The 250,210-nt window shown below is 37.8% G+C and overlaps 3 protein-coding genes across 4 annotated transcripts; 2 read left to right on the top strand and 1 right to left on the bottom strand.

Annotated features, from left to right (window-relative positions):
* Positions 1-24,793: 24,793 nt before the first annotated feature.
* LOC114650623 (solute carrier family 35 member F2-like) lies at positions 24,794-61,461 on the bottom strand. 2 transcript variants are annotated; one of them, XM_028800389.2, is made up of 10 exons: positions 61,200-61,461; positions 54,117-54,262; positions 50,051-50,174; positions 48,130-48,305; positions 45,477-45,604; positions 42,641-42,800; positions 40,779-40,935; positions 39,056-39,108; positions 38,751-38,905; positions 24,794-27,679 (listed from the first exon to the last, which is right to left on the bottom strand). In XM_028800389.2, exons 2-10 carry the CDS (start codon positions 54,232-54,234, stop codon positions 27,473-27,475), a joined length of 1,278 nt encoding a protein of 425 aa, XP_028656222.1. In that variant the 5' UTR covers positions 54,235-54,262; positions 61,200-61,461; the 3' UTR covers positions 24,794-27,472. The 2 variants fall into 2 exon arrangements, with proteins under 2 accessions (XP_028656222.1, XP_051782783.1); XM_051926823.1 differs by lacking the exon at positions 61,200-61,461 and adding an exon at positions 55,744-55,813.
* Positions 61,462-80,981: 19,520 nt separating this feature from the next.
* On the top strand, positions 80,982-111,971 carry LOC114650624 (ras-related protein Rab-39A). Its single transcript, XM_028800391.2, has 2 exons — positions 80,982-81,670; positions 109,790-111,971. The coding sequence occupies exons 1-2, from the start codon at positions 81,456-81,458 to the stop codon at positions 110,214-110,216; spliced, it is 642 nt and encodes a 213-aa protein (XP_028656224.1). The 5' UTR covers positions 80,982-81,455; the 3' UTR covers positions 110,217-111,971.
* Positions 111,972-136,647: 24,676 nt separating this feature from the next.
* Positions 136,648-249,678, top strand: LOC114650622 (cullin-5). Its single transcript, XM_028800388.2, has 19 exons — positions 136,648-136,843; positions 171,577-171,686; positions 179,466-179,565; positions 196,613-196,789; positions 199,314-199,455; positions 200,336-200,481; positions 200,584-200,664; positions 210,932-211,025; positions 212,498-212,628; positions 213,962-214,069; positions 218,795-218,859; positions 220,295-220,427; positions 221,285-221,416; positions 221,579-221,702; positions 230,527-230,702; positions 237,714-237,875; positions 237,960-238,078; positions 239,483-239,606; positions 246,695-249,678. Exons 1-19 carry the CDS (start codon positions 136,820-136,822, stop codon positions 246,887-246,889), a joined length of 2,343 nt encoding a protein of 780 aa, XP_028656221.1. The 5' UTR covers positions 136,648-136,819; the 3' UTR covers positions 246,890-249,678.
* The last annotated feature ends 532 nt before the right edge of the window (positions 249,679-250,210 follow it).

Here is a 250,210-nt window from a genome sequence, read left to right as displayed (position 1 = left end):
GAAAATAGAAAGGAGGCACAGGGCACAAGCTGTGGAGGCCATACCCGCTATCATTCCCCACTTCCTCCATATGACAACCATCAACTTACTTTGGCGAGCATTGTGGGAGTTGCTCTTTAATATTTACTAATTAAATAATAAATATTAACTATATACAAGGCAGATCTGGATGACCCCAGACCCCATCAACATATTGCAGCACAGAATCCATCCAGTGCTTAAGCTGAGTCAGCCTGCTCCCAGCTGCTTCTTGTAAGTTCAGCAAGTCTTACCGCGAGTGAGTACTGTATAGCTTGCAAGTATGACTGACACCTTACATGAAAGTATTTTTAATTACCATGTGCTTACAGTTTTTCTCGATCTCTTTGATGCAATTCTCACATCAGGAACATCATTCTCATTACTCTTAATACAATTCTCAAATCAGTAAGTTGTTGTGGAGGACAATGGAATTTTTTCACAACATTGCCTCTGTGAGTCTCTCCACCTTAGATAGGGTCCTGAAAAGACAAACTGTTTCTACAAAATAGCTATACAAGGTTCCATTTGAGAGGAACATAATAAAAGAACTCAGACACCTGTATGTACAGGTAAAGATATGGGGATGTTTTCTGTTTTCTTCTAGGCTACACTATTTCAAATGTTTCAAATGTGAACACTCTTTTAGGATTTTACAGAGAATACTTGAGATAGAGGACAATAAGATGCCACAGAATTTTATGTATGTGGATGAGGCAAGTTTTGAGCTGAATAAAGTAAGGAGACATGGCAGGGATATCATAGGTCAGAGGGCCACAGTGGATGTGCTAGGCCAGTGTAGGTGCAACATCACAATGTGTGCTGCTGTTGCTGAACATGAGGTAATTCACAATTCTGCAGCCATTGGACCCTGCAACACAGACCGGCTTCTTCAGTTCTTTGATGGGATCTACAATGCCCTCCTTCCTGAAAATGAAAGAGTGATTGTGAGAGCTAACATGCCACTTCATATGGTAATTTGGAACAATGTAAGTTTTCACCACTCAAACTGTGTGAGGGAATGGTTTGAAACCTACCGAAAAATGATAATGGTGTTCCTGCCACCATATTCACCATTCTTCAACCCAACTATGGAATTGTTCTCTGCTTGGAGGTGGAAGGTATATGAGTCACAACCTCATAATCAGATTTCCCTACTGGAAGCAATGGATGCTGGCTGTGAGGACATCACACATGAGGCTTGTTGAGACTGGGTGTGACATGCAAAAAGATTTTGCCATCTGTATCTTAGAAGGGAAGACATTAGGTGAGATGTAGACACCATGATGTGGCGTAATAGAAATGAGAGACAGGATGCCCCTGAAGACATTTCATATTTTGCACTTTACAGTAATTTTAGATTTATATATGCATATATATATATGCAGTATGTAGTGTGACTTTATTGTACTATACAGTAGTTGGTGCTGTGTTCTAATTTTGGATATTGTTTTGTCTGTTTTTTGATACATATAGTTTCACATGTATCATTTTGATTTTGTCAGTTTCAGCAATTATATTGTGTAGAGTTTCAAATAAATCCTTCACATTTCATTTTTGTGTCCAAACATTTTTTTACTCTACATTTGCCCTACATTTTTCATTGTCAGCAAGGTTATAATAAAAGTATAAAAATATTTGGTGTCTTAAGTCTTAAAAAAGTGGTGAAAGGTTTTTCATTCATTGGTCAAAATGTTGAAGTGATTGATTGACTTTGGATGTTTTGACACATGTGAAAAAGGTTTTGATTGTTTTAGTGTTTTTTAACAGGTGAGTCTGTGTTATGAGAAATGCCTTAACTGTTTTGAAAACTGCATTAAGAGTGATGAGAATGACGTTCCTGATGTGAGAAATGCATAAATGTGATCGAGAAAAACAGTAATAATTAACAGCATAAACCCCAGTTTTTAAGTTGGCTACGTAGAAAAATGAGATTGCTCCAGGGTAAAGGTATTTTGAGCATCATCTATCTCTACTTTAAGTACTGGGTAAAGCCCCCTGAATTATTTTTAAGAGTGTTTCTTGTGTTCAACTCAATCGTACTTTTGAACCCAGCCACAATGCAAGGACCTTTGCTGTCTGTTGAACGAAATTACAAACAATTGTTAGATAGATAGATAAAAAGATGAAAGGCACTATTAGATAGATAGATAGATAGATAGATAGATAGATAGATAGATAGATAGATAGATAGATAGATAGATAGATAGATAGATAAAGAAAAATGTTTAATAAAATGTAGGCATAGTTGAATATAGAGTTTCTGTAATTAATTTTTTGTGCATCAAATATTTAATTTTGCATAAAGGATAACTGTAAATCTATGATCTCAGAAACATGAATAGGGCACTTAAAATTAAAATACTGGGTAAAATATTTGTAGGTTATTTATTTATTTAATTGAATGGACATTTAATGCAAAGTCATTTAAAACTACTGGTGCATGAATTTTTTTATTGCTTGGGCAACTCAGGAGAAATGGACACTTTGCCGTTTTATATGTTATTTTAATTAATGTGTATTGTAATATTAATGACCGTAAAGATACTTTGATTTGTATTATATCAATTCAGTTTATTATTTTCTATATTTTGCATGGTATGATTTACAATTTATAAAAATGTTTCTACAGTATCATACAAATACATTAGTAAATCATTGCTAATCATGTTCTCATTTTAATGTTTACAACTGACAACTTGAATATCACAATCAAAAATATAGAATTGTTCTTATAAATGTATTTTTTCAATAGAGAGAATTGGCAAGTTTGATATTCTTATTTGTGACATGTTTGATCTCAAATAGTTTTTTATCAATCTCAATTTGCTGAAAGATCTTTACAATTACCAGAATTGTCAAAAATAAAATACATGCAGTACAACTATCAAGCAAGCTTGAAGCTGGGGCACATGCACAAACAATATGCAGTTTCATTTACTAGAAGAAATACATTCCATATATATAAACTTACCCATAGATCCATCTCATTCTTATTTTTACTGCCTTCTCTCAACAATACACATGGATCAGTCCTGTTCAGGACTAATTGTTGTTTTCCAGCACTACTATTATGTTCCAAGAAAGCAATCCCCATAACAGTTTTTCAGGTGTTAGGTAATAATATTTTATTCATACAATTTTGCAGAAAACTGGAGCCAGTGCAAGAGAAAATTCACTTCATTGCACATGCATCTAAATTGTTAACCAAATTTTCGCATTATATCACAGTGTGTTACTGTTTGGCTCACTGCAAAGTCACTTCTACTGCTACCCAGCTACCATCTATCATTCCAAGGACAGGATTTTGACTGTCCTTTTGAAAGCATACAGTTTCAAACTGTATGAACAATGACAGATGCTGTTAGAACTCGTATCCGTGGCTGTTTTTGGTCTAATGGTTTGAAACTATACGCTTTCAAATCGCATGTTGCAATCCTGATCACATGCTCTTGTTGCATGGATTGGTAAAAGTGAAACTGTTGCAATTTGTGGGGAAAAGAAAGTAGGCACTTAGGCTTTAGGGGCCCCCCACCAGGCTTGGGGTCCTGTGGAATTTCCCACCCACTACACACAGTTGCTACACCACCACCCACCCTAGGTGAGCACTATGTTGCTTGCAAACCTGACTTGACCAAACAAGATAGTACTTTGAATCTTGCTGCACAGCCGATATTCTTTCCTGCATTTTGCCATATCAACCCATAAATCTTTAATCTTTGGGATGCAATGATGCATTTTGTCTGTCCTGAGAATGAATTCTGTCACCTCGTACCTCAAAGAAAATGTGGAGGGATTCTTTACCCCTGACCCAAACAGAATGGGATAGGTGGGTGAGGAAAGAAACATAGCAAAGTAAAAAAAAACTGTCAAGTTAATCAAATACAGTACCTTTATTTAACTCATGGCCCCTTTCCTCTTACCTTTTAAAGTACCAAGTCCTGGCAATTTAATTTCCCAACCATTCCTGGGGCTCAGCCCACTCTTGCATACCACCAGTCTTTCCCTTTCCAAAGAACATGAGCATGTCATAGATGAGGAAAAAGACCCACACCTTATCCTGTCTCAGTGAGATCCCTTCCCTTTGGCCTTTACTTAGTTCAAGAAGAGTGATAAGGGCATCAGGGTAATTGGCACTGAGTGTTAGGTAAAAATAAGAGCAGATGGTATTATACAGTACTAGGAAATGGAGAATGGTGTCAGCAGAAAAGCCATAAAGGTGCACATAGTGTCAGGTTAGGGGCAAGAGAGGGAAGGAATGAAAGAAATGAGGCACTGATTATTAGCTTAGGCTTTGGGTACAGAAAATGGGTGCCAAGTTAAGAAGATTGACTGAGTGTATTTGGAGTCAGGATAAATTGAATATAGGAACAGTGACAGGAAAAGAAAGTTAGATGGTGAATGGAGACATACAATGTTAGGTTAGGAAGGGTTCAAGAAGCACACAGCATGTCAAAAGGTGACACAAAGGATGCTTGTACTACGAAGTTATGATGAGAAAGGGAACATAGGGTGTGAGACTGGAGGAGAAGGACAGGGCACAGGAAAGTAAATTGGCAAATGGAGTCAGGTTAAAATTAAAAAAAGGCATGCATATGCGTGAAACATAAGGTTAGGAGGATCGAAGGAGAAAGAGATTACATTTTTACATTAGGAAGATTCACAAAAAATCAGACCAAAAAACTAAAGCAAGCACATGTGTGAAAATCAGAGGTAAAGCAAGATATCTGCTTATGAAGGGCAAAGTGTGTAGTGTGTTACTTGAGGAGGAATAAAAAGAGCATGTGAATCAGGTTAAAAAGTATCAAAAGGGGTCCAGTTGAGAAGAGTGAAAGAATGAGATTTGTCAGTCTATAAAACCAAAAAGGACAGAACATGTACATGACATAGATATGCTTCATGTGTTTGACTTTCAAAGAGCATATTAGTATGTGTGATACAATGGTCAGGCAGTATACAGTAGTTTAACATTAATGCCTATTAGGTTTCATAAACTTAATTTGGAAATTGACATTGTAACCTTCCTCTGTGGTCATGCATTGTTAAAAACATAAAATAGGAATTCCAAAGCCTCTTAATATAATTAACAAATGCATCGGAGACTATTAAGCTTTGCCACTCAAATGAACCTTTATGTTTTGGGGGATGTGGGAAGAAAAATAACCATTGCTGTCCCATTGAAAAAATGTCCATATCAACATTGCCTCACAAATCCTCTTCCTTTTATGGTTTTATCATTGCAACTCAAAGAAACAGAAGGCAAATTTAGTTAATATAAATTTAGAAGACAACAAAGCAATACACCTATGTACATAATATTTCAAAACTGAGAATGTTGTAGTTGAAAGTTGTGAAGACCAAGAAACTGTCAGTACAGTCCAGAAATATAATTTTCTACAGGCATGGCTTTGTGATGGGATGCAAAAATATTAGGCTTAAAAAAGGTGCTTTGGACACAATGAAGACTGCCATTAGAAAACAGAACTCCCTAAAATCTTCCTAGAGCAGGTTTTTTTTCTTCTTCTGAGTTAAGCAACCAAAACAAAGAGGTAATTGATAAGACAAGTGACCTAGAACACAGGCTAGACCAGGGCTGTGGAGTCGGAGTCAAGGAGTTGGAGCCGGAGACAATTTTGGGTACCTGGAGTCGGGGTTGGCGTCGACAAAAATGTACCAACTCTGACTCCTAATAAATTTAAATTGTAATGAAAAAAAATACAGCAAATTCAAATGTCCCATTTCACAAACAATAGTCATAATTAAGTACTTTTCTGATGTAAGAATAAAGCCCAGTGCATAGTTGTGTTACTACTAGTGTGAAGTTCAGCTGAGCTATTATACAACCAGACATTCACATATTGTAATCTGGATTATGGTACATTACAAAAAGTGTTTTCATTTTATTTCAGTTATAATGTGTTTTAACAAGTTTATTTGAGTGTAAACAAGTGTAATGATGTAGGTGGAGGTGTGTGCTATGGCCTGATGTGTGTTCAGGGGTTCTTGTCTTTTGTTTAAACTGGCCAATACAGTAGTTCTGTGGTTAAATGATGTGTATGTTGCCTTCCTTCAATCAACATGTAAAATACATTAGCATATTAAATACAGAGGAGTCGGAGTCAGAAGTACTGGAAACTAAGGAGTCGGAGTTGGAGTCGAAGGATTTATCTACTGACTCCACAGCCCTGGGCTAGACACCAGAAGTACCCCAAAGAGAAGATGCTGTTAAGCTGTATTATGGATAAAGTAGCTCATTAAGCCCTATTGACTTAACTTTTGAAAAATATTATCAAGTCTGTATTTGTAGATTTCCAGAGTATTAATATTCTATCACCTCATTTGATAATCTGTCTGTTGGTTGCGGTTTGAAGAAACCTTTCTGATGTTTGTGCAAAAGTTACTCTTTATCACTCTCTTAAGGCTCCTGAATCATAAGAACATAACAATGCCTAACTGGTGTTGAATCTCAGAGGCATGGGCCTGCATTACTCCATTTGCAACTGGATAGAGAACAGTAAGAAACATAACTGTACACATTTTTAAAAGCCTGGAGTATCTTAAGGTTGTTGAGCGTAGATGACTCCAGAGTAACTGGACTGATCAACAACAATGATGAGACAAAAGGAAGACCTAACAAAGTGAGGTAGATGCAAGACAGTAGATATTGTAGTAGATCCCACAAACTGGAGCAATTGCCTTCCTCACCTGTCCTGGAGACGCATGGTAATTCTTCAGAAAGAGTTGATGAAAATCTACAATGGCCTGGTCAGCTTGTTAGCACCCCGGCTCTCACCAGAACAAGTAGATGGAAAGTAAGGATGAGGGTGAAGTGCTTAACATTAATGATGGCTTCAAATGATGGCATAATAAAACTTTTACTATATCACCTTGACACAAAGGGCAGCATGGTGGTGCAGTGGTAGCGCTGCTGCCTCGCAGTTAGGAGACCTGGGTTCGCTTCCTGGGTCCTCCCTGTGTGGAGTTTGCATGTTCTCCCCGTGTCTGCGTGGGTTTCCTCCGGGTGCTCCTGTTTCCTCCTACAGTCCAAAGACATGCAGGTTAGGTGTATTGGCGATCCTAAATTGTCCCTGGGGTGTGTGTGCGTCCTGCAGTGGGCTGGCACCCTGCCTGGGATTTGTTCCTGCCTTGTGCCCTTGGATTGGCTCCTGCAGACCCCCATGACCCTGTGTTAGGATATAGCGGGTTGGATAATGACTGACTGACCTTGACACAAATTTTTGCCATGCCTGTTGTCTGGTCAAACACAACAGTTAAACCGTTAGGACACTACAGTTGTCTGACTGTTATGCTTTATTGCAGGGACTAGCAAATGACATTTTTATTGTATTGCCATTCTCAGTGTTTTTCAATGTGCTAGACTAAATTTTACAATGCAGTCTTCCTATATTTCATTTCTTTCCGTTATGGTTCCCTGGTCCTATCAGTTCTTTTGATCAGTCACCAGCAATGACATTCCAGTTAAGCTGCAAGACTTTGCCTAGGCAGTCGGGATGGCTAACCTGTTCTTACTAACACTCATATAATAAAGTATTTTAGAGGTCACTGTGTAGATTACCCTTAGGGATGGTGATTCTGTTGTAAACTCATAACCAACACATTCCCAACGTTTATTGAATTCCACTGGCAGCGACTGTTTTTCCCATATTCAGAGATCGTTCCTTTCTAAAATATAAATTCCTGTTTTAAACAGTGGCTTAGATAGATAGATAGATAGATAGATAGATAGATAGATAGATAGATAGATAGATAGATAGATAGATAGATAGATAGATAGATAGATAGATAGATAGATAGATAGATAGATAGATAGATAGATAGATAGATAGATAGATAGTGTGCCATTCTTTATTTGTCCCCAGAGGGAAATTTGACTTTTTACAGAAGCTCTTTAAATAAAAAAAATACATAAATAGTTAAGAAAGCAAGTAAATAAATATACTGTATTCACACAAATGTTAGTCTAAACACACACCAGAATGATTATAAAGTAAGAAAATTAAAAAGAAAAAAATGTTTTGACTTTGCTGTCACAGTGAGGCATTATGCAGATGTGTTGCTGTTGGAAAAAAGAAGCCCTAATAGCATTTCTTGACACACTTATGCTGAATGAATCATTAGCTGAAAGTACTCAGTGTTTGTGTGTCAGAGAGAGGGCATGCAGCATTGTTCATAATGACACTCAGGCTTGTTTTATTTCTCTCCTTCTCTGCTACCTCCGGAGTTGTCCAGAGTGTGTCGTACAACTAAGCTTGCCCTTTGAATTAGCTTGTTGATTTGGTGGGCCTCTCTTGAAGTGATGTAATTAGCCCAGCACACCACAGCATAGAAAATCACATTGGCCAGCACATAATTACAGAAGTGAGTTACAGAAGTGAAACATGTCACTTCCCACAATAAAGGAACATAGTCTTCTAAGGAAAAAGAGCCTGCTCTGCCCTTTCTTATGTAGTTTTCTTTGTGTACTTGTAGGAGTGTGCCACCTCTACATCCACTCCTTGAATAGTGACGGACATAGAGCCTGTTTGGTGTGGAGAAACTCAATAACCAGTTTCTTGGTTTTGCTGATGTTAAGATACAGACAATTCTCTTTACACCAAGAAACAAACCTCCACCTGACTCCTATACTCTGTTTTATCCCCTTTATGAATACACCCCATAAGTACAGAATCATCAGAGAATTTCTACAAGTGACATGTACTGGTGTTATATTTTCATTGTTCATAGTGTAGAGAAAAGTAGACAAGAATGCTAGGAATCATATTTTACTTGGTCTTCAATTATGTATAGTCCACACGGATGGTCAGAGGTTGACTTGTCACTAGCAATTCCAGTTGACGTGGTAGGAGTTGTTGATATAGTAGGAATGGTGTGAGAAGACTTGACATTGGATGAAAGTGGCAGTGGGAGGGAAAAATTATTAAAAATTGGTTCAGAGCATTACTTTTGTCTACATCCCCTTCTAGCACCTGAGCCATGAATTGCTTGAGTCCAGTAATTAAACCCAGTGCATTTCAGACATCCTTCTTCTTATTCTGAGTGAATTTGTTTTCTATTTTAGCCTTGTAGGCTTCCTTTCCTTCACTCAGTTTTTTCTTTAGCACACTACATCTTTCAGAGCCTCTTTCACCAGATTTGATTCCTGCCTTTTTCTCATTCAGAAGACCTGTTAGCTCCTTAGTAATCCAGGGCTCGTTCGGAAAGCAGTGCACTATTTTTGTGGGTACCACTGTGTCAACACAGAAGTTAATATGGTCCATCAATATATTATTATTATTATTATTATTATTATTGCTATTATTACTTTTGAAGTTACTAGCACTCCAGTTAAAGACTGCACAGAGTACTGCACAGAATGAGTACATAGTAAAATCAGAAAGCAACATTTAGTTTACTTTAAAGGTCTCATTGTTCACAAAAGCAAATAAAAAATATGATACTAGTATATTGAACCACAGTTCTGAACAGAGGATAAAGAGTGCAAATCATCTGTGATTATTCTTATCAGACTGTTGGTTATCTTAAAGAAAATAATACTATATCACCTTAATGAATAATTGAAAGAAAATGTATTACATTGGTATATGATAATCATAGGAAACCACTTTCAATTTTTTCACCATTATTTAGCCTACAAAAATATTATTATGTAGTGCAAAGGTGTATTATTACAAAATATATAGTTCTAGTTTATTAATATATGTTCATAGTACAATGACATTTTTACTTGCATGTGTACTTAGAAGAAGGGACAGCAATACAATGTCAACAAAATGACCCATTCAAACAAAGCATATACACAATATATAAAATGGAACATACTGTATATACAGTACATCTACACATATACTGCAAAGATGATTAATTCATTCACTCACACTTCAACAAAACGTTATTTCCTGTTATGTTAAAAAGCTGAAATTTTCAGGCCAGTAGGGATCCACTAAGAGAGGATATTTTAATATATCAGTATTTGGGGTAAAAATAACCTACAAGAGAAAAAAATGAAATAACCCAAAATCTTAAGAATGCTTTGAATGATTTGATTGAAATTTTGTGAAGTTATACAAAAAAAGAAAATTAGCCAACCTGTTTTTTTTTGGTCAATATTCCTCACTGCTGTAGCAAGTGAGCTATTTTAAAGAAGAAGGAAGGTTCACAGAAGATGAAGTAAGATGTTGCTACATTCTCAAGGTGTGTTGTATACCTTAAGTCCAGCTGCCAGGAAGAGAGAGAAATATAAGAGGAGGTGGATTCCTCGCGCCCAGGACAAAAGGCTACAACAAATAACTCTAGCACAGCTCAGAAGAGAATGAGGATGGACACTGTACACAGTGCGGGTCAAACTATTAGGTGACATAGGCGAGTCCTATGCACACACATAACACAAAAGGAGACCCAGCCCAGGCCCCCACTTCAATTCATTATACCATAAACTGCAGGCCCAGACTCCAATTTGCAGGTCTTGCATTCGCAGAACACTGACGTCAAAACTCACACATAAGGGTATAAGTACTGCTCACTGCAGACTACAAAGTACGCTGTGCCTAAACATGGCTCAATCTAAATGTTTAATTCCACCCATAATATAGAGGTGTAAGTGTAAGTGTGATAATTCAGGTTACACTATGGTTAACATTAGGGTTGTGAGTTGTTTACCTGACTCAAATACTGACTGTTCAAGATACATAAACATGCAATTTTCATAATTTGTGTGCAGGCCATATCTTTTCTGTCTATAATGGAGCTCAGCAGGACTAAAAGGTGTAACATCTATGAATTATAGGCAGAATTAAATATTTAACCCTACTCACGTTTAGGCACACTCCATTCTGCATGCTTCAGCAAGGGGTAATTGTGCCTTTACGTGGAAGTTTTGACAACAGCCTTCTACATAAGTGCCTAATATTTACACCTTCACCTAGGGTACAAAAAATGCTAGTGCCTACACTGACTGTACATGTAGTTGATGATATTATTTATTTTCTAAAAGGCGCTATTTGGGACTTAATTACATGCACCAAATGCCAAAATGCATACACTGTGTACTGAACCGAATACACCACTGTATATAGTGTAACAAGAATGACCAAGAGACATTGAGAAGGTTTGGGGCAGCCACCTATATAATAATTTCATGCTGCAAAATTGATTGAATAAAACAGACATGTTCACGCGACTGAGTCCAAAACAGAACTGATTGTTGTCTTAAGATTGCAGCTTTTAAATGCCTGCAGAGGATGTGATGTCATCAGGACCGGCATTGGAAGTGATGTCGTTGTTTGACACAAAAACTGGCGGGATTTCCCAAGAATGGTCTTCAAGGAATTGAGAGAGAGAATCAGTGCACTTTGCCAACCCTGGTCCGGCGTGGAATTACATCTATTCAGGCCCTTTAGTTGTCCCCTAATCATGTGTGTGTGACAGGACCCACATAGCCCAGAGCCATCGGGTCGGGCGACCTGCACCGAGACACCGTGAACACGAGAGAGAGCATTGGCGTTGGTATGGAGAGAGCCCTTCTGATGAGTGAGAACTTACAGTATAAGGTTACAGATCAAGGAACCACCTTGTGACTCGAGGGTTGGACTCCTTGTGTAGGGCCATCCACTGTAAAAGTGCATGGTCCATGACAAGTGTAAACTCCTGACCCAGGAGGTAATACCTCAACTGTGTACTCGCCCACTTGATCGCAAGGGCCTCTCTTTCCACCGTCGCATACCTGGTGTCTCGATCCGGCAGTTTCTGGCTCAGGAACATGACGGGGTGTTCAGCAACATCGACTCTTTGGCTCAGCACTGCTCCTAGGCCTGTGTCCGAAGTGTCTGTCTGGAGAATAAAAGGAAGCGAAAAGTTAGGTGCTTTCAAAACAGGTGCCGACGTCAGGGCCCGTTTTAAGTCACTGAATGCAGCTTCTATCATATTGGTTCATACCACAATGTTGGGGGCCCTCTTCTTTGTTAAATCACTCAAGGGCACAGCTCCCTCCGAAACTTGAGGTACAAACCGGCAGTAGTACCCGACTAAACCGAGAAATGCTTGGACATGCTGCTTGGTTCGTGGACGGGGCCATTTCAAAATGGCATCTACTTTAGAAAACTGTGGCTTCACAGTCCCATGACCCACCAGGTAGCCTAAATATTTGGCTTCCTTCAACCCAAAAAAGCATTTTTTTGGATTAATCCGAAGACCGGCCTCACCCAGCGTCAGTAATACCGCTTGGACATGCTATAGGCGTTCCTTCCACGTGCTGGAATAGATGACAACGTCATCTAAGTAGGCAGCACTATACGTGTTATGGGGCGGAGCACTTTGTCCACCAGACGCTGGAAAGTTGCAGGAGCCCCATGTAACCTGAATGGAAGGACACAATACTGCCAGTGTCCACTAGGGGTGCTAAACGCAGTCTTGACCTTTGCGGAGTCCATTAAAGGAACCTGCCAGTACCCCTTGGTCATGTCAAGTGTGGTCAAATATTCTGCCTGTCCAAGCCTTTCAAGGAGGTCGTCCACTCGAGGCATAAGATAAGCATCAAATTGGGAGACCTGATTAAGTCGACAGAAGTCATTGCAAAACCTCCAACTTCCGTTGGGCTTACTAACCAAAACTATTGGGCTGGACCAGGGACTATAACTTTCCTCTGTGACTTCTCAGTCCAGCATGTGCTTGATTTCAAGCTCCACTTCAGCCTTCTTTGCCTCGGGAAAACGATTGGGGCACTCTCGGACTATAACCCCAGGTTTGGTCACAATGTCGTGGGCAATCAGGGAGGTCCTTTCCTTGTTTTTCGTCTACCACCTCCGGGACGGACAAGATAACTGCTTCGAGCTCTCGTCTCTGTCGGGTGTTTAAGTTAGACCCAAAGTTAAGTGTGTTGGTCTGAGCAAAGAATGAGAGGGATCCTTTCCTTCCACGGTTTCAGCATATTCACATGATATATCTGCTTGTTCGGCCGATGATTGGGCTGTTTCACCAAGTAGTTGACAAGCCCTTTCCTCTCCTTAATTTCATATGGTCCCTGCCAATGGGCAAGTAGTTTAGAATGAGAGGTGGGAACCAACACCATGACCCGATCCCCTGGTTAGAACTCCCGGAACGTCGTACCATGGTCATAATAGTGGGCCTGTGCTGTTTGCGCCTCCTCCATGTGACTTTTTAATACAGGTCGAATTTTCCCAAATCTATCGCGTAACTGCGCAATATATTCTAAAATATTAGTTGAGGGAAGAGCCCTCTCCTTCCCAACTTTCTTTCAAAATGTCCAATATACCCCAGGGTTGTCGTCTGTATAATAATTCAAATGGCGAGAACTCCGTCGAGGCTTGAGGGACTTCCCAGTAAGCAAAGAGTACGAGGGGGAGGAGTTGAGCCCAATTCCTTCTGTCCCCGCTGACCACCTTGCGAAGCATTTATTTGAGTGTCTGATTAAATCTCTCAACTAGACCGTCGGTTTGAGGATGATACACCACAGTCTTTAGGTGCTTTATTTTAAGTAACTTGGCCTTTTCCTTGAACGTCTACGAGGTAAACACCGTCCCTTGGTCCATAAGGACTTCCCTAGGGATGCCGTCTCGCGCAAAGACCCCTACCAGTTCCTGTGCGATGGCTTTGAAAGTAGCTGAGTGCAAGGGAACAGCTTCTGGATATCGGGTCGCATAATCTACGAGGACTAATATATACTTATGTCCTCGGGCTGAAGGCTCCAGGGGTCCCACTATATCGACCCCTATTCTCTCAAACGGGACATCAATTAAGGGAAGGGGAACAAGAGGAGCACAGTCCCTCCTAGGAATTTGCCACAGTTGACACTCTGGGCAAGAGATACAAAAACGGCGAACCTCCTCGTTAATTCCCTGCCAATATAATTGGAGCTTGATACGCTCTAATGTTTTCTCGGTGCCCAGGTGGCCTCCTAGGAGGTGGGCGTTTGCTAACTCACAAATCTGCGGCCAGAAGGTTTGTGGAATCAGGTACAACTTCCGTACCTCCCCCTCATGTTCACTGGCCCGATATAATAAATCATTTTCAATAACAAAGTGGGGGCCCTCTGGCATGGGTTGATGGGTGCATTGGCCATTGACTAGTATCACTGCATTCTTCGCAAATTTCAGGGAGTCATCATTCCATTGCTTCCTTTTAAACGAGGCTGGCGTATGTCTAAATTGAAAACTGAATTCTGATAGAGGGTTCGGTCTGACCTCAAGGGGTGGAGAGTCATCCTGATCCGTCGAGACGCGATCTGATGACATAATAGGCTGAGACGGACTGGGAACCTCCCAATCCACCTTTTGGCCCCCCATATCTCTCTCCGCCGGCTGAGTACATGGCATGGAGGCAACCTGAGACGTATTATTCCAATCTGTTACTAGGCCTAAATTAGGTTTGGGAGTGATCAGTACTTCACTGCTTTTAATGTCAGACCAGTCCCACCCAAGAATCACAGTGATCGGGAATTCGGGAGGACCGCTACGGGGATTTTTCTTATCAATCCTCCCTGGTTGATGAAACATCAGGCAGTTTTGTAGTATCGGATATCTCCATGTATACAAGTTATACTTGTCTTTACTTTTATCCATTGTCGCGGCAGTACATACCAGTGATCAACAATGGAAATGTTGCTGCCGGAATTAAATAGGGCTTCTACTTTAAATCCGTTAACAATCACCACTCCTGTTTGAGGCATTGACAGGGGGTTTGAAAGAGCACACAATCTACCTCCCTCTCTCCACTTGCATTCCACCTTTTAATCAAGTGAGTGGCATGCACGCGGATCCAGGTACTCCGGCGCACACTCCGGCTCGTGCTGAGAGGGCAGTTTAGCAGGGGCGTAATCTCCATAGCGTCTGCTAAAGGACCGTTCTGCTCTCTCAGATTGTAAGGCTGTCTTAGAGGTTTCTATGAGCTTTTAACCACTCCACCACTTTTTCCCAAAGAGCATCAACCTGCTTTTGGGTATAGCTCTCAGGATCTAGCTTCCAGGTCTGCAAAAAACTCACCTGCTGGTCTGGGGAATCCCTACCTTTCTCAGGGGCCTTGGCCCCAGCAGGGAGGACAGCCTTCTCCTCTGAGAGGGCATAATAAGTCCCTGTCGTTTCCCCCACAGAGACCAGCTCACTTCTGTGTGTCCCATCGACACTCTCCCTATGTATTCTACGTGGCCCGGAACTAGACAAAGGGAGCGGAGTCTGTACTGGTTCTTTCCGAAATCCGGGACAAACCCCCCACCTGGAAACTCAGCCCCGGTACTCTCCCACCTGGTCATAATTCAGGTCTGGTCCCGTTTCCTTCTGGGATTCTTCCATCCTGCCGACTATGCCACTGTAACAAAAACGACCAAGAGACATTGGGAAGGTTTGGGGCAGCCAATCATATAATATTTCCCGGCTGCAAAAATTGATTGAATAGAATAGACATGTTCACACGACTGAGTCCAAAACAGAACTGACTGTTGTCTTAAGATGGCGGCTTTTAAATGTCTGCAGAGGATGTGATGTCATAAGGACCAGAACCGGAAATGACATTGTGGGTTGCCCCAGAACCAGGCAGGATTTCCCGAGAATGGTCTGCAAGGAATTGAGAGAGAGAATCAGTGCATTTCGCCACCCCCTGGTCCGGCGTGGATTTACATCTATTCAGGCCCTTTAGTTGTCCCCTAATCACACGTGTGTGATAATAGTAAAACACATACTGTATATTGAAACATATATTATTCAGTGAGATTTTTGTCTCATACACTATATACTGAAATGCCTACATAGTGTACTGAAATGTATACACTATCTGTTAACAAACAGTCAATAAACCTTATTCAATTTGCCAGTGTTTTCTTCCTCTGATCACGACAATGCATATAACAAATGTTGATATTTTGTCTCATACACTATGTTTAAACTAGGCCTGGGAAAGTTAACGGGTTAATTTTTGCAATTAATGTGGCCTGTTTAAAGCATTAAAAAATTTTGTCACATCCAGGGCTGGCAATATGGCAAACGCTTTAGGCAGTGGTTAGGATGGCATTTTTATGTTTTTTTTTCAACATTACGAAACAATAATGCTGTAATGATCAGGCTGGAGATGGAGAGTGTCATATGGCTGGACAGCTACTGAGCACTGTGCTGTCAGAAGGCGCAATGCATTATACAAATGAAACATCTGAGGGAGAGAAGGAAGTCCTGGGAAAAAGGGTGGAAGGAGTATGAGAGACAGGTTTGAGTGTGTAATGTGCTGGAATGGAAGCGCTTTTGCTCAGCATTGGTGACGGAACGTAGGAGTTACACGGGGCAGCTGCTGCATGGGCGTGGATGAGGTGAAACAGAGTAGTGTGCGCAATAAGCATGGAGTGAACAAGTGAGTAGAGGGAGTGACAGTGAAAGAGTGGCGTGCTTCTTAGACTTACACGGCGGCTACAATACTTAAGCGCAAGACAGTACAAAGGGGTTAGACATGTACAAGTGGTATTAAGGTTGACTGCTTTTATGTCGGCTTCTCCAGGTAATCTCATCCTCCTCAGACAGGTGTTGACCACCTGAGCAGCATGTCTCTCTCGGGTCAGGACGCAGGTGAACTACACCGTTATTTTCACGGCGCACCAGTTGAAAAACACTTCTGTAGAGTATAATTATCAAGTCGTTGATGGTTGATGAACAATTGAGGATAGTAATTACAGAGTTTTAACACAAGTTTTAATGTATTCAAGATACTTATTTTTTCAATTAAACCAGTCTTCAACAGTACATTCAAAGTCAACAGTCGTTTCGAACATTTAATTTTTACTTGCTCTGAGGAAGCTGAGGCTTGGGTGGTGAGCTTTTTTGACAAGGGCCAAAATAAAATGTTTTTTGCCCACTTTAGTTTAGTAGTGATGGTCACTCCAAGAAGTGTAAAGCAGCTCACCCACTCTGCAGCATCCCATAACAATTTAAATGGAAGTGTGGTCTGCCTTCTGATTCTAGAAGACTTTAACCATCTTCTTGGTTTTGTTAACACTAAGGGGGAGATTATTGTCCTGGAGCCATGATGTCAGCAGCTAAACCTCTTTTGTAAACCCTCGCATTATTATTGCTGAGTAGCCCTATTATTAGAGGCACAATTGGTTTGTTCTGTTATTATTTGTTATTTTTCATATTTTAGTAGTAGTTGTTTTGGTTATTGTTAACTACAGTTAGCAAGGAGGAATCACTTTTATGATTAAGTACCAGATTTCAGGAAAATATATATTTTACAAGAAAAAAATATATACAATAGAGATTGTTAGGGCGGCACGGTGGTGCAGTGGGTAGCGCTGCTGCCTCGCAGTTGGGAGATCTGGGGACCTGGGTTCGCTTCCCGGGTCCTCCCTGAGTGGAGTTTGCATGTTCTCCCCTTGTCTGTGTGGGTTTCCTACGGGCGCTCCGGTTTCCTCCCACAGTCCAAAGACATGCTGGTTAGGTGGATTGGTGATTCTAAATTGGCCGTAGTGTGTGCTTGGTGTGTGGGTGTGTTTGTGTGTGTCCTGCGGTGGGTTGGCACCCTGCCCAGGATTGGTTCCAGCCTTGTGCCCTGTGTTGGCTGGAATTGGCTCCAGCAGACCCCCGTGACCCTGTGTTCGGATTCAGCGGGTTGGAAAATGGATGGATGGATGGTATATTAAAGAACAGACATCCATCCATTTGCCAACCCGTTGAATCCGAACACAGGGTCACGGGGGTCTGCTGGAGCCAATCCCAGCCAACACAGGGCACAAGACAGGAACCAATCCCAAGCAGGGTGCCAACCCACCGCAGGACACACACAAACCACACACTAGGGCCAATTTAGAATCGCCAATCCACCTAACCTGCATGTCTTTGGAATGTGGGAGGAAACCGGGGCGCCCGGAGGAAACCCCCGCAGACACGGGGAGAACATGCAAACTCCAATATTTAATGCTATTATATGTTTCTCTCTAGATTTCACTTTCACCAAACAAATCTTTTAATTCTCACGGATACGCCTCTTCATTGGGAAGAAGCACTACTTTTCCCTGATGGCAACATGAATTAGATGATCTACAAGTTTCTGAATTAAAGTTTAAATGCGAACAATATATTCAATCTCTTTTTGCTGTTCTGTTATTTCACCGAGTAATAATTTCCGTTTGTTTGCGCTAATGCTAAAGTCTTTTTTTTTGAGACTTTCGAATTTTAGTACTTTCATTATCTCTAACCTGCTCTGCATGTGTATCGCGCCAACGTTTTTGAATTCTTCATGATGTTCTACTTTGTCATCTACTCTTTGTCTTTTATTTCCGGCCCCAGGCGTTGTTAAATCTCTTGGCACAAAGTCTCAACTCGCGGGACATGAAAGTATCTCTCTGAAAAAGTCACATCTCGTCCCAAGCTAAAAAGTCTTGTCTCGTCCCAGGATTTTTTTTATTAGAATAGAGAGACATATTCCTCCATTATAAGGGTGTAATATTTTCTGCACTTTGTCGTTAATCCAACTCTGTGCTTCCATAGCAAAATCGCAAGCGTTGAAAAACTCACTTAAAAGCAGTGCCTTCATGAGGGGGCTGCTTCAGAAGTTTATACTGTGCAAAGCCCCCGATCTTTATGTCTGTTTAGTATACATTCATATCCTCCAGGGGGACATGTGTTGGTGGTGTCATAATTCCGTTCCTCCCACCCTAACCCTAAATCTATGATCAAAAATGACGAAATCCGAAAGTTGGGAGCCTTTTGCAACTTCTAGCTCTCCTATACACATATAACAAACATTTGGACACTCGACTAAGACATTGTGTAAAATTTAAAACACACCGCCTTTCATTTGTTAATTTCATGCTCTCACTTTTTATTGTTAATTGCATGTTGTTATTGCTTGATTAATTTCATTGTGTTGATTTTATTTTGTTTTTTACGTTTTCCCCTTTGGAGCCACTGTAAGGGGGCAAAGTATGAAGCTCTGTCAAAAATAACTTGAGCATTCTACGTTTGTGGTACATGCGTAGTAACAAAAATCGATTGTTTCTTCCTTGATAGGGAATGTCTTGTGTGTCCAGTGACTTTTTTTGACAGTTTGTTCACGCCTGAGAATTGTATTCATAATTTTCAGATGCAAGCGTAACTTTCAGAAGTGCAAGCATATTTTTTAGGAGCAAGCGGAATTTTCAGACATGCAAGCAGAATTGACACGTATGAAATGTAAATTTGACTTAAATTATTGTCTGCCTAATACAAAGCAGCTGCTTTACCGTTAACTTTAATAAAATGAATGTTAAAAGCTTACTTCTGTGTCATTAGTTCATTTTTACTAGGTGATCTGCACTTAAGAGGCCACTTTATTAGTGCAAGACTGTTAATTGGTGTTAGTGTCTGTGAATTATCACACACGCTCCTTTGAATGAGAAAAAAAGAAAAAAAGAAAGAAAGAGTCTGGATATAGTTTCTGGCAGGAAGAGAAAAGTCGGGGATGTCATTTTTTTTTCTCTAGAGTTTTGCACTCTGGCTGTTTTCATGAGTGTGAATAAAAAAACGCTAGTGTTTCCTTATATTGGACTCTGTACAATTCTTGCTGTCCTCGAGTTCAGTTGCATCAGGCACGCTTACATTAGCAATACCCATCGTGTACCGTGTAGGACACAGTATAGGCCGGACAGGTCCATGGATTCAAGCTAGTGATGTAAAATCCTGACAAAACCACCTGCATGTTGCACCCAGAATTTAGTATTCTATTTTTATTGATGACAAAAACAAATAGTAAGGCAACAAAAAAAGACATTTTCATGTACAAATTTTGAAGAACTCCCAACCATCCAGCCAAGTGCCACCACAAGACCCACTCCACCCAGGAGCTATTTAAAAAAGTGGATATTAAATTAGAACTGATGGAACACACAGATCAAAGAGACCCAAAATTTAAAGTGTCAAATTGAAATCAGAGGTTCGATGTCTAGTCTAGCAGAAGTAACAAATTGACTAAGCTAGTAGCATTAGTTCTTTGAATATCTGCCTCAAAAAGTTCAATTCTAGTTTCATGTTTCCATTTATGAATTTTGGCTGGCCATATATCATTTCCATAACATTTTATTCTCAAACTTTCAAACTACTGACTCCTTCACTGTGTTTAAGAAGTGTTTGAAGACTCTCTTGTTCTGTGAACATGTATCTAATTGATAATGGCTTAATAAGTTCTTGTATCTAAGGAAAGATTAAGTCTTGTGTTGTTCTGTTTGGTTTAAAGCTCTTGTTACAAAACAGTCACCCAGTCCAATGTTTAGTCAGTTATGTTGACCTCTTTTTTATGTTACTTTAAATGTATATGTCAAACTCAATTAATTCAATTCATGATCACATGTAGCTAGATCTTATTCCAAGGTGCCAATCCATCACAGGAACAACATTCAGAGGCACCCACTGGCACCAGTTTAGAACCACCAATGAACCTAACCTGCATGCCTTTGGGAATGTAGGGGAAAAACTGTAGCACCCTGAGGAAAATCTATAAAGACAAGGGAATTATGTGCAAAACCTACATGGACAATCACTGGGTGCAAAATTCAAACCCAAGAGGCTAGACCATGAAGCAGCAGTACTGACCACTGTACTACCATGCCACACACACTCTTTAATTTTGTTTCAGGTTGACATCTCTATAAATTGCTGGGTTTTAAGACATTTATATAAATTACTCATATTGATGCTTTGCTGTAGAGCAACATTAAATTAAGTTCAGTATGCTCTTTTTCCCTATGGTGTGAAATCAGTCAGTCATTGTCCAACCCGCTATATCCCAACACAGGGTCAACAGGGGTCTGCTGGAGCCAATCCCAGCCAGCACAGGGCGCAAGGAAGGAAACAATCCCAGGGCAGGGCGTCAGCCCTCCGCAGGACACACACACACACACCAAGCACACGCTAGGGACAATTTAGGATCGCCAATGCACCTAACCAGCATATCTTTGGACTGTGGGATGAAACCGGAGCACCCAGAGGAAACCCACGCAGACATGAGGAGAACATACAAACTCCACGCAGGGAGGACCCGGGAAAAGAACCCAGGTCTCCTTACTGCAAGGCAGCAGCGCTACCACTGTGCCACCATGCTGCCCATGTGAAATCATACAATGCAATATTTTATTTTTATTTTAGAAATGTTATTTATTAGATAAGCATACATTACTGACCTTGCACAACTGTGAAAAGACTGTTTAACACTTCTGTGGTAAGCAGCAGATCAGAACCAGCTGGTGCATATATATGAATCATAGGCAGCATCTCTTAAATCCACCCAAGTGTACTGACTGAATAAAATGCAGTGTAAACTGAAATGGGAGTAACAGAAATTTAAAGCCTTCAAATTTCTTAATTTATCTGTGGGGTTTAGATCTAGTACCCCTAATTATAACTTATGTCATCAATACTTGTAAACAGTAATCAGCAACTTAACATATTTAAAGTAACTATGTGGTATACCACCTCTGCATTTTCCCCTTATTTACCTCATTTTGTACATCCATGTCAGCCATCAGTTATTGGGCTGAGTGACAGGGAGAGAGAAGCTCATCTGATGTCACCAGTTAGTGTTCCATTTGCAGTCCTTACAGGTAGTCCTTGCACTTCCGAGGATAAGAGGTCTCTTTATGCTCATGGCTTGGAATAAGCCATTGATGAGGGCATACGCAATTTAGATGTTGTGGGTTTGCAGTTAAGCACTTTCAGTTATCACAGTACAAAATGTGTGACCGGACAGGGAAGTGAAGTGTGATTCCACGACAAAACATATGGCGTTGCTGGAAAGATTTGGCCTGTGGGTAGGTGGAGTGTAGTGGTGGTGCTGAAAAGAAAAAAAAAGTGGGAGCCAAGTGAGAAAGGAAGCTTACTGGACATCACCAGGAAGGGCTCCACTTGTAGTACTTACAGGTAGGCACTGCACGGCCAAGGGTTTTCTTCTTGCGCACAGCATTGAAGGAGTTCCCAATCCAGATATTGCAGATGACCACTTTTAATTGCCAGAGTTCAAAATGGTTGACCTGTGATTCACTGTACCATGATTACACAAGAAAAGAGTACGATTTGTCCCATGCATGGGTCAAGTATAATAGCAGTGCTGGGGTGGAGGAAAAAAAAAAGGGGGGGGGGAGACGTTGCGAGTTTATATTTGACCACCGGCAGTTACGACAGTTCTGGGATGGATTGTGGTGTAATTCCACAACAAAATAAATTATGACTACTGTAAGTTTTTATGACCACTCACAAGAAAATGCAACTTCCTCAGAAGTGCCACAAGTGAAAGCTTTGGTCACATACATCTTACTGAAACCTTGTCCTATTTTTACTATTGTCTATTGAGTCATTGCAGGTTAAAATATAAAGAACCCATTTTATATATGTACCAATACATAAAACAGAAAACAGTTTTGATTTAGTCTAGCTTTTCACAGCCACTTGTTTCAATTGCACATACTGTATACTGCTAGTGAAAATGCACTTCTAGGCATTGCCCAGCATTAAGTGTTACATTTCAAAAATGATGTCTCAAGGGATCAATTTGGTCTCGTTGTCCACCACAGAATTTGTCACTCTCTGCTTTAATGACAACCACAGATCAGTTTTACTTTCAAGTAACCCTAAAGATGTGCCACACTTCTCATTTGTCCAATCTTACCAGTTGTTTCCGCAGCTTTAGTAGTAATAATGGGAGCACCAACAGGTGAAACTGGAGCTTACAATAGTTTAGTTCCTTAGAAATGTTAAGAAAAAAATATTTTATAATTTTTACTTTTCTTTGGTTAATTTTTTTTAGTATTCACACTTGTGGTTCTGCCACTATTACAGCTAAGGGTAATTTCTATAAAATTATGAACACTATAATACTTTACCATCAAAATACCAAAAAACATTTTAATAATTAATAGTGTGATGTTATTTCTAGCAAATACCTTCTTTTACTCTCTTACATATATTCCACAAATATATCACTGTGTTGTACAACAAGCTTATTTTCTTGGGAAAATTTGTGCTGGGACATATGCTGTGACACTTTATTTTTGCATGTGTTATTTCATTTAACGTTATAAAAGGACAACCATGGACTCCATTCAAATTTCAGAATGACTTTACAAAAACATCTGATACAGTCAAGTTCTATCTGCTGTATCATAGGACAAACAACTTTGCTTTTAAATGAAGAGATTTTAGTTTGCATGAAACAAACTTTACTTTGACATTGTAGAGTAACTTTTGTAGACACTTATCAAAATGCATTAAGATAGAAGCATAATCAAATATGAAAAAAGGGGAAATTAATAAATTCTTAATGAAATGCAGGAAGTTAGAAGCTTACTAAACACCTTTTTGGCTACACTGCATAATCATCGGTCATTAACTACTACAAAAGTTTATAAAGATTTGTGATAATAAATGTGCATTTTTACAAGATCAGTTTATATCACTGTGCGATTTTTTTTTGTCATGAAGCTGGACTTTGAAATTAAAGTTGTTTTAACACAGAAATGCTTTTCATTCTTTATAACCATAAGTCACGTTTTTAAGCTCACATGCACACCCTATAAAACATTTAACCTAACTGAATACAAAGGGGAATCTTTCTTACAAAAATATCGATATTAAAAGGACACTAAATTAATACCAAATGAATTTCAGACGCTGTGTTACAATCTGATCAGATATAGGATATGAATGTGGTGGTTATGATGCTGACTACAGAGACATACAGTACATAATAAAGTTAAATTCATTTTGAAAACATCTGATCAATTATTGAATAAAATCAGAAGACACAACACATTTTAAATCGTTTTATTGGCAAAGGGGATTTTCTTTTTAATAAATCTAGTACAAATATAATAAAAACATGGACAATTTTAAACAAAATACATGTATTTCTTCCAAAACGTCAAGCTTAATGCCTATTACGTTATTTTAATTGAAATGTCACATTGTGCAATATAAAAAAAAAAAATCTTCATTACATACACATCCTTACATGGTGAACTCCATCCCAATGAGCTTTACACATAATGTCTACTTCCACAGTTTGAATACAAAAAACTTAAGATTAAAGTTAGGAAAGGACCTGCTGTCTTGAAGTTTCTGTTTAGCCTCAGTAGGAGGTACACTATAATGCATGCATTATATACTTTTCAGTTTGTTTATATAAAAAAAAGAAGGAAAAAAGCCACTTGTTAGAAACACTCCATCCACCACAACTAATATAGACAGTTGTGTGATACGTTTTTAACATTGAATATAAACCACGAGTTCAAGACAGACAAAGAAAGGCCTCAGGTTAGTCATAACAAAAGGTGACCTCTGGTGGGTGAAGTGTGAAATATGTCCTCTAAATGGCTAAACTAATTCATGATTATTTTAAATTGTTAACAGGGTAATTATAGCAGCTAGAAACTATGATGGTAAAAGCTTGTCTCTGAGGTAAAATTACACCATACATAATTTTACCAACATGACTAATATAGTGAAAATATACTATTTTTTAATGTCATTACAACACAATAGATCTTGAACAGATTCTGGCAAAAAATTAGGCCTAGGGAATTTTTTTAAAGGGAATATACCACTTACAACAGCTAAGGCTATTATAATTTCCAGTAATGCAACATCACATGTGCCATGTGAATATTATTTTTTTCCAAGTGATTAGAATTGGGGGTTATATGTTTTAGTCTAACAGGGTGGCACAGTGGCAGCGCTGCTGCCTTGGTATAAGGAGATCAGGATTCACATCCAGGGTCCTTCCTGTGTGGAGTTTCATGTTTTCCCTGTGTCTGCATGAGTTTCTCTGGTTTCTTCCCACTTTTCAAAGACATGCAGTTTTGCTGAATTGGCGACACTAAATTGGCCTGTATGTGTTTGGTGTGTTCACCCTGTGATGGTCTGGCTGCCTATGCTAGCTGGGATAGGCCCCAACATCAAAAATTTAGAAATGACATGACATGTTTTAGTTGACAAACACTAACCTTTTTGATTTAGTTTTACTTATGTATAACTGAATATTAAAGGATAAAAGTACTTGTTCTGTTAAGTATACCAGTTTTTATTGTGTTCTGCTAGTAGTTTTTAAACACTCAACTAAAAAATAGCTGCACAATACAGAATATTAGTATCATTAGACATAATCCGCTTTTTGAAAAATAAGCAAATGGGCCCAGATAAGCTAAATTTGTGAAATTGAAGAAGAAATAGCTTGTTCAGTCTTTGAAAATAATGTTAAATTAACTGGAAAAGGTACTAATGATCAGTGTCAGATAGTGAACTCCTAATTAACAAATCTTAATACAATTGTGTATGAACTAGTATAATAGCTGATGAGTTTATTGTAAAATGAAAAGAAATAAATTATAATAATTCCCTTCAAACAATCTTCACCTTCAAGTCTTATAATAAATCTACATGTAAAACATTCATTATATACTTCATAAACAGTGGTAAACTCTATATCTCACCATCTTACACAAAGGGAAATTATTGCATTTCTTTTCAACAAAACGCTTTTATAAAAATAAGCATTACAACCTAAAAGACCTTCATGGAGTCTTTAACTATATCAATTACAAAAATGTTTTTTTTTTTTCCAAAATAGTCAGGGTCAAACCTTTTCAGTGTTATAATCCATACTATACAATAGTGAAATCGTATGCCGTAATGCCTTTAACTTTTCATTACATGAAAAATGCTTAACATAAAGTTGTACAGAAATAAATTTACACTTTAAAACAAAATTTACAAGATGACTACTTTTTAAAAAAACATTTAAATTATTATAAGTGCATACCCAGCAGATTTAAAAGAAAAAGACAAATGAAACAAACTTTTTTATTTGTAAAATAAAACTAGTTAGTAAGATTTTCATCACCCAGAGGAGATGAAATGGTACTTTTGTCGTAAACAACAGAGTATATTATTGCTGTCATACAGCAAGTCTTTTTTCAGTTGATGGAGAAACACATTTTCAATAATTTGGTCAAACACTTTTTGCATCAATCAATGACTACATTTATGGCTATAAACCTACTCTACCTAGAATAAACGTTTCCTTATTCAACAATCTTAATTGCCTACCTGCGAATGCCATATTTACTTTCGTAAAAAATGTATTTTTTAAGAGTTTATATACAGAGAACCGTTTTCAATCTCTTCAAGTTTGGGCTTTATAGTTTCAAGCAATTAGTCTAAAAATGAGGAGACTAACTAGGACTGCGAAAACACTTTCAGGTCCTGCAAAGTTTTTAAATCTACAGAACTCACTTTCCCAAGATTCTACAGGATTGCAGCGGCTGCTGCCTTCTATCACAGTCCAGTTTTTAAACTAGTAGTAAGTATCTTTAAAAATACTATTTGGGTTCCTTGAGGCCTTGCTTCTAAATTGTGGAATTTAAAAAACAGGTTACAATACACTGCAGATCTAAGATGTGATTTGCCCAATAATGCAAATAACTTTTTCTTTAGTGTGTTTGCAGAGGTCAAATTTACTAAGAACTGCATAAAATGGCTGCACTTTAAAAACTACTTTGGAAAAAGTATGCCAGCTACATCTAATGCAATTTTAAACATTAGTTCACCTTTACTAAAAATACACTCCTGGAAGTGCATACTAATATCTCTAAAAACTGTGTACTGCAATGGTGTGTCTAATGTCACTACAAGCATAAAAAGGTAAAAATGGGTTACTTTCCTGTCGAAAAATGTCACTGACTATGCTGAATGAAAATTGTGATTCAGACCTCTGAAAAATCCTGCATCTTAGTGCAACAAAAACAAATCTTCTTCATGCCAACTTGCATGCTAAATGAAACTGACTTATCATTGCCTAGATGTAAAATATCCTTACTTTTTCAGTAGCAGCATGTATAAAGAATGTCACACGGTAAAAAAAAGCAATTGATTTCACTATGTCAGAGTTTTGGTGCAATGCCATCAACACATATCTTGTGGCTGCCCTCAGCAAACTAACAAGAGAAACTTTTCATAGCGCAACAACTGCTCTATTTCCAGTTCTGCAGTGGGATAAGCACACTTTTGTTCTTTAAAAAAATAAACAAAGAGGTGAACAAATAAACACTACAAGTCAAAGTGGTGTGACCTAATTCAACTGTATTGTTTAATAGATTCACCGTGTCCAAGGCACCGATTGCAGTGGATTATAAGGAGGATAACATTCTCTAAAATACCCTGAACACTTTAGCAGTTTATTTTGATTTTAAACTAGCAAGTCTGTTTGTACTTGGCCATTTTTGGTGTTCAGTAAAAACAAAATTCTGCAACTGTAAGAATCTTTATGGCATTTGTGTCAAACTACATAAATTGGCTCTGTACGGTAAACAAACTAGCAGCCTGCAACATTTGCTTAAACAAAATTTAAAAATGACACTTCAGTTATACAGTTCAAAGGACTCATTTCACCAAAGTTTTCATAACACATTTGTAATACTGGATTTCTTTTATACTGTTCCATCAGGAATGACCTTCTGTGGAGAATGTATTGCAGACTCTTCTTTATTGTACGTTTCCTCTGTCTCAGAAACAGGATTATCAACTCCATCAACAGCAGGTTGGGCTGCAGCTTCAGGGGTAAATGTTGGGACTGAGTTGTATAAAATAAACCCAACTATGATGATGACAAAGGACAAAATGTACAACATGGAGAACTGTAAAATAATGGAAAAAATGAAAATGATTCTTTTTTTTTTTTACAATTATTAAACAGTTGAGCTAATATTTAACAGACAACTTGAAGAGCATAACATTCTGAATGAAAGCATACAATCATGAAGCACATTACTAAATTAGGAAGAGTGAGTCAGCTCAACATCAACTGGCAATTAGCTAACAGCTCAGCACCTCTCTATATTCAATTGACCAGAATATATGACCTCAGATCAAGTAATACAACTACAAATTGAGTGAACTTTGATCCAAGGAATTCTAGTACCAGGTAAACTTATTTGCAATCTTGCTAATGTTTTGTTTATTATGCACAATTCATGACTAGAACAAAAATCCAATTGCAACACACCAATCGGATCTAGATCATGCTTCTCCAGGTATCTCTATCATTTCCCATTTGAGTGGTAATATTCTTAAGATAACTATGGGGCAAATAGACCCGTTCTCAACAAAAATGTTGAATACGGTTAACAGTTAAGCATATAAGCAGAACCAACTGCCAAAGTGTTCTTTCATTCACCAGTGTAAACTCCAAATATACTAAGCACTTGTGAGTATCCCACACCTAGCTGGAGCCTCTTGTGGCAGGTGGCCGGGTGCGGCCCTTAATCAGCCGCCTATATAACGAGCCGCCGCCCTACAATCAAGGCTGGAGTCAGGTGAGGAGGTGGACGAGGTCAGAGGAGGCGGCTAGTGAAGGAGCCGGGACTTTGAGAGACGGTGGGGGGTTTGTTGGTGTGGTGCACATAGAGACTTGTATTATAATAATAGTGTAAATAAACGTGTGGTGATGGACTGCAACGTGTCTGCCTGTCTATGTCCGGGCTGTACCCTTCTACACTCTCCTGAGACCACCTTTAGTCAAGGAAGTTTGGTTTCAGAGCCAGTGCCATACAGTATGTAGGGGTAAGTCTGGCTTATCTACTTGGATTGTTAAGCTTCCTGCATGAACTTCAAGAACCTATCCCAAACATGCCTGTCACCTGCCTGGCTTCACACCCATGCACAACCCATAACTTTAGTATTACCCAATTATATAAATAATTATGCAGCAAAGGATTAAAAAGTAGTAAAATTGCAGACTAGAAACTACTAGAAACTTTGTAGCACAACAGTAAAGTAGTCAGCATTTGCTTCATGGATCTAATATCCTGGGTTTTGGTCATTATCCACATGGAGTTTGCATGCTCTCTCTGTGTTTTCTGTAGTTACTCTAGTTTTCTTCCTAATGACATGCATGTTACGATAACTGGCACTTCCAAATGAGCTTATTGCAGGTGTGGGTGTGAGTGTACCCTGCTGTGGACTAGCACTCTGTTCAGGGCTGGCTAAGGCCTTGCGCCCAATAAAAGCAGAAGCCAGCCCAGGTAACCGAGAATTGAATGAACCAGGAGTGAGCTTGACTTTGGTTAAGATTGGAAAGTAATTCCACTCTTTGCCAGATTACATTAGTAGATGCAGGAACAGAAAAAGCAAATTCAAAGAATGATTTTAAAAATGAAGCCTGCCACACCTGTCCTTGTAGACTCATTTGCAGTTAAACTGTTGAGAGAATAATCTGAAGTAATTACATATAATTAATACATTTAAAAATATATATTGTCTTATGGTACCTTCAACTTGGCAAATTTAAACAAAATAAAAAAAAAATTAGCCAACCCTGATCATAAATTGGATTAAGCAATTTTTAAAATATCTTATGTTCTGTTCTCAAGAATTACACACATATATATATATATATATATTTATATATATATAAAATAAAAATAACAATCTTTACAAAACATTCTGGCTGTCATCTCAGTCAGAGGACAGAAACAGCCTTACCGCATATTGCTCATGATATTGAAATACCTAATGCAAAAAATACAAAAATAATTACACAATTACAAAATTTAACTTTGGGTATTGATACTATTAAAAAAAGAGATACTGTTCAACAAAGGTTTGAGAATTTTCATGGCCTATCAGTCACTATCCTTGGTCACTTCAATTCAGTGAAATTGTCTTCACTATGTGCAGAATGTCTGACAAAACATTTTCCTTCATTCCTGCCTACAGTTAGGTATAACATTTCTCAGGTCAGTGCAGAGACCAATCTTTTTTCCTCTATAGACTGCTATCAGTCAGTCAGCTGTACTTATCAATATAACCAAATGCTACTTCAGTTATATCACTTGAAGTACTTTTCTGAGGGGCTAAACGGAGAAGTAAAAGTTATTTGCCCTTGAGTTCAGAAAAAACACAAGATCTCTTAATGTGTGCTTCATTTCAAAGTACCTTAACTGAACCAATTTACAAAACATTAAGGTGTTGTGTTTGACACTGATTTGATCTGTAGTCATCACATTTCCATAGTTTAAAAAAACTGAAAAATTAAGAACTGCATGATGCAGAAAAGCATCATAATACTGTACATTGAGAAATATAATGCATTAGTGCCAGGTCCAAATCACTTGATTACTACTCTGCAATATTTTGTTATTTTTATTACTACTATTTAATTATTTAAAATACAACACTAGAAATCATATCTAGAACTAAGAAGATGAACTTTATAACCGAGGTTCTTAAATGTCCACACTAATTCCAGTTAAGTTTACAGCCTATTTTACAACATCCATTTTGACATACAAATCACTACCAGCATAGCATTGTTAAATTACTGGACTTACCAATACCTATGCTCCAGAGTACTCATTGCAACTAAACAGATGTTGACTTCTTTTTTTTCCCCAACCCAATAAGAAGTTTCTTCCAAGCTGCCCTTACCTTAAAATGTCCATACTTTGTAAAATAACTTCTTTAAGGATTAAGAACCAAAATTAAATAAAGTGCAAACGAGACTTTTACATGTCTAGTACGTTTTGTGCATGAACTTCTGGGGGGTGGGGGTTAATGTTTAACACATTTTTTGTTTTATTTTAAATATACAGTACTACACTTCTAAATGTCTTACATTGTATGCTTATAAACTAGTACCACTTTTAAAAGTAAACTGAAAGTATTTGGAAGAATAAAAGGTTAAGATTACATTTACTTAAAGATGTACTTCTAGATGTGTGTGTTTTTAATCATTTGAAAAATTAACTGATATTTGTCATCTGTCACTCATTACTATAAACAAATATATGATAATATAAACTATTATAATCTGTGTAGAACCAAAGCAATGAACCAAAGAAATGCACGTTTTAACAAAAAATAACATAACACAAGACATTTTCTACTTCAGACCTGAAGATTTCAGACTAACTTCACCATATCTTATCTGACCATACATGCGGTTATTCCTATTTTATATAACAAGACATTGTTACTGTTATAACAAGTGTTGAGGCACTTTACACTAACATCCCCCATGATGATGGCATATTGGCATGTGAAATGTACCTCAAACAACATGATTTACCCACAAAGTCAGTAATAGAAATGATAAAATTCACTCTGACACATAATCTATTCTCTTTTGGACAGGATTGCTACTTGCAACAAATGGGGACTGCAATGGGATGTCGGTTTGCACCTCACTATACAAATCTTTTTATGGCAAAATTGGAGGAAGATTTCATGTCAATGTGCATCGTAAAACCAATGTTGTATCTCCGTTACATAGATGACATCTTCATAATCTGGACTACCAGTGAAAAGGACCTCCTCCATTTTCATAATGAATATAATTGTTTTCACCCCAACATAAAGCTGAAGCTGAATTACTCAAAAACAGAAGTCAGCTTCCTTGACACCACCGTTCAACTGAAAGACAACACCCTTGTAACTTCTATTTTTCACAAACCGACAGACAGATGGACCTACCTGAAAAGTGACAGCTTCCACCCCAAGCATATAAGGCGCTCCATTATTTTCAGCCAAGCAATACGGTATAATCGTATTTGCTCAGACCCAACAGACCGGGATCAACAACTGCAGGAGCTCAGACAAGATTTCATCAGACAAGATTACACCCTGAAAACAACAGACACTCAAATAAGAAGAGCTACTGCCATACCCAGAGACAACCTTCTGGAATATAAAAACAAAGACAACAAGGATCGCATCCCCCTTGTTGTCACCTACAACCCACATCTTGAAACACTTCAAAAAATTATAAAAGAACTTCAGCCAATACTAAACAATGACCAAACACTGAAAAATGTATTTCCTGAACCTCCCCTCCTGGCATACAGACAACCACCAAACCTTCAACAATTAATTGTCCGAGGCTCCCTAAGTGAACCAACAGAAAATGGCACATCTCCATGCCTACAGAAAAGATGCAAAACATGTGCCCACATCTATGATACAGACCGTATAGTTATACCACACTGCCGACTTGAACATCACATAAAGGGATCATTTTCCTGCAGATCATCTAATGTAGTCTACCTAATTTTCTGCATGAAATGTCCTGACACTGCACTCTATGTGGGAGAAACTGGACAAACACTCCGCCTGAGAATGAATTTACACAGGTTCCACATTAAACATGGCCACACAGATGTTCCTGTGGCGGCCCACTTCAACAGCCATGGACACTGTGAGAAGGACTTTAAAGTCACAGTGCTTATGGGCAACTTCAAAACACAGCAAGAGAGAAAAGAATGGGAAGTTAAACTCATCCTAAAATTTAATACATTACAACATGGATTGAATAAAGACGAGTTTTATGGCCAGATATGAGGATTGTTTACATCTCTCAGAATGACAGACAACCTGTCTACAGACCCATTGTTTTGAAAAAACTCATTACAAACTTCAAAAGACTTTGTTGGACAGTTATCTTATCCAGAGATCTTGACAATACATTGTTCTTTTCTCTCTTGTTAAATTAACCCTAGCCTGAATGAATCTATTAATTTTTTACATTCAAAATTTCTCATTTAAAGATTTACCAATGTTGTTTCTTGTCCTAGAGTGTGTATATAAACATAGGGAACTCCAGTTTCTGTATTACATCTTGCCTGAAGAAGGGGCCTGAGTTGCCTCGAAAGCTTGCATATTGTAATCTTTTTAGTTAGCCAATAAAAGGTGTCATTTTGCTTGGCTTTTCTCTATAACAAGACAGAAAAACCTGCCACTCTCTTTCTCTCTCTAACCACTGTGGGACATGGCCGGCCTTTTATCCCGGCCAATACCCCCAGGCCGCCAGGTGGAGCTGCAACATAGAGGTGCCCACAGTTACCGCAGGGCATCATGGACAGTGGACTTTTTCATCACAGCCCTGCTGGATACCATGGGAACCTCCAGGGGACGTTGCAGGAAGGTCCAGAGACTATTATGTGCCCTATAACCTGGAAGTACGTCGTAGTCATAGCGACAGGAAGAATGACGTGCTTCCGGGGTAAAGAAGAAGAGTTTTTATCTGACCCGGAAGTGTTCCAGGTCACGTGGACAGAGAGGGCGAAACACTTCCGGGTCAAGGACTATAAAAGGACTATGGGAAATCCCAGACGTCGAGCTGAGCTGGGTGGAAGGGTGGCAACGCGTCTGGGAGTGTGGAGGATTGTGATTATTGAGTATTGTAGTGATTATTGGTAATTTATGAGTATTGTGGAGTGGAGGGTGCTTTGTGCCCGTTATTGTTCAAATAAAAATAATATTTGGACTTTTACCTGGTGTCAAGTCAGAGGGTTCAAGAGGATGACAGCGCCCTCTATCTGTCACACCACAAAATATTCTACTACTCTTTTAAAAAGACACACAGGCTAGCTTAAAAAGTAAAGAACCCTTTTAAATGTTGCCGATAATAGCTTTGACTCGTGGAACTGGAACTCTTGTATCTGTCATGAATATTTCTGAGAAAATGCAACTTGGGAACAGGTCAGAAAACTCGGCATATTGGTTCATGTCACTGTGTTAAACTACAATTACAAGCCATGTACACAAACCTGTAACTAACAGGCTATATATACTGTATATGAAATGTGTTTTTTAAATGCTGTTGCAGGTAACATGGATTCCTCTAAAGTATTTTATAAAAGAAATCAATTAACTAAATTAAATATAAATAGCATATATATTATCACTGGTAAAATATTCACAGCAAAATTTTCATTTGAATGGCAGCTGGTATTTGTCAGATTATTATATTTTAGAAACATTTACTTGGATGTTTAGTTCATCAGAATGTTGCACTATTTTAAATTGTTTTTTTATGTTATCTGCAAGTCAACACATTATACACAGATCAAAAAGTAACACTAACAATTTGTCCTGCATCAAATATATAAACAGTGACATCTTTACTTCACTAAATCCCCCCACCCTCTTGTCTTTCATACTAACATAATGCTTCAGATTTATGCAATGTGTATTGGTGTGCTGTTAACCAAAGGTCTGCAGTTGTTTTATTTATCTTTTTGTTCTTTTTCTCCTTTGTCATTAAAATATCACTTTGCTAAGAAGGTTGGCACTACCATCTTCAGACTATCAATTTAAAGTTTGTAGTAGGCTATAAACTTTATGAAAATCTTCACTTCTGCACCATAGGTCCAGCTAAATTTCTCATTTTATCCTACAAATAGTAGCAGCTACTGCATTGGTTTCAGTCCAGTGAGAAATCTGGTGACTGTGTTCTACAAGCCCAAGTGCAGTGCATGTCAACTAGTAAATATATATTTTAAAAAGTTTCAGATGCAGAAGAAAAAAGGATGATGTACTTATGCCACAAGCTTGGCACACCTATCCATGGCCAGTTTCGCCCATTCCTCTTTGCAGCACCTCTCAAGCTCCATCAGGTTGGATGGGAAGCGTCGGTGCACAGCCATTTTAAGATCTCTCCAGAGATGTTCAATCGGATTCAAGTCTGGGCTCTGGCTGGGCCACTCAAGGACATTCACAGAGTTGTCCTGAAGCCACTTCTTTGATATCTTGGCTGTGTGCTTAGGGTCGTTGTCCTGCTGAAAGTTGAACTATCACCCCAGTCTGAGGTCAAGAGCTCTCTCGAGCAGGTTTTCATCCAGTATGTCTCTGTACATTGCTGCAGTCATCTTTCCCTTTATCCTGACTAGTCTCCCAGTCCCTGCCACTGAAAAACATCCACAGCATGATGCTGCCACCACCATGCTTCACTGTAGGGATGGTGCCTGGTTTCCTCCAAATGTGACGCCTGGCATTCACACCAAAGAGTTCAATCTTTGTCTCATCAGACCAGAGAATTTTCTTTCTCATGGTCAGAGTCCTTCAGGTGCCTTTTGGCAAACTCCAGGCGGGCTGCCATGTGCCTTTTACTAAGGAGTGGCTTCTGTCTGGCCACTCTACCATACAGGCCTGACTGGTGGATTGCTGCAGAGATGGTTGTTTTTCTGGAAGGTTCTCCTCTCTCCACAGAGGACCTCTGGAGCTCTGACAGAGTGACCATCGGGTTCTTGGTCACCTCCCAGACTAAGGCCCTTTTCCCCCGATCGCTCAGTTTAGATGGCCAGCCAGCTCTAGGAAGAGTCCTGGTGGTTTCGAACTTCTTCCACTTACAGATGATGGAGGCCACTGTGCTCATTGGGACCTTCAAAGCAGCAGAAATTTTTCTGTAACCTTCCCCAGATTTGTGCCTCGAGATAATCCTGTCTTAGAGGTCTACAGACATTTCCTTTGACTTCATGCTTGGTTTGTGCTCTGACATGAACTGTCAACTGTGGGACCTTATATAGACAAGTGTGTGCCTTTCCAAATCATGTCCAATCAACTGAATTTATCACAGGTGGACTCCAATTAAACTGCAGAAACATCTCAAGGATGATCAGGGGAAACAGGATGCACCTGAGCTCAATTTTGAGCTTCATGGCAAAGGCTGTGAATACTTATGTACATGTGCTTTCTCCATTTTTTCATTTTTAATACATTTGCAAAAACCTCAAGTAAACTTTTTTCATGTTGTCATTATGGGGTGTTGTGTGTAGAATTCTGAGGAAAAAAATGAATTTAATCCATTTTGGAATAAGGCTGTAACATAACAAAATGTGGAAAAAGTGATGCACTGTGAATACTTTCCGGATGCACTGTAGAATCAAATAGATTAAACCTACACTACATCATGTCTGATACAGGGGAGACATAAATCCACCTTTTCCTTGTCTAGAGCACAATGTGCTGAAATCGTAACCTACACCGAGGCAATATGTGGCATATCTAACTTTATATACTTTTATGGCAGCTTTCACATAAATAATGTTTGTGCAATGGCTTGACCTTGACTGTGGCAAATGATAAATGTGTTTGTATCAATTCCTTGAAACACTAAATATAACAAAAACTGCCAATATAAACATTGTCCTTTAGAAAAAAAATTTGATTACATAAGGATTTTAAATGAAAAATGTAATATTTAAATAATTAAAGAGGTGGATAACCTAAAATTAACATTAAACATTTTTTACTTTTTACACTTTTCCTGTAAGCAGTTTCAAAGTCTTGAATCTCCGACATGTAACAGATCTTATTTGTTTATATTTCTTTTTACATCATATCGGTGGACTACATGCTAGTATGATTGTACAAATGCATTACTGTCATACGGATTTATCCTCTCAGGAATTTCCATGGCCATTTTTTCATTTTATGTTAATTAAATTGTTTTTTAAAAGTTTCTATACTTTTGTGATCAATGTGTAGTGTGCCTGACCTATGCCTAGCAAATAGAAGACCACGGTGTCTCAAACACACTGAGATTTAATTTTACTTCACTCTGTCTTCATCCTGTTGATGCTTTTGTTGTTATGGTGATAACAGTATTCTACTTACCTTGTAGTATATGTAATGTTCAATCAAGTAACCAAGGACTTTTTCTGTACTCCCGTATTCACAGTCACATATGTGTCAAAGATTTGCTTTGGACCCATGTTTTGTCCAAACACTGTCTTTTATTGGACTACTTATTACTCCCATAACCTTGGGAGAAAAATAATTAATTTTGAGTTCCACCAATTTTTTTGTTTAATTTTATCTGTTTTTGTCCACTTCTGCCATTAAGATTAAAGTATTTCATATTTTCATAATATTTCACCATAATGTTTTTTTTTTTGCTCTGAACACATGCATCTTGCAAGAAACCAGTCTATCCTGGAGGCATTCAACACAAAGCAGAATGGCAGTCTATCACAGTGCTCTCTATTAAAAGCTTACACTTACATTTGATCTTAAACTGGGTCAACATTAGTATTCACAATTAGGATATCCAAAGAAATCCCACAGTAAAAGCATGCTAACATCAGATTGGGAATGAAAACCTGAAGCTGCAAAAGCAAATAGAGCCCACTGTGCTACTGTGGCACCCACTTGAATTACTTCCATCTTTTCACCTTCTAGACCTACTTTTTCAATTTCAGAGTGGTAAAATGCTGTATCCTATCCAGGGTTGAAGATTAGGCCCTGTTTTAGAGAGGACATCTGTCAATCACTAGACACTTAAATACAACCATGCCCTCTCAAACTAAAGCAATTTAGTTAACCTAATCTTTGAGCCTTTAAAATACATGGGAGTATTCTGAGAAAACCTATGTGGACACAGAAAAATGTGCAAAGTCCACATGGTTAGTGATCAAGAGGCAACAACAGTATAATGCCTAAACCACTATGTCACTCTCATGTAAAAGATTTTTCCTATTCTTGAGGTTTATTTTAATACCACATTTTTATCCTGTCTGCTTTAAAATATTCCTTGTAATAATCCAGAAATTTAATTATAACATAAAACAACAGATTAATGTAAAATATGACTAATGAAACATTTATCCAAGCTGAAATCCAGTGTATCATATGAGACATGTCAAGGAACATGCTTAATACAACTCACAAAAATGAAAACGTTGGAATTAACTTACATGAAATCTATGCACGTATATTTAACCAATACCAAATACAGTAAATGTAAAATGTAGAAATAATTCAGTTATACAGGGCTATTCAAAATGAAAGAAGAGATTTCAAAAATGTATTTCAAAAAATTGTATAAGACAAACACATTCCGTACATCAGTGGATAGAGGAAAGTTCAAAGTTTGGACCTATGGTCCTTGAGGTTGCATTCACTCAACATGAGCACCATGTGTAGCGCAACAAACACCAAAACGGTAGACCATTTCTTGCCACACACAAGTAAACTGGTCCCTAGTTACTGAATTCACAGCTTCCTCAATTCAATGTCGCCAGTCTTGAAGATTAGCGGGCATAGGTGGACCAAACACTCTTTCTTTAATGTACCCCCATAGATAAAAATTGTAGGGGGTAAGGTCTGGAGACCTGGGAGGCCATAGACGCTGAGCAAGATCTTGTTGTCCATCACTTTCAATCCATCGTTCTGGAATGGTGTCGTTCAGGTAACGCTGGACCTCCAAGTGGAAATAAGGCAGGGCACCATCTTGCATGAAGGTCCAGCGTTACCTGAACGACACCATTCCAGGACGATGGATTGGAAGGTTCCACCTATACACGCTAATCCTCAAGATTTGCAACATCAAACTGAGGAAGCTGTGAATTCAGTAACTAGGGACCAGTTGACTTGTGTGTGGCAAGAAATGGTCTACTGTTTTGATGTTTGTTGTGCTACACATGGTGCTAATGTTGACTGCATGCAACCTCAAGGACCATAGGACCAAACTTTGAACTTTCCTCTATCCAGCGATGTGCAGAATGTGTTTCTGTCTTGTACAGCTTGTTCAAAATAAAATTTGTGAAATCTACTCTTTCATTTTGAAGAGCCCTGTATTTTTCAAGTTTATAAAAAAAATTAAATGTACAAACCCTAGCAACAGATAAGGACATAAACATATTTCATAGTGAATAAAGTAGTACAAAGAATATGATTCTGCAAATGTTCTAAATTAAATTACAAATACCCTTAGTCTCAATCGGTGCACAGCTACGACTATTTCTTGTGGTCAAGTTTTTACTATTTTGTTCATGAACAACTATACCATTGGATTGTTTTAGTGAAGTTCTACATTTATGAAAGGCTTAAGTACCAGGGATCACATAATGCTGTTTATTTTAAATAAAATAAGAAAAAGTTACAAATGTAACTACAGTAAAAGTTTTTTTTTTTTTTTTTTTTTTTACTTACTGTGTATTGAAGGAGAACAAATCCAAAGAAAAGGCTGAAAAGGTCTGCTGTCAGCAAAGATAGGTTCACTGCAGTTGCGCTGGCTATTTTAATGACCAAGGGCATGCAGTTGTACAGTCCAAACATGCATATGGCATATCCAGTGAAAAGTAAGGCTGTAAAAACATGGCAGAAAAATAAGCACAAACAATAATGCAAAAAAGAAAAAGATAAATTTGCATGAAGACAGTGTTTCTCAGATGAGACCTTTGGTAGCTACATGTATTATGATTTCTGCTAGATTTAAAAATATATATTAAACATACCAACTTGCCAGTTCCAGGTAATTTTGGCGATTTCTGTACACTCAAGTATGGCCCTACACAAAAACAGATAAAGCGATTTAGCAATATTTTTAAAAACAAAAGTTGAGTAAATCTATAGATGTCAGAGTACACATATAATAAATGCAGTAATAAGCAAGTTTTAATAGGGACCCAAGCAGTCCACAATTGAGGATTACCATACAACTTAAAAACCGTAATATGTCATAGTCATTTACACCAGAACAGTATACTATCATTTCTGCCTAGATACTTGTTTAGCAGACAATGAAATAACTTTATTTTTACTTATAGCCAATCTAGTAACCTCTGTTTCTGCAATGGCTCCCCACCTTCACTACCGACTCAACCTCAATTCACTTACAAAGTGCGTCGTTACACTTAGTACTTCCTCATAACCCATCATTGTTTACGTCTTCTATGTAACTGTCTTCTACAACTCCAAACATCTACTGTTAATGTACCTGTCTTTGGAAACAACAAAATCCTTCATATAAAGATGAATTCTGAAATCTCAGATGAAAGACTATAAACATTTTTGAGTAGCTGCAAAACCTTATGCAGAGGACAAATATTTTCCTAATTTAAATATTATCACATAAAAAGAACTGTAAAACATGTGGGGTCATATGGCCGCAAGAAAAAAATGCATTGTAGTAAAATTTTAGATGATGTGTGACACATGGAATAGCCAAACTTGAAAGCTTAATATGGTTATTAACTATTATTGAAAAGAGACACATCTGTCTATCCTAATTTTGTAGTTTGTAACCCAAAATTATGAAGGGAAAAATTCTGATGATTTCCAAATGGGTAAGATTAGCAAAAAAGTAATTTTTTAAGTGAATGTCATAGGCACATCTAAGGGCTCTAAAACATTATTTTTATTTACAAGATTCTTGCATAAAGGGTTACAAATCGTCCCAAGCAATACAAGTTCACTTAACAAAGTCAGTAGAAAGCTTAGTTTTGCCATCTATAAACATGCTTATAAATTAAAATGTTTTAAATACATTAAAATTTAAAAAATTAAAATTTTTAAATGAAACTGAACAAGACTTCTAATTAGAACTATTAAAAGATGCTTTAGAAAAAAATAAAACTAATTGATATATGGTATTTTAAATGCTCTAAAATTAAACAGCAAAATACAGAATGATACTAAACATATTTATATGTGCTGCAAATATCACTAAGGGCTGGTTTATACTTCATGCCCAGAACACGTACACACATGCATCATGGCTGCCATGCAGTTCTGCAGGTGCACGCATCATATGAAGTATAAACCCAGCCTTAGTTACATTTATGTAACAGTGGCATTTACAGCCTTTGGATAATAAGGAAGGTATTAAACAAATGAAAATTCATATTACAGTATATCATCAGAACAAAAAATGTACATTGAAATTTTACAAATAGAAGTCATTAATAAAGACAATACACTGTAAAAATTAATAGATAATGCAGCTATGAATATAATTTCTTGTATACCAGAGCCACTCCCTAATTAACTTTTAATCTTATACATTTAGTTTACTTCTATCATCCAGGAGTTATGACAAAACAAAGGAAACAGAATTTTAATCTGGAATTGATCACTGAAGTCCTCCATAAACAGATATAATTAAAAGCCGACTTCAACCAAACAAACTCACGAAAAACTGCAAGTGATATTAGAATTATCAACTATAGTTTATCTTACATCTGTATTCCACTGAAGACAGTGCCAAACAATCCAACCATGCCCAGAAACTCCTCTTGGCTCAAATTCTTCACAGTGTATTCTTGACAAACATTAGAAACAGCATAAAGAGCTGCTCCACCCAAAACAAGGACATCTCCAAGTAATATGTTGGTACCTACAGAAAGAATGATTCAGCTTAAAATGTACACGCCAAAGGCAAACAAAATCCAACAATGCTTCCCTCCAGTTGTTAAATCTGGATCAAGTGTATACAAAGATACACAGGCAAATACTTGCACTTAGGAGAAAAAGAATGCATTACAAATAAAGTCCACAATTTGCATTATAGCAAACTACAACACAAAGTTGCAGCAGTTACAGATGTTTCACAAATCACTTGTAGCCTAATATCAAAATAAAAATCCATCAACCCACTCATTCATTTACCTAGACTACTAAGACTACAAATATTTCTGATAAAGTGTACTTGATAGTTGCAAACCACCCAATGCAAACTATTTACACTTCTCGTTGGTAGGTGTCAGCCAGAAGGACCTCAATAAAGTCACTAGGTTTGCTTCATTAACGCTTTCTGGACCTCGAGGACCTCGGCAATTCAGAATGATCTGAAGAAGCCAAGGTTTTACTCTTATGGTTGACAGAAGCAATATAAGAGGGTGTAAGCATGTAGTTAGGATGCCCCCAGGTGCCTACCACAAAAGGAGCAACAGACATGGCTCAATGGGCTAAAACCATGTGAAGAGAGTCTTGAGACGGCTAGAGGAATGATCTTTCCTGAATGAACTAGAAAGTCCTTAGGAGTACCTGGATACACCTGTCAGAAATATAGTAGCCTAAATTGATCATCAACCTGTGTTATAACAATTGCAAGAAAAGTTAAGTTTTCAAAATCAAATAAAAAATTTAGCATTTTACTGCACAAGTGTGCCAGTTTACAGGTGCTTCAGGTTGTGTGACATGCCTGACAAGGAACTTGAGATAGCAAGCAACAAACCATCTATGTAGTCAGAGAGTTTGGTAAGGCTTTAAGATATACGAGTGGTACAATCAACATGCAGATATTTAAGTAGTTGTCCATTAACGCTACAAAATTATGACATGTTTTGATGCATTACAGTTAAAATTGTTCATTATAAAATAAGGATATTAGCAAGCCAATGAAAATTTACATATTTTATTAGCGTAATGTGATGGGTTATCATTACAGCCCTTGTTTTAAGCACTTGCCGGATTACACCAGACATTATAGATTCTCTGTGTTTGTAGCAGAACCCTAATCAAAGCCTTAATGATGCAGAAGCAACATATGCTGGGTACATTATGTGATGTTTCAGATATTTTAGTGAGTTGCTTCTTTAAGCTTTTTAATTCCACTGAAGGCCTTGGTAGAAATATTTTTTTACTGAGAAATAATGGAATACATATATGTATTTTTACCTAAATGATGCAAGTTTAGTAAATTAGAAATGACAACAGATTCTTGTTAATGTTTTAATTTGCAGCATTGCCAACACTGGGCCTTGGCATAAAACATGACATAACAGGGTCATCTGGTAACACTGTCTAGCATTCAAGAAAAAACATGAACACACTATTAGAAGGGCAAGGGCACATAGTTTTGTTTATAAACACAATTTCTATAGAATGCAAAGGTAAACTGAATTTAAATAGTGTGAAAATCTATTCATACCAGAGAAAATCCAACTATAAGTGAAAATGAAGAGGCCTATGTATTACCTTTACCTGCTCTATTGTGGTATGAAATGATCTTAAACCATACTTTTTTTATCTCTCAAGAATACCAGTGCCAAAGTAACAGGATATTATGTATTTGTACAGAGATTTATCAGTAAGCTCACCTGAACCCTGGTTTCTCCCAGCTTCAACATCTGCTCCAACCATTGTTCCAGCACCCAACAAACAGATACACACTGCCACATAATGAACTATCCGGAAACGGGTTTTAAGGATAAACCATGAAAGGGCCATTAACACAGGAATCACAAAACAGTCCAGGAGCTAAACATTTAAAGATAGAAAAAAGAAATTAAAAAGAAAGTGGTATAGATTATAGGTTTATAAGATTCACAATTATCAAATAATAAAAGACATTGGGATTTCTTTCAACCTTGCAACAGTTCCGTAGTGTCACCATTGGCCTAATTTGAGTCTTTCAATCTACTGCCTACTATTCAATGATTCGATTCACCCTCTCATTTTATAGTGTTAATATATTTATATTCTATTAATTCTAAGCAGAAAATGTACCTGCTTATCTAATAAGGGCATTTCAGCAGATATATTTCATATTGCAATGCTTGTGGTTCTGCATGTAAATATAATTCAGGCTTTGTCAGTTCTTCCCAATCTTGCTATTGTCAAAACATAAACATAATGTAAAAATCTCAGAGCCAATTAATCTATTTCAGGATCACAAAGTACTGGAGCCTATCCCAACAAGAACTGGAAGCAAGGCAGGAAAATGTCCTGAATAGGGCATCACTCCATCAAAGAGCCTACTCATGCACACAGCCAAACTGACACTCACACAGGGTCAATTTGGAGTTGCCTATCAACATAATCAGCAAGTCTTTGGGAATGTGGGAGGAAAAACAGAGTACTCTGATGAAAACTCACATAGACATAGGAAAATGTGCAAACTTCACATGGGGAAAGACCAGGCATAGGATTTGAAAACAGGACATTGACCTGAAAGGAAGAAGCACTACGCATTGTGCCAAAACGATTTCCTGCTACAAGAAAGTAAATAGTCATGCTCCACTTTATGTGCTTTTATGAAGCTAAGCTCAAACAAAGTGTCTTCATTGGCTGTATAAGATACAATGGGCCACAACAGACATCCTACTTACACAGTGGTAAGCAGTAAACAAAAACTGAATATTTTTAACATTTAATTCCAATTCATCAAATATGACTTAAAATTCAGTGATTGCAGTTAACTCCAAAACCAGTTTCTAACATAAAACTCATGTTGCAGTCTGCCTCTCAAGCAGAGTTTCCTGAAACCTGAGCAGGAGGCAGCATTCAGATTTTCAAATTAATTTTTTCCTGCTATGCTGCTGTGTCACATGCCTGTACGTAAATTTAAAATACATGTACTATGCCTTTGTTCTAAATTGAAATAGGAAGAAATAATTTTCTCACTGTAGGAAAACAAACTATTTGAATTTTGGCAAGTGTTTAACGCTCTTCACTCGTCACTAATTGTGCCATAGCACACTTTAACTTCCCTTCCTGCATCTTTGCACATGCAAAGCACTGATAAGTGCAGACAACAATGATTAAAAATAAGTAATCATCAGTGAAGGGATTAGTATAGCAGCATCAAGAAGAGAGCTTTAGAAATGCAAACTCAACATAATGGTATGTACAATTATAATAATAAAAAACTGATTTGACAGGTAACTAATATATTGATGAAGAAAGTTGAAAAAAGTGGGATAAATAAAGAAAAACATGTTCAGTGTAATAAAGATTACTGCTATATTAAAATGTGCAACATCTGTTATATTATTCAGAAATTTGTGCAGCTGTTTAAAAACAACTGTCAGTAGCAGTAAGAAATTATCTTTAACCAAGTACACACTTAATTATGAGCAGATGATGCCATGGTTAGTATTGCTTCCTCATTGATCCAGCAAGTCCAGTCATACAATTAACATAAATGCATGCACTCTATCTGCTCTCTCAGCAGACCTCCAAATTGAACAGCTTCTGGCCTTTTAAGAGCAATGAAGAAAATGTGGCCTAGTCAGATGATTATGTTTGATGTAAGGATTGGCTGTAAGAGGTAGATCAGTCAGGAAGCAAAGAAGGATAAGCTGCATACTGAACCCTGCTCTGAATAAATATCTCCAGGAAATGAAAGCAGTCCATAAACAGGAAATCCATTCACATTGGATCGAGCTTTTGAATTGAAGACAGGACTCTTGACCAATGAATGAGGGGATGTGATGCATCTTATTTGTAGACTTCTGTCACTTTGAGCTATTTTTTTAACAACACTGTATCAAAAATGCATGTGGTTTGCATATTGTGCACATATAACTAGACTTGTGCATCATGCAACACAATTAACATGAGATTTTTCTTCATGGACATTTTTGATATTGCTTGTTTATGTCTAGCATTGGTCACCATAGGCTCCTACTGTACAAGAAATGTTATCTGAGTTGTCCATGAGAACATGACATTAAAATATTTATGAGCAATCACTACACACCACAAGGAGTAAGTAACATAAAAAATATCTTTTCTGGATGGAGCATTCATTTAAGGGCATCAGATCATCTACTGATTCGACCATAAAAGTGCCAATTGGTGCCATCTCTAGTGAATACATTTTTGAAACACCTTATGTAAAATGCATATTGGAATATTTTATTTTACAGTGGCTTTATTAATCAGTTGCTGCTTTGAAAACAGTTTGTGACTGTGACAACATTTACACCCATCATGTGCACAGATGTGTTTTATTAGAAACAGTTTATTGAATTTCTGAGACCAGCTTTGCTCAGGATAAAGGACTAGCTCAAAAGTTTTTTGTGCTTCATTACTCATTATTGAGCAATGCCTTGGGAGAACAATTTACAAATGTGACAATAAAAGATTCTGGCTGAAAATGTTATCACGCAGAATTATACTCTTTATTGTTATTAGCTACTTCTTTCTTACCTGCACACTTGTTAGTGTCGTGTATTGATAGGCCTTTACAACCATATAATTAGCTTCAACATCGGCGATTCCCAACAACAAATACTTCCACCATTTTTTTTTTAATATTGACAAGAGATTTTTATCTTCTGTTTAAAGAAAACAAAATAAAAAAAGTCAAAAAATCGCTTCAACACAGAACATGTTCAAATTTTAGTAAAGTTAATTTCAAGAAGAATTAACGCTGAAATGCGCAGCAAAATGTAGTCTGCTTACTTTTTTCGTAATGTTGCATTTTTATACCCACATAGTTAAAAGTGATTATGTGCGTCGCACTGAAATGTGGAAGATAACAAAAAAGAGAATAAGTTGTAGCCAGCACTAAAGCACATGCTTCACCACCATTTTCTTTTACTCTAATGGGAGAGTCTCATTAGCATATATTATTATTGTTTAGACTGGAATAATTTACCTGTATCCACTGATAATATGATCAGCAGACTCTGAATACTTTAAAGATTCTGAGGAGCAAAGCTTTAATCATAAATGTATTTTGGAAATGGTGAAAATATATGTTTTAAAAAGTAAAACAGGATGCTTAGTCCAGTGAGAATAAAGAACAGACATGAGACTCTACAGAACTGGATCAGGCATTATTTAGATTATAAGCCTTTACTGCTTATACGAAGGGGAATAAAGCTAAAGTTAGAAAATGGGATTTATCAGAAAATGGAACGAACATTTACAAAACTGATAATGTCATTTCTCAATGTGGTCTCCCCCCTTCTCAATGCACTTGCACCACCTGCCTGGAAGTGCCTGGATTCCAGCAGAATAAAAGGTTTTGTCTTGTCCTTACGACCTCTCGTGTACTGCTTTCTTTACGTCGTCTTCTGTCTTGAATCGATGACCACCCAGATGTTTTTTAGCGGTCCAGAAAAGTGGAAATCACACAGTGCCAAATCTGGCGAATAAGGAGGATGTGGCAGTACTTCAAACTTCAGTTTCTCCAGACAAGCCTTGATGTTCTTAGCAGTGTATGGGTAGGCACTGTCTTGCAGCAAAAGAACTCCTTGAGAGAGCAGTCCCACTGCTTGGATTGAATAGCAGGCTTCACATTGGTCTCCAGCAAGTCACAGTATCTTGCTCTAGTGACTGTAGTGCCCCTCAGCATGTAGTGTTCAACAATAACTTGGGTGTACAAGTGGTTGTAAGGACAAGAAAAAAACCTTTTATTCTGCTGGAATCCAGGTACTTCTAGGCAGGTGGTGCAAGTACATTGAGAAGGGTGGAGACTACACTGAGAAATGACATTATCAGTTTTGCTAAGGTTCATTCCATTTTCAAATAAATCCCATTTTCTAACTTTAGCTTGTCTGCCACTCATATAAAATGTTTAAGAAGCCTGAAAGAAACAATTAATGTTTAACATAATAGAGTTTAGACCCCTCTCTGGATTTACAATCCTAATCTATATATATAAAATCCCTATGTGCGTCCAGGTGTCCGTGTGTAGGTGTCTTCTGGTGAAGTGCGCATGCGCGGGGCACGGTGCGATGCGCGATTACTGTCAGAGAAAGTTAGAGGCGTTTTACGGAAATACAAACCAGTATTCCTGCGAGAGGAAATTAAAGGTACACAATACAGTGGCGCATATTACAGCTACATACAAGCCAGTATTACTGTCAGAGGAGATTAAAGGCATATTACTGACGCACACGCCTGTATTACCGCCAGAGAAAATTAAAGGTATATTACGGACATACAAGCCAGCGGACGTACAAGACGGTATCCTTCAATAAGGGCGCGCACAGGCATCCTTCAATAAGGGCACGCACAAAAAGGCGAGCCTCAAAAGGGCGACCTCAATTGGGTGCAGCAAATAAAGGTGCGCGTAAATAAAGATCTGCACCTTTGTTGCTCTTCACATATTCCAGAGCCATTTGAACTAAATTATCTACGAACGCCTTTATTCGCCGCGCTCAATTGAGGTCGCCCTTTTGAAGCTCGCCTTTTTGTGCGCGCCCTTATTGAATAGAGCCGTACAAGACAGTATTACTGTCACAGAAAATTAAAGACACACAATACATGGCGGCAGCCCACGAAGAACGGTCAGCTCAGCAAGTAAACATCAACAAAAGAAAGGCTAAAAGAAAGAAAAATACGACCAACAAAAAGAATGAGGTCAAAGTCCCTTGCCATTTAATATAGATTGTTCCTACTAATGTTTATGCACTACTGTTCTAGCGCCCGTTATTGTAACGGGCTAAATGACTAGTAATCCTATAATCCTAATAAATCTTGCCCTTTGATAAAACTCCTGTAAGGCAGATGAAAATAGGACATTTTGTCAATTCTATACACACAGTGATAACATGATGGTGACAAAGTACAGACAATGCCAGCTTTATTGATTAATTCCAGTACAGATGACGTAAAATGGACTTTCACTTCCAGCACAGTCCATCCTGGTATGTGTTACATGTGTGAGTGTTGCGGGATAGCACAAGTGGTTATAGATAACTCTGTTATCGAATGGTTTCCACAAGAGAACATATAACAGTACATTATACAAAGAGCTGCAGACAATGACCTTATATTTAGCAAATGAAAAACTGAAACACGAAATGACAATCAGATTGAGTAGTAGTACAGAAGCTACTTGTCTACTTACCCCTTCGGAAAGAAAGCAACGGAACATAAACCAGAAATAATAATGTATAATTGATGAAGCTTTGAAGCATTGGAGTATTGACAGAGAAATCATTAGCTAAATACTGACTAGTAATGCCAGTACCACATATTAGCACAGATAATCCCTGACCCAAGACTATTGTCTTAAAAAGGTGCCTGAAACAAAAAAAAAAGAATTTCAGTGTCAGAATATGTTTCAAACCAAATAAGAAAAAGATAAACAACACAGATCGCCATTGTGTCTAGCAGCATGTAAAAGAAAATTAAAAGTAAAAATAGTTTCATCATCTTTTAAGGCATAAAGTGAGAGGGAAGTGAAATGTGTTCAATGTAGATGAGCTAAGAACTGAAAAAGTCATGCAGATCTCTAAAGTTTTGGCATCTGTTTTCTCTATGTCCCAAATCCTATAGTTGTTTATAGACTCACACTGACATGTGTAAATCTAAAAATTGTGTAGAATTTTTTAAAAGCAGAAGGTATAAAGTCACATCTATTTTACACTGACATACATAAATTCTGGTGTTTTCAGTCCAAGTATGATGGAAAGGAAAACACAATTCTACACTTCCTAACCACATTTGCATTATATTCTTGCAATATTGAACGTAAACAAATTCTGGCATTGACTTTTATTCCTCAGTTTTGTTTTACACTCAGCCCATTTTAAAATTCACATGTATGAATACCTCAAGGGAAAGAAAAGGAGTATGTCTTGTCTAAAAACATGTGACTTATGCAATTCCAAAAATAAAGACTCTACTGTATAAATACACTGCACTTCAAAGAGTGCATTGGGTGCTTCCTACTTAAGGAGGGTGCCTTTGTTATAAATTAACTTTGTCTTCATGCCTTTACTTTATTTGTCCTGGGAAAAACATTTTCAAATTGATGCAATAAAAATTAAGAGATAGCGATTAAGACATGAGGTTCTGCAGACCTTTTGTTCATGTTGTTGCTTAATACTTTGCAACTGTTTAAATCATGACAAATGTTAGTTATGTGAAGAACACAAAAAATTTAAAAACTTAATGCAAAAAAATCAGTTTCTATTATCATCTAATAGGGCATGTAAGAAATACAAGTCCTCTGTTGTTTTACAGTGGTTTTATTGAGGAAGCCATGGCCAAGAAGCAAGCCTCTAATTAGTTCTGTTGTGGTTAATTTTTTTAATTTAATTTTTGTCTTTCTTCATCATTAGAAGTTAAACATTGCTAATAGAGGATTTTATGTAAATATCAATACAAAGATACAACCAGAAATATTTCCAAACAATTTCACCTATTGTTAATACAGTATAATCAAACAAAAACCCAAGCTGTAATACATGGAATTAATGGAATCTGACATTCTACATCCATACAAAAGCTGGTGTAATACTGTAGATGAAATGTGAGGGAATAATATGTATAAAGTACATAAGAGGAGTAATACTAGGCAGTATAAACAAGAACATATTTACAAATACACAAATAAATATTTATACATACCGCAGCAAAATACATTCAGTGGAATCAGAACACCAAGAAAAAAATCAAGATGCTTTCAACCCATGCAATCTCAATAGAATAGAAATTCCAATAGAAATAGTGTATATATCAATTTGTTTCTGTAACTACTCTTTCAATTAACACACTTTATTTAGCCAGTTAACATTGTGTAATAATCGCCAGAGAACATTTTTCAATTATCTTTTGCAAATTTAATGCTCATCAAGAAGCCATAACAGACTGTTTACTATTCATGTTGGGTTCAAATTTATAATAAGAAATTTTGTATTTGTAAAAACCTGAGCCAAATACAATTTAAAATGGCACTCTGCTAAGTACAGTATCCATAATTACAGAAAAAAACTCTTTTTTCTTTAAACAAAACTGTGAAATATCTTACTTTAAAGACTCACCACGTAAAAATCTCCTTCAGCTTGTATGTTCGTAGATAGTAAAAGCAGCTCTTATTTTCATGTTCATCTCTATCTGTGATGTGTTCATTCATTTCCATCCTTTTCTGTAGAAGAACTGTGAAAACTGAAGTGCAGAGACTATGTTTTAGAATCTCCCTGCAAGAAATGCAATCTCAACTTTTTTCTTTCTTTCAAGATTTAGCTGAATCATTAACTCTTACTGTTTCAAGGTCCAGGCAACAACAGATAGATAGCTTTGGAATGCATCCACAAAGACATTTTTTCTCAAGCAAATATGTCCATTAAACTACATAAGAAACATACTCATTTGTCTTTCTTTGGCACTTCAACTTTTGATTACTGTTACACACACACACACACACATACATATATATATATATATACATATATATATACATATATACATATATATACATATATACATGTATATATATATACACATATATATACATATATGGGGGCGGCACGGTGGCGCAGTGGGTAGCGCTGCTGCCTCGCAGTTGGGAGATCTGGGGACCTGGGTTCGATTCCCGGGTCCTCCCTGCGTGGAGTTTGCATGTTATCCCCGTGTCTGCGTGGGTTTCCTCCGGGCGCTCCGGTTTCCTCCCACATTCCAAAGACATGCAGGTTAGGTGGATTGGCGATTCTAAATTGGCCCTTGGTGTGTGGGTGTGTTTGTGTGTGTCCTGCGGTGGGTTGGCACCCTGCCCAGGATTGTTTCCTGCCCTGTGCCCTGTGTTGGCTGGGATTGGCTCCAGCAGACCCCCGTGACCCTGTGTTCGGATTCAGCGGGTTGGAAAATGGATGGATGGATATATACATATATATACATATATATATACATTATATATATATATACATATATATATATACATATATATACATATATATATATATACATATATATACACACATATATAATATATATATATATATATATATATATATATAATGATTTTTGATTACTGTATACACACATATATAAATTGCCAAAAAAACACACATATACACTGTACACACACACACACACACACATATATATATATACTGTATATACTGTACACACACATTAATATGACATATATATATATATATACATACATATACACATACATATATATGCATTTAAGTTAAGTTTTTTAATAAATTGTATCATACTGTTCCTTAGAGACCTGTCTACAACATCCATCCATCCATCCATTATCCAACCCACTATATCCTAACTACTGGGTCACGGGTGTCTGCTGAAGCCAATCCCAGCCAACACAAGCCGCAAGGCAGGAAACAAACCCCAGGCAGGGCACCAGCCCACCACAGGGCGCACACACACACACACACACACACAAACACACACTCACCAAGCACACACTAGGGATAATTTAGAATCGCCTGTGCACCTAACCTGCATGTCTTTGGACTGTGGGAACAAACCGGAGCACCCGGAGAAAACCCACACAGACACGGGGAAAACATGCAAACTCCACACAGAGAGGACCCGGGAAGTAAACCCAGGTCTCCTAACTGCGAGGCAGCAGCGCTACCACTGCGCCACCGTGCCACCCCCTGCCTACAACAGAGAAAGGCAAATAAAGGTAAAATAAAGTAGCAGTCTTTCTAAACTATTTGATTCATTTCCAGTATTGCCAAAAGTAAAACGGATAATTAACCAACTTATTTCTTTTTCAAATCCTACATTAGCCTACTAAAAAACTACATGGGGTAGGTATCATACAAAAAAATATATAATTTTTGGGTGGAATATTCCTCTAAGAAGATTGATAGAGAACATGAAAGACCTGAAAAACAGAGATTGAACAACTTGTATGCTGTGAAGGAACACAAGGCATGAGTATAGGAGACCTGCTGGTGTGCAGGTTTAGCTGAGAAAGGAGTGGTGGTGTACTGTTCTACTGTGCAGCATTACTTACCCACACATGGCCTACATAGACAAGCCATCAGAAGGAAATCTTACCTGTGATCTCAATGTCTAAGTATGCAAAACAATATCTGCATATGACAGGGGTATTCTAGAACCAAGCATTGTGAAAAGGTAAAATTAAAATTTAATTTTTTAACCAAAACCACAAAAGTTTTGTTTGTTTGTTTGGAGAAAAAGGAACAGCATTTGAATGAAAGAACACCTTACCAACTGTTAAGTATGGGTTTACATCTATTCTGCTTTGGGTTGTGTGACAGCTAGTGGAAAATACTGTGCGAGTACATGAAAGGATGGATTACTATAATTATCAACAAATCCACAGGGTTCAATATCAGTCAGAAAAGTGAAGCTGAAAAAATGGCTTCAATGACAAGACAACAATCCAAAACACATTACAAAATCTATGAAGCACCTTAAGAAACACAAAGTGACATTTTGGAAAGGCCCTCTCCAACCCCAAACTTGAACTTCAAAGAAAATCTGTGAGATCTTATATGTGCTATGCACAGAAGACGGTCTAAGAATAACTCACTGCTGGAAGCAATTTGCAAGGATGGATGGGGAGATATTTCTAAAACAAAAATTCAAAGTCTCATAGCTGGCTACAAAAATGTTTGAAAAATCAGATTTTTGCCAAAGTGGGTGTTACTAAGTACTGACTTAGTAGGGAGCCAAAACTTTTACATATTTTAAGATTATCAAATAAATCGTAACAATACCTTAACATGTTCATAAAAATACTACCGGTTTAGTTTTTCTGCTAAAAAAGTTGCATTTGCTATTGTTTTTATTTTAAATGTCAACAAAATATTTAATTTGGGTAAGGGTGTCCAAACTTTTGCATGGAACTGTATGTGACGCCACTAGTAATGAATGTAAACCCATGACCTTTGCTAAGCAACATGTGACAATAAACTGTTCACAGGGAACAGGGTGTCTGCCAAAGCTAAGCTGCCAAACTATTCTAGCATGGGGATAAATCTACAGTGTATATGGGGAATTAAATGAAGGAAAAAAAAAATATCTGTCCTCTTGTTGTGATCTCCTTTTGAGACAGATAATTGTGCTTTCCCATTGACAAATCAAGACAGTACACAATTCATACAAAATGGATGGTGGTCATCATGAGATGTATAGATTCATTGGCTGCTTGTTTCAACATCTTATATATAAACGTCTACGCGTGGAAGTGTGTGTATCTGCCTGTTCGGCCTGAAAGTGAGAGTTGGAGTCGGGGTAAGGGCTCCACCTCTGAGGAAACAGAAACTTGCTTAGCCGCGCTAATACACAAGCGAGGCCAGCATGTTGGCAAAAGGATACCTCCGAAGAAAGAGACACTCACTTAGCTGCTAATACACAAGCGAGGTGAGCACATCGGCAAAAAGAAACCAACTAGGAGAGAGATGCCCAGTCAATTGCCTGACATCTCCACCTTTCAATTTTTTTTCTGACGATTTCAATAGTTTCTAAGACCCCGGGCTTTTTACAGCATGGGCTTGCAAAGCTAATAGTATCATAATAATTCAGAATGTGACACATTAATATATACTTTTAGAATCTTGTTACTCCATTACAGGGCTAAAGAAAGCCATAACCTATGAAAAAAATCTGAAATTGATGCTGTTCCATAGGTGGTTAAACTCACATTGAGGCAACTAAAAATCATCAACACTCTAAACAATCAATTTAATTTAATATGCAGTGTTTAACTTGCAATTCAGCCTAAATTAATACGAAATAGAGCTTAGGGTACCACGGTGGCAAAGTGTTTTGGGCTTTCACTCTCTTCATGATTTTTTCTCTCTAAATATTCTGGAGTTCCTTAAAAATAGCAAAGAATCCCATGCTTGGTTAATTAATGAGTCTAAACTGGCTATGTGTGGGAGGTGCTGTAAGCATGAATGGCCCCTGCGATGGACTAGCATCATATTCAGGAAATGCTGCAGCCCCATGCTTCCTGAATTGGATTAAATGGGTTTGAGAATGTTACTTCAGAGTTTAAGATCCCTGCTTAATAATAAAAAAAAAGTCAGCAATTTTCAGAAACTATTCTATGCGGCAGGGATTACAGTACAATAAAATTATTATTTTTATTCATTACAGTACCTCCATTTATCAGCTGACTATCCACAAGCACTGGAGCCTCCGATTCTAGAGCAGATTCTGTTGATACCATATCAGCCATCATTACAGTTCCTCGGCTCTTCAGTACAATCAGGATCATAAAATATGTTTCATGTCAAGAATAAATCCTGAAATTCAAAATAACAGTTGCATACCATAATGAAGTGAAATATTTGGTACAGTAATTAAAATCTGTAACCTCAGTATCCGAATCAGAATAAGCAATATACAGTAAAAAAAGACAGTTTTGAGTTGTAAATACAGGCAAAATTTCCAACTACATAAGTTTACGAAACATATAGTACCGCTAAAAATGTTTTTGCTAGGCCATCAGGGCTTCAGGCTGTTTCCAAAGTATACTAACCATAAGATACTCCTATAAATGTGTGCCACAAATGCACAATAGTGTAATCTGTTTGGTGGTTTAAAGCGGTTACGACTGTTAAAATACTCAATATATACAACAAACACCTGTTGATAAAACTGCATTCAATCTATAGTATTTTGTCAAGCCTAAGCAAAACATCTTCATGCACATAGTGCACACTAAATAACAATAATCACCAGGCTACCTAAACAGCATATGAGAGAAGTAGGAAAATGTTGTAACTTGTACAAAAACTGGTCTATCCCCAATCTAAATTCAACATTTATCCCCTCCAACGCCCCTTCCCCCCCAAAAAAAAAACACTCAAAAACATTTTCACATCCTGGATAGAAAGTGCTTTTGTTATGTCTATGTGTTCTTATTTATTATACTTACTTCTACTAGAATATACACTAAGAACAAGGACTCCTTTATAATAGAACACAATGCACACATTGTTTCAAAAAAAAAAATTACGGCAGTTTATAGCAATGCATCAAAGCACAGATTTGAATAAACTACCAAGCAAAGCATGAGGTAATAGTACTGTAATAAATACTGTAATGTTGCAGATCTTTATAACAGGAATATCTGAAGCGCTCAATATCATTAAGAAAATATGGGGGTGATCATTTATTGAAATTTATGATGACTTTCAAGAGGATTGAATACTTTTGCATGACACTGTATTTCTAGCTTTCTTAACCATCTGCAAATTAACAAGAACATGCAAATGACAAAGGAACCGCCAGTTCACCACTAACTTGGTTTCAAACTCGCCTGAGTGTATTCATCATGAAATATCCATTTTAATGAATTATTTGGAAAGAAATGCAGTACCTGCATCTCTTCCAATTTCCACCTAGAGTTCTGGCCCTTTTTCTTAGCATAGGAAGGTGAGTAAAGCTTCACAGGGGGTCCCACTCCTCACACAAGTACCACCAGTAATTTCATTCCACTTCAAGCATTAAACAAATATATAGACTAAGTATTACTACTATACTCCAAGCCACATATCATTTTAATTACAAGTTGAAAATGAAAAATCTGCAGTATATAAGATTTACTAAAAAGCCATTAAATAATTTCACTTATGGGCAAGGATTGGCTTCTATTTAAAACAACTGTGTTGGAACAAAAACCTGTACCCACTGTGACCCTCCAGGACTGAACTTGAGTACAAATCATCCGACAATTGTTAACATGACTAAAAACAGATTTAAAACATCCTGGCCATTTTACCATTATTACAGAGTCGGGGTCACGTGAAACCCAACCTTCTCTGGCTGCAAAGCTGGACCCAACATAGACATAAAATTACGTAGACATCGCATGACCAGCAGCATCGTACGTCAACGTCACCGCCATATCGCGAGTGGCACTGCTGTGGAGTGAAGTAGTGGATAAAGATGCCTTACGCATGTGCTGCTTGGGATTGTACAAACCGCTGTATGCTCCAAACCAGATCCCGGGAGATTACATTTCTTAGGTAAGGCTGAACAATTGTTTTGGTTATATTTGGCCATTACAAAATCCCATTTTATAATCTTTAACTTTAGCTATGACAGGCTAAGCTAGCAAAGTTATGCATTCATGTGCTCAAGTGAGCCTCCAAACAACATTTTGGCTAAACGTATTTAGTCACTAACTATGTAAATTGTTGTTAGCTGTTAACATTTCTCAAACTTTGAAATTTTCCCAAAGAAATCCACCTCAGGAAGCAGTGGGAGGTAGCCCTTAGATGGGAAGGTTTCAGCGCTAATGACGCATCCAGGCTCTGCAGTGAGCACTTTAGACAGGAGGATTTTGACAGGACAGGTCAGACTGTGAGAAGCAGAGATGGAGCTCTTCTCTCTGTATTCAGATTTCCAAGTCATCTGCAAAGGGTAGGTGTGTAGTTAGGCTATAAGGATTAGAGAGTCAGTGAAAAGTCAGTTTTTTAATGGAATCAGTGATGTATTCCATAGCATTATGTTGTGACATACCTAACTCTGTTCATGTTTTTAAGCATTTTATTTTCTTTCACATTAGCCAGTGGCAACCAGGACCACACTGACTTCAGTGAGGGCATAGGAGAGCCTGTCAGTAGACTGTCCTTTGCCTGTCCAAGAGATTGAAGCTCTGCCTGATTCCAGTGTTGGGAGTACTAAGGTCCTTTTCAAACCTCTTTTAACAGAACCCCCTACCCCCATTATGCTTTTCAGATACTGTAAACTAATGCAAACACATGCATACAGGTGCTGGTCATAAAATTAGAATATCATGACAAAGTTGATTTACTTCAGTAATTCCATTCAAAAAGTGAAACTTGTATATTAGATTCATTCATTGCACAGAGACTGATGTATTTCAAATGTTTATTTCTTTTAATGTTGATGATAACTGACAACTAATGAAAGTCCCAAATTCAGTATCTCGGAAAATTAGAATATCAATTAAGACCAATGCAAAAAAAGGATTTTTAGAAATGTTGGCCAACTGAAAGGTATGAACATGAAAAGTATGAGCATGTACAGCACTCAATATTTAGTTGGGGCTCTTTTGGCCTGGATTACTGCAGCAATGTGGCGTGGCATGGAGTCGATCAGTCTGTGGCACTGCTCAGGTATTATGAGAGCCCATGTTGCTCTGATAGTGGCCTTCAGCTCTTCTGAATTGTTGGGTCTGGCGTATTGTATCTTCCTCTTCACAATACCCCATAGATTTTCTATGGGGTTAAGGTCAGGCAAGTTTGCTGGCCAATCAAGAACAGGGATACCATTGTCCTTAAACCAGGTACTGGTAGCTTTGGCACTGTGTGCAGGTGCCAGGTCCTGTTGGAAAAGGAAATCTGCATCTCCATAAAAGTTTGTCAGCAGCAAGAACCATGAAGTGCTCTAAAACTTCCTGGTAGACGGCAGCGTTGACCTTGGACCTCAGAAAACACAATGGACCAACACCAGCAGATGACATGGCACCCCAAACCATCACTGACTGTGGAAACTTTACACTGGACCTCATGCAACGTAGATTCTGTGCCTCTCCTCTCTTCCTCCAGACTCTGGGACCTTGATTTCCAAAGGAAATGCAAAATTTACTTTCATCAGAGAACATAACTTTGGACCACTAAGCAGTAGTCCAGTCCTTTTTGTCTTTAGCCCAGGCAAGACGCTTCTGACGCTGTCTCTTGTTCAAGAGTGGCTTGACACAAGGAATGCGACAGCTGAAACCCATGTCTTGCATACATCTGTGCGTGGTGGTTCTTGAAGCACAGACTCCAGCTGCAGTCCACTCTTTGTGAATCTCCCCCACATTTTTGAATGGGTTTTGTTTCACAATCCTCTCCAGGGTGCGGTTATCCCTATTGTTTGTACACTTTTTTCTACCACATCTTGTCCTTCCCTTCGCTTCTCTATTAATGTGCTTAGACACAGAGCTCTGTGAACAGCCAGCCTCTTTAGCAATGACCTTTTGTGTCTTGCCCTCCTTGTGCAAGGTGTCAATGGTCGTCTTTTGGACAACTGTCAAGTCAGCAGTCTTCCCCATGATTGTGTAGCCTACAGAACTAGACTGAGAGACCATTTAAAGGCTTTTGCAGGTGTTTTGAGTTAATTAGCTGATTAGAGTGTGGCACCAGGTGTCTTCAATATTGAACCTTTTCACAATATTCTAATTTTCCGAGATACTGAATTTGGGACTTTCATTAGTTGTCAGTTATAATCATCAACATTAAAAGAAATAAACATTTGAAATACATCAGTCTGTATATAATGAATGAATCTAATATACAACTTTCATTTTTTGAATGGAATTACTGAAATAAATCAACTTTGTCATGATATTCTAATTTTATGACCCGCACCTGTATATATTGAAACATGCTGCTGTTGAATCAGGTACACGCACGCATGCAGTGCTCATAGTGGAATTGAGGGGTGATGTGATTACAAATGCAGACCAGCAGACAGCACATTGTACTAACTATGAATTGACTGATGCGATATAAACTTGACTCTTTGGGTCTACTAGGACTACTCCTATGTGCTGCCTACACCTCTTGAAAAATCTAAGGGCTACACTCAATGAAACCTTATCTAGGGTGGGGAGCATGGAAAGAGAGAAAAGAAATGCTAAGGATTGAGAACGGAGAGCAAAGAGCACAGTGCGTGGTCTTCTGCAAGATTTTAGGGAGAAGAACCTCATTAATGAAGAGCTGAAAGACAGGCTGGATTTATACTCAGGTAAAATAGAAATAAAATACAAATATGGAGAAAATGGTATGTACTTAAGTGTAAAATTCCTTAAGACATACTAATTATTATTTCAAGGGGACTTTCTAATTTTGTCTGTGCTAACTGAATTTTAGATCTTCCAGTGCATCTCCTGTCAAAACAGAGTCATGAGTATACAAAAGACCAGAAAGAGTTTGCCTCAGCCTCCACCTACATGGTCCCAAAATCTATCTGAGAGAGTCTCTCCATCTTAATCTCCCACATCCACATACATTGCAAAGGTATTCATCCATTTGAAGTGTTCTAAGCTTTTATTTTTATCCCTTAATCATGACATGAACTAGGTAAAAGGTGGTGTAGTTAATCAATACCATAAATAAATAATGATGCATAATAGAAGCCTTTTAAGTAAATCCCCATCATCGTAATCAAATTGTTGCTTATGGTTATCAGCCACAGTGATTATTAATTGGTCCAAAAAATCCTGAATTGGGCATTTGGATTAAATTGGATTTTTTCATTATACCAAGGTGGATGAGTTGTGTAGATGCCAACCCTGGACTCAGCATGATGATGTTGGATATGTTGAGACGATGACAACAAGAAGATCCTGCTAAATATGGACTCATGAGTCTTCTATTGGATCAAGAAACATGTCCAATATGATCCACATACCCAGAAAATGTCTGGCTTTGTGGATATGGAGGATGGAGTGAATGAAACAGATGTGGCCACAGAGGCTCTTGTTTTTTCTCAAGGAGCAAATTGAGGAAACACAGTTTGAAATTGATAACCATCATTTTATGCTCATGTCTTTAGTTGTGTCTGTCTTCCACAATCTAAGGCTGCACCATATTGCCAGACTGAATACTCCCAAATTACAGAGTGAGAACACACTGAAAAAGCTATGTAAGACAGTTCTGTTTTAAGGATTTTAGATCCCCCCGTGACCCTGTGTTCGGATTCAGCAGGTTGGAAAATGGATGGAATTTGGATGCTATCCTGTATATATGGAAGTAACCACATTGTGTGTGTGTGTGCGAGAGAGAGATTGAGAGAGGAATGAGTCAAATGTTTTCAGAAATTATTAAGCCAATTTGTATACAATAAAATTGCTTATTTTTGTCATTGAGTGTATCATTACACTGTTAAAAGAAAGACCAGAGTGCCTGTTACAGTCCTGTGAATTTCCCATCGGGATTAATAAAGTATCTATCTATCTATCTATTATTTTGACTTTCAGACATTGGTCAAGTTTTTGTCTCAATAATTGCCATTATTAGTGTATAAATGGATATAAATAATTGCATTTAAACGATTCGCCAAAATCTGTTGTATGTAAACGATACTGTTTTAAACGGTATTGTTTTTTTCATCAGAAAACCTGGTTTCCACGTCTACTTGTATTAGTTTAAATGGCACTTTTGACACTCGCAATATGGCGGACGCGCTGACGTATCGAGTCGACTGGGCAACAGAGTTAAAGCAGCGTCTACCTATATATGTCTATGAGACCCAAACCAGTCGGGATGACAACCTCGCAAAGACCAAACTCGTACACATATTCACGCACACATTCAATCCTGTTCATCAGTGAACATAAAATTCACGTTTTTGGAATGTGGGAGAAATTAGGATATCGATGCTAACACGATATTAAACGTTAGGTGTTACAGAGGCAGTCTCGAAACACCGGGAGCCTGAAATATGCGTTTCAGAATGTTTCAATATATATTGGATTACTGTATGATTCCCGTATAACTCAATTTATTTACTTTGGAATATACGTCATACAATTTCAGTTCATCCCTCGTTTCGCGATGTCAGATTACTCCGAAGTCGACGCCAAGGCTTGAGAAAAACTGTGGTACGCTCATTCTTATCTACTGCAGCCCGAAAGCAACTGGGACATGCGCAGTGCGCACCTTAAACCTGACAGCACCTCCGCAGCCCTCCGCTCTCCTCCTGGTTATAGCATCTCGTGTGCTCTCAATCACTGCTGTGGATCTGAAACTCAATACAACACTCCACCTGAGTAACCTACTGCTCCTTTCCAAGGAATGGCAACTTGTTTACCTCACAGCTAAGAGTGTGCAAATGAAACGTGATATAGGTTCCCATGTTAGTAAGGCACCGCTCCAATCCTAAGTATGGCAGCCAGTCCTGCCAGTCCTACGACTCTACTCTTCCGCGGACCTTTTCGCAATTGTTGGGAGTTAGGTAAGCGTGCCATTCACTGACTAAGGGCACGTGGCTATTCAAGATACGCAGCCGCCTTACTCCACCCGTTTGTGATACACGCGGCAAGCAAGACTAACCCACATTACCAAATGAACCTATTATATTCAGAACTTTCAAAATTCCTCCTTGAATTTAATTCGTTAAATATGACAAATGTAAACACGCTATCTTTGCATACGTAGTTTATCACGTAAACGTTACAAAAATCAAAGCCTTATCTTTAATAAAGCTAATTTACTCCTTTACCTCATTTCGATTCGCCCTCCGTCTTCCGAATGATGCACAACACTTCTTTGCGATATCTTTTGCTAGAGAAGTGATGAATAAATCATCAGCCGGGAAACATAAAGTACGGCTCGGAGAAAGTCGACAAGGTACTCGATCAAGCAGCTTAAAACAAAATAAGTTTTTCGCTTATAAAAATATATATCAAATCCGATTTCTGAATCACACTTGTTAAGTCGCACACAGCTGCAGAATACAGTAGTCTGTGTACAACTGGCCAAAGCATCTGACCGCGTGCACAAATAGGACGAGGTGAGATGACGTCACGATTCCGTCGTCAAATTACTAGGCGGTGTCAAGTAGGACGCGGGCGATAGACAATGAATGGAACGTTAAACGTGCTTTAGACAGCGACATGCTTTAATTTTAAAGAAAAGCAAGTAATGTCATTTTTGTACGTTTTTCCGTATGTATAAAACAAACAGAATGATATACACAACTCTATGCAGTGTTAGTTAAAGAAAACTTGAAAGTATAATAATTATGTTAAAAAAATCTTACCACCTAAGGGTGTAAATGGTTGTAAAGTAATTTTATAAGTTCGTAGCCGTACTTAGCCAGTCTTCAGTTTCCGGTGCTTTTAGTATCTATGTGAAGAATTCTTAATTTTGTGTAATTTTCTTCGCAGACTGGTCTGGTGGTTGTTCTGTAACGTATTAACTTAATATACAAACTATTCGTGCCTCGTGCCGAATTCTTCTGAATCTAGGAAATTCGAAAGCAGATTTAGAAAATGTACCGATTGTACAGAGAGTTCATTGCTATAATTACTTTATTCTAATAACATAAACATGTTGTAATATTCTCAAACCCACCAAATCTAATTCAGGGTTGCAGGGACCTGTTGCCTATTCTAAACTTCCTAGACTGGGTGCCATTCTCCCACTTACTTTGGGCCAGTTTTGGAATCACCAGTTATTGTAACCTGTACAACTTTGGGAACGTGGGGACATCATACTTCAAGTCCACGTTTTTTAATCAGTATGGTGTCAGTGCACCCTTGCTTTTATGAATTATTTGGTTATTAAAAAGGAAGCTAAATATAATCTTCATGACGATGCTAAACATTTACATTGTGCAGCTTTGCGTGTCAATCTTTTTTTTTAACTAATGTGAGCGTCCAGTGTTTTTTTTTGTTTTTGTTTTTTTTACATTATTTACTCATGTCTTTCTCACTACATAGAATTTAAATGTGATTAGACTTACCTAATAATCTTATTTAAAGAGGACAATAGGTCAGTTTGCATATACAGATATGTTAGTCAAAGAAACAGGCAGATGTGACATTAAGCCTCATTTTTTAGTTTTGACTACATATGTGTTTTTTAGGTAACGAATTACACACAGTGGAATTAATTTAGATTGTCTATAAATATTAAGTACACATTTTTAATGTACAGTACATACTCTTTAAAAAGTAGCCTGCAAGATGATAAAGAACAAGTTTTGGAATCCTCTTTAGAAGCCCATATGTGTCTTTGTGTTGAGTAGTGGAAACCACTTTCAATACAAATGTTTCAAGTAATTATTTCTGCAGTCAAAACATAACGGCTTGTGATGATGTTATATGCAATATTTCAGAAAAACAAATAATTTTAATTTTTCTTGAAAAGTCAAGTTGGTTTTTGTCTTCAGTGAGATATTACATTACAGGGAAGGGTGGCTCTTTCAACAGAAGTGGGGATTTCAAGATTAGTTTACCCTGAGTTATTTATTTCTGTTCATATGGATTGGTCAGATGAAATCAATTAGGTATTCAATTTGTTTACATGGAGAAAGAAGATACAGTGCTTTGGGCAATAGTTATGCGGGGGGTGGGGTGGGGGTGTGTGTAAAAGCTTTCAGTGCTCTACAGCGTAATTAATAATTTTTAAAATATATATAAATGACAGTTTAATGTAGAAATATATTCCAAGATTTTTCAAAAAGTGTGGTGGCCTTTATTTTTGGGAATTTTCAGTATAAAGCTTTGTCAAGAATGCTGTCAAATTATTCAGCAGAATTGTTATTCTTTATCTCACAAAAATCCCACTGTAATCCAGAATTTTCAAAATTCCTCCTTGAATTTATTTCGTTAAATATGACAAATGTAAACACGCTATCTTTGCATACGTAGTTTATCACGTAAACGATACAAAAATCAAATAAGATATATGAACACATGTCCTTGTTAATAATTTTTTAAGTTCACTTCCAATTCTAGACAAGTCAAAAGTTTTATATTTTTTCTCTGATCTGTTTATGCAAAACTGAAATTAAAAATGGGTATTTGGTTTAGTGTTTGATGTTTAGTGTTTGGTGGTGTTATTGTGAATCTTTTTCATATTTCAAAATAATACTGCACAATTAACTTGGGACTACAAAAATATTTTTATAAACATAAAAAATAAACAGACTGCTGTCACTGTCCTGCTCCACTGACAGACTGAGGAGATTGTTCCTCCCCCACACTATGCGACTTTTCAATTCTACCCGGGGGGGGGGGGGGGGGGGGGGGGGGTAAACGGTAACATTATACAAAGTTATTAACTGTTATACCTGCCTCGCACTCTCCACCTTGCATTTTTTAACTTGCACTGCATTTTTATCACTCTTTAATTAATATTGTTTTTAACAGTATGCTGCTGCTGGAGTATGTGAATTTCCCATTGGGGATTAATAAAGTATCTATCTATCTATCTATCTATCTATCTATCTATCTATCTATCTATCTATCTATCTATCTATCTATCTATCTATCTATCTGATTGTTTTACCTAACTCCTTCTTTTTGTCTAAATATTTATAAAATACGTCTTCAGTTACAGTCTGCAGTCTGCTGCCTGATATTGTGATGTTTATTAAAGTAGTGCTGGTGAAATAACCTGATAACATAATGTTTATTTAATGTCTGGCTGATAAAAGGTAAACACAGTTAATATTTTGAGAAAAAAACTCCTTACAACAGGAGGAACAAAGAGCTTTCAAAAGAGATTGTGCAATTCACTTACTATTTTTAGAGGTATCAGCATACCATGTGATTAACCTTTAGCAATCAGATTTTTTTGTAGCCAATAGTACAAGGTAAAATAAAGATTTCTTTATATCTGCTTACATTGACAAACATTTTCTCAGTAGCCATACTAGAAAAAATAATAGTATTCTTGCCTCATCACTCCAAGGATGCAGGATCAGTTTACTGCCCAGTTACAGCCTGCGTGGATTTTGCATGTTTCTCTGTGCCACATTATTTTTTTTCAAGCTGTTTTGTCTTCCCCTTCTATCTGAAAGAAACATATATGTTAGGTTAATTGTTGTGTCTAAACTGGTCAAGTATAATAAGTTTAGATTTCATTATTAGTGTGCCGGGTGGTGGACTGATGTTCTATACAGGGTTGTTTTATACCTTGCATCCCATTCTGCCAGGATAGGTGATGGTTTCCCATAACTTAGTATTGGAATGAGCAAGATCAGAAAATGGGTGGATGAAAAGAACTTTAGAACAATCTAGACAAGAACAATCCATTCAGCCCAACAAAGCTCGCCGGTCCTATCCAGTTAATTCTTCTAAAAGAATTCAAAACAAACATCAAGTCTAGTTTTCAAAGTCCCTAAAGTCCTACTGTCTACCACACTACTTGGTAGCTTATTCTAAGTGTCTATGGTTCTCTGTGTAAAGAAAAACTTCCTAATGTTTGTGCAAAATTTATCGTTAGCAAGTTTCCCAACTATGTCCCCATGTTCTTGATGAACTCATTTTAAAATAACAGTTTTAATATACTGTACTAATTCCCTTCAGTTTTTTAAACTTTTCAATCTTGTCACCTATTAATCTTCTTTTGCTTAAACTGAAAATGCTCAGCTCTTTTAATCTTTCTTCATAATTCATCCACTGTAGCCCTGGAATGAGCATAGTCGCTTTTCTCTGGAGCTTTTCTAGCTCTACTGTGTCTGTTTTTATAGCCAGGAGACGAAAACTGTAAACATTACTCTAGATGGGGCCTCACCAGTGCATTATAAAGCTTGAGCATAACCTCCTTGGACTTGTACTCTACACATCATGCTATATAACCTAACATTCTGTTTGTCTTCTTAATGGCTTCTGAACACGGTCTGGCAGTTGATAGAGTAGAGTCCACTACAACTCCTAAATCCTTCTCATAAGGTGTATTCTCGATTGTCAGACCTCCCATTGTGTATTCAAACTTAACATTTTTACTTCTTATATGTAATACTTAACATTTACTGACATTAAACTTCATTTATCACCAATCTGCCCAAGCCTGTGTGCTGTCCAAGTCCCTCTATAATGATTTAATGGGTTCCAGATTATCTGCCAATAAACCTATCTTGGTATCATCTACAAACTTAACCAGCGTGTTACTTATGATTGTTTGTTACATATGAAGAGATGGTAGAAAAAATAAAAAGCACTTAGATATACACTCATGTAGCTTGACACAGGTTTTCTATAATTTTATATTTCAGTTACTTTTAGCCCATATATTCTATGAGGAAAGACACCACATTTAAAAGAGTCTAGAAATGTTCCAGTTTTGCTTTTCAGAAATAAATCAATCCACAAAATTGAACGGTAGGTGAAATAATAAAGCATTTGAGAGTCTGGCTTAGACTTTACCCATGGTGCCTTCTCTATGGTTCTTTTTGGTTTTGCCACCACCTCCATTTGTTTATTATTAAATCAAATATTTTTAAAATTGTGAAATATAATACTAAAACCTTCAATAAATGTAGGTCTATAAACCATGATTTGCTAGATCATGGAAGTGCTAAAGTCTGTTGAAGATTTTTTGACAATTTGACCTTGATATAATTCTAGATTCCAGTCAATTTACCCTTTTGTTTAACTACATTGGTTTAGACTTCAGATTTACTGGTTTTTCTTCTAAGATATATTTCCATAACAACTGTATTTGTGTGCAAAGACTAAACTTTGCAGACTGATTTATTAAAGTGTGGATATAGTAGTCCATAGGTTTGGAGGAACCTCAATTTAGTAGGTGTTGATGTTAGAATGATAATAGCTGTCACAGATTAAACTATGAGCAAGGATGGCAGCAACATTGTCTTCATTTATAGACTTTTGGTTGAAGTTTATTATTAACATTCATGTAGCATGGTAGAGGGTCCTAAAGTTATAATGAAATAGTTACAAATATCACTTGTAGATTATCTATATATATAAAATTCTTTTCGCGTTTGAAACGGAAATTACCTATGAGCGTTTGAAACGGAAATTACGTATGACCACAGAGGAACAGGAAAAATATTCTTAATAAACCTGATTCTTGCCGAGAGAGTGAATGGTGACATTGCTCTGGCTGTAGCGTCATCGGGAATCGCTTCTACATTATTAGATGGAGGCCGTACAGCACATTCGGCACTGCAATTACCATTAAACCTTGCTCACGACGAAAATCCAATTTGCAACATACGCAGGGGCTCTGGAAAGGCAAAAGTCTTGCAACATTCAAAGATAATAGTTTGGGATGAGTGCACCATGGCACATAAAAGAGCTTATGAAGTCTTGAACCAAAAAATGCAAGATCTCAGAGATCCTAGCAAAATAATGGGAGGTACTGTCGTTTTAGTTGCAGGAGATTTTCGTCAAACATTACCAGTTATTCCACGAGGGACACCAGCGGATTAACTCAACACGTGTTTAAAATCCATGCTTCTTCCACGGTTAGTTATATGTTACGTGTTCTCGGGTAGGTACACCTAAAAATGTATACATTTATGCACGTAATGGGCAAACAAGAAATGTAGTATATCCGAAAGCACTGCAGTAGTACTCAATGTATCTTTACTTCTTAAATGTTAATGTTTTACTGTTTAGTAATTTATATGCTTCTTATATGTTGTTCAAATTCTTTTATCAAAATATTTTACTGTTTAATAATTTATATTTATATGCAATGTGCTTCTTATATATTACTTCATATTTTCATATGATAATGATGTTAATAATGTTGTTTATATTAATTTCTATGTTATTGTAAATGCTGTTTATTTGTTGAAAAATAAAATTGGCAATTAACAAACTTATTTTATAAATACTACATTTGATTTTTTTCCCTTGCACTCAGTGAGCGAAGCCACTGGGTAATCAGCTAGTTATTTATTAAAATTATTTTTATGTTTATATTTAATAAAATGTTCTTTACATTCTGCCCTGTCAGTAGTACAACAGTGGTCATGGATTATTAATAAAAGTAAGCATTACTGTATGTATTGAAAGTAATCCAAAATATAACTAACGTCTACTTAAAACTCCCACAATAGTAACTTTTCTTTCAGTGCCAGTTTTACCAGCCATGTTTTGCTAACATAAAGAGAAAGATTTCATGAAAAGCAAACCAAGCACAAACCAAGGTCTAACTGACCTACTTTAAAAATAAATTTAGCCGGGGTGGTTTGTTTTGTCTGCTCCAGTGCCTTTCAGGAAGTCTAAGAACTATTTTGTCTTTTCTGAGGAAGTTTACCTGGAGAGCAGTCTCTTTGTTCACCCTTTGAAGTGTTCGCCCATGGCAGTATCTTGAAACAAGAAGGGCCACTCCTGTATCGCTATTATTGCTACTGTAACATTGCCATCGGTTAAGAGCATATTGACATTTGATTAAGCTTATATTGGTTGAGTGAGTCCAGCACTTTAACTTTAAAGTGCTGACAAGAATACAAGGTTCCCAGTAGTTTGGCTTGAGAACATCCAGTAGGCAAGTCCTCCATTACCTTTAGTCCCTATGAACAAGAAGTATGGATATAGATGTGAGCTAGAAAGCTATCAGTATAGATGGCTTTCTTATCATTCAAATGTATGTATTATGACTACATTTTGTAAGTTACCTTGTAAAAGAGAAAGAACATTTGCTAAATACTAATAATAATAAGAACTGTTTGATGCAGGAGTGGATATGTTTCAAGAACCAGGCTGGAGTGAACAAATTTAAAACAGAAGTAGATTATTCACTTGTAACAATCTGATTGCCTATTTTTCCAGGAAAGTATTTGCAGATTTATTTACTTTAGAAAAATGTAGGAAAACATATTAGTACTTTAAAATAAGCATGCTGTTCGTGTAAGCATAAAATATTGCTGCTGGCTGTAACCCTGGCATTTCCTTTCACATGCTACTTAGTTGTGCCTGGCCTTTGTAGTTGCTAAGCCAGCGCTAGCCATGCAACAGTCATATGATGTGAGTGTTACAGAGTAAAAAAAAAAACTCCCTCTCACAGGTTGTTCAAATATAGTGCTTTTCTGCCACCATGAAACACCTTTTAGTGCTCTAGTGAATATGGCTTTAGTGTTTTTGAATTTATTGCATGCCTTTTGCATTTAGTCTTTAATCAATCATTTTTCTGCATTCATCTGCTTGAATGTGCTTGAATATCTACCTGTTATTAACTTTGATTTTTGCTTTGAAAAATATAAAATGTTTCTTTACTTCATCAAATCTCTGACTTTCAGCTTATGCTTTTTTGATGATGTCTTTATTTCAGCTTTCCTAACCCTACCCATATGAATCTGACACCTAAACATGCTGTATTCATCTAAGAATGCAGCACATAAAGAAACACCAATCTGCTCTCTACGATTTGAACTAGACAGGTGCCAGTTTTTGCAGCATGGTAATGCATATACTGTACAGTTAGGTCCATAAATATTTGGACAGAGACAACTTTTTTCTAATTTTGGTTCTGTACATTACCACAATGAATTTTAAATGAAACAACTCAGATGCAGTTGAAGTGCAGACTTTCAGCTTTAATTCAGTGGGGTGAACAAAACGATTGCATAAAAATGTGAGGCAACTAAAGCATTTTTTTAACACAATCCCTTCATTTCAGGGGCTCAAAAGTAATTGGGCAATTGACTCAAAGGCTATTTCATGGGCAGGTGTGGGCAAGTCTGTCGTTATGTCATTATCAATTAAGCAGATGAAAAGCCTGGAGTTGATTTGAGGTGTGGTGCTTGCATGTGGAAGATTTTGCTGTGAACAGACAACATGCGGTCAAAGGAGCTCTCCATGCAGGTGAAAGAAGCCATCCTTAAGCTGCGAAAACAGAAAAAAACACATCCGAGAAATTGCTACAATATTACGAGTGGCAAAATCTACAGTTTAGTACATCCTGAGAAAGAAAGCAAGCACTGGTGAACTCAGCAACACAAAAAGACCTGGACATCCACAGAAGACAACAGTGGTGGATGATCGCAGAATCATTTCCATGGTGAAGAGAAACCCCTTCACAACAGCCAACCAAGTGAACAACACTCTCCAGGGGATAGGCGTATCGATATCCAAGTCTACCATAAAGAGAAGACTGCATGAAAGTAAATACAGAGGGTACACTGCAAGGTGCAAGCCACTCATAAGCCTCAAGAATAGAAAGGCTAGATTGGACTTTGCTAAAGAACATCTAAAAAAGCCAGCACAGTTCTGGAAAAACATTCTCTGGACAGATGAAACCAAGATCAACCTCTACCAGAATGATGGCAAGAAAAAAGTATGGAGAAGGCATGGAACAGCTCATTATCCAAAGCATACCACATCATCTGTAAAACACAGTGGAGACAGTGTGATGGCTTGGGTGTGCATGGCTGCCAGTGGCACTGGGACACTAGTGTTTATTGATGATGTGACACAGGACAGAAGCAGCCGAATGAGTTCTGAGGTGTTCAGAGACATACTGTCTGCTCAAATCCAGCTAAATGCAGTCAAATTGATTGGTGGCGTTTCATGATACAGATGGACAGTGACCCAAAACATACAGCCAAAGCAACCCAGGAGTTTATTAAAGCAAAGAAGTGGAAGATTCTTGAATGGCCAAGTCAGTCACCTGATCTTAACCCAATTGAGCATGCATTTCACTTGTTGAAGACTAAACTTCAGACAGAAAGGCCCACAAACAAACAGCAACTGAAAGCCACTGCAGTAAAGGCCTGGCAGAGCATAAAAAAGGAGGAAACCCAGCATCTGGTGATGTCCATGAGTTCAAGACTTTAGGATGTCATTGCCAGCAAAGGGTTTTCAACCAAGTATTAGAAATGAACATTTTATTTCCAGTTATTTAATTTGTCCAATTATTTTTGAGCCCTTGAAATGAAGAGATTGTGTTAAAAAAATGTTTTAGTTGCCTCACATTTTTATGTAATTGTTTTGTTCACCCCACTGAATTAAAGCTGAAAGTCTGCACTTCAACTGCATCTGAGTTGTTTTATTTAAAATTCATTGTGGTAATGTACAGAACCAAAATTAGAAAAAAGTTGTCTCTGTCCAAATATTTATGGACCTAACTGTATGCCACACTTTACAAGAGGAGCCTGTGAATGTGAAGTTTGCAGTCAGACTCTGCTGTGATCCTGTTAACAGCTACAAAAAAAAATAAAAAGTTTAATTTTTGTCACAACAAGTAGTTAATTAGAGGATACGATTACTCAGTTATACATAATACTTCAGCTTTATGACTATAGATTGAATAAGTATACAATATTTTAGCTTTGCGGTTCACATTAAGAATGGACAAACTGAGCATTTATCAGCTAATTTCAGAATAGTGACCAAAAATATGTTATAAGTCTGGAAAGGAAGGCCAGGCTGTGGCTGAGGGCTGTATAATTATCAATATGGTTAATATGATTGGAGCATTTGAAGTTTGTGACTGTAGGGTTGCAATCCTTAAATTGTTGTGTGGGTGTATTCAGTTCACCCGTGGTGGCAAGATATCTGTATGGTAAGTCTGCTTTTTTTTAATAACAATGATTGTTGAATCTGGCACCCAAGTTTCTGTATTGTTGAAGTGTGGGTCTGATATCAGTATATTGTTTTATGTATTAATAATATGGATATTGACTATGTAATGAGATTTCTATGTCATTTTTGAAGTGTTTTGGCTGTTCTAATCTAGACGTATTGGTAGTACATGGAGTAGAATTTGAGATATACTTTATAATGTTTCATTATAGTGTTACACTCCTCTGCTACAGTTACGGGTTCTTCTCAGTATGGGTAGATTTTAATATTGTTGACAGTTAAGCTTAATTTAGTTTCTATATGATTATATAGGCAAAAGTAGGTTTACAGTTGTGAGTACACAAAACACTGAGTTTATTATTGTATTAAGTGCACTGTCCCATTGTGACATTTTTTCAAGCTAATAAAGTTAATAAAGCCATTGTAATAATCATAACTTGCATGTCTTTTTTCTATATGAACAACTGTAAACCTACTTTTACCCACCCCTGTATATGCCAAGATGATTGACCTACCTGGTAAAAATTGATATGCAGTTTATGTAATTATAAGAAAAATGCCTTCAAAAACATTCTGTTTTCCTATGGTACAACTACTAGCAGTACTAGCAGCATTGTCACATGTATAGAGCAAAGGTAAATTCTTACTGCATATCCAACCAACATGCCACACATCTTCACTTTCCAGTGCTGTGAGAAACAACATAGTAAATGCAAACAGCAGTATATTGAAGAAAGTTGATGAAATTGATAGATGGAGTGGAAGTGGAGGAAGATTTTTTTTGTACTTTGGAAGTTCAAGAAAAGAGGTAGATGAACTAGTGCAGGAAGGAATAAAGAAAATCTTTGAGAATTAGATGCATTAAGAAAGAGGGGATTAGACATACAGTGGAAGGAATAAACTTTAAAGAATTAAGTAGGAGGAAAAAGGGTGAAAGAACTAAAATAAAATGAGTCAGGCGTGATTAAAATATATAAAACATATAAAAACTACTGCAGAGGGTGAACTTTCTCCCAGTTCTAGAATTTAACGTTTGAGTTCCATGTTTCGTTTGGATGATCTTTTAGTTTCTGGATGGGGTATTCTTTGGGTTGTCTACTTTTCCTCTTTCATCCTTTGACAGTTGGGCTAATTGGAGATTCTAAAGTAGCACAGTGCTTGTATGTACCTGAGAGTGGCCTCTAGTTTCCTTGTGACCCATCCCGGGGTGGTCATTAGTGAATCCACATTAAAGCTACATTTTAAGTGTGTCCTTGAATGATTTTTTGTCGAATTCAAGACTAGTTCCTGCTTTCACCTAATGTTGCCAAAACAGGTTTTGGATTTATTAGTGTTGATTTAGCAAGATTAATTTTTTTTAGACATGAGCACAGCTATTATGATAATTATGTAAAGAGTGGAATACAAATGGAGAAAGAGTCAGCATAAATGACAAATAGACAAATAGATTTAGTAAAGATTTAGCTTGATGGAAAATGAGTGAAAAAGAGCTGACCACAAAGGATAAAACATAAGAAAAATATTATGTCACATAAATAATGTAATAGCCAATCACAGAAAGATAGTTTTAATGTTAAAATTTACATAAGTGTTTGCTTCAATATGTTTCACATAGTTATTCATATAATGGTATAATCCTTTAACCCTGTTAACTAACAGGTAGGTCAGCAGTTTCTGTAATAACAGAATGTTAATCAGTTAGTTAGGAACATAGCTTTTCTGCTCGAAATATGAACTGTTAAATTTACTTCCAAAACTAACAATGGCATACAATTTTCTGACCCTTTGTCCTAAAGTAGGACCATATGAATATATCTCCTGACCTGTGTCCTGCAAGTGTAGCATACGAATGTAAAGAAATGTAACAAGATACTTAAGCATTAAACATCTTGTACAAGACATTTAACTTTTTTTGTAATACCTGTTTTTTTCTCTTTATCTTTGTGTGAATTGTTTTTTCTTTCCGTTTTGCTAAAACATTAAAAATTAGTACAAGATGCCACGGGTACATTGTTAAATTTTGTTCTCAAACATTTAGAGGGTAATGGGTCACACAATAGACTCGTGCTGATTTCTCATCTGCTTTTAACACAATTGAACCACACATTTTAATCAGAAGGCTCTTAGAACAATTTCACTTGGGGAATACTATTGTGGGTTAGATATTTATTATTTTAACAATCGGGACACAGAAAGCACGGGTAAATTGCACTTTGTCTATCCAGGTCAGCTCTTCAACTGGCATTCCACAACGATATGCTCTTTCACCCTTTTTATTTATCCTGTATACGAACATGTATCAGAGTAGATGGGAGAACAGGATTATTTTAAAGTATGCAGACAATTCTGTTATTTTAAGTCTACTTCAGCAAACAAACACTGATCATGGCCTGATAATGCAGGAGTTTGTTGAGTGGGGTGAGCAATCCCATCAGTGCAGCTAACTGTATCTAAAACTAAGGACATAATCATTCATTTTAAAATAAATAATAGTAATCATGAAGATGCATGTATTAATGGTCAAATATAGAGTGTGTGACATTGTGTAAATATTTGGGGAAAATAAATCTAAACTAAATTTTGAGGCAAATTGTGAAGCTGCATGCAAAAAGACACACCAGCATTTATTCTGTCTAAGGAAACTGTTTTATTTGCAGATTGGTAAAACCCTATTTGGACTATTTTATTGTACTTTTATTGAATCTGTTTTATCTTCCTCTTTGATATCTTGGTTTGGAAATCTTTGTTTTAAACACAGAAGCAAAATGGAACAAATAGTTAAATGGCCAAGTAGGCAGATTGGGGATTCACAACTCCACCCACCATTTCTATACTCTAGCCAGCTAAAGTACATGGCAAGGTCTAAAGTAATGTCTCCCATCCTTTGCACTTTGAAACTGAGTTACTTCCCTCCGGAAAAAGGTTTACTGTTCCCAAAAGCAGAACAAAAAGATATAAAAATAGCTGTGTTCCAGTAGAAATCACACAGCTCAATAAATCTTAGAGTTAGGATGTATTTATTTTTATTATTTTGTGTTTTTCGTGAAACCTTTTATTTTAACACATTTTTATTGTACATGAGTGGAATTCAATATGGGTCTGTTTTTATTCATTTGTTGTCAAGTAGGACAGCCAATCTGTTGTACTGCAACACATTTTTACCAAAGGTACTAAAAGTAAACCTAACAAAGACACTTGGACTGTGTAATTATTTGCATATGAGTCACATTTATTGCCAAAATCATTCTGTGAAGCAAGCTGAAGCTGCAGAATTTTGAAAACCTGGGGAAAACACAGCTACAAAGAAGATATTATAATAAAAATACAAAGAAAAGAAAAAGATTAGAAACACAGAAAAGAATACAAAAGAAGAAAAAATAACAAATATTGCATTATAAGAAAAATTCTGGAAAAGAAATGAAGGTATGGGAAATATGAAGATAAAAGAAACTAAGACGGAGTCTAGTAATACAGTAATTAAGCCAGAAAAGGAATAAAGAAAAAACAACATTATTACAAGATAGAATTTTAATGGACTATAATATTATATGCATTATAGATGGAGAACATATTCAAGAAATCTTCAGTATAGTTGAAATGGTGTAATCATTTTGAAAATATCAAGAAGCTTGAAGAGGTGAATACTGATGTCTTAACAGAATTAAAACAATGAAATACTAAGATTTTGAGCACATATTGCTTAGTTGGTAGGTAAATCTCCCATTTCCAAAAGAAAAAGTAATTATCAATTGAGAGATGATTGTTCTGTATAAAACGAGAACAGCTATATAATATAGATACTGTATATTGTATGGGAGAAGTACATTCATATAATGTAAATTCATACATTTATATATATATATATATATATATATATATATATATATATATATATGGAACAAAATCTTCAAAAAAGGAAACTTCACGGTTAAAGACTGGAGAATAAGGAAACATACTAAAGTGCTTCTACATAACATTAACATTACCAAAAGTACTTAATCCATTTCTGGTTTGCAGGCACTCCGAGCCTATCCTGACACCAATAGGATACATGGCTAAAAGCAAACATGGGCAGGCCACCAGTTAATTGCAGGTCTCATTCACACCCAAGTCTCACCAATCTACCAGGTGCCAGTTAACCCTAATCTGCAGTTCTTTGGGATATGTAGGTTAAACAGAAGTACCCAGAGAAAAATCTATGTAGACATGAGGAGAATGTTTACCCTTGGATAGGCAGTGGTCAAGTGCAGGATTTGAACCAAGGTTCTTAAACCTATGAGGCAGCAGCTCTAACCAGTGTGATAGTATGGATTTAAAACAATAAGAAATATGTGTAAATGTAAATAAATCTGTAGAGTATATAGACTCACCATGTGAGTTTTTTTGATGCATGAGTCTCATGTATCTCCTTTTTCATGGATATTCTACATTTTCTGCTCTTAATCCAGAAGGCCCAGAACTAAAAAAGGCCACGGGGGTATTTTTCGTACGTGGATTAGTCGTTTAGCCGAATGTAATTGTTGACGATTTGGCCTGATCCTGGATCTGTCGGTTTTTCGAAACTCTTGCTGGAAGTGTTGTCATAGCAACACATCCTAATCCTCAAACCTGCTCGGAGCAGGTTTGTTCTACGTAAACAAGGATTAGTTTACACACGTAATCAGTGACGGTGCGTGGAAGTCATCCAGTCATGGCTTCGCCGTTCATGAATGAGCGACCAATTGATATTGGTGCACAAATTATATGAAGAGAATTTCATATAGAGAGGGTTTTGCGCGATTGGCAAGATAATTTATTGCTCCCGGAGGAAATTCTTTTCGAAAGATACCGCTTTAGCCGAGGGGGAATATTGTACCTCAAAGATTTATTAGCACCTTATATTCGAAGTCAAACTAGGCGAAGTCGGGCTCTCACAACCACACAGACAGTATGCATTGCTTTGAGGTTTTTTACAAGCGGCACTTTTTTATATACTGTAGGCGATGCGGAAAATCTAACTAAAAGTGCAGTTTGCCAGGCAGTTCGTAAAGTCTGTTTGGCTCTGAAATATTTCCTTCGGGTTTTCATAGTGTTTCCTGGACACCTGCGTGTGCAGACAATAAAAGAGGCGTTTCATGCCATTGCAGGTAGGTAATACACAGGCTAAAACACCCACAGTTCCATGAAGAATCTGAATCAGCCTAACATTCTCATTACCAGGATTTCCAAATGTGATTGGGGCACATGGGACTGATCAGAGTGGAGTTTGATCAAACATTATTTGGAAAATGTACCTCTCCTCCTGATGAATAATCGGACACAGTGTCTTCATGAAATATTTGACATTCGGCAATATCTCGTTGGTCTGACACAGGTTCAAGGGATATGACATTCCCTGCAACTGACCCAACAAAAAAGAGGGCTATATGGAACATACCTATGGCACACATGGAGGACAAATATATGCAATGACCATCCTTTACCTGAAATGAAGTAACCACTGCATCCTGCCACTGGTTCTGAGGAGGAGCTTCCCCCTGGAATGCCCTCAGAAACAGGGCGATGGGCATTTTGCTGGAGAGCCAACTCTTCTGCTGGGGTTAGGTCTGGACCGCGTGGACCTCCATCTGTTTTTTGCTTGTCTGCCTTCTTATTAGCTTTACAATTAATGTTTTTTATATTATATATGATTATTTATGTCAACAATTCTTTAAATAGTTATATACCAATATTTACTAGTTTGAAGTATATTCTTGTACTTCACTTTAACCTGTTCCCATGTTCTCCTTGTGCTCACGTTTGATCTGGAATTATGACATATTAAATAATAATTAATCTGACACATAGGAAATGAAATGCTGCATTCAGTAAGTACAATGCACACTACTTAGCATTTAATTTGTCGGCCACTTTTCGCCAGCCGTCTTTTCTGATCTGGGCTGCTTTTGCAGTGTTACCCCTTGTGCATATTAAATCTTGAAATTCTTCATGTCCTTCGAATAAAAGGTCTAGCGCTGCGTGTGTGAAAAAAAAAAGCGCCCGTTCTTTCGTCATTTTGTTACAGCCTATCAAAGACTTGCTGATCATGTTTTCTAGACTCAATATATATGGGCTTTTCACTCAGCGCGGTGCGCGCATTCATCTCGTATGATTAGATCCAGCTCGACTAATCTAATACACGGCTGCGTTTGAAAAACCAACCTATCCCGGATGAGTATCACCGGCATTAACTTATCCAAGATGAGGCACCTGATCTCGGATGATTTAAGCGACGTACGAAAAATACCCCCCACATCTGATTCTGCCTCTAGCTCTGTTACTTCCACTGCCACAACATAAATACCCAACATTTGCAGCACAAGTTCTTATTTGTTGACCAGACAAGTCAGTATCAGTTACCAGTTTGAGAGTCATTATTTCTGCACAAGAACTTTGTTATTTTTCATCTGCAGTTTTTCTGTTTACATCTAGCTTTATGGCTAATAAATGGGAGTGACCTGGTGGTACCCCAGTTCTTTATTGTTGTTCTTGGTGTTTACTGTTATAGTTTTTATTTGTATGAAAGCTGATGACATGTTGTGGATATAACGTCATAAAGAAAAGTTAAGGCATAAAACAAATAGACTGAATGATTTCATTACTTTTGATTGGTGTTTAGTTCTGTTGTCTGAATAGAAATGGAAATTTAGAACATATGAACTTCCTCCTTTAATGATAAAGAAGGCTAATGCCACATGGATGACAGCAGTGAGATGAGATGTTTAAAAAAATTAGAGAATTGATCATGAGACGATCAAATTTGGGAGATGACTATAATGACTGTGCAAGATGTATCATTAAGAAGACAGAAGTGCAGAACCTTGGTGTGGGAAGATCTTTTAACAAGTGGGAGAACACTATGATAACATACTCCATCAACCTGCCAGCATTCTTGGCATTCCTTTCTATCAATGATAAAATATGTCCATACATTAGAAAGGGAAAGCACCCTCAATTGAAAATGTTCCACTTACCTTGCTAGGCAAGATACACTCAAATACTGGATGTTTTTCAGCATCTGAAAAGCCCTCATGTATTTCCACCAGACTATTAACCTCCTATATTATTTGAAGCCAGAATCATAGCAGACCTAAAAACATCTAAACCTTGTTATCAGCCAAATATAATGGATGGAGAGATACTGTGTAGTTGGGCCTAGGGCTAGGACACTGCATGTTTTAGTGGATGTTTATTCAGACTGATCTTGAATCATGTTGGTTCAAGGAAGTAATCTGGAGGTAAGAGCAGTAAGTGGCACCTGGCTACCAGTGTGATATGTTGATACTCCATAGAAGGATAACTGCTGAGAGATTTGGAACCATGAAATTTGAATAACAACTACTGAATTAGAGATTTCATGTAGAATATCCTGCAGAAATCCAAAATTATCCTTGACCTACACGTCTAAATCTGAGCACTCACCTTAAACCATCTGCAACAGATACAGTATCCAATTTTGTTATACTAAGGATATTAGATGTGTTTGCTGAGAATGACCACGCCAAAGTAGGGGTAGGAAATGAATCTTTGAAACATGTCTTGTCCGTGCTGAGCAGTATCTAAAGGTGAAACAGGTAAAGGAGAGTACTGTATGACTCTGCAGAAAGAAGGATATATTATTATTCACTTTGAAAAATGGAATCCCACTGCAGACACATCTCTAAAAATGAGTCTCATCAAGGCAACTCTATGACTTCCTAGCCAAGTGCACTTGCTTTGACCCAATCCCACATTCCCAGTCTATAACTGCCTACCTGAATGGGTTCACTGCTGAGTCTTAATCTATATCAGCTCAACTATACTTGTCTAGATGGGAATGCTTCCCTGTGCTGATTCCATAATGGTCCAATCTGGATGGAAGCTTATTTCTCTCCACTTGAAGACTACAGCTAGATGAGACTGAGGGAGAAATAATCAGTTGCCACTTGGTACGTCTTCTGGACTTACTGCCTGTAGTTTTAAACATGAAGAAACTGCATTCTTCAGTCTTCCTCCTTTCTGCAGTAACTGAGGAAACCTGTGCTCTTAAAATTATTGTTCACTGACTTTAAAATGGTCACCACAAAGAACCCAGGTGTTAGAAGAAATAATGCTTCAAAACGTTTTTACCAAGCAGAAACGAAGGGGCAGGGCTTTTTTGGTTTCTTTACCCACAAGGGGAGGTTTCTTGAGACGTGAGGAAAAGGGTAAGAAGACTGTTAGTGACAGTGCCCCCTTTCATCCCAGGGTGGTACTACATACCTTAGGTGAGCTTGGAAGGAGGCCTTCTCGCACATATGTGTGACGCCAGGCACCGCTCATCACCTGTGCAACATCATTCCAGTGTTGAAGCATGGTGGTTACAGCATCATGCCATGGGTTTGATTTTCAGCAGCAGGGACTGAGAATCTATACAAAGTTGAGGGAAAGCTTGAAAGAAAAACTACTCCAGAGCATTCTGGATTTCAGACTGGGTCAAAGGTTTATCTACCAACAGGACAATGAACCTAAGCACAAAGCAAAGACTATATAGGGGTGGCTTAGGAACAACTGTGAGAATGTTCTTGAGTTGCCCAACCAGAGCCTGGACAGAACCAAACATTTCTGGAGAGACCTGGATATTTTCCCCTTGGGATTAATAAAGTATCTATCTATCTTTCTATCTGTTGACTGTCCACTGACAGTCTCCATCCAACATGACAGAGCGTGAGAGGAGCTGTAGAGAGGAATGGCAGAAAATCCACAAAACCAGATGTGTGAAACTTGTGATGTCATACCCAAGCAGACTCCAGGCTGTCATCGCTGCGGAAGGTGCTTCAACTTACTACTAAGCAAAGTGTCTGAGTACTTGTGTCTGTATAATATTTCAGTTTTTGTTTTTAAATAATATGCATAATTTTTTTTAATCCTATTTTTGTTTTGTCATTCTAGAATACTCAGTTTTGCTTGACGTGGGGAAAAAACGAAATAAATGATTTTTGCATAAGGCTGCAACATATCAAAATGTGAAATGGTGAAAGGGTCTGAATACATTCTGAAGGCATTATATATTCAACAGATATTTGATCCCTGCAGCACTAATCAATTGATATTTGATGTCTAGGGCTGTCTGAAAAAATCGTTTATTGGTGACTTCATTGTTGTTGAAGGAAGCCATTGTTACACTGCTGTTTGAATATATTGTATTATTTAAAATATAGCACGCACCTTTATTTTGCTGACATGATTTGGTAATTAATTACTTACAAAGATTAAGAATGATAAAGTATAATTCAGTATTTTCCAGACTTGTGTATACAGCATACTTAGTTTTGTAAAAATGAAGGTGCGTGATTGTGATGCTTAAAATCGGTACTTACCAATTCTTTGGATCTGTACAAATGGAGCCGAGTTACTTTTTGCTTAAAAAGTAACTAAGACGCCACGTTCTTAGTAATGGTCAACGGCAGATTGTCATTATAGGTAACAAACAAAACTTTTTTTAAACAACGTGGTAAATTTAAAAGCAGAATTGTTTGCAGCATTTAGTTTTACATTTTACAAACTCCTATACTAAGCTTTATGGTGTTGACTTGTGTATTCAATTATACTCAGATTGTAATTTATTACTTTATAGCAATATATTTTTTTGTAATTCCCTTTCTAACATCTTACCACCATACGATATTGGTGTAGTTTACCATTAGAACACACTCAAAGCGATGCTAACAGATAATTTCATTGTTGTACATTTTTCCGTGTCTTGATTATTAATAATAATAATACATTTTATTTATATAGCGCCTTTCCCATGCTCAAGGCACTTAGAGTTTCTATGAGATAACTTTCGATAGGCTATTACAATACAATCGATAATTAAAAATAACTTTCTCATAAAGCACGTGGTATTGATTGACGGAGACGATTGGAACCACCCGGGAGTCCAGAGCCCATCAATCTGAAAATTGCGCAGTTGTACGTACCGTGAGGTGAGTAGCAGTGGGGGCGGAGAGAGATTAGGCCGGTCCTTAACTGAGAGGAGCAGAAGCAGCACCCTGGTGCTGAAGTGATAGCTCCTCCGCCGTTAGGCTCGAAGCTTGGTATTGGTGCCGCCTCTTGTTACGCGACGTCAAGCCCGCACACACTGGCAAATGGAAAACTTAGCTCTTCTTCCGAATGTGTTCCAACACGGCTTCGTGTGATTGTCTGGTGGTACTTTACACACAGAGAGAAAGGAATAATCCGCAGGTCTTCAGTGAGGAGCATCCTGTAGGCTGTCCGCGTTTCTTCTGCGGAAGAGCTGGCGTAGTCGGGTCTCGTGTTTTAGCAGGGCCGGCTGCTCTTAGTAAATGCAGTTTCTCTTTAACGTTCACTGCGTAAAATGACAGTGCCGGTATGACTTCATATACAATATAGTTAATTATTGTTGTGGTAGAAGCAGAGGGCAAAGTTGCAGACCTCACCCAGTCGTAGGGCTGTCAAATGATGTAATGGAAGCAATCTGGATTTACCAGTTCCGCCTGATCGTTATTGGGGACTCGACGGTGGGCAAATCTTGTCTTTTGAGGCGCTTCACCGAGGGAAAGTTCACTGATGTCTCGGACCCCACGGTCGGGGTGGACTTCTTTGCACGATTGGTAGAAATAGAACCCGGCAAGCGAATCAAGCTGCAGCTCTGGGATACGGCGGGTCAAGAAAGATTCAGGTGCAGTACATTTATGGCCTTCTATTGTAACTAACGCATGGCGTATGAGTTTGTGTGTAGACAGATTTACCTGACGACGTGGGAAAACGCCAGTGAAGTGTTGAAAGTACGGTCGCTCATTACATGGAGAGAGGGAGTTTTTGCTTTAATTGTAAATAGGAGAAATAAACTCGTTAACAGAAAAACGGCCAAAACGATAGAACAAGTATAAATGCCGTGGTGCAAACTATGCGGTAGTTTTAAAATAACTGGCACTTTTCAACTCCTTATGTTCAGTGGTTCAAATTATGAAGTTTGTGTGTTGTTAAACTCATTGAGAAACTGATAGAAATTGCTTATTTAAATGATATTTATTAATTTGCCTGGAAGTATGTCGTGATTATTTTAGTCTTGTTATAAATCCAAGAAGTACATTATGAATGCACAGAAATGTGATTCATAATAATATGCAGTATGTAAAACCAGAATTGCTATATAAAGGGATCCTCCCAGGCAATGTAAAACAGATTCATTAAATAGTAATATTAGTTTTTATATATATATGTGTGTTTTGATTCTGAGAAGAAAACATTACTCAATAGTTTGTAGGGACTGCGCATAGATGCCTGATCTCTTACAGCAGTGATTCCCGAAATCAGCCCTGGGATACCCCAGTGGCTTTGAGTTTTTATTCCCATCAGTCTCTGAATCACTGCATCAGTCTTACTTTTAATTGATCTCATTATTTAGTGAGCTGTCCCATTTTTCTCTTATTATGAGCAGTTCTGAAATGGTAGCACTTTAGGTTCTGAAAAAATGCGTCTATTGTCCATTTACTCTTATGTACTCTTAACAAAGGCTTCTTTTGGCATTCATAACACTTATTAAACAGTAGATATGTTATATGTCTCTGTGCAATGTGGAATATTAACATGATGCTAAATGAACTGTTAATGTGATGGATTCACAGGTTTTATACTAATATATAATATTAAGCCACTTCAGACCACTCCAAAGTGAAGTTTTCTTAGAAGGTCACATTGCAGAGATGAATAAACACTGTACTGATGCTTTGGAAGTGTTATGAAGACCCACAGAAGTGCATGTTAAGGTCTTGATACATAAGAGTAAATGAGTAACAGATGCATTTTTACAGAATGTAATCTAAAGTGTTACCATGAAATATTTAAATGTTTGCTAAAATGCATACAGCTCCTCTGGTATTTTCTTTTGAATTTACTGTGTTCTGCAGAGTGTGTCCTTTATTGTATCCAGATACTGACAACACTGAATGCTAAAGGGGACCAATTACTTCAGTGCCATATTCATTTGTCTGCTCACTTATAAGAATCATTTCTTGTCTTGAGCATATAAGTAAAAACAGCAGTGAAATAATGGCTTCTCTTTAGCATGTAATGTTGTTTGCACTGCTCATTGCTAATCATCTGTGTTTGGGTACAAGTAAGGAGCAAACAGAAGTTGAATACAGTTAAAACACATTTCAAATTGTGGTAAAAGCACAGATGCTTAAGAATTTCTTAGAATTCTAGAATAATCTAAAAAGAAAACAGTAAAGGAAATATAAGTACCTAAAGCTATGCCAAAGAATACAAGTATTTATGAATTTCTCTGAATCATTTGTAGGCCAAATAATTAAACAATGAGATCAATTAAATGTAAGAATGGTACACTGATTGGAAAATTGGTTGGAATAAAAAAATACCTAAAGCCATGAGAGTCCTCCAAGACTGAAATTAAAAACCACCGTCTTACAATGTTAGGTTTTAAATATTAAACAGTTTTAAAAAATTTTTTAGATGCAACTAGAAAGAAACTTGTCTCCTGACTCTGGAAACAATTGCTGGGATTGTTCTGAAGGCATGTCAATGAAAAAATGAAGAACAATGCTGAATGCTGTGGTTTAAGATTATATTGAGCATAGGCTAGAAATAGTACTTTTCATTATAATTTAACAGTTGAGCATAAGCATGTTTAAGCATTTTAAAAGTAGTTTCTATAAAACCTCCAGTTTATCAGTAAGTATAATCTTAGTGTGAATTAAAGTGAATTAGCTACACAGAGGCATATATTATACATTTGAATGTCAGATATTATCAGATCAGTTTTCGTTCCTTTCCGTATTAGTTAACATGTATATGTTGCAGCTTAACTCTGTCAACTGGATTGACATTAAACTTACCTGTGCAAGCAAGAAATGCTTGGCATTCTTTTTTAAATACATATTTAAAACTACTGTATATGTTCTGGTTATATGTTACTATCAACTGTACTGCATGTTAGTTCAAATCTCAGTACATTTGGAGATAGTCAAGCATAACTTCTAAATCCAAATTAATATTCCTCCCTTTATAAAGGTATTACATTTTTATTGAAAGAGAAGTGATTCCTATACAATTTTAGAATCAAAATGTAAAATTTCAAGTAAATACCATGATGGGTGAAATAAGCACATACTTTTGTGGTGAATTCACCTGGATCTATAAGGCCATAGTCAGATGCAGCCCTGTTTTGCAGATCCATATTGACAGGTAAGATTTGTCAGGTTTCACCCTTTGCTTCTCCTTCTATGTTGCTGACCACAATCTTTGTCCCCGTCGTTTGTTGTGTTGCTTTCTTAATTATCAGAAGCTGTTAGAACACATAAGAAGGCCAACCCCATTCAGTTAATCCATCGCATGGTTGTTCACACATGGAGCTTCTAGGTGTGTCCTCTCTCAGTCACCGTCATAAGGACCAGTACTTTGATGCGAGTGGGTAACCCTTGAGGGCAAAGGCCACGGATAAGACATGTGGAATTAGATAACTGATTTCAGCAGCAGTAGTAATGGGAGCAATATTAAGAAAATGAGTCAGGAGCTAAGAATCAAATGATAAGTCCAGTAGATTTTTAATCCACTTAAGAGAGTCCATGTCTGGTTCTAGAGGGTCATAGTGGCTGAATGTTTTCCATCTAACCAGTTTCTTACATTAATTTCAGTCCTTGGCATTAAGTGATTTTAAATTACATGACTTACTATCTTAGAAAATTATTAATAATGCAATTTTACTTCCCTTCAAATATGAATTCAGAATATGTATTACTGGCATAGGTTTTAATTTAAACAGGTTTTCCAGCTTTTATTTTTTTTGAGTTATTTTAGCTGTTGTACTTATTCAAGTTTAATTTTTTTCCCTTACCCAGCAGCCAGTTAATCTTGGTGAAGCTTTTACCTGCCTATGCTCATCCAAGTCATTTTCATTCAGTACATTCTCTCTAATCAAAAAAGAACATGTTCATTTGCAAGAAAAGGTAAAATATGCATTGGTAGCAATTTCTGGCACATGAGAATTGTAACATAAACAAGGAGCTGGTGTTTAACTAAATGGCACATTCCATTAGCCAAAATAATTATTTTCTAATTAGGATACTGATTAAAGTGAAACCTTACACCCTCTATGACTCTGTAAGACCAAGACTGGCCATCTTAAAGTATGCAGCACACAAGTAGGATGTCAAGAATACACGGCAGGCAAACACGGGTCCAGAATCACAGTGGCAAAAAATCACAGGCGAAAATAATTCAAATAGTTAGGCATCAAAAAGCCAGAGCATAACCAGAAACATGCATGAGAAGAAATTGGTCTTACTTATTTTTTGTTATTTTTAAAATTTAACTTAATTATAGCATAACAATCGAAATGCAGACTGATTTATGGCATTAAAAATAATTGAATCATAAATACAATCAATGTGACATAACAAAAGAAGTGTTAAAAAACATTAACCACAATCAACACTTGAAACCCCACCCTTGCTTAGTGTGGAAAGCCAAACAGCCTATTATATTGTCAGTGAGTCATTTTCTAAACCGCTTTTCCCTGGACAGGTACACAAGGTGTGCTTGAGCCTATCCCAAATACCATAGGGCATAAGGCAGGAACAAACCTTGGAAAGGGCACAAATTTATTGCAGGGTGAACACACACACACACACAAGTACACCAGGACCAGTTTACGATTATTAATCCACCTAACTTGCATGTTTTTGGACCGATGGAGGAAGCCCACGCAGACATGGGCAGAACATGCAAACTCCAAGTGGGAAGAATTCAGGATGCAAACCTTGGTCTCCTTAATGCAAGGCAGCAGCGCTACCACTGCGCCACTCTGCCGTCCCTATTATATTGTAGTTGCCCATATTAATAATAATGATGATGATGATGATACTGGTGATTATTATAATAATAATAATAAAACAGAAGATAAACCTAAATGAGCCCAGCAGACTTGTTTTAGAAAATGCTAATAAATGCTCACTAAATTCAGAAAAAAAATAACTCAGTACACAGTAAAAAAAAAAAAAAGTTAAATTTATAGTTAAAAAGTGGCAGCTGTGGTTGCCAGAATTTTACTGTAAATAATAAGGTAACAATGTTTTTAGGTCTACAATATACTTTATAATGAAAATAACTTTTTTATTCATAGCACATTATAATAGAAGTGAATGTTGAACCATAACCTGAAATCCAGGCACTATCAAAAATATATCAATCTTTAAACCAGTTTTCATTAGTTAAATAACAACAACCAATAGCAAACATGTTATATCATTAAGGCAGTTATGGAGCATTGTCTGGTGGAGAAGTGAAGTTTGCTTTTGTGGTGTATGGTGTCCTGCAGGTGTGCCAGCTTGTTGAAAACAACCCACCATACATCAGCTTCCATAGCCTCAAAAAACCTACACCATGCGGGAAAAAACAAGTCTGCTAACTCTGTTTAAGTTTTTTTTCCCTATTGTGTAAAGATATGAGCTTCACCAGGAACAATATTATAAAATGAGGTATTTCATTATGCAAATGTCATAACTGTATGCAAAAATTTGACATCAGTGCCAAGGAAAAAAACCCAGAAAATGTTTAAGTTTTGAATAATTGTATCATACTCTATAAGACAAACACATAAACTTATTTTACCTCGGGTGCACATTAATTAAAAATTATATTGAAGAAATAGCTACATAAGGAAAATACATATGATCATTTTGAGTAAAATTAATGTAAGGTAGCTGTTTAAAGTTAAAGAATATATGTTTTTGGCAACCAGTCAACAAACACCAACTTTTCTTTAAAAAGTCTGGAGCAGTAAAATGGAAGGTGCAATACGATTTCCTTTCTGATGGCATTATCTCATTTTTTCTGCCGTGGTTGCCATTTTTCACAGAAAAAGAATATATTTTTTACGGGTTAACAACATCAAAATATTAAATCTGTATGTTTCATTTCTGAGCTTCAGTGTTACTAAAATGGTGCTTTACCATTTTACATTTTTTAATTGTTTACTTTCTCTATTTAACAGTTTTACACTGTAAAATGAACAGACCTTTTTTCAATGTAACTGTAATATATCAGCAAATGGTATCTGGTATATTTTGAAGGTAGAAAAATATCAATTTTCCAGAACGTGGCTGTAAAAAATAATGAAATTTATTGTTTAAAATATACAGGTAATTTTCAACAGAACATAACATAACTTTCCTTTTTTCAGAAAAGGTATTTTACTTTCACCATTCACAGTATTTTTACCATTAAATTTACAGACAGTTTTTACAGTGTAGAGTCACACGCAAAAAATGATGATTTTTGTCCAGTTTTAAATAATGCTAATCAGGGTGCCCGGCACTGTCTGAGGTGGAAATAAAGAAATTCCCCAGGGGAGAAATTTTGGTCACAAATCACAATTTTACTGACTAAGCCCACCGTGTGGAACTTTGCATACCTGTGTTACGTCCAAAAAATGGTTCCTAGGTGCACTTGTCTAATAAAGCGCAATGTGTGGTAACAAAATGAAGTTTCCAAAGCTGAAAATTTTCAGAATTGATTAGGAAACACTTTATTTCCCCCATCGAATCATGGAGAGAGCATTCTGAATCTTCCATTTAAGCAAAATCAGTACACACACTAAGAATACAAAATAAGGAGATCACTGTGAGTTTATCACTAGACTAGCTGTGCTACCCATTTAAGATGGGCTGAAATCTTAAGTAATCAATGTAGACCTCAGTGTTAACATTTGCAGTTCACTGTGCAGCACACCATGCAATGCACATGTCTCTGTTATATGCCTTTTGATATGGGGTTTGTAAAAGCATCATTAATATTTTTGATGTAACATCTATTGCGATGACAAATGCAATGCATTTAATTACTAAAAATGTTTGTGATACGACATCTTTTGGAATGACAGAAACATAGCAACTGGATAGACACACAGACAGACACCTATCCTTTATTAAGGTGGATAAGCTATTCCCATCTGATATTACTCCAAACAATGCCAGAAATCTGAAGGATTTGAAATAGCTAATAATACAATCTCATATTAGAGAATATCTTCCTCTAAATGGTCTTAATTTAGGGCACTCCCTAAACGTATGATTTAATAAGGATTGCCCTCCTGTAAAACACAAACCCCTTATCATTTTACTGAGTGATTATTAAGGTTGCAAGGCTTTAAAACAATAAGGCAGGAACTAGGGCAGGTTGCACATGGAGGACCACCTAGTTAATGGCTGGATGATCATTAAGGTATTAACCTAACATTTCTTATCTTTTACTGCCAGTGATGTCGGCCCAAATACGTAGCTGACACCACTGCCTATATAATACAGAAAGTGAAAAATGAAGCTGATGCCATGATTTCTGACAATTAATCATTTTATCATGTTATTCATTATGATTTAGTTTATACTTTTTATATGAATGTGTACAGTTCCTTTTGGCTTTGATTCTCAGATCTGGTATTGTATTCTACTTTGCTTTGTTGTTGCTGACCCTGCTTGCTTCAATTTCTGTTCCAAAAAGTATTCCTCTGCTTAATTTTATGTATGCGACCATGTGCAAAAATCCACAAAACAGTTTGGTATATAGGGTCAATCTGATGTTTAGAAATATTCCTATTGGTGAAAACTTTAAGGTTTTTGTATGATCAAACTTCCAGTCTTTAGACATCAAGTATTGAACTGAAAAGAAGATTTTGACCCTGGAGATGATAAAACACCGTAATATCATTTATGTATTTGGCTGACACCTTCATCCAGGGCAATGTACAATATGTGATTGCTTTTCTTTTGCTTTTCCTATTGAGCAGATGAAGTGACTTGCTCATGGTCACACACCACATAACCGCACACACATAACTTTAGGGTTTGTAGTCCAAAGCGTTAAGCACTATGCTATACAACCAAAGCAAGGAAAAAATGCAAAGAGTATACAGAAGTGTAATATGTAACACTAGTCATTTAGCCCGTTACAATAACGGGCGCTAGAACAGTAGTGCATAAACATTAGTAGGAACAGTCTATATTAAATGGCAAGGGACTTTGACCTCATTCTTTTTGTTGGTCGTATTTTTCTTTCTTTCAGCCTTTCTTTTGTTTATGTTTACTTGCTGAGCTGACCGTTCTTCGTGGGCTGCCGCCGTGTATTGTGTGTCTTTAATTTTCTGTGACAGTAATACTGTCTTGTACGGCTCTATTCAATAAGGGCGCGTAGATAATTTAGTTCAAATGGCTCTGGAATATGTGAAGAGCAACAGGTGCAGATCTTTATTTACGCGTGCCTTTATTCGCTGCGCCCAATTGAGGTCGTCCTTTTGAGGCTCGCCTTTTTGTGCGCGCCCTTATTGAAGGATACAATCATGTACGTCCGCTGGCTTGTACGTCCGTAATATACGTCCGTACGTCCGTAAAATACCTTTAATTTTCTCTGGCGGTAATACAGGCGTGCGCGTCGGTAATATGCCTTTAATCTCCTCTGACAGTAATACTGGCTTTTATGTGGCTGTAATATGCGTCACTGTATTGTGTACCTTTAATTTCCCCTCGCAGTAATGCTGGTTTGTATTTCCGTAAAACGCCTCTAACTTTCTCTGACAGTAATATCACGCGTCTCACCGTGCCCCGCGCATGCGCACTTCACCAGAAGACACCCACACACGGACACCTGGACGCACATAGGGATTTTATATATATAGATACCATTCAGACAAGGCCAAGTGAGCAGTGAGGAAAAAAAAGGTGCCATTGTGAGATCAACTGCAACTTTGAAATGCCTACTTTGCACAGGAAGTTATGTGAAACAATTAATAAAGTAGCATCAAATTAATTATACACCTTGTTTGGAGTATTTAACACAGTTGTAAATTTTTTTGCCAATATGTTGTTCAAGTTTATGTGGTCATATTAGACATGTTTGAAAGTGAGGTCTAAGTGAAGAACATGCCTCTTTTCACATATTCACCACATTCCACCATCCAGTAAACATCATGCCTATTGCAAACATGAGGAAAGATGCTTTTCATCAACAGAAAGGTTGAAGGTTGTGGAAAGGGGAGCATGTATAGAGTGACATCTTTAGTTTAAAGAACAACAACAACAACAGAGCTAAAATTATTCACCATCATTCATTAGCCTCTCACACTCGGTGTATCAGTTATGGTCTACTTGGAGGAGACCCAAGAAAAGTGAAGGGGTGTCGTATTTCTGTGATGGCCTTAGAGCTGCAGACTGATACACAGGATAGTGAAATCTGGTAAGCTGTGCGAGAAATGTTACCAGTATAACCCTGATCAGGTCAAATTAGTGCAGCTGTTGAGATGAAACCTCTTCTCTGGGTAACCCTTTACATTTAACTTTAGAAAACATTGAGTCACGTATAATTGTTTGGATTTATCCTTGGTCAGAATTGTACTGTGAAACACATCAAAAAGATACACACTGTTTTGATACTCGGTGATGGTCAAAATGGGGACATAATATATTTGTTAGTGTTATTGTTGTTGAGTTTTAGATCATTTAGCCTGTAACCTCTACTTTTCCCAGTTGTCATACTACATTACATCCATCCATCCATCTTGCAAACCCACTTACCCAGGGCAGGGTTGTGGTGCAGCTGAAGTCTATCCCAGTAAGCACTGTGTGCAGGCAGGAACAATCCTTGGGCAGGATGCCAGTCCATGCTGCATTACATTTCTTTCAAATAATAAAATTATCAGTTGCTTGTGAAATTCACATTTATATACTGTAAGTACTGTATGTTGGTGTAAGTAGCGCTGCTGCCTCGCAGTTGGGAGACCTGGGGACCTGGGTTCGCTTCCCGGGTCCTCCCTACATGGAGTTTGCGCTCCGTTTTCCTCCCACAGTCCAAAGACATGCAGGTTAGGTGGATTGGCGATTCTAAATTGGCCCTAGTGTGTGCTTGGTGTGTGGGTGTGTTTGTGTGTATCCTGCGGTGGGTTGGCACCCTGCCCGGGATTGGTTCCTACCTTGTGCCCTGTGTTGGCTGGGATTGGCTCCAGCAGACCCCATGACCCTGTGTTCGGATTCAGCGGGTTGGAAAATGGATGGATGGATGGATGTTGGTGTAATATGCCATACTGTTTAATACTTTGTTGCTGTAAATTATTAAATTACCCTAAGCTTTATTATAGCCAAATATTATTTTGTTTAAGTGGCTGATAAAATAAGACAATTCTTAGAGGTGGAACAAAAGTATCATGCTTAATAATGATAAAGGAATATTAGTAAATATTTGGAAATAAAAATGTTTCTTTTGTGTGGCTTTGTGTTTTTCAAAAAGTTTACAAGACATCTACTTAATTTCCACTTAATGTTTTTGTAGTTACTGTATTCTCAGCATACCATCTTTATTTAGTATCAGTCATCAACTGCAGTATGTAAATTGAATTGTTTTGATTTTCACAAAAAAATCAAAATTTACCTTAAAATAGAAGATCTGTTAGAAATACAAGATATTTGAACCCAAGTTGCATTATACTGCTCTAAAATTAAAAAAGTGCTAAAAAGAAAAAGCATTTTCTTTCATTGTTTAAATTGAGAAAGTCCTTAACTGTTCTGAAAATAGTTGGCAGAGAAAGAAATCATTAAATATATATAACTGCTTGTTCATTCATTCATCCATCCATCCATCCATTATCCAACCTGCTACATCCTAACTACAGGGTCACGGGGTCTGCTGGAGCCAATTACAGCTAACATAGGGCGCAAGGCAGGGAACAAACCCTGGGCAAGGCGCCAGCCCACCGCAGGGCACACACACACACACACACACACCAAGCACACACTAGGGACAATTTAGGATCACAGATGTACCTAACCTGCATGTCTTTGGACTGTGGGAGGAAACCGGAGCACCCGGAGGAAACCCACGCAGACACGGGGAGAACATGCAAACTCCACACAAGTTACTTTCTTATACTTTCTTAGATATTTTCCCCACTATTGTTGTGCCAATTTTTGTCTCATTTCTTATTCTGTCCTTTTTTGTAACTCCACACCTCCATCTTAACATTCTAATTTCTGCCACATCTAACTTCTTCTCCTGTGCTCTCTTTATAGCCCATGTCTCTGCTCCAGACATCATTGCTAATCTTAACACTGTCTTAAAACTCTTACCTTTAACATTTGCCTTAATGCTTTGATCACACAATACTCCTGATTCCTTATTCCAAATGTTTCATCTGCACTGCAGTCTTTGGGCTATCTCTGTATCTAATTTTCCATCTTGAAACTGCTTCATATATTCTGTTCCATCCACGCTGAACTCTATGAGTTATCTCTGTATCTAGTTTTCTTTCTTGGGTTACCACTGATCCTGGATTTTTGAATGTATCCACTTATTTCAATAGCTCTCCCTGCAGGCTAACCTCTGATCCTGATTAACATTAAACATCATGTATTCAGTCTTCTTCCCATTTATCTTCAACCTTCTATCCCCAAAGCCCTTCTTCATTCTTCCAGCTTCCTCTCCACTTCCTCTTTTCTGGTGCTACACAACACAATGTCATCAGCAAAAAGCAGGCACCAGGGGGATTGGTCCTTTATCCCATGACTCAACACATCCATAACCAGATTGAAGAGGTAAGGACTTAAAGAAGATCCCTGGTGCAGACCTACTCTAACTGGGATCTTGTATGTTACCCCAACACGTCCTCACTCCCTCATACTTATCTTGGACATTCGTCACATATTTATTTTCTGCCTCATGCATCTCCAGATCTCTTGACATGACACTCTATCATAAGCCTTGCCCAAATCAATAAACACCATATGCAAATCTTTCTGTTTTTCTTGATGCTTCTCTATGAGTTGTCTAAATGCAAAAACTGTTCCTCTGCATAAAATCAGACAGCTCTTCCACTATGGTGGTCTCTTCCCTAAGCCTTCTCCCTATAACCCTTTCCCAAATTTTCAGGTCTTCTTATTTTACACAGAGACCCCTGCAGAACCTGTAATTTCTAGGGGTTTTTTATTCACTTCAATAAGCCAGTGTTGCTACCCAGAAGTGGCATTGGTTTTTACTACCTTAAAACACTTCCATAGGTGAGAATGACTTAGTAGGCATCCTGCCTGGGTAAAGGTATCCCAACTGGGGTATATACGGTCATATTCATCCATATGCCTGTGCACATCCTTTAATTTTGTTTTCTGTTTAACAGTTTCTCTTTTATCTTTTGCATTCACAAGCCTTTTGTAGTAAGCCTCCTTTTCTCATAATGTTATGAAACTGCTTTAGCTTCCACTTGACTTTAGGTGATTTCTGTATGTAATTGGCTTTGCTCTGTTTTGTGAATCAATGATCTGTCTATCAGATGGTTTACGATATGTGTAGTATTCTTCTCAATTTTGAAATCTTTGGATTTCATTAGTTCTTTTGGGTTTGCTGTTGTCCCCAAGCCCCCCTTCTTCTGCTTACTGCAGTCTCCATTCACATGAATCTCAACAGTCTTTTCCACGTATTCCAAATGCTATCTAGCAGATATTACACCTCAGATTTGCAGTTTGTCACCAACTACAGTTACCAAATAGTCACCTGAAGAACATTTTCTTTGTCTTCTTTAAATGCAGGTGCATTTGAACAGGTTCTGAACCTACAGCTGTTACTCAAACAATGGGACTTTGGTGTCTTTGTTTTTCACTTTTTTTTCTTTTCTGTGCATTCTTATTATTTTAACTGTGCTTGTGCCTAATTTGTTTTTGCCAGCCATTTGATTGTTTTTCTTATATTTTTGAGTATGTGTTCACCTGTGCCTTTTTGTTTTTCAACTGGCATGTTGCCTCGCTGTTAGTATTAGCGATATGAATCTTTTATTTTAAGATATGACTAGCCATTTCAGTTGTATCCGATTCATCTGAAATCTCAATCCTCACAAGTTACTTTCCTATACCAATAGGTGGGAGTCAAAGAGAAAGTAAAAGTGCATCTTGGGATGGGCCAAGGGCCAAGGATGCAGCATCCTGTATTCATCTTATCATGCTTTTCTTTGCATAGCAAATCTACAGTTGATACAACAGAATATTGCCTTAGTGGATCTCCTTTACAGTTTTGAATAATTCTTTTTCTCCACGTGGCTAACTATAGTAGATTCTTCTTTTAGCATATTTAATAAAATGTAGTCATCAACATAACCCAATATCATATGTAAAACAGGACCCAAACAGTGATAAAGAGTTGGGGCTTCACCTTGGTGAGCCCGTATAATTGGAAGACTTAAACCACCAAAAAAAAAACATCTTTGCAGAAGCAATTTCATCCCAGAACTGCCTCAAGATGGCCGATTTCCAGGTTATGAGGTCATGAGGCAGGAAATGGAGGACCCAGGCAGACAGACACAGAAGTTTCATCAAAGTTGAAGTGGCTGTCAATCCTGTGTTCTGCAGAGGGAGGAGAAGAGAAGACATTAGTATAGAGCGCCAACCCCTGGTCTAGCGGGCAATTACCATTGCCAGAGCCCTTAAGCTGTCTCCCAAACAGTGGCACATGGTATAATCATTTCAAAGATTATGCTGGAGTGTTTTTGAGACAAGTCTTTGTGTTTAGTTGGCCCAGCCAAAGCCAAGATAAACCTCAGAAAAAACAACTTTTTAATGACCTTGATTTGCCATTATTCAGTCCCTGCTGTCTGATCTTGTACTTGTCTTCCTCACAGGCTGGCACAACTTTTTCAGAATTATCTTGCTGACTTGAGATATCATAATTTGCCATAATAATTGGACGGTAATCTGGGAAGTCTCTGAGATTGCCATTCTTTTTCTTTCTACCAGTCTCGTTATTACATTGTCTTTCCCTTTAAATAACACACAGATATTTGACTAAACCATTTTATATGACTCCTAATCACTAAATGTTCTCATTGGCAGATTATCCTTTAATATAATATATTTAACACACAGAATTCGTTTCAATATCAGTTTTCTGCTGTTGCTTTTTATTACAGGATTGAAGGGAGCCAGACGCAATGCTGGCAGGAGAAACCATGTCTGAATTTCAAATTGGTTCGCTGCAAGGCACGCTGACTGACTACTAAACATCAATACTCAATCATATTAGAAAAGTTTAGAGACACCACTTTAACCTTACACACATGTCTGTGAGATGCTGGCAGGAACCATGGTCCCCAAACAAAATCCACACAAACAAGAGAACATTGATACTGCACAAAGTAAATGACTAAACCAGGAATCAAGCCCAGGTCTCTGACACGGGCATAAATACAAGTATATTTCTAGATCTTTTCCTACATATAGGGTAGATGTGTTTAGTGTTGCTGCTTCAAGAATCCAGAGTCCTAGGTTCAAATCTTGGGGATAGTCACTGCCTACAGAGTTTGAAGGTTTTTCCTGCATCTGGTTTTTCTTTGAAGACCCTCAGTTTTCCTCCCACATTCTAAGCATGTGTGAGTAACATTTCTAAACCTCGCTCTGTCTGGTGAATACAGGAGTGGGCCCTGTGATGGTCTGGCACCTAAGACTGTCAGGATAGGCTCTGGCTTCCCATAATCTGAATTAGATGAAGCAGCTTTGAGAATGTTTTATCAGGTTTGTTACATCTACTGTGGGATGAGAACTGGCATCCTGGCTAGGGAGGGACAGGATTTATTATGAGAACCCCGCCAGGACATCCGCAGGGGTGCTAGGGAGATGGAGTCCGGAAGTGCAGCCCTGTCAAGGTCTTTTGGGAACCACCACAAGCAGCTGCCGGGGAGGACTGCCTTGGTTTTCACACAACCTGGAAATGGTTTGGATGACCTGGACAGGAGACCAGAAGCAGTTCCTGGGTCTGGTTTAAAAGGAAGCCCGCTACCTTAACTTGAATCGAGTCAGAGTCGGGAGGCAGCAGGCAACACTCAGAGGAGGAGAGAAGGAGGAAGAATTACTGGTTTATTGTCCATTTATTGCATAATTGTGGCACATTGCTGACAAGTGGTCTGTAAAATGTGCTTGGTGGAATAAATATTCTTTATTTTATTCATATATCGTGGGTGGTGTTACTCTGTCTGTGGTTTGGGGTTGTCTGTCGCCCCCTTGTGGTCACTCTATTTAAGAGTAACCTTTTCTTTCACATGGGATTAAGATGTCGCCTAAGGTGTTGGGTTTTCTTGCTTTTTGCAGTTTATCATAGCACATAAACATAACTTTGCCATAAGAAAAATGTAAATGATGTTTTTCTCCAGGAAAAGTGCTACATCATCTGGATTTCTATCCTGCAGCTTATTTAAATTTTAATTAAATCACTACCTTGTTAAGAGTGGACACATTGCTTAATTTCAGAAGGTCCTTTTTTATTATGACATCAACTGCTGAATATTTAAGGCATAAAGTATTTGATCAGCAACATTGACCTTGATGGTCTTGTAAGAAGTGCTGTTATCATACTGAATGTGACTGTTGTGTCATAAAACTGATTGAGCATTTTTTTGGTTTCAGCATCACTTATACTGTACTATAGCTCTAAACTAATGTCCTTTTATTTGATAAAGATGGCTGCCGTAGGTTATATATTAGCTAATGCACAAGTACTGGCTAGATCATTCTCTTTTCTATCTGCAGCCCTTTTCTAGCTTTGTGTCATCTGTTGATTTTGCAGTTTTACACTCTTTTCCAGCCATTTATTAGTAATTATAGGCCAGAGCCAAAAAGAGCTTTGCTGTTGAGGCTTCTGTTAATGGCAAGAAAAAGTTGCACCGATAATTACACAGTGCTCCAGTTTGTGAAATACCTTTATGCAAACATGCAGTTTTGTAATATCTTGATTCGTTGCAATTTTTTTTTAAATTTGATGCTGCAAGGATAGATTCCAGCACTCCATGATCCTAAAGTGGATTAAGCCAGTGCTTAAATAATGTTATGGTTATGTATGTAGCAGGTGGCATGTCAGTATGCAAAAGACATCACAATACAAGGAAAAACGATACCAACTTGTTCAATAAACAGGATATGGAAAGTCACAAACAAATGTCCAAGTTATTATTATTCTGATACAGAAAAACATTTCAACTGCCTTCTCACTCAGTTAGGGACATACTTATATGATATGGCACATGGTTTGGTTTTCAGCACTACAGTTGCACTTTAGAGATTTTATTTTACTGCATTTAAGGAAAGAAGGAGCATACAGTGGATTCAGAAAGTGTTCATTCCCTTTCACTTTATTGTGTTGTAGATTTAATTTTATATAGATGCATTTACCATTTTGGCCCATATATCTACACTCAGTAATCCATTTAGTCAAAGTGAAAACATGTCTTCAGAAAGGTTTGTAAATTTATTAAAAGTCAAAAGTGGAAATCCCTCTACTATGGAAGTATTCAGACCCTTTGCTATGGCACACCAAATTGTGCTCCTGTGCATCCAGTTTGCTTTTTTTTATCCTTAATAGATGTTTAGAACTTGATTGGTATCCGCCTGGTAAATTGAATTGATTAGACATCATTTAAAAAGGCACAAATTTGTGTATATCAAGTACCATAATTGACACTGCATGTCAGGACAAAATCCAAGCCATGAAGACCAAGGAACTCTCTGTAGACCTCTTCTATAAAAATTATGTTGAGGCATAGATTAGGTCAAGGGTATTAAACTATTTCTAAAGCTTCGACTATTCCCCGGAAGTCAGTGTCCTCAATAAATATGTAATGGAAGAAGTTTGGAACCACCAGAACCACTTCTAGAGTTGGGCCTTCTGGCCAAACTGAGTAACCAGGCAAGAAGCGCCTTAGTCAGGGAGGTAACCAAGAACCCAATAGCCACTCTTAACAGAGCTTTAGAAGTCCTCAGCTGATGTGGAGGACCTGTCGAAAGGATGACCATCTCAGCAGTACTCCATTAATCACTTGTTTTTGGTAGAGTGGTTAGGCAGAAGTCACTCTTGAGTAAAAGGCACATGACAGCCTGCTTGGAGTTTGCCAAGAGGCATTTAAAGGACAATAAAAGCATCAGGAAAAGATTCTGTGGTCAGATGAAACAAAAATTGAAATCTTTGAGAATAAAAGATTCTGTGGTCAGATGAAACAAAAATTGAAATCTTTGAGAATAACTCCAAGCACCATGTCTGGCAAAGAACCGGCACTTGCCTAATATTGTTACAGTGAAGCGTGGTGGCAGCATCTTGCTGTGTGGGATGCTTTTCAGTAGCCCGGACAGGGAGACTAGTCAGAACTGAGGGAAGGTGTAATAAGTTTATATGTTTAATATGTCACTGTGCTCTGTACAAAAAATATTTTATAAATCTGCTTCTTCTCAAATGTACAGCTAACACAGGGCCAGATTTAGCACACTGGGGCTCATCATTTAGAACTGCTAGGCAAGCATTAGAAGACAGGAAAGGGACAACTACAAAAGTGGTCATTGTACTATTTCTGTGTGACAGAGTCCGCATGACATTGGATCTTCTTTTCCTTGTTTGGAATGGTATGATTTAACTAAGTGGGGGGCCTGCACATGGAGAAAGGATATAAAACCTTGGAACATTGCCCGGCACACCTTTGAAGCCGACGGACGGATGGGAGATACCATCATCCGATCCTGAAAATCAACAAAAATGGCAGACTGTATACATCGAGCTCCCACTTCGGTGAAAAGTCTTGTCATTGGCTTCCTCGTCTGTTATGTCATGTAAATCGTCATTAAAGAAAGCTAAGTTATTCTCCTATGTGATTTCTTACCGCCGTATCACTAAGGGAGGAGTATCGCCTTTTATTATTTTATCTATATAGTTTCGGGTTACTTAAGACGCCGCAATTAAAAAAGAACTTATTCTAACCAGGAAGCTAGCGACCCCTGCTGGAAAACAGAAGGATGAATGCAGCTGAATACCAAGTGGTCCTTGAATAAAACCTGCTCCACAGTGCACATGACTTCAGACTGGGGCGACAGTTTAGCTTTCAGTATGACAACAACATGAAACATACAGCCAAGACAACACTGGAGTGACTTTGATACAAGTGTCTGTTTTTGAGTGGCTCTGCCAAAGCCAACTTAAACCTCATTGAATCTCTGTGGAGAGATCTGAGGATGGCAGTTTACAGACATTTTCCATGTAACATAAAGGAGCTTAAGAGAATCTGCCAGGAAAACTGGGATACATTTACCAAATTCAGGTGTGCAAAGCTTGTGCAGACTTACCCAAGATAACTTGAAGGGGCTTCTACAAAGTACTGAATTAAGGGTCTGAATACGTACATGAGTGAGAGATTTCAGCTTTTGATTTTTTTACTAGTGAAAGTGAAAACATGATTTTACTTTGATGGGTTAATGGGTGTAAATTGAGGTGCTAAAATAGTAAAGTGTCCATTTAAAATTAAATCTACAACACAATAAAGTGTGCAGAAAACAAAGGGGTCTGAAAACCTTCTGAATCCATTTAATATACAATGTCTACCATAGTTGGTTCTGACTCAGTTAAAGGTGGACCATGCTATAACCGAAACATAGGATCTAAGTAATACTTCTGTAATTCATGTTATATCATGACATTGCTGTGGAGAGCTTCTTAATTATTCTTACACTGAAGAGTTTGAAGCTGTCATCTTTTACATGTCTGGTTGTTTTTACTTGAATATTGAATTGATAGCTGTGTTTTGTCTATTATCTTATTAAATTGTCTGATGGGAGTGCATGGTATTGTAGACCTAGCTCTCCTCTGAATGGTGCATCCTGGGTAAGGCTAAATGAGTAACATTTTATTGGCATCCTCTGTGCAGGACCCCATTTTCAGCTGTATGCACCTGAGTATAAATGGGCTTTTAGGCAGCAAAAAAACAACACTGGTTTTAAGATTATTGATCAATCATGTAATTGTAGAGAGAGAGAGGGAGGTTGGGAGCTTGCGCTGCATTGCTACACCCACCACACCACCTGGAATGGGACCCGAGTGCAGCGGGTGACACCTCAGCACCACACTGGAACAGTGTGAGATTTTTTACAGTGACTGGAGTGTCTGCCACCAACCCCCAAGTTATCCCTGTAAGTTGGAGGACCTGCTTGCAGGGCTGGATGCAGATTAACGTCATACTCCGGACAAAGCAATTGCAGATTAAGGGCCTTGCTCAAGGGCCTAACAGAGTAAAGTCACTACTGGTGTTTGTAGGATTTGAATAAGCAACCTTCCGATTGCTGGTGCAGCCTTAGAGCCACCACTCTGCCCATGTAATTGTAGCACTCCTATAAAACAGGACGACTATGACCCCCCCCCCCCCAATTAATCTAGGGATGCCCAAAATATTAACACCAATCAAAGTTGCTCATTCTTTATTGCCACAATTTGGAGACTATTTAAAATAATTCACATCTTGAAACCAGCAATGTGGGCAGGAGTAGGTTCATATAAGGCTAGAAAACACAAAAAAATGCATGAAATTCAAACCACCCATAGTGAATAACAATGTAACTCAATAAAGAAAGAACAAATAATTGAATCCTTTCTGAGGTGAAATTAGGAAAAAGAAAAAAAAATCTTAAACCTGTTGCAGACTCCTACTCCGAGACCCCACATAACAACCTGCAGAAGAAAAAGGTTTCAATTTCTGTTCAACCCTTGCATACAACTTCCACAGCAAGAGTACACAGTAATAAAAGAAAACTAATACCTAATTAAGTTAAGAGAACAATGACCAACAACCCAGACTCCCGAAAATATACAACCAACCAGAATCCTCTTTAAAAATCAAACCAGACCCAACTCAAAATAATAGCTTGCCTACCTGCTTTCTAATGCAACATACTACAGAAAAGGACAACGCAGCACGACGCTCCCAACAATATACTGAATCACACTCTGTGCTGCCCATTTAAGTAAACTACAAAAACATGCCACACTTTACTTTAATGGCGGCAGCTGAACTTCATCCTGCCCCAGATTACTCTGAAGCCATTTGTTGATCTCATTTAAAGAGCTCGGGCTACATAATCATAGTTAAATCTACGTGACGAGAGAGAGAACTTTAAAGTTCTAGGGTGTTTGCTGTAAAATGATGAGAATGACATCAGAGAGAGGAACATCACCCACACAATTGAGAAGATAAAGACCTCTCTAGACAGAATAAAATCTGAAACAGCTATGCACCCAGACTTAAAGTGACTCACTCTCATCATTACCTGTACTCTATTCTTACATGTTTCAATAACTCTCTTTTCAAACATATTTCCTATTTTTGCTGCAAATGAATTCACTATGCTTTGTAAACTTAGTTTATCTTTATTGCACTAGTGACTTTATTTGGGCGAGGTATAGTGTTATGAGCACCTGGTCTGGGTGGTTGCCATATTCCTACTGGGGTTAGCAGCTGAGAAAAGATGTCTTCAAAAGCAGCAGCATGGTGAGTGGGCACCTGCTTTGATGATTGGCACAGGCGTACTGTATCTCAGGTCTGAAGAGAAGCATTTGGTCTGTCGATGCTGAGTTTAGTAACTCAATTTGCTTTGAGGCAGCTGTCCATGTGCAGATAAAGCTGCAGACGTGGGCACTGAAAAGTAGATACGTAACACTCATACATACGGCAAAGCTAACAATAGCTATAGTGTATGTATGTATTATACGAGTATATTATATACTGTATTAGTATGTATGTAGTATATATTATGTGAATTTCCCCTTGGGATTAATAAAGTATCTATCTATCTATCTATCTATCTATCTATCTATCTATCTATCTATCTATCTATCTATCTATCTATCTATCTATCTATCTATCTATCTATCTATCTATCTATCTATCTATCTATCTATCTATCTAGTGTAGGCAAACCAAAGTATAGTATTAAGAGTACCTGATGAGGGTGATTACCATATCCCCACAGGGGGTTAGTAGCCGAGAAAAGACGTTTACTAAAGTAACAGCACAGTGAATGGGCACCTACTTTGGGAATTGGCACAGGTGTAGCTAAGATCTGAAGACAACCAATTGGCCTGCTTCCGCAGAGTTGGTAAGCCCCTTTGCTTGAAGAAGCTCTCCGCATGCAGGTAAAGCTGCAAGTACATTAAAGTAGAAGTAAATTTTCATGATAATACAGATGGATAGATTTTTATCTTGTCTACGATGTTAGAAATCATACACATTTGCTATAGTACTTAAAAAACAGTTCTGAGTTCATATGAATGGATAAACGGTCAAAAAAGGAAAAGTTTTGCTTACAGAACTGCCTTAGTAGTATTTAAAGAACGGGCTGTAAAAAATAATGGGGGTTTATAGGCAACCCAGAAAGGAATTGTCTATTCCAATGTTAGATATATTATTCAATATGTTTAAGCATTTTACATTTCATCGTGACCAGGCACCTAAAGGGTTGAATTAAACCCACATGGCCACACTGTAAAATGCCCACTCTGCCATAGTTGGTGACCCTGAGCAATTCACTTAATCTCTGTTTCCACCAGTTAACTATGTGCAACTGTCTGAAAAATGCTTCACTTTATATGCATATTAAAGTGCTTTGTGATGTCATTCCCCATGAAAAGTGCCACATAATGTGAATATTGATTGACTGAAAATGCAGAGTCCGAAAAGAATGCCTCCTAGCTACAGTAGAATTGTTTAGTTCTTTGTGTGAAGTCCAGTTTGGTTGTATACAAAACATGAATTTTTAAAGCATAATCTGAACAGTATAATTTATTTTCAGCATTCCTAATTTTTTCAATATTTTTCAGAATACTGTATAATAATTTCACTTTCTGTACTATATACACAATAAGGATACAGTGTTGTGCTGAAAGTAACCCAAACATGCTTTTTTGAAGAAGCTGCTTAGTACAGATTATTATTAGAGCAAGCTAGGGAAATAAAACAATGTTTTAAAATAACTGATTGATGTCCAAAGTCACTTTTTGATGTGTTTAATAATTTTAAGATTATGCTACTAAAATCATCTCAATGACATTTTGTATTTTGTTCTTTTCATGCGTTTCTCACTATTATGGTCATCGCCATTTTATTGTTCACAACAACACCCATTATCAATTACATGGCAGAGGCTATAATGTAACCTGCTATGACTATTTAGGATGGTGACACACTGTAATGTGTATCCAAATTTCAGATAAAAATTAAAAGGTGCGGTGACTTTAAAACTTTTGGCTTCATTTTTCTAGAGCTTGATTTTTGCTTCAGTTTTTGACAGTTATTTTTTTCATGTACAATATATTTTGGTATTGATCTCTGCCTGTCCTTAGACTATTATTATGGATCTCCATGCTGGTATTCTGATAAACTGATACTGATATTGCTGCTGTTTCCATTGAAGGATTCAGCACTTTGTAAGTTTTAATTACCATTAAGCTTTAGTCAAAAGAATCAAAGCGCTTTCAGAAATTCCACAAAACATCTGGCTACAAGATTGAATTTGTACTTGGCCTACTGGGTTTATTAACTTGCTAAAGGAGGCAACCCCTTAGTCTTTTTGTTTAGAAGCTTTTCTGTAACTTTCATTTTTCTTGAGATGAGTTAATTGGCCGAATCTATCAAGGAGCCTTGGATGTCAGAGGTGAAGTTTACAAATCAGAGACAAAGTATTTCACATCTTAAAAACGAACAGCTTGAATGAAAACCTAACACAGACCCTATATACCTACATTCTGGGCATTGTGAATTGAAATGTTTTAAATACATTTTACATGCTTATTTCACATATTTTCTTGCTGTTTTCTTGTTATAGGGTTTTGAATAGGAGGAATTAGGGTTTTGTTTTTGTTTAATTATTTTTTTGATTTGAGGCCATTTCCAAAAAACAAAAATATTTTACATCATGATGTGCCGCTATTTTGTTTTCTTGAGGGTGCTGCCATTTTGGATAGCATGTTTGTGGTTTCCATTCCCATTGCTACCATGTGCCACTTGGAAGTTGTGGCACATGACATCACCACTGCAACAGTAAAAGAGTCATATCCTGGTTGTTCAAGATTCTGGATTCAAAGAACAAAAGACTTCAGTTAGTATGTGTTTTCAAAAAAGGTCTGGAACAGGGGTGGGCAAAGTCAGTCCTGGAGGGCCGCAGTAGCTGCGGGTTTTTGTTCCAACCCAGTTGCTTCATTAGAAAACAATCCTTGCTGATAATTTAATTTCATGGCTTGTTAGTGCATTAACTCTGCCATGTCAGGTCATTTTCATATCTTAAATTTATTTCCTTTCTAAGTATACTGTATCATCCAAATGATTTGAAGTCTAAAACAGACAAGTTATTCTCAGTCCTTCACTTTTTTCTCTTCACTTTCCTTCCAAGTATTTAATTAAACCAAATAGTGCACCATAAATACACACAGGTGAAAATGGAAACAAGCTAAATAGAGAACTGCTGCTTTCCTTTGTCATTTGCATCTTATTGCTAATAAGGAGCAATTAAAAGATGAGAATACAGCTATTTAAAACGAAAATAAACAATAAGTTCAAAATCTTAACAAGCGAGACAACTAACATGAAGCAGGAGTGTTACTTGAGCAATAAGTGCTTCTTATTAAGCCGCTGGGTTGGAGCAAAAACCTGCAGCCACTGCGGCCCTCCAGAAACAACTTTGCCCACCCCTTGTCTAGAAGCTCAAGTGGGTCTCCCCGGTTTTTGAGTTGTACAATGTGATTAGTAGTTTGGTATATTTAGACTTTTGGTAATGACCCTGTCTAGTTCTAATGAGCACAATTTTGTCTCCTTCTTGTCCTTCTTTTGATAATTTTTTTTCCAAGCAGGTTATGATTATTACAATGGCTTTATTAATTCAATATCTCAAAATAATGTCACAATGGCACAGTGCACATAGGTACATCATAAGTACTCAAATTGCTGTCCTCGCATACTCACAACTGTAAACTCAAACTTACTTTTTCCCATTCCTGTATATGTATAGGGCGGCACGGTGGCGCAGTGGGTAGCACTGCTGCCTCGTAGTTGGGAGACCTGGGGACCTGGGTTCGCTTCCCGGGTCCTCCCTGCGTGGAGTTTGCATGTTCTCCCCGTGTCTGCGTGGGTTTCCTCCGGGCGCTCCGGTTTCGTCCCACAGTCCAAAGATATGCAGGTTAGGTGGATTGGCGATTCTAAATTGGCCCTAGTGTGTGCTTGGTGTGTGGGTGTGTTTGTGTGTGTCCTGTGGTGGGTTGGCACCCTGCCCAGGATTGGTTCCTGCCTTGTGCCCTGTGTTGGCTGGGATTGGCTCCAGCAGACCCCCGTGACCCTGTGTTTGGATTCAGCGGGTTGGATAATGGATGGATGGATGTATATGTATATATGTATATATACAGTATGTATGGGCTTTAAATTCTATAGCCACTAATTTACATTGACATTTAGTGGATCCTAGAGGAACTAGACAGCTTTAAAAGCTCCTGTGTCTTCAAGGCAGCACTCAGAGCTCTACCTAGAGCATCCCACAAATTCGAGATGGCCAGTGCCTGAGTCTCCAGTATCTAAACACCAGCTGATAGACAAACTTTATAATTTAAATGGTTTAGACTTTCGTGTTTGTCTTCTATACAAGCTCACATGATAAAAGAGAAGGCGGTTAAAGATACATTTAACACTACTTTTCATGTTTCAGGTGTTACACACAGTGGGCCTATGGGAGTTTCTGTACAGGTTAAACTTTGATAAAGACACTTTGATTGGTCAAAAAGTCAATGTTGCCAGTGTCTACAACAATGTTACTGGCAGTCCATCCATTCATTATCAAAACCAGTTAGTTCAGTTCAGGGTCTGTGGAGGATGTGACTTGTCCTGACAACACTGGGTACAATTCAAGAACGGTCTCTTTTTTTAATATAAACTAGGGCAGTGTTGTTGTTGGGGGGATGGCTTTAGTCCAGTACCTGATCGCAAGTGTCCAGCTCCTGGTCTTCAAGAGTTCTGCCTTCTGATTTTAATGGGTGGAGCGACTTACTGTACGTGAAACTCCATGATGGACCACACACCACTCCCGCCACCAACTCTTCAATTGTGTGACAACCAAAGAGGAACCCCCAACCCTGCTTTTCCATCTAACATACATGTGGGTCTAGCAGCATTATTATCTAAGCCCAAAATAAGCAACCCAGCTGGGGTTGGTCAGACTCCAACTTGTGTTCCAACAGCAAATGGCAACGAATCTGCCCTCTTTATTCTGAGCCTCCTGGTGGCTCTCTCTCTATGGATTCAGTAACTGATCTGATGGCCTTCCGTTTTTCTACCCCAGTGATGCACTGGGGCTTTGCACAATGAGTGCCTTGCAACTAATCTCAATGGGCTCGCCTGAAAAGATCATCAAAGCAGAGTTGTCAGTGCAATATCTTATCTGTTTGTCCAAGTCTATTCTCATGTCTTTGTCAAACTGCTGTCATTCTCTTTGGCTGGAAGATGGGGTACACTCGATCCATAGCTGATTCTGAGCTACTATGCATGAATAGGAGTTTGAGTTGCATGGAGAAACCAGGCTTTGTGGAGTAATTCCTGGCTGGCTCCTCCTGCATCTAAAATATTTTCCATACTTAACAAATAATAATCAGACAATCTAAGTAACTGAGCTACAGGCAGTCAGTAACATTAACGTAGTGTTATAAACTGATAGGTAGCGAGGATGCTTACATGTTGGAGTTCAGGTCATAGGTTAAGCATTATAGGGGTTAACAGTTTAGTGACACACAGGTAAAAACTGTGACTGTGGTGGTACAGCATCTAATGTTACCATATCACTTGCTGGATCGCAGGGTTGGGAATAGCTTGTTACTGATGCTTATACAATCTAAAAGAATGGCAGGGGTTCTTCAGGCACCTCTTGTCATACATGTCCTGCATAGATGGAAGTGTGTTTCCAGTGGTAAACTGGACCATTTCAACATCCAGGTGCAGATCCTGACTATCTGGCTTACTAGAATGTGATAAAGCTAGTCAGTATGCTCTTGACTGTGTGTCTGTCAACATTAGTGAGGATCCTGGGGAAAAGATAAATTTTCATCAACAAAAGTGGAGGCTTTGTTAAGCCTTTTAGCAAGACACGTGTTGTTGAGGGACAATGAGAGAGCTACTGTCTAAACTCACACTTTCCATTGCAACTCCATTAATGTCAATCATTGTCCTTAGGTTTGCTCAGGAACTTGTTATCACTGATTGGTATCATTGCACCATTCACTGAGAAATTCAACATCCTCTCTGTAGGCTGTCTTGTCATTGCTAATAGTCAGGCCCACCACTGCTGTATCATCTATCATTGTTTCTTCTTGAGACTCGGTTTGTGTCATACTTGGCAAAACAGTCATGTACAGTGTATACAAGAAGAAAAAAGCAATCACTCAACCCTGGGATTCTCTGGTTTTCAAACTTAGATTGTTAGATTTCCAAAAGACTGACATCCAGAAGTCTACCATTCATGAAGCCATGCATCCAATTACACTGGGTAGTTCTGAACCCAAATGCCCGGCACTCCAGAAAGGGTGAACTCATATGAAAACCTAAAGTGTCAATCTAACAGTGATGATTTTACTGTGTGATCACCACAACTAGCTTCAGTGGGTTGATAATATGGAATTGTAAGCTAAAGGCAATAATCAGAATTGCTTTGTAAGTTATCCCTTTTGCAGATGGTTGTTGAGGATATCCTTGGCACTGGACAAATGGTGATTGTTGTAAAGCGGGTGAGGACTGTAGCCAAAGACAAGGACATATTGCACATACCTGCCAGCTGATCAGCACATGTTCTGAATGTGTGTCCAGCAATGCAGTAGTCTAGACATTGATCTTTATAAGTATTCACTATCATCAGAGATGTACTCTTTTCATCTGTGGATATCATAGGAACCTGGTAGAGCCGTGGTTCTGCTGGCTGAGTGTGTGGTACTGGATTCAAATGAGCACGCTAAGGCCATCTGTCAAGGAGACATCAGAGAGTATAGCACAGGTCACTTTATCTGAATGTCTTGCAGTATAATTCTGGGGCATTAAGGACACAATTCTCTGTCTGTTTTTATTTTTGTGGTAGTTGTCCCTTAAAGTGTTTTTTAGATTGATCCACCTGCATATTTCTGAGTTTACACGTTAACAGGCATACCTTGATGGTATTGAAGGCACAGGAGAAATCAAAAAACATAATCCACACAGTGCTGCCAGCTTTGTCTGGGTGAGAATAAGCCAAGTGGAGCAGACAGATAATTACATCCTCCACTCCAATCTTTGTCCAATAGGCAAACTGCAGTGGGTCCAGGTGGTCTACCACAAGAGGACTCATATAGTCCAGGACCAGCCTGTCAAAGGTCTTCATGATGTGAGACGCAAGTGTCACTGATGTGTAGTCATTAGGTGAAGAGGAACCTGCCTTCTTTGGAATAGGAACAATGCAGGATGTTTTCCACAACATTTCTGGAGCCTTAGGGACAAACTGAACAGGTGATAGAGGACACCACAAAGTTGGTCAGCACAGGCCTTAAGAACTTGAGGACTCACTCCCTCTGGTTTCACATATTTTCCTGTTTGTAGCTTCCTTAGTCGTCTCCTTAATTGGTCTTCAGTTATGGACAACCCATACTGATGGTCAGAGGTGCACTTGTCACTGGCCATTCCAGTTGACATGGTAGGAGTAGTTGATGTAGTAACTTTGAAGTTGGCCTTAATCAATTAGGTGAGATGTTCAAGTTCAGAGTTTATTGACATTTGCACAGTAAGGAAACATTTCCCTGTACAATGAAATTCTTTCTTTGCTGTCCACACCAAATGCCAATGGTTAACAAACCAACGTATGAACATAAATAATAAACAGCAAATAGATAATAAGTAACAAAGGCAGCATAAAAACAGAATAGAAGTATAAAGTGTAATGTGCAGGTAGGTGTGTGATGGACAAGTCAAATGCAGGTGTGTGAGGTAGATAGAATGAGGTGGACCATGGTTATAAACTCCAGTCAGTTATTTAGGAGTGTAATGGCCTTGGGAAAGAAAGAGTTGAGGGAGACAGGGCTTTTTTTCAGTGTTGACTAATTGAAAAGGATTATTTATTGTTATTGAGGACAAAACAGTATTTAATCTGTATAAGAAAAAAGTAATTCAATGTATTACAGTGTTATCTACCTCAAATGGATCATACATGTAGCTCTCAGAACGTGTAACCCTCATTTGAAAGTACTGGAATTAATGTGTAGTTTTAATTTGGAACCTTTGAATCACGGTTATTGGTTTAGATATGCCCTAACATTAAGAATGTTTGCTATCTGAGTTGACCCACTTGCTGCTGACAGGTCATCTCTGCTGCCACTTAGCAGCCTCTCTTCACAAACTTCCAGACAAAGTGAGAAGTCTTTAGTTCGGGTCTCACTGTTTCTTGGAAGCTGCTGTTATTAGCAGTTTGAAGGATACCCTTCAGTGTGAGTTTCTCACTCTGTAGCTTTTAGCTACGCTACTGCCACTTCCACCCCAGTCTTCACATTATCAGTAATATTCATATATACAGAAAAACTGAAATATTGGTAGTAGATTTTAGTAGATGTGCAAGTTGTTTTTGACTGATTAGAGATGTCAGAGTGCCTGACTGTGTACATGAATATTTATACGTGCTGCTGTGTACTTATTGAACGGGGCAGAGTTGAATATGTCTTAACGCTGCTCATCACAAAGCACTTGATAGAATGAACAGATGTCTCAGACGTATGTTTGGGTTAAAAAGCCAGTTTAAACTGGTTAAGCTGTGCATTTTAGTTAACCTTTTATCTGGCATCTCATTTGTGCCTTCTGACTGATAGTTTAGCTTTATGTGACTTCTTACTGCATTTAATAAGGATTTTATGGCAAAGGATAACATTATGCAAGTTTTAAACCTTTACTTTCTCATTGCTATTTATTTATTTATTGCAGATCAATTACTCGCTCTTACTACAGAAATTCTGTTGGTGGGCTGCTGGTGTTTGACCTGACCAATCGGAGGTCTTTCGAGCATGTGAAGGACTGGCTAGATGAAGCAAAGATGCACGTCCAACCTTTTAAAATTGTTTTCCTTCTGGTGGGACACAAGTGTGACCTTCCTTCTCAGCGCCAGGTGACAAGAGAAGAAGCAGAAAAGCTTGCTTTGGCTTGTGGGATGAAGTACATCGAGACTTCAGCGAAAGAAGCTACCAACGTGGAGGAATCATTTACTGTGCTTACCAGAGACATCTATGAACGAGTCAAGAAAGGCGAGATTAATATTGAAGAAGACTGGGAAGGTGTGAAAAGCGGCTTCATCCCAAATGTTGTCCACTCATCTGAGGAGGCTGTGAAGCCTGGCAAACGATGCTTTTGCTAACTCCTGGAGGAAGTTGGAAGGTTGAACTGAAGTATTCATCTAGAATTCTTTGATGCATGTACTTCAGCAGTAAGCACCAGGCCATGCTGTGCCTGAACGTAAGGTTTGGCGTGTTATTAAAAAGCTGCAGTCTTAATTGCCAAGCAGTTTAACTAATGGTTTGGTGGTATACAATATGTGCACTTTGTATAGTAGAACACAAAGCGCTTATTGAGTCTAGCAAGCAGTAACTTACTTACACCAATTGCCCCTATCTTCCTGCCCTGTATTAAAATGCTTTAATGCCCATTTATACAATAGCAAGAATTGCTTGCTTATGCACAAGCAACTGCTTTCCCATCATTCCAGTCATTATGTGATGTGCATTCACGCTGACCAGCCATATGCAGCAATCTTTCAAAATCAATATACACAGAACAAACATGTTGTAAGAATAAATTTCACCTTTACCAATTCCATGATGGTGAGCTTTAATTTGTTATTACGGTTGGGATGTTGTTTTTCCACGTGCCTTTCATACTTCATGCCAGAATCTTCTGATGTATATAGAATGTTTAAAATAACAATGGCAATGTTTAATCCTGTGACAAAGTGCAAGTCAAACTTGGAGAATTAACATTGAATCCTGCATTATATAGTACAATGTATTTATATACTGTACATTTAGAAGATGAACTCTGTTGAATATTCTCTCTTCTTGTATATACTGAGTATACCTAAAAGTGCACCAACTATAGATGTCCAGGCATCTCATCCATTGAGAGGGTAGCAATCATGATGGTGATCTTGGCAAGCAGAAATAAAGCAAATATGCAGTAGACTTCTAGGCATTGTATTTGAAGATGTGTGTAAGCCTGGTGGAATCTTACGATGCTCAAAGCATTGAGTTTAGCTCTTTAGACTGAATGGTATAGTGAGCTTTAAAGGGGTACATCATAGGTTGGGTTTGTATTGCAGCATTGTACATTAAATCCTATAATAATTCTAATCTGGCAAGATATAACAATACCATTGAGGATTTATACTGCACCATTATAAAGCTAACTCCCATAATAATTTTAGTCTGGCAAGGTATGGCAATACTGTTAAAAAAAATGCACTTAAACGTCATACACCATGGAGGAGTATTAAGTCACATGCTTCTTTATTGTACATTTCTTGGAAGAAAATCTGTCTAATTTCTCCCAAATGAATCTTTACCGGCAATGGTATTGACTCAACAGGGAAATAAGCTTACCAGTGATGCACAAGGGTAGATTAAAAATCTTCCCCTTTATACACGTAATCCTATGCGCTTCTCACAACCAGAGGACCATTAAAGGGAGAAGGAAATTTTATGTGCTCTGCTAAATCTGTGAAAGAGGCACCAGGAGAGACATTCAGATTTCTTGTCATCTGTGACTTGCATGCTTAATGGTTTTATTTTCTTCCAGAGCAGCAGTGCTTGAGAGACTTACATTTTTTTTTATTTTGCAGTTCTGATTAAGAATAAGCTAGTTGAGAACGCAGACGTTAGTTGTGATAATCAATACTTTTACATATTATACATTAGCCTTCATTCCAAGTGCTTTGCTGTGCTGCAGCAGTGGAATCCACGCCTTTTCAAAGTGAAATTACTGTTGAAATGACTATTGTTTCGTGTTAAGTCCTGGTCAGACTGTACATGATGCAGCGTTGAGATGGTGATTTAACCTGTAATGAATACATTCGGTAGATAGTTCCACAGAGAACAACCTCAGCCTACCTTACATAAAGCTCTCCTAACCTCAGCCTACCTTACGTATAACTCTCCTACGTCTTTGTTGCAGGCAGTATGGTGAGGTAGTTAAGGCTTTGGACTTCATACCTGAAGGTTGTGTGTTTATATCCTGTGTGAACTGCTAAGTCATGTTGCAGCACCCAAAACACAACCACCACAACACAAATCCCGGGTTCAAATACAAGGTTTACTTGTACAAAATACCTTACGAAAGGCTTCTTTTAATAATAAATACCAGTAATGTTCTCTTTTTCTGTCTTGTCCTTCTCCTTCTGCTCTTCCTTGATAAACTTCGTCCTCCTCCATCCAATTCTGACTTGGCTGGAGGAGGTCGAGCGGCTTGTTTTATCTTGGACCCAGAAGTACTTCTAGTGGAAGCACTTCCAGGTCAAACTGAATCCTCACAAAGTCAGGATCATGGATCCTTGTAGCATCCCCTGGGGCACCCATAGAACCCAACAATGCTGCACCATGGGACTACAGTTCCCGGCATGCCTTGCAGATATCAATACAGGTAGTGTCGCCCAGGGTTGCAGCCATCTAGTGTATCGGGAGAGCATATAGTCCTGGCCAGGACACCTGCCAATGTGTATCATCCATCACACATGCTACTGACACACTGTGACCATGAGCAAGTCACCTCACTTGCTTGTGCTCCAATTGGAGAAAAAAAAATTAGAAAAGAAATGTAACCAATTGTATGTCTCCAATGTTGTAAGTCACCCTGGACAAACTATTTATTTCCCTTCCTAACTAGAATTACATACCAGCAGCAAGAAATATTAACAGTGGCAGAGCATTTCTGTACTGTGTGTTATAGAAATAAAGAGTTATGAGAATCACAGGAGCCAGTAAAGATGGTGATGGAGAGTTAAAACACTGTGAATAACCCCTCAACTCCACACTTGTCGTTCAATTCTAATCTAGTGTCACAGAAACATCAGCTATTCAGCTGACGAACACTGACAACTGTGGGGTTTACGTGAAAGCTAGGGGTTAATGAAATATGTCCACCCATTTCCATTGAGCCAAAAAGTACTCCTTCCTTTACCTCTGAACTGCTACAGCTATGTCCTCTGCATTACGTTCCAATTTTTTGTCATCTATCATCTCAGATTTGTTTTCTCCAAGCCAATATTCACATGATGTAATATTCTGTATATTAATAATTATAGCATTTGCAGGTCCAGTATTCCCTTCTATAGTGGCTACAGCAGTGGAGTTTGGAGTCTTCACTACTTGATTGGCTTCATTGTTTGATTCACTCCACAATTATTTTACTTTAAGAATGTTGGAATATTTAGACATACATTTTTTTCAAGCCTTCTTTTCATCCCAGGTTGATCTACTGATTTGTAAAATTTAGATATACATTAAAATTTAGATAAAATCAAAAACTGAGGTCCTTCTGAATAAAAGTACAATCCCTGGGGATCTGCCATCCTTGAGTATGGAATGTCAAAATTAAGCAGATTTAAAAGTTTGCTTATTTTCATTTACTTTATTGTTAATATGTTTATATTTTATTTCATTATTACTTTAAAAAGCAGGAACATTTATGTGAACTACATGAAGTATGGGCCAATGAGCCGCTCTTCAGTGACATTGTTGATTTGCACCTCGGTGTGTACTGAGTACTCTAAAGAACTGGCTGTCCTTTCAAGGAAGAGGAGTAGACAAATCTCTTAAGAAGTGTGTTAGAATATCATTCTGAGAGTGAAAAAGTTAAAGATACACTGCACAGTTATTCAAAATTTTCAGAGTTTAGTTTTAGAGGTTATTTGCATTGGGTGTGACGAGGATGGATAGGATTAGAAATGAGTACATTAGAGGATCAGCTCAAGTTGGATGGTTGGAAGACAAAGTCAGAGAGGCAAGATTGCATTGGTTTGGACATGTGCAGAGGAGAGATGCTGGGTATATTGGGAGAAGGATGCTAAGGATAGAGCTGCCAGGGAAGAGGAAAAGAGGAAGGCCTAAGCGAAGGTTTATGGATGTGGTGAGAGAGGACATGCAGGTGATGGGTGTAGCAGAGCAAGATGCAGAGGACAGGAAGATATGGAAGAAGATGATCCGCTGTGGTGACCCGTAACGGGAGCAGCCAAAAGAAGAAGTTTTAGAGGTCATTCAGAGATCGTTTAGAACAAAAACCTTCAGTCATTGTCATCTCACATACAATAACAATTCTATTCAGTAGCTGTGCAGTTTTTCTCCAGACGTAAACTGTTTTCCTGAATACTGTATATACAACTTTCTTGCCAGTTTTTACCTCACTGCTTGAGCTAAAAATTTCAAGCAGATTAATGTCCATTGTGCTTGTGGCCGCTCTGAATTGCGCTTTACTTTGTACTTGTGAATTTTTGATCACACAGCTGGATTATTTCTCCCATCCCAGCTCCATAGTATTGTGGAAAGCATACCCCCAGACACAGACAGACAGACACCAGAATGTCCAAACACACTTCTTTTATTTTCTTTCAGCACTACAATGCCTTCCTTCACCAACTCTTTCTTCTTCTCTCTCTCTTCTTCTCTTCTCACCTTCAACCTTCTCTCTCTTCTTCTTCTCTTTCACCTTCGACCTCCTCTCGCCCTCCTCACAAGCTTCGTCTTCTTCCTCCCAACTCTGGCTCTCTTAGTGGAGGGAGGCGGCCCCTTTTATTATGACCCGGATGAGCCCCAGGTGCTCCCCCTGACATCCCTTCCTGGTGTGGCGGAAGTGTCAGGAGAGCACCTGGAAGCACACCGGGTGCCCTTGGGATTACTTCCGGCAGCACTTCCTGGTGTGGCAGAAGTGCTGCCATCCAGGACTCCCTAACTGTCCGGGCGCCCCCTGGCGGTGGCCACGTCTTCTCACAGTGGTGAGTGTCCGGCTCCATTCCTGTGGCCCCCAATTAGGCCTGGGCGGCTGCCCTCTCGTGGCCGAGGAGAAGTATCGTCCAACTCGGAGACTGTCCAGGTGTCCCAGCCGGGCAGTGTCCCCGCTCATCCGTGACAGTATTTATATCACAATTAAAAAGACGGATACTTCTGATGACCAGATGAGGCCCTCCAGGCCAATAAATGCCATTGCAGCCATTTGTGTCTTACCTGCAGCTCACATTTCAGTCTCATTTTATGTCTGCAAAAAGTAGAAAGAAAAATATTTACCTCCAGTTAAGTAAGGCACTCAATTAGAAAAGGCAATTTGCTTAAGAATTTAAAATTGGGGCAGCACAGCAGCCATCATTCCCACATTAACATTTTCCATGGTGCTCCCTGTGTGAGGTTCCAATGTGTATCCCATGTTAACATGGGTATCAGTTGGGCATTCTGGATTCCTCCTATGGATGAAAGGTATGCAGTTAGGTTGCCTTGAGGCACCAGGTTCATTGTGTGCTAGTGAGTGTGCCATGTTACGGACTGGCATTTTGTCTAGGTACAATACAAAGCCATTATTCCCAGTTTGTAATCAATATAACCTCAAGCTCCGCATGATCCAGTAATGGAAATGTAGTTTTAGAAAATGGATAGATTGGATATTAGCTTGATAGCTATGAAAACATACAGAGATTCAGTTTGCCTACCCTGGTCTTAGAGTGGGCATTTGTGTGGCCCAAAAGGTAAAATGGTTTATAAAACATTTAGTTCAGAGGACTGTATTCAGTTTTATTGTCTCATTCAGGCTAAATCAGTTTAAAGAGCAACTGATAAAAACTGTAGTGAAAAGACAACAGGACTGTAACAAAAAATAACTGTGGGAAATAAAAGCCAGACTTGATTAAATATTATTTAACTTGTGCCTTTGCAAAAACTGTAAACTTTGCTTTCCGTGAAATTTCAGACTGCTTAATTGTGAATGCTTATTTATAATAATATCCAAGTAAAAGATAATGATACAATAGGTGTATGTGTTTATGTAAAATATTTGTATATATGTATCAATATAATTAGCATACATGTGCATAATAATATATACACACATACACACATGAAATGATTTCCAGGGTGTGCGAGGACAGCTGCTCTCAGACCCTGAGAATTCACTTAAATGTATCATTTGAACCCAGCACAATATGTGAAGTTTAAAAACTCTTCCAGCCAAATCCTGTCAACATAACTACAAATAATAAACAGTAAATTCATTAAATAATACAATTAGAAATCATAATACTACAGAAGATATACAGTATATATGTGTATTTCTATGTGCCTTCTGTCCACTAAGGGCTTCCAGACAAAATCATTTCAGATTTTTTTCATTTTAGTTTGTGGCTGAAACATTTTGAGAATGTGTAATTTAAATGATAATACAATTGTGCATCCTGCCAGGAAAAGGTAGTGTTCTCTCATTTCTTGAGGTAAATGCATTAATATTTACTGTGTGTACTGCAATATATGTGGTGTAAATAAATCAGATGAGAATGCACTTTTTTTTCCTGTTTTTAACTCGACCTGTTGCAATTAAATGGCTGCTTCTAAAAGAAAGACTTGTGTGCAAAGTCTTTGTGTCTTTCAATATGCTATCAACATTCAGATCGTGTGCCCCTTCATCACCAGTCCAGGCATAAAAGCTGAACCCGATTTTTATTGTTCTCTAAAGTATCATATAGAATACTGCTTTAATATCTTTCTCTTCACTTAAAAACCTGAAACTGCAGCAAGCTCCATGATTCACTAGGCCATAAATGATTATAAGGCAAGTGGGAGCAGTGACACACACTCATCCTTCATTTCATTTTTCTTTACTAAAATGTGGGTCTTCTTGTGCCATGCTATGCTGCCCTAGGCTCCTACTACTCATCCAGGTGTGGGGTCTTCCAGGATATTAGGGGTAGAGGGTCTGTGGTTATTTTTGAGTAAACGGCTATGTGTGTTACTTACAGTATTGCATTTTAAAAGGGAACAGTAGAGAAGAATATGACACAGTAAATGTTTGTAGATTTATACGATCCATAGCTTTTCTACAGAAGATATTCAGATAAACTTGATGTATTTGGATACTGCATCTTAGAAAGGGAGTAGAGCCAGAAACTGAAAATGCAATACATTTAATGTATATGTTTGGGTTACAATTTTGTGTGTCACGTTTCTTCAAATAATAATTAGCTTGTCATTCCTATACAAATTAAATGTCTGTAACTAGTAAAAAAAAAAAGTGATTGTGTTAATCAAAGATTTGTAAGGTAACAAACGATTAAAATGTAGTTATGTTTTGGAGAAAAGGCCATCCATGAAGATGGACATGTCAAGCAGTGTAACAGAATCTACCTTTGTGGGGTATTTGGCTCGCCAGGATTATGCAAGTCAAACCAGTGATATATATATATATATATATATATATATATATATATATATATATAGTGGTCATCTGAGGTATTGAAGTGTCAGACTCTTAGTTTACTCTTTACACTTACTCTTACATATGCACAATGGCGTAAAGAATGAAAACAAAAGAGTTGTCACATGAGGCGAGTGACTGTCATTAGTCCAGCTCTGTTCTTAGGACAATCAATACAGAGCTCGTTTGCTCAGGTCATTTCCCTATCGAATGACACCTCCTTTTGGGCGGTCGCACTTTTAAAGCCCAGGGACTGGAAGGGGTGGAGTCAGTTCCCTCACTGGGCAGTTTCTTGGTGGAGGAAGAAAATGACAAGACAGTTACATACCTGGGAAGAACTTGGATGGTGATCCTCAGATACACATGCATGACAGTAGTTGTCTTGCCTCACTATCATGACATGACCAAATAAGCCCTTCAATATAAGGACATATTAAACCCACGATGGGATAAATCTCCTCCAGTCTTGGGGCATCTTGTCCCCCTTTCCACCTAGGTTGGCAGCATGCACTGATACAGTGTGTTGTCGCACCCATCACATAATGAACCACCTTAGGATCCCAAATTAGAACCTGTCCACCCAGGTCAGGGGTGGGCAGATTCAGTCCTGGAGGGCCACAGTGGCTGCAGGTTTTTGTTCCAGCCCAATTGCTTAATAAGAAGCACTCATTGCTCAAGTAACGCTTCTTCTTCACTTTAGTGGTTTTGCTCGTTAAGATTTTGAACCCTTATTGCTTATTTTAGTCTTAAACAGCTGTAGTCTTGGTTTTTAATTGCTCCTTACTATCGATAAGATGCAAATGACAAAAGAAACCAGCATTTCTCCATTTAGCTGGTTTCCATTTACACCTGTGTGTATTTATCACGCACTATTTGGTTTAATTAAATACTTGGAAGGAAAGTGGAGAGAAAAAAGGGAAGCACTGAGAATAACTCGTCTGTTTTAGACTTCAGATCATTTGGATGATATTCTTAGAAAGGGAAATAAATCTAGGATATGAGAATGACCTGACACAGCAGAGTTAAAGCACTAGCAAGCCATGAAATTAAATAATTGACAAGGATTGGTTTTTAATTAAGCAACTGGGTTGGAATAAAAACCTGCAACCACTGCGGCCCTCCAGGACTGAATCTGCCCACCCCTGACCCAGGTACTCTACAAATTCACTGCCGACCTTAGTTTAATTGACTCATTTAGATTAATCAATCCAAAAGCTAAAGATTATTCATTCTTTTCCCCTGGTTCAAGTCCCAATCCTGACTAGACTATATTTTTATCTCTCAGTCATTGGCATCCTGTGTATCCAATTACTACCATCTCTCTTCTTACTTCTCAGACTATAAATCTACAGTTTTACATCTACATCTGTCTTCATTATACACACAAGTACCACGATGAAGTTTAATAAACCCGTACATCTTTATGGCTTGCCATCAAGGGATTCCTTTCACAATGCCACTATTGCTTTTGCTAGTGACTTGGTGTGCAAGTCCCTTCAACTGATTTTGGATTTTGAAACTTGCATTTCTCATTTAGAAAGTTCTCACCCTAATGAAGTAGATCAAATGCCTTGGATTCTCATTGCCAATGCAAGAGCAGTGAACTCTTTGTTGCTGCACTATACAGAGTCAATACACAGCTGACATTCTGTTGTGTTTGGGAAATGTGGCCTTCGGACCAGCCCATGTACTTAACCTGTTTGATAATATATGAAGTCCTGTCTGATATATATATAAATATATAAATAAACTGGAATAAGTTATCTCTCATTCCTTTAAATGAACTATGTTGCCTGTTTTCTCTCCCACCCTCTATACCTTGGGCAGGAGCTTTCATATATTCAGTAGATATCTCTATAGCATCTTTAACTTCCTTTACATAAAGTTGCGCTTCTAGCAGTAAAATACTAAAGGACATTATTTTATAATGTGGAAAAAAATGAAAGAATTATATCTTGTTCAAAAAATGTATATTCTTCCCCAACTGGGACACAAATGTGAGCAAAAATGCAATGTCATTATCTTTATACTGCAAAGTCTACTTGGAGTGATTGTGCTTAAAATCAATATGCTACTAGAATTTCATAGGACTATTAAGTGTGCCCGGTTTTATTTGGATTAAGCAATCTCTTTTGAAGTTATCCAGACCATAGACACAAATGAACTCCTGCACTGCTGGGTTCTATGGCTGCCACCGGGGGCCAGGGGGAGGCTGCAGAGAAGGACCATCCCTACTTTAAGAGGCTTCCTCCTGACCCGTAAGCTTCCTTTAGGTAATGTCCTGGCCTGAGAAATGCTCCTGGGTCCAGAATTAAAGAGGCCATGTTTCCTCAGTTGGGGAGTCAGAGTTGGAAGAGGAGCAGGGTGACTGGAAGGACTGGAGGAAGAAGAAGGAGAAGAGAAATAATTGTATTTTGTTTATTGGAAGAAATCTGTGGTTAATAAAATAAGACTATTGGAACCCAAGACTTGTGTGTGGTTAGTTGTGTCTGGTGTTTTGGGTTCTGAGATGCCCCCTGGTGGTCACAACATATATATATATGTTGTATAGAATCCAATAATACAGTGCACTGTTGGTTCGCAGATCCAGTGTTCTGACTCCATCATTGGTACAAGTTCTCCCCATGTCTGCATGGGTTTCCTCCCACATTCTCAAATATATGTGCATTAGTGAGTGTGTTTGTGTGAGTGGGCTCTATGATGTGCTGGTATGCTATGCAGGGCTGTTTCCTGCCATATGTCCTATACTGGCAGGAAGGTCCCTGGTCCTCCATGATACTGAACAGTATTAAATAGGTTCGAGGAAGTTTTACACTGCTAGTGTATATATATTCTGAATGTATGCTTCAATGTGTGTAGCAACACAGTTTGTTCCAACACTGCTTTTATACTGAGAGAAGATTTGTAAGTAATCGACAAAAATTTGGACACCTGCAGGAACAGTTTGCATCAACTTTTAAGGCTTAATTAACTTCCAATGCTTTAGAAAATTTGTAAGCTGCTAAACCATTACTTCTTCCCTGACAAAGGCTTATTTTTTAACACTAAAAATAACATTATGTTTCAGTTTATGGGACCCTAATCTTTTTTTTTTTTTTTTACCTTTACCAGTTTACCGCTTACCTTTGAACTGTTTCAAGTTATTCACTGTAATATGCCTTACCAGACATTTTGTGCTGTTTTGCCCATTGTAACCTTTTGTTTTTATTTTCCAGTGTCACATATGACTTTTTCATTGAAACTCTGCCTCTAAGGCCAACATTCCAGAATTGTCTTTTCTCTGTTGCAGGCAACACTTGATATTTGGGGTGTATTTAAGGAAGAATACTAACTGAGGACCTGTAAGGTGTTTGTTTCTCAAACTACACACTCTGATGTGCTGCTCCTCTTATGTAGTTGTGCATCTCAGCCTTCCCCACCTTTTTCTGTCCTGGTTAGATTCAGTTTGCCTTCTTCTCTCAAGACGACACTAGACACCTTTATATGAAATCTTCAGTTTCTTGTCAATCTGTCACATGGAATAACCTTCAATCTGCAATGAAAAAACTAACAAACTAACATTTATGGAGAACACGGTTTCATTTTGGCCAGTTTTGAACCCAGAACTGAACTCTAGGAATGCCGGTAGGTTGCAGCCCAAGTGAACAGGTTTCAGTTGTGCTAATACAGTTACGCCATTTTCTCTAATAACCAATTAGCATGTAACAATGACTAGTTAAGGATAAGCTAAGGGAGTTTACCATTGGGAGACCCTGAAGGAATGACTGCTGAAAATGGAGCTTTGCACTCATGTGTATAATAAACTAAAAATCAGTCATTGCAAGCAGCAATAGCCATTTGAAACACTAGTAGTGTCTTGGCTGTATTTGTAAGTCATTTAATGGTATTTTGATGAATAAAAGGTATCAATTTCTTTTAAAAACATTAACATTTCTGGGTGTGTCCAGACTTTGGACTGGTAGTACACATAAACCAAGGTATAAGTAGTTGCTTCTGGAGAGCAACATCTACTGCAGTGATTTTTGCACAAATTAAAAGTCTTCTAGTAGTTTATAATGCTGACAACAGTGCCATTTTTCATTTGGATTGAGCAATTAGTTTTTTAACATTCTGATCCCCACACAGACAGACAGACATACACAGCAGGACATCATTTCAGAAGTCATCAAATCATGCTCAGGATTGACTAAAATGTACAGAGGAGTTTAAAAGTTCCTTTCCCAACTGCACATACTGTATACCTTTACTTTATTTTGTGATAATAAAGACAAAGAAAAGAGTAAAAATGGTAATTGTAATGGGAATCTCTTTGCTATATTAACAGACCCGAGTATGAATCTCTACAACTACCTTGTTTGTGTCAGCCTCCATATCAGAAAAGAAAATATGAATTAGAGAAGTGTAATTTGACAAAGCAGTTGCTCTAAAAAGTGATTCTCTAAACACTGTGAACCAGTTTTGTACTGTCTATCACAATTTTCCCCTAACTCCAAATTGTTTTGGGATTCACTGACTGTGGAAACATAACTTAACAATCAGATGCTTTCAAAAGAAATCGCATGGAATGAATATTGTATTGAGATCTGGTTAATGAAGACATACCAGACTGCACAAACTAGTCATACAGAACTCATACAGAACGCATCTTAGCAAATAAATTGCTTCCATGTGAAATAGAAACCGAAAGGAACTTAACATGCTCAGAGATTGCAGTGTAGATAGTAAGAAAAGGAAGATTCTGGGCTGTGATAAAATGACTACACTTGTACTTTTGGTAAATGGTCCTGATTCTTGAAGTCCACATTATTAATTCGGTGAGAAAGACCTTGATAAGGTGTATTTCTGGGTCCCAGCTACTAAATTAACTTGTGCCTCTCTCCTAGCTGGGCTTTCTTTGCACACAAATGAATAAAATGCACACCAGGGGCCTCATGTATAAACGGTACGTACGCACAGAAATGTTGCGTAAGAACGTTTCCACGTTCAAATCGCGATGTATAAAACCTACACTTGGCGTAAAGCCACGCACTTTTCCACGGTACCTCATACCCTGTCATACGCAAGTTCTCCATTAGGTTTTGCAGACTGGCGGCACCCAGCGACAAAGCAGTGCTACTGTTCCTGTGTGGTTACCCTTTCTTAGATCCACATCCACGATGGCGGCTCAAGTGCTCCTTGTAGAACTGTTTGTACTTGCAAGTTACCGTGAGGTAATTGTACTTATGATACAGTTATAATATTGCACAACCTGAGCCACTTTATAAAGCGCGCATTTACATATGATGACGATATCATTTTTAAGATGAAATGCAGCAAAATATGTTGATTATATTATACAGATAAAACCTACACGGTGCCGCAGCGCTAGCGAGCTTGAGCTTCGTTCACGGATTGTTCCTGCCTCGCGCTGTTTTCATGCTGTGGCTGGCATGACACTGGAAGGATAGATGGATATAATAATTAAACATTATGAAGATATTTCGATGTTCCTTAAACATTTTGAAGAATCGGCGTTCTAAGCTTACAGATGGCTTAACGTCTATTACAGAGCTGATTGTGTGGCGAATGGGTATTTGGAGAAAGAAAAGTAAGGACAGGAATTGGGGGTTAGTACGTTTGAAAAAGACAGTACTTCTGTAATAAAGCATTTTATCGAAGGTCGCGCATGGCTCAGCAAGCATCTTGCTGTAAGACATGAACAATCACTGTGCCACCGTGTTCCCATGTTTAATAACATGCTTTAACTCATATCATCATGATAATTATATCACGTATACCTCTCAGTATTTTAATTACTCAGAGAGCTGTAATATTACAAATGTAATGGATTCTGTGTCCTGTCGGAGTAAGAGCACGTAGTGATTCAGGCACATAGAACACATAGAAGATCAAATACAAAACAAAGCATTTAACGTGCTACTTTAGTTACAATGGTATTTGAGAAACTAGTAAATTAAACGATTTTAAGATTAAGTTTATGATGTTCTATTTTAATGACAAAATAAACTACGTGATTAAAGTGGAAATTTCGAGATTAAAGTTGACATTTTGTGCTTTTTTCCCACTGTGTGCCTATTTTTTTTTCACTGTACCCTAATAAGCTTTCATATGACACTCAGACGGTGGGCTACGACTCGCCTTTTCACGGCGACTTTGATATGTGACAACTTTTTTATTTCGGGCACTGTGCGACTTTGTGAACTTGAGCTTTCAAGTTTCTCCGACACGCTATGTCACTCGATCAACTTCCTTTTGTTGCTTATATAACTGTTTAAATCAACAAATAGTATGTTTTTCTTTGCCTCCATTTGGTATTCGCTGAAATTCTTCTGTTTTTCCTCGTACTTTTGCCATTACCTTTTCACAGAACGCTGGGCTTAAGGGCTATTTATATTGATTTGCATATTTAAAGAGGAGTAATTCTGGGAGGAGTTGGGGAGGGACTGCAAGCATGTGCACTTGCGTTTATTTCCACGCTGAGCGGGATTTATGTAGCAGAAGAACGCGGAAGTTGGCGAACGCACAGATTCCTGCATCTGGATTTTTCTGTGCATAAGCACATTTCGGCTTTTGTGCTTACGTCATGTTATAGTGCGAATTCTACGCACGGTGTTATGCATGAGGCCCCAGGTCATTGAATATTATCTAAGGCAATATATTTTTAAAACACTATAAAAGTTAAAAGTTAGTATCCATTTTAAACATTACTAACAGAACTACTTCCTACCAATAGTGCTAAACAAAAGCAGAACTTGACTCATGTCACGCATGCTCATCAGAAGGTCAACGTCTGGGCTTGTGAGAGATAAGCACTGGCACCCTGGGACCCTTTTGTCTATTTTGTCACTCACATCTCTGAGAAGATGCCCATTGAGGGCAACTGAGCCCACCCCATTGGGTCTACGAGCTATAAAAGCAAGGCATTTGTGGAAGGAGGCGTCTCATTTCGGAGATGAGCCAAACGCGCTACAGAGCTCCAAACCTGAAGCCTGACTGCTCTCCAGAGGATTTAAGCTACAGCCAATGACTGTATTTAGCTTTTGTTTCTTTACAGCAACATTGAGCAACATTTGTTACTTTCAGTCAATTTATTATTTTAAATAAACAGGGTGGCCCGGTTGGCACACCAATATTTCATCTTGTCCTCTGTCTTACATTTGACCGATGGCTCTTGTAATCAGAAGGACTTCTTTATCAATACTGGGAATATTTTCTTTGATTCCTCGCAACAGTTCATTTTCCTTTCTCTTTCTACAAAATATATTTATTTTCTTATACTAGACTTTCTTTTTTCTTTAGAATTACTCTTATCTTTTTTACCTGCCTTCCATCTATGTCAATTTTAGGTGAGGAAACTACAAGTAACTTGTTTCACAGACACAATCGTGATACAGTGTCACATGCCTACAGCGCTTCCTGACGACATTATTATTGCACCACAACTGGAATGCAGAAACATAAATGAAGAAGGACAGTTGTGAGATTATTGAAAGCTGATGTAAACTGGCATAAAAATTAGACGTCATTGCCGCATTCCCTTTAGCAGTAGGTATATACTGAAAAGATCTGCATCAGCCACAGATAGTTTGAGGGTGAGCACAACATAAAGGGTATGCTGATCTCAGTGTACCACCAGAAACGTTTGACTACAAGTTGCCTGAAGAACTAAGAACACATCACTTCTTGATGTATCAGGTTCCAGTAAGTCCACCATACTGTTATTCTTCAGGAGGTCAATGTGGTCAACAATATCAATAGTCATTGCAAGGTTAAGGACAGGCAGCATAGAGGATCCATTAGCATTGAAAAAGAGGTTGAATAAAATGTGAAGAAAAGAAGATTCAGTAATACAGACTGGCAGGAATCCTGACTGAGATTGGTTAGGTGGCGTATAAGCAGTGTAACTCATACGTTCTACAGTCATATGGAGCTTTTTAAGATTAATCTTCAAGAATTCTTAAAAAAACAGTACAAGTCACTTAACTACTCTTCCTATATACAGGATATGGGGTTTAACTCAGGATATGCTGACAGATGCGTCAAACATATGAATAGCGGCAATTGTGGTACATTTAGTAAATTACACTTACACAATATACATTGACTTTTTCAAGCATTAATTAAATATACAGTACATGTAATTGTGTTAAATAAATTTGAAAATAGATGGAGAGATTTTAGTATCTTGGGAGTTTGTTCTATTCACAGAGAACCAAGAAAGTTTAACTGTGCCATGGTGGTTGTTTCAAGAATGGGCAACAACCTGAAAAACTTGATGGCAAACTGTTGATGAAAGGAGCCAGCAGAGACTCACATGGCCTGTCTAGATGCTACACGGCAAAACACAGACAATGGAAAAAGGAAAAACAATGCCTGGTCTGAGGAACTTCACTTTCTTAACACCTCATGGATCACCAATGAGATTCAACAATGCAGGCTTGTAGCTATGGTAGATTGATGGATTTTTTTTGTCACGACTTGAAAATGTTTAAACAGGATGGTCAATGTGATATCTTTGGGTTCCTTTTATTCCAGGTACAAGTCAATGATGTCATTCCAGGACAGTCATTCAGTTTGAATCAACTGGATTTAAAGTTGATCTCTGTATTCATAAAGCATGCTGGCACACACTTTCATATCCTTTCATAATTTTTTTTTAATTTGCTTATATTAGAAATTTAAATAATATTTTTTTGTCTTACAAACTCTGAGGACTTTGTACTTGTGGGCTGTTTTCCTTGAAATGTTAGATTTTGAATGCCTTTTAATCTACTTTCTGCTATAAGATTATCAGAGGTTGTTCTGGAACAATTAATCTGATGTTGCTGTAGAACAAGAGAAACCTGACATTATCAGATCTACTGCCATGGTTTACGTGAACATCACTGGCGATCAGGTGCATCTCTTCATGACAGCAGTGTACACATCTGGAGACAGGTACATAGAAGCAGGATAATGTTTTATGCAACATGATTCTGAAAAACTTCAAATTATTCCAAGAACATGACTATGAATATACTTTGATTCTGTTGTTCCCTCCGCCAAAAGATTTGAACCTCTGATAAAGGAGCCTCTGTGGGATAACACAGAAAAAAATGCCTGGATTAGCAATCTACCATGGTTTAGCAAGAGCTGTAGTTCAATTTTATTCTTCGTTTATTTAATGGTTTTGTTGTTTTTCAATTATTTGCCTTTTTATATTCTTGATTACGTTTGAGATATGGAGCTGTCTTTTTTGATTCATGTATAACCATCAATTGTTATGAATATTTTATTATTTAATTTTAAAATAATGTTGTTTTATGCTCTCTTAAATATTCATTGTGGTCTGTGGGTGGAACCCTAAGAAGTGTGGCTGTGAGGTTGAAGAGCAGGTCCTTCAGTGGCTCATTGTCTTTCATAGATTGCATATCATAGTAAGTACTGATTTTCTGGATTCATGTTCATGTTTTTTGGTTTCTAAATTTAGGGAAAACTATTTTTGCCTTATTTTATGTGTTTCTGCTATTTTGGTATTTCTTTTATTACAAAATAAACATCTTTATATAAAAAGAATCAACATTAGCCTTGTCCTTTTAAACCTGAGGTTTTTTATACTTCCCCTCCCTAGATGGGTATTTTGTGTCTGTATATTGGGACATTTAAAGATATATTTTCAACTTTTGAAATTTAATTCCCAATTTGGGACTGTGTAGGCCAAAGCCTAAGTGTGGAGCTGAGAGATCAAGCCGCCTGTAGTAAGTCCAGGTCTATGCAGGTTAAGGTAGACATGCTGAGTCTTTTAGGACAATATGGATTACACTCAGTTCATAAAAAACACTTGCCAATCTGCAGCAACTATGAGACACAATGAAGTTGACTTAGGCTTGAATTCCTGTGCCACACTTTCAACGCCTTGTTGAGACCAGGACTCGATGAACTCAACTTGCTATTTAAGGTGGTATAGCTAACAAAATGGCCAGTTTGTATCATAAATATCCTGTCCGTGTGAATTATTTATTGCTAGATAAACTCTTACAATTTATGTCAGATCTGAGTAGTGAAATATTTGTTGCTTTGAGGAATTTAACACTTAACAGTATAATTTGGAATAATTTGAACAGCCAGTGAACGCCACATTTATGTAGTCAATCCTACTAATAAATGCATGAATATTTTTTTTCAATATCCTGCATATTTAAGAAAACACCTTAATTTTCCAACATTTTCAAGATGAAAAAAAAACCACATTTTTGGATAGTTTTGCAATGTGCGCTATAAATTACATGCTGTTGTCAAAGATAATGCCTAGATTGTGGGCTGATTCAATAAACCTAATAGTGATTCCAATGGAGTTAAATAATTTTTGATGTGATCAGTATCATTCCCTCCAATAATGAATATTTCTGTTTTATTTTTGCTCAAAGACCAGTAGTTCTCATACATGCACTTCTTTAACTCACTAACACATCTGTGGACAACATCAGAGAAACGTCATCTATTCTGAAAGAAAAATATAAGTGGGTGTCACCTGTGTATAAGTGAAAATTGACGTTATGTTTTCTAATGATAGTTCCCAATGGAAGCATGTAAAGTGAAAACAGTAACATATTATTAATGTATTATTACCCAATTTAAAAGATCAGGCAGTACTGAATGATCTTCTGTTGCTGAACCCATTACTCTATAAAGAAGACCATAAATTCTTACTTTTGCTGCTACATAGAGACAAATGCCAAGTTAGCTCCAGTCAAATCTAAAGGTCAAAACATGATTAGGCAAGTTATTGGGATAATGCAAGTCCTGACTTCTAAGCAGGCCATGTCATAATGTTGCACATCCAGTGTCCTTATTGCTGCTGTGCTTTTTGTCTGACCATGACCAGAACCTAGTAACATCTATAATATAGTATTGAATAATATGGAGTTGGTAACTGTACATCTGAATTGATTTTGGGTAAAAATAAAGCAGCTAATTAATACACCAATCAGGAATACATATCCATCAGCTTGTGGAAAAAAACTATAAAAGGATTGGCCAGGGTCAGGTCACTTAACTCCTTGATTAGACTATGATCAAGGATGCTGTTTCAAAATGAGTACCATAACTGAAAGTGTTTTATTAAAGTTATGACATAATGAAGATCATTATTAAGTAATTGTAAGCAAAGGAATGAAAATCTCAACATGCTATGAGTTTCTATATAGTTTATATAGTTTCTAGCACCACCTAATGTTCAAACATTGCCATTAAAACATTAGTTTTAGCAAAACTTGATAGTTCTGAATAGAGGAAGGACCATTAATGTGTACTATGACAAAGGACAGCTTTAATTTGACAGTGATTTGCTTTTAGCACATTCAGCACAGACTAATAACTTCAGTCCATGCAGATGACTCACTGCACTCTTATGAATAAAAATAACTTCATCTGCCTGGACTCCAATTGTGAAAAATAGATAAACAGAACGTTATTTATCACTGGGGGAAATTTAGCATGCATTATCTAATATATCAGTGGTTTTCAGGTTCAGTCCTGGTGTAACCCTATGGCTGTAGCCATCAATATCCTGGAGGGCTGGATCACCTAAGCTCTTGAGGAAATCCCAGCTGTTTTCTTCCATTATGAGAAGACACGCTTAATGGTTTCCTGAAGGTAAAGGTGCATAACTAATGTACTGTACAATCAACACAACCATAATACCACACCGACCTGGGTGCCCAGATGATTACTAGAGTTCGACCCCATGGTGGCAGTACAGTGGTACAGTAATTGGGAGGGGACTTGTATCAACATACATTTTCAAAAAGAAAAATTAGGTGGAAAGTAATCCCATGTGGCAAAATAAACAAAAAATGTTTTGACTGTTCTAAATTTGGTTTCATTTTTCTGTACTAATCTATTTTTCCCCATTTCAAACATGCAATCAATATATATATGTAATATTTCCAAACAATCAATCACACACCATGAATCAATGAAGCATTATTTTATGTCACAGATAAAAACCACCAAAAAATGTATGTTTTAACAATAATAATTCTTTACATTTATATAGCGCTTTTCTCACTACTCAAAGTGCTTCAATGAGTGGGGAGCCACTTCAACCACAACTAATGTGTAGCATTCACCTGGATGCCAGTACACTCACCACACATTAGCTGTTAGGTGGTGAAGTGGTGAGAGAGAGCCCATTACAGATACAGGATGATTAGGGGGCCAGAATGTCTAGGCCGTGGTGGGCAATTTAGCCTGGACATTGGGATATACCTTATTCTTTTATGACCACAGAGGGTCAGAACCTTGGTTTTACATCTGATCCGAAAGTCAGCGCCATATTTACAGCACAGTGTCCCCATCACTGCACTGGGGAATTGGGATTCACATTCAAACAACAGAGTAAGTGCCCCCTGCTGTCCTCACCACCACCTCTTTCAGCAGCAACCAAGCTTTTTCCTAAATGGTCTCCCATTCATTTACTGATCGGGTCCAAACATACTTAGCTTCAGGTGAATGACCTATTCTAAAGTGCATGAGGTATGGCTGCCAAAACACAGGGTGGAAAACTTTATTTATTGCCAGAAATTAAAGTTATTTAATACAAGCATGGACACATATTAAAGAATGTCTTAACTTATATTTTAAATTACTCACTCTGAACATAAACTGTCTCGAAGCAACTGCCTTAACAGTTCAGTTACTGTATCTATAAGTTTTCCTGTAATTTTCCCACTGAAGTTTGAAAGTTAACTACTGTAGATGGCTGGTAAATTTTCACATAAAGCTGCAGCTTCTGGTAAAGCTGCAATCACTGATGTGATGATTGCTGTAATTTGTAACTGAATGTTTAATTGAATATTTAATTATAATTAGTCTGAATTATCAAAGAGATAATGTCCTGCATGCATGCTATTTTATTTTAAAAATAATGATTTTACTTAGATTTATGGAATTATAATTAAATTGAGTAATCCTACCATGAAAACAGCACAATGTTTTTAGTATGCAATATTGTTCAAGGAATTAAAAATTAAATGCAAGCATATATACTCTACGAATTCAAATGTTGTTTGATTAGTAAAAAAACAGAAAGCATTTCAGAGCTAAATAATTATGGAAAAATTTAAAGGCGTGTTTCACAATATAAGCAGTGTGATTTTTATAACCCTCAAGGAGATCAATTGGAAAATGTGCAAGAACATTTTATTCCAGTCTTTTAAAATTTACTAATGTGTTCATTTACAAAACATGGGCACTAAATTGGAAGATAATAACATGCAACTTAATATAAATTATATGATTCACTCAAACCCTAAATACATTTGAAAAGGCAGCATACTCAACCAAAAGCAGAACAATATTGTTTAATAAAGCATTTAGCAGTGTCACTTATAGTTTAATAGTGCATGATTTATTTTATTTTTCAAACATGGTTTAATTTGTCAATGCACTAGCTTACTGTTATTAACATTAGTAGGCACTAATTCACAAAACCATTTCATCTTGTCAATTAGAATTCTTTTTTGTATTCTTGGTATAACACTGAGCTTTGTAAAACACACTGTATGAAAAAATTGTCTGTTACTATAAAGGTACAGTAAGACAACTGGCTGCATTTCTGTTGATCAAGTTTTTTACCAAAAGAGAAAAATGTTAATTTTGTTTAGGGCAATAATTTCCAATATTCAGAGAAAAAAATTAATATGAAAGTTACAAAAAAGAGCTCAGAACCTGACACAATGGAAAAATACAAATATTTCTAAATTTCAAATGAATGTAAATCTCACACAACAGCTCTTTTCTCAATGCAGAGTAAGTAAAAACAACCAGCTATTTAAACAATTAGATCAATTAGAGGTGAAATGTCTAGCTGATTGTGAAATTTAGAGGAATAAAAATATGCTGCCACTGGGTCCCTGGGACTGAACTTGGAAACCACTGCTTCAGGGAATTCAGTTTGGTGATGTGTGCATTAGCAGGCCCTAATACTGCCTGGCCTCCAGTTCAGAGTTGATCCCTGTACTGCAAAAGACAGCTTTGTCTCCCTATGACTCTGTGCGGAACAAAGCTTGTTCAGAAAATAGATTAACAGCCGATTAAGAACTACAGTGACCGAGTGATTTGCAAAATATTCTATATTTGAAAGCACTAAGGATACAGGACTACTGTCATTATTCAAAATTCAATTAACTGCCATTCTGTAAAATCTCTTTTTAAATTGCAATATTCTTATTTCATGGGTAATTGAAATCATCTACATATAAAAATGTAATTTGTTTACACTTAGTGAAATCTTAACTATACGGTGTCATTTCACAAACCTGTTGGACACTAATCTTCTCTGTTGATGCGAGTCACACAAGTGTCACTTTTGGATTCCCAGAATCACTTTCAGTTTCACAGACCATTTCATTTTCACTGCCTGAAGACAGATTCATTTTATCATCAATGCTGATGAGAAGTGATTCTTACAAGTGAATACTATGAGGCTAGGACAAGATGCATTTACACCGTTGCCCAGGTAACGCTCAGGCCTGATGCTTAAGTAAGACATGCGTATACCATTGCAAGTGAAACTTGGCACTAACACTGTTGGGACACGTCTATACCGCTGCCTGAGTGACATTTGGGACTTACACTTTTAGCACTGTTTTTACAGCCTGAACGACACTTGGGTGTAACGCTAAGTAGGTTAAACAGCAAAGAACATAGTACTTTATGTACCAGACCACCCAATTTTGCAGGTGAGCGGAAATATAGGAACAGAGAGTCTTAAAGTAAATAACTTAATATTTGATTGCATATCCCTTGCTTGCTGAAACTGAATTAGGCCTGAGTCTCATAGATTTCAGTTTCCCTTCAGTTTCCACTTCAGGAGGTGAAAGTTGTTCTCAGTTAGGTTAAGGTCTAGTGATGGACTTGGCCAGTCTATAACCTTCTATCCCTCCCCACCCCCGATTAAGTTCTTTGTTAATCTGGAAATGTGTCTAGGATCACTGTCTTACAGTATGATGAATATCCTCACAATTTGTTTGAAAGCATTTCTCTGTAAATTAGCAGATAAAATGTTCCTGTAGACTTCTGAATTCATTCTGCTGCTATCATCATGACTAAAATTATCAATAAACATTAGTGAGCCTGTTCCAGAAGCAGTCACGCAAGTCTGCCTTCACCGTGCTTGACAGATGAGCTTGTATGTTTTGGATCATGTCCAGATCTTCCTCCACGCTTTGGAAGAAGTTAAGCTTGGTCTCATCAGCTTTTTAAAACTTTGCTCCAGAACTCTTGTGGCTCATCTCTGTACTTTCTTTTGCAAATTCCAGTCTGGATTTCCAATTCCTAACACTGATGAGAGGTTTGCATCTTGTGGTATGATGGCATTGTGACGATGTGGGTTCGGCTTCACGCTCTCACTTCACTTTGGGGAACCTCTTGAGCCCAACACCATTGGTGATGTAACTGGATGAGCTGGACAATGAAGATACCAAAACGAAGCAAGGGGAAGGTGGAAAGTGCAGACAGTGCTTTTATTAAAACAAAACCAAAACAAAGTGTTCAAATAAAGTGCAGTGCTCCAAAACTTGATTAAATAAATAATCCATTAAAACCAGGGTGAAACAGTGGAGGTTAAAATCCAATAAATAGTTCCATTAAAAGTGAGGTTAAAACAATAGCTGGAAGCAATCTTTTAAAAACAAGACCCAGTGCCTTCTTCTGCTGGTGGCTCCCCTGCTTCTCCCCTCCAGGGTATGCACCAGGGGAGTCACCCTACCTGAAGCTGACCTTCTCCTACTTCTGCTGGTCTGATAGCTTCCCGATCCCTGGCTTCGTTTGGCTGATCCAGACCGAGACTTGGGTTCCACAGCGACCTGGGCGCTCAAGCTGGGGCTTTAACCTCCCAAGCCTCCAAATCCCGCTGCCATCCTTGGCCTTATGCGGTGAGCCAACCGCCTTCTGGTTACTCCTGCTCCACATAAGTGCTCAGTAGGAGCGACCACTACTTCCTGCCTCCGAGTGCTGGCCAAAAACTCCACTAAGGGGCTCTTCTCCCAGCTGCCTGTCGATAATACTGCGAGCCTACTCTCGCTCGCTCACACACCGGCTCTCAGCTTCTAGCTTCACCTTCTTCCTCTTCCTCCTCCTCCTCTAACCTCCATTCTTTCTTTCCTCCCCTCTGCACTTGTCCTCCTACAGTATATAAGTCTAAGTCTTCTTCGAATGATGCATTGTGATACCTTCACCCCTGCTCCATTGAGGTTGTTGGTGATGTCACTGACTGTTGTTTTTGGATTTTTCTTTATAGTTCTCAGACCTATTGTCTGTTGCTCAGTACAGCAGTGATTTGTTTCTTTTTCAGAACAATCCGATTTTATTTTTCTTAATGTCTAGTTATGAAAGTCATCAAGCTTTTGGATGTTTTTGTCTCTCTAGACCTGAAAAACCCTCAATATTTGATAATACTAAACACTAATATGTAATATTAAAATGTAATTTTTCTTTTGATTTTTGCAGGTTTTATTTTAAAATTACCTTAATTTTATGGGTATTTATATTTCATCATTGGACTTTTCCAAATGGCACTTTTCAAAATAGCCAAATATTTATTTTAAAAAATCTCTTTTAAGCTGGTTTTGTCACCTAATCTTTTATATTCATTGCTGTAGTTTATTAAAATTTAATGACTTACTGCTTTGCACCCTTCCCCTCCATAACCTATCACCTATGGGGACGTGGGAAAACTTTAGATTTGTCAAAAATTTCGATCTCTAGTTTTCGACAGATCTCAATGTTTTAGGGTCCCCTGATACCGAAAACATTGATATCTCAATTATGGGTGCCTGCCTGTCTGTGTGTCACAGTTTCTTGAAGACAAGTCTAGAGCTAAAATGGACACACAACCAAATTTTATCAACTGACAAAGTCAAAACACTAGTCAGCTAATGTTAACTAGTAAGATATTAGCAGATATTATATAATACTTCCCTGGACTCTTTGCAACACAATGGAGCTGGCTAATTAGGTAACATTTTAGCTGCAATAATAATTTATTGCAGAATATGAAAAGTCCAGTTGAAAGCCCTACCTTATGTTCTTGATTTTCAGAATAGCTGTGGGACAATCGTTTCCCTTTTTTTTTTTTGCTCCTTTAGCCCCATTTTGAAAAATGACTGGTTGCTCTAAAAGTACCATCATGTGTAAAGAAGCAGATTCACACCAGCATGTTTTCAAAAATGTATGCATAGCGGTTTTATGTATTTAATTTGTATAGTTTGTATTTTTAAATAAAACTTAAAAGTTATTTTGCAAACACTATGCTGTTATGTTTTAGGACTACTATCACTTTGTCCTCTTTGGATATGCCCTAATAAGCATGTGAGGTATCATTTTAGACTATTTCAAGGTCAGTGTATATCCTGGCAGGCCAATCTGTAGCTGGCAGGCCAATCTCTACAGCAGTACATAACATCAAAGTATGCAAGTACCCTTCAGGTTGCTCAAGGTTACAAAATGAACATGGACTTGGGAAAAAACATTGTGTTTCCTCCAGACATCGCAGCTACAACACTCCACCAGACATGGTCTTGTGGACAACAGCAGCCAAGCTGGCATATGTTGTAGAATTGACAGTATCATGAGAAGGTTGTGTTGAAGAAACATTGAGATGAAAAAGACAAAGTACTCTGATCTGACAACTGAACCAGCACAGAATGACTGGAAGACCAAGGTTTTCACTGTTGCTATATCCATGACCAATCTTTTGAAGAAGATGGCAGTGTGTGTGTGTGTGTGTGTGTGTGTGGGGGGGGGTGTCACTTCTTCCAACAAGCAATCAAGTCAAATGAAGCAGAAAAAAAGCAGCAATTGGATTTCAATTAAAAGGAACAGAACAACTAGGCTGCAAGATGGAAGACAGGAGGGTATGAAACTGAGAGTGATGTATCACTGTTGGGCCCTCTGGGCGCATCATGGGCTTATCAATGAAACATCAAAGGAGGAGGAGTAGTGATGACTTTAATGAAATATCTGCCCTCACTTCACCAATACAATCCTACTGCCAACATTAAGAGTGTCAACTTATGACAGGGATCGAAACGTAAGTCTTAGTAGCTCTACCATGGGCCTCTATCGGAGGGCGAAAATGATATAGATAGATAGATAGATACCATACATACTCGCATTTAAGTTATCCCGCGGGTAAGTCAGGGCTTTTTTTTTACTGTATAATTTCCGGTATTTTATGTCGATTGTATATGTCGAATGCGGAAAACTCACGCTATTGGTCCAAGAGATTATGATATGCTAACGCCCATATAAGAGAGTAACCCCGGAACACGCTGCCATTTTTTTCTATGTGTTGTGCCTACGTGACCACAAGGTAATACCCGAACAATTCAGAAGTGACGTTTGCACTGTTTTGTGTTTTTTGTATCTCACACCCTCATACACCTTTATTGTAAGAGTATCCCTTATCTATGATGGAGCGTTCAATCAGAAGAAATTATGAAGCTGGTTTTAAATTAAAATAAAATTTGATCTGTCTGAGAAACTGGTGTGAGATTGGAGGAAGCAAGATCTAAAAAAAAAAGTAAGTGCATTTTTGAATGGGTTTTAAGTCGGATTCTGATTTTATGATCAATTTTTTGTTTCAAGACCCGACTTATACGCTAGAATATACGGTATTTTTATTACAATCGACAAGATTTAAACTGAAGCACATATAGTTCAAATATCTGATGTAACTATTCTTGTTTATTATCTACATCATGAAGTAAATCATTATAGCTCTTACAAACACCCCCAATTGGGGAAGGTCATGATAACTCTTATTATTTTCAAACAAAAAAGAACTACAAAAGCATATTAACAGAAAGGTTTAAAAATAACTACAAAATACTGTACCTTTTTTATTGTGTAAGGTGTTATATCACAAATTTTGAGAAAAGATGCAATGCATGTTGGTATGTTTTGACTACAAATTTTTAATCAGCCAAACAGTTTTTGCTCAAACGCAAATATTAATTTTGTGCTATGTTAAGGGACACAATAAAGCACCATTTTACAAACTGTCGTTCTATTTTTAAGAGAAACAATTGTACTAAAAAATAAGACTCATGACTGTAATCTCGCATACGCGCCGAAGGCGGCAGTAGAAACGAACAAGCCACAAATAAAGAGCACTTCACCGGGGAAGAGAAGTGGGTCTGGCGCGTAATGTGACGCATCCTTTTAAGGCTGTAGCGCGTGGCTCCGACTCCTAAGTATAGCATCCTGTCTGACAAGCGGAATTCAGTGCTGAGACAGTTTACACTCTAGGTCCTTCGACGGAAAGGGGGGTAAAGTGTCCGGCAAAAAAAATAATAGTAATAAAAACAAATAAAAATCTACCACCAAGAAGCCAGCTTCTAGACCCAACCAGCACCCTAAAACTCCCAGCTCCCCAACACAAAATGACCCCTGCCGTGCTGTTCTCGTGAACTCAGTCCTTTTTCGAGAGTAGCTTGTCCAAACCTCGCGAGAGCGCGCGAGGGAATAAGTTGAGGGAACATGGCGACGTCTAATCTGTTAAAGGTAGGAGGCACTTCGTTTTAAATGCCTGTACGGTTTCCTCTGAGCCGGTGCTTGTTTTCTTTTTGCCGGTTTGAGAGTATATCGCAGGGCGTCTTGTAATAGCTTTCAAACCAAACGGGCAATTCTGTTTTCAAATGGTATAGGAGTGGAGAAATACAGTGGGGGGTTTGAAGTGTTCGTTACGTTATTTTGCGGATTACTGGAGAACAAACAAAGCTGCGGCTTTTTTCATAAATGTCGCTGCCAGTGTTACTCGAGTGGCCTATTTTAACGAATTTGGTATCTGGATTTGTGTACAGGCCTTGCAGCGAGGATGTCTGCTGGTTTGGTTATGCATGTGGCAGGCAGTTCACAAAACAGCATTGACTAGCTATCGTAGGACAGCACCCCTAGAATTGTTTTGAGTAAATTAGTATCAATATTTTAAACCTATTGACAGCCGCGCAGTACTGGTCTGATTGTGGTATTCTTCATTTCGTTACCGTTTGAAACTTTTTCAATACCATTAACACGGTTTCCAGGCTCTACAGCCCAGATATCTTAATAGAGTGCTACACGGTTTCACACAATTAATATGTGTGTAATATCCCTTATTAGTTCTTTTGCGTGGCACGACTTAATCGTTAGACAAGTTTTTATCATCCATCTCTTGATCTATTTTCTAAATCCTAGTTTAGAGTCAAGGAGTGGCTGGAGTCTGTACCCGCCACATTGGGGGCAGGCAAGAACTAACCCTGGATGGAGTGTCGATTAACCTTTAACATCCTTGCCTTGAGAAGTAGGAGGGTAGCCCACGCAGACACTGCAAGTAGTGTTTCTGTATGTGTGCGCATACCACCCAGAGATTCACCAAGCCAAGAAAATGTCCATGTCTAAAATTTTTGTTTGTTGCACATGTTATTCCAAATAAAGCACTAAAGGGCTAATTTTTACATCTGGATCTCTGTAGTACCTGCAATATTTTAAAAGTGTTCAAGAAAATGAACACAATTAGTATTGATGTCATTTTTAATGTACAAGGGTTAATTTTTTTCTCCACATTCATAGCAGTATGCTTTAATCCCTCTACTTTTACATGAAGGGTATTCTGTCACAGGGAAGTAGGAGCCTATCCCAGCAAACACAAGGCCAGATCAGGAACAATCCCCTGTTAGCTTGCCAGTCTATCACAGGGTGAATACACACATAGGACAATTTAGTATTGCTAGTCCACCTAACCTGCCCAGGATAAATGGGTTTGCAGATTGATGGATGGATATAATGTGAAATATGTAACTTATATATTCGTGGATATTCTGATAAAGAGACACTGGTCAATAAATGCCTGTGACTGTTTTTGCATCTATTAATCCAAAACTACTTGTGCTGGTGTATTTTGTACTTTGTTTGTATTTTAACTTGAACCTACCATCCGCCATCTATCCTCAGTGTGATTCACTAGTACAGTGTCGCAATGGGTTCCCTCCAGTGTGTCCTAATCCGGTTTTATGAGTGGATGCACAGTCGCAAGTTCCATATGGCGCATTTGGTACATAGCGTGGGTACTTGCATATGTATGACAACGGTGAGATGTTTTTCTTGCAATGACTTTGTCTGCAAAGAACATGGAACAACTGAAGTGAAATGTGATACATGTGCAAATCCTGCAGTGGATGAAAGTGTGATTAGCGACGAATGAGCACTGAAGAAGTGGATTAGGTTTATTTTCAGATAGTCCTAGACTGTGTCATACTATTCAGTAATATAGTATTAAATTACATTAAAAACATGTTCAATTTAAAATTATTGCAATATTTTATATTTCAGCCTCACATATAAAGCCTGCATATATAAAGCCTGCATATAAATGGCCATTTTAACACTGGTGCATAAAGTATACCACGTGAGTACTTATAAGATGGGAAATGGTGCAAGTAGTTAAGGATTAAGCAATTTGCCACTTCCTGAATGCTTTGTTTTTGTAGTATACTACAGTCAGTTTAATGAAAAATCATTGTTATCTAATGTATATATGTAACAAAAATGTGTGTGTGTGTCTGGCATACAAATCATATCATCTTCATCATTTGTTCATGGGAAGACTGTGACTATGTACCGCCCAGAATTTTGACCCTGGGGTTTTTTTTTTTTTCCTCTCTTTTTATATCAGAAAAGACTGAAGCCTGAATAGCAAACAGACCAGAGCTTAAAATTACTTACAGATGCAATGCTGGGTGCTGCTTTTCAGTAGGACATATTTTTACAACTGAAAATAAGCACAGAAAATCCCAGAAATATGTGTATTTATCTGTATTGACATTTCACATTATTACTTATTAATTCAATGGTAACTGTTAAGCAAACAATAATATATTAGCTGACCTTTTAAATTTGAGATGGGTTTAGTAAATTCCGAAGGCATAGATTGGGAACGATTAGTCTCAGTTACAAGCTGTACACTGTCCACTGGATCTTCTGCACCACAGAAGTGGTGTCTTTCTTCCTCTTTTTTGGGTAAAATAGAATTATCGTTCAAATACAAGTCAGTCATTTTGTTTCAATTAGTTGCAACCACTTTTTGAGTCAGAGATAAACAGTTTTCCAAAAGACAACCAGGTGTTTGTATAGTTCTCATAACCCAGCATAAACTAAAATAAACAGATGGCTCACATGAAGTCATCTGTATCCTCACCAGTGGCTGACATGTGCATAGGGAACGTTTTCCAGATAAGAAATTTACCTAATTTACTTTACAGCAGAAAAATAGAAATCTGAGTAGTCATTCTTACTAGATTCTACAGCCTTTAACAGATGTGATGGATTACAATTTAATGTTCACTTGAGACAAGGCAGTGAGACAACATTTAAAACAAGTTCACGGTCATCTAACCAAGCAGTTGTTGGAATGCTTTTGGCAGACAGACATCATTTGCTCCCAGCTCTTAAAACAACGGCAAGTCACAAAAAGAACATGCAGCTCGCCAGCAGCAGCAGAAAGACAGCAGATGATACGACGGCATCTCCTTAGCGTGCGTTCAGCCGCCCCCCCCCCCCTCATAACACGAGCAGCGTTATACGTCCTGCGAGAAAGATTTAACCACGCCTGGGGCCAGAAATAAAGTTTTAGAGTAAAAGTGAAAATAATGCATATGTAATAATTCCCATGAAAATAACAATCTCTTTAAATTGTATATCCGGTGTGGAAGACGGCCGGGATGCCTCTTCACTCTATATTCAGGGGGAGCAGCCCTGGGTGGTGCAATACCTCCCCCTGGACGCTAGATGGCCACCCCCCTGGGTTGGAGCAGTGCCTCGGTTTCCCGCAGGGCTCCACAGGAATTGGAGTTGGGTGCAGCCCTGTTGGGTCCTGCAGGCACTGCCAGGGGGTGCTGCAGCCGGGACTCCTGAGCCCGTATGGGCAGCGTATTCGCCACACCCGGAAGTGCAGCCGGGAATCGGCAATCAACCACTTGGAGCACTTCCGGTTGGACTATAAAAGGGCCCAGCAACCACCACTGAACTGCCAGAATTGGGAGGAGGAGGACAAAGCTTAGAGGAGGAGTGGTAGAAGAAGAAAGTGTGTGGTGTGTTTTGGTGGTGCTTTATTTACACTTGGGACTGTGTTGTGCCTGTGGGGATTACGGGGAAGACATGCCCTGCCACCTTGTCCATCTGTGTGGGGTTAGGTGCCCATATAGCGCCTTTTGTTACACCGGTAAACCAAACCCAGGGGTGTGTGAGCGAATCGAGCAGGGGGCGATGCACCCTAGTATAATATATATATAAAATATATATTTCTCTGTTATAATAAAAAAATCCTGGGATGAGACTTTTTAGCCTGGGACGAGACGTCACTTTTTCAGAGAGATACTTTCATGTCCCGCAAGATGAGACTTTGTGCCAAGAGATTTAACCACGCCCGGGGCCGGAAATAAAAGAGAAAGAGTAGATGACAAAATAGAACATAGTAAAGAATTCAAAAACATTGGCACGAGACACATGCAGAGCAGGTTAGAGATAATGAAAGTACTAAAATTTGAAAGTCTCAAAAAAATGATAGTAAAGACCACATTAGCACAAACAATTGGAAATTATTACTTGATGAAATAACGTAACAGCGAAAAGAGATTGAATATATTGTTCGGATTTAAACTTTAAGTCGGAGACTTGTAGATCGTCTGATTCTTGTTGGCATCAGGGAAAAGTAGTGTTTCTTCCCAGTGAAGAGGCGTATCCACGAGAATTAAAAGATTCGTTGTTTGGTAAAAGTGAAATCCACATAGGCGAGCGGCAGAGACGTGAAGTGGCTGGCGCATAGCACAGGCCGGGGGGGTTAGCAAGTGAAGCCCCCTAGTATATATATGTATAAATATGTGTGTGTGTGTCACACACATCAGGGCTTGCAAAATTTCAAAATCCCTGGTAGCCCTTCGGGCAGGCACTCTTCAGTTTTTGGTAGCCCAAAATAAATTTAAGTAGCCCGAGTAAAAAAGAGATTATTTTTAATGTATAATATTGTAAAAGAAACAAAACATCAATCAAAAAATTGTTAAAACACAAATTACAACAACTGTATAAAAATTACAATCATCAACTCAAATATTTGGTTCTAATTGAACAGAAATTTCTATGAACTTGTAAGAACTGTGTAAAACATGAATCAGTCTGTGTCAGATTCTGAATCTGAAATTTCCACTGAAGTAACGGATGAGAAAATGCCACTCGACGTTGAGGACATAGCATCTCCATCAGCTTTCTCTTCCTGTGCATTGGCCTCCATTTCACTGCTCTTTGTTCTTGTCGGGGTTTTATGATCCAGGTGTCTTGAACCTTTTCCAGAAAACATCCAGAAACGAATTGACTTGTTATGGCAAAAAGATTCAACTGTTTCCCCCATTAATGGAGAGTTGCATGCAGTCATTCAGTGTTTCAGAGTGTAGAGAGGTACGATGCGTTGTCTTCACTCGGTTCATGCAAGAAAATCCTCTCTCACAGATGGCTGTTGATGGACTAAGTGTCAGCATTAATTTCACCAGCAACAAGATATGAGAGAGGTGTTCTGGATTCTCAGAGAGGAGATCTCTGTACAAGCAATCATCTACCTTGCTACCCCGGTGTTCTGCAAGCCACATTTTTAGATCCATCCATTCCTGTGGAATTTTCTCTTTCTCTTCCTCATCTAGCAAACTGGCAAAATGTGTGACAAGATAATCCACCTCTTCATCCCCATAATTTGCCAGCTCTTCTCTGGGGTAGGGAAGAGTGGAAGGGTCAAAAACCTTGAAACAAGAGAGAGGCTTTTCACACAGATTTTTAAATCTGTTGTCCATGTACTTGACTGTGTTGTCAATAATCTTCTGAATCTCTGCACCAAAGGTGTCTTTGTCTGTGCCCTCACCTCTTCTAGCAGGTCGCTGACTTTTTGTGAGCTGAGTTCCACAGTAGCAAATGCTGTGAACTTTGTGTCCAAGGTTTTCTGGTATTCTCCTGGTTTTGTTTTTAGGCTGAGTAAGCGTGATGTGGTGCTCTCAACTAACTGATTTGTTCGTGTGATGTTTAGGTTATCATGCTGAAAATCAGTACAGCACTTGGATAAGATGGTACTGTAGTCCAACATGAAATGCAGGAAGCGAACAAATTTCTCAGTCTTCATCTCCTGCACCACCCCCTTAGCCTTGGCTGCATCCTCGGACTTGACATCACTTCCTCCTGCCATGTTCTCCATATGAACAACAGTGGGAGTGTAATTTTTTTCCACAGCCTTCAGACATCTCAGCCGGCTTGGATGCCACCATGTGCTCTTCAGGCCACTGAAATGTGCCAGTTTCTCATTTAGCAGTTCACTTATTTCTGTCAGTTCTCTTCGCTTCTTTGGGGAATAGTAGTACATCTTAAAAGATAGTTTTCAGTGTATCTTCAGATTTCACCAGGTACTCACAGCCTTTCACGCTATCCAGCACGGCTAGCTCTAATTTGTGTGCCACACAGTGGATTGTTATGATGTGGGGTATCCTCTGTTTCAGACTCCCAGCTACTCCTGTTTTCTCACCCATCATCACTGCAGCACCATCAAAATTTGCACACACTACTTTCTTTTTCCATGTGTCTTCTCTGATACCCATGGTGTTCACTGCTTCATCAATAGCCTCTAAAATACCTGCAGCATTTGCACTCTTGACTGGCTGACATTTGATCATGTATGTGGATATGTCACCATTATCTCTCACATACCTGACATGAACCAACTCCTGTTCTATTATACCAGTGTCTGTACTGCCATCTGCAAGAATGGATAAGAACCTGCTTTCTTGAATTTCCTTTTCGATCTGGTCTGTTGAAGTTTGTGCTATTGCTCCAATAAACTCTCTGCAAGCATGGTCATTGAGGTAAGTGGAACCAAGATCTAGGCCATTTGCTTTTTGACGTTTGCAAAGACTGCTAAATTTTGCCAATGGTAGTTCACTCTTTGCAACATAGTATGCTGTTCTAAACAGCTTTTTCAGGACTTCTTGTTGTGCTTGGTTTATTTTTAGTATGTTTTTTGCAATTGGTGTTTGTTCTGGGAAAGATGCTGCAGACTGAGCACCAATGCATTTCTTGTGATGCAGAGATTTCTCATGGTTTTTGATGGGGTCTTTCCTAAAATTACTGGTCCCAGTAACAAAGGCGCTTGTCGATTTCAGTAACAAAGGCGCTTGTCGAGTCAGAAATCGAGGGAAACTCACGACACACCCGGCAGAACATTATGTTATTTAGCTTGTCATATTCCAGCCACAGAAATTCTTTTGTCCATGAAACCAAAAAGCTGCACTTTCTTTTTGCCTCATAGTTTGATTTGTCATTACTTTTCCGCTTTGTGGTAGGCTTTTCTTTGGCTGTCCCTTCTTCACCCTGACCTGTCTTATTTGGCTCAGCAGAACTAAAATTCCTGCGTAAATCCATCTATTTTTACACACGCACACACATAACGGTCAGCGATTTTTTAAATTCTCTGCGCAATCAACCTCTATCACATGTTTAAGCTTGCTGCGGGAGATTTCACTTGTCACGTTTGAATAGTAAGCTAATGAGTGATAAGACAATGTCAGAGGAATTGGTGCGCAATTAATCTGTCACTGACCAATCAGTACTGCCGCTCTTTATACACAGTTCGCGCAATCGCAAAGTGAAAGTTAAAAACAAGTGCGAATTCAAATGCGATTTCAATATTTCACATATTGACAGTGGCTCATCGATGCCCGAAAATGACATAATTACCCAGCTACATTTGCGAAAGAATGCAAAAGCATTGACATATATTTTTCCTTCCTATGATAGCTTGACGGGCAGGGCTGAGATAGATTTTGGTAGCCCGACTGGAAGACAGCAATAGTCCGGGACGTCGGGCTAGCGATTTTGTGAGCCCTGCGTGACATACACAGTATTGTGCGCATGTCTTGGGTACTTGTGGAAAAAAAAGCATGAATGCCTTCAGAAATAATGGTGTGAATACTTTTTATTAATCAACAAGCTTTCTAGAAATTACAGTAAACAGAAAAAAATCAAAAGTAAAATTAATATCTGGTGTGACCACCCTTTGTCTTTAAAACAGCAACAGTTCTCTTCAGTACAGTTCTGAAGGTATGCATGTAGTAGATTGTTCCAAATAGGAATGTACAATATTGGCCAAACATTCTACCTCGATATTTTCTGGGACTTTGATGGCAATGATAATTAGATGATATTTGCATCCTTTAAAATGTGTTTGTGAAAGTCCTATTGATCTAGCTTGTTCTTGATAATAAGATATTAATTGTAGCTTGCTAATGAGATTAATTGAAAAAAACAGTTAAGGAAAACAGGTTTTATTTATTTAAAACTGAAGTAAAATAACACAAAAACGTTAAAATCATCAGTCGAAGTATTACTAATGGCCTACAGGATTTACACAAAAGATGCATTAAAGACCAGCAAAACTTTTATAATGAGAGCATTTTTAACAGACACTTGTAAACACATTCTGTCATATTCTGCACAAAGACACAAAAAACCCCAAACCTATAACATTTTTAACCCTTTGAAGCATACGGGACAAATATGTCCCACATATTAAAATGCATGCCTGTAGTTTATTTACACACACAATGATGCAAAATGTTTTGTAATGGATCCAACAGGTGTCAGACCACTACAAAAGGTCCTTTATATTGTCCACGTGCTTCAAGCCACCATTTCGTGACGAATAAACAGTGCTCGTTTTTCGGGTGTGCCGTGCTAGATATTTCAGGAGAGTTTTTTTAAAATACAGTAATCCCTCCTCCATCGCGGGGGTTGCGTTCCAGAGCCACCCGCGAAATAGGAAAATCCGCGAAGTAGAAACCATATGTTTATATGGTTATTTTTAGAATGTCATGCTTGGGTCACAGATTTGCGCAGAAACACAGGAGGTTGTAGAGAGACAGGAACGTTATTCAAACACTGCAAACAAACATTTGTCTCTTTTTCAAAAGTTTAAACTGTGCTCCATGACAAGACAGAGATGACAGTTCTGTCTCACAATTAAAAGAATGCAAACATATCTTCCTTTTCAAAGGAGTGCAAAGCAAGCAGTCAAAAAAAAAAATCAATAGGGCTTTTAAGTATGCGAAGCACCGCCGGTACAAAGCTGTTGAAGGCGGCAGCTCACACCCCCTCTGTCAGGAGCAGGAAGAGACAGAGAGAGAGCCACAGAAAAACAAAGTCAAAAATCAATACGTGCCCTTTGAGCTTTTAAGTATGCGAAGCACTGTGCAGCATGTCCTTCAGGAAGCAGCTGCACACAGTCCCCCTGCTCACACCCCCCTACGTCAGCGCAAGAGAGAGAGAGAGAGAGAGAAAGTAAGTTGGGTAGCTTCTCAGCCATCTGCCAATAGCGTCCCTTGTATGAAATCAACTGGGCAAACCAACTGAGGAAGCATGTACCAGAAATTAAAAGACCCATTGTCCGCAGAAACCCGCGAAGCAGCGAAAAATCCGCGATATATATTTAAATATGCTTACATATAAAATCCGCGATGGAGTGAAGCCGCGAAAGGCGAAGCGCGATATAGCGAGGGATCACTGTATAAAATTTACTTCTAATCTTTTTTCAGTCAGATTTATGAATTCATTTGTGTAGATGCTAAAAATCAATGTAAAGTTGCAAAATATGTGTAAATACATATAACATTACATGATATTCTTGAAGGGACACATTTGTCCCAATGTGCTGCATGTGTCGATTAGATATACCGGTGTGATTCACTCATTCTACTTCAGATTCCGTTATGGCACGACACTTCCACATTGATGATGACGAAATTATCCAATATTTGAATGCTGATGACAGCGGGGATGAGACTAACTTGGTACTTGATACAGAAGATCAAGAATTTTTGGAAGGTGATGCTGATGAGATTGGAACAGATGTAATTATTGAACCACCAGTGAATGACAAAAATTCGGGAAGTGACAATGCTTCCGCAGTTACTTCTCCAGAACCTGCTGTTCCTGGTCCTTCTGGTCACCGTCCAAAGCGGATGAGGTCAGCTGTTGAAACAATGCCAGACACAAATAACTCCTCTCCATCTTCTGCTACAGGTGCTGCGCCTGAAGAACGTCCACCTATAACTTTCACATGGCGCGAGTCCTATAGACCTTTTCTGTTCAGAGACGACAAGAAACCACAGGCTTATGGACAAGTTAACATGGACAAAATCTCAGATTCAGAAACTTTGGATGCAATGCCAGCACCCCTGCATATATTTCAAGCAGCTGTGCAATTTGACAAGCTTGTCAAAGAAATACTGGTTCCAGAAAGTATCCGGTATATGCAACAGAAAGGAAACACTTTCTCCATTGAACCTGCCGAGATGAAGGCATTTATTGGTATGAATTTGGTCATGAGTTACCATGTTTTGCCATCATTACGGTCCTACTGGTCCACACAACCCGACATGGCGGTGCCATATATTGCTCAAGTTATGCCTTTGCAGCGATTCGAGGCTGTTCGAGCAGCTCTGCATTTTATTGATAACAATGGTTGGCATGATCCTGATGATAGAGCATGGAAAGTGCACCCACTTATTGTTCATTTCAATGCAGCCTTTCAGGACATACTCAGCATAAGTGAGGAACAGTCCATAGATGAACATATGATCAAATTCAAAGGCCACAATATTATGCGCCAATATGTAAAAGGCAAACCAATAAAATGGGGCTTCAAAATGTGGTGCAGATGTGATGCTCATACTGGATATTTATATCAATTTGAACCATATCTTGGCAAGAAAGCACAGCATGTGGAACATAATTTGGGAGAGTCAGTAATCTTGCACCTTACTGAATCATTACCCAGAACAGGATGCCAAGTATTTTTTGATAATTTCTTCAACTCTCCGAATTTGCAGTACATCCTTGCAGAAATACGAGGTTGTGGAACGGTTCGTGCGAATCGGAGAAATATGCCGAACTGCCTGCCAATTGATAAAAACATGAAAAGAGGGGACATTTCTGCTGCTTCCAGTCGTGGCATTGCCTGTGTGAAATGGAAGGACAGCAGAAGTGTTGTGATGTTGAGCAACTTCATTTCGCCAATTCCTACTATCACTGTGAAGAGACAAGTAGCAGGATCAGCTAATAAAGTAGATGTCCGTTGCCCTTTGGTAATTCAGAAATATAATCAACATATGGGTGGTGTTGATCTTATGGCCCAGACAAAGGTGACATATGAAGTTGACAGGAAAGCCAGAATAAAATATTACCTTCGCATCTTCTTTGATTTGGTTGACATTTCTGTGAATAATGCATATATGGCAACAATGGCGGCACGCTTAGACGCTGCGGCTGTGTGCTCTCCGACTCAGATTGTGTTTTTTCCACCCTGCCTGGATAAATACATGTATAGCCGGCAGGATATTTTATCTATCGGTTTATGGAGCGAGAATTGCTCGACCTCCGAGTTTCTCCGCGTCCACAACATTCCGGACGACATCGCACGAACACCGGGCTCTCCGTGGATTACAATCCCAGCTTCGAGGAGCCGGCGGCGGCGCAAAGAACGTAAACAAAAGAGGGGGTGCCGAGGCGGCGTGCTAGTGAGGCTAAGGAAGCAGCCACACAAACCACCGCTTCCAAGCATTTTCTCCTCAAATGTGAGGTCGCTGGCAAACAAACTGGACGAGTGGCAGCTGCGGATTGCAACGGAAAAGATCATCAGGGACTGCTGCATATTGCTGATCACGGAGACGTGGCTTAATCCACTCATACCGGACACGGCGATCGAGATAGCAGGCCACACAGCACACCGGCAAGACAGGACAGAGCAATCCGGTAAGAAGAGAGGAGGGGGGCTGTGCATTTATGTGAACAATAGCTGGTGCACAAATTCCACCATAGTCACCAGACACTGCTCTCCAGACGTGGAGTTTATGACAATTAAATGCAGACCCATATACCTCCCCCGTGAATTCAATGCTATACTGCTAACTGCTGTGTACATAGCACCTGATGCTAATGCTAACTCGGCTCTGGGGCTTTTGCATGACACCATCAGCAGTAAACAGAGCAAGTATCCTGAGGCTGTTCACATCATTTCTGGGGACTTTAATCATGTAGATCTGAAAGCAGTTCTCCCTCAATTCCATCAACACATAAAGTGTGCAACCAGGGGAGTAAAAACACTGGACAAGTTGTACACAAACATCAGACAGGCCTATAGGGCTAAACCCCTAGCACACCTTGGCCAGTCTGATCATACATCTCTGCTTCTAATCCCTGCATATACTCCCCTCAGGAAACAAGCTCCCATTATGACCAGGACTGTTACCAAATGGCCCGAGGAGGCCTCCCAACAGTTGCAGGACTGCTTCCAGAGAACCGATTGGGAGGTTTTCTATCACCAAGACTTGGAGTACCACACTACTGCAGTCCTGGATTACATCAGGTTCTGCACGGACAACGTCACCAGGGACAGACGCATAAGGATTTATCCTAACAGGAAGCCCTGGATGACGAGGGATGTCCAGAGTCTGCTGAAAGCTAGGAATACTGCTTTCAGGTCTGGGGATGGGGCTCTTTACAGTGTAGCCAGAGCGAACCTGAAGAGAGGCATCCGAGAGGCCAAGGCAGCATACAGAAGGAGGATAGAAGATCATCTGAGCAGTAACAACACCAGGCAGGTGTGGCAGGGTGTCCAGCACATCACCGGCTACAAATCCAGCAACTCCTTGGCTGCTGAGGGAGACGCTTCTCTGGCAGAGGAGCTGAACATCTTCTTTGCCCGCTTTGAGGCGACACCAACAGCAGCTCCATCACAACAGCCTGTTCACAACAGCAATTTACTCACAGTGGAAGTGTGTGAGGTGAGGCGGGTGATGAGGAAAGTGAACCCGAGGAAGGCTGCAGGACCCGACGGTGTGGCTGGACGGGTGCTGAAAGACTGTGCAGATCAACTGGCCGGAATCTTCACCAGGATTTTCAACCAGTCCCTGTCCCAGGCCACTATCCCATCCTGCCTCAAGTCCTCAATCATTGTTCCGCTGCCAAAAAAATCCAACATGAACAGTCTGAATGATTTCCGCCCAGTGGCACTCACATCTGTCATCATGAAGTGCTTTGAGAAACTGGTGCGGAGTCATATCATCGCCTGCCTGCCAGCAGATCTGGACCCATTTCAGTTTGCTTACAAAGCAAAGAGATCCACGGAGGATGCTGTGGCCACAGCCCTTCATGCTGCCCTGACCCACCTGGAGCAGCAGGGGAGTTACGCCAGACTGGTCTTTGTAGACTTCAGCTCGGCGTTTAACACCATCCTCTCACAACGACTGGTGTCCAAACTGGCAGATCTGGGACTTCCATCACTCACCTGCAGTTGGATACTGGACTTCCTGTCGGGTCGCTCCCAGAGGGTCAGGCTGGGTCTCCACACATCCACTGCTCTCAGCCTCAACACCGGGACGCCGCAGGGTTGTGTGCTCAGCCCGCTCCTCTACACCCTCTACACATATGACTGTGTCCCCACTCACCATAGCAACAAGATTATAAAGTTTGCGGATGACACGACGGTGGTCGGACTCATCTCGGGCAAGGAGGGTGAGCTAGCATACAGGGACGAGGTGGAGCGACTGTCAGAGTGGTGCACAGTCAATAACCTGCTCCTCAACAACAAAAAAACAAAGGAGCTTGTTATTGACTTTAGGAAAAACAAAACTGACATCCAGCCACTCACCATTGGCGGGGCATGTGTGGAGAGGGTCCCGGTGTTCAGGTTTCTGGGTATGGAGCTGGAGGATGACCTGACCTGGAGTGCCAACACCAAGGAGCTGCTAAAGAAGGCACAGCAGAGACTGTATTTTCTGAGAATTCTCAGAAAGAACCACCTCCCAAAAAATCTGCTCCTTGCTTTTTATCATTGTTCCATTGAGAGTGTGCTCACGTACGGACTGTGTGTGTGGTACGGCAGTTGCACTTCCTCAGAAAAGAAAGCGCTACACAGGGTCGTCAGGATAGCGGAGAGAACAATTGGTTGTACCCTCCCCACTCTGGAACAAATCTACACCTCCCGAAGCCGCAAAAAAGCAATAGACATTTCGCAGGACTCATCACATCCCGGTCATTGCCTCTTCCAGCTTTTGCCATCGGGCAAGAGATACAGAGCTATGAAAACTAGGACAAACCGCCTTAAAAACAGCTTTTATCCGAAAGCAATCATGGCCCTGAACTCAAAATAAAACTGCTCTATATTATTCTTCCAATGTGCAATATATACCTTAGGTCAACAAGTGCAATTTGTATATTTATTACTATTCGGTTTGTTATTATATTCTGTCTTTTTGTCATTTTAACCCTTATTCCTCACACTGAGTTGATTGCACCTTCAATTTCGTTGTTCCTTTGTAAAAGTGACAATGACAATAAAGATCTATCTATCTATCTATCTATATATAATTTATCTGAAGATCAATGAAATATACCATTTCCATGACACTCCGATGAAGCGGATTGAATTTCGGGCAGCATTGGCACGTTCACTGATATCTGATTTCTCCTGCAGACAGAGAAGTATTCCGACAAATATCCAAACACAAAGGCGTACACAAATGGCAACAAACCCTCGCAAGCCAGAACATACCATGAAAAAGACAGAAAAACGCAAAAGATGTTATTACTGTGCACAAAAGAAAATTGAAAACAGAACTGACAATGTATGTATAGTGTGTGATGTTCATTTATGTTATACATCTGACAGAAACTGTTTTGTTGATTTTCATAACAAGTAATAACTGGAAGCATGACCTTGGCGCATATAGGGACAAATACGTCCCATATTTTTTTAATGACAGTATGCATATGTCACTTCTAAAAATGGAATAAATGGATTCTATTAGCTTGTTTGCATATATTTTTCCACAAATTAATATCACCTGATGTGTACTTCTCTTATGTGCTTCTTAAACAACAACATGTATTTATATAGCACATTTTCATACAAACGGTGTAGCTCAAAGATGAAGAAATTAAAGTTTATATTAAACAAAAATAAGATCAGGAAATGCTAAGTAACAAAGAATAAAATAAGGTCAGATGGCCAGAAGGACAATAAAAACCAAAAAAAAAACAGCTGCGGGAAAAAAAAAATTTGCAGGGGTTCCAAGGCCAAGAGACCACCCAACATCTACTGGGTATTCTACCTAATCTAAATCAGTCCTTATGGCTTTCAGGCTTCACATGAAATAATTTGATGACGATGATGGTCATTTGGACATCTGGCCTTCAATCCATCAATGTAGGGACTGCAGAACACCACCACAGAACACCGGAAAAAGAACAGTAGAGAAAGTCAGGATTAGTACGGATTGCAGAGCAGTGATAAAATGATAATTCAATGTATATACAGTATATCAGAGTTACACTAAAATATAACCATGAGAAAGCCATGTGTTGGTGGTGTGGACGGTCGCGTCTGGGGGCTGTACAACCTGGCGTGCACGCTTTACCTCAGGTTTAGTTCACAGGTCGTAGGCATGATAAAGTTTCCATTTAATTCAATAACATGTATCCATACGGGCTTGTTTACAGGTCGTAGCCATACGGGCTTGTGTTTGTATTACTAATCGTTGAGCTCCCTCCATTTGGATACGTGCCTCCTTTGCCTGTTTGGAGCCGTGACTTCTTCGCTTGTGGTGTTTGTGAAGCTCGTGGTAGGTGCCTCCATTTATACTGACTCTGGGAGGCCGCTGCATTTGACTGTGGGTTGTGTGTTTGGGTGCCACCTACTGACTTCTGGGAAGCCGCTGCGTTTGACTCTGGGGCGCTGCGGCGCACTGCACATGCGTGTCGGTGCCTCCATGCATAAATTAAAACTGTGGATTAGTAATGTAGATTCCAGATTTTAGGTGCATAACAGCAGAAGGTTGTCCCACCACTTCTTTTAAGTTTAGCTCTTGGAATTACAAGCAGATACTTATTCGAAGATCTAAGGTTACAACTTGGAGTGTAAGGTGACAGACATTCCATAATATAGGACGGAGCAAGATTATTTAAGGCTCTGTAAATCATTAGCAGTATTTTCAAGCCAATTCTGAATACAGTAGCATGGGTAACCAATGTAATGACATTAAAACTGGAGAGATGTGTTCAGATTTTCTTTTCCTAATTAAGATTCTGACAGCTGCATTCTGCACTAGTTGCTACCAATTGATGTCTCTCTTGGATAGTCCTGAAAGGAGTGCATTGCAGTAATCTAGTCAACTAAAAACAAAAGCATGAACTAACTTTTCAGCATCTTGCAAAGTTGTAAGGTATCTAACTTTTCTATATTTGTTATGTGAAAAAATGCTGTCATGGTAACCTGATTAATATGTGATTTAAAATTTAGTTCAGAGTCAATAATTACTCCTAATTTCTTTATCTACATCTTGACTTTTAAGCCTAATGGGTCAAGTTTATTTATAATACCCTCACTATATCCATTTCTTCTAATAACTAAGATTAATGTTTTTCATTATTTAGTTTGAAAAAATGACAACTCATCCATTCAGAAACACAAGTAAGAAATTGGGTTAGTGAATCAAGAGAGTCTGGGTCATTAGGTACTATTGATAAGCATAGCTGTGGTAAACTCATGTTATGCCTTGAGATAATCTGGCCTAATGCAAGCCTGTAGATCGAAAAGAGCAGTGGACCCAGGATAGAGCCTTCTGGAACACCATATAGAATGTCATGTGTCTTCGAAGTATAATTACCGCAACTAACAAAGAATTTTCTACTTAAGTAAGACTCAGACCGATTTAAGACATTGCCAGAGAGACCCACCCACTGACTAAGGTGATTTATAAGAATTTTGTGATGAATGGTATCAAGTGCTGCACTCAGATTTAAGAGGATGAGAAAAGATAAATGGCCTCTGTCTGCATTTACCCGCAAGTCATTTACTACTTTAACCAGTGCAGTTTATGTAGTGTAAGGTTAGAAATACAACCCCAAATCAGAAAAAGTTGGGACAGTGTGGAAAATGTGAATAAAAAAAGAAAAAAGCAAGTTATAAATTCTCCTCAAATTTTATTTCATTGCAGACAGTATGAACACAAAATAATTCATGTTTTTTTTTTGTCAACATCATTTGATTTGTAAATAAATATCCATTCTTGCCATTCAGGCTTGCAACACATTCTAAAAAGAGTTGGGATGGGGGCAATTAAGGGGTAGTAATGAGGTATAATAACTAAATAATGATGTGATTTGAAACTGGTAATGTTAACAGGTGATTGCTGCTTTTGTACCGAATCATGATTGCATCGAGGAAAGGCCTACTCCTTTAGGAGCAAAGATGGGCAGAGGATCGCCAGTTTGCCACCAAGTGTGGGCAAAAATCTTTGAAATGATGAAGAAAAACGTTTCTCAAAGACAGATAGGAAGAGATTTGGGCATTTCTCCCTCTACAGTGCATAACATAGTGAAAAGAATCAGGGAATCTGGAGAAATTACCGTGCGCAAAGGCCAAGGGCGCAAGCCTAAACTGAATGGCCGTGATCTCCGAGCCCTCAGACGGCAGTGCATTAAAAACCGTCATTCATCAATAAATGATTTAACTGCGTGGGCTCAGGACTACTTCAGGAAGTCACTCTCAAACACTACAGTACGTAGTTACATTAGGAAATGCCAGCTAAAACTATACTGGAAGCCCTACATAAATAGTGTCCAGAAGCGCCATCGACTTCTCTGGGCTCGGAGGCATCTGGGATGGTCCATTGTGCAGTGGAAACGTGTATTGTGGTCAGACGAATCGGTTTTTCACATCTTTTTTGGAAGAAATGGACACCGTGTGCTGCGGACCAAAGAGGAAAAGGACCATCCAGACTGTTACCAGATACAAGTCCAAAAGCCAGGGTCTGTCATGGTATAGGGTTGTGTCAGTGCCTTCGGCAAAGGTAACTTGCACTTCTGCAATGGCACCATCAATGCTGAGAAGTATATCTCTGTTTTGGAGGAACAAATGCTGCCTTCAAGACGACGTCTTTTCCAGGGACGCCCATGCTTATTTCAGCAAGACAATGCCAAACCACATACTGCGCGCATAACAAAGGCATGGCTGCGTAAGAAGAGGGTGCGGATGCTTGACTGGCCTGCTTGCAGCCCTGGTTTGTCTCCTATAGAGAATGTTTGGCGCATTTTGAAATGAAAAATGGGTCAACGAAGACCCCGTACTGTTGCGCACCTAAAACGTTGTTTGCAGGAAGAATGGGACACACTAACACCTGCAACACTTAGTCACTTGATTTCTTCAACGCCTAAACGTCTTTTAAGTGTTGTTAAAAGACAGGGGAACTGTACAAAGTGGTAAATGCTGTACTGTCCCAACTTTTTTTGAAATGTGTTGCAAGCCTGAATGGCAAGAATGGATATTTATTTACAAATCAAATGATGTTGACAAAAAAAAAACATGAATTATTTTGTGTTCATACTGTCTGCAATGAAATAAAATTTGAGGAGAATTTATAACTTGCTTTTTTCTTTTTTTATTCACATTTTCCACACTGTCCCAACTTTTTCTGATTTGGGGTTGTAGGTCTAAAATTGTCAAAAGCAGAGGAGTCAAGATTATTTGTCTTGAGCAGGGGTTTAACAACAGCAGTCTTAAGAAAGTCTGGGAAGACCCCTGATGAGTTTGCTATGTCAAGAACACTATCAACAAGCACATCAGATTCTTAGAAAAAGCTTGTTGGTATTGGTTCAAGGACGCAGGTGGAGGATTTCAGGTGAGAAATTATTCTACATAGATTGGATAAATCTATCCTGGTGAGAAAGAATTTAATTCACTTAAAATGGAATACCAGGATTTAATAGGACCACCTTTAGGGGGATATACTATATTATTGCTAATGTCATAATTTTGTGTTTAAAAATATAGCAAAAGCCTCACTAGTTTCAATGGTAGTTTTTTTGAGGTATTCCTTTAGGTGACCTGGGTTTAGCAAAGGATCAATTATAGAGAATAAAACTCTTGGATTACCAGCATTATTATTTATAATTTATTATTTATAATTTTAGAGAAGTAGTAACTCCTCTCCTGATGGACTATGTTGTTACATTCCGTTATAATCAGAGAATTTTTGGGTCTTCCATGGTATAATAGTGCTGGAGGATTTTTTAACTATATTTTCAGGAGTGACTATGTCAGCGGCAGCTCTTACTTTAGCATTAAAATTTTCCACTTTACTATTTACATTATTATCACTATTGTAGTAAGCGCTGCAATTGGACTGGTTGTTTAGAATGTTAGCAAACTTTGACACTACAGATATATCAAACTAAATGTATCAATCACTAACTTGAAAGTTCTATCCAATATTGAACAAGATATCAGCAAAAATAAAACAATTGTAAAATTCTACTGAGGAAACTTCAAGTTGTGTGACAGAAGCACCTGTCCATCTAAGGCTTCAAAGCAGCATGGTTACATATTACAACATTTCCTCCGGTGCTAAAAGCCCTCTCAGAAGGGCTGCTTGAGGCCATGAATACACAGGTACGTTTTTGCAAGTTTCCCCAATTTGTTAAAACATAGTTCTAGGAGGTGGGGATCTGTACAGGTGTTTTAACTAATGAAAGAAAAAAAAGTGTGCCTTGGAATTAGAACTCCAAAACCCCAACCACCAAGATGGCTTGCAAAATAAAACACTCCTGGTAGGCATATGCTTCTTACAGAAATAAAAATAATCTGTTTGAAAGAATTACGTAATTTGTTCAAACAGATTTTTGTTTTGTTTTTTTGACACCACTGGGCTCTGTACTAGATCAGTTTCACTTCGCAGATGGTGAAACAAGTTAGATGTTGAGCTCTCTTTAACGGTAAACGATTTCTGACGTACTTTGCAGATTGTTGTCTTTTAAGCAACATTGGACTTTTCAAAATCAACCACCTCTATGCAAGTGAGAACGATCCATGTCCATCCATCCATCCATTTTCCAACCCGCTGAATCCGAACACAGGGTCACAGGGGTCTGCTGGAGCCAGTCCCAGCCAACACAAGGCACAAGGCAGGAACCAATCCCAAGCAGGGTGCCAACCCACCGCAGGACACACACAAACACACCCACACACCAAGCACACACTAGGGCCAATTTAGAATCGCCAATCCACCTAACCTGCATGTCTTTGGACTGTGGGAGGAAACCGGAGCTCCTGGAGGAAACCCACGCAGACACGGGGAGAACATGCAAACTCCACGCAGGGAGGACCCGGGAAGCGAACCCGGGACTCCTTACTGCGAGGCAGCAGCGCTACCACTGCGCCACCGTGCCACCCATGATCCATGTCTTGCAATTAAATCTTAATGACATAGATTGTGAGGCTGTGTATCCCCTTTCACTTTTTGCACGCTCAGTTTTAGGCAGTTACACTAGCTTCACTTGTGATGCACTGACCATGCATGCACACACAATAATCTATCCTGTCAGATTACATGAAACAGTGAATGCGTGGACTCTCAAGGCATGTTTTTAATTGTTTTTTGCAAAGTGAGTAACATACTCGATAATTTCAGCTTGCACACTGTTAAAACAACAAGATATTATTGTAGACGATACATATCACACACTACTAGTTTCAAACTTCTTGGAGAACTTACTACAGTATGACTGCATGGTTTGGCTGTCTTTGTTGCTGCTGTCTTTTCAAGTAATCCCAGACTGGCAAGATAATGTTGACATCAGAGCACTGTGAGTGCCATATGATGCAATTCCATGTTGATCTTTTTGTTACATGTATTTTTTGTAGGATTTTGGCCTTGAGTTTGGCGTCATTGTCATGCTGCAGAATGAAGCTGGGAATGGTCATATACCTACTTGATGGAATTGCATGATAGATAACAACCTGCTAGTACTTCAAAGTAGAGAGGGGATGATCAATTTGAATCGGATCACTAACTCTGTTTGTGGAAATGCAGCCCACACCTGCTGGGAACTTGCACTGTGCTTCACTGTTTCCTGCAGACATTCATACATAAAGTGTTTTCCAGCTTTTCATTGGACAGACTTCTCTCTGTTAGAGGCAAAAATTTTAAAGTTTGACTTGGTAGATCAGTACACCTGTTGTGATCTCGCTACACCCCTAGTAATTTTGTTTTTGTGTGTAAAACCTTTTCTGAAGACTTTTCCTGACTGCAGATGTGTGTACCAGGGTCCCAGTGATCCCTGCCATTTCTGAGCTGACAGTGGTCCTGACCACCTTCAAATATTTAGGGGAAATAAGCTTGATGTATTTTTGTTTACTGCACTTATTTCCATGGCCATCCACTACATTTCCAGTCCTCAGCAGTACTCATTTGTTTATGCTTATGCAGAAGAACTTGGAAAGCCCATTTGGAAATATCTGTCAGCTGAGAAATCTCTCGGCTTGAGAGAAACCTTGATGATGGTCGCTATGCTCACATTTGCCATGGTGCAAGATTTGCAGGTTAAGCCATCACGTCAAGCACAGCCTCACCTTTTTATTATGGTTATTGTGTCCACTGTTTCATTCCATTTACAGAGCTGTTTCCATTTCAGAAAGTCACTTTGGTTAAATGTACACAATTTGTTATTGATCGTTAGCACCTGTTTGTTATGTTTGCTTGCTCAAACACTGGCTATGTGCTTCCAAAGATGTCAATATTTTAACTGAAAGGTGGTCTATGTTTGTTACTTTCTTTAAGAACATTCAAATATATTGTGTTGCTTTTCAAATCAGAGGAGACCCTTCAGTGCATCTAGATACTTTTAAAAGTTATCAAAGTTTCTGGTCCAGCTGATTACTCAGTAATTTGCTCAAGATTTTCACGTTTGCATCAACAAGTGCTTCCTGGCTTTAGTCTTAAATACACTTCCTCTTAATTTCTACTGGTGTCCTTTAAGTGTGCAATTCACTAGTTGAAATAAATCTGTTGAATTCACTTTATTGCTTTATGGTTTATCAAGAAACAAGTAAATGAGCACAGGTTCAAGGTTTGGGATTTGAATGAAGTAGTCCCGTTTAGTCATAACAAGAAGTAAGTAAGTCCAAGTAACACAAAATAATTGGTAGTCTGTGCAACAAAATTAAATTGTTCACAGGGCGCTTGAATCATGGCAGTGTTTCTCCCTCTGTTGCTAAGGTCTCAGAGACAATCCATTACCATGTGAGCTCTGTTTATATAGAAATCTGCTGGAAGGACAGTGCTTGCGACACTGTGGGTACTTGGTCATGCATTTTACTGGACTGACCACTCTTTGCTATGAGTCAAACAAGAAGGTTGTTTGTAATAGCACCCCCTCTGGATCTGGGGTGGAAGTGCTCACCTCAACAGAGCCTTGAGGGTGACCACTATGCATGTGTGTGTGACAGGTGTCATTTTTGTCACTTGTACAGAGTTCATTAGAATTTGTATCATCCAGCCAAATCTCAGCTTTTTAACAAAACTGGAAATAGCGTTTTTGTTGTAACTTTTTACCAAACATTGATACGATAAAGTTTTGAAAATACAACATATATTTAAAATGATATATTATTGTTGCATTTTATGAATCATATACAGAATGTCAAACCTGATCAAAAGAATGCAACAACCCAACCAACACAGCCTCCTCATTATTCATTGCAGTCTTTCATAACAAGGGTCCCACTATGCTGATGCCTTTGCTTCTATTCAGGTCATTCCCCCTTTGTGGCTGTAACCCTAACCACCCCCCAATGGGTTTACTCCTTGGTCTGGTGTTACAGAAACATTTGGTTATTCAAGCTTTAGTTCACCACTCAACATGCTTTAGTTGTGTTCACCTGTTCATTTCATTTAGATAAGTACAGTGTGAAGGGTGTCTGTGGAATACAGACAATGGACTTTTATCAGGTAAAGGTATACCTGATATAGGTAATTACGATAGTATTTGATAAGAAGAATTCATAATTAATTGCAGAATTACAGTATTTCAGGGTTCCTCTAGAGTGCCTCTTTCTCTTACACAAGTTGGCTCAAAAACTAATCAGCACATCGTCATCTCATAACAAGCTTAAGTATGATATTTTCTCGTGTAGCCGTTTTAGCTCTAGACCGTCCTCAAGAAAATGTGATACACAGACACACACCCGTCATCAAGATATCAGTGTTTTCAGTATCGGGACCCTAAAACTTTGACATTTGTTGAAAACCGGAGATCGAAATTTTGGATGAATCTAAAGCTTTCGCTCCTCCCCCATAGACAATAGCTTATGGTGGGGTTGGGAGCAAAGCAAAAAAGAACCATAAATGCTGCAAATAAAATTTAAAAGGTTAGAAGACAATGCAGCATAGAAATTTTAGGATTCATACACACTAGGAGGTATTTGCCCAATGTGTGCTGTGCTCAGAGGTTTTAGTAAACAAGGTCTTGAAGATGACCAAATTATGCTATCACATCGAGACTAAAGTTTCTGGTCATGTGTCCAAACCACTTGAAGTTTCTAAGGCCAAGGTGAAAAAGCTTCATAGAAAATGAAAAGTTATTAAGTCTGCTTGTAAATAATCTGGCAGTACATGCATCTTATCTGGTAGTGAAACACAAAACTAAGATTGGAAAGCAAAATACCATAGGACAGGACTTGATTTTGCTGGCAGCTAAAGTGGAGGTGATGCAGGAGAGAAGGTTTCCAAACAAATGAACTGATATAATTGTTGAACAATACAGATAAAAGGAGATTTGAGGAGATGTCGACAAATGTGTTTGAGCAACTGGTAAAGAGACTACAATAGTCTCTACACTAGTTGCAATGAAGACAAAATACAGAAATCATCATTAATACAGAGACCAGTCTTTGATTAAAGGTATCTTTCCTACAAGGTGACATTGAGCATTTGACATCAGCATTAGGTGAGTTTCTGTGCTTATACATAAGACTTACATTTATCACAGCATAATAAGTGACTTGTGATTGTTAGCTATTTTTACTCAAATAGGGTTCACTTTAGTATGTATCTGTGTGTTGGTGGTGGCAAAGTGTTCTTTTTCTGTATTGTACCTGTAATAGCCTCGAACATCAGGAGCCTATGATTATTATAGACAGCAAAAACTATATATTCAATGTATATTTAATTTCATTTTATATATACTGTATAATATATATAAAATAAACTAACTCAGACTAAAATATTCATTCTGACTTTGTTCAATCATACCTGGGAGAAGCTCCAGTTCAACAAATGGAAATGCTCTGGAAATAGTAGAGGTTGTTTACTAATCCTTACTCAGCTTACACACAAATAACCCTGAACTTTATGCACCAATATGTACAGTGAACACTTGTTCATTGGTCCTTCTTGAATGATGAACAGAGAAAGGGAATTGCCAATGACAAAGCAAAATTATTTCTTATAGTCAAGAATTAATCATAAACCACTAGTACTACAAGATTTATACATATATATTGGCAGGTCTCAGGTTACGGTTGTCTCAGCATACAACAATTCTACAGATACAAACAAGCACATAAAAATTTTTGTTTTCAACTTCAAGGAGAACTCCACCCAAAGATTGGTTTTTATGTGCTACTTACCCCATATATTTTGCAGTGATGGCAAAGAAACATTTTTAATCTAATTTTTTTGCATGGAGTACAGACATAGTGTTTATGATAGAATGGAAGCCAATGGTGATGTTGGACAAAAGCAAACAATATAAAAATGTCCATGAAAATATGTCACGTTTAATGATCTGGCCATCCTGTTGTTGTAGCTAACTAGTGGTTTGCATCTTGCAATGACGCCTCTGTATTTCTGTTCATGAAGTCTTCTGCGGATAGTAGCTTCTTACACATACACATCTGCCTCCTAAAGACTGTTTTTGATATCTTGGAGAGGCATTAGGGGCTTTTTCTTTATCATAGTGAGGATTCTTCTGTCACCAGTAAACCCCCGATTCTCTAAAGAATTGCAAATGCAAGAATGGCAATCAGTTTCTATTCCCACCGATCTGTGGAGGAATGAAAAATGATGGAGGGTGGGAGCATCCTGGTAAACTTTTCATTTAATTAAATAAACATATTTGTACTAAAGCGGTTTCTTTGTGTGGGCGCCTTCGTTCATTGTTTTTATCCATACGGGCTTGTTTACAGGTCGTAGCCATACAGGCTCATGTTTGTATTACTAATCGTTGAACTCCTTCCATTTGGAGCTGTGACTCCTTTGCCTCTGCTGTGTCAGAAGCACGTTGTGGGCGCCTTCATTCATTGTGTTTATCCATACGGGCTCGTGTTGTATTTCCATTAGTTGAGCTCTTTTATTGTGGAGCCGTCACATCTTTGCTTCTGGTGTGTCTGAAGCGCGTTGTAGGAGCCGCTGTGTATTGTTTTTATCCATGCAGTCTCGTCTTTGTTGTTCTGTGGCTGTGTCGTTAGGTAGAAGTCGTTTACTGTTAGGAATCATAATCCAACTTACATTTAATACTGAATCACCGTTATGTGATTCAAATATGCCACACTGACTGCTGGCACAGTGGATTAGAGCAAGTTTAGTTTACAGGTTGTGTTGTTTGGGCGCCACGTACTGACTCTGGGAAGTACGGGCTTGGTTTTGTATTACAAATCGTTGAGCTCTTTCCATTTGGAGCCGTGACTCCTTTGCTTCTGCTGTGTCAGAAGCACGTTGTGGGCGCCTTCGTTCATTGTGTTTATCCATACGGGCTCGTTTTGTATTTCCGTTAGTTGAACTCTTTCATTGTGGAGCCGTGACGTCTTTGCTTCTGGTGTTTCTGAAGCGCGTTGTAGGAGCCTCCGTGTATTGTTTTTATCCATGCGGTCTCGTCTTTGTTGTTCTGTGGCTGTGTCGTTGGGTAGAAGTCGTTTACTGTTAGGAATCATAATCCAACTTACTTTAAATACTGAATTACCGTTCTGTGATTCAAATATGCCACACTGACTTCTGGCACAGTGGATTAGAGCAAGTTTAGTTTACAGGTTGTGTTGTTTGGGCGCCACCTACTGACTCTGGGAAGCCGCTGGGTTTGACTCTGGGGCGCTGAGGCGCTGTGCGCATGTGCCTCGGTGCGTCCTGCGTCCGCCGTCCGTGCATATATTAAACTGTCGTTTAGTAATATAGATCCGCAGTGGCGGTCTTCCTTGGCTTACTGAGCTCACCAGTGCATTCTTTCTTCTTAGTGATATTGCAGACAGTTAATTTAGGTAATCCTAAAGTTTTACCAATGTCTCTAATGGTTTTATTCTTGTTTTTCAGCCACATAATTGGCACAGCATTTTTCTTGTTGAACAGTGGCAACTACAGACTCCAGAGTTAGTCTGTAGGTATAAACAAGTGTGGGTACCTTATGCCTGCACTAATGAAGCAATGCAATGAAACAAACCTGAGTAATCTCAAACACCTATGATGCCAATTGTTCCAAACATTTTGGGGCCCTGAAATGGGGGACCATGTATAAAGAGTGTGGTAATTTCTACTGGGTATGACCAAAATGTATACAAATACCCTTAGCCCATTAACTGCCACGATCCCCATTTGGGGATCATGTACTTTAAACCGGGAGGAAATCCTTCTCCAAACCAGCCAAGAGTCGTGTTCCTGTTGATATCAGAACCTCTGGAACTGGTCACTACATTGAACGCACAGAAATGGGCAAACAAAGGAAGTGTGCAGTGTGTAAGACAAACGCAAGAAAACAGTGCTGCAAATGTAATGTTGGACTACATGTTGAGTGTTTTCCAGTATGGCACCAAAACTGGGTAGTATGTGTCATGATCCCCATTTGGGGATGGGCCAAAATTTTGATCGTTAGCACCCTTCAGTGCATCTAGATACTTTTAAAAGTTATCAAAGTTTCTGGTCCAGCTGATTACTCAGTAATTTGCGTTTATAGTTCTTGGGATGAAACTTTTTCTAAACTGCGAAGTCCGTACAGGAAAGTCTCTGAAGCGTATTGCCGTGGCTGAGGCAGCGTCTGCTTCATGCTGTATACCGATAATTCTCTTTCCAGTCAGCTGCTGCTGTGATTCCCCACTCAGATACAGTGATATAAATACTCCGAGTGGTGCAGTGAGAGTAATATGGAAAAAGATGATCTGCTGTGGCAACCCTTAACGGGAGCAGCTGAAAGAAGAAGAAGATGCAGTGAGAGTAACAATGCTAAAGCAGTTATGGTATTTGGAATACTATGGCTATTCCCTGGACCATTATAATGCTGCAGGTTAATTACAATCAGATGCATTACACTAATAAACAATATGCAGTTAGTTTTAGTGTATTTATAAAACCGCGTCAGGAATGTTGATCTAAGAAAGAAAGGGTGTCCACACAGGAACAATAGCACTGCTTTGACGCTTGGTGCCGCCAGTCTGCAAAACCGAGCAGAAAAATTGCGTACGCCAGGGTATGAGGTACCATGGAAATGTGCGTGGCTTTACGCCAAGTTTAGGTTTTATACATCACGATATGAGCATGGAAACATTTGTACGCAACATTTCTGTGCGTACGCACCGTTTATACATGAGGCCCCTGGAGAGGAGGGTCCATCAGATAGTTGAACCTCGGATTCAGGAGAAACAGTGCGGTTTTCGTCCTAGTCGTGGAACAGTGGACCAGCTCTACACCCAGGAGGGTGCATGGGAGTTTGCCCAACCAATCTACATGTGTTTTGTGGACTTGGAAAAGGCGTTCAACCGTGTCCCTCTGGGAATCCTGTGGAGGGTGCTCCGGGAGTATGGGGTACCAGACACCCTGATAAGGACTATTTGGTCCCTGTACAACCGGTGTCAGAGCTTGGTCCGCATTGCATTGCAGTGCTGCCCTTTGTCACCGATTCTGTTCATAACTTTTATGGACAGAATTTGTAGGCGCAGCCAGGGCATTGAGAGGTCCGGTTTGGTGGGCTCAGGATTGGGTCGCTGCTTTTTGCAGATGATGTTGTCCTGTTTGCTTCGTCAGGCCGTGATCTTCAGCTCTCTCTGGATCCATTCACAGGCGAGTGTGAAGCAGCTGGGATGGTAATCAGCACCTCCAAACCCGAGACCATGGTTCTCAGCTGGAAAAGGGTGGAGTGCCCCTCAGGATTGGGAGCGAGATCCTGCCCCAAGTGGAGGATTTCAAGTATCTCGGGGTCTTGTTCACGAGTGAGGGAAGAATAGAGCAGGAGATAGATAGGCGGATCGATGCGGCATCCGCAGTGATCCAGGCTCTGCATCGGTATGTTGTGGTGAAAAAGGAGCTGAGCCGAAAGGCAAAGCTCTCAATTTACCAGTCGATCTACGTTCCTACCCTCACGTATGGTCATGAGCTATGGGTAGTGACCGAAAGAACGAGATTGCGAATACAAGCAGCTGAAACGAGTTTCCTCCACAGGGTGTCTGGGCTTTCCCTTAAAGATAGGGTGAGAGAAGCTCGGTCATCCGGGAGGAGCTCAGAGTAGAAAAACTGCTCCTCCGCATCGAGAGGAGTCATCTGATCAGTTTGCCTCCTGGACGCCTCCCTGGTGAGGTATTCCGGGCACGTCTAACCGGGAGGAGGCCCCGGGGAAGACCCAGGACACGCTGGAGGGACTATGTCTTTCATCTGGCCTTGGAACGCCTTGGAATTCACATGGAAGAGCTAGTAGAAGAGGCCAGGGAGAGGGAAGTCTGGGCATCTCTGCTCAAGCTGCTGCTCCCACGACCCGATCTCGGATAAGCGGAAGAGGATGAAAGGATATTATAAAATTAACAGTAAAGTTATTGGTTCACAGCAGGCATTTATCACTGAAATGTATTGCAAACAGGTTATAAAGAAAGCCAATTCATTTCTGTCACAGTAGCCATCCTCTTTTCCTTAAATTCCAGCTGTTGCCATCAGGCTACAGATTAAAGTTTCCAAAGGTAAACAGCAACAGATTTAAGAACGCTTTTATTGCTAGAGCTATAAGCATTTAAAATTCTGTTACTTGTAGAGATGATGCTAAATGTTAAATTCTGCATTATTATTTTGTATACTGTTGAAAGTAATTATTTTTCTTTGTATTGATCTTGAGTCTGTGTTTATGCAATAACATTGGTTGTCAAATGTTGTGTCTTCCTTGTATCTCTGTAACAATGTCTTCTGTTTTTATACTTTACTGCTTTAAACAAATTTCCTTCTGAGATAATAAAGTCTACCTAAATCTAAACCTAATAATTTTCTTGGACTTCTTTATCATTCAAAATTTTAGAAACATAACGGTCTCTCAAGTCAGACTTTTTCTATTTCGTTATATGAGCCTTCATTTTTTAATAAAGGACTGTTCTTCCATTTTCTGTCAGCCTTGAGGCAGTCTTTTTTAAAGTTTAGATGCATGTTTCCATGGTATTTTAATAGTGGAAGGCTGCTTAACATTTTATTCAGGGGCTGTGTCTGTTGTGTATCTCACCTTAGCATTAAAAATTTCCATCCTATTGTTTGCATTGCTGGCATCATTGAGATAAGCACTGAATTCAGACTGAGAGTTCAGAATATTAGCAAACATAGATGCAACAGTGGCGTTAAAATAACATCTTTTAACACGAAACTGCTTATTAGTTATATACACCTAGTGCTGGGCGGTATACCGGTTCATACCGAAAACCGTTTTTTATTTTTTTTATGATATGGATTTTTCTTATACCGCAACACCGGTTTAAATTGCCTAAACGATGTTCGGAACGTGGCGCAGCGGGAAACTGTTCAAGTGGGGACCTTTTTCAATGCTACACCGCTAAACACAGATTTGTTGCACTAGGGCTCTTTTTCACTGCTACACCACCAAATAGGTAGCGGTAGCATAGGTATTGCGCGGTGAAAATGGACAGAGAACATTCCGAAACTGAAGCCGATGATAAAGTTGAACATGATGAACAGAAGAACTTTTGCCGAAAAAAAGGAGTCACGTCCGTCGCCTGGAGATACTTTAGTTTTAAAAGGTCAGATGTGTAAATACTGTTTCTATACTACTGGATAATACTGCAAGCCAAGTTGTACTTGTTTTATTTGTTTTCAATACAGTGTAATGTACCTGGGTACTGTGTAATAGTGTGACGACATGTTGACTTTATTCTTGACATTTCTACTTTATTCTCGCCGTTTATGTCAAGATTAAAGTCGACATGTTGACTTTATTCTCGTAATTTGTCATTAAAGTAGAACATCGTAAACTAAACTTCATCGTAAAATGAATATTTAATTTACTAGATTTTCTCAAACCCCATCATAAGTTATATAGCATATTAGATGCTTTGTGTTAAGTGATTCTTAAACTGACTTCTTCTTGCACTAAGAGGAGGCGCCGGCAGCGATCACCGCACAGAATACATTCACTTCATGATCTTCCTGCTCTCTGAACATTTAGAATGCTAAGATAAATACTTAATATAATTTTCATGGTGAAATGCATTAAAGCATGCATTAATCATATGGGGGCACGGTGGCTTGCCTGCCTTGCATTTGCATGTTTTTCTGGTGGGTTTACTTGGCGTGCTTCAGTTTCCTTTCAAAGTCATGTAGGATGCGGGGTTTTGTTGTGCTATATTGACCCTGCTAGTGTATGTTTTGCTTGTATTCATCCTGCGATGTGCTGGCGACTTGTTCAGAGATGGGCGCAACTCTGAATGGATGGCATAATTAAACATGTATAACGAAGATATTTTTAAAGTTCTAAACACTCCGTGGGCTAAGTTAATAACTAGTTTTAATTTCACAAAGACGTTTATCGTGTGGTGATTGGTTATGTGGTGAAAGAAAAAGGAAGGATAGGAACTGGGGTTTTGGTACGTCAGATAGAGACAGCATGCATGCAATAAAGATAGCCCGCTCAGAAGAACATGCATTGAATTCTGTGTTCGTGTCTCCGACCAGCAGATCACAAACCCAACATTTACACAATATTTAAGTTTAAACCTGTGCGATACCCATTCATACATCCAGTTTTTTGGAGCCTCGTCACACCTGCCATAAAGTTCTCTACACTGAACATACACCTGGGGACCCCTTACTGCAAGGGAGCAGCACTACCGCCTCACTACCGTGCATGTGTAATACCTGCTTTAATGCATTTCAGCATGAAAATGATATCAAGAATTTATCTTAGCATTCTAAATTTTCAGAAAGCAGGAATATCATGAAGTGAATGGATTCTGTATGGTGATCGCTGTCTTCTCTTAGTGCGGAGGAAGTCAGTTTAAGAAGCGTAGTGATTAACCACTGGGTCGGGGAACGTAACACAAATCATTTAATGTGCTGCATGAATTTATGACGGGGTAAATTAAGTAATTGATTAAACATTGATTTTAGGAAGAAGTTTAGTTTACGACATTCTACTTTAATTATGATGTAAACTATGAGAATGAAGTGGAAATGTCGACTTTAATCTCGACATAAACGGCGAGAATAAAGTGGAAATGTTGACTTTGTTCTCGACATATAGTTTGTTTTTTTCTTCCCAGTATAGCTTAGCTTGAAGCAAGGTCCATATTAATGCAGTTTGCCTAAACGATGGTTCAGTTGATAAAGATGTCATCACCAAGTTGCACTTGTTTTATTTTATTTTAATTTGGTGAATACTGTGTAATGCACCTGGGCTTGAAGTCTTGAAGTAATAGTGCAACTATCAGTAATAATATTATTATTTATTTTATTGTTATTATTTATTAGTTTAAACTAGCCAACCCGCGGCGTAACATACGCCGCATAATTATGTATTGATGGGTGAACACTTGCTGAATGACACAGTTGTCCAAATGGGGTGGGTTTGTGGATACCACTGTGAGTGAATGAAAAGATGGACCTCTGGAGAGAGCAACATACAATTGTCCGTGACTGAAAGCGGGATCGTCTGTGACGATGGAGGCCACGCTGGTGAAAGTTACTTCGTTGGTAGGGATAAGTTTCAGCACTTGTTCATTAAGGTGTAGCGAGTCTTCGTTGTTGACGCTTAATATAGCTTGCGTACTGAGTTGTTCCGGAGTCACAGTTGAGAAACATTTTTTTAATGTCTTTTAAGCACAGGGAAAAAAATTAACATGTGAAACATCCGTAATGTAATGAGCCACCAAGAAAAGTAACATTGCAACAATGCACGCTACGATCCGATCGCTGTAAACAGAAGTGAAAACAAAATCGAGGCCAGTGCATTCTTTAACTGCCTTGTAGCGCAATGGTAGTGCTGCTGTTTTGCAGTAAGGAGACTGTGGAAGATTTTGGGTTCGCTTCCCGGTTTCTCCCTGTGTGGATAGCGCTTTGAATACTGAAAACACCGGTATATCAATGTAATGAAGTATTATTCTTATGTGTCCAGCCAGCGCTCTCTCTCTCGCGCGCCTGTATGCGTGTGTGTTGCTCGCTCGCTCTCTCTCTCTCGCTGCACGTGTTCCTGCAGGCATACCAGTAAGTGAATGAAAAGGTGGAACTCTGGAGAGAGCAACATACAACTGTCCGTGACTGAAAACTGGTTTTGGCAGATACATGCACATCTTTTTGAAAGTTTGGCCCTGTGCCTTATCAATTGTCATCGCAAAGGCAAATCTAACAGGAAATTGTCTTCGTGTTAAAGTAAAAGGCAAATTATCAGCGAGAAACAAACTGTTTTATACGCTGCATACCAACCCGCGGCGTAGTATACGCCGCATAATCACGCCGCTTTTTTAATGTTTTTTAAGCAGAGGGAAAAAATGAACATTTGCAAAATCCGTAACGCCGCTTTCAGTAAGTACAATGCACACGTGTTTAATTTGTCAGCCACTTTTTGCCAGCAGTCTTTTCTGGTTTGGGCTGCTTTTGCAGTGTTACCGCTTGTGCATATTAAATCTTGAAATCCTTTGAGTAACTAATTAACTAACACCCTCCCACCCAGCTTGTGAGAAAAAAATGTGCCCGTTCTTTCATCATTTTGTTGCAGCCTAACAAAGACTTGCTGATCATGTTTTCTAGACTCAATATACAGTGGAACCTCGCTTCACAACCATAATTCGTTCCAAACCTCTGGTTGTAAATCGATTTGGTCGTGAACCAAAGCAATTTCCCCCATAGGATTGCATGTAAATACAATTAATCCATTCCAGACCATACGAACTGTATGTAAATATATTTTTTTAAAGATTTTTAAGCACAAATATAGTTAATTATTACACCATAGAACGCACAGTGTAATAGTAAAAACATTGAATAACACTGACACAAACACCCAGGCTCCCTGCTCAGCTGCATGGCCTGTGCAGTGCATGCGCAGGCTCTCTCTCTCAGCAGCACGGGAGCCCCCCCCCCCCCCCTTCTCTCTCTCAGCAGCACGGGAGCCTCCCCAGCCCCCCCCCCTCTCTCTCTCTCAGCAGCACCCGAGCCTCCCCAGCCCCCCCCCTCTCTCTCTCTCTCTCAGCAGCACGCGAGCCCCCCTCCCCTTCTGTCTCTCAGAAGCACACGAGCCCTCTCTCTCTCTCTGTAACATTGCAGCAGTTGTATAAACACTTTTTTTTTAAAATGAGTTTTAAGCACAGGGGAAAAAAGGAACATTTCAACAAATCCGAACTTTATTTAAAAGCCAAGCAAGATAGTAACATTGCAGGAGTTCACCATTTTTAATCAGGCGACTGATAGTAGTGGAGTCAGGCACAGAGAAGGTCAGCTGCTGAGAAAGCGTCTCGACTGTTGCAGGGCGGTGAAGCAGGTGAGATGCTAATGAAAAAGAGGCACAGGGCTTATTGGTTTTTAAAGACTGCTTCCTTCATTGTGTTTTAACCTCAGTTTTAAAGGATTGCGGGGCTCTCTCTGTTGCGCTGCCTGTGTTTGTGTGACTCTGTCGCGCTGTCTGTGTGTGCGTGGCTCTCTCTCGGGCTGCCTGTGTGTGCCTCTGTCTCTCTCACGCGCAGCCTGTGTGTGCCTCTGTCTCTCTCTGGTGCTGCCTCTGTGTGAACCAAGGTTCCACTGAGGTTGACTAATGAAAAGTCAACGTGGCTCAGAGCTGCATGTGGACTGTGGCACAGACAAACAGAAATGACGGCATGTTTTCCGAGGCGTCGCGTCCGAGTTGGTGGGCGTGGCTCTGTGAGTTGTCATCGTATCCAATGGGCTTAGAGTTGGTAGGCGTGGCTCCTTCCTGCGTGCGCCATTGGCGTCTTACTTGTCGGCAGCTTAGTGAATCCACGCCCCGTTCCGGCGTGCTTTCCATGGTCGGCTACTTGTCTTCTGGCTTAGTGAATTATATATATAGATATTATGCAGTTTAATGGTGATAAAGTTGTTTAAAAAGTCACTTTAACGTGTCAGTGGACAGAGATTGTTAACATTAACAGAAAGTGTAGTTGGTTTACAAAAAATATTTACTATTTATTCCTTTTCTAAGACATATTCAGTGCAATACAATTTTTGACAAGCACTTCTGGATATTTTACTAAGTCTAAATGCCTCTTTGTATGGTTGAAAATATGTTGTCAAAATTATAGTTTGTTTTTGCAAAATTTGTTCAATAAAAAGGTTCTATATTTTGACTGCATCTGTCATGCAATGTGATACCTTCTCCATTAGTGCCACCCCCTTGAAAACTATCACTTTATGGGGCAATGCAAAACTGTATTAATACTTGTGTGCACATTAAAATGTTTTTATTGTACAATGTACAATACTCTTGACAGTGGAATAGGTTATTCTTAGCCAGTAATTGCAGTGGAAAATATGGTTAACATCCACTCATGCATGGGGAAAAAAATACCATCGAATACCGTGAAACCGGGATAATTTAGATATAGAATTTTAGTCATACCGCCCCCCCCCCACTATATACACCAATATTTTTATATCAAAAGATGTGAAGATACACCGATATATACAGTATATATATGTTCATATCACTATTTAATCCTTTGGAAATGCCTAAATCCAGCATGTCCCCCATGTGTGCTAGCTAGGTGACATTGTAATATCAAAAGAATACAGTAAGTTAAATTCTCTTGTTTTAGGGTAACATTAGTTATCTGTATGGAAATTTAAACCACCTATTGTTAGGATCCTATCATGTGAGAAAGTCCAAGTACTTCTTGAGAAACTATAGAAAGATACATGAAAATGTGAAAGTACCTGGTGTTTTTGTAGTTGAAGCCGCACATGAAAATGCTCAATAAACCACCTTCTCCCATACTTTCTGAATGAGCAGTTTTGTCAAGAAAGTAAGGCCTTGTGAAATCCATTTTATTTTTTTCTCAGATATTGCTTTATTTTTTCCTATATCAATATACATTGTCTAGAAACTGTTGGTGTTGTTACATTCTTTTTAAATTTGCTTGTTTTATATTTGTTTAGAACAAAGGCTCCCTCCAATTTGAAGATAAATGGGATCTGATGCGCCCTATTGTTTTGAAGTTATTACGGCAAGAATCTGTCACAAAACAGCAGTGGTTTGACTTGTTTTCGTAAGTAGAACCCTTCTAACATTTTGTGTCTACATTACTAAGGCAGTTATATGCAGGTTATAGGTAGTTTAGTGAGGAAATGGTAAATATTATTTTCGTTATCAAGATTTCCTAGTAATATTACACACATGTAATTCATTTTCTAAACCAGCTTATTCAGCCTATCATTGTATCTTCCTATGCAAGATGGGAAGTAACATTTAATTCATAACAAGGCATACTCACTTACTATGGGTTTATAAAGTATAATCAGTCTAATGTGCAAATCTTTTGGGCTGTGTGAAGAAAACACTAAACAGTTTGTGGGTTGAATGGATCTGTGGTTTCGTGCATAAATTAGCTTGAAGATAAGAGATGACAATAATAAAACATTTGAATATTAGGCACAAATTGGATCAGCCAAACCTGTTATAACACTGTGAATATTGTACTGTATTTTAATTTAAAGCATGTTTATTTTATAAGAGAAAATAAAGCAGTTTGTTTACATGTAGAGGTGTGCAGAGCGGATTGTCATTTTATTTTGAACGTTATAGTGAAAGTCCATCCATCCATCCATTTTCCAACCCGCTGAATCCAAACAGGGTCACGGGGATCTGCTGGAGCCAATCCCAGCCAACACAGGGCACAAGGCAGGGAACCAATCCCGGGCAGGGTGCCAACCCACCGCAGGATATAGTGAAAGTCATCAATCTAATTTCAAGTTAATATCTGACAACAGCATTTCAAGATGTTATTTGGGTATTTTGCAGGCAAGGCTGTTATTCTTGTATGTGCTCCTTGTTATTGATGTTAGTCTTCCATGCATTACTGATCATTTTCAGATTAATAAACAATCCTTAGTAAACCAAAATGCTAATCTTGTACATTCTGAACACTACTCATGTGGCACAGAAACAAATTCCAGGGTAATGTATCATATTGTTTTTTCACTCTCTTCTTCCTTCCCTTTTTACTGTGAAAAACAATTTTGCAACCAACCACACTGGTTAAGTCCAGTTAAGATAGTTTAATGGCTAAAACTGTGAACTTTAAACCTCAAGGTTACCTTTCCTTACTTCACTCAGGAACTCCCCTAATCTACCTCTGTGCCAGTTGTTTAAAACAAATTCATCCTTACTTATTTATGGATGGCGGCACGGTGGCGCAGTGGGTAGCGCTGCTGCCTCGCAGTTGGGAGATCTGGGGACCTGGGTTCGCTTCCCGGGTTCTCCCTGCGTGGAGTTTGCATGTTCTCCCCGTGTCTGCGTGGGTTTCCTCCGGGTGCTCCGGTTTCCTCCCACAGTCCAAAGACATGCAGGTTAGGTGGATTGGTGATTCTAAATTGGCCCTAGTGTGTGCTTGGTGTGTGGGTGTGTTTGTGTGTGTCCTGCGGTGGGTTGGCACCCTGCCCGGGATTGGTTCCTGCCTTGTGCCCTGTGTTGGCTGGGATTGGCTCCAGCAGACCCCCGTGACCCTGTGTTGGGATTCAGCGGGTTGGAAAATGGATGGATGGATTATTTATGGATGTTTTGTGTATGGATAGTCATTGCAGTATGAATCGCTTAGCAGTTTGGGAGCAAAAAGCATCTAGCAGATATTTGCTCCAATAATATGATTCTGTTAAAACTTTTGAGTTTTTTTTTTGGTTGTATACAGTAATACAATTTATTGTTAGCATGATACACATTATGATTTTTTTTTCTTTTTTCTTTAGTTCTTTTTTATTATTTTTTATTGAATTTATTAAAAGCAAGTAACATACCATACAAACACGTCAAACCTACCAAACCTAAATTCAGTTCAACCCAAACCTAAGAGAAAGAGAGGAAGGCCAACAGCCAGAGTAAAACTTTAAGAGTAGAAAAGAAGGAAGAGAATCCTTTCCCCAATGTAAAAACTTGTTCTAAAATGTTATTGATTAGATCCTGCCAGGTTTTTAAAAAGTTTTGAGCAGATCCAATTTTTAATTTTTCCAGTTTCAAATATTATATAACATAAGTTACCATTATTTTTTCTTTTTGATATATTAATTTCCCCCTCCTATATACAGGTAAACTGGATGTCAAAACTATAAATGCTTTAAGTGAAATTTAAAGATTTGTTCATATTAAGGTTGAAATCAAGATTAAAACATTTCAACTTCAATAAGATCTTACAATGAGCAATAACGAACAGAAAAAAATTATTTTTAACATATGGTGAAACTTGCAAATCTATTTAATTTACTTGAGGGATTCAGGAAACTACAGCCTACCTTGGTGGCATTAAGTGAAAGGCAGGACGTAACCCTGAATAGGATGCCATTGCTCACTCATTTTAAAAAAGTTTTTTTTTCACCTAAGTATGCTCATCCTTCATGATGATGGTTGAAACTGTGTTTAGATTTAACCAATCACATTCAAAATCATGTACAAAGGTATTTTGCTCTCATCTGATATCAATTTACATTATTCATGTTAGCATTACATCATATCAGTTGTTTCTGTTTGAGTTCCCTAAAGGTCTATTTGTTTCATAGTGTAATGTAAACCTTGGCTCACAAGGAGCTACACTGCAGTCCACAATGTTACGTATTAGTGTGGCTTTCTAACCAGGTATATTGGTATTTAAAACGAATCAAAGGATAATGAGATTTTAGTATCGACATTCAGCATTAAATAATGGGGGTTTACGAAACAATGGGTGAATGGTATAGGAATTATATGTAGTCACCCCCACCCCCCATAAGGGATCAAAATTATTTGGACAAATTAATATTATCTGAAATAAAATTGTCATATTTTATTTGAAAGGAACCAAAATGAGTTTGTCAAATTTAATAATGTCTGAAATAAAATTGTCTGGTAAGATTACCTGAAGTCTAGAACCCATAGGCATCACTAGGTGCTGGGTTTCTTTTCTGGTGATATGTTACCAGGCAAGTACTGAAGCCGTCTTCAGTTCCCACTTATTTTGCGGTTTATTGATAAGATGTATTTGTACATCTCAGAATTAATCATGTTCTCTTTATCAGCAGTAATCCCTTCAATAAATACAAAGGAACCAGTTCCATTGGCAGCCATACATGCTCAAGCCATAATACTAACTCCACCATGTTTCACAGGGAAAGTGGTCTTCTTAGGATCATGAGTGTTCCTTTCTTTTTTTAACTTTTCACTTTATATCACTCCGGTTTTCTGATGTACTTCTTGGCAAACTGCAACCTGTTGTTTCTGTTCTTTTGGGTTACCTGAGGTTTGCATCTTGTGTTGTGGTGTCAGTTATGAACAAGTTTGAATACTGAAGGGATCCTCTGAATCCAATACACCTGCCTGCCTCACTATTGACTGTATGATCACCTTTGTGTGCTCAGTACTACATTCTGAACACTGTGATCACTTAATGTGAGCTGCATATGCTTCAGTAATATTAGTTATTGTACCTATATCAGTGGCGCTATTTGTTAAAAACAGTTATCCCTTATTCAATAAATTTACTGCACATTTTATTCCCCTTTGAATACAAAATCTCTTCAAATAGCCATCTACTAACTGATCAACCAATGAAGCATCTATTGTTTATGGAGTGATAAGTAAACTCAGGTATAATAATGTGTGTGATGCCTAAATACTGATGCGTTAACCTTGTGCGTGTGACTATTTGTAGATTAGGATTGAGATAAACTGGTTAGAGATGTATTTAAATAAAGGCAGATAAAAAAAGATTGATCACATATCAAATTGTATGCATCAGGTGCTGATGATTTCTAAACTTTAAAATATTGTTGCAAATTACAATTTTTATTGCATTTGCAATCATTTTATTTGCAGTCTGGAACCTTGCATTTTTCATGATGGTACAATATTTCATAGAGTTGGAAATTACATAATGATGTTTTGAAATCAGACCACTAACTAATGATTGATCCCTCAGCAGAGACATGCTATCTTTGCTGAAAAATCATGATTCCTCAGCAGAGACATTCTGTCTTTGCTGAAGAAACACTAAGACTGTCACCTCCCCCTCCCAGCAGTTGTGCTCACTGAAACAGCAAGCAGCAGTTTCTGCTCTTCAGTTCAATAGCCAGCTGCTGATTGAGCTGCTTATCTGTGACATAGCTAACTGTGTGTGCTGTCAGTTAAATTTTTGTGACATGCACTGTGTTTGCTGAAGAATTGCAAAGTGTTACCTCATCTTCTCAGCAGTTACACTTCCTAAGATGACATGTCTGTCATGCATATTTAGAACACTGGTAATTGCAAGCATTGTTTTTTTCTGTTCAGTTAAACAGCCAGCTGTCAGACTTGTACCTGTACACCTTTTTCTTTGCAGTTGCATGTAGTGGGCCAATGAGCAATTAGGATAACAGTTTAAATTCTGAGACTTATTTCATATTACATGTTCTGTCATTGATATAAATACTCAAAGAAATTAGTAATTAAATACATATATTTTATGACAGTTTTATTATTTATGCTGACATACAGTAATCCTTTTATTTATTATAACATTGCTTTACTTGCATCTTCTCAAGCTTAATTTAACTGATCAATATTTGTAATTACATTTTTAACAACATTTGTCTTTAGCAAAAGTGTACAACTGTCTTGATAGACTTGTGCCACAGTCTTGAAGCAGTAATTCAGCTGGGAGTGTTGACAACATTTTATCTAAAGTGAGAGCTATTAACAGAATAAGACTTTTTATCCTAAAATTATTGCAGTTATTATTGTTAAGAAAGGAATGGAATACAACAATGTAAAAAATAATTTTAAAACATTGTTTGATTGTCTGATAGTTACAGGATATCTCCACTCTAACTTTGTATATAATAACTTTCCAGGCTGTCTCACCTACATGTATATGAACTAGTTGTCTTGCCACAAATAAAGTAAAAATCACATCCTTTAGTCTACTGCATAATCAGGTTGCACAGTGTGCCAGTAATGAAAAATTCCAGAAAACGTCAAAATGAAAATGGTACGGTACCAGCATTTCACGGTTCTCGGTACCCAAAATAGGCATCAGATTTCCATTCCAACTCTTCCCCTCAACACTTGGAGGAGTAAACAGGGAAAAATGTGCTTAGATGTCCCATTCTTAAGCCCATTTCAGACTACACACCAATCATTTGCTTCGACCAGATCAAGAGTTCACTAGGGATATGTCCCCCTACTTTAACCCTTTAACCGCCAACTCCCTAAATATTCCCCACGCCAGGCGAAATCTGAACAATTTTCGTTTTTTTACTTTTTTACATTTTTTTTACATTTTTTACATTTAATTCAAGCAGTATTGACCACTAAATGTTGTGCAAGTTGCCAGTGTATACACGAAATATATAAATGTAACCTGAATTCTCAGCTAAGCAAAACATCTTGATACCAAAACGTGCCCTTTTCAATGGTAGATACTGTCGAAACTGTAAGCGGCCCTTCCACGACAATAAACTTTCATCAACTGCAACTGACGGTCCTGGCATGTAGGGCAACTGAAATGCTTCAAATAAATGATCAATCAAAGGACGTAGCTTGAACAAGTGGTCGCGGTTTTGGATCTTTCTTATCTGGCTCGTTTCTGTTGTCATTTCAAATGAAAAGAATTTCAGCAGCAAAGAGAATCGGTTACGTGTCATGACAGCTGCAAAAATAGGTGTTGCATACATAGGATCTGTAGACCAGTACATCTCAATATCTGGTTTTCTGATTATTCCCATCAACATCAAAATCCCAATGAATTTTTTCATTTCGTTTTCATCAGTGTCAAACCAAGCACGAACACGGGAATGTGGAGGTAAATTGGGATTTTTCTCAATAAACTGTGCTGCATACAGATTTGTCTGATGAACAAAATGTCTGATCAAATCAGGTGACACAAACAGCTCATAAAACTGCTCAGCAGTGTAATTGTTTACATCAACAATAAAGCCACACGTTCCCTCAAACGAATGCAGAAAAGGTAGTTCACCACGGGCAGCAGCCCAGCTGAGATGCTGGGGATACACCCACTCAGCGCCGTCATCCGATGCGTCTTCATTCACAGTATCATGCAGCGCACGTTGCTGCTCATCACTGTCGCTAAAATCTTCTTCAGAACTGCTACAATCATGATCCGAACTGTCCAAAATCGCCTGCAAAGCCTCACTTGAAGTCAGTTTACGTTTCGCCATATTCACAGCTGTTACATGCGGATCACGTCACATGACCGGCCAAAACAACCACAGACTTGTCGAAATACAACGTAGTAATAATACCCACACCAAACCGTCAGTTATACTACTTGCCAGGCATTCATATAACCACAGGCAAATGTGCAGGGATAATTCCGGCAGTATGGCGTTAGCAATAAAACAACGGTGCCGGGTATATCCGGCAGAGGGCGGTTAAGGGGTTAATTGCTTGATGCAATCGACGGTACACTGGAATACAAATGCTGTGATGTAATAGAAACATCACAGGCCATCCACCTTTGCCCTATTTCTTTGACATGATCAAGACTTAAAGGGAGACCACCCCCCCATATTTTGCTTTGACTTACACTTTATGCTATCAATGGGAAGGTGGTGCATAGTGCAGCATGATGGTGCAGCACACCAGGGCAGCATGAAATTATGCCACCTACCAGAGAGGGTGCAGTAAGATGGGAAATGGGGGGTTTGTAGTAGTTGGCTTCCAAACAGTTTTTGATGCCAATACCGAGGTATGAAAGCTGATATTGATACTAAAGTCAAAATTTTAGAATTTAATCCAACAGTATCGCATGCGCAGAACTTACCTAATTAGTTTAATCTTTTATAAAATCTGGTCAGATGTAGTTAGTAATAACCCTGTCTCTGGTGCTGCTTACACCATGATGGTTAATGGTTCCAGGTATTTCACGGCACACCATTAGGGCAGGGGCATGTATTATTGGCCTGGTGTAAAACAGACGGTTATTTCAGAAATGAAAATGAAATATTTAACCATTAAATGTTAGCATTGATGAATACCTGTGGGTGATTGGATTATGAGGACTTTATTATCCCGGTAATCAAATTTCTTAGTAGCTTTACTAAAAGCAAGAAGATTGAGCATGCCCCATGTCATAAAACAAACAGCACAGATTGGCCATTGTCTTAAAATAACACATTGCAAGAGATGTAAACCAGGTAGTGACAATGGTTAGACTTTTCAGTTGGTAAAGGGCATATAGGCATGCAAGAGAATGCTTGGAATTTTACTTTACTTCAAACAGTATGAGTAGCCAAAGAGCTACCTTGGATAACTCTCTATTTAAAGGCTTTGTGGCTTAGAAGTACTAGCAGCCACTGGATAGAACTCTATCCTGGGTTCCCTAAAGCATAGCGAGTGCTTACTTCTGGCAGCAGAAGTGATTTGGGACAAGACTGGAAATTAGTATGGGTGGGGGTTTTAAAGCCTTATCTTGAAGACAGAGTGTGGAGCCAGGAGGAAGACAGGTGAGTGAAAAGGTGGTGATGTTTAGCAGGATTTCCTAAAGGGCAACAAGTTTGTGATATTCTCTGTTCATAGGCAGTTTATTTAGCTCCCAGTGCTTATCCATACTTTTAAAATATTTTAATATTTTATATTGTTTTTCTTGCATTGTATTCTGGGTTCATGTATGCCTCAAACTTTCACCCTACTGTCCACACTTGACAATAAGTATAACTCTCAGAATTGGATTAAAGAATTTGAAAATTGATCAACAGAGATAATTTGTTTTGTTTTTGCTTAGACTGTCTTTTCTGACCAGAACTAAAATGTATTTTTGTTATATTATTCTACTGATGTCCTAATATATTACTAATTTTAATTGTAGGGATGTTCATGCTGTTTGCCTTTGGGATGACAAAGGTCCAGCAAAAATCCATCAGGCTTTGAAAGAAGACATACTTGATTTTATCAAGCAAGCACAAGCAGTAAGTAAATGTAACTCTGTTAAAAGTTTCCTTTGATGTTTTACCATCAAGAACATACATTTATTAATGCTGGTGTAGGGAATATGTTTAGCTTTTATATTTAAATTAGGATCTTGGCATCACAGTTAGACTGAAATATCTACAATTATTCTGAAAAAAATAATTTCACATAGCTATATGTGCAGTATACATAGAGAAATTAAATTCTAAGCAACAGTAACAGAAATTCATAAAAATATTTCATGCTTTTTTGAAATTTGGAGAATTTTGACATTGAATTTATGAGATCTTTCAAATTCTGATAATAGATATCAATTGAATAAATCCCATAAAATATAGCCAATATTGTAGTCTTGTTAGACTTGGTTAACGATCGCACCCCCTTATGTGCAATAACTACAACTACATGTCTAGAATTTATTCTAGAGAGATACTGTGGGTGTCATTGTGGGACTGAAGAGACAGACGGAAGAAACTGACAACATGCTGACAGAGGGAGAGAGAGAGAGAAAGAAGTGGGGTTATTAAATGTGAAATGGATCAGAGTGCAGTAGGTGAAGAAATTGTTGCAGTGTTTCCCCCTAGCGTCTTTTAGCCGGGCGCCTGGCTAATTTAGTTGAATGCCCAGCTGTCATCTCGCATGACATTGCGAGATGACAGCCGCAGATGTAATGATCTGCAGAGATGGCAAGGAGCGGGATGTTGCTGATCACTCGATGCTGAACAAGCTAATAGAGGGTACGAGGCGGAGCAGAGTTCACAAGCAAAGAGTATGGGGAGGTGGGCTTTCGAGATGGGGCTGTACATGGTAATAGCGGGGGTGGAGCAGCTTAATACAGTAGCAAGGAGTATGGGGAGGTGGATGGGCGAGAGGGGGCTGTACATGCTAATAGCTGGAGCAGAGCAGCAGTTCACAAGCAAAGAGGATGTGGAGGTGGGTGGGCGAGAGGAGGACTGATAAAATAAAAAAAGACTAGTGGAACCAGCCTGTCAGATATCAGAAAAAGGGCGTCAGGAAGTGAGTCATTGTTCTCAGTGTCAGTGTAGTCTGTGTAGTGCTGCTAAGCGTACAACTGCTCTCTTCTTGTTCAGTACATAGCAAAGTAATATGTATATGGTTGTTTCAGCATTAGGTGTGTTCTGTGTGCAAAAATCCTTGTAGTACTCACTGTGGTTCCTGTTAAAGTGACTCCCCTCTGCCGTTTTTATATTTGCTCATACTGAGGGTTTTGTTAAAGTGACCCCATCTGCCGTTCTTATATTTGCTCATATTTGGACCTGTGTCCATATTGCATAAAGTGTGCAGAAACCCTTGCAGCACACACTGTATCCTGTGCAAAAGTTTTCTCACTGAATTGCTGAGGGTTTTGTTAAAGTGACCCATCTGTCATCCCTTTTCTTGTTCATATCTTGCCCTGCCATAGTCCAAGTGTGCATTGAATATCCAACAGGCTCCCACTTTCCCACGCAAAAAGTCGTATTCATAGGTACTTTAATTTTTTCCAAACGTTTTACCAACATGAGATAAAAAAAAAAAGTGTTCAGAAAACAACATTGCTCAGTTTTTTTCAGAAAAGAGATGCCACAAACTAAAGAAGGTGCAGCGTCAACTCCTAATGTGGCAATTTTCAGACAAGGACATTGCAGAGGCTGGTCCATCAGGGGAAATCTCTTCAGCACACACTCTGCCAATTGATAAATCTCAGCACCTGCTTATCTGGCATCAACAAACAATGGTTTAAAGATTTTTGATTGGCTAATGGTCAAAGGAAATGGTATGTGGTGCTCATTGTGCATGAAATATTCAAACAAACAAACCCCAAGGAGGGAGTTACCTTGGGTAAACGTGCCATGCACAAGAATTCGAAAAGAAAGCTTGCTGGACCATGAAAAAAGTAAAACCCACATTGAGTCTTCTGCTGACCTTTTAGGAAAGTGTGTACTAAAGCAAACTGGAATCGGTCAAATTGAAAGATCTGTATCTGTGTTAAATAACTTATAGAGAGATGCCTTTGTGGGAGCTTTAAGATCCATGTATTGGTTGTCAAAAAATGAGTTGCCACATACAACGTTGTTTGAAAAGCTGTTGGAACACTGTAAAGAAATGGGTTGTTCCTTTTTACAACATCTCAATGTTGGTAAAAATGCACATTACACCTCTGAAAGAATAATGCAAGAGCTGTCTAACATACTGAAAAATATACACACTGAAAACTTTTTTCAGTATTCTGTGTGATGAAACCTTAGCAATCTCAGTTGTAAAACAATTCATTATTTACATTAAATATGTTTGCCAGGTCACTAAAGAGGTCAGAATTAATTTTGTATCAACCCGCAATATGATTGATGGCAAAGCGGAGACTATAACCAACACAGTGAGTGAGACTATGGACACTCTAGGCTTGAAAACTGCAAATTTGGTTGGACTAGGGTCAGATGGGAGCGGATGTTATGATTGGGAAACAGAAAGGTGTGGTAAAACTGCTTAAAGATGAAGTATCTGGACTCTTAGTCAACTGCCCACTGTGCAAACCACCGATTGGGCCCTTGCAAGTGCCCAAGCAGCAGCTGCTGTACCTTATTTAACAAAACTGAATGACATCTTAAGGCAGCTGTTCTATTTCTTCCAAAATTCTTCAGTTAGGATGGCTGGTTTAACGGAAATCCAAAATATTCTGAACATTCCCCACATTAAGCTGAAAATGTCCAATGACATTAGATGTCGACTACGACAGTATATGATAGCTGCGCTGGAAAGAGAGGCCACTGAACGAAATGACATCACAGCTGAAGGATTAAGCAGATGTATTAAAACGTTCAATTTTGTTTCCTCTCTGATAATGCTTCCACACGTATTACCTTTGTTGTCTAACTTATCTAAGGCTTGGCAAAGGCAAGATGTCAATCTTACCAAAATTGAGCCAATTTTGCTCGCCACAAAATTGTTCATCATGGAGTTGAAAGACACTCCTGGGAGATATTTTCACCGCATTGTTTATGCACAGAGTGATGTAATATCATTCAAAACTGCAATATATGATAAATACCTAGAGAGAGTTGTCAAGCACCTAGATGCAAGATTCCCTGACATGCCAATTATTCCAGCTTTTCAAAAGTTTTCAATGCAGAAATTCACGGATTCAAGTGAGTCTGCTGAAGTTCTTTTCAATCATTACTCCAAAAATGGTAGCCCTCCAATTTTAAAATATGAAAGTAGAAGGCAAGAATGGACAGTTGCGTCAAAAATGATCAAAAGTCAATCATACAGAGACTTCAGTCCAAAACAGATTTTACTAAAAATGGCAACAACATCAGAGCTCAAAGAGTCATTTCCAAATTTAGCCAAACTAGCTCATATTGGGCTAGTGATCCCAGTGAGCACAGCTGAATGTGAAAGGGGGTTTTCTGCCCTTAAAAGGATTAAGACATGTTTGAGAAATCACATGAATCAAAGCACGCTAAATAATCTCATGCTGATCTCCTTGGAGGGCCCAGATCCTGGGGACTTTGATTATGGGAAAGCTGCAGACAACTGGCCTCTAGGAAGAAAAGAAGAAGAAATATTTAACTGAAGACACCTTCTGCATATGCAAGTTGGCTTTGAAGAATATTTTCAAATTTTTCTTCATTAGGTTTCCCATACTTTGTTTTCATTGTTTTCACTTTTCTTCCCGACAGCGACAATACTTGTGCCTCTTGGTTTATGTCATAACAATTGTTATTTAAAATTTTTGTTAGGGTTGCAGGATCCTGAATTGGATATTTCTTAAATTTAATAAAAATATTCTGGCACAAGTGTCAAACCTTAAAAAAGGAAGTCATATTTATTATTGGAAAATAATTAATAATAATTAACTAATAAAAATAGCGCACATTTAATTTTCCCCACCAACAAATTTCCCCATCCCATCCCACCAGGCTACTTTTTCATGCCACCCGGCTGGAAAAAAAATTCTGGGGAGAACACTGTGTTAAGTTCATTTACAAAGCAAAAGGAGTGTATGTATTTTTTAATGGAGATGTTTATAGTGAATGTTGGAGAGCAGCCTTTTTGTTTTTCTCAAAACAATAAGTCAATGGAGGTTTTAACTATCAATTCCGTGTGGCTTCACAGTTTTAATTCTCAGTGTGCATTAAAGTTTTTGTGATTTGAGCATTTCTTTTTTCTTTACATTTTTACAATAAGGGTAATTTCATGTAAAAAGTTTAATTCACATTTTTTTCTAACAAAACAAATTTAAATATGAAAAGACATAAGAACATTTTCCAGAGAATAAGTATCAGAAGTGATCATAGGGTAAAAAAGCAAAATATGGTGTGGCTATATTTATGATTATGGCAAGGATCGAAAGCTAGCCATTTTTCTTTTTTGGAAACTTGCAGTAGCCCTCTTGAGTTGAGAAATGTATACTCTCAAGCTTAAACTCTAGAGAGTAGGTTGGGTGATATTCAGTTTTCAAATTGACAATATATCTTTTTAGAATTTTATGAACACTGTTATTGTTTATACAGTATTTGGAAAAAACATCACATTAAAAAATAACTGCATTTTATAATTTTGCCTCATGGTGGTGTATATGCACTGGAGTTTGCTGTATGAATTGTCAGCTGCCGAAGCCTGTTACAAATGCTCCAAAATTGGAAAGCTCTTAACAGTTAATTAATAAAATTCAACTTTTCTATGCCAAATAATCAAATTAAGTGTGACCATTCACTTATAAACATGGAAATATCATAAACATCTAACCAGATATTGTTAATCAAACTTTTAATTAAAATGTAATAAAAGAAATTTTAAACAAAATGTAATAAGAACACATGCATTAATAGAAGATATTAGGTCCACCCTTAACACGAATACTACTGTTAATTTAGAAACATAATAGGACTTAGACAGGTCTAACCTTCATATCTTTTAAAGCTAGATGAGATAGCTCAATTGGACAACTTTTCTGCTGATAGTTAAGCGTGTTGAGTTTCTTTGCTGAAGAGTATAATTTGGCCCTACTTTACTGAAATCCCATTCACACGGTACACAGGTTGCACAAATGCACAGATACTGTCGTAATAATTTGGCCATCTCAGGTAATTTTCTTTCATTGTTTAGCCACAAAATAAGGAGATCTTCTTCCATGAAAATTACAGATTCTTCTACATACTTTCTTATTTTGGCTATGATACTTTCCTTCCCCGTTAGTGATTTCCACAATGAACTAGGTTTCATTAATATTCCATTCAGACTGCCAAGAGATTTATTTTTCCACGGGTAGTGCTGGTTCATATTTGTCTTCATATTTGACTGTAATTGTTACTGTCTGTAGTGATAGAGTTGTCAGCTTATGCTGCATTTTATCCTGAGTCTTTTGGTGTTTATTCTCATAATTTTCGTAGTTCCGGGGATCCTTAAATATGGAGATGCACATCATTTCCATTGTTGCATTGTTCTCATACATCAGCATTTTTGGGCACACCAGCTTTAACACCTTGGGTTAATTTCGTCTCCCCATCTTGGGGAAACAAGAATGTCTTCTTCAAGTAGCTGTGGCTTGTCGTACTAATGAAGAAATTGTTGCATATTCTTCTGATAAAACATATGTCACTTCTGCAAGTCTTCAGCACAGCATTTACAGACTCTAATATGGTAATGTCTTGCCATGTAAGAGCTGGTGCCTGCCTGTCATCAGCTAAAAATCCCTGATGACTGGTTCAGGATACACTCCAGCATCATTTGTTTTTAAGCCTCAGCGAGTCGCACAGTTCCATGAAGGAGATACAAAGTCTCTAGATTAATGCAATAATTTACTTTAAGAGTAGGCCAGGCTACGTTAACAACAACAGTCATCTTTTTAAAAATAAAAAAACTGATTCAGCCACCAGAATGCAGAAGTAAATGTTTTACCCCATGTATAAAAGCAAGTGTTATTTATGTAAATATGTGTTTTACAAGAGCAACAGTCTGTGTAGCATAGTGGTTGAGGTTGTGCTCCAATTGGTAAAACAAGAGAAATGTAACTAATTGTGTATCTCAAATGTTGTAAGTTACCTTGGATAAAGGCATCAGCCAAATAATCTTCTTCTTTTTTCTGCTGCTCCCATGTAGGGGTTGTCATAGCAGATCATCCGGCTCTATTCCTGTCTTTTACATCATTTTCTACCACACCATCTGCATTCATGTCCTCCCTCACCACATCCATAAACCTTCTCTTTGGCCTTCCTCTTTTCCTCTTGCCTGGCAGTTGCATCCTCGACATTCTTTTCCTGATGTACCCCTCATCTCTCCTCTGCACATGTCCAAACCATATCATTCTAGCCTCTCTCGCTTGGAAGGAAGGGCACCTGGCATAAATCCTGTGCCAAATCAAACATGTAAATGAGCATCAGCCAAATAGTAAGTAATAATAATAACAATAGCTTTAGGCAAAATATCCAACTTAACTAGGCTATTTCTAAATTAATATTGTAATGTCCCAAACTGGGTGAACATACAGAACTGCATTGACTCTTTTAACATTGCACATTTACCAGTGAATTGTAACTTTTTAACAACACTGAAAACAATAAACAAGAACGATTTTAAAGCTCCCATTGTTATGGTAATGGGAGATGCCTCAACTATCCATTTTTCTCCCATGAGCTTGTTACCATTACATCTTTCCTTTACATCTTTAATTATCAGTTTTGAGTTTGGCAGTACCAGTAATTAATTAATTTGGTAATGCTCTGACTTTTATTTTCTTTACCTTTCTCTATAGGAGGGATTTCCAACCTTTAGACTTATATCAAGGTAACTGAAGCACACTTGTTTTAAGAAACAGAATAATACAATTTATAGATATAACAAGTGCATATATATGGACGCGAAAGACAGGATACAGACAAACATATAAGAAGCTGGCTATTTATTGAGTATTTAGCGTTCTAATGTTGCTTGGTGCAAATAACCAGTTTTTTTTTATTCAGAATCTTTTAGGATGATGTCTGATACTTTGTGGAATTATTTGTTGTTAATGCATTTGTTTACTTGCAGTGCACTCTTTGTGTTTTCTAAATGATCATTTATTTGTCCATGGTGTGGTATGATGCTGCCTTTCTCAGCTCACTGTTAGGCTTTTTGCTTTGTTATCTACAACTTCCTATAGACAAGCATTAATCTTTCTGGTACAAAAGTGTAGATGCTGAAGTAATGCTACTTTTCAGTCTTCTCAGACTAGACTTGGTCATTGGCAGAGTGGGTCTTGGAGCTAGTTCATGGTGTCCAGCTCTAAGGATCTATAAAGAGCAGCTTCCAGGACAAAGCAAGTGGGTGGCTTCTGATCCTGAAAACAGTAACCTGTCAGCTTTCAGCTCACAAAGAGAACAAATCATCAGCTTTCAGCTACCCTGAAGAGAACAGATCCTCACCTTTCAGCTAACCCAAAGAGAGAAAGGATTGCCTTCTAGTCTCTCATCTAGAGACTTTCATCTAGAATCTAGTTAATACCTGTAGTTACAAGCCTAAAAATGAATGCCCTTTTGGGCACTTTCTCCTCAGAAGGAGTCTCTTCAGAGGTGTGAGCTCAACTCTGATTTACACCTTTGTTATCTGATGAAGTACAGGGTTGACTACAGTGTTGGTTCAAACTACAGTTCAGCCACTCACTCTGGAATGCCAGTGAGGGTGCAAATTGCGTTCTGAATCCCTGTTAAACCTGCTGTCTTAACAAGTCTTATGTGCCACTAAAAACCTAGAAAAATAGACAATGCCTGCTTAGTCCTTTAATAGTGACATATTAACAAGCATACAAACAATAACAAATTTCCATATTCTGGGTGGTACATCGTGCTGCCAGGATGGATGCAGACCATTAAGTATGAAATATGTGGGCTTTCTGGCTCGTCTGTAGAAAAAATGGTATTAGTGCACGTTTGCACTGAGAAATACAAAGCTTCTTCACAGTGCAAGGAACTATTGCAAGTCACTAGGCTTTCACAGAAAACTAAGATGACAATTTGAAAAAGGCTGTTGGCTTTCTGGACAGATGTCATGTGCAGGGTTGGTTCTAGGCTTCCACCTAATGTTTCTCGAATAGCCTTCTTTCCCTTGTAATCCATGTTTCAGTTCAATAGTTTAAAAAATGCAAGTTAGAATTTCAGTGTACTCTATACTTTGGATATCACATAATTTTAGTTTTTTCAATACAGGTAGTCCCCAAGTTACGGACGTCCGACATCCAACTTAGGAACGGGGCCGCAGCTGCTCCTTCATCTGTCTGGGGGATGCGACACAGGCTCCTCAGTAACTGCCGCTCCGTCATCTGGGGACACTGCAAGCGGTGGCTGGAGGGGGGTGGTATCGTTGCTCGCGCAGTGTAGTGTCCCTCGGGCGGCTCCCATTGATGGATGGGGCAGTGGGGACCGCACCCCATTCATTCTCAGTGGGCGTTGGGTGCACGGCAAATGGTGACCCGGAGTCCATAGTCACTGGGGCCGCAGCTACCGGTCGTGTGCAGGATAAAGGCTTGATGGGACTGTTCACTGCCCGCCCACCACGTCGCTGCAGCTACTGCTTCTGACTGGACAGAGGCTGGATGGGGTGGAGGGGGGGTGTTTCACTACCCGCCCACCACACAGCCTTGCAGTGTCCATCGAACGGCTGCCCCGTTCGTTTTCTGTGGGTGGCTGGTGATACTGCAAGCGGTGACCCGGTTGTGGCTGAACAGGGGCCGTTGAGGGTGAATGGGGCAGCGGGGGGCAGCATTGTAGTATGCCTCCGGTGGCTGCCTGTTGAATGGGGGCGATGGTGGGCGATTCACTACCCGCCTTTGGCCGCACCCTGTTCGTTTTCAGTAGTCGGACGCTGCAGACAGTAAACTGTATGCAAGTGGAGGTGACTGTGTGGTGGGCGGGTGATGAACTGCCCCTCGCCGCCCCCATTCATTCTCAATAGCAACCCTGCTTGTACTGTTACATACATAGCAGGAAGTTGTCTCTCATTAGTACACAGATGTGCTGAAGAGGGGTGCCTTCCTGCTGTGATAGCGTGTACAGTGCTGTGCAGAAGAGCTCATCTTAATCTTTTGTCTTCACCCTTCAACAATGTCTCTGAAACACAAATATGTGCTGATAATACAGTAAAGAAGAGAAAAACCATCACCATGGAAAATAAAGTAGAAATAATAAGGTCAGAGAGAGGTGAAACTCCATCATTCATTGGCAGAGCACTTGGTTACAGTCGGTCAACAATAGAATTTATTAAAATAATGTACCTGTTCCGACTTACATACAAATTCAACTTAAGAACAAACCTACAGTCCCTATCTCGTATGTAACCCGGGGACTGCCTGTACAAATACCAGTGAAATTTCACGGTACTCTGTACCTATTCGATACTAAGGCAAAACCAGAAATCCTATTCAACCACTTTTTATTAAAGTGAACAATGCTCCTTTTTCTGTAATGGAATATTTAAATAAATAAATAAAAATACATATACATATTTGGTTGACACCTTTATCCAAAATGAGTTACAACATATGACATAGTACTAGGGAGTTGTACCGTGTTAGCCATTGTGAATGTAGTGAAACATCAAGCAAAATGACACCTTTTATTGGCTAACTGAAAGATTACAATATGCAAGCTTTTGAGGCAACTCGGACCCCTTCTTCAGGCAAGATGTAATCAACATCAACATATGAGATACAATTAGTTACATTTCTTTTGTAACTTGCTCATCGTCATACAGTGTCAGTACCAGGATTTAAATCCATAACCTCAGGGCCTGAAATCCAAAATAACTACACCACTCTGCCACACTAGTAATAGCACCTTTAAAATACTGGTATACTCATCAAGTAGTTAACCAACTATCATTTAGGTAAACTGGTATTGACATTCATAATAATAAATTACAATGCAGGACTTGAATTTTATAGTGTGATAGATGTGGGGCTCACCCCGTCATAACAACAAATAAGGGAAATTTTATAATTTCAGCATGGGGTTTATAAAGGATAATATCATAATGGACTACCTGATTTATCTTACCACAAGCTGTCCCCCGCAGCTCCGCCAGCGCAGTAGTGAAACAAGACAAACTTTAAAAATCAATAAAAAAAATATAATTCTGGCGAAGTGGAAGGTAATCATGCTCCAGCATCAAACGTTGCCACTGTATCTGATTGTGTTCAGCTGTGACGGGAGAGCATCCCCCACGTGGGAAGAAAAGCACATGGCCGTGATATCTCTGGCAATCAGCAGCTACCCTCTAAAACACATGTAGCCCTGATCTCTTTCTCAAAAACGTCAAATGTTACTCCTTAACAATCTGCAGGTGATAATGTCTGTTGAAAAAGCAGGTATCGCTAGCTAAACGGAGGCAAGGAACGCTGCAACACGTGGCGAGAGGTAGACCGTCTCAAATGGAGGCTGGAGCGTGATTGAGGAAGGCCGCACCCCCCTCCACTCGGCCTGCAGCGTCTCTCTCGGATTTGCGCAAATAAATCGGTATTGCAAGCAAACTGTGATACTTAGCATGATGAGAGAAGTTGCAAAATCAATTGGAATGTTTGAGCAAATTTTAGAAAAAAACCTGATGTAAATCCATTAATTAGTTCTCTCATGAAAAGCGGGCCGACATACAAACAGACTTTTAAATACATGTGCACATTCCAAATTTACTTTGACATTTTCTCACCTGTATCTGAAAAATGCTGCTTAAGATCAGTACTGAACTTGGTGTCTTCTGGTGTTTAGCTCTAAGGACATGGGCAACACCTGCACTGTGCTGTCTTTTCAGGTCAGATATCCCTCCATTGGCAACCAAAAAAGCTCCACAGCAAACATACTGTATTCGTTGCCAAGGACATGGCTGACCCAGGGACATTCAGCCTCCCACCCAGACATAACCTCAACAGCCTATAACTTTTCAAGGGCAAACTTATATTAGCAGACATCACTGTGTGTAGCATCTTGTTCTGGATGTTCTACTATACTGTGATTCTGCGATCATCCACCACTGTTGTCTTCCGTGGACGTCCAGGTCTTTTTGCGTTCACCAGTGCTTGCTTTCTTTCTCAGGATGTACCAAACTGTAGATTTTGCCACTCGTAATATTGTAGCAATTTCTCGAATGGGTTTTTTCTGTTTTCCCAGCTTAAGGATGGCTTCTTTCACCTGCATGGAGAGCTCCTTTGACCGCATGTTGTCTGTTCACAAAAAAATCTTCCACATGCAAGCACCACACCTCAAATCAACTCCAGGCCTTTTATCTGCTTAATTGATAATGACATAACGACGGACTTGTCCACACCTGCCCATGAAATAGCCTTTCAGTCAATTGTCCAATTACTTTTGAGCCCCTGAAATGAAGGGATTACGTTAAAAAAATGCTTTAGTTGCCTGACATTTTTATGCAATCGTTTTGTTCACCCCACTGAATTAAAGCTGAAAGTCTGCACTTCAACTGCATCTGAGTTGTTTCATTTAAAATTCATTGTAAAATTAGAAAAAAGTTGTCTCTGTCCAAATATTTATGGACCTAACTGTATGATAATGTGCTTTTACTACAGTTATCACATTTTAGGGGTTAAACTGATGGAAAATTAATGTGGCTTTAAAAACCAAACGAATTAGGCACATTTAGAGTTTGCACATCTGTATTTAGCCATGAATTATACCATTTTGCCTGTCCTTCTGTTGTGCATAATTGTGGTGCTTTGTACACAAAATAAATTTTATTTTGGTAATCACAAGTGAAGCAGCTAATTTCATCGCCGGTGTAGGCAAGCCATGGCAGTTTTGTCTGAAACTTTCCTTGAATTTTACTTGCTCCAACAGTTGTTAGCAATGCCAGTGTGTATAGTCCGATATACATAACTGTGCATGTGCATGGTGCAGCCGTGAACTGTATAAACCAGTTAGAAAGACTGATGGATGGTTAAATACACACAGTATTAAAATGTGATTCATCACACCAACATTTTGTTTCCTCTTACAACTTTGTGACACTACAGTTTAAAAGATGTGATCATTCACATTGTTGTGGTAGCAAATTATGCCTACATCTATTTGTGAACTAACTCTGTAATGAGATTAATGTGGTAATAACATAAACTCAGTTGCTACAGCCACGTGCTGAAAGAACCCAAAGCAATTCCAGACATTATTTATGCTGTTTTTCTTTTCAAAGTGTACTGCTGTAATGTCACCACCGTGAGCAATTTTTTTATGTAGCACATTCTCCTTCAAATCATGACATACACATGAACACAAACAACACAGGTGTGTCTGTAGCCTTGTGTGTGATATTCCTCCTTGCGTATGCATCATGGAGCTGGCTGTGTTTAGCAAACATGTAGTTAAATAGATTAAAATTGGACTGCATTTCTATATTTACATTTACAATCATGTATATGAGAATCAGAATAATAAAAGAAATAAATATCATCACAGTCTTGCTTGAATTGGAATGGATTTTTAGCATTCAATATTATAGTTTAAATAACTGATTATTAAATGTATACATATTCTGTGTCATTATATTTGGGGTTTTCATGGCAACACCCCAGAAAATATTTTTTGCTCTGCAAAGGAAAGATTTGAACAAAACACAGCATCAAAGAGATTATTAAATGCCTTAAATTTCCTTTGTCTGCTTAAGTTCATGCCCTATTTTGAAAAAAGCTTAGGGCCCTGAAGTGTATTACATATACTGTACTAAACTAAATTATTGCAGGTGTATATGAGAGAATGCCCTGTGAATGACTGGTGGTGTGTCCATGGGCAGGCTACTGGCATGTGTCTGGTACTATTTAGGCTCTGAGCCAGTGTGTTTGTGAGAGAGTGTGCATAGTGATGGATTGGTGGTGTGTCTAAGACTGGCATTCAGTTGGTAACTGTTTTGTAACTGGCTTGTGCCTAATACTGCTGAGACTTTGGATCTGATTAAGTGGATATGGTTCTTGATAAATGGATGAAAATGCTTCTTTCATTTTAATTAGTCTGGAAAAGCCTGCTGCACATGCTGTGTAGCATGCATCAGCCATACTGGCTATTGACTGGCTAATCATATTTCTAATTCATAAGTGAATTAGAAGGTACTCTTATGGATTGTACGGAGTCATCTAGAGCAGTGATTCTCAGTCTTTTTTAAGTCGCGGACCACCAGACACTGACTTTTTTTTTTTATGTGGAACACTAACATCAAAATACTCAAATATGTTAAATTGTAATTGTTGGTTATTATTTAAACTTTAAATAATATTTATTTTATAGATATTATTTTTTTTATTTTCACACTATCTGACTGAAACCGCAACCAATTTTGAACAGGTAAGTTGAACGTTTCATTATTAATATTATTAATTTCACTATTACTATTTTACAAGAAAAAAATGTAATGAAATACCAATAACGGAAAAAAAAATATTTAAAAATTACATATAATTGTAGTACAAAATATAATAGTAATATAAAAATAAAATAGCAAAAATGATTTCATGCAAAATATGTATGTCCTTGGTATTCTTTGCAAATTTCTGGAATATCTGGATGAATAAAGGATAAAGCCACTCACATCTCTTCTTCCAAATTTCTAAGCCTCTCACAGTTTTTCATCTTAATATTGATCATTGTTGAAAATCCTACCTCACAAAGATATGTTGTGGAAGATTGTAATAATGTGTTAAGGGCTTTTTTCGTTATGACAGGGTATTTGTTTTCAACAGAGATCCAAAATTCTTCAGAAGTATTTTCTGAATATTTTAATTTCAATCTGAAGAGAGAGAGATATTAATTCTTCTTCTAAATTGAATTGATACTGTTCAGTATTTAATAACGGAAAAAACTTTTCGAAGTTTTCTTCCAGTTGTGTTAAATGTTCAGTTATTAAGGAAACAATTTTGTCATTTTTATCTTGCATTGAAGGGAACATTTCAGTGTTACTTTCTGCAACGTGTCTCTTCCACAGTGAAATCTTTTTTTTATTGCGCACAATGTATCGGTAGATGTAAGAATGTTTTCATGTTGTATTGATCGTATTAAGGTAAGCAAAAAGATCAGCCACATATGTCAAATTTTTGCACCAAATATAACTTTTCAGGTACAGTGATCCCTCGCTAAATCGTGCTTCGCCTTTCGCGGCTTCACTCCATCGCGGATTTTATATGTAAGCATATTTAAATATATATTGCAGATTTTTTGCTGGTTCGCGGATTTCTGCGGACAATGGGTCTTTTAATTTCTGGTACATGCTTCCTCAGTTGGTTTGCCCAGTTGATTTCATACAAGGGACGCTATTGGCAGATGGCTGAGAAGCTACCCAACTTACTTTCTCTCTCTCTCTCTCTCTTGCGCTGACTTTCTCTGATCCTGACGTAGGGGGTGTGAGCAGGGGGGCTGTTCGCACACCTAGACGATACGGACGCTTGTCTAAAAATGCTGAAAGATTATCTTCACGTTGCTACCTTCTGTGTGCAGCTGCTTCGTGAAGCGACATACTGCACGGTGCTTCGCATACTTAAAAGCTCAAAGGGCACGTATTGATTTTTGACTTTGTTTTTCTCTGTCTCTCTCTCTCTCTCTCCCTCCCTGCTCCTGACGGAGGGGGTGTGAGCTGCCGCCTTCAACAGCTTTGTACCGGCGGTGCTTCGCATACTTAAAAGCCAAACAGCCCTATTGATTTGTTTGCTTTCCTCTCTGTTTCCTTTGAAGAGGAAGATATGTTTGCATTCTTTTAATTGTGAGACAGAACTGTCATCTCTGTCTTGTCATGGAGCACAGTTTAAACTTTTGAAAAAGAGACAAATGTTTGTTTGCAGTGTTTGAATAACGTTCCTGTCTCTCTACAACCTCCTGTGTTTCTGCGCAAATCTGTGACCCAAGCATGACAATATAAAAATAACCATATAAACATATGGTTTCTACTTCGCGGATTTTCTTATTTCGCGGGTGGCTCTGGAACGCAACCCCCGAGATGGAGGAGGGATTACTGTATTTACAAAATGTTTTGTGTTTTTCCATTTTGAAAAAAACAATAATTCTTTTTTAAGATGTAAAATGCAATTTAAAATTTTTCCACATGACGACCACCTCACTTCCGTATGAAGAAGTAAACATTCGTAGTCTGCTTCCATAGCTGAACAAAGTTGTTTGAAAATTCAGCTTTTTAGTGGTCACATCTTAATAAAATTTACCATGGCAGCTACTTGATTCAGTACTTCATATAGTTTCTGAGGCATTTTTTTCATGACAAGTGCTTCTCAAAGCAAAAAAATAGTGAGTAAATATTATATTCAAATTGGTTATTTTTGCCAAACTCACAAATCCTTTGATTGGCCTTGCCACTTGTATCTGTTGATTCATCCATTTGTAATGTAAAAGGCTTATACTGTAAGTTCACTGGTGACTTTCCCTTCAGTGCTACAGGACATATCATGTATTCTTCTTTGAATTGTGTCATTAGATACCGGAATCTTTTTAAAATTTCACTCTTTGCTTGTTCTCCAAACATAATTCTTATTACCTCACAGCAGGCAGGTAAAATAGGTTCTGCTATTGTGTGTGGTTTTAATTTCAATGCTATTAACTCAGCAATTTTATATTATCTGACACGACTTGAGCTTTATCACTTATTTTCACAATTTTTTCAAATTGTTTCTTTTGTTTACCATGAGTATCCAAAAGCCTCTTGAAGTAATCTTTATATTTCGAGGAAAGATGTTGATGCTTTTTAGAAAAATGTTATAATTTAGCAGTCACCATTGCACTATTTAAGAGTTTCTCTCCAGATACAATGCAAAGCGGAATTGGACAATCTTCACTTCCGGTCCAGGTAAATCCGAAATTTAAATGTACAAGTGATTAACATTTCGTGATGTTGATTTAATCTTTCTTTCTTCAGTAAAATCCTCTTCAACTCTACTAGTACTAGTACTAGCAATAGCACTGTCAATGTCTGTAGGAGAGTTTTTGTAGAGACGAGACTTTTTTGTATCCATTATGAAAGAATATTAATTAACAATAATTCTATATTCAAATAGTCAGTTATTTATCTGAAGAAAGACCTACATATAATGTTCATAAATTGATTGAAAGTTGAACGAATTATCACTGTAAACAGTCGACAAAACCAACAATACTGAATTCAGATGCCAAATGCACAGTCCATCGTTCACTAACATGCAAGCAAGTGTACTCCGACTCGCAGAACACGGATCGACAACCATTGCTCTAGAGCAGTGATACTCATTGCAGGTCTTCATGGGATTCCTGAAAAAACATCATTTTGATCTGCCACATTCATATAATTTGTTCTCCCCCTTGCTGGTAAAACTGAAGTATATTAAGAACAAAACATTTCTGATAGCTTGTCTTCTGCCATTTTTCTAGTAGCTCATTCAGCTCCCATCACTGTATGAGGATGTTTTTATCATTAATTGCTTGTTTCATGCCCTGCCACAACATCTCTGGAATTTGCTTCTCAGTTTTGTGTTGGGTTTTCAGCAACATTAAATGTGTTCTTTTATTGTCTTTTTGTTGTTTATGTTTATGTTGTTTCATGACTAAAGTGTGCTTCAACTAATGAACAGATCGTGTAATATTATAATATTCATTCTGATGCAAAACAAAATCAATGATATTTTCAACAGTATACAATTGTACTTTTTCAATAAGTAACAAAGGCTGCTACCTGATGTCTTCTACCACGATCGAAATGATACAGTAATATTTTTAACAATTGAAAAATATCTGCCAGTATACCATGAACCTATACTCCAAATGTCTCAAACGTATGTTGTATTTAAATAAACAAATTTATATGGTTATACAATAGAAGGAGCATTGCATAGGCTGGAATATTTTTGTACCTTTTACATATTTTAATAGCCTGCCTATGAAGAGTAAGTTATTACAAAGTGAAAATCTAAGTAAGGACTTGAACAGTGGCTTTAAAAAGAAAGAATTTTGCTATTTGAAAAAGGTCTTGTGAAAAACGTTGATGTCTTATAGAAAAAAATCTTGTATCAAAAGGTCTTATCTAAAAAGTAACTTGTTTTTAATTTCATAGAGAGTTTTGAGCCATCAGGATGACACAGCATTGCTCAAAGCGTATATTGTTGAATGGAGGAAATTCTTCACTCAGTGTGACATCCTGCCTAAGCCGTTCTGCCAACTAGAGATTACACTGATGGGGAAACAAGGCAGCAATAAAAAATCAAATGTAGAAGACAGCATTGTAAGAAAGGTAAGCATTTTATATAGTGTACAATCCCTTTATTTTAATTTATTTATTTTTAATTTTAGGTTTTCTTAGCAAACCTGTGTGTTGCTTATGGGGCTTCACTTACATTGACATTTCAAGACACATACTAAAAACATACTGCTGCAATAAAGGTAAAATGGATTGTTTTGTGCAGAATTTACAGACCAGAATGTGACTGCTACAAAACATTTTGAGCGGACTGCTTCTACATTGTATGATTTTTGTTTCCATCAGGAGGAAACTGTTAACACCGTTCATGATTGTCTTTCCTGGCAAAAGAAAGTCAATTGCTACTAGTTAAATCTTCAAGTACAGCACAATCTCGTCATTTATTTGCAAAGTCCGTAACTCAACTTACTGTTAATGCTCCTTTGAAAAAGCATATAAAGCTTACTTTAGGTACAAAAGTGTTTATTCTGTTTGCACCAGTCACCTGCATTTTACTCTTTGAAGAATGCAATTATTCTAGATATTTGTAAGGAATAAGATTTAAAATAGACTTTACTTCAGTATAAGTATTTGATTCCCTATTAGTTCAAGATTCTTCCAGTAAGGACTAAAAACTTGTATCTACACATAACTTTATATAGATGAATGAAAATTTGTATAAATGTAATTGACTCAAATATAATATTTACTATTATGTATATTTCAGAATCAATATATAATATATAAACAAGCTCCATTAATAAAATAAAAGGATTTGGTGAAGTTAAAATAAAAAAGGCATTGGTTAATTCTTGATGAAAATGCATATGTGACCAAATCGAGTCATAATGGTTGGTTGAAAAGCAGTAGGTGGAGGATGTGTATAAAATATGATGTCTGCAAACACTGCAGGGGCAGTTCAAGTAAGTTTTTTTATAATGGTATGAATAATTATTATTTTGATTAAGTAAAAACTGAACTTCACTAAATATTTCATACTCTGCATAACTAATATATTAACGGAATTATAATGCAGATTGTACAAGTAAAGCACTGTGTGTTGACATTAGTAATCACAGAAAAGAACCTTGATGTAGTTGTGCTCATGTACATTTTTCCTGTAATGCTGTATACAGTATGGCTGCAGCTAAGGAGTCAGTTTTGTGTCAATGCTTATTTACAGCAAATTCAAATGTTACCATATAAAATGCCATAAAAGAAAGATCAGCTAAGATATCAGTTTAATGTAAATCTTTTGAACAGCTTTGTTGAAAGGTGAACTCATATATTTCAGGTATATACTACTAGCAGTGATGTGAGTAAGCATAGTATATTACAAGTATTTAGTATATTTTTGAGTGGTTCTTCTTTTGCTTTTGAATGCAGGCTTTAAGAGAGGTGCACCCAAATCACTAATTAAAGTATTTACCTCGGAAGCAGATGTGTGTTTCCCAAGAAATATAAAACCTCAAAGCATGTCCTATTCACTCCAGAACTTGCATTCATGAGGAAGTTTTCTTTGCTCGAAAGAACTTTGGAGAAACAGGAAGACTAATTAGTCAAGAAAGACAAGAACAGGGAGAAGAGTATATGGGTTCAGTTGTTCCCGTAGTGATGCAGCTCTGTCTAATTTCTGATCTTGTGTAGTGCTTACTATCTATTTACAAAAGATTCTTAGCTTTACAGGTAATAATCTCCCAAGGTCTCATGCAACATTGCACAGAACAATCTTTTAAAACCAGTGCTTTACTATTAATAAAAAAAAAAATGTTGACTAAAATGTTAGTGGGGAAAAAAAGTAGTAGTAGTACTCAAGTGCTAGAATTGCCTTGGAATGATATTACACCTTTATGAACATAAAATGGTGTTGAATCTTTGACAAAATCACTAATACATGTGGCAAACTTAATTTTTTCAAAATTTTCTATGTTGATGTTTTTGTATTTTGAGTTATTGAATTTGTAATAATTACAGAATAACAAAAAATGTTCATTAAGCAGTATGAAAGCAATTCAAAATAGCACATTAGTACATGTCCCTTAAGGATAGCTTTGATGAACATGAAAAATACTGATAGAGCAATGACAAATTGTATCTGTAATTAATAACATGTCAAGGACAATTTGTAAAGTTGTATGATGCAAAATGCATTCTTCATTTATGATCTTATTATGTGTCATACCCACCTTTATTTCACAATGTACAGTCCTTAACATTATGCAAAGTATGAATTTAATAAAGTGTTCAGGGAATGAGGCAAGATATTTTTATTTATAATCAGTATTTATTTTAGTGCATTAGTTTGGGAATTTTTATTAATAAATGTTTTTCACTTAATTGAAGAGTATCATAATGCTTATTTATTATTTAAAATTCAGTTCGTTTATAATGTATTACTTTAGAATCATTGAGATCTTTACAGACTGAAACAATATAAAAACCATTTATCGTGCATGGGTTTGTGTTTCTGGGGGTTCAATTTTCGAATGTTGATGATATGACCATTTTTATATCAATTTAAATGAATTCTAAGGGAAAAGCATTTATGTTTTTGTTTTATGAATTATGTTTTAAACAGCTCATGTTAGACACATGGAATGAATCAATTTTCTCCAACATAAAAAATCGACTTCAAGATAGTGCTATGAAGCTTGTGCATGCCGAGCGTTTAGGAGAAGCTTTTGACTCACAGCTTGTAATAGGAGTAAGAGAGTCTTATGGTAAGCTCAAGATGCAAATAAACTTTTTTTCTCATTCATTTTATTATAATACAAGATTCAAAATAGTTGTAAAGAACAATAACCTACTTAGTTGTATTTATTTCTTCAAACAAATAATTACATTACATTTTACAGAGGTAGCAAATGCAAAATAGATTTGTTGGTTTCTCTATAACAGCAGTCAACCTGTTAAAGAAATGCACTAGAACAGTTGTTTTAAGTTTAGTCCCCAGGAACCCTTTTGAATGAAGGTTTTTATTCCAACCAGCTTCACCTTCTGCATCATTCTTTTAGTTGATCTCGTTATTTAGTAAGTTTTTCTTTTTTGTTCTCTCACTCTGTCATTTGTGTTTTTGTCAAAACTTGAAAAGCTTACGTTTCCTTTCCTTTAATTAACTCTTTTCTACTCCAGTGCCATATTTACTTGTCAGTTCATTTTTAAGAAATTCTTCTGGATTCCGAAGCAGAAAAGTAAAAATGACAGTGAAGTAATTGGTCTCATTTAGGATTCAGTGTTGTTTGCACTGCTTATTGCTAGTCATTAGTACTGGAGCAAACCGTATTTGGATATGTTTTGGCAAAAACACATACTTCAGAATTTCTTGGAATAAGAGAGGAAAAAGTCACATCTCAGGAAACAGTGAGATCAATTAAGACTAAGAATGATGCACTGATTGTGAAATTGGTTGGAATAAAAACCGGTAGACATGAGGGTGCCCCAAGGACTGGAGTTAAAAAACACTGCACTTGAAAAATATGGTTGTTTTATGCATGTTGTATATGTCTGTGTGTTTTGTGTATGTGTGTATATATAGTATACACACAGACACAAAGTATTGGTGAATTTTGAATTCTAACATTTATTTTTTCTTTTTTGCAGTAAATCTTTGTTCAAATCCAGAAGACAAACTTCAGATCTATCGAGACAATTTTGAAAAGGCATATTTAGACTCCACTGAGAGGTTTTACAGAACTCAAGCTCCATCCTATTTACAGCAAAATGGTGTACAAAATTATATGAAATATGTATGTTAATTAGAAATTGCATAATTGTGAAATTTTACATTTACTAATGATTATATATTTTCATTATGCATTATCTTAATTTGTACAAACACATTTTTCTAGGCAGATGCTAAATTAAGAGAAGAGGAGAAAAGAGCACTTCGTTATTTAGAGACAAGACGTGAATGTAACTCTGTACAAGCAGTAAGTTTTCTTGTGTTTTTATGTGTTGGCTAGTCATAGGTGAAATTATTTTAAAAATGGATAGTACCACAACACAGTAACAATAATAATAATACATTTTATTTATATATATATATATATATATATATGTATATATATTGCCTTATGCTCATGGTACTTCTGAGTCTCATAAAGAAACAGTAGATATATGTAACATTGGATACAAATGTTTCCTGAATAGAACATTGAAACACATAGATACGGAATATACAAAGGCATTAAGGTAGAATAAAAGACAATAAACCTGAGTAAAATACTAAATTCAGTACCAACAGAAAGCTTAGCAAATAACATCATTTGTGATCTAACACACACACAAATTATATTGAGCATCTGGACAGAGAGGAAGACTGAAAGAGGAAGCAGAATATCAGGTTAAGCTAAAAGCCTTCCTGAGTTCTAAGTTGTTTTTTAAAACAATAAATGGAGTCTGCTGATCTAATTAATGTAGGGAGGTCATTCCAAAGTCTGAATGCTATAAAGCTAAAGGCTTTGTCACCCATAGAGTGCAGGTTAGTATGAGGCACAACAAAATTGCTAGAATCGGAGGACCTTAGTGGGCAAACAGGAGCATAGTGAATGAGAAGGTCACTGATGTAGTCTGGTGTAAGGCCATTTAAAGCTTTGTAGGTTAAATAATACTGTTGTCTTAAAGCTCCAAGGATTTTTTTAATATATCTTATTAGTCCCCGAAGGAAAATTGTCTTTTTGCATGACCTTTGGTGGGATCAGATAATAACTCATCTTGTAGGTTGGCTGGTGTCTGTGAATTTTCTCATTGTATAGGTTTTCTTTTGGTACTCTGCTTCCACCCCACATGGCAAAGATTTGTAAGGTAAATTGGTGAATTTGAATTCGTGCAGTAAACTTGTGTATATGTGTCTGTGTCATATGTGGTGTGGAGGTGGTCGATCCAGAGCAGGTTCCTCTACCCGGCCAGTTTGACCTACAGTAGATAGGCACTGACTGTTATTGTGGTAATTGAAAAGTGGTAACAGAAAATTAACAGATAGATGACTGAAGGTGAATATGTCTCTTATAACTGAGTTTTAGTTTTGTCTGTTGTTTAATTGAGTAGAGGTGCTAACATAAATCTGACAAAGAAATTACACAAGTAAACTAGGGCAGTTTGATTAAGCCTAAAATAACAAGCAACCAAGTATTGAATTGATTGATATAATCTATATCTACATCTATACAGTATATCAGTTTTGTAAAATTCACTTAACTGCAGGCAATTAAATTGTCACATCGGTAATCTTTTATTACCAACTGTGGAGTTTTTTTTTTTTTGCTGGGTTTTCCTCCTAAATCTAGATGAATCTAGTGTAATTAATGTTTCTAAATTGGCACTATATGAATGAGTGTGGGTTTGTGTGCAAGTGTGCCCAGTAAGGGACAAGTGCCACTTGTGATGATCCATGTAAGCAATGTCTTATCTGGAGCATATTTATAATTTATAATAATAATTTCCCCATTACCTTAAATTTGGTATGTTAGTTAGAAGATGGAAATTAGGAATATTGAAATTGTCTTCAGAAGGTATTCATTGCCCTTGAACAAATTTGATTTTTTTCATACTACTTGAATTTGTTCGTTTTTTTCTTTAGATTAAAGCTATATTTGCAACAAAATATATTCCATACTATATTGGAATATCTTTGTTAATAATTACAGTTATTCATCTGGGATATACAGTCAAAGTAAAAGTATGTGAACCCCTAGGAATTATCTATATTTATGTCTAATTCCCATATAAAACATGGTTGTATCTTCATGTCAGTCACAATAATAAACAAACACAGTCTGCTATAACTAAAGACACACAGATTTTTCAGAGAATTTTTGACCATATTCAATAAATCATTCAAACTGTGAAACTGAAGGTTGGAAAAAGTAAGTGAACCCTAAGCTAATGACTTTTTTAAAAGCTCATTGCAGTCAGAGTTTAGCACACCTGTCCATTTAATGAAACGAGTTCAGAGGTGTGGCGTAGAATTACTTTGATTGATAAAAAACACTATAAAGTTTGAGTTTGAGCTTTTGACAAGAAGCATATCCAGATGGGAATCATGCCTCGCACAAAAGAGCTGCCTGAAGAGCTACGATCGAGAATTGTTAATCTACATAAGGCTGGAAAGGGTTACAAAGTCATCTCAAAGATTTTAGATATTCATCAGTCTACTGTTAGGCAAGTTGTCTATAAATGGAGACAATTTGGTATTGTGGCTACTCTGCCTAGAGGTGGGCGCCCTGCCAAGATGACCCCAAGAGCACAACGCAAAGTCAGCAGTGAGGTAAAGAAGAATCCTAGAGTGACAGCAAAGAACTTGAAGAAGTCATTAGAACTGGCTAACATCTCTGCTCATGAGTCAACTACAGTATACGCAACACATTAAACAAGAAAGGAGTCCATGGCAGGACACCAAGAAGGAAGCCACTGCTATCAAAAAAGAACATTGCTGAACGCATGAAGTTTGTGAAAGAGCACTTGGACATTCCACAACGGTACTGGGAAAATGTTTTGTGGAATGATGAAACCAAAATTGAATTATTTTGGAGGAACAAGCAGAACTACATTTGGCTTAAAAAGGGCACTGCATATAAACATCAAAACATTATCCCTACAGTAAAGTATGGTGGAGGGAACATCATGATTTGGGCCTGCTTTGCTGCATCAGAACCTGGACAGTTTGCCATCATTGAGGGGAAAATAAATTCACAAGTTTATCAACACATTCTCCAAGATAATGTGAGGGTGTCTGTCCGTCAACTTAAGCTCAGAAGAGGCTGGGTGATGCAACAGGATAATGACCCCAAACATTGCAGCAAATCCACAGCACAATGGCTTCAGAAGAACAAATTCCACCTTTTTGAGTGGCCCAGTCAGAGCCCAGATCTCCGTCCTATTGAGATGCTGTGGAATGACTTGAAGAGAGCCATACACAGAAGACAACCAAATAATATGGAAGAGTTAAGGCAGTTCGGCAGGGAAGAATGGGCTAAAATTCCCCCCCACGATGTGCAGGTCTGATCTGCAGTTACAGGAAGCGCCTGGTTGAGGTCATTGCTGCCAGAGGAGGGTCAACCAGTTATTAAATCCCAAGGTTCACTTACTTTTTCCACTACCACTGTGAATGTTGAATGCGTTTGTAAAATAAAAACATGAAAGAGTAGAACTTTTTATGTGTCACTGGCTTAAGCTCATTGTGTATATCAGTACCTGTGACTTAGATGAAGATCAGATCACTTTTTTTGACCAATTCATGCAGTAAACCAGATAATTCCAAAGGGTTCACATACTTTTTACATTGACTGTATCTTTAAAGCTCTGTTTTTTAATAACACTTTGCCATTTAAATGGGAAATGTTACTGAATTTTAGGCTTTCAGTCTCTCCACAGTCTGTGGACCACTTTTGGTCATTTTCAGTTATTGAACTATGCTGTACCTTAACAACTTGGCTGATAAAGCTTTGCTCTAATGCATTACAGTTATTTGAAATCCTCATTTTTTCAATATCACTAGTCATAACAATCCACAATGCAGTGACACACTTAAAGATATAGAATCTTGTGGCAATTTGAACGTAGACTAAGTTGTCTGTATATGAAAAAATTGATGGTGAATCAATTGGAAGGTGAATGCCCAGTAATTGCTTTAGTTCATGCACAGGAAATGCATTCTCATTCTGTGTTTGATTTAGTGGGACATATAGTATACCTCTTGTTTTTTAAATAAACATTATCTTAATGATGTTGCAGATTTTTAAATAAGAATATAAATGACAAATTCTATATTTTCAATAATAAAGTAACACTGAGCATATACTCTGATCTCAGTTTGAATGGCACATCTTTGTCTCATGGTTTCTGCTTCATTTTAGGTTGGTGACATCAACAGTCAAAATAAAAGAAATTATATGGGAAAGAATATAACATATAATAACCTGCAACACCAACAATATAATAGTTTTCTTTATTACTGAGCCAAACTAATCTTTGCCAATTTTTACTAAATCTACTAGATGAATTTTCAAAGATATCTGGGTTCAAAATTAATTTGAAAAAAGCTTGCTCTTTTCAGTTAACTTCCTCAATGTCACACTATATTAGAGAAATTTCTGCTGACTGTCTCAGTACATTTTGTGTATTTGAGAGCCACAGTCACTAGAAAATGTAAACTTTTTAAACTTAACATCTGCAACAATTTGGAAAGCATTAAAGAAGATGTTCTTCAGTGTCATCTCTCTCTCTCAAAGAGGATTAACATTATTAATGTATATATAATATCAACCTCACTAGATCATATGTTTTGGAACTGTCCTGAGTTAAGACTTTTGGGAGACAATGTTTGCTAATCTGTCAGTATGCTACAAAAAACAAATCTACAAACAATATTGCAAACCATACTAGTGTGTTGAATACCTTAAGAATAAGATACCTTGATTTGAAATCCATCCATCAATCATATAACCTGAAATCCTATTGACATCTTAGTCACTTCAGTGTGTTACCTGGATATGGACAGTAATGAGTCCACTACTACTCCTAAGTCCTTCTCATAAGATTTACTTTCAAGTTATAGACCTACATTGTACATTCAAATCTGACATTTTTAGTTCTTATGCGAGAAATGTAATACTTATTTACATAAAATTTAATCTGCCACTGTCACATGTCTGAATTCTGTATATATATCCATTGTTCATGTTTCTGACACTAGATTATTCTCCATTCCACCTTGTTTTTGTTATCTGCAAACGTAACCAGCTTGTTAGTTACATTTTTATCAAAATCAGTTACATTCAGGGTGAGCCAAAATTATGTTAACACTAATGGATTTTTTTTATCTCGACCACACCTTTCCAGGTCGATGGATAGGTTATGGTGGACCATTGCCATGGTCTCTGCACTCCCCTGATTTGACACCCTGTGATTTCTGGTTATGGGGTATGGTGAGAAGGAGTATGTGTATAGCAGGAAAGTTCATGATATCAATAACTTGCAGGACAGAATATGGACTGGTATCATCTATTCCCCATGAACTGTATGTCTGGGCTTTAAATGGTACTGTTGCTCATTGGTTGTTTACGTGTTGAACATGATGGCGAACAGGTTGAGATGTTCCTGTAAACCATCTTGCACATATGAAGTATGTTTTGTGAATAAATTGTTTCTGCCATTCAAATGTTAACATCATTTTAACTCACCCTGTGTGTGTGTGTATTAATATATATATATATATATGTATATATGTGTGTGTATATATAGATAGATAGATAGATATATTACTAGTTGCACATGGTCTTTGGGACAAAAAGCAACCTGAAGACTTCCTAGCAGTTTTACTATATTCGTGAACTTGGAGAGGCATCAGCTAACTCTTAAGAATTAACTAGTGCAGACGACGTGGACCCACCTGTGCTTGCTGTCCCACTGCCTTTTGGAAGGAGACACTGGCAATACCATAACTTAGCCATATCGCTGCCATATGAGTCCTATTAATCTTTGTTTCGAGAAAATACCTCCAGATAGACAATGTTTTTAGTGAAACCTTAAAGCCTTGCCCTCCATTGCTGAGGTGTTTTGCTTGCACGTTGAGCCGCTGCGTTTGCTTTGTTTCAATATTGTGTCTCTTCATCTGTGTCATTAGCACAAAATGACTGCACGGCAGCGTTTGCTGCACACAAGTCTTTCATAATGAGAAGTGAGGTGCATATAAGCAATGAAAAAATTTAAGTGTGCATGCATGCGTCATCTAGTGGATGTGTTTGAGCATGAACAGAGCAGACTAATTCATACACAGGTCTGTTTATATATGTCTAATGTGTGTCTGTGTTTCTCTGTGTGTGTGTGTATATATATTTTTTATAAAGAACAATGCTGCAGAACTGATTCCTAAGGGACATCACTTCTAACATTGCATAATTGTCAATTAATAATTTTAATAATCTTTTGCTTTTCCATACTTGACCTAATTTTATAGCTGTCTGTACAGTATGGGTTGAAAATCAGGTTTCTTGATAATTAAGATAAAAAAATATTCCAAGCACCCCACAGGCCAATTGCTTTTGTTGTGTCCTCAAAGTATTTTAGCGAATTATGATCTCCCTATCTAAACTAAGATTGACAGTTCACTAATATAGCAGTTCTTGATAGATAGATAGATAGATAGATAGATATGTGCTTCTCAATATTTTCTTAATAATTGCTTCCTTTAACTCACCTGTGATACAAAGTAAGCTTACTGGCTATCTCATCTACTAGCATTTTTGATTTATGAAGCAATGTAAAACGATTCAGTTCGACTAAAACTTAAGAAAAAGGGTCAGATTTGGTAAGCCAGGTTTCAGTAAGGAAACAGAGATTTTATTGTGATATACAGGGTGAGCCAAAATAAAGTACCACATTTCTCAAGGTCCTTGCACAAGGTAGAGGCAGTTGAGTGGGTTGGGGTGGGGGTCCTATGATAGGCGATCCCTTGTAGTTTTCAGTCGGCAACATGCCTTGGTCCAGTGCGCATTGTGCTTTTGCTGTCGAAGCATTCAATAAAGTCCATCACACTACACCACGCACCTTCCGAACACACTTCACCATTCCTCCTAGCAGTGACATCCCAAATTGGAAAGCAGTTCTTCAGTGGATGTCTAAATTTAGACGGTACAACATTGAACAGAAAATCTCCATGCCGTCCTCGGACTGTATGAATGCCTGAAAACATCCAAGTTGTCAGGGCATCAATTTTGAAGTCTTCTAGATGTTCAGTGCGCAAACATGCTTCTGCCTTAATGATTCCCACACGTCTTTAAGGAGGATTTTGCATGTGGACATTAATTTCCATCCATACAAAATGATGGTAGTGCAGGAACTCACAGAGAGAGAGAGAGAGAGACTGGGAGAGCCGTAGAGAGTTGAGCGCGAACATTCTGCAAACCGTTCATCTAGATGCAGTGACAAGGCACATTTTCATTTGAATGGTTGCATAAATAATCAAAACTTTTGCTACTGGGCTGAAACCAACCCTCGTGAACTTCATCAGAGACCCCTGCACAGTGAGCGTGTTACAGTTTGGTGTGCTGCAGTTGCAGAATTTGGCATTGTAGGTCCTTACTTTTTTGAGGAGGTGGGAGCAACGATCACCATCATTTCGGACCGTTACATTGAAATGCTAGAGAACGTTTTGCGGCCCCAACTGGAAGAAGTGGATGTGGTGGATGCCTGGTTTCAACAGGATGGAGTAACAGCTCATACCGCATGGAGATCCATATAACTTTTGCAGGAGATATTTCCAGGGAAACTGATCTCCCTGCGTGGCGATGTTGGATGGCCTTCATGTTTGCTTGATCTCATTTTGTGTGATGTCTTCTTGTGAGGCAATCTCAAGACAAAGGTATACACACACTGACTTCAAAACCTTGAAGCCCTCAAGGACACTATTCACTACGAAATCGCCACTATTCCCCTTGAAATGGCCAAATGGGTCACGCGAGCATTCAAAAATCGTTTTGAAGAGTGTATTGCTAATGATGGCCAAATCTATTTTGTATACCCTTTCTTGTGTCGTAATGAAATTTATTTTATTTTGTAGTGTTTTTGTAGAGTAAACATTTGAAATGTGGTGCTTCTTTTTGGCTCACCCTCTATTTAATCCAGTCAGCTTTATTTTCCATTGAGCTAAGGGTTAGCAAGCAGTATTTTAAGCTGTAGACATATTTTTTTCTGTTTTTATACTTTTGAATCAAGTTACTAATACTGGCACCAGTGAAGGAGAAATTTATTTTACTTCTAGTCTAATTATGTTCCCTATTGTTTGACTGTCAGTTGATCTAGATTTTGTTACATGAATCCCTTTTTGTGATGTCACAGTAGTGGGATTTGGGAAAGCAGTTATTGAAGAGTAATTGGTGAAATGGTAAACAGTCTGTGATTTAAGATCACAATGCTGTAGCCTGGATGGACATCTGATTAGTTAGCCATTAGTTACCTGCCTCATCTCCTAAAACTGTTAGGATGAAGATTATCTATCTTCAAAAAAATCAAGGCTTCTCCCAACAACATGTAATCTTGGCAAGGGGGCCAGACACAGTAAAGTTCCAACGTTTGCTTTTAGCTCTGATGCACATAGGTATGAAATTTCATTTTAATACCTCAAATTGTTTAAAAAAATATATTGTTAGAGCTGGCATTCAGCAATAAGATTGACACTTCTTCATCAGCCAGGGAATCTAATTTGGTCCCAGTGTCAGACATTTTGGCACCAGGACAGTATTTTAGGGCCTAAATAGATGTGCAACAGAGTGCAGAGGAACTGGTTCCAAAGGACTAAATTTTGACTTCCCAGGCTCCCATTTCACTGTTTAGCCCACTGTCTGGCGCCGCGAAAACTTTTGTAAAATATTTAAAATTGCTAGTGTTTTTGAACTTTTGGTTGATTAAAAAGATAATGTTAAAAAAAATATATTTTATGTTGGAAAAACAGATAACGGTTAATCAGATTGTTGAATAAACGAATGTATTTGTTTTGAATGCAAGTTAAAATTTTCGCTGTTCACCATTCATCATAATACAGTGGAACCTCGAGATACGATCACCTCTGTATACGAGAAATTTAAAATACGAGGAAAGTATGAGCGAAAATTTCTGATCTAAATGCGAGCATTGGCTCGCGTAACGAGCCACGAGCCAGGCTGTGGGTATAGCTCTCAGCTTAGCGAGGGGACGTGGTAGCAGTTGCGAGCCGCGATCTGCGGTGTCTGCGTTTCTCACTTAAGTGCACAGGTGGGAAACTGCCCACATCCATGATTGTTCCTGTGGCTGATGGGCTGCAGCTGCCATGTCCTCCCCGCATATATAGAGAAGCGCGAGCCGGTTAAGGGGGAGAAGAAGTAAAAGGAGAGAGAGAGAGAGAGAGAGAGAGAGAGAGAGAAAAAAAAAAAAAAAAAAAGGCAGGCGAGCAGGCTCGCGTGTAGCTGAACAGGCGAGCCAAACAGCTGAAGCAGGACGGTGTAGAGAAGGTCAGCTGCATTAAGAGTGTCTCGCCTGTTGCAGAGCCCGTAGGTGAGACGCTAACAGAGAAGAAGCACCGGGGATTGTCGTCTGTTTTTTAAAGACTGCATCCTTTTGACGTTTTAACCTCGTGTTAAAGGATTGTTATTCTTGTGTATTTTAAACCTCCACTTCACAACAGTTTTAAGGATTATTTATTTAAACATTTATTGAATGCTCTACTGCACTTTGGACACCTGTTTTGATTCTTTTAATAATCAGTCATATTATTTACCAGTGTTATTTATTAAAGGTAGACTACAGTATATATAATTTATCAGTGTTATTTGTTAGGAAAATTGATTTTTATGTTAATATATTTGGGGTGCGGAACGGATTAACTGGATTTCCATTATTTTCAATGGGGAAGTTTGTTCTAGATACGAGAAATTCGCTATACAAGCTCAGTGCTGGAACGAATTAAACTCGTATCTAGAGGTTCCACTGTATCAACACCAGCGGTGTCAAAAACACATCTCGTGAGACTTAAAAAGTCTCGTTGTTAGATGATCTTGCTCACTGTATGGATAGAAGAAGGCGGAGCAAATATAGAATGAGAAAATTCGAATGCTACTGTTTTTATTGGCGATTGTCCATAGATTGTGTTGTCACGACTTTATTTATGGGTAGTCCCTCAGGTGCGCCGCAAAAGAAAATTTTTGGACTTAGTGCGCCGCAACTCGAAAAAGGTTGCCTTTCACTGGTTTAGCCAATCGCCCTATGGTCAGATTTGTGTTATTGACTGAAGTGGGATATGCAGCGACTAAAGTTGAATCAAAAATGGCCAGATTATCTAGCAAACTAAGTCAGCACAATTTTTGGTTTGGCTAATTCCTGTTGTGGTTTTCTAAAGTACATATTTTTCACACCAACGTTTGACAAGCAGAGCTATCTTTACTGTAGGCAGGAAAACCTGAGCTATACATAGTTTAGGATGCAAAATGTAAACATTCCCTCAACAAGTAGAGAGCAGATGAGGCATGTGTTTAGGCTGATGTGCCATTTTGTCTTCTAAAGCACTTTACTCCTACTTTGCAGTTGTTTGTACAGTTTACAGTAGAGTTTGTGGGCATTTCTCAGAGTTCTGCAATGAATGCTGAAAACTGATCCTGAAATTTTATGATTTTTAGTCTTTATTCTGCATGTTTCTTATTAATTTTGTATAATATTTTGTCGTTGTAGCTTATGGAGTGCTGTGTGAATGCACTTGTAACATCATTTAAAGAAACTATTTTAGCAGAATGTCCAGGCATGATAAAAAGAAATGAAACTGAAAGTAAGTGATCTTTTCATTATTTTATATTTATAAGTTGATATTTTATAAATTAACTAAATGAGGTTTTAATTTACTGCTGTACTGTACTTTTGTAGGGCTGTAATCCCTATAAATTTTTTAATCATTTTGTGAATTGTTTAAATGGAAGTTTTGCTGGTATATGATTTAGGAAGTGCTAACTCGAAAGATGATCTTAAGTTGATTAGTCTTTAAACATTTTTGCCAAAATCTCAATAGATGATTTTGTACAGCATTCTATTTAAATAAATAACCACTGTCATGGAGAAGTATTCTCTTTCTTTAAAGAGGGCAGTCTCAGAAGCCCAGATGGGAATGCAGAAAAAAATCTATTACTACAAAGTAATGTAACAAATAGAGTTGACCATGGTGCAATTGCTTAAACTAAGAAGTGCATAAGTTTTATTATATTTCTCATTGTCTATGCAAAGTACTCTCTTCCTACTAGTTCTTCCCATCATTACCTAATGTCCCTTCACCTCATACCTTGTGTAAGTGTCCAAAAGTAATTCATTGATCAAGCACACAGTTTAAGTCAAAACCAGGAGGACTCATATAGGGGACACCAGGCCTTTCAAATGTAAGTTACTTGATGTACAACCATCTCTCAAGGTTGAAATTTTAAGCAGCTATATTTCTAAAACAAGTTTTCTCATAGTTCACACTATCCTTGTCTTTTTATTACATAATACAGTGGAACCTCGGGTCACAAACGTCTCGGACCACGTACAAATCGGGTTACGACCAAAAAGTTCGCCAAACTTTTGCATCTGTTCACGACTACACACTCGGGTGACAAACAAGCCAGTTTCCCTGCCAGTTCGTATGCGCTGAAGATTTCCACACGTGTTCAGTCTCTCCCAGTGCATTCCCTGTGCAGAGAGCGCGAGAGAGAGAGAGCACGAGTGAGCGTATATATACTTACATACAGCTTGTATGGTCAGGAACGGATTAATTGTATTTACATACAATCCTATGGGGGAAATTACTTCGGGTCACGACCAAATCGGGTTGCGACCAGAGCTTTGGAATGAATTACAGTTGTGACCCGAGTTTCCACTGTATAGATGTTTAAGCAAGCAAGTAAAAAGCAGTGGACATATTTGCCACCTAGCCCACAAAATGACTGTCACTTAATTTGTTCTCAAATTCCTAGCCTTGGGTTGATAAATATTGGTGGTTTTCTAGTTATTTAAAAGAATAAAATATACAGACATTGGCCTTTAATATTTAACTCTTACACTACCTAAAGCTAGCTATTACAATATGTTTTACTTTAAATTGATTGAGATTGCATTGATACATAGATTTTATATACCACATGTGTATTTTTGGAAATATTTTTACTAACTTAATTACTTGGCTTTCAGACATTTAAACTTAAAATTCATTCTTATCTCAAAAGTTTGAAATTTAAGAAACATATTTATTTGTTGTGGTTTTACTTTGTTCAGAACTGCATCTAATGTTTTCACTAATGGATAAGGTGCCAAATGGAATTGAACCCATGTTGAAAGATTTAGAGGAGCACATTATTAGTGCTGGATTAGCAGATATGGTGGCTGCAGCAGAAACAATCACTACTGTAAGTATTAATTGTAATAGCTATACTTAATATTTACTAAGCTATCTTTTTTTTTTTTTTTTTGAAGATCAGTTCATGTTTGTTACTCCTCAAATTCCAAGTATGACCCAAGATTAGGTCAGGATTTTACAATTATGACATTTTCCACAACAAGTGAGCAAAGAATAGAGTGAAAAAATAATTTAACTAGATTAGAATGATATTCAGTTTGGAAGCATAGATTTTGCTAACTATTCACTTAAGGATATCCTGGAAAATTACATGATACGATGTTATGCATACATTTTTTGCTGTTTATTACCATTTATTATATCCATATTTATGTGTATATTTTATCCTGTTATCTATTTACTTTGTAACACTGGCAGTTTATCTTGACAATTAACATGTTTTTCTGGGTTTATGAAAATAACATATCTTCTATATTTTCTCCTTACTAGGATTTTTTTAAAGTTATAATTACAGGACAATGTTCTAAAAAGAGTTAGCAAGGTCAAGGTCATATACTATATTTTTTCCTTACTAGGATTTTTTTAAAGTTATAATTACAGGACAGTGTTCTATAAAGAGTTAGCAAGGTCAAGGTCGTATACTTCAAGAATACGAGCACTTAACACCTTTTGGTCAATCTCTGTCATTCTGAGATTTTTTCATCAAAGCACAAAGGATTTTGCATAAATTTGTGAACAAGATATGAAGTTTTTTTTTTTGTTTCAGTAACAACAGTTTGGGGATTCTTTCTCATGCACTCTGTATGCTGCTATACTGTATATAGTTGGTATGACAATAAAGCCACATGACCTAACCTGACCTGAGTCATGGTATCAGAGACTGAGTTTAAAGCTGATTGGCCAAAGGAAAAGAATTTTCTTTGAACAGCATTTCCTACACTGTTTTTACAAGCTTGAGTAGGACATTAGTTAATTTTAAATTAATATTTTGTCATCTTGTAATCAGATTGTGGTTTTGTTTTGTTTTCACTAATGGATAAGGAGCGAAGTAGGAAAAGCTTTGCCCCCTTTCTGATTTCTTCTAATTTTACTTATTCATAACACTTAATCGTTTCTGATCTCCTGTTAAATTTATTATAATACAAAATGCGACCTAAGTAAACACAATACACAGTTTTTAAATGATCCTTTCATTTATTGAAGGAAAAAGTACACCAACACCTATTTTTTAGAGGTTCCAAGTTTAGATTTTTTTTCCCATATATAGACAATTCAGGAACAGACATTGCAATACTGGAACTTTAAATTAATGCATTTGCTGTAACTCCATCCTACTGTCTGGTTGTAAACATATCATGGTCTCATGTCTTTATTATTTTAAGGATTCTGAAAAATATGTAGAGCAACTCCTAACATTATTTAACCGATTCAGTAAACTTGTTAAAGAAGCCTTTCAAGATGACCCACGTTTCCTTACTGCTAGAGACAAGGTAAGTATGTTTTATTTGATGTTGTCTATCTAATATAAATGTTTTTGTGAGTTTTTATCGTGTTTATGTATCCTGAATAAGGTATCCAAGACAGGTGCAAAAATGAAATTTAGTTAGATTTAGGGATACACTGGTAAATATTGCTACTTGTAGGTGTATAAATACTATTTGATAAAACTACACATCTCCAAACATCAAATATGTTTTTTATTTAAAAATGATACAAATTTTGAAATTGGTTTGGAAAATGAGTGAATGAATGAAATAAATTTGAATGCCATCTTTCTTATTAGAGTTTGGACACATGCAATTTGTTTCCCAGTTGGCTTGCTTTGAAAAATCTGACTAATCTGAAAACAGTTATCTTAAAGAGTGTCACAGGTTTATTCTAATCTGAATGCTAAAACGCAAAGTGTAATTTCAAAACTGATATTTGTCTACTTGCATTCAACCAAAGTATAAGATACCATGTTATTCGACCTTCTTATTATCTGAAACCTTGCAGAAAACTACAAAATAAAAATATGCTGCAAACAAGACTTTTTTTGTCTTCCGTGTTCAATGTACTGGTGGCTGTGAAAATTTCAATAAGTAAATAAATCTGCAGCAAAACAGTAAGCTGAACAGCAAGGTTGGGACCAAAACATGTTTGGCAGGGAAGTACTGATTTTTACTAGTTGGGGTGGGGAGGGAGCTTGGGGACAGTGTGTGTTTGCAATACATCTAAAGCCCACATTATTTTCATTTCACAACAAATACGCAACAGCAACGAATACAGCAAATCAAACTTCATCTTGCACTGTACAACAGCATACAATAGCACTTTGTAAAGCCAGACGTAGGTTATATTGATCAGAGATGTGTAAGGTTGCATTGGTAAGCTCCTTGAGCTCATGCACATTGAACACCAACACATAGGACAGAATTTTCAGTTCTATGCAAACAAAGACAATAACATTAAAAAAAGTACTTGAAAATAAATGTATAAAAAAAAACATTGTCTCTTCTGTAGCTCACCCTGCCACTCCTTGGATAAGGTAAGTTAAAAATAAACAGTTGGAAATGTTTTTATTAAACTTACTCTATAGCATTATGTCAAGAACTTACTGATTTTAAAAAAGTAAGAGTTCAGTTTGTGTAAATAAGTTGATATAGCATAGCTAGAAAAAGAACGGATATATAAACACATTTATACTCTGTAATGTAGTGAAATAGACAGTTCTTTTCATAAACTGGTTGTATTTCTTCTTGCCATTGCATACATTATCTATATTGTTGGGACATCACAAGATATAGGTTGAATTCTAGCAAGTCATGTTAAAATTCTCATTAATGTGATGTGAGCACCACAAGGAACAGTCCTGTCTCATTTTCTCTTCACTCTCTACACCTCAGACCGTAAATATAGCACTAGGTCATGTTACTTTCAGAAATTCACAGATGATTCTGCACTTATTGGGTGTATCCATAAAGGGGATGAGATAGAATATAGGAGTCAGGCAGAGAACATTGTTTCTTTCTGCAAATAGAATTGTTTGAATCTTAACATCAGCAAAACCAAGGAACTGGTTATTGACTTTCTCCGCATCAAAGAGCCTCTATGTTTGGTCACTATTCCAGGAGTTAATCCAGAGGTTGTCCACTCCTACAAGTACTAGGGGGTCTACATTAATGAGAGGTTGAACTGGTCTCTGAACACAGAGGAATTATATAACAAAGGGGAGAGCAGGCTCTTTTTCTTTAGGGGACTGTGTTCCTCTAATGTGGGAAGCAACACCCTTCACATCTTCTGTAACTCTATGATGGTCAGTGCAATTTTCTGCACTTTGGTGTGTTGGGCTGGTAACATCACTTCCAAGAAAAGCTCACTGAATCAACAAGCTACTTTTAAGGGCAAGTTCACTTATAGGATGCACTGTGGACCCCCTGGAGGGTGTACCAAAGGAGAGAGCTAAAACAGAACTGAGTTCCATTATGAACAATGCTGCACATCCCCTCTGAAACACACTAATCCTGAGTACTTTCAGCCAACAAATTATTCAGCAGCAGTGTGTCAAGAAACACTCCTGGTGTTTCTTTTTACCAACAGCAATATGCCTGCATAATGCCTCACTGTGACCATGATTGCCAAGTCAGACAGTTTCTTTTTAATTTTCTTCTTTGTTCAACCCAAAGTGTGTGTGTATATTAATTTATTTATGTATTTACTTACTTATCTACCTGTTTATTTATTTAAAGAGCTTCTGTAAAAAGCCAGATTTCCTGTCTGTCACAATAATAGAATAGAATGCCTTTTATTGTCACTATACATATGTACAATGAGATTAAAAGCAGCTCCTTCAGTGCAGACATATATGTAGAACACAACAAGTAAGTAAACAAATAAACAAATGGTGCAAAAAGTTGCAAAAAAGTTTTGCGACGCTATATACAAATGGAAAGAATAATAACTAAATCGAGTTATTGCACATTATTTAAATACTGAAAAGAATAAATAACTATTGCACTATTGGGTTATTGCAAATTATTTAAATATTGCACAATAGTGCTGATCATGTGCAGTGAGTAGTGGATGTTGGACCCTGAGAGTAATGATATTGTACAGTATACAGATATTACACAGTTATTATCAGTACCATTTAGATATTGGATATTGCACAGTTGATGGATAGAAGGAAGTCCAGGGGTTGGGGGGTTAGACTGTGTAGTCAGTGCATGTGTGAGTTTAGAATGGTTATGGCTTTTGGGAAAAAACTGTTCTTGAGTCTGTTTGTCCTTGTTGTGATGCACCTGTAGCGCCTCCCTGAGGGCAGCAGGTCAAACAGATCAGAGCCAGGGTGGGAGCTGTCCTTAATGATGTTTTTTGCTCTGCTGAGGCAGCGGGAGATGTAAATGTCCATCAAGGAGGGGAGAGGGCAGCCGATGATCTTCTGTGCTGCCTTTACTACTCGTTGAAGCCTCTCCCTGTCTGCCATGGTGCAGCTGCCGTACCATACTGTGATACAGTACGTCAGCAGGCTCTCGATGGACGAGCGGTAGAAGGTCAGTAGCAGGTTGGAGTCCAGGTTGTGCTTTCTGAGGACCCTCAGGAAGTGTAACCGCTGCTGAACCTTCTTGATGACTGCTGTGATATTGTCTGTCCAGGAGATGTCAGCGGAGATAAGGACGCCAAGAAACCGGAAGGTATGGACCCTCTCCACACACTCGCCATTGATGTAGAGGGGGGCTAGGTCGGTGCTGTGCCTCCTGAAGTCGACAATGATCTCCTTGGTTTTTCTGGTGTTCAGAGCCAGATTGTTCTTTGAACACCAGGCTGCCAACTTCAGGACCTCCTCTCTGTAAGCTGCCTCGTCTCCCTTTGAGATGAGTCCGACCACTGTGGTGTCATCAGCAAACTTGACGATGAGGTTGTTGTTGTTGTGGGCTGGACTGCAGTCGTGGGTGTAGAGACAGTACAGAAGGGGGCTCAGCACACAGCCTTGCGGGGTACCGGTGTTTAGTGTGCGAATGGAGGAGTGGTGGGGGCCGAGTCTCACAGTCTGGAGCCGGTTGGTAAGAAAGTCTCTTATCCAGACACATGTGAGAGGGGGGAGGCCAAGAGTGACCAGTTTGGTGATGAGAATGTCAGGAATGATTGTATTAAAAGCTGAGCTGTAATCCACAAACAGCATCCGGACATAGCTCTGCTGCTGCTCCAGATGGCTCAGCACAGAGTGGAGAGCTACAGCAATGGCGTCTTCTGTGGATCTGTTCGTGCAATATGCGAATTGGTAGGGATCGAAGTCTTGGGGGAGATAGTCCTTGATGTGCTGGAGAACCAGTCTTTCGAAGCACTTCATGATTACCGGAGTGAGGGCCACAGGGCGATAATCATTTAGGCTGGTGATGGGAGACTTCTTCGGCACTGGAATGATTAATTAAGTGAAGTAGAAGATGTTGGACATATTGGTGTATTGTACACCTTTCTTTACTCATGTTTAGGCAACCTAATGCTTTCTCACTGAGGTTTTGGTTTTGTTCAATCAAAAACTTAAAACACTTATATAGGGAAATTAATAGCATGAAACTGAAAGAGAATATACATCAAATACTACATCAAATGAAATAGCTTTTGCTCTAATTTGCTTTTTTAAATGGAAGTATATTTCTAAATATATTCCCTTTATTGAATGAGTTCCAGACTGGCACACCTGGGACAAATATTTTGATGTGTTGCATTTTATCTTCTCTGACTGTACGTCGTTGGGAGAAAGTTGACAATAGATCTTGTGATACTGTACTGTACAATTTTAAAAAAAACATTACCAGAAATATAAAAAAGTATTTTGGGCCTTTAAAACTGAACCAGCAAACAGTTTAACATTGGAATCTCTTACATGGATAAATTTGTTAGTTCACTTTTATCTGCAGGTTTTTAATTCTGCGACTTTATAGAGTGCGAGTTTTAAGCAGTTTCTACAGCAACCAGGAATATACACCACATTACCGTTCAGAATCTTTGTTTTAGCCACATATTGATGTTGAAAAATAACGTTAGTGCCACAGTTCATATAGATATGGTATCACTTTGAAGGTAATGTGTGTACTAAATTCATTAAAATATGTTTTACTAATTTCCAATTTATAAATGATATTTTGAAAACTTGTTTTATCATTAAATGCATTTCTTAATACTGTTTTAAATGTATGTAAAAATTTTAAATTGAAATTATCTTTTCTTTGTAGGCATATAAAGCCGTTGTGAATGATGCTACAATATTTAAACTAGAACTTCCACTGAAACAGAAAGGGTATGTATTTTTTTATCGTTACATTGTTTTTCTTTTTTGTTTTTTTTTTTTAATTCTTTGCAAGGATATGAAAAACATAAACATGGCTGGGCAGCAAGGTGGTGCAGTTCGCATCCCTGTTCCTCCCTTTGTAGTGTTTGCATGTTCTCCCCATGTCTGTGTGGGTTTCCTCCAGGTGCTGCAGTGTCATCCCACAGTCCAAAGACAAACAAGTTATGTGGATTGACAATACTAAACTGGCCCTAGTGTGTGTGTGCGTGTGTGTTCACCCCGCAATGGACTGGCACTCTGTTCACGGTTTATTCCTGTCTTGTGCCCTGTACTAGCTTGAATAGGCTTCAGCCAAAACCCAACCCACACCCCCCACACAATCCTTTTCAGGTTGGTTTGAAAATGACATGACATAAAAATGGAAGAAATAGGATAAAACTGAACACACAAATTCTTATGGCGTTTAGGTTACTTGAATTATTGTAATTTTTTCCCTAATGTGGATTTTTATTGCACATTCTTGCATACAAAGAATAATGGTTTCAATTTCTTGCAGAAATTAGAGTTTCCTTTCTTATCATTCCTCACCTTTCTTATCATCTGTGATACCCCAACGAGGTGAGATCTTGCATGGAGCCCCAGTCTGAGGGAGACTGACAGTCATCTTTAGCCTCTTCCATTTTCTGACAATTGCTCCAACAGTTGATCTATTTTCACCAAGCTGCTTAGCAATTGCCCCGTAGCCCTTTCCAGCCTTGTATAGGTCCACAATTTTGTCTCTGGTGTCCTTTGACAGCTCTGTGGTCTTGCCCATGGTAGTATTTGGAGTCTGACTGACTGTGGGGTGGACAGGTGTCTTTAAAGAGCTCAGACAGGTGCTACTAATTAAGATTACTAGGTGGAGTAAAGGTGGACTTCTTAAAGGCAGAGTAACAGGTCTTTGAGAGCCAGAATTCTTGCTGATTGCCAGGTGTTCAAATACTTATGTGCAGCAATGCAATACAAATAAATTCTGTACAAATCATACAATGTGATTTCCTGAATTTGTTTTTACATTCTGTCTCTCACAGTGGGAATGCACCTACAATGTGAATTTCAGACCCCTCCATGATTTCTAAGTGGGAGAACTTGCAAAATCGCAGGGTGTTCAAATACTTATGTTCCTCACTGTATATATATTTTTTTTAACTAGCACCTTTTTCTTACATCAAATGAAACATGTATTTACAAAAATGTTTTGTACACTGCATGTGCTAATGCTAGATCTGTTGTGTATATTTTTGTTAAGTTTTATGAGTTTTTGTCAGACCAATTTTTACATTCCTCCACAGTTTGCAGTTTTGGTAATACATTTTTCAATTATTTCTCTACAACAGACATAAAACTCCCAAATTTATTGTTTTCCTTTCCCCCTCTTTTGTTTCCTTTGTGAATGTAAATTCAGAGTTGGGTTAAAAACACAGCCTGAATCAAAATGCCCGGAGCTGCTAGCAAACTACTGTGACATGCTACTTAGAAAAACTCCGCTAAGTAAAAAGCTGACATCTGAGGAAATTGAGGCAAAACTCAAAGAGGTGGTAAGTTCTACGATATCATGAATGAAATGAGCAAGATAATATTCTGTGTTATATATGATTTACTTTCTGTACATCGTAGACTATATTTTAAGAAAGTGCTTGGGTCCTAGGTTTCTTTCCATCCCCTGTCTTAATTACTAATAAACTATCACTGGTAATAAAAAACAATTCTTTTGCTTTAATTTTAATTGACTTGTTCTTTTTTTTTAAGAGTCTTATTCTTTAATTGACATCCCTGTTTTAATTAATTTGTGCATATTGCTTATTTGATATAAATTCAGCTTTCACATTTCTGTTTTTTCCAGTACAAGAATTAAGTTATGAAGAATGTTTCAAAATACTTGTTATTTATTGTAAATTCACGGTTTGCTCCTCATTTCATAGCCAGTTATTTTTAAAACAATCGCTAAGAAACACAGTGGTCCAAGTAATGCTGAAATAGCATATCTGATTATCAAATGAAGTCAGTTATATGTTTTAATTATTCAAGTGAACTTAAGAAATAGAAAAATAAACAAACAGATTGCCTATTAAATTTAGACACAGAAAAATACCAGGTTTAAAAAAGCCTGCATTTTCAGTGCTGCAGAGAATGACCTAGGAATACAGGTAATTACGTGATGAGACTAAATCACCAAGATCATAGTTGGAAGATGTATTTACATGTGGTTAAGAGCTACTTAATTTTCTAAGACAGAAGTACATATGTTCAATAACTATTTTGGAAATTGGTTTCACACTTTAAATGTTTTTAATGAAAATAATATATGTCTGTTCAGTGCACTTTTGTATTCTGAAATACATCATTTTGTACTTTAAATAATTTTTTTATGTTTTTTCCCATATATTCCCAAAAGTTGCTGGTGTTGAAATATGTGCAAAACAAGGATGTCTTCATGCGATACCATAAAGCACATCTGACACGTCGATTGATACTAGATATTTCAGCAGACAGTGAGATTGAAGAAAATATGGTGGAATGGCTTAGGGTGAGTTCCAAATCTCACAGCTGTTTGAGAGTTAAATATGTGCAACCAATGCCAGCAGGAAGAAACTTTCCTTTTTCATTTTTGTTGTATGATTTTTAATTATATTCAGTAGATTTTAAACACTTAAGTTAATAATCTGATGTGTACTTTATCTAAATTTAGGAGGTGGGAATGCCTGCAGATTATGTGAACAAACTTGCCAGAATGTTTCAGGATATTAAAGTATCCGAAGACTTGAATCAAGCTTTTAAGGAAATGCACAAACATAATAAACTTGCATTGCCAGGTAAATCTTCTTTGTCCTGCCTTTAAAGATAATTCTTAAGTTTAAATATATCTTCTTCTTCTTCTTTCGACTGCTCCCGTTAGGGTTTGCCACAGCAGATGAACCCTTTCTATATCTTCCTGTCCTCTGCATCTTGTTCTGTTAAACCCATCACCTGCATGTCCTCTCTCACCACATCCATAAACCTTCTCTTAGGCCTTCCTCTTTTCCTCTTGCCTGGCAGCTCTATCCTTAACATCCTTCTCCCAATATACCCAGCATCTCTCCTCTGCACATGTCCATACCAACGCAATCTCACCTCTCTGACTTTGCCTCCAAACCATCCAACCTGAGCTGACCCTCTAATGTACTCATTTCTAATCCTGTCCATCCTCGTCACACCCAATGCAAATCTTAGCATCTTTAACTTGGCCACATCCAGCTCCTGCTTTCTGGTCAGTGCTACCGTCTCTAGCCCATATAACATAGCTGGTCTCATTACCGTCCTGTAGACCTTCCCTTTCACACTTGCTAAAACCCATCGGTCACAAATTACTCCTGACACTTTTCTCCACCCATTCCACCCTGCCTGCACTCTCTTTTTCACCTCTCTTCCACAATCCCCGTTACTCTGTACTGTTGATCCCAAATATTTAAACTCCTCCACCTTTGCCAACTCTACTCCCTGCATCCTCACCATTCCACTGACCTCCCTCTCATTCACATACATGTATTCTGTCTTGTTCCTACTGGCCTTCATTCCTCTCCTCTCTAGAGCATATCTCCACCTCTCCAGGTTCTCCTCCAAGTTTATGTATATAATTTTATTATTAAAATTAAGAATTTCTTGCTATTCAGATTTTATAAAAAATCAAAGCACTTTAGATGAAAAATACTTTTGACATTGCAATCTTGACAGAAATTTACTGTTTTTACTTTAGCAGAGATTCCATAGTCATTAAAATCCTTAGAGAAATGTTTTTTCCTTGGTAATTCATAGTAAAGTAGGCAAAATCAATTCATCCTCAGGAAGGCTATTAACATTATGTCTCACAGTGATAACACAGCTCGTTGTTGACTTTACATTCTGTGATCCAAAATTCCCTCTTTTCAATTTAAGGTTGTTCATTATCAGTTTTTTTACAATATATTTTGATGTGGCCTGTTGTGTATAATGAAATAAGCTGTCTAAGCACTTGCAGGTGTTAATGTGTTTATATTTCTCAATGAGTCAAAGTTCTGTTGGCATATTATCAGTTTATTAGTTCAGTACAGTCTCTGTAGGGAAACATGCTGAAAGAAGATTCATTCTCATCCATTTCAGATTGTGCAAAATGTTCCTCCTGATTCATGGCAGGTGAATATCATGATGCATTTTGAGGTTCATAAAGTAATATTTTAGTTAGGTTTTGCTATTTGATTTTCTGATGACTTCCAATGTGTAATCAGAGTTGAAGGCAGGCCTCACAATTAGTAACTTTCCATTGCTCAAAGTTATATGTTAAAAACTCACAGTATTCAGTGTGAAATAATTAATCTTAATTTCAATGTCTGTTTTATAATTTGCAAGACTTACAAATTTTCATATGCATAAAAAACACACTTAAAAATTTAAGTCACACTCCATTTAACATTATGTTTAGATTAATGATATAATCTATATAGTGTCACAATAACCATATTGAATATGGAGAGAACACATGATTATGGTAACTGATTTTTTCATGTTAAATCTTTGTAGCAATTAGTGAGTCCTGGGGGCACCTTTAGTGCCAAAAGAGAGAATACACCCTTTCTGGGTTTTTTGGTTTGTAATCTCTGTTGTCTGTCCAGTGTTATCATTATTGTATTTTCTCCACATATTTTGTTTCTCGGTCTGGTTTTCCTGTTTTATGCCACTTTTAGATCCAGTAACAAACTTGTCCCTTCATAGTGCTAGACTTCTTTTATAGATCTACTTGGGGATGTGACCAAAAGACATGGTAATTGTTGTCTTACCTTATTACGATATGGTTTTGTTCCCTGGACTTCAAGTCTCTCTAAGGAGAAAGAAGAATCAAACTGGATTCATCTAGCTCCTAGCCAGTAGTGTTTTTGATTTCTGAAGCAGGCACAGGAAGCTGATTTTATAAATTCAAATACTTGCCTTGGAAATTCAGTGGTTTCAATTTTTGGCAATTATCACTGAGCCAGTTTAGGTATTTTTGAAATGTTCCGAGCCTCTTCCACCTCAAGAATCTCTACTGTGATAATATCTAGCCACACTTGTGAAAAAGTTTGGGAACCCCTCTTAATTCTTTGGATTTTTGTTTATCATTGGCTGAGCTTTCAAAGTAGCAACTTCCTTTTAATATATGACATGCCTTATGGAAACAGTAGTTTTTCAGCAGTGACATTAAGTTTATTCGATTAACAGAAAATATGCAATATGCATCATAACAAAATTAGACTGGTGCATAAATTTGGGCACCCCAACAGAGATAATGCATCAATACTTAGTTGAGCCTCCTTTTGCAAATATAACAGCCTCTAGATGCCTCCTATAACCTTTGATGAGTGTCTGGATGGAGATATTTTTGACCATTCTTCCATACAAAATCTCTCCAGTTCAGTTAAATTTGATGGCTGCCGAGCATGGACAGCCTGCTTCAAATCATTCCATTGATTTTCAATGATTTTCAAGTCAGGGGACTGTGACGGCCATTCCAGAACATTGTACTTCTCCCTCAGCATGAATGTCTTTTAGATTTCGAACTGTGTTTTGGGTCATTGTCTTGTTGGAATATCCAACCCCTGCGTAACTTCAACTTTGTGACTGATGCTTGAACATTATCCTGAAGAATTTGTTGATATTGGGTTGAACTCATCCGACCCTCGACTTTAACAAGGGCCCCAGTCCCTGAACTAGCCGCACAGCCCCACAGCATGATGATACCACCACCAAATTTGACAGTAGGTAGCAGGTGTTTTTCTTGGAATGCGGTGTTCTTCTTCCACCATGCAAAACGCTTTTTGTTATCACCAAATAACTCAATTTTTGTCTCATCAGTCTAAAGCACTTTGTTCCAAAATGAATCTGGCTTGTCTAAATGAGCATTTGCATACAATAAGCGACTCTTTTTGTGGCATGAGTGCAGAAACGGCTTCTTTCTCACACCCTGCCATACAGATGTTCTTTGTGCAAATTGCGCTGAATAGTAGAACGATGTATAGATACACCATCTGTAGCAAGATGTTCTTGCAGGTCTTTGGAGGTGATCTGTGGGTTGTCTGTAACCATTCTCACAATCCTGCGCATATGCCGCTCCTGTATTTTTCCTGGTCTGCCAGACCTGCTGGGTTTAACAGCAAATGTGCCTGTGGCCTTCCATTTCCTGATTACATTCCTTACAGTTTTTAACCTCTGAGATTGCTTTTTGTAGCCTTCCCCTAAACCATGATACTGAACAATCTTTGTTTTCAGATCTTTTGAGAGTTGCTTTGAGGATCCCATGCTGTCACTCTTCAGAGGAGAGTCAAAGGGAAGCACAACTTGCAATTGACCACCTTAAATACCTTTTCTCATGATTGGACACACCTGTCTATGAAGTTCAAGGCTTAACGAGCTAATCCAACCAATTTGGTGTTGCAAGTAATCAGTATTGAGCAGTTACATGCATTCAAATCAGCAAAATTACAAGGGGACCCACATTTTTGCACAGCTAGTTTTTCACATTTGATTTAATTTCATACAACTAAATACTGCTTCACTAAAAATCTTTGTTCTGAAAACACCCCAGTACTCAGATGTTCCTAGGAAATGAAAGACATACCACTGTTATCTTTTTTGTTGAAAGTAATAATAATAATTCATTACATTTATATAGCACTTTTCTCAGTATTCAAAGCGCTATCCACACAGGGAGGAACCGGGAAGCGAACCCACAATCTTCCACAGTCTCTTTGCTGCAAAGCAGCAGCACTAAAGTAGAGTAAATTATTATGCAGGTTGAGAGGGGTTCCCAAACTTTTTCATATGACTGTACAGGTGCTGGTCATAAAATTAGAATATCATGACAAAGTTGATTTATTTCAGTAATTCCATTCAAAAAGTGAAACTTGTATATTAGATTCATTCATTACACACAGACTGATGTATTTCAAATGTTTATTTCTTTTAATGTTGATGATTATAACTGATAACTAATGAAAGTCCCAAATTCAGTATCTCGGAAAATTAGAATATCAATTAAGACCAATGCAAAAAAAAGGATTTTTAGAAATGCTGGCCAACTGAAAGGTATGAACATGAAAAGTATGAGCATGTACAGCACTCAATATTTAGTTGGGGCTCCTTTGGCCTGGATTACTGCAGCAATGCAGCGTGGCATAGAGTCGATCAGTCTGTGCACTGCTCAGGTGTTATGAGAGCCCATGTTGCTCTGATAGTGGCCTTCAGCTCTTCTGAATTGTTGGGTCTGGCGTATTGCATCTTCCTCTTCACAATATCCCATAGATTTTCTATGGGGTTAAGGTCAGGCGAGTTTGCTGGCCAATCAAGAACAGGGATACCATTGTCCTTAAACCAGGTACTGGTAGCTTTGGCACTGTGTGCAGGTGCCAAGTCCTGTTGGAAAATGAAATCTGCATCTCCATAAAGTTCGTCAGCAGCAAGAAGCATGAAGTGCTCTAAAACTTCCTGGTTGACGGCTGCGTTGACCTTGGACCTCAGAAAACACAATGGACCAACACCAGCAGATGACATGGCACCCCAAACCATCACTGACTGTGGAAACTTTACACTGGACCTCAAGCAACGTGGATTCTGTGCCTCTCCTCTCTTCTTCCAGACTCTGGGACCTTGATTTCCAAAGGAAATGCAAAATTTACTTTCATCAGAGAACATAACTTTGGACCACTCAGCAGCAGTCCAAAGGCGAGACGCTTCTGACGCTGTCTCTTGTTCAAGAGTGGCTTGACACAAGGAATGCAACAGCTGAAACCCATGTCTTGCATACGTCTGTGCGTGGTGGTTCTTGAAGCACTGACTCCAGCTGCAGTCCACTCTTTGTGAATCTCCCCCACATTTTTGAATGGGTTTTGTTTCACAATCCTCTCCAGGGTGCGGTTATCCCTATTGCTTGTACACTTTTTTCTACCACATCTTGTCCTTCCCTTCGCCTCTCTATTAATGTGCTTGGACACAGAGCTCTGTGAACAGCCAGCCTCTTTAGCAATGACCTTTTGTGTCTTGCCCTCCTTGTGCAAGGTGTCAATGGTCGTCTTTTGGACAACTGTCAAGTCAGCAGTCTTCCCCATGATTGTGTAGCCTACAGAACTAGACTGAGAGACCATTTAAAGGCTTTTGCAGGTGTTTTGAGTTAATTAGCTGATTAGAGTGTGGCATCAGGTGTCTTCAATATTGAACCTTTTCACAATATTCTAATTTTCCGAGATACTGAATTTGGGACTTTCATTAGTTGTCAGTTATAATCATCAACATTAAAAGAAGTAAACATTTGAAATACATCAGTCTGTGTGTAATGAATGAATCTAATATACAAGTTTCACTTTTTGAATGGAATTACTGAAATAAATCAACTTTGTCATGATATTCTAATTTTATGACCAGCACCTGTATATATGTGAAATGTAGTAGGAGAGAGAGATAAAAAAAATAATTTATTGTTGTTTGAATATAAACCATCTCTCATTATTTTGAGAATACTTGTAGGGTAACATCTTCAAAGATAAGTACAGTACCTGCTTTTTTTTGTCATGTGACAGAATATGCGGGAAATGCAAACGTTCTGTTTAGAAATAATCTTGTGAGTACCCTTCCAGTTGCTAGTGGTGGTGGAATTCTTGACCCAGATTCATTAATTTTTACTATTACCTAGACCTCTCTCCCTGTTTATGCAAAACAAAAAAAATTATTAGCTCAGTGAGAAAGAGCACATTTTGTTGTCATACTGTGTTTTGAGTGTTCTGATACACACCTAATAAGTTTACATTGCTATTTATTTTCTCAAAAAAAGTTTTTTTTTGTGTGAATTAAGCTGTAAGTAAATGGTGTTACTACAGTTGTATTATACCTTGTAATCATGGTTGACAGAAACATGGTGACAGAAATAAAAAGTACTATATCAAAGCCTGAGAAACCTTCATTGGTTCTCCTCAATGCTAGCTGATGCACTGCATCAGTTGTGCCCAAGTTCTTGATCAGTATAAGGCATAGTGTACATCAATGTAAACCACACAACATAGTTCTAGGATTTTAACAGAAAAACATCCATTATATATAGTTCATTTAAATTTGTCTGAAATTCATCTAGCTCCATCATCACTGTGCCACATGTTTTGAGGATTCACAAAGTAAAAATTATTTTGGACACAAATCTTTGCATACTTTTCGGATAGCCTTGGTGTCACAGTCACTCCTAATCCTTTAATGGTTATATTTGGAGTACTCCTGCATGCAATTAAGCAAATAAGTAGAAATCAATTATAATATTCTAACTGCACTATTAGCTTATCTCAGTCCACATTCTATGGGTAAATGACGTTCTGTATTATCTTAAATTAGAGACAATGAAATTCTCTTTGGGGGAATATTTTCAAAACTTTTTAAAAACATAGAAAAAATTCAGTAGTACAATTTTGGATTAAGCATGGCAGGCCCTTAATTCACTTTTTTATGTCATTATTTGTTCTATTATAGTGAAAATGTTAGATGCGTTTTTTCTGTTCATTTTTCTTCTTTTTCTTTTTCTCTTGTATTTTTATTTTTTATTTTCTATGCATTGATTTTGAAGTAAATTGTTGTATCTGTTATGTTATACATTTTTCTTTGATTGAGTAGTATGCTGTTGTAATGTTTTACTTTTTGAAAATAAAAATTATATACAAAAAAAAAAGTCCCAAGATTTTGAAACTTCATACTGTTTCAACCTGATTTAATCCAGCGCATGCAAACGTCTCTCACTTTAGGATAGAGTGGGTACTTGCAATACCTTTTTCAGGTTTTCATTTTTCTGAAATACGTTCTCATTTCGATGTTCTTATGGCAAGACAGTTTTGCAATGTTTGTGCCAATTTTATCCACCACTATGGACATGATATTGGAGTTGGCTTCTATTGTTGATTATACAAAGGTTTTTTGCTGGTGGATGGGTTTGGATTGAAGTTTCTGCACTTGAACTCTAACATAATAATATCTTCAAGACTTGGTTTGTCCTACCAGCTAGGCCAATTGTAAAAAAAAATGTGGGTATTATGTGTAAACTAGCAAAAAACTTGTTTAGTAAAATGGGTACAATGGGAGAATAGTAAGAGAAGTAAAAAAAAAAAAACTGAATCTATATCTTATAGTGATAATAGGATTACAGAACGTACAAGGCAAAATTGTTTGATAGAGCAGAAATAGTGTCCAAGTTGTTGGAAGTGTCAAGTGAAAATTTGTTTGTAGTATATTTAATTTTTTATTTCTAATAATTTTTTTATTTTATGGCTTGGGGTTGTTAAAAATAAAAATTTATAGTCTTTAGTATAGATGCCAACTGTCTTCTTTTTCCATTAGGTTGATGTAGTGCACTGGCACAGTTGTAAATCACACCACTAATCCTAAACAGTACAGTGGAGATTTGATCCTAGCATTCATAGATGCAAATACTAAGGAGCTATTAACTGATAAAATGTTTATGATAAACATTCTTGAATATATGTGAAGTCTGGTGTGCCAGATGCAATTGTCTGTTGAAATAGGCTATACAATTATTTTTCCCTTATGACAGCAATGTATAAATCCACTATCATGTATCTACCTGATAACCTGACAAATGCAGATATCCTCAAAAACCAAACTTGAAAGGCTGCTTACATTACCTTAACTTTTACCAAGATAAAATACTTCACAATTAAAAGGAATAGCATATATTGGCAAATAAGAAAGGCACTCACAGTAAAATCAAAATGCAGGAGTGAAATGACAAGACTAATAGCAGCTTAGAAAATATAGCTTGAAGCAGCACAACAAGCTACATTTCACTTTTATTTTGTGAAGAGGCAACTTGTGTTGTGAGGGAAGCATCTGTACAAAAAGAAACCCTACCTTATTCGGTAACACATGGATTTGTGTGTGTGTATACAGTACATTTATTATGTTTGCCTTGTGATTGTTACAACATGATCCATCACTTATCTAATAAAAATCCTGCAGACCTATGGGGAGGCCGTAAATAAACGACCTGTGGAGACATTGTTTTTACCTTAGCCAAGGCTGTAACTTGATTCAGAAAAACATTTTTGAGTCCTGCATATAAAATACATTTCTTTTATTGTTAGAGGTCTCTGAGCAGCATTCAAAAGTAAGGGACTTAGCTGACTCTAAATAACAAGCTTGCCACAAGAAATTTTAAATTTACTTTACTTCAGAGGCGTAATAGTGTACAATACTCCATTGAGTGATTTGTTGAATTGAATTAGATGTTAATTTAAAGATTAATATTTTTTGTTATTTGACTTTTAATGAGTGGTAAAGTGGTCTGGTTTATAGTCATTGGTGTTTGAGAGTGTTGATATGAATTTAAATCAGTATTATATTTTTAGCCCAGACCCTTCATTTTTTCCCCCATCGAATGATACTAAATGCCTCGGTATGAAATGTGTTTGTGTGCACTGTATAACAGACGTATACAGGTATTAATTTCAGCTGTTTAAAAATCACTTTCTTCAGAATCGGAAATGTAATATTTTTAATTATTGTGTCTTGGATGGGATCATTGGCAAATTAGTTTAATTTCATCTGTTTTGTAACATAGTATAATGAGTTTTTTGTTTTTTTTTTTTTTCTTTTTCCTGTTTCTAGCGGATTCAGTCAACATTAAAATTCTCAATGCAGGCGCATGGTCCAGGAGCTCAGAAAAGGTCTTTGTGTCACTTCCAACTGAGCTTGAAGACCTCATTCCAGAAGTGGAGGACTTTTACAAGAAAAACCACAGTGGCCGGAAGTTACATTGGCACCATCTTATGTCTAATGGCATTGTGAGTTTTTCTCTGTTCAAAAACACTCCTTTCATATTAATGTTTTTGACTTTTAAACTGATACTTATATAGTATCAGATAATATAACATATAAATTAAAAACAGTGGGAAACCCATAGAATGCACAAGGAGAATATCACTATACTGTTCATCCACTAGTTCTAGTGAAGTTGCATTTGCGGAACACCAAATTGTACAGGTTAGGCTACTGTATACCTAAAAACAGCCTCCGGGTACATTTAGTGAATTCTGTGGGACTCCTGACACCAAGAAGCGTGCAGTTAGGTCCATAAATATTTGGACAGAGACAACTTTTTTCTAATTTTGGTTCTGCACATTACTACAATGATTTTTAAATGAAACAACTCAGATGCAGTTGAAGTGCAGACTTTCAGCTTTAATTCAGTGGGGTGAACAAAACGATTGCATAAAAATGTGAGGCAACTAAAGCATTTTTTTAAACATTTCCCTTCATTTCAGTGGCTCAAAAGTAATCGGACAAATTAAATAACTGGAAATAAAATGTTCAATTCTAATACTTGGTTGAAAACCCTATGCTGGCAATGACAGCCTCAAGTCTTGAACTCATGGACATCACCAGATGCTGGGTTTCCTCCTTTTTAATGCTCTGCCAGGCCTTTACTGCAGCAGCTTTCAGTTGCTGCTTGTTTGTGGGCCTTTCTGTCTGAAGTTTAGTCTTCAACAAGTGAAATGCATGCTCAATTGGGTTAAGATCAGGTGACTGACTTGGCCATTCAAGAATTTTCCACTTCTTTGCTTTAATAAACTCCTGGGTTGCTTTGGCTGTATGTTTTGGGTCATTGTCCATCTGTATCATGAAACGCCGCCCAATCAATTTGACTGCATTTAGCTGGATTTGAGCAGACAGTATGTCTCTGAACACCTCAGAATTCATTTGGCTACTTCTGTCCTGTGTCACATCATCAATAAACACTAGTGTCTCAGTGCCACTGGCAGCCATGCACGCCCAAGCCATCACACTGCCTCCACCGTGTTTTACAGATGATGTGGTATGCTTTGGATAATGAGCTGTTCCACACTTTCTCCATACTTTTTTCTTGCCATCATTCTGGTAGAGGTTGATCTTGGTTTCATCTGTCCAAAGAATGTTTTTCCAGAACTGTGCTGGCTTTTTTAGATGTTCTTTAGCAAAGTCCAATCTAGCCTTTCTATCCTTGAGGCTTATGAGTGGCTTGCACCTTGCAGTGCACCCTCTGTATTAACTTTCATGCAGTCTTTGGGAATTTTCCCTTGGGATTAATAAAGTATCTATCTATCTATCTATCTATCTATCTATCTATCTATCTATCTATCTATCTATCTATCTATCTATCTATCTATCTATCTATCTATCTATCTTCCTTCCTTCCTTCCTTCCTTCCTTCCTTCCTTCCTTCCTTCCTTCCTTCCTTCCTTCCTTCCTTCCTTCCTTCCTTCCTTCCTTCCTTCCTTCCTTCCTTCCTTCCTTCTGGTAGACTTAGATATCGATATGCCTACCCCCTGGAGAGTGTTGTTCACTTGGTTGGCTGTTGTGAGGGGGTTTCTCTTCACCATGGAAGTGATTCTGCAATCATCCACTACTGTTGTCTTCCATGGACGTCCAGATCTTTTTGTGTTGCTGAGTTCACTAGTGCATGCTTTCTTTCTCAGGATGTACCAAACTGTAGATTTTGCCACTCGTAATATTGTAGCAATTTCTCGGATGGATTTTTTCTGTTTTCCCAGCTTAAGGATGGCTTCTTTCACCTGCATGGAGAGCTCCTTTGACCGCATGTTGTCTGTTCACAAAAAAATTTTCCACATGCAAGCACCACACCTCAAATCAACTCCAGGCCTTTTATCTGCTTAATTGATAATGACATAACGACAGACTTGTCCACACCTGCCCATGAAATAGCCTTTCAGTCAATTGTCCAATTACTTTTGAGCCCCTGAAATGAAGGGATTGCGTTAAAAAAATGCTTTAGTTGCCTCACATTTTTATGTAATCGTTTTGTTCACCCCACTGAATTAAAGCTGAAAGTCTGCACTTCAACTGCATCTGAGTTGTTTCATTTAAAATTCATTGTGGTAATGTACAGAACCAAAATTAGAAAAAAGTTGTCTCTGTCCAAATATTTATGGACCTAACTGTAATTTGTCCCATTTGTTCTGAGCTATCAACTGGGCCTTTTCCCAGTGAGCACCAAGGGACCGTCCTCACTTCTTGGCCCGGATCCCTCATTTCACTCCTGTTTATGCAAGGAAGCAGAAGGCTCTTCTCCAGGGTTCTTAATTACAGCTTAGCTTATTGTTCTGCCATTGTGTGTGAGCCTGGGAACCTCACATTGGCCTCTTGTGGTAATAGTCTCACTCATATATTGGTAAATTGAAATCTTTATCTAATTGACTGGCCCCAGCTTTGTTGCCACATTCAGGTACATCATTTGCACAACTGATTACCTCCACCAGTCTTACTTGAACCCTATGTTCTGTAAAGTGCTAGTCATTTTTTTTTCTCAGGAAAAGAACCTTAGTAATGTAGGTAACTAATTTTCAGCTTGGCTGTATTACCCTTGCTTGCAAACTGCTCAGTTACTCATCGGCATTTGTTGTATATGACATTTCCTTGATTAAAACTGTAACTTGCACTTCAGAAGTATGAAGATTTTTAAGTTATAAATTTCAACTCTTGGATGTAAATGATACTAGTAAATATTCTAAATATACTAAAGTAAGATATTAGTAAATATACTAAATATGTATGTTTAACTGGTGCATTAGGGTCTTGTCCCAAATACTATTTAGATGGAATAAGTGGGTTCAAAAACCATATGGTTGAATATATTATACAGTATATGAAGGGTGTATACGTACTTATTGGAACCCTTGGGAAAGATGAGTAAAAAAATCACCTTTAACTGAATTAAATTTATTCTGAGAAAAAATAATTCCTCGTCAACAAATAATTATTTTTAATAAAACCACACATACCATGATTAATACTTTGTTCAACCAACCTTTGCCAATCAAACACCCTTTGCCAATAGAATAGCACTGAGTCTTCTCCTAGAACATCTTATAAGGTAGGAGAATATAGTGCAGAGAATCTGAGACATACAGTATACAGTATTTTGAATTATTCTCCTTCTGGAAGAACCATTGGCAACATAGTTTTAGTTTCCTGGCAGAGGCAGCCAGATTTAAATTTAAAATCTTCTGGTATTTCATGGAGTACATGGTGCCATGTAACCTAATAAGGTCCCCAAGGCCTTTGTAGTAAAAATAGCCTGAGAACATCCACCGTACTTAATATTGGGGATCAGGTTCTTTTTGGTATAACCATCCATCTTTTTACACCAAACCCATCTTGAGCATTTGTTGCCAAAAAGCTGAATGTTACTATAAAAATGGTTTCAATCAATGTTCCAGCAGTGTTTAGCAAACTCAATGCACTTAACATTTATTGTTAAATGACAGGAAAGGCTTTTTTTGGCATGCCTTTCAATTAATCTATTGGCATTGAGGTGGTGTCTAATATTAGTTTTGGTGACCCCAAGATGCTACTTTTTCTATATTTCTCCCACAGTGAAGAAATAATTATTGGGGGATTTTTTTTTTACCTTTCTTGCTCACTGTGTCTGGAGGCAAAATAAACTTGGGTCCTCTTCCAGGCAATTTGTTAACTTTTCAGTTGATTTGAATCTTTTATTTATCACCCTACGTGTATACGTGGTTTTTTCAGGAAGGTAGCAATTTTTTATATCCATTCCCTGACTTATGAAGTTCAGCACACATTTGTCTCATTTGAATTGGGTGTTCTCTTACCTTTCCCATGTTGATGAATGAATAAGGGAATTTGGCCTCTGTGTCACCTCATTTTTATACAACAGTGAAATAGGAAATCATAGATTATCACTTGAATGTTTCTGCATGCTCTGACCCACTTAAAATGTCAGAAATAAATGGAAAACAATGCTTCTGTTAAACTTAGGTCATAAAAATTTCTAAGGGTACCATGAATCATGACAGATTTGGTTTTGTAGAAAGTTATTTCAATGGGGGATTGCTTCTCAGAATAAATTTTCTTTTAAATAAAAGTTGGATTCTTTCATTTTTCGCCACTGTGATATTTGGGCAAATTTATTTTTTACAAACCTTTTTACTCATCTTTACCTTACATTCCATTAGTTGTGGATTGTCTATAAAAATGAGAGGGACAGAGTTTGAATGTCTCACAATTTTCAGCTTAGATTTTCGTTAGGTTCTCCCAATTACTCCGGATTAATTAGCAATAGTCTGTGGGAAGACAGGGTTGGTTCATGTAAATTTACCAGATGATGCTGAACCCTGTAATGAAAATAACAGGTTAAGAAGATAGACAGCTATTTAATGTATAATGTGTGTGCGGGGGTGTGTGTGTGTGGGGGTGAACAAAAACCTAATTGTCACTAGGGAGACTAGTCAGAATTGAGGGAAGGATGAATGCAGCCAAATACAGAAAAGTCCTTGAAGAAAACGTGTTCTAAAGTTCACACAACCTCAGACTTGGGTGTCAGTTTCTCTTTCAGTACAACAATGACCTTAAGCATACAGCCAAGACAACACTGGAGTGGCCTCAGGATAAGTCACTAACTATCCTTGAGTGCCCTGCTTATGAGGATCTGCCAGAATAAATATGATTAACTGCCCAATTATAGGTGTGCAAAATGTGTAGAGACTTAAAACTGCTGCCAAAGGGGCTTGTACAAAGTGCAGAATTAAGGGTGTAAATATTTATACTGATGAGAGATCTTACTTTTTGATTTTTAATAAACTAGGGGACTTTGTCCCCTGCTCGCTTCGCTTGCCAACCCCCACACCTGTGCTACATGCTAGCCTCTTTGCGGTTCTGTCGCTCTCTTAAGGGTATGCGGATATACAATTAAAATAGATTTTTATGTTCATGGGAATTGTTACATATGCATAATAGAATTATTTTACATTACAGCGAGTAATTAACCATATTCAAAAAGAGTAAAATGTAATAATTTGAAAGTAAATAATGTTTCATGTCGCATTAGTGTTATTCATTGATGATACAATTTTGTTCTGTTTGGCTTTGAAATTAACACACAAATACTTTTTAAACTTACACTTTTACTGTAAAACTTCAGTAAAAACAATTTTTTGAATTAAATTTGTGTCAATATCGCATTGAATTTTGATTCTGTGTTTGGATTTTCATTGTGACAACGCAACGTATAACTGCCCATTATTGAATTTCGTTTCTTTCTATTAAATAAAACAACTATTTTGAATGTTTGGCTCTGAGATTTGTTAATTGTCTTTGCAAAAGCTATTGTAACGGGAAACTGTTAATGTTTTAATGCAAATAGCATATCAAGATATCCTTTGGTGTCTAATGTTATCCGCGGGAGATACTACATTACCTTTCTTGGATACATCCTTCTTTCAACAGTAATTCGGCCGGTAGAAGACTGGATGGTGTTAACGGTTGTAGATATTCTACAGGATATTGTAAGTTGATGTTTTCATGTTCCGCACAATCACCACCAACTGTTTCAGCATAGTCTATTGATACGCATTTAACCAATTTGCTGTGTAACTGATCAACATTTTTGGTGTTAATTCGTTTGACTTCATCGTTTCTCGCTGCTAGGATTGCCCGTGTACTCATATTTTCTGTTGATAACCCTTCATGATGAAATTCTTCAATAAGATTTAGACATAATATGTCTTCTTTAATTGGGAACTTAAAGTCAGGAAAACGTTAACATTTATAAGAACTGAGAGAGCAGAAAATGTGTCTGTCAAAAGCATTCATACAAATAAGCAGTGTGATTACCGTGCGCGTGGTTGAAAATGGTTGACAGGAGGGCGTGACTTGAAAAAATCTCATGGCCAAGGTCTCAACTCGCGGGACTTGAAAAAATCTTTCAAAAAGTCTTGTCATGTCTTCCAAAAAGTCTCGTCTCATCGCAGGATTTTTTTATTATAATAGAGAGATTTGCAAATCTTTTTGAAAACATTTTTCCATTTGTCACAATGGGTTATTGAGTGTAGATTGATCGGCAAAAATGGTAAATTGATGGTGAAATAAAACCTACAACATGATAAAGTATGCAGAAAGTGAATACTTCCTGAATTCACTGTGTGTGTGTGTGCGTGTGTGTGCGTGTGTATATTATATATATATATATATATATATATATAATATGTGGAGTGGAGACAACAAATGTGTGCTGAACCTCATAAGCCAGTGAATAGATATAAAAAAAGTGGAGGAGTGGCTTGACATAGTGAATATGGTTAATTTAAACCTGGCATGGTATTCACAAATCTGCTTAATCAAATTTAGATTCAAGAACAAACACCTGGATGGGTTGTTAGCCCATCATAGAACCCACTCATGTGCGGATGCAGTTTAGAATCTCCATTTAACCAATTGTGCATGTCTGAGGGATCTGAGAGTAAAACCAGAGTATTAAGAGAGAAGTCCACACAATAAACTTGCAGAAACCACAATGACAGTACTAGTAAAGATTTAAACTTTGGACACTTAATTCATGAGGCACCAGCACTAACCACTATGCCATCATGCAAGTCCACATATTTAATGTTTTAATTGAACATAAAACACATCCAGTAAATGCCTATGAAACATATTTGTACATAAATGCTTGCATGATTCAGTATTCTGGAAAAATGTTTTAAATTTTGTGTTCTTCCCCTAGCGAATCATTTCCACACTATGTTAAAAACACCAGGTAACAATATCCACCTTATATTGTATGTTATATACTGTATATGTGCATTAATATGGTTTACAAAAGCTTGAAGCAAGACATTGTAAAAGTAGAGTTGAATGTGACATTGCTTACTGTAACTTCCCTTTCAAGCTATTCATATATGTATTTCACTTTATTGTTTACTGAATTCATTATAAAAGTAAAAAGATTTATGAAAACATATGCATGGTGCATTATGACATATTTGCCTTTTTTATAGATTACTTTTAAGAATGAAGTAGGTCAGTATGACCTTGAAGTCACTACCTTTCAGTTAGCTGTTCTCTTTGCCTGGAACCAAAGACCTAGAGAAAAGATTAGCTTTGAAAATCTCAAGCTGGCAACTGAGCTTCCTGATGCTGAGCTCAGAAGGACCTTATGGGTAAAAATCATTTTATACATATGTATTTTAAATATTCACTGTTTCCACATATTATATTATCATTGGTTTTTTTTTTCACTTCAGTCTCTAGTAGCATTTCCAAAGTTGAAGCGGCAAGTGTTATCCTATGAACCTCAAGTCAATTCACCCAAAGATTTTGCAGAAGGCACTCTCTTCTATGTTAACCAGGAATTTTCTTTAATGTAAGTTATTTTATTAATATTTTATGATTTAAAACATTGCATGTTTTGTTTTGAAATACAACATAGACAAGTGTTCAATTTATGTTGATAATTATATAAAGAAACTGTTTAGAAATTAACTATTGCAGTCTGCCTGTCTTTGTTTTTATGAAGTTATAACCTTTTATGACCTGTTATTAAATAAGAGAACAATGTTTTTTGTTATTCTTTATATTATAAATAAAGTAATTTAAATCTCAGTAGACTGTGATACTTAGACATTTGCACATATTCATGTGTAACAAGTAGACAGAATAAATGGTGTGATATTTTTCATATCAAATCAGTTGCTAGGCTTACATTTAGGACAGTGATGCACAGATGAAAGGAACATTCTTGTTGGTTGTGATTGTTAAGTGTCTATTCAGATTATGTTGAGAACAGCATCCATCCATGTGTGATTTAGAAAAATATAAAGTTTCCAAATGTGCCATTTAAGATTCAGAATCTTATAAGGAAATAACATTTTGTAGTAGGAGTTGGAAAAATTCAAAATACTGTACTTAAAAAAAAAAAAAAAAAAAAAAAAGTCTTTTTGGAATAGGTATCCCTTTAAAAGCATCAAGTGAAGCACTCAAGACCAGTGATTCTGTAGTTGTACTGATTTACATAGCACAGCTATTTTACTTTAGGGGGGCATTGAGTTGCCTTACAATATGCAGCATGGATCCTTACCTTATTCACATTTGGTATACTTTCTTTGTGAATCTTTGTTTGGGTTTCCACCAGGGACTCCTTTTCCACCTACTATTGGACTGGTGTTGGTCTGTGCATGTGCAAGACAAGGATGCCATATAAGGAATAGACACATTTCCCTATATCCTTAGAGTGTTTTATATTTAATATCACATATTTCTGTGCAAATGAAATAATACTTGTGGTTTTCTTTTTTTGGGCCTGTTAGTATATACAGTAATTAAAGACTTCAGTGTAGGGTGTTATATGCCATAAAGTAATGAACTTTGAAAAGAATTGATATATATAAGGCATAGTTAAAATTAAATGTAGTTTACCTGCATTACAAAAATAACTTCTTAATTTGTTAGCAAATAACATATCACATAAAGACCATGCTCACATAAAGTTAATTTAGACTAAAAGAATATGTACTTACCTTAAGCATTGCTGTTTTATCTGCATTATATAGTATGTGCATTTATTTTTAAGTGTCTTTGTTGTTAGCAAGTTCATTTAAGTTTATTTTCTAAAATTAAAAGATATTCTTTGTGAAAATGAAATGAATGAGTAAAAGTATTTGTTAAGAATTCTTACATTCTTTATTCATGTTTTGTTTTTGTGTTTTCTTATTATAGCTAGTGCAGTTTCTTTAAGTGAAAATAAAGCATATCTAATTTATATTCACAGAAAAAACAGCAAGGTTCAGAAACGAGGAAAGATTAACCTAATTGGGAGGCTTCAGCTAACTACAGAAAGAATGCGAGAAGAGGAAAATGAGGGAATTGTGCAGCTTAGAATATTAAGGACACAGGTATTTAAAGTTATTTTAATTTACACACTTTTATAGTTTTTTTTCACTTATTGGCCTTGTATGATGTGGGGCATCTAGCCTTCTCTCGAGTCAACCCATACCAATGTACATTGCAGACTTTAAGGATATTTTCATACATTTCAGGGCACCATAATATTTGGGACAGATGGCATCACAGGTTTTGTGATTACTCAGGTGTATTTGCTACATTAGTACAATCATAAGATACCTATGCTTGCCTCTACTCTTTGGAGTCCATAGTTGCTGTTGTTCAACATCAGGACAACAGCTGTACCAATGAAAGTTAAAGAAGCCATTATGAGTCTGAAAAGAATAAAACCATTACAGACATCAGTAAAACCTTTGGATTACCTAAATCAACTATCTGGAATATTATTAAGAAGAGCAGCACACAGGTAAGCTCAGTAATCATGAAGGGAGTAGTGGGCCAAGGGAGACCTCCACTGCTGTTGACAAAAAAATCCTCACTATCTATATTACTAAACGACAGTTTAATTTATGCACAGCGCCCCAGTGTCAAACCCAGCGGCTTCCCAGAGTTAGTAGGTGGCACCCAAACAACACAACCTGTGAACTAAACTTGCTCTAATCCACTGTGCCAGCAGTCAGTGTGACATATTTGAATCACATAACGGTAATTCAGTATTAAAAGTAAGTTGGATTATGATTCCTAACAGTAAACGACTTCTACCTAACGACACAGCGACAGAACAACAAAGACGAGACCTCATGGATAAAAACAATACATGGAGGCTCCTACAATGCTCTTCAGAAACACCAGAACCAAAGACGTCATGGCTCCACAATGACAGAGCTCAACTAACGGAATTACAAAACGAGCCCGTATGGCTCGCACCCACCCTCCATGATATTTTATCACTCCAAATATCAGACGGAACAGAAAGTGATTGCCATTCTTGGATTTGCGATTCTTTCGAGAATCGCGGGGTTACTGGTGTTAATGAAAAGGCACCAAACGCCTGTCTAACAGATCAGGAACAGTCTTCAAGAGGCAGATGTGTATGTGTCAAAGTCTATGTACCCGCAGAAGACTTCATAAACAGAAATACAGAGACCACACTGCATGATGCACACTACTAGTTGGCCATAAAAACTGAATGACAAGATTACAGTTTGTGAAAAATTACTTAATAGAACCTTTAGAATTCTGGAAAAAGGTCTTGTGGAGAGACAAGACATAGATTAACCTGTATCAGAGTGGTGTCAAGAGCAGAGTATGGAGACAAAAATTAATTGCCCAAGATCCAAAGCATACCACCTCATCTGTTAAAAATAGTGGAGGGGAGGGAGTTATGGCTTGGGCATGTATGGATGCCACAGGCAGTAGCACATTTATCTTCATTAATGATGTAAATGCTGATGCCAGTTGCACAATGAATTCTGAGGTGTATAGAAACATCTGGTCAAGTTCCAGTAAATGTCTCCAAACTTATTGGATAGTACTTCATCCTACAACAAGGTAATAATCCCAAACATACTGCTAAAGAAACAAGAGTTTTTCAAAGCTAAAAAAATGGAAAATTCTTGAATGGCCAATCCAGTCACCCAATTTAAATCTAACTGAGCATGCCTTCCATATGCTGAAGAGAAAACTTATTGAGACCACCCCCATAAATAAGTAGAAGCTGAAGATGGCTGCATTAGAGGTTTGGCAGAGCATCACCAGAGAAGATACTTGGCATCTGGTGATGTCTATAAATTGCAAGCTTCAAGCAGTCATTCCATGAAACAAAGTACCAAATATGACTGCTTTAATATAACTACCACAGCTATGCCTCAAACATTATGATGCCCTGAACTGAGAGGGACCATGTATAAAAAGTGTTGTCATATCTACATGATGTGACTGAAATGCATGCAAATACCCTTAAAGTCTGCAATGTGCACTTTTCCCACATCCGAATTGTTTGATTTGTAATTTTAAACTGTACAGCAGAGGGGTAAATCAAGGAAAAATGTGTCTTTCTCCCAAACATTATGGAGGTTACTCTATGTGATCAACGCCTACACCTCATAACACTTGCAATGGAAAAAATCCATTTTGGTCCAGTCATTGTAAGTATGCAGATCTTTTAGTAATTAATGCCTGTATCTTTCTCTGGCACTTTGTAAAGTGATTGCTAACTCTAGTTCATTTTAATCCAAAGATAAAAACAACCTAAAACTTTAAAAAGTGTATACTTTTTGACCATTGCAGAAACTAAAAATGACACCCATTCACATATTACTCTGGCTTTACAAATTTAAAAAAAAGGATATAAAGAATGTCTTTGTATTTGAGGAATATGTAAGAATTAAATAATTCTGCAGTCTAAAAACTAAGGTGTAGCACGTAAGATTACTGCAAGCTAGGGTTTAGAGTAGCACTGAAAGCCTCAAGCTGTCAATCTAACACACAAATACAGTAATCCCTCACTATATCGCGCTTCGACTTTTGTGGCTTCGCTCTATCGCGGATTTTATATGTAAGCATATCTAAATATATAACGCGGATTTTTCGCTGCTTCTGCGGACAGCGGGTCTTTTTACTTCTGGTACATGCTTCCTCAGTTGGTTTGCCCAGTTGATTTCATATAAGGGACGCTATTTGCAGATGGCTGAAAAGCTACCCAATCAGAGCATGCAGTTAAGTTTCTGTGTGCTAATTGGCTCAGCGACGGAGCGCCGAATTCAGTTCCGCTGCGTTAACCGGGAAGTCTCGTCTCGCTCATTCAGCATCAACGTGCTCCTGCTACTGCTTCAGGGGCCGTGCCCAAGCCCCAACGGAAGATGCTAACGATTGCCGAAAAGGTAAAAGTTTTGGATATGTTGAAGGAAGGGAACAGCTACATTGCTGCAGGACGCCATTACGGCATCAATGAGTCCATGATTCTTTTTATTTAAAAAGGAGGAAAAGAATATAAGATCTACGGCCGCAGTGTCCTTTAACCAGGGCGCGAAACGAGTTGTAAGTGGATGTAATAAGGCGGTAGTCCAGATGGAATCTGCTTTAGGGATATGGATTGAAGACTGCTAGAAGACTAACAACGGCGGTGCTACACAATCACCTGAAGAGGCTCCTTTAGAAGAGCTGTAACGCTTTCCTTTGTTGCGCAGTAAAATTAAACTCATCATTATCGGACAAGTCGTCGTGTCATTGTTGGTGAGTAACCATAATTAATTTTCTATGTACAGTACTTATTACATGTACATAGTTTAGTGTCACTGTACACACATTTTACTGTATACAATTTTTCTTGCATGTATTGTACGTATCTATTGCTGGTGACCTGTCTGGGGTAATGGCTGTAAAATATGTGATATTGGAGACGCTCGATATCTTTAAAATAATATTAAGGTTTTTCTGTATATAAACAGTGTGTTTACATACATAATTTCAACGAATCTTACCTAGTATTTAAGAGAATACAAAGGGTTTATGCCATATAATTGTGCGGGAAATGTTTATAATAGTGTGGGAGAGTTTATAAGGGCTTTTATAAGGATTTTCACCTTTCGTGGGGGGTTCTGGAATGCAACCCCTGCGATCGAGGAGGGATTACTGTACATAGTTTGACAATCCTTTATGAAGGCAGCTCTCATTTGTTTTCGGACAGATTAACCTGCTTTTATTGTGACAGTTATTCTGTCTATCACAAAGTAAGAATAACATCCATAATTTTACTCAACAGTATATTTAACTAAAGAAGTCAGTTCCACATTAATGCTACAGACTCGCATCTTTAAAGTAGCACACAGAACACAATTTCAAAAGACACTGCTGTTATCTTTACTGAAACAAAGACACTTAAACACAAATCAAGAGCAAAGTAAAGTTTGGAGCACATACTTTCATTATTAAGCCTTTAAATATCTTTAAATATCTTTATGCTTAAATAAGCTAAAAAATTAAAGTAAAGTGGTCTTTTGTTCTCAGTATGCATACACTAAAGAAAATATCAGCAGACACCATGTTTAAATGAGATATAAAGGCCATTGCATGGAAGCACTACATGTGCAGGGATGTTATACAATCTTCTAGAATATGACCAATCAGAAAAATACAGTTCAATGCAACATTGAGGAAAATACACTATCATAATATTCTCTATTTCACTTAGTCCAATTCAGCATCACAATGAGCCAGAAACATTGGGTGCAAGGCAGGAAACAACCCTGGATTTTGGTGCCAGTGCACTGTAGGACCCACCCAGAAACGCACTTGCCTCCACACTCTCGTTCACAAGATGTGATATTGAATTGGCAACTGAATTAATACTGAGTTTTTCACTTTATTTCAGTGCAGAAATTTAAAGATACAATAAATTAATGTATTAAAAACACTTATTGTATGTGGTACCTTAGAATAAATACTGAATTAAAAGAAAATAGAGCATACCATAGATTGAAACTCCATTTATTTTAAATTACTACTTTTAACTTCCATACCTCAAGATGTCTGTCTTGAGGGAATCTGCTTGATTTGGTGTGCCTTAGAAATACTGATTGACAGGTACATACAGTGGAACAGTCAAAAGCAGTGATCAGTTTGTAAAGCTTATTTTACAGGATCGCCCACCAAGATTTACAATATGTATTTTTTTTTGTCCTTTATTAATTCATATATGATTTAAGGAAGGCTTACACCTTTATGTTTGAAGTCCTTGAAGTCAGCCTTAGTGATAGGAAAAAAAAAATCTCTATTATCAAAATCATTTAATCCAGTTCAGCATCAGGTGTAAAACAAAACCCAACCCTGTAAGGACGTGCCAGTTAATTGCAGGGCAGTTACGCAGTTAGCTACTCACATTCATACAGGGCCAGTTTAAATCCTTTGTAGATGTACAAATTCTTTTTTGAGATATGGAAAAGTATATAAAAATCTGAAGATGTAGTTGATAGCAAATGGAGAACAGGCAGTAGAGGTTTTTTTAATAGCAGACTTTGGAAAAACTTGCAAAAATGAGATTAAAATCCATTTCTTGTAACACTTTTGGTAATGTAAATGGAGTTCGTTAAGCAGTTGCCTTTAACCATAAGTGAAGGTAGTGTTGTAGTCTGCTGACAGAAATAATCCATCTTTATCTTAAATACAAACTTCAGATGAGTAAACTCATGAGTGGAACAAGCAATAAAGAAAGTGATCTTACTGTAAAATAAATCAAAAACATTACTGGGTTATTAATATTTCAGACTTTTTATTCAGTGTAATTCATTGAGCACAGGTAAGCCATACGCTGTTTAAATATGGATCTAATAATGGATCCAAACATTTACTACATTTAAGTGATTGAAGAATATGTCCAAATGAAATGAAATTTTTTAAGGAATAATAATTTCTATTAAATAAAGGTATAATACAACCTTTGGTAGGATGTAGGTAATGTTCACTAATTCTCTCTTATAAGGCAGCTTCAAGCTACTTCAGTTTTTGTAATACATTTTAATTGTATAGTTATTTAATATGTTTCCACCAACATTCCACAAAATGTACCTGTTAGCACTAGAATTCCTGAAGTTTACGTTTTTTTCATTGTCCCTGACCTCTTTAAATTTTCCTGACATACACCAAGAAGCTCATAACTCCTTATTTCTGTGCTAGTGACCTGCTTTTGTTTTGAAAATGGATAGATTAGGAGAACGCAGCCTGCTACACCCTGACCCCCATTCAGTCAGATGAAGGCATCACCCTGCAGCAATCCTCACTGCTGAAGTCTTTGTTACAGTGTTTATCTAGCAATGCATTTGAAAGGAATTATATACAGTAGGTAATTAAATACTGTTATTTGAAATACATACATTTCATGTGTGTTCCATGTCTACAATGATCTGTGTAAATATAGAATGACAGAGGAAATGCAAGGCAAGAATTGCTGAACACACAGCTGAAACAGAAAATGTTTCATATGTTATAGTAGTGACAGCATAATTTTGAGGTAAAGTGTAGGATGTGTGAAGCCCAAATATCCAAGAAACACACACAAAAGGTGTAACGAAACAAATATGCTTTTATTCAAGAACAAAACTGAAGGAAAAGAAATTGCTCAATTGACATGTTGCTGAAGCCCAACTGTCAGTTGGTACAAAATAAAAGATGGCATACAGGTGTGTTTACGCGTTTCATTTATAACCAGTTGTCACAGTGGTAACACTGCTTTGACATGGGTCTGCGTAGATGGCACAGTGGTTAAGTTACTGTTTAGCAATGGCAAGGTAATAGGTTCAAATCCTGTGGCATCTTTGTGTTTAGCTGCTATTATTATTATTATCATATAACAAAAACATACGTTTGATGCGAGTCTGTAACATCCTTTGTAAATTTTTGGTACTTGTAAAAGATGTTACTTTTCCTCACACACGTTCATATCAACATGTTATTTGAATGATTTTTTTATTCAGTTTTATTGTTGGATTCTTGAATAAAACTGAATTTGAGCAGTTTTTTTTATTCTTGAATAAAACATCATTTGAAAGATTTTCCTTATTTCAGTTTTATTCTTGGATTCCTGAATAAAAAAATTGTTCAAATGATGTGTTGATGTGAATGTCCGTGTGCGAGGAATAGTAACATCCACCATAGACACTGCGGTGTCTGTTTGGTCAACAAGACACCAAGAAAAAATGATTGAGCTGCACAACCTATAACATGAAAAACAGTTCTGTTTTAGTTATGTGTTCAGCATTTCTTACCTCACATTTCCTGTCATCCTACATTTACACAGATCATTGTATTCCAAATAATGATTTTATTATTTACTCAATACAACTCCAGACACGATACTCCCAGCTCTGAGAATTTTGTGTCTGACTTGACTTCAGCTGCCTTGGTGGGGAATGGGATAGCAGGCTGCTTGCTGCTTGTGCTGATTGACACATTTGCCAAACAAAGACGCTGCTGACGAGGTGTGAGGAAATTTAAGGTGGCCTAGCATTATGAATATTTTCGTAGGCTTCAAGGATTCTAGTGTTAAGTGTGTTGGAGATTTTCAGTAGACAAGGTTTCCTTGAATGTGGGCATAATGAAGGTGGTTACTTAAGTTTTATTGTGTTTTTTTTTTCTTTTTTAGGAGGCAATTATACAGATAATGAAAATGCGAAAGAAGATCACAAATGCACAGCTTCAGACTGAACTAGTAGAAATTTTGAAAAATATGTTTTTACCCCAGAAGAAAATGATCAAAGAGCAGATTGAATGGCTCATTGAACACAAATACATCAAGAGGGATGAGTCGGACATTAATACTTTCATTTACATGGCATAGTTACTACAGTTAGGGGATTGGAAGTGCAAACGTGAAAATAATTCCAGATGGCCATGGCTCCAATCAAAGAAAATTCATCAGTAACGGTGGCAACAGTGGCCTGGAAGGAGATATCAAGTGCTGGATTTATGACCGACTGTAAAGTTCCATAAAGAATAAAATTCCTGCCTTACCTTATCAAAGATTAAACGAAAATTGCCAATTGTATTCAGTATGCATGGTGGCATTTGCCTTCGTGTTTCAACAGCATGATGTTTTGTGAAAGTAATGCATTTTCATGAGAGAACATGTCGTGTGCTCTTCAGATGATCATTCCCCTTCACCAAGCAAGTCTGCTGCCAGATGGACTGCTTAGATTGATCTTCGGAATTGGAAACATTGGTGACTAGAAACCCAACTGTGAGAATGCACTGGGGAAATTGATTAACATTTTTTGTAAATAATTATAATTAGAGCTAGAATTAGCACTTTCACTTTATGTTCTGGATCGGCATAAAGTAGCTTTACTCTGACAACTTTGGTTCATGTTGAGCAGTTTTGTTTCAGATACAATATACAATGAATTTTGAATTCATAACAAAATATGCAAGTTTGAGTCTTTTTTGTTGACCACAACTTTATGTATTTTTCCCCTGCACAATGCAGTTTAATATTATTAGAAGAGTTGTTTTTGAGTCACGGTTGAATTTTAGCAAGCACATCGCAAATGCCTTTTACATTCTGTCCATCCCCTCAAAATAATAGATATGGTACACTAGTGTGTTTTTCTTATTCATATGGCAGGAACTTTTTTTAACCACTCAAACTTGCATATTACACTTTAATTTCTGTAAATTATTAACATGAAAAGTGATTTCCACTTGTTTTTTAGAGCTGAACCAGAACAAAACTTTAATTTTAGCCTCTGGCATTGAAATTTCAGGGATTTGTGGTGGCTTATTAATATGTCAAAGTCATGTTTTTTTAAATGGAATCATGTATTGAAGTTTAATTTTGACATTAGCCCATAAAGAATGCAATTACCATTTTGTTTATTAACCAGAAATCACAAAACCTAAAATATCAACTTTTCATGCTGACATTCTTAAGAGAGATTTCCATTGAATATTGTGGGAAATTATTGTCTCTGCCTATAAGTTCCTTGATTTGGTACAGAAGATGGACTTGAGCTATTGGAATACTCTAAGCATCCCCTTCTAAATACACACTTTAAACTTGTAATTACTAAATAAGTCACTTTTTTAAAGTGATTCATTTGTTTTGGGGATATTGTATTGTAAATATTTAATTTATATAAAACTTGAAAGAAGAAAAATGTTGCACAGTTTGTTTATTTTAATAAATACAGATAGGTGATGGCTCTCAAAATCCATAATTGCTCATAAATATATATATATATATATATATATATATATATAAATAGAGTGTATTTATCAGTTTGCTCATAAAAATGTGTTTTGATTGTTTTATTTCTTTATCATGTGTTCCTCTTACCTTTATTTCACTAGTCAAATATTACAAAATCAGATCATGCAGATTAAATGTTACTAATTCACTTTTTCCAAATCTTAAAAGTTATTGTTATATTATTGTTTAATCTGCAGTCACCTTGAACATGCCTAATAGTGTTGAATAGGCATTGTTGTACATTTACTTCATGAGAGAAGGAAAACAATATTAATCAGGTCAAAAACATAAGCTTAAACTGTCTTGTGTCACTTCACTTGTGCCCAGTTATAACCTGATAATATAGTAGATTAAGTTGATGTGAGCTGGTGTTGTGCAAATACTTGAGACCGGTGCAGGTCATGTAGTACATGTAGCATCATTTGCTCACCTGTTTCAGGTTGTATCCCTTAACCTAATCCTGTTACTGAACACCTGCCTTCTCACTGAAAGGTAAAAAAAACACCATCATTACTTGGAGGGAAATTGCCCTTTTTAAAACTATTGTAGAAGTTTTATTCCAAGTGCTCACTTGTAACAGGCTCTCAGGAAACAACAGCTTAAAAAGAAAACAGCATCATATTCTGGAAATCTCAAAGGGGGAATTTCATCTTAAAAACAAGTTTGTTTCAACAGTAATTTTCTAGTCATTTTCATATCAAGTACTGTCTCAATGCAGACTTGTTAGCCCATGTCTATATGTTCATAATTTCTCTTTCTGTGAAACAGAGAAGCTCGGTTTGCAGGTCGTGCTGGGGGATGATTTTGTCTGAAACAGATCGAACTGCTGTGTTTAGAACAAGACTATTCTGATTCAGATCATGATCCTACTCTTTTGATTGAGGTTCAATTATGTAATATAAACATGCCTTTTAATTTACACTTTACATACATATTAACCCAGCTAACTAGAAATGTTGAGCAAAAAAACAAATTAAAGTCTAGAAGGTACAGTAATTGAGCATGTGGGTGAACAATGATGAATTGAACTTCACGAGAAGGTGATAATGGGTATAATTTTATGTTAGCCATTGAAATTATGTGATGCCGTTAAATATGTACTGTAAACATTTTTAGGTCAAGTATATTTGAAAAAGCAGGCACTTGACACTAAGATGACAATGTACATTTTATTTCATTCATTTGTTTTGTTGACTGCAGGATTCCCATTGACTGTAAAATATGGAACAGAGAGCGAATATTGAAATATTTTATTTTTTTTAAAGAATGTCTTTAGTGTCTATTTGGCATGTAATTTTTCCATATTTACATTATGATAGAGATAAATATTTTCCCATAACCTGTAGGAAATTTGTGTTATATTACTAACAAAAATAGAAAATATTTTGTATTACTTTGTGTGTTTCTATTTAGTAATTTTACAAAAATCATATTTTGGTAAAATTAAAAAAGATAATAAATTCAGTAAGTAACTGATTTTTTTGAAGTTTCTAATGCAATATTAAGTCAATCTAAAAATTATTTCACACACTAATAATAATCTACTTGTTTTTTCAGTGAGGCTTACATATTGTTGCTGATTTCTGTCAAATGGGGAAGGTAGCCTTACACAATACTTTGTAGCCCTCATTAGACATTGTACATTTCAAGATAATGTTTAACAGTCGTTTGGTCAATTTTTGAAAAAAAATTAATTATTGATGTAAACATGTTACAAAATCATATTTTGGACATTTTCCCCTGTAATCTATAGCATTTAATAACGAATGTTAAAAGTTCTAAGGTTTGTAGTTGTAGGGTGTTCCACTGCAAAATGTGTTTTAATAGCAAAAAAAATAAACTTGAGTGCCTCATATGTAAAATGTTTGCAGAATAAAAATAAATGAACATCAGAAATGGAGCTTTCCCAGTGTT

This window comes from Erpetoichthys calabaricus, chromosome 4 (assembly GCF_900747795.2).
Source record: "Erpetoichthys calabaricus chromosome 4, fErpCal1.3, whole genome shotgun sequence".
Taxonomy (NCBI): Eukaryota; Metazoa; Chordata; class Cladistia; order Polypteriformes; family Polypteridae; genus Erpetoichthys; species Erpetoichthys calabaricus.
The sequence above is the reverse complement of the archived record's forward strand: the minus strand, read 5'-3'. Positions and strand labels throughout refer to the sequence as shown.

Excerpts from the sequence above, each read along its gene's own strand:
- LOC114650623 (XM_028800389.2), bottom strand. The coding sequence starts at position 54,234 with ATGATCCTGATTGTACTGAAGAGCCGAGGAACTGTAATGATGGCTGAT. Across the intron at positions 40,936-42,640 it reads TGGGAGAAACCAGGGTTCAG|GTACCAACATATTACTTGGA; the intron begins GTGAGCTTACTG and ends TTCTTTCTGTAG. Across the intron at positions 27,680-38,750 it reads TTGTTCTCCTTCAATACACA|TTCTCCATGTTGTACATTTT; the intron begins GTAAGTAAAAAA and ends ATTATTTTACAG.
- LOC114650624 (XM_028800391.2), top strand. The coding sequence starts at position 81,456 with ATGGAAGCAATCTGGATTTACCAGTTCCGCCTGATCGTTATTGGGGAC. Across the intron at positions 81,671-109,789 it reads GCGGGTCAAGAAAGATTCAG|ATCAATTACTCGCTCTTACT; the intron begins GTGCAGTACATT and ends TATTTATTGCAG.
- LOC114650622 (XM_028800388.2), top strand. The coding sequence starts at position 136,820 with ATGGCGACGTCTAATCTGTTAAAG. Across the intron at positions 200,665-210,931 it reads AATGTAACTCTGTACAAGCA|CTTATGGAGTGCTGTGTGAA; the intron begins GTAAGTTTTCTT and ends TTGTCGTTGTAG. Across the intron at positions 218,860-220,294 it reads CTTCCACTGAAACAGAAAGG|AGTTGGGTTAAAAACACAGC; the intron begins GTATGTATTTTT and ends ATGTAAATTCAG.